Source organism: Cryptomeria japonica, chromosome 9, assembly GCF_030272615.1.
Source record: "Cryptomeria japonica chromosome 9, Sugi_1.0, whole genome shotgun sequence".
Taxonomy (NCBI): Eukaryota; Viridiplantae; Streptophyta; class Pinopsida; order Cupressales; family Cupressaceae; genus Cryptomeria; species Cryptomeria japonica.
Window position 1 is genome coordinate 591,521,099 of NC_081413.1, and position 288,358 is coordinate 591,809,456.

The 288,358-nt window shown below is 36.8% G+C and overlaps 2 protein-coding genes across 4 annotated transcripts; both read left to right on the forward strand.

The window, feature by feature from the left end:
* Window positions 1-60,449: 60,449 nt before the first annotated feature.
* Window positions 60,450-207,282, forward strand: LOC131071843 (alpha-L-fucosidase 2). 2 transcript variants are annotated; one of them, XM_058007803.2, is made up of 10 exons: window positions 60,455-60,975; window positions 71,208-71,353; window positions 118,372-119,288; window positions 121,678-121,810; window positions 136,315-136,473; window positions 170,751-170,975; window positions 171,098-171,199; window positions 173,106-173,241; window positions 173,783-174,005; window positions 174,211-174,859. In XM_058007803.2, exons 1-10 carry the CDS (start codon window positions 60,723-60,725, stop codon window positions 174,554-174,556), a joined length of 2,640 nt encoding a protein of 879 aa, XP_057863786.2. In that variant the 5' UTR covers window positions 60,455-60,722; the 3' UTR covers window positions 174,557-174,859. The 2 variants fall into 2 exon arrangements, with proteins under 2 accessions (XP_057863787.2, XP_057863786.2); XM_058007804.2 differs by lacking the exons at window positions 173,783-174,005; window positions 174,211-174,859 and adding an exon at window positions 207,045-207,282 and having other exon boundaries at window positions 60,450-60,975.
* Window positions 207,283-242,479: 35,197 nt separating this feature from the next.
* Window positions 242,480-284,911, forward strand: LOC131071842 (alpha-L-fucosidase 2). Of its 2 annotated transcripts, XM_058007801.2 has the most exons (11): window positions 242,480-243,102; window positions 249,721-249,866; window positions 251,108-252,024; window positions 268,636-268,768; window positions 269,735-269,785; window positions 270,221-270,379; window positions 275,848-276,072; window positions 276,283-276,384; window positions 281,686-281,821; window positions 283,767-283,962; window positions 284,171-284,911. In XM_058007801.2, exons 1-11 carry the CDS (start codon window positions 242,850-242,852, stop codon window positions 284,514-284,516), a joined length of 2,664 nt encoding a protein of 887 aa, XP_057863784.2. In that variant the 5' UTR covers window positions 242,480-242,849; the 3' UTR covers window positions 284,517-284,911. The 2 variants fall into 2 exon arrangements, with proteins under 2 accessions (XP_057863784.2, XP_057863785.2); XM_058007802.2 differs by lacking the exon at window positions 269,735-269,785 and having other exon boundaries at window positions 242,489-243,102.
* Window positions 284,912-288,358: the final 3,447 nt, after the last annotated feature.

Here is a 288,358-nt window from a genome sequence, read left to right on the forward strand (position 1 = left end):
AAGAGAGAACCCGTCATAGCATAATGAAGATCTCACCAAACAACTTACCAAAGCTAATGGGAAACTGGAAAAGTCCAACAAGAGTTCTACCTTGCTTGAAGAACAAATTCAATCACAAAGAAGGAAAGGTGATACCTCTGGACTTGGTTTTCATACAACTGAAAAAGGTGAATCCTCCGGTACTAAGAGCAACACTCTCAAGAACAAATTCTGCTCCTAAAATAAAAAAGCCTATCGGTGAGAAGGTCTTTAAACTTGTTTGTTTTATTTGCCATAAACCTGGTCACACTCCAAATGTTTGTAAAGACAAACCTGACACAAATACATGCTACAATACTAATTCTAGGTATGTGTCCAAGAAATTTGAAGGTCATTGCTTCACATGTAGAATGTATGGACATAGATCTGTTGAGTGTAGATATGGAGCAAACAATCTTGTACCACATATGCATCCAAGACCAAATGCAACTGGATGAGGAATTTTGACAACTGGGTCAACCTGAATTGGCAAAGACCCTATGGCAACTGGTTTATTCCATTTGAGATGGAAAAGGTAACAAATGTCATTTGCACCATCTATAATAACTTTGGTCATGTGGCTATGAACTACAGAAGAAGAACTGGGAGAGGAAATGCAGGACCTTGGAAATCATTTGGTATGGCTTGCTATCACTACAACAAATCGGGGCACTTAACAAAATTATGTAGATCCAGAAATAGCAAACCAGTCAATTCTTCTAAGGATCAGAAAGGAAAGCAGAAGGTTAATGTTGAAGAAACCAGAGAGGAAATGAATCAGATTTGGAAGAAGAAAATTGATGGCTCACTTGAAGAAGAAATTGTTCCTTCACCCAGTGAAGAGAATACTACATCGGTGAATTAAGCCTTTTAAATATGGTTAAGGGGAGCGTAACAATAAATCCACCTTTGAACCTCTTCAGATGAATGAGCGGCAAGAGAATTTTGAAGCATGAAATTTTGATAACTTTTTGTCAATATGTTATCAACCGATTTCTCCTCGAGCAGTGAAATTAGGGTTTGTAACCCTAACAAGTGAGAATTTAATGCAATAGGTAAAAAAGGATAAAAGCGAGTTTTTACTTTTTCATTTTTACCCTAACGAATTCGAGAAAGAAATTTGGAGCGCTTGCTGAGCTAAAAGATTTTGTTGGTTGATAATTGTTGAAGTTGCATTGTGTTCAAGCTGATTTGAAGGTTGCAAAAGATCGAATTGGTGTGCACTTGGGCATTCAACTGGTAAACGAGGCAGCGTGTGCGAAATAAGGTATTTCTTTGAGAATCCTGTTTCAAATCTTGTTCATCTGCAATGGCATCATCTTCAAAGACTGTAGAAAGGTTAATGATTACATCTGAGCCAATGGAAGTTGTAGAGGCAGAACAAATTGTGTCATATAATGTATTATCACAAGTTCCGAGTGGAGTTTTAGTAAAAGTAGATTTGTCAAGTTATATTGATTGTAAGATAGAGGATCTAGGATCACTATACATTTACACTCAACTAAAATCCCTCTGTGATGAGAATGGAAAGATTAAAACACAGTATGCTAGGGTTTTCGAGAAAGGTTTTTACAACGCCGCTTATTTTCTAGAAGATTTTGAGGAAGAGCATATCATAATTATTTTGAGTCGGGTTCATAGTGAGAACATGTACTTAGAGAGAACTCACAAAATTACCAAGGAAGCCATTCAGACTGTAACTAGTTATTTATCAACCAGTGAAGTACCTGAGCTGAGACGAATTTCTAAAGAAACGATATTCTCACTAACAGGTTCAACATCTGATAAGCGTGCTTTTTCTGTTAACGATATCAAAGACCCAATGGTAAAATTGGTAGCAATGGTGATAGGCTACCAGGTATTTTACTCCAGTAGACTAAATAGTGTTCCATCTACAATAATTCACACAGCTTATAAGATGATAGTTGAAAATGCAGATTATGATCTCTGTGAGGCAATTAGGAGACAATTGTTTCTAAATTTGCAATCTATCAAGAAGGACATCAATCTAAAGTTCAAGTATGGACAACTATTGGTTGGGTTATTCTTTTATTTTCAAAATTTGCTACCAAGAATAGGAGATATTGAATGGTCAAAGGACCTACCAGTATCTGCACAAATCAAGAACAACATCAAGGCTGTAAAGAATACTTTTCTTGCTGCTATGAATAAGTATTTCAATGAGTTTCAGAAGAAGATGAGCATGAGAATGAGATTGCCTGAAGATGTGGTAAGTCATTTTACAAAAGACATTATTTTTACTGTTACCACTTATTTTTGTTTGATGCAAGCAATTGAGTCGAGAGAAGAAGAAATGGAAAATATGAGTTATGAGGTGAACCATGACTTATTGGTTGGTTATGCTAATACCCTATTAGCATCTCCTAAAGATAAAAAGAAGGCAAAACTGGATATTGTGGTATTCCAGGATGCACAAGCCAAAACCAGTATTGCTTCTGCCACAAGTGGGAAAGGAAAGAAAAAGAAAATTTATGAAGCACCTTCGGCGATAAAGAATACAAGGGTGACTCAGAGCATCCAAACCAAAAAGGAACTGACACCTAAATTCTATACAAAGAAGGAGAATGCACCAAAGAAGAGAAATCAGAAACTTATTCTCCAAGTAGAATTTGAGGGTATTGATGCTGAAGAAGAACCTAAGAAGATGAAAGCTACCGGTAGAGTAGCAAAGACAATAAAGGAAGTGTCAAAGGCAACTATGCCTATTGATATAGCATCTTTCAAGCCTGATACCCATTTCGAAAGGACAATGAAGACATTAGGGAGGAACATCTTTGACAATGTCAGAGAACATTTTGATTTCTTCATTGAAGATGAGAAGAAGCAAGTCATTGAACAGGTAATCACTCATTTGTGTCATTACAGTAGACATCCACAGGATCTAGAAAAGGATATCTCAAATTATTTGTACACTATTTTGTTAGATAAATGGGAGGAAGCTATACAATAGGAAAAAGAAATCATTGATGAAGTATTTGTCCAATATTTTCTTGAAATTTCTAAAGATGAAATTTGTGCTTTAGTTGATCAGTGCAAAATTCAATTTAATTTCAAAGCAAGGAGATTGAAACTACTCATTGGAAAGAGGGCAATTATTGAAACTGAGACCCATCGAATAGCCTATGAAATCAAACGAATGGAAGAACTCATCCATTCCTCTAAGAATGAGGAAGATGTTGTTAATCGATTGAAAATGGATGAAGAAGAGATTGTTCAAGTTGATGAGGTCTATCCTATCAAGAAGAAGGATGACACCATTATTCATGTTGATGATGATGTTTAGGACACAGTTGATCTATCTGGAGACAATATTGCACCCGATATGGAACCCCCTGAAATCACCGATACACAAATTACTTTAGTTGAGCAACTGACAACTCAACCGAAAGTGGACAATCCACCGGCAATAGAACAACTGAAAAAACCCCAATCCCCACCGATCTTACAAGAAATTCAGAAAGAGTCTATGGAAAATGTTGCTGCACAATGGAAAAAGTTGTTGCATAGACTTCTGAATAGGAAGCAGAGAAAAATCTAGAGAAAGCAATCATTAAGGTTACATCCTCTGAATCGACAAAGCCATTAGTCACTCCGAAGACTAATGAGGATGATGATGATATATTAGGCATTTTGGGGCCTATCATTGTTAATAACATGAGTGCATCTGAAATGATGAAGATTGCAAGTGTTATGCAATATAGGGCGCATAAGAAGAGACTTAAAGAGCAAAGGGTTGAAGCTGAAACTATTCAGAATGCAGTAGATATTCTATCCAGTCTACTACCAAAAACTTCTACAGCAAACCTGACATCCCCTATTAGAAAAATTGGTTAGTTGGTCACTAGCGCATCTGATCAAATCAAGTCACTTGAAGAAGCAACACTAACCTATGCTGAGAAAAGTCACAAGAAGAAGTATGGAGAGAAACTTGCAATAGACATTGATACTGGCAAAAAGGCTCTGTCACATAATAAAGATTTGTTGAGCAAAGCTATTGAAATAGGAGGAAAGTATCTTGCTTCTACCTCTAATGTTTCATTTTGTTATTATGATGTCACCAAAAGAAATAGAAATAGAGCCAGAGCTAGAAAGGATATACAATGCATATATCCCACTTCAGGACTCTATATTTGCTTTTAGCAAATCTGTAGATAATTTGCACAACAAGTTGGAGACTTATGATCATGAGAAGGCAAAGATACTCCAGTCTCTCAAGGAACTCAAGGGTCTACTCACATCACAAGTGGACATACTACAGAGAGCCTACTCAAATGCAGAAGCTATCTTAGCAACTCCAGGAACCTGTACACTGGATTCGATGGAAGAATTCTATTCACAACTTATGTCTACAAAAGAGTACACTAAGAATGTGCTAGCGAAATGGACAAATGCCATATCACAGTTGAAGCGTATCTTTCATGATATTTTTATGAGACTAGCTAATGCATGAATTTTCTTTTTAAGTTGTTATTGTATATGCTGAACACTTTGATACAAATTCTCTCTCTCTCTCTCTCTCTCTCTCTCTCTCTCTCTCTCTCTCTCTCTCTCTCTCTCTCTCTCTCTCTCTCTCTCTATATATATATATATATATATATATATATATATTGCTTTTTCAATTTGGCATTGTTGTGAAAGGGGGAGTAGAAATATGCATGTGTGTTTTTGAAAATTTTGTTTAATGTATGCATTAAGGGGGAGCATGTGTATATGTGTAAATTTTGTTTTGCATGCACACTTAGCTGTATTACAGTAAAATTTTCTAAGTGTTGCCATCAATGTCAAAGGGGGAGATTGTTGGCTTGATGATGATTGTAATATATTCATCATGTGTTGTCATTGATGAAACACACACACACACACACACATATGTTTATATTGTCTACTGGTATAACTTCAAGTTGTTTATACTACAACCGGTATGCTAGAGGTTATACTAAGAGGTTTATCTCTAACTGGTACTTTGTGACAACCGATATATGCATAGAAGACAACCAGTGGATACACATTAGTCAGCATCAATATTGAAGATCAAGCGGAGATTATATCACAAGATTCAAGGATAACGGTTCATATATTTAATTCCAACTGATATTTATTAATTTTGCGATGAGTTACCACAAATCATGATGAGTTATCCCATAGACAAATTTTGGCGGTATTTTTATGATGAGTTATGATCACTTGACCAGATACACTGCACCTAGGAAATTGTGTTATGATTTCTTTGGGCCGACATGAAATCTTAATGTCTATACATTGTCATTACAATGAATTATTTCATATGAGTGAAAGTGATATGTTGTGTGCGAAAGGCAAAATAGATAAGTTGCAGAGTATGCAAAAGAGCAGTGTTGAATATGTTTAGAAGGATCTGATCAAGCAAGTATTGTGCTACTTAGACAGATTAAACCAATCCTATTATTTTAAACCAATCGCAGCAAAATTCAAATCCCCTAACCAAGTAAGCTCTAACAAGCTTCTTTGTACAAATTCTCTAACAGGGTGATCCATTAGTTTGGGTTCAGAAATCCTCCACTGAGGTTACTCTTAACAGGGTACTACCTTTAATAGGGTACAAGCTTTTAATCAAGCTTTGGGATCTCTAACAAGATTCACTCCAAGTAGAACACTTTGTAGACCCTAACCGGTCAGTTATCTATTACTGCAGATAGTTAACTTGTGAGTTCCATCTCATCGTGGTTTTTACCTATTTGGGTTTTCCACGTACAAACACTTGTGTTATGGTGGATGTTTTTATATCATTTTGGATTACATGCATTGTGTTTAAAAGCTTTGTTAAGTTCATCTACCGGTTAGTGTTTGAAGTAGTTTTATTTTTGGTGTCACTGATTCACCCCCCGCCCCTCTCAGTTCTTTTCAAGTCCATCAGTGAAGCCTTAATTTTGAACACTTTACAATCATGCATAAATATATTTCAGACTCAAGGATCTCAACACATAGATGAAATTTGTAGAAATGGGAAGATGCGCACATCTCAAATATTTTTAGGATTTATTATGTTCAAGAGATGTAATATAAAAACTGCAACTTATGATACCTACTAACAATGCTCTATGCGGTGATGGAAAACTTGATGATGTTGTTTATCTCTTACATGAAATTGTAAAGAAAGGTGGAGCACTTTCTTTGAGGTGGTATGATACCTTGGTCAAAAGGTGTAGCCTCAGAGAAATAAAAGCAATGACAATCTTCCAACAGTAAGCAACAACAAAGTAGAAGCAGGTTCAAGGTGCAAAAGGGATAGAGATGACAATAAGAGAGACATAATGAAAACATTAGGGACAATGGATAGTCATTGTAGAGAGATATAGTTCATATGAGACAGTGGTGATATTAAGGGTCACAAAGTTGATATGAAGCAACATGACAATATACCATCCATAAAGAAAAAATAGTGACCAAACCATGTGTGACAATTTTAATGACAATGTTTACAAGGATAAGCAAATTTTGAAGACAATTGTGACAACTGAATGTCTATCCTAAGTTGTCTGTGGTGGTCATCAATAAGTCTCCCAGTCACATAGATAAGTGATAGATGATAAAAGAGAGCATGATGATCTGACAAAATTTAATCTGATATATGATTTGTGAGGTCTATATACAATTGATAGTCTATGTAGGGGAAGTGTATCTACTATCTTTAGCAAGAATTTTAATACTTCAAACTATTAGAAAGGTAACAAAATTGGATAGGTCTTTCATGATGGACTCTTTCAAGATGAGGGCAAAATTACATGAAGAAAGAATGACAAGTTAGTGCACGTTGTGGCAATAAGAGGACTATTATGACAGAGACTTGAAAAGCACAATAGCAGTCCTACAAAGAATAATGATAAGAGAAATCCTTCTATGACAAACATGAATGCATATGGTAGTTATTTAAAGGTGTGATAGTGACAATTTAATCTTTTTGTATGCTCATTATCAAATTAAGACAAAGGTTGGAAATAGTGAACAACAAATTGTCAGAAGTTATGATTTTAGTCATGAGACTTTGAAAAGTAAAGTCACCATGCTAACACGCAAACAAACAAACATAGAGATGACATTTTATGGCTAGATACATGGTTATAATATAAATTTAGTGGCTTTAAAGAAGGTGCAATATTTTGTTACTAGGCAATAAGTATGATGCAAGGGGTGAAGTTGAACAATAAAAAGTGTCATGAAAAGAGGAAAATGCTACATGAAGGAGAGCTAAAGATCTTCGTTTCAGTCTAAGTAAAAGGAGTTCATGGCTCTAAAATGGTCCTTTTTATATCTAAAAAGATTTCGCATTGGTATGAAGTCATTCAAAAGGTGGTTTCAATGATATTTTAAGAAGTTTTGAAGTAGTTTTGAAGGCCTTAAAATGGCCTAATAACTATGTATCCAACCCAAGGAGTTTTTCAACCTTCAAAGCCTTTAAATCACATGCCCTATAAGCATGGGAGGAGGTGGACAATAGTTTGAATGAGTTCAAGGTAGTAGTGCAACATGAGGAGAGAATCTAGGGGCAATTTTTGACTTGGCCAGCTGATGAGGAAATGTAGGGAACAATTTTGACTCAGTTATAGCTAGTTGAGAGTGTTAAGGAGCCAAATTAAGGAGCCTCAACAATGAAGCAATTAAGGAAGGGAATTTTTATGCATCTTTTCACCTTTTTGGAGCACTTCTAGGTCCTCTAAAATAGGGCCAAATTAGTTGGACGCCCAAGAGGTTTGACCAAGCAAAATTCAGGTAGCGCATCTCTTATGTTGTTTTTATTTCTTCAGTACATGTTCCTAAATTATAGTAGCTTGTTGTACATTACAAAAATTAGTCATAGTATTCATTTGCAATTTACTTCTCATTGTTGAAAACCAATATTGTAATCTAAAACTATTTCTTTCTAGTATTGTCATGGCAAAAGATACTCATTTTCAAATATGTACAGTTGTTTCAAGCACCTTTTGATTAACAAAAAAAGTATTTGTATTCTATAATCTATTTCTTTGTGTGAAACAATGAATGGTTGATGTATTTCTTGTGATTTCATCCAAATCCTTTACGTATGTTTCTCAATTTTTTTCAACCCCTTATGCAAAGATAAACATATGCTATATAGGTTGTAGGGTTATGTAGTTGGTTTGAACAACTTTCTAGTTGTGAGAAATTTGATTTTACCTTCTAGGATTGAAAAACTTTAACTTTCCTTCTTGTGTGGATTTGGAAGGGCGAGTTTTATCAGCTTTTAGAGCAAAATGGGCGTCAATTTTTGTGGAAAGTTTCTATTCTTAGAAGGTTTCTATTTGTGGAAAGTTTATATTTTCAAAAACTTTCTATTTTTGAAAACATTCTATTCTTGAATTTTTTTAATTTTTGAAAACTTTCTATTTTCAAATACTTTCTATTTTTGGAAACCCTTTCAAGCCTCCAATCCCATTTTTGACATGCAGTTGTTTCTTTTACCACAACTTGCTCATATGATGTTTGTTTTTTGACTTCCACATATCATTGTAAAGCTAGTTCAGAGGACTATTCAAATCTATAGGTGGTTTCATTCGATTTTGCTCTTGGTGACTGCAATAGGCTATTGAAGTTAGCTCTCTTTTTTGCACTTTTGAGGCCATAACTTGGGAAAATGTGTTGGTGTAATTTATGTCTCATATAATTACACCGTACTTAAGTTGACTTAAGATAATGTATTTCATAGTAACACTTAAGGAATTGCATATCTAGGTATATGGTTCTAGGAGAAATTTCACCTTTGGTGGGTGATCCACCTTTAGTGGAATTATCTATTGTTTCTCTGACCTACCCCTACCTACCCTTGCACTTTATTGGGCCACATGTCATAATTTTGCTCTCATTTCCCTATAGCTTTCTCTTTATAAACAGGCTCACACATATTGTATCATTAGTCTAGTTGGACATTTTACATCTTGATGAGAATACCGTGTATTCTTGTCTATTTTTTTCTCACTTTCTTTTGTTCTATTCACTGGCCTCTAGATCTTGGGTTGCTATAGGCAAATTATTACATGATATAAGAGCCAGTAGAGTGCCATTGGTTTGCCATTTGAGAGAAATCTGATGAAATTTAGGGTTTTATATTTTGGAGCTTTCTATTGCATGTCAATATTGGAGCTTGTTGGGTCAAATCTGAGGTTACCATTAGATTGAGAAAGTTCAAGAAAGTCATAATCACCTTTTGTTTCATCTAAATCTGACATAGTACGCCAAATCTAGAGCCATTTGAAGGTGGAGGGTGGTTACTTGTCCTAGGAGCAATATGTAATTTTGGAGCACTTTGGGCCAAATCCGACATCGACATTGTGCTCAGAAGGCTTGAAAACCCCAAGATCATCTTTTCATTCATCAAAATCCGAGCAGTTGGTCCGAAGCTGAAAAAAATTTCACCTCCCCCCCTTGTTGGTCAACGGTGCAAATGTTTGCATTAGCAGTTACAGTCGTCAAATTTTTTTGGGGTGCATTTTAATTTATTTATTTATTTTAATTAAATAATTTTTTTTTTTTAAAAATCACATTATTTATTTTTAGGGGGGCAGGGATTTTTTTTTCTTTTTTAAATAATTGTTTTAAAGCCTAGGGGTTACTACAGTACTGTGTATCATAGCAGGGCACCTGCCTTCATAGGGCCCTGTCGAGTCCTACTGCGATACACAGGCTGTAGGGTGTACCTGCATCCTGCCACAATCTTTGACCATGATAGGGGCAAGGCCCCTGTCAGCCCTCTTGTTTTTAATTTTTTTAAAATTATTTTTAATAAAAAATTTAATATTTGTTTTTTTAAAAAGTTTTTTAATAAAACTTTAAAATATGAAATTTTAGTGATCTTTGTTTTTAATTAAATTTAATTAAAACAATTTTTAAATATTTTTTTTTTAAATGCTAAAAATAAAAAAAATAAAAAATTTCTTTATTATTTAATAGTTTTTTTTAATGGTAAAAAAAAAGGTTTTTCCTTTATTTTTTAAATAGATTTTTCATTAATTTCAAAATAAAATAAAAAACATGGTGTTTTTTCTTTATTACTATTAATAAAGTTTTTTTCATGCTTTTAAATAAATGTTTTTAATAAGTTTTTTCAAAGTCTTTTAAAAACATTTTTTTTATAAATAAGTAAAATTGGGAACACATTTTTTCCTTGTCCACCTACATATCACATATCTATCTTGCAACGTTTTCCAACTGGCACCCATGGGGGAAGTTGCTCCTACATTTTTCTTGGCAACATACCAATTGGAGGCATCTTCATCTGCAGTCTTCTATAGGGCATCTTTTTGGTGGCATCATCTTCATGTTTCTAGATTTGCACTGTCATGTTGTATTCTCTTACATGAGCTATATCGTACACGCACTAATATAAAATATCATTATTCTTTGTGCCTTATCATTTATTACATATTGGATGTAATCTTCCTGTACTTAGTAGATTAGGAAATATCTTGTGAGACTTGGTGCATGGCTCCAATTGAGACTTAGATTGTACAAATTTGTGTATGGCTCCAATCGAGACTTAGATTGTACAAATTTGTGCATGGCTCCAACGAGGCTTAGATTGTACCAATCTACCATTGACGAGCATCCAATTAATAGTCAAGTAGGTGTCTCTATGCCTGGTCCTCATCATATTACGGTGAGAGATTCATCATCGATTCTTCATTTTCAACGGTACCTGATTTTGTCACACTTTGATATTATTGGTGCAACATTGATGTTTTTATTACAATGAATTTATTGCTTCAGATGAAACTAGACGTTCCATAAACAACTCTATGCATCATCCAACTGGAGCGATCATAAGAGTGACCGAGCATTCCAAGTTGCTAGACAACAAGTTTATAACTCCACGTCTTGAAATAAATTTCAAACACATCTGGAAACATATCCAGGAAAGATAGAGCAAGATATAATGGCAAAAATCCTGAATATCAACTATTTTTCATTGATTAGTTACAAAAGTAATACATTTAGCACAAAATACTATTTCTAATATATATTCTCTAATTAGCAAAGTATAAAAGCAAAAGAAGTAAACATGCATGCATGCATATAGTCTGTCACCATGCACATTAATTAACAAAAGACATAGAGTTTTTAAGCATAAATTATGATTAAAAATGTCATTTTTAAGTGCTCATCACTAGGAATATATGACTCAATATGATCCTTGGCTATAGGTTCTGATTTAATGGTTACCTTGGTGCCATACCTAGTCCTAAATAACATATATGAGACCAATCAGAGGATAAATAGCCACCTATCTTTGTAGTAAAGTCTTTAGATAAGCATAAGATAAAATATGGAGGAAGGTCTATGATGAATATATACTGTTGAATGGAAAAGTTGGGGTAGGCATGGAGAGTCAAACTCAATCCTTTGATGAATTGTATCATGTTTATGGTTGTCTTATCAAGATGTAATACACCTTTTGTTTGAGGTTCATAGGTAAGATCAAGCTTATCTACTATCTCTTTGGGCATTATAGAGCTACCTGCTCTTGAATCAATCATACATTTACGAACAAACTATTGTCCAATAATCAAAGATACATAAAATGAAGGTTGTTTTACATTATTCTCTTGTTGTCTACTAAGGTGTTAAGTGGTGTTGGTAAGCACAAACTTAGAGGGGTCTTTGGTAGGCTCATTAGGCAAGGTAAGATTACACAAAGCTATTTGTAGCAACTATTTTTGGCCTAAATAGACATTGAATGCCACATAGACATACTCACATGTACTTTTTTCATATGCTCCAAAACACTAAAAGGAAAAGTAATCACAGAACAACAGTATCCCCTTGAGTTTTCAATGGTTGAGATTGTTCTCTAGGTTGTTTCTTTCTTGCAATGGTCTAATTTTTTTAGAAAAATACAAATATTTTACCCATTAGATGGACCAACAACATTAGGCACTTGATGAGGTTGAAAAGTGTTATTATCAACTTGTTGTCCACTATCAACAACCCTCTTCTTGAACCTTGTATTATTTCTAACATAATTAGATTATATGATTGATTTTGTGTTTGTGAATGATTCACCCCCCAAAACTCTTCCCCCTACCAATTCATTAGGGTTACATCACATGCGACATCTCCTTATAAAGTACCTTATTGTTCATGTATTTTATTGATTGGGTTTTGTGGGACAACATATGTATTTGGAACCATCAAGGCTTGATTTATGATTCCATTAGTGCATGTAGCTTGATTATGGGGTTGGTTACAAGGAAAACACCATCTGTGCTCTTGAGCCAAGTTGTTTTAAATTGGAACTAGCTCGCTAGAGGTGTTGAAAACATTTGAATTATAAGGTTGGTATGGTCTAACATTCAAAGTTTGCCTTTGACCTTGTAGATTTGCTTGGAACTAAGCCTATTTAGTTGATTCGCTTGGGAAGGGGGCTGATAAGGCCCATAGTTTTGATTTTCCTTCCTTTTAATGCCTACCAATTCACTGCCAAGGTTTTGGAAAAGCCATTTTAACTCCTAACTTAACTCTTGAAACTCAAAGGATGATGTTGAAGCAACCTTTTTTTGGCTTGGTGTTTGATAATTTAATGCGGGGACAACATGTGTAACAATTATTGGAGGTATTTACAAAGGTATAGGAGGTTACACTTCAGGAAAAAGAGGCATTGGTGGTATTGGTACAATCTTCCTAGCTTGGATTAGGGTATTTTCTACTCTTAACGACTATGTCAAAAGTGTCAAGAAGAGTTCTACCACCCATAGATTTCAACATAACTGAGATATCACTATTAAGAGCTCTAAGATAGTAAAGAAAAGCATGCTAAGGTGATGATCTTACTATTTGTGGGATTCTATTTCGAGTCCTCTAAAAGTGATTATTGAAGTTCATCATTTTCTCATGAGGATCCCTCTTGATGGTGGTCAGTTGTTAAATTGAGGATAAGTGATTCGATTTATCCTCAAAATGTCTGAAAAGTACATCACTTAGCTGATCCCATGTAGTTACAAAGTTCACTAACAATCCTCTAAACCATTTAGGGCCTTCCCTTTAAATGATGCTCCAAGCAAACTAACCACAACATTCTCTTCGATTAATTTGGTGGACTGCACATAATGTGGCCGCATCTAATATGCTCAATAGATGTTTTTTGGTCTCCACTAGTGAAGAATAAAATCTTTTTCAAAGTACCCATGGGTATTTCATCATATTAGGCTAAATTTAGTGGGCTACCTTAGTTAAATGGGATAAAAGGTTGATTCCTAGGTGCATCCATATGAATCAATGGGGTTTGGTTTCTTGGAACAACAATAGAGAATCTTACAGAAGGAGGGGTAGAATGAATTCTCCTTGAATAAACAATGGTTTTTTGAGTTGTCCTCACTTTTCTCTTAGGTAGAGACAATTACAAATAATCAAAAGGAGTTGAGCTTTATCTTGTCTACACTCTTCTCATATGTTGTTTTCACTGTACATTCTTCACCAAATCCTAAAATCGCCACACATGTGATTTGGTTGCCTCAAATGGTTTAAACTACTATTGTACACACCAAACAATAGTACATAAGATTTGAAATTGAACTAAAAATTGGTTTTGAGTCCCACTATGTGTGCCAAAAAACTATTATCACTTAGATATGCACCATTTCCATATGCTTCACTTAGCTTTGCATTGATACATGAAAACAATCCCGGGCTTGTAGGTTGCTCGAAGGTTGGAGTGAATTTATAGAGTAGTTTGTTTCCTATTCGGAGCTATCATCTAAACTAAACTAGCTATTGATGCTTGTAAGGAAAAGACTAGGAAAATGAGATAAAAATGAAAACTACAACTATTGGGGTGATGCACCAACATGAAATTTGAACCTATAATGTTGCTATTTTATGCACACAAAGTATCATTTTTTATTCAACTGTGTTTACACAACTTTTCTTCTAACATTCTTATGTATGAATGTTTCATGGAGAGGTTTACTTTTGACAATCTTAGAAGGAAGAGATAAAGTGTGTTCTTCCCAAACAAACACTATTTTTAATACCCAAACACACCATAACCTACATAAATAAAGTTTTTTCTATCTACAACGTCAATTACCAAGTTTGCACACAATATGACAGACCTTTTGAAGGTAAAATGCTGATTAAAAATAAATAAAATTCATGTTGTACTAGCAATATACATTCTAAAAATAGTTTAAAAATATTTGAAAAGTATCAATACATTGTTTCTTGTCTTGAAAAGACTCCTTTGTTGAGTTACAATTGTAGACACCTAAAAATGCCTCATTAATTCTATACTAATTATTCATCTATTTAATTAAGTAATTCTTTAATTATTTGATTAAATTAAATATTTCTTCAAATCATCACATTCTACATTTCTAATTATCGAATTTCTATTATTTCATCATTTAATCAGTTAACCCTATCCCAATTATTAATTAAGTATATATTATTTAATTAATTGCGATATTTTCCTTAGTTAAATAATCTTTATTATTTAATTAATTCATTTTCCTATGATTACATAATTTCATTTAAATTAATTAATTAATTAATTTAATTCTTCCAATCCTCAAATTATAATTCCAAATAATTCCATTTAATTTCATTTCATTTTCCCCAAATTTGAATTTTACTTCATTTCAATTAATTTCATTTCTTCCAAATTCATATTTCATCAAATCCGAATTTCAGTTAATTTCATGTGCATTTCAGCATTCGAAAGTCCAAATTCAAATCCAAATTGAAAATTAAAATCAAATTCAATTTCAAAATCCTACAACACATGCTAAAATCAAAACTGATTGATCAAATCAGTTATCTAATTAGTTAACTTAGTTAACTCATCAATCACTCTTTTTAACTCTCAATCACCCATTCTAACTAATCAATTAATCCACTTATCTCTCCAATCAATTTTGTCATCTGATTCATCAATTTAGTCAACTAACTAGTCTATTTAGTTCACTAGCCAATCTATTGAGTTCACTCTCCAATCAATTCAGTTGAGTCCTCAATCTAATGAGTTCACTGATCAATCAATTTTAGCTGACTATCAATCAACACTTGAGTTCAAATTCTCACCTCTTTTGTGTTGAAAATCTATAAATTCAACCTTATTTTCTCATTTCAAGCTAGAGAATCATAGCCTTCAAAGTTATTGTCAATCTTATGCAGGAAATCAGTGCGATACCTGAGAGCCACCTACACCAACAATAATGGAGAAGAATAATGGAAGCACAAGTGGAGAATATGGAGTTTTAATTTAGTTTAATCTTTCTATTTCTATCATTTATTTTATTGTATTGTGTTTAAAATCAGCTTAATTAGTTAAGGATTTTGTAATTCGCCCCTTTCAGTCTAATTAGCTTGGATTTGATGATTTCAAACATGAATACAACAATATTGGCTTTTTTCTCCCTTTTAGCAGAAAAACAAGAAAGAAATAACCCTAAAATTTTCCCAAGGCATCCTATATATCATGCCAAACATAGGAGAGCATATAGGAACTATTTTCGAACAAAAATGAAAGCTCTAAAGTTGTTCAACCTACTTTGCACACCCAAGAAGTCCTAGCTTGAGTTTCCTTCTTCAAAGCGAGTTGGTTGACTCCTTTAAGCACCTAAAAAAATGTTCCAACTGGTCCATAAACTCCTAGATCCCTCGAAGGAGTTGAGATTGTTGCTACATGCCTAGAAAATACTAAAAATCCTTCAATCACCCCTAATTGATCAAAATTGCCTCATAACATTCCCTATGTTTGCTCCACTTGCCCCTATATGCTTGTATGATGTCTACATGCTACTCGACTTGCCCAACTGCCTCTCCAATTTTATAGGCCATGTGTTATTTGTGATATTGAAGTTAAAAAACCATCAGGGTTGGATAGAAATGATATAGGTCATTTAACACTAGTACATTCGAAGCTAATTTTCGATGACCGATTGTCGAAATTGCGAAATTTTTTTGTCGGAGTGCCAACAAAAGTAGCCGTCGAAAACTCATCGTTGGATTTGTCGATGATGCCCCTGACCGTTGGAAATACGACAATCCCATGGACTCTGCCGACGATGGGCATGATCGCTCTTCCGGTCAAAAAAGTCATCAAACATGCAGCATCCCCGTCAGATTCTTCAGTAGATTTCATCGCAAAGTCGGCGACAATTTGGAACTTCACACCGACGGTGATGCTGTTTGTCCAATGCTTATCTCATCGGTCCATTCGGAGGCATCGACGACTGTCTAACTACGAAGTGTCGTCGCACATATAGCATCCTCATCGGAAGTGAGACGACTCCAGAACCTTTTCACCGATGAGAATGTTGTATGTTCACCGATTTCAACGTCGGTGGAAAGCTTGGTATTCATCATAATTTCGACGATGATAATATTTTTATCAAAAAAAATTATTATTATCCAGTCATTGACATGTATAGCGAATGATATTCTATCCACCTACCAGTAGGGGGCATAGGTTTGAGGCTACTATGAAGCGCACTGGTTTCAAACTAATATGATCGGGCGCACCATGGTTGAGGTCCAACTCCCTAGTCTCACTCTAGGACTAAGCTCATGCCATATCTAAATGAAAGACATCTCAAATACATCATCGGTGGAAAGCTGTAAAATACCATTTTCATACATAAGCAAGACATACACAATTGTGCACAATCACCAAGAGAACGGTAAAAAGTGTGTTTGAGATCATTGTCCTAATTGTGGTGTGGTCACCAAGAGATCACCGTAAATTTGTCAACCTTTCCTTCATTTAAACCAAGTAAACCTTTATGTATATGCATATGCATATGGATATGCATACATATATGTATATGTATATGTATATGTATATGTATATGTATATGTATATGTATATGTATATGTATATGTATATGTATATGCATATGTATATAGTTTTGTGTATTCATTAAAGATTTTCATTTAATTTTGAGCATTTTGTGGATGGTATAATCAAGAAACATATCATCACCCTCACCAATTATTCTCAATTGATTTAAGTACAACCATTTGATTGTTAATAATTTTTAAATTAAGGGAGTACTTTTTAAAATACATATCCATATGCATATGCATATACATATGCATAAAGGTTTACTTGGTTTGAATGAAGGAAAGGTTGACAAATTTCTCCATGTAGTTTTACCTGACTCTAGAATTAGTCAGTTGTTTAAAACAACTCATAACCATTGTAACAAAATTCACACTAATAATATATTTCCTAACAATTTTTATCCATGAATGATATTTGGGTTTACAATCTCAAATTTAGTACATGCAATATCATTAGAACTCAGACATCAATAAACTTGTTTCAAATCAGAAACACCGTGATCTGAATTGCAAGCAAACTATTTAATGTAATGCCTGTTGTTTGTATTTTGGAAAAAAGGATTGGTTGCAAAATTTTGTAGAGCATACTATTTGAGTAATTTACATGTCAAGTGTTTGTTATAATGTCTGAAAACTAAATCACGAAAAAGTGAAAAAAAAATTGGTTAGCAAATCAGGGGTGCACTTTACATTCTTATTGTTATCCAATTCTCTTACTTTAGCTCTGTTTCTTTCTTCAGATTTGGGGTCTAGAGCTCCTCCCTAAGCAAAGATTGTTGGTTTTGTCTCCCCTTCTTTGGCTGGAGAGTTTCTTGCTATCTCTGGTAGTTTTCCCTCAGAGTTCAGTTTCTCTATTGGTCAAACTACTATTTTCCCTACCTTCTTCTCCAAGTGCTCCTCCTCTTCTTTCCAAGATTTTTGCTTTGCCTTCTACTCAATGGCCCTTGGTTGTGCCTTCATGCCCTCTTAATGTCTTCACTGGGTTCTTGTTTCCTTCAAATGATGGCTTCTCTATGTTATGCATTATCCATCTTGGATCTTGCAACATCAAATTCTGGCATGGTTGATGTTGATGCGAGTGATTGGACAATTATTTTTTATCACATTTTTTCTTTGAGTAAGAAGATCCTTCTCAAGCAGCTTGGTGTTGTCAAAAGATAAATAAGTTGTCAAGAAAGGTGAGGGATAAAAAGAATCTTTAGATTAATGTTTCTGACTGTGTTGGTTATTGTTGATGTGGTTTTTCATTGATTTTCTTCAGTTATTCTTCACCAATAGCCTATTTATAACAACTTTATCTCTTTAGAAGTGGGTCCTCTCTAGAACCTACAACCAATCTATCGAAAGAAAATACATATTGGAACATGCCATCACAAAAATATGTCATTTTTATATGTAAAACTAGAATGTTCAGGTTTTCTTGAAAACAATCAAATTGAAATTCTCATCTTGGTCTTACAAGTATTAGGGTTCTTACCTAGCAGGATGCTCCTCACAAGGACGATTGTATGTTGTCTAGACTGGCTTGCCCTAGAAAAGCCTCAAGATCTGTGATAAAAGTCAAAGAAACAATAATAATATCCTCTAGTTCATTTAAGAAATGATTTATAGTGAGTGCCCTTGAGATAAAAAAGCATTTACATTAATGTAGTTGTTTGTGTCGAGGGTAAATCGATGATAGATTCCTCCTAGGAGGATAATCATATCCCCCTTCTTAACCCATATTCGTATCCATCGATCCTCTTTATCCCTTACATCAAAGGAGCCTATAACAAAAGAAACATAAAACTCAAGCGTTAGTATATGTCATTGACAACTCCTGTTTTATGAATTATTTCAAATTTGTCGTCACTAGAGTCAGCTTGCTAATAGGCTATTGCTATATACTAAGAATTAAATTGATGAAATTCCATGACTTTCGACCATAAAGACACATAGACTGGGTTCAAGTAATGTATACGAGAATTAAAGGACAATGGAAACTTTTCTATTGTCTGTAATAGATAGCAAGAAGGAAAGACTGTTATCAATGTAACATCTATTTGACAATTTTGGATTCATAACTTTACATATAAACATATACAACCATGGTCTATTGCAAAATGACATAAAAAATCCATTTCATGTAATCAATAATTTTGTACAAAGGGGAGGATGCTAATCATGTCACCCTAAATATTCACAAACAGGTATTGAAGGAATGCTGACAATAAATATGATAAAATAATGCTTGGTTTAGAGGATATAGCTAATTCACCCCTCAATTTAAAAGAAATATCAGGTAAAATTTAGTACTTCTTTTAAGTTGATCACATTATGATGTAGCACATTAATCAACACTACAACACTGCCATTGGAAAAAGGTAACAATCTGTCAAAAAGAAATAGTGATAAATGATAGGGATATAAACTGTGTTGAAATGGTTTTGTAATATTTAGCTCTTTTAATATAAATCCAACTTTTATTTAGCAAATAAATATATTGATGAGTAAAATGGTTAAAAAAATAGTTTTTTCTGTATATTGAACATGGAAGTTTCAATGATGGTGTTTTGAGACGGATAATTGGAATCCCGCTATTTTCCCTAGATTGTTTTAACCAAAATTTTGGACATGATTCCATTTAGTTTGCACTCCATGGTTCACAGGTTATTAGGATTAATGGTTATGTTTCCATGGTGTTTGGATCCAAGCAAAATAAGTTCAATGAATCAATAAATGTAGTTTACTCGATACAAAATGTTTGTATATAGATATGGTATACGACATACATGGTGCATGACAGATCACAAGTTCTTTGATGATTGATTGACAAGAAATGACAGATCTACTAACAAGTTTCTTCTTATTCTTAATGGTCCACAAGTTTACTGTTTGCAGATTATGTTTCATAGTCACAGGTTGATGGATCACATAGATCATTAATTATAGATTATTTCAAGTTGTTCATGGTTTATTGTCACCTAGTTTCTTACCTAATTTTGCATTGTTTTCTACTTTATTTCCTAGCATTCATCTGCACTTGAGTCATTCCTGTGTTGCTTCAGATATGTTGTTCATGATTTATCCTCAGCTTCCATGGTTAGTACCGATTTTGCATTTGACTCAACATAATTCCTAGTTGTGTATTGTACTTCACACATCACACAAAAAGGGTTATTTTAGGAATTAGGATACGATATAGTATTTTATAGTCCTAATAGCTAGGTCATTAAACTTTCACATATTGATGTATCACAGTTAGTTATTTTATAATTTGATGTGTGTTTAATGTACCTAGTCTATGGAGTGATTACATGTTTGTTTGATTGGAGAAAATTAACCAGTCCAATTTGTAGTCTAGGGCTGTTATATTGTTGGTAATAGGGTTTGGTACATACATTGAATTAGAAACATCTTTTATTGATTAATATAGATTCTAAAGATATTCTTTTATGAATTTTGTTGTCTTATTTAAAAAATCATACCAAGATGTATGTACTGGAACCAGTGTTCCATAAGGACATTTCCTCCCCCAAAACGGTTTGTTTTTGAAATGGGGACACCTTCGGAATACAAGGACTTGGATGGGACGTCCACCTACCGCCCCAGTGCAATCCAATGCCATCATCTTTGAGACATCTCTAGGACATCCTTGAGACATTTGAGGGACTCCCAAGAGCCTCCTGGCCATCTCAGGGACATCCAAGCATCTCCCATGGCCAAACAACCCATAAGTGATTTAAAAAAAATCAGAACTTTTTTTCAAACTCCATGCCCAAGGTCAAACCCTCACAACCTATGGGCCCCACTCAAATCCCACCAACTTTATAAAACTGCCTCCTATTTTTGTTTCAACTCACAAAAACAAAGAGCAAGAAGTTGACAACTGTGAATGTGAGAGTGAGAGTTGCAAGTGCCAGGTGAAAAAGTGAGAGTGCAGAGAAAGAGGGTTGAGGAGAAGTAAGAAGAGAAGTGATGCCAATTTGCCAATTTGTAATGGTCTACCCATGTTTTGAAACCAATTTCTTTTGCACCTTTTCAACTATGCTTCTTGACAAATAGTTTACTTGAATGCTCTACTGCTAATTTTCAGTTTGTCTTTCTTGATTTTGTGAATGCCAATGTTTGTTTGCTGATACTTTTGAGATGGCATTTTGGCAAACAACATGCATGCACTGAAAGGGTTTCAATTTGGAATTGATATTGATAGTGCAGATATCACTTTATAATAATCAAGATTTGCTTCACTAAAATGATTTTAATCAACTAAAGAGCAATATTCATGACTTACAAGTAATAAAAAAACTTACAAGGATGAGGCATATTCATGACTTACAAGTAATAAAAAAACTTACAAGGATGAGGCATATTCATAAATTTTGCAGTCCCGCCTTGGATATCAACACTAGTAGCAACTCATATTGTTCATGTACATATAAGATAATATGGGAGTTCATTATACCCAACAACTTGTAGTGTTGTTGTTCGTGTTGGCTCTATTGGACCTTGCAATTAAGATTCAATATACATTATTCAATAAGATTAACTGTGCAACATAATGAAATATTGAAAAGTGTGTTATCTTGTTGAGCTTCGCTTGGTTTCGAGAATAGTTTAATATTCTCTACTTAACAGGGCCAACCACGTGAAGGTGGAAGCTCATTTGGCCCCTCCCCCCCCTAACATCACTCTAAATTCTTCGTTAACATCTTATAACATTCATTCATTCATTATTTCTACCATTAATAAAATATAGCATTCATTCATTAATATCACATAACGTTCATTAACACATAACATCGATTAACATTAATTAACACGCAACATTCATCAATATTAATTAACACATATCATTAATTAGTACATAATTACATTCACTAACACATAAAAATTAGTCATTATCAAATAAGTTAGATTACAATCATTTTTTATTTTTTTTCTTTGAAGCTATGAAAAGACTAAGTGGAACATCGGTTTCTTCATCATTTCCCCCCTTTGCAGATGTTCTGCCCACTGCTCGTGATCTCGATGTATGCCTAGTCCTATACTGAGGACGAGGACACTGAAGCGAAGGGGGGTCCTCTGCAATAACAAAGAAATGGGTTAAATTAAAAAAAAAAAAATTATTATTGTTACAAGTAGTTCATTAATTTAGAGAACATAACTGTTGTGCTCTTTACCTGATGGGGCCACATCATTTTGTGTAGCCTCAACCTCAACATGTTGAACACCCTCTAGATCATCTGGAGTTGAAATAATAAAGGTTACATTAATGTTGAACACCAATTGCAATTATATTTGTTTAAAGGAATAACAGTGGTCCTCTTTACCTGAGTGGGGAACATCATGTTCCTGATGTTGTGTACCCAGATCATGCTCCACTAGGTCACCACCGACTACATGCTCTAAAATATCAACAAAAAAGGTTACATTCATTACTACTCTAATTACAAATTAAGATGTTTAATTGTATTAATAGCTAAATAAATAAATTTGAATAGCAAATGAATACCTCCACTACTGGGATGCACATCCAAAGCTTCATGTGCAGGTGGTGTTTCAGATTAGCAGGCTACATTCCAATGTCATGCACATTGTTATCATTGCTTGCTTATTTAAAACAAACATAGTCACTTTATGTTGGAACTCAACATCAATTAGATTATTGGTAAAGTATTCAATTTGAAGCAATTTCCATTTAGCATATTTACCTGTGTGACGGATGCACTCGAATGTTGTGTATGCCAACTCAATTCTCGTAGCCAATTAGCGATGACTGAATAGCCTTGCTGATAGGCAATTCTCTTGTCATCTTCTATGGGCGCTCTATTGAATTCAGAGCCCTGCATTTTTGCTTGGTACTATGAATTTTGCTTGCATTGTTTGATAAAAAAAAACGTTTGCAATTTATTAATATTTTGATGCAATATTTTGTTTACATGAGATACTTACAATTCGTGCAAAAAGTTTCATGTAACCACCAGAGCCGAGTTTGTGTTGCTCGTGCTTTTCTTGTCTTGCCTTGGTTGCCTTTGACGTGTCACTCAGTCTATAAAAAGTTTGAAATATGTTAGATTATATAAATATAAAGAGTAATTAATTAGTACATAATTACATTCTTAATAGTATCATGTACCTTCTTCTGGCATCTGGTGGTGTATTTCCTTTTTTTCTTTCAATTCTCTCCTTGGCATCCAAAATCAGGTCCTTCCACTCCCTCTCTAGAATCATGGGGGGACGCTCGTACTTTAGGTTCCTCTCTTAAATGGGTCATGTATTGGTCCCTCACATACTTTAGATATGTGCCAGCTTTTTCAAGGAGCTTGGTTTTATCAAAGGTGTCATTTCCAAACCACTCAACCATTTGGTTTGTCAATTCATCTTTTAACCTTTTTCTTGGTCATTCCACCTTTTAAAGCAAAAACAAACCTGTTAGATTCAGAAATGAACTGAAACTACATTTATTACACTTCAAGAAATGGATAAAAGGAAAACTATTCTAGCAATGATATCAAATCAAAATAGTGGATTAGGGTTAGTTCACATATGATGTACCACCTTTTACGTATGGTGGGCCCAAATATCTGCAATGCAATGTCACTAAGATGTTTATAGAAAATATCATTGCCTGCAAAAAATTCATGGGATCATTAGTCCAAAATGGGTGATCATAAAGTAAATTACAATTCGAGTATATATAACAATAATTTTAAAGTACCTGGAACCTTTTGTATCTTTAAGGGAATCATTTCTTCGTCGCTCACCACCAATGTGGTCTGCAACGTTCCCGTACTAGCAATACAAGAAGATCTAGGAAATGATGGTATGTTATCAGTAGTAGTCGCCTCTGGCACATCCTCATGTGCATCTCCTCCTGCAAAAAATGAATCCATTATGAAATGGCATTAGAATTCAAGAAAGAATGCTTGAAGGGAAATAAACACATGACAAAAGATAGAGAAAAAGAGGGATCTACCAACAGTGGGTGGGCCAATATGACGTGCAGTAGAGGATGTCTCCATGCTACGTGTTTTCGACATTGCAGTCGGCAATATAGGTGAGGGTAACCTCTGATGAGTCGACGACAACATTTGCACAGGAACATTGACAACATCTAAAGAATAATATATTAAATATATCAAACATTAAATATATGAAAAGTGCAAGAATTGTAAACAAGGATGAACCTTTAATTTTAAAATTGATAGTATCAAGTATGATGTGTTTTGGGTACTTCGAGTGATAAGCCAAGAAAGCGATAATACAAGAAAATAGTCATCACCTGAAGATCCTGCAACACCCTGGTCATGGCAACGACTTTCATGAGGGCGGATAAATTGCTGTAAAAACAATATGTACATATTTTAATTAATGACATAAAAGAGAATAAAATATAAACCATTATTGAACTTTTGTTATAATTAAAGCTTTCATTACTGCTTACTTGCAAGTTTTTTGTTGTCCGAATCAATAATTCCACCCTCTCTTGTATCTCATCAGTAATAGGATGCACGACTGCCAAAGCAACAATCTCTTTTCTAATTTTTCTAAGAGGCTTTTTTAAGAATTCCATAGGGTGTGTGGATTCAGGGTCATCATCGCTTAACCCTAATGATTCCACATCCCTAGAGAGGTGCTCAGGTACTGCAACTCCCTTTCCCTTTCCCCGAACATCCATTTGTGTCAAGAATATCATTAACGATTACAAAATTAGTATAAATCACTAAAAAAAGAACATAATAATGTAATAGTTTGCTTCTATCTAATTTGTACAATTACAATGAGGTTTACCTGCTCGGTAGAAGTGTCACAACCTACATCCCTGTCTGCGATATGTGATGGATCCATGTCGCCCTGTGACAAAGAAAAAATATAAAAAATGTTAGCGAAATTAAACCAATAGACTTAGCAAAAAAACTTCATAATAAAATGGTATATTGGATTCATTAATTGGAGGTTGGTTAATTTAAATGGTATATAGTACGTACCACCCCCATGATATTAACTTTGTTTGTATCTATATGATTCAAACCATAATCGATTAGAAGCTCTTTGCCTGCACTTATTGATTTTATCGCACATACAAATACACGATTTCCCTCATGCGCCTCAAATACACAATTGGGTTGTTTATTAGTTGACCCAAGTCACGTACTATTTATAAAACTTGCAATATTCCCTGTTGCTTTTGGCTGACCATCAATATATACAGCCACTCGTTTACTTTGATCATTATCTTTTTGTTGTATATAATTTGCTGACAGTGCATACCTATGCATAATTTTTTTATATTTAACAATCTGCATCCAATTATTGTAATTGTAACAAGGTCCAACAAACTCCATCAATTCAACAACTCTATTGTAACAGACCTTTATTCCGTCCATGGAAAATAAGCCTAAACCATGTAACGACGAAGGTGCTATGCGATATATCCTATCGTTAACACAAAAATCAGTGTTTATTGGAGGAAGTTCCTTGGGCACCCATTGTTTCTGTAGATGTTTGTACCTCAATGGCACCTCAATGTCGCCTTTAGTCTCATCATCATAAGAACATGACCCCCCTTGAGCAAGGAAAAATTTCATGCGTTTATTGAATTTTCTTCTAGTCTTTTGACCTCTTGTTGATCTCCCTATTGTAGACCTACTACACCTGTCACTTTCATTTTCTATTCCTGCATTTTCCTCACTCGATGAAGACAAATCTGACAAATACCTGTTTGGGGGTACCTTTACTCCATGAAATGAGAGAGTTAATTGGTAATGAGAGAGAAATTTTGCAAATGAGGGTAATGTTGATGAAGAAGTCAACCCTAAAGTTGATTTTGGGATTAAAATTGGAATAAGTCCAACTGGGGCCTCAAGTGTTGATAACTGTATTAGATTTGCTACTAATGTCAAGGTTTGAAAAATTGAGGAAGTTTGTTTTCCAAGTAATTTAAAAAAATAATCTATTTCTATAGGGTGTATTGACTAGTTATACCTGTCCATCCATGAGACTGTGCAGGATCCTCGTCAAAGGGGTTTAGGGTCCTGTACAATGTAATTCAATTATCTTATGTTAGCTAAAAATTACATAGTACACAACATGAACTTTGTAGACAAAAAGAGTATTAAATAATAAAAAGATGTTGTCATCAAAATCATTGTAAATTTTTTAATTCCTTACCTTTACTTTATGTAGACTATGTAGGATCCTCAACTAAATGGTTGACGATGTCTGTAGTCAACAACCTATTCCCACCAAGGGTGACAACATCACATAGGGACTATACCTAAAATCAACACCATCAATTGAGCATCATAAGCATTACTACATTTGTAAGTTGATAAACGATAAATACATACATATCATAAGCATCATAAGCATCACATGATTTGTCATCATATATGTAATTGAGCATCACAATTAGCATCATATACGTGTCATCATAAACATGTAATCCATCACATAGGTAATAAACAATCCACATTCTATAAATAAACACAAAGTTCAAAAAATGTCACATGCATCATCATAAACATGTGATCCATCACATATGTATTTTAAATCAACATCAATCACATAACTAATAAACAATCCAATTTCCATAAATAAACACAGTTTAAAAAAGGTCACATAAATAGTCACTCTCCCTATCTCCATCTCCATATTAAAAGGTGCATCATGAATTAATTATGTAATGACATTAGAATTCAAAACATAATGAATTAATTATGTAAAAAAATTCTATCAAGAAATCAATATTCAATAGATAATATACTAATCACATACCTCATACATTTAATTTATTTTGAAGATGAAGAATTAATTAACTACAATAACATCTGATGCTCTGCAAAAAGGATTAGAAAACCTGTTTGATGGAAACACACACAAGAGCACAAGAAACAAACGTTAGTGTTAGCAACAAAAGATTATCCTAAACAGGCATATCAAGAGAGATATTAAGCATGAAATAGAAAGCATATAAACATAGAATGAAATAGCTAATCAAGATGCTCATAGTTGCTCCTCCCTTGTTCCTCTCCTCTCCAAGTCCCAAATGAGTGTAGCTCTCAGCTTTTAGCACTAGCCATGGATGCCATATGGAGATTCAAGATGGTTGAATATGATAAGCAAATACTATGCAAGAGTAGATAGTGATGCTATGAAAAAGCTCTATGCTAATGCCAGTATAACAACAATACTCTAAAATGCTTCCCCTTTGCTTGAGGAGAAGGGTTCTATTTATAGAAGAAATAGGGAAATGAAGGGTTAAGATTGAGCAATCTTAACAAGGGTTAGGATTGAAAGTTGGGGATCCATGTGCACAATTGGCACCAATAAAATGGTGACAAGTGTCAACATAGGATTGGGTTGAGAGAAGAGGTTGGAGGCATTAAAGGCCTGAGAAGACCTCATGGTCAAGTCTAAATTAAGATTACCCATTGGATTAAGAGTTAATCCAAGGATAAACCTTTGTGCAAATGTTTAAGAGATAATCATGGTCAAAGCATTAATGGCCTGATGAGACCTTTGGGTTGGGTAGAGGTTGAGTCAAAACAAATGTTTTAACCATGTGGGAGGGTTTGAGGTAACCATTAATGGTTATTGGAGACTTTGGGGATTAAGTGGTTGAAGGTTGAAAGTCTTCAATGGTTATCAAAGACTTTGAGGGTTAATTTGTTGAACACACAAAGCATTAATTGCTTTTCAAAGACTTTGGAGTCTTTGAGAAGTGACTCCAATTTGCTTAGGAATGTGACAATATTTAGGGGATGGATTAGGCTAATTAGGAAGGGTTTAGAAGAATCTAGAAGGGGTTTAGGCATACAAGTGGATTTTGTAGGAAAATGCAAGTGGGAGAAATTTTGGTATTTTCAATTAAAATAAAATCATTTATTTCAATTAAATGGTGTAAGTTGAATTTGGATAAATATTTAAATAAATATTAATTTATTTAAATGAGAAAAAGAAGATAAAGCATTTAAAATGCTTGAAGACTTTGAGGGAAACCATTAAAGGCTTGAAGACTTTAAGGAAAACCATTAAAGTCTTTAAGAAGACTATAGAAGGAAGCCATCAAGTTTGAAGACTTTAAAGCCATCAAGTTTGAATACTTTAAGGGAAACCATTAAAGGTTTCAAGTGGGTGAGGATAAATAGGATTTTAAATAAATAATTTATTTAAAATAGTTGTGCAACTTGCTTTTGTAGGAAAATACAAGTGGGTGGAGGATAAAGGTGATTTAAATAAATTATTTATTTAAAATAATTGTGCAACTTGCTTTTGTAGGAAAATACAAGTGGGTGGAGGATAAAGGTGATTTAAATAAATGATTTATTTATTTAAATGTGAGAGGTGGGATTTTGGGGGATTTAAATAAATATTAATTTATTTAAATGTGAGAGAAGATTTAATTAAACAAATATGATTTATTTATTTAATTAATGGTCTGAATTTGGTTAAGTGAATTAAATCAAATAAATTGAATAATTTATTTAATTAATAGGAGAAGAGGGTTAAGATGAATTAATTAAATATTAATTTAATTAATTATTAATTTAATTAATTATTAATTGATGGTTAAATAATCAAATAAATACTAAGTATTTATTTAATTAAGTGGACAGATTTATGTGACTACATTTGCCCCTCTTTGAGACGGTGCGGTTTATCGCGTCGTTTCAAAGAAAGAAAAATAGGTGTGAAGAAATGCCCCATAAAATGTAAATTTAATGGGTGGTATGCCCCCTCGAGAGATGGGCCGAATTTGTTTTTGAAAAATCGGGCGATCTCTCGAAAAAGAATGAAAAGTGGAGGGGAGGTAGAATAGAAGAAATTAGAACTAATGATGAAAGAATGGGAGAAAATGGAGTGAATATGAAGAAACAACAAGCCAGCGAGTACCCTGAGGTCATGCAAGAGATACATAGCAGATGTAGTGTGGGGTTTTGATTGATGCTATACAATTGATCAAAATTGGTTGGACAATCTGGTGCAATCGGTTTAATTGCCCCGGTCAAGTCAAAGCATGACAGTTGATGTCAGTTGGTCGCTTGGACATGATAAAGTCTGAGTAAGTGAATCAAAGTGACCTGATGGTGACTTAGACAATTGATGTAATTGTCCGATGAAGTCAAGGTATATGAAGCAAAATACTCGTTGAGACGTAGACAATTGATGTAATTGTCCATTGGATTGTGTTTGATTGGTTGATCAATTGATAGTGTGTGCATGTGATGGATGGTTGTGGGGAATCATGGCAGCCCTGTTGAGACTAGGTCATTATGATAAATGCCTGATGTAGTCTAGGATTACCATGATCGATTACCTGTTGAGACCCGAAGATTCTTGATCAGAGTATCTGTTGATAGTCTAGGTGTGTGTGAGTCGAGGTACCTGTGCAGAGAGAGTAACTTGTTTGGCTTATTGGATGACTTAGGATAGGAAACACAATCCCTCCTAGTTAGAGATGGATGGTGATGAACGTGGCTTGATTAGGCTGATTGGGACACGATGTAGGGTATGTGATGCTGATTATTGAGATGGGGAGGGTGGGGGGGGTGCAATGTTAGATAGAAGAAATGGAGGACCTATTACATTCCTATGGAAGAAGAGGAAAATAGAGTATCCATTGTCATTACTATGTATGAATGATATGCAGCTATTTATGAATGTATGGATGGATGGAATGCAACGGAATGCAATATATACAAATGAGATGGAATGATGATCCATGGTGCATTATTTTTCATCATTGAGCTTTAAAATGTTGTAAGAAAATACAAGCAACTTGACATAAAGATTCAAGATGACCAGAGTATTTCTTACATGGATTTTTATATAGCAAGTTAATACAAGCAACTTGATATAATGGATCAAGTTGACCTGAGTATTGCTTGCGGAACAGACAAGGATTATCACCGTTCATGCATGACTTGGATCGTCCTCCTTGATCTTAGGCTGATCATATCCTGAGACAAGTGCATACCGTAATAAGAGATAAAACCTTTATCCAGTTTGGATGAGGTAGGAGGAACCAAAGAAAGAGAATTGTACCTGCAAACAAACAATATATACATAAAGAATAAAGAATATGGATCCTTGGTAATGGTTCATGCTCATATGGTCGAGGTATACGATGTAGTCAGCAAGCCGTAGTGATCTATGACTGCATTTTGCATAAGATCATGTAGCTTGGTGAACTTCCCATGTAGACACCATTAGTACATGCCCCAGAACTTCATCGGAAATAATGCGCAAACGATACAAAACAATGCTGAAAGATCTCGATACAGATAAACAAATGATTGTACTCATGAATCAACCAAGCATTTGATAGCTTAACATAATTTTCTTGTCAAAGAAAACGTCACTTTTGTCTTTGTTTTGGTAAGGAAGGATGCATCCTTGTTTTTAAAGACAGTTTTGGATTGTTGATGTGGATTGTGTGGTTGTTTGGTAAATGGTCATTGTGTGAGTAGTTTGTCGCAATGTTTGTTTTGGTATCTGCATGGATGAGTATGTACAAGGTGTTGTCATTTTTTTTTTGGGTGATTTTCGATGGTTTTTTGATGTTTTTGGATTTTGTGTAATAGTTTTTGAATGTTTGTGGATTTTGTGAGTCATTTTTGAATGTTTTTGTATTTTGCGAGACATTTTTGAATGTTTTTGTATTTTGCGAGACATTTTTGAATGTTTTTGCCAATGAATCACCAGTAATGTAGAATCCACTTCCTTCATCTAGATTGTAAGGGCATTGCCCCCAAGTTGGACATGATTTATGAAAAAGCGGGATGCTAGACGCATGAAGTACTTTCTTGGATTACAGATAAAATAACAAGCCATGGTTAGATGGATGGATGTGTGTATGTATGAATGTGATCGCAATGAGCCTGAAAGATACTGGAGCCATTGCCTTTACGAGTGGTGCCTGTTTGCCAGGTTTTCGCCATCGTACTTACCTAAGGTGCCACTGGAGTGGTTGTTCACCGTTTGGATGCATGATTTTTAGTTACTTTTTTTGAATGTTTTTGTATTTTCTTTAGGACATTTTCTGAATGTTTTTGATATTTTCTGATATGTAGGGGAGCCTGATGCTCTGTATACCTTAGGTATAAAACCGTTTGAGGTGCATGCTATTGATTGGATCTGCGAGCGGTTCTCCGTCTGATGTAGCCAACTGATATGCCCCGGACCCGAATACAGCAGTGACAACATATGGGCCCAACCAGTTTGATTCAAACTTGCCTTGATGTTCTCTGTTTGGTTGATTGCGAGGATTTTCTCGAAGAACAAGATCACCTACCTCAAATGTACGAGATCTAACTCGGTGATTGTAGCTTCTACTCATGCGCTGCTGATAGGCTTTGAGGTGATTGTATGCAGCTTGTCGCTTCTCATCTAGTAACTCTAAGTCCTGAAGACGAGATACTCTGTATGCTTCATCATCGATGAGATTGTGCAATGAAACTCGTAAGGATGGTATCTCGACCTCAATAGGTAAGATAGCTTCAGCACCATAGACCAATGAATAAGGAGTTGCACCTGTAGGGGTCCGAATGCTAGTTCGATATGCCCATAGCGCTGGATTCAATTGAACATGCCAATCACGGCCGGCATCATTGACTGTCTTCTTTAGGATCCTCAATATGTTTTTATTGGATGCTTCGGCCTGACCATTGCCTTGTGGGTAATAGGGAGTGGAAAAGCGGTGTTGGATATGAAATTTCTCACAAAGTTCACGGACATCCTGATTTTTAAAAGGAAGACCGTTATCTGTGACGATGGACATGGGTACACCATACCGGCAGATGATGTAATTGAGGATGAATGAGGCGATCTGCTTGCCGGTGACTTGGGTAAGTGGAACAGCTTCGATCCACTTGGTGAAATATTCGGTGGCGGTAATAATGAATTTATGGCCATTGGATGAAGATGGATGGATTTTACCCACAAGGTCAAGGCCCCATTGACAAAAAGGCCATGGTGTTGTGATTGGTTGCAGTTCTTGTGCTGGTGCATGTATCAGGTCACCATGAACTTGACATTTCTTGCATTTTCTGACAAAGTAGTAGGAATCCTTTTCCATAGATGGCCAATAATATCCAGCTCGCAAGAGTTTCTTGGCTAGTGACGGACCACTTGAGTGAGTCCCGCAAATTCCTTCATGTACCTCTTCCAAAGCCTTTGTTATCTCATCTTGTTCCAGACATCGAAGGAGAGTACCATCAAGACTACGTCGGTATAGGGTTTCAGCAATAATGGTATATCGAGTAGTTTGGCGAATGAAGGTTTTACGTTGATTATTTGATTGGTTGGGAGGAAGGGTGTGATCACGGAGATAAGTGTAGAACTCACCATACCATGGGGATTCAGAACCGACAAGGCGACATATCATTTCGGATTCGGGGATATCATAAGCGGGAATCCAAAGCTGTTCTACCAAGAACTCGTAGCGTGTTGAATTCTGTGGAAGATCTAGGAGAGATGCGATAGTAGCCATAGCGTCAGCAGCTCGATTCTGATCTCTTGGTATCTGCTCAAAAGTGATAGTAGTAAATGATGTCTTTAGAGTGTCCATCATTTGCTTGTATGGCATGAGTTTATCATCTTTGGTCTGATATTCATCAGTTGCTTGTCGAATGACCAGTTGTGAATCGCCATATACTTGAAGTTCTTTTAATTTCCATTGTATGGCTAATCTGAGTCCCGTGATCAAGGCCTCATACTCTGCTATGTTGTTTGTGCATGGAAATGTGAGCCTGTAAGACTTCGGGATGCTATCACCTTGAGGTGTGATAAACAGAATGCCTGCCCCCGAGCCGTGCCTAGTGTATGAACCATCAAAATATAGCTTCCATGGTTGTACTTCTGTGAGCATGAATATCTCTTCATCTGGAAAATTGGAAATGAGGGGATGATCGCCTATGAGTGGTGCATCGGCCAACTGATCTGCAATAACTTGACCTTTGATAGCTTTACGGTCCACATACTCAATGTCAAATTCACTTAGAATCATCACCCATTTGGCCAAGCGGCCTGTCAATGCTGCTTTGCTGAGTAAATACTTGAGTGGATCAATCTTTGCAATGAGTTGCACCTTGTGTGTTAACAGATAGTGCCGCAATTTAGTGGCTGCCAGGATTACTGCTAGGCAAGCTCGCTCAATAGGTGTGTAATTGAGTTCATAGCCAACCAGTGTGCGAGAGATGTAGTATATAGCACATTCTTTGCCTTCTGCATTATGTTGTGCCAGTAATACACCTAATGCTGTACTTGTCGCTGAGATATAAAGTAACAACGGTCTACTTGGATCTGGTGGCATCAACAATGGTGGATTCATGAGATAGTTTTTAAGTGCCTGAAATGCTTGTTGGCATCGGGCATCCCACTGAAAGCGGATGTTCTTGTGTAGCAGGTGTGTGAATGGGTGACACTTATCAACCAATTGTGCAATGAATCTGCGGATGGATTCAAGCTGTCCTTGTAGTGTCCTTAGCTGACTGATATTCTTTGGAGGTGGCATGTCCATGATTGCTTTAACCTTTGCTGGATCGACCTCAATGCCTTTGCTTGAGACAATGTATCCTAGAAGCTTCCCGGAGGTCACTCCGAAGACACATTTCTTTGGGTTGAGTCGAACATGGTATTGTTCCAGTCTATCAAAGATTTTATCTAAGATGTGAAGATGTCCTTCTCTAGTAAGTGATTTTGCTAGTAAATCATCCACATAATCTTCCATTATAGTATGCATCATGTCATGGAAGATGGTGGTCATTGCTCTTTGATAGGTCGCTCCTGCATTCTTTAGACCAAAAGGCATTACATTCCAGCAGTATGTGCCCCATGGACATGTGAAGGCTGTCTTATGTTGGTCCTCTGGTGCGATCTTTATTTGATTGTATCCCGAAAACCCATCCATGAGTGAAAGCATGGCATGTCCTGCTGTCAAATCTACTATGATGTCGATATTTGGTAGAGGGAAGTCATCCTTAGGACATGCCTTATTTAGATCTCTGAAGTCTGTACAAATGCGGATGCCCCCTTTTGGTTTGCCAACTGGCACAATATTGGAGATCCATTCTGCATAATCAATTGGTCTAATGAAACCAACATCCAGGAGTTTCTTGAGTTCTGTTTTGACTAGCACGGCAATCTGAGGATGCATCTTATGAAGCTTCTGCTTGACCGGTTTGGCTCCTTCTGCTACGGTGAGGTGATGCATGACTAAATCAGGATCAAGCCCAGGCATGTCTGCATATGACCATGCAAAGTTGATCTGACGCTGCTGGAAGAACTCTATAAATGTAGGTTGTTCCTCTGGAGTGAGAAGAGATGCCAGATGTATGATATGAGGGTTTTCAGGAGTCCCCACATTGTATTCTTTAGTCTCCTCAATGAGAATCGTCGATCGTTCCTGTTGTGTACTAGCAGGGAGAATGTCAAACCCTTCATCCTCAAGTGCCTCAGAGAGGTTTTCACCGTTGGATACGCTCTTTCTTTTTACTTTTGTTGGATCAAACAGTGCCACAGTGTGGTTTTCACTGGAAGATCCATGTTTTAATGTTATATTTTTGCAGCTGAAGGGTTTGGCATCCGCCCCGAAGTATGCTGCGCTATTAAGTTCAATGGCAAATCCAGCTTTGTGATCCCCGCTTGGTAGGTTATCCCTTAATTCCAAAAAGTCAATGATGGCCTCATCGTTTTGGAAGAGGTCAAGACATGGGGGATTTGGTTGGTTCAATTCGATGAGTTCAGGGTGGATAATGGGCATTACTTCATCGATTAGGTTAAGTGCGTTAGATGTATCAGTGAGGGTTAAGACGTTATGATGAAGGTCGTTGATGGTACTCTCCTTGTCAGAATCAGGCGTAGGATGAGACGTAGGGTCTGTGGAAGATGTTTCCAGCTCAGGTACCCAAGTGGTCTTTATCTGTGCTTCTCCGTAAACAGGGATGTCTTTGCGGGGTGGAGGTGCTGATGTGTCTTCCTCATCTGAAGTGTTAAGTTGCACTGAATCGAATTCCCACTCATGTGAGTCGGTCTCTGAATCACTTTCCAGCATCCGATTGCTATACCATACTGGGATGTCTTTGGAGTTAAATACTGCAGGCGTGATTGGTTTATGTACTTTTGTGGTGATCAATGCTGCAGGAACCGTGATGGGGTTTAAAGGATTTGTTACTGGAAGTATTGGTAATGGTGACTCAGTGGCTTCTGCTAGAACTACTGGCGCCATAGATGTTGCTGCGGGTTCTGATACAGTTGCTGCTGCTATTGGTGTTATTGACGGGATTACTGGTTCGATTGGTGGTATGTTTGGCACTGGTGATGGTTGCGGTGGGGTTGTGAGCCTCGATGGGGCAATGGCAATATTGCTTGATGGTGCTTTGATTATGAAAGGTGTCCTCTTTACAGTAGGTGGGCAAAATGGTTTGCTAGGTTTTCCTTTAAATCTGAGTTTAGGAAGGATCTCTTTTTCAAAGCCTAGGCCTGTATTACCTTTGGGCTTGAACTCTGGCAGCAGTGGTTCATGTCGTCCTTGTTTGCAGTATCCCAAAGCACTCTGACCATCATACCCCATTCTTTGCATAATGAGGAGGCCTTTACCATACTGTTCCGTAGGAAGTGTAACTTGCGGTTTATCAGTGGTGATGGGATCCTTATAGATCCAGTCCGCTAGGTCCTCATCTTGTGTTTCTTCCTCTTGACTCTTTCCAAGGATGAAAGGCGTTAAGGCACATGCTGGCGTGATTAGTGGTTGCTGGAGCAACTGCTGTGGTTTACCATGTGTTCTAGGAGAAGTGGGCATTTGTCCCACACAAAAGAGCTGACTCAAGTTGTATTCTCCAGGACCTTCCTCTGCGACTTTCATTTTAAGCTTTTCTTGCTTGGGCATAGGGGTGTTTGAACTAGCAAGAGAGGCGGGATTTACATATGATGTGGAAGAAATGGCTTCCCTATTATTAGGAACAGTAATTTCTGGTTGATGGCTGATATTATGGCAAAATGCAAAGGGATTTGCATCGCCCAGGATTGTGATCTCTGCACCATTATGTGGGAACTTGATACATTGATGGTAGGTAGATGGAACAGCTTGCATGGCATGTATCCAAGGTCTCCCTAATAATAGATTATATGGCAAAGGAAGGTCCAGAACCTGACAAATGATGTGCTTTACCACAGGGCCTACTCGGATTGGTAGTACCACAGCTCCTTTGGATGAACGCTCTGCATCATCATAGGCCTTGATGGTGATCTTCTTGCGAGGATCCACTGATTCTATTGCATATCCCAATGTTGTGACCAACTGTAGTGTACAAATGTTTAGGCCTGCTCCATTATCAATCAAGACTCGCTTGATCCTGTGTTGGTTGACAAAGCCTTCAATGTGTAGCGAAGCATTATGAGGTTGTTGGAAAGAAGAGTTGTCACTTTCAGAAAAAGTGAGACAAGGTGATGACTTTAGATTTCCAACCATGGCTTGAAATTGGTCCGTGTTCAGGTTTGCAGGGACTGACGCTTCTTGGAGTGCTTGATCCAAGATTGTTTTATGAGATGGCGATAGGCGCAATAGTTCTAAAATGGATATGAGCGCAGGCGTTTTATCTAATTGTTCCACAAGATTATATTGCTTTGGGACGGAGGTGGTGCCCTGTGGAGCTGCCTTGATGGTGACCTTGCCACGACGTGTAACAACATTGCAATTTGAGGTGGGATTTTTGAAGGTTATAGTTGCAATTTGTTCACTGGCATCATACAGGTGATTGATAGTGTAATTATACGCAGCTTGCGTATAATCAGTGGTATCAGTGCCTCGCTGGGAAGTGGAAGGACCCCTTTGATCTTGTGATGGAAGTGGATTCTTGAACATCTGATGATCATTATTTGTCATTTTTGGATCATGTCCTTCAATCTCAATTTCTCCTCGATCAATAAGATCTTGAATGAGATCTTTCAATCGGTGACAATTACTTGTCTTGTGTCCTCTTCCTTGATGGAACTCACAGTGCTCAGTATCTTTCCACCATGCTGGTTTGACTTGAGGCTCATAGTTTGATAGCTTAGGTAGAGTGACCAAATTTTGAGAGAGGAGTTGTCGCAACACTGTTTCAATGGGTTCCCCTAAGGGAGTGTATGTTCGTTTTTGTTTTTGCTGACGAGGTCTTGGTTCATCATGAGATGTGATGCGACCTTGATTGGAAGGAACATTTGTGTTATTCCGAGGTGGAGGATTTTGTCCTGCAAACCGAACCACAGGTTGTGCATTTTGGATAGTTCGAGCATCCACAACCCCATCGTTGACGATGTTCTTATTCTTGTTCCAGAAGTTCGGTTTATCGCTATTGAAGCGCGGGCGAGGAGCATCTTTTGGTTCATTAAAGATTTTGATGAGTCCTTTTTTGATGAGTGCCCTTTCACATTTTATACCCTTGGTGATCATATCGTTAAAAGAGTCTGTGTCTTTGACATCCAGGTGAAATTCCATTTCTTCGTTTAAGTTGGAAATGAAAATTTCCACTAGTTCTCGTTCAGGTAACTGAAGAGAACGTCTGCTAGACATTTGGCGCCATCGTTGCAGGAATACTGCGAATAATTCACCTGGTTTTTGTTTGGTGTTGCATAGATCAGCCATGTTGATGTCGCGTTCAATATTATAAGAGTAATGAGATAGGAACTTCTGGATGAGTTCCTCAAATGTTCTAATGCCACCTGGAAGTCGGGAAAACCATGATGTGGTTGTTCCTCCCAAGCTTTGGGGAAAAAGGCGCATTAGGTATGTGTCCTCATAAGCCACTTCAAGACAAGCGGAATGAAATTCTCGGACATGATCGCGGGGATCTCCCTTTCCTCTATATTTTTCGAATTTTGGTGTTTCGAACCCGCGTGGAAAGGGTGGCATATAAAGATTCCTATCAAACGGATAGGGACAGATGTCGTTAAGTGAGAATTGATTGGTCTTAACACCACTATGAAGTTGTTGGGCGAGATTCTCGACTTGTTGCCGCAACATCTCCATTTCATTTGGAGGAGGAGGTGGTGGGTTACCTCGAGGGATGTTATATCTGATGGGATCTCTACGCCTTTCCTCCTCATGGCGACTTTGTCTTTCTGATGCTTGTCTTAATTGGGCAAGATCAAAGTCAGAGGGGAGTTTGGCTCCTTCTTGAGCAAGTCTTAAGAAGTGAGCATCCGCATTGCTCCTGAGAATTTCATCAAATAATCTGTTAAAATGAGGGTTATGCTGAACCCTTTCGATTGTTGAAGGAGTGGGACTACTTGGGTTTTCATCATTTACATTTCCTCCAAGTGCTTCTTGAAATTCATTGAGGTTGTCCTCTTCTTCCTCAATTTCTATTTCTCGTTGCCTTGATCGCGATCGGGTTTGAGCCATTTTGTTTGCAAGTTTGTGTTGAAGTTGATTGAAGATTATGATGAGTTGTTCAATGAAAGATGGATGATTAGTGGATTGTAGATCTCTAGCACTCTAAAGGTAAATGTAACCAGAATTCTTTCTTTGAATTGCTTGTTTGTTTTGATGAGTTTGGATGTGATAAGGTGTAGAGAAATCTGAGATGTGTTACAGATTTTGACTACCTAGTAATGAGAGGATTCACTCATGAACTAGTTTTAACCTGCGTAGATGTGTCTCTTAGGATGAGCTTATCCTAGATGTAGAAACAATCTAAAAGTGATGTGATGTGTTTGATTTCAAGCAATATCTAAAAAGGAATCGTGGGACAAGAACCTCTTAATGTTTTGAGAGTTGGGACGGATTGATGATGAAGTGATGATGTATGAGTGGTGATGAAATGAAAGATTGATGGTTGGTGGATTAGAAAACCTGTTTGATGGAAACACACACAAGAGCACAAGAAACAAACGTTAGTGTTAGCAACAAAAGATTATCCTAAACAGGCATATCAAGAGAGATATTAAGCATGAAATAGAAAGCATATAAACATAGAATGAAATAGCTAATCAAGATGCTCATAGTTGCTCCTCCCTTGTTCCTCTCCTCTCCAAGTCCCAAATGAGTGTAGCTCTCAGCTTTTAGCACTAGCCATGGATGCCATATGGAGATTCAAGATGGTTGAATATGATAAGCAAATACTATGCAAGAGTAGATAGTGATGCTATGAAAAAGCTCTATGCTAATGCCAGTATAACAACAATACTCTAAAATGCTTCCCCTTTGCTTGAGGAGAAGGGTTCTATTTATAGAAGAAATAGGGAAATGAAGGGTTAAGATTGAGCAATCTTAACAAGGGTTAGGATTGAAAGTTGGGGATCCATGTGCACAATTGGCACCAATAAAATGGTGACAAGTGTCAACATAGGATTGGGTTGAGAGAAGAGGTTGGAGGCATTAAAGGCCCGAGAAGACCTCATGGTCAAGTCTAAATTAAGATTACCCATTGGATTAAGAGTTAATCCAAGGATAAACCTTTGTGCAAATGTTTAAGAGATAATCATGGTCAAAGCATTAATGGCCTGATGAGACCTTTGGGTTGGGTAGAGGTTGAGTCAAAACAAATGTTTTAACCATGTGGGAGGGTTTGAGGTAACCATTAATGGTTATTGGAGACTTTGGGGATTAAGTGGTTGAAGGTTGAAAGTCTTCAATGGTTATCAAAGACTTTGAGGGTTAATTTGTTGAACACACAAAGCATTAATTGCTTTTCAAAGACTTTGGAGTCTTTGAGAAGTGACTCCAATTTGCTTAGGAATGTGACAATATTTAGGGGATGGATTAGGCTAATTAGGAAGGGTTTAGAAGAATCTAGAAGGGGTTTAGGCATACAAGTGGATTTTGTAGGAAAATGCAAGTGGGAGAAATTTTGGTATTTTCAATTAAAATAAAATCATTTATTTCAATTAAATGGTGTAAGTTGAATTTGGATAAATATTTAAATAAATATTAATTTATTTAAATGAGAAAAAGAAGATAAAGCATTTAAAATGCTTGAAGACTTTGAGGGAAACCATTAAAGGCTTGAAGACTTTAAGGAAAACCATTAAAGTCTTTAAGAAGACTATAGAAGGAAGCCATCAAGTTTGAAGACTTTAAAGCCATCAAGTTTGAATACTTTAAGGGAAACCATTAAAGGTTTCAAGTGGGTGAGGATAAATAGGATTTTAAATAAATAATTTATTTAAAATAGTTGTGCAACTTGCTTTTGTAGGAAAATACAAGTGGGTGGAGGATAAAGGTGATTTAAATAAATTATTTATTTAAAATAATTGTGCAACTTGCTTTTGTAGGAAAATACAAGTGGGTGGAGGATAAAGGTGATTTAAATAAATGATTTATTTATTTAAATGTGAGAGGTGGGATTTTGGGGGATTTAAATAAATATTAATTTATTTAAATGTGAGAGAAGATTTAATTAAACAAATATGATTTATTTATTTAATTAATGGTCTGAATTTGGTTAAGTGAATTAAATCAAATAAATTGAATAATTTATTTAATTAATAGGAGAAGAGGGTTAAGATGAATTAATTAAATATTAATTTAATTAATTATTAATTTAATTAATTATTAATTGATGGTTAAATAATCAAATAAATACTAAGTATTTATTTAATTAAGTGGACAGATTTATGTGACTACAACATCTTATAATTACCTCTCACTTTCCTCAATCTACCTTTCCCTGTCAAGTACTCCCCTTTGAATTTGTTAATGGGGTTGGGATCCCAAATGCGATCCACATGGATCTTTGCTGCAAACTTAGGAAGATATTCTGAAATGTACACCATAGTCTGGTATACCATATATCCCTCCACCATAGAACCCTGAGGATGTGCTCTTTGTCAAACCAAAGCCTTCAAAAATTTAAAGTGCCTCTCAACAATCCACATTGACCTAGTGTGTACAGGTCCACACAATTCAATCTCCTCAACTTGGTGTATGAGGTAGTGTTCTTGTGCGTTGAAAAAAGTTGGAGGTAGACACTTTTGCATTTCACACATTAAATGAGGAATTTTTCTCTTCCAATATTTTATATCATCTTTATGGATTTCTTTACATGACAACCACCTACAAGATATTCAAGACGCAAAAAAATATATTACATAACAAGTAAAACACATAGAAAATATAATATCTATACAACGAACTTAACAAATATCACTACTTACCTCATGTATTTTCCAAGATCATATATGACTTGCTTGACATTATTGTCGAAGTCGTCTGGGAGAGATAGAGGTAGAATGTACTGCAACAATTATAAAATTATCTTTTCATTTTTTTGTAACATAATACAATGAAAAGTACACGTACGCGCATTACTTAAATACATACTAAAAACACAAGAACATGAATTACCTTAATGAAGGTATGTCAATCATGCATTTTCATCCTTGAGCCAAATTCACTTTTCTTTGATATGAGATTGTTTATGTTCGCAGCAAATCCTGTGGGAAATCAAATTTTTCGTATGGCTTCTTTTATAGCATTGCTTTGCTGGTCTGTTAATAACCAAGGAAGCTCACTTATATTAATCTGGTCTCCATGGCTATTTGATTGAATGACATTTATCATTGCATGATTGGAATCCTGAATGTCACTACATATTTTGACAAATTTTTCTTTGTCACGCCTTCCATCCAATATTTTCCATACTGTCTCTGTTATATTCTTTCCAATATGCATGTACTATCAAACAAATGAACAATTTATAAATGCTCATAGTAATGCAACCTACTAAATTGTCGGGGATAACTTTTTAGTCCCTTAGGAAGGTGGTCATTTATGCCTTCATGACCTTCATGATCATCAATCACATCATCAGTAAACAAAACAAAATAGAAAAGATGTTTTATGACAAACCAATAGATGGAATGGCATTACCTTGACGATTGATTCTATTATATTCCAACTTCCACAGGTGAGGTGTCATTCTTCATGGCTTTGATGTATTCTCTTCTTTCCCATTGAAAATATGTTTTTTAGTATTTCGATACTTATGATTTTTGTGGAGAAAGTGCCTATACTCATCAAACACCCGCTTTCCTAAACTTTTTGAACGACGAGATTTCATCTTTGGACCACAAATAGGACATGCAAATTTTCCCTTTGTTTGAAGACCTACAAGATAATGTATAATTGGATTAAATATGATAATTTTTTTAATTATAATGTTCATGCACAACTTAAACACTATAACATACCACAAAAATGTGTTAGCCCTGGGGCATCGTGTATTGTCCATAGAAGCATCACATGGAATTGAAATTGTCTTTGTTAGCCCTGGGGCATCGTGTATTGTCCATAGAAGCATCACATGGAATTGAAATTGTCTTTGTCTTATTGGTCTAGAGACGTCATACATAGTGACACCATTCCATAACTCTAGCAACTCTTCAATAAGAGGCTCGATATATACATTCATATCTTTAACTTGGTACTTACCTAATCGAATGAACAAAAACATTACATAATTATTATGACCATTTTACTGCAATATTTATAATTAAATTTAGACGACTATATTTAAATGATAAAATACCTGGAACAATCATTGCCAACATTATGTGCTCCCTCTTTATTGACATCCATGGAGGAATGTTATTGTTGATAACAAAAACATGCCACACTGAGTAAACAGATCTCATCTCTCCAAATGGATTGACATCGTCCGCTACCAATGAAAGCCTGAGATTACGAGGTTCTTCTTTAAAGTGTGGCCACTTTTCCTCTATGTCCATAAATGTTGAACCATCCACAGGCATTTGAATAATGTCATCTCGACTTCTATTGTGTGCATGGTAATCCATAAATTGTGCCAAGCTAGTGCACTTGAATAATCGTTGCATACGTGGAATAATGGGAATATAATGAAGAACCTTGAGAGGAACCCTTTTTGTTATTCGATCTATTCGATATCAACCGATATGACATTCAGGGCATTCAGTTCAAAATTCATGTTGTTTGTGATATATAATATGATCATTAGGACAAGCATCTATTGCTTGATACTCCATTCCAGTATCTTTCATAATGACAGATAATTCTCGGTATGAGCGAGGTAGAATATTTGATGGTGGTAACAAAAAATCACCTATCAATCTACAACAAAAAAATATAATTTGTTAATATAAAGAATATTAATGGTACAACATGATTCACAGTTTATTATGACATATATGGCATACCTTAGCATATGTGATATTGTTATGTTGGATAAACCATTCATAACCTTGAAGCTCACCAACAACAATACATCAGAGAGAAGAGTTGTCTGCGAGCCTTCATAAAGGGCCTTAGATGCCTTATCAAGTAGAGGGACATCATGAACAACATCAAGGTCATCTTCATCATCATGATCAGCTGCACGAGTACTAAACGTGTCATGGATCAATGTATTTGTACCATCATCTTCAATTGTGTTTTCTAGCTCATGATTGTCATCTTTCATGGGATCATTATCTTCAGCTTCGATATTCACACCTCCATGTTCGTCCACTTCGAAAACCATATTCTCCAGGTTGTGTTGATCCATACCATGTGCTCCGAGGTGCTCGACCTATATAAAATTGATAAACATAAATAAACCATGATCATGATCTCATCATCACATGATTTATTATGTATATAAATTGTTAAAACGATATAATGAAAAACTTACCAATGGATGATAATCATGTCCACCTTCAATGTGACCATGCAACCTACAATGTTTCTTCGTTGTTTTGATTAGAAGTCTTCTAGTCTTTAACCCCTTACAGATTTTGCACGGACAATAACATTTTCCATCACCTTTTATTTTCAAGTTAGACCACAATCTAGCAATTGTCTCCTTATTTTGTTGTTCATTGATATTGTCTGACGTGGTCTTTCTTCACAGGCAGGAAAATTGGGCTATAGAACTAGTTATATAGAATTTGAAATGTTAGTTATGAAATCACGTTTCAATATAATATACCAAATTAAATTACTTGAAAATAGAAATTATCATCTTTGAACCAAAACCATTTAACTCTTCTTTTTCATCTCAAAACATATCTAATGGCTTTGTGGTATGCAATCCTTGTATACTATATTAAGTTGACTAATGTCTAATTGGGGTAATCCATGAGTGTCTAATGTGAATTCTGTATCCTAAACATTGGAGAGACCTTATCTGACTTGCCTAATCAATGTGGTTGTTGTCCTAATATGAAATGCTAAGTTCTACCCTTGCCTCTACATCAAACTTCTCACATCATGTTTCTTCAACAAAACACACTAATATGAATTGAGCCAACACCATGAGGATAGGGTCAAGTATCATGGCAACTAATCATAATACGTGAAGACGGGGTTCACACATAAGTGTTGGCTCGCAACAATGCCACACTTCCAAAATTGTCAGTCTCAAGACTTGTCCTATTGGGTGAGCACTCATTGATGGCCACAAGGCCAAATCAATGTATGTAGGCTTTGAACTCCTAACTCTAGGCTAGGAGGACCCTACAAAAGGTCTATGAACACTCACTTGGTATTACAATAGAAAGAGCCTTCCTCTAGAACTTTGTTTGCAACACACACATCAATATTGGTAATAATTGTTATGATGGACGGTCTATTAGGACGGTAAATAAAATGCTTATTCTTTTTCCACCCTTTGAAACTACAACAAGGTATTTGACTTGGCAGGGTCCCCACACATCACTTCAACAACAAACATTAGGCAATTCAACCTTTTGCCTTCTCAATGCATTTTTTTTTTGTCTTTCACTAGTTTTCTCAGTCCAATACATAGGGATATCAGATCTTTCATGGCATCATCACACGCGCCTTCCAATATGTAGTCCTTTGATATTTTAGGTGCCTACACACTATGTTGTTTTTAAGTATTGATGTAATCTTAAGACATCTCATGACTCCATTACATGTCCACACTTGGGTTTACAAACACAACTCTGTCAAAACAAAAACAATATCAATACTAAAACTATGACTGTGACAATCAATACCCTTAGGACAGTCATAGAAATTTAATCTATTTCATTTGGTTTTGATTGACAAACCATTCTAAAGGTTGCATAGGGTCCCCTCACCTCTCTCTCTATCATCAACCACTTCAAAATACCAATCGCTTGGTCTTCCCACCAAATTTTTCCCTGATATGATACATAGCATGAAAAAAGGTCTATCATCAAGCATGATATGATACATAGCATGAAAAAATGTACATAAAACCCCAATTTCATTAAGAAAAACTCTTGGATGGCATGCCAAAGGCCTATTTATTCCCATCCAAGTATGTTACAACCTCAAACCACCATAAAATAAGTTTCCAACCATATTTTTAAGAAGTTTCTACAAGAAATGCAAAAGTTGTCATGGCAATATGACAAATTTTTTCCCAATGGACCTCAAACTTTCACAATTAGGTCTCTATTTGTTGTTAGAATGTGATCTATGACTAAGTATTAGTGTTGGCATATGTGCAGAATATGTTGACATGATGATATTGTGTTGTCATTGATGTCAATATGCTAAAAGAGAACCAGTAATATGATGAAGAGTGAACCGGTAACATGATGAAGAGTGAACCGACATATGTGAAAAAAGGTGAAGCAATATGCTTGTCCAAGTGAATCGGTATGATGTTGTGAACCGGAACCAGTATGTCAGAATGAGAACCGGTATAAGGAATGTTTTGTATCTAGGGTTCATATGGCATGACTACCGGTTGGTAGTCTCAGCTTCAGGGTTTCTGGTTGAAGTGTTTCGAGCTTGTGTGATGAGTTAGCATTGTAATGGAGATTAGATAGTGTTGCCACATCAGCCTCATGCACGTGAAGGATCTTGCATGAAGGAGATTGATCCTATCTACCTCGGGAATGTGCGAAGTCTCTGCAAACGGTAGAGAATGCGTGATGGGTTATCACCTCCAAGAAGTGGTGAAGAACGAACGATGGAGAATGTCTTGAGATTTGTTCAAGACCATTGTATTCAAATGCAAAGTGTTCAATGGTCAGGATTGAACTGACTAAATTTCTCAACCTAAGTGTTTAGGGTTTAGGGTTTATGCTACTGACCTATCTGTTTCCTATAAGGTCGATATGGTGTCTCATGCTGAGGTTGTTGGTAAATGTTGTGTGTGTATCTATGTGTAAAGATACGTGATTTTTGCTAGACCAGTTGAGAGGATTGATACCTGCATAGTGTGTGTGCAGAAGGAAGGAACTAAAGCGGGTCTACACTGGCATTGAGTGCTATTACCAGATCATTGTAATACCTGTTGATCTTTAACTACTTTAATAGTTGGAAAATCCCTTAACTGGGTAGCTTTAGTCAACTTGTTGTAAATCCTTTAACAGAGTGACTCAAAGCCATTGAGTTCATAAGATCCTCTAACAAGGTAACCTCTAACAGGGTTTAACCCTTAACTGGGTATTCTAGTCATCCCTTAACTGGGTGATCCCTAACAGGATCGGTTCCTAACAGAACCTGTTGTAACAATCTTTAACCGGACTAGGCTTCTAACAGAGCAAACTTCTAAAGAGTTCAAAATAGCTTGTGGGTATTCATCCCCACCGTGGTTTTTTCCCAGTTGGGTTTCCACATGAAAAATATGTGTCATATGTGATGTCTTTTTCATGTGATGCTTTGTTGTTTTCTGTCAAGCGGTGAATCATGTTGATCTAGCTAGTTATTGTATCTTTGATGATAGATTATCTATTTATAAATAAGGACAAAGTGGAAATGAGGGAGTAGGTTGTATGAAAAGTTAAGAAGATTGACCGGTTCATGTCTTTCACAGTTGCGTTGTGTTTAACCGGTAGTAATCTGATTTAGACCGGTGTTAAGGATTGCCAGTAGTTTTTAGTCTGCAATCAAACCGGTAAAGGAAAAGTCTTTTTGCCTGTACTGATTCACCCCCCCCCCTTCTCAGTACCGGTTTGGTACTCACTTTTCATCACTGAGTGATCAATTAGAGGATCTTACTAACTTGGGTATCATGCTTTTATGTGTCTCTGACATGACTCTTAGTAACTATATAAGGGTCTTACTAGTCCTAGATCTATGCCTTGTCTTTTTGATATGGTTCCTAGTGAGAATATATGAATCTTACTAGTTCTAAATGTCATAACTTGTATTTTGCATGCTCCACGTGTGTTACCAATGTTACTCATATTACTCACTTTGTACTTCCCTTTTATCTCAATATTGTAGATTAACAATATCATAAGTCTTGGGAGCTACCACCTTTCCAAACTTGTAGTCATCTTGACTCTTCAATATCTTGGTGAAAGAATATTTGGTTTCTCCATATTTTCCAAAGAGTAAATGAGCATAATTTCATACTCTTTCTAAGAGGGGGCTAAATATTGCATCATAAGTTGTATCTCTTTAAAAATATACACTAAGTTTGGACTCAATTTAAGTGGTTGTGCCTTATTTATGCCTAATTGTACTTAGGTTTGACAATGTTTCCATAAATTTGGTTCATTCCCTTATTCACGATGTTCCTCATGGATCATTTTTATAGGACTAGGGTCTTGGGAACCCTTATTCATGGAAATTGGACCTAAAATTTGAAAGATGAATGTTGGATTCGCAAATAGTAGGAATTTCCTCTCCAAATTTGGACTTTTGGAAAAGTTCAATTTGAAAAGGTGCAAGGACCATCCATATAAGGTCCATCTTGAAAATTAAATGATAATACCATCCATGCATATTAAAAGATATAGTCAAGTAATAAAGAAGGAAAACCATTTCTTGAAGTTGTCAAATGATTTTAAAGATGCACAACAATCCACTAAATGCAATTCAGTAAAAAAGAAAACAAAGTATGCTACAAGATAGTGGGTAAGATGCAAGGAATGAAGTTAAATAGACAAAGAAAAACCATGAATATTACCAAGTCAAAAGGAGTAGCTATGACCACTTCGGTGTTTTTTCACTTGCATAAATTAGACTTCTTAAGGATAGAAACACATGTAGATAGTAGTATGAAGTCTTTTTGATGATTTTTGAATTAGTTGAAGGAATGGCTTATTTTAGTTATATCTAACCCAAGACAATTTCAACTCAAAGTAAGGAATAAAACCATATGTCCTATAAGTTTGGGAAGCTAATTGAGTAGCTGGATAAGGTAGAGAATGACTATAGGGTAGTCTTGAGACTCTTTTAACTCGATTAGAACATGTACCAAGTATCTAGGAGCTTACAAAGCCAATTCAACCATATTTCAAGTGAAAATGCAACAAAAGGAGTAAAAGCTTTGAATACACCTCAAAAACCACTCCGGTGGCCAAGTAGGTGGAAATAGTCTTTTCCAACATTTTTTTTTCTTCATAGATGCAACCCTATATTCTCTTTATTATTTGAGATGAAAAATACATTGTTGGCAGTTCCGTTATTACCCAGTCCAGTATCGATCTGATCTTGATACTGTCATAAAAGGAGTGACTATCCTAAGTGCTTGATACTGTCACAAAAACTGAGTGTTGCATCAGTGAATCTTCCTTTGACCTTTGGGTGGTTGGGAGGATAAAGACCCATGGTGGTATATGTTGAGTGGCTCTTGTAAGAGTATCCGAAAGTACATTGGTTTTTGGATATCTAGTACATTTTGTGAATTGAGTACTAGGGGGGATTAGAAGACCCAGTTGAAGGAGGATTTGTGTGAATAAGGGTTGAGGGTGTTGGTGGTGATTGAATGTTGGAGAGTTGGATTGTGACTTAGACATGTTTATTTGTCCTATTTGAGTGTGATTCAATGGTTGGGTGAGGGTTGGTGAGTATGGGTGTGTTTTGGGGTACTGAATCCTTTTGAGTAACTTGTGGCCTTGTGAGGGGTCTTGTGAGAAAGTGAAGGGTTGAAACCTAATTGAATAGGTGAGTTGGGAGAAATATCTCCCTTGTTGGTTGAGTTTATTGGATTCTCTACATCAACATGCCTTTTCACTATCAATCCATTCAAACTTCCACCCAAAGATTCAATCTTGTCAAAGTTCAAAATAAATTTCCTTGTTGTCCTTACTATCTTGCATCAACTTTCATATCACTAGGTAGTCTTTTGCTTAGAACTATCATCTTTCATGGTAGGATACCATCTCAGTCCCTTGAGTTAAGTTAGCTTACCTTTATAATTTATCATTTCCTAATCAAGTTGTTCAAGGGGAAAATGTCACTAATCAAGTTGAAATGTCGATTTCTCAATCTGCCTAAGCTAAAAGGTTAAAATAAATTGCAAAAGATGGAACAAGGCTATGAGAAAAGGAATCATCAGTATTACCTATATCCACATTATCAACAAAATATAGAAATAACTTTGTACTTTGTATGTAAATAATTTATCATGCCAAAATTGCGAATTCTAACATGAAAATGAGACCAAGGAAATCTCTAGAACAACTACTACTATTCATTCACATGTTCCTTATTAACCTCAATCACCACGAAAGATGCACAAATTGATTATAACAAAATTGATTATAACAAAGAAGATGTTTCATAAATGTAAATATTAATTTAGGACTAAGAAAAAATGAAAGAAATAAAAGAATACCAAGCAATCAAAAAAGAATACCAATACCGTTGGAAACTATGAACTTCATTTCCATTATTCTTCAAAATATACTAGCAAAGCACAAGTATTCAATCTATAGCCTATTACTAAATGTCCTTTGAAAGAAAACACACTAATGAGTGTTACTAAACTTGGACCTTAAATAATCAATTATTAGACCCTCAAAATGAATTTTGAAATTACATTTATAGGGAAAATTTTTCCTCAAAATTAGAGATTAAATTCCACCCAAAACCTTATCAAACTAAGAGGTACAATCAACACACAAGATACTAGCCTATAACTGAATTAAGAACTACAAGTTGACTCATGAAAATGAAATATAAGTCAGAAGAAACTTAGAATATGGAGTCAAAGAAGCATGGAGAACAAGAAAAAGAGGACCTATCTAGGCCCCACCCCCAAGATGAATCCTCCAAAATTTTAAACTTAGGTGCACAAGCAACAAGATGAAGAACAAAGGCCAAAGTAGGTTGTAACTACCATGAACCAGTCCATCCAAAGTGATGAGAATCTAGATGTTCCTAAGTGGCTACAATTCAACTTTGAAAGGATAAAGAAGAGAGTATTGAAGAAAGTAAGTTTGCAAAAGATGATCGTTGAGGTTGAGGCTGCAAGGAAGCCAAAGAAGGCAATGAATTTGTATGCCACCTAAAACTATGCAAAAGGAGAGATAGTTGCCAATACCCTAAAATAGAGAAGATTTAGTAAAAACTACCAATACCCTAAACTAGGGTAACCCGAGACAGTAAGAAAATGGTTTGGGGGTCATATAGACTAGCTTTATACTGTATGTTAATTACAAAGTGATAAGTTGTGTGGTTGGAGATTTTCAGTCCACCCCTTCTAGGTTAGGATTGTGCTGAACCGAACACAATTGTATCTCCCTAGGGCTTCCGGGTCAGGTGTGATAGGCTGGCTGGCAAGAGAAAGAAAGGCTTTCTTGATCAACACTAAATGAAGGTTGCAAATCACTTGAATAATATTCATTCCCATTATTTTTTTGTGCGTTGGTTTGATCTCCATCGATTTAGCAGCTAGAGGCAGACATCGCCCTATATATTAGCTCGTACAATAATGATCAATCAACACGTATACGAGAGGAAGGGATTGCTCTAACAAAATTGAATGCTCACTCCTCAATCACAGTTCTATGGTTTTACGAGGAGTTGATTCGTATAGGGATTACACATTCAGGGAACCACACCTTTGACTAGGAGCCATCCGGCCTGAGATTGGATAATCAATATGAATACGAGATTGACCAATTTGCATTGAAAACTTGGGCAATTAACCATCACATGTCTCATTTCCTAATGTCTTTTGTATAAAAAAGGAATCTCTCATACTCCAAGAGTTGCTTCCACAATTGGTCAATATCCCACAAGAATGCAGGCATAGCTAGCATGTATAAAAGCAAAAGTTGTATAATCTCTTGAATGGTGTAATTTTTTGCAACATGAAATTAAGGTGAAGAATCTACCTCCTACGCAGGATTGCAAGCAATGCACAAATGCCTTCAACGCGGGTTTGATCTTGTTGGGGGTTGAAGTCGCCATAGACGCCTATGGGGATTGCAATGCACAAATGACTTGCCCTCTTATTCTTTTTTTAAGTAATGGCCGTTGTCGTTGGAATTACGATGAACTTGGGTACTTTTTTGAAAAAAAAAACAATTTTCATTACTAATACCTTCTTCATGGAAACCAAATGGCAAATTGCCATTGAAATTTCGACGAATTCGGGCATTTTTTCAAAAAAAAAATCAAATTTGGTCACAATATACCTTCTCCGTCGGAAATCTAGTCCAAATGTATTAGTGTAAGACCCCATAAGCAACTCCAAAATGTGTCACAATAGCTTCATATTGCTTTCCATATGCATACATATCCATAAAGTACCTTCACACATGTTAAAATGACTTCCAAAGAGTCATAAATTTTCTCACTAATGTAACTTATGCCTTTATTAGTTGTTACCATATATTGCAACTTGAAAGTTTGTTGTTTATTGTCATAGTCTCTTTATGGTCTTTAGTAAGCTGCCATCTATTGTTGATATTGTCTTTTGTCCTTATAAGTAACTATCGTGCAATCTTGTAATGGAATATCTTATTTCTGCTTCCCTTATCAATATCATCTCCTTTCAATTTTCTTTATATTGTCCATGGGTTCCATGTCTTTCTTGCTCAAAATATCTCACAAAGCTTGAACATGCCTTCATCTTCTTTTACCAACTATCTATTGCTAACTTGTACACATGCTTTCATGTTCCATGGATTGTATAAAGACATGGGATTATCTCGTTCCTTCAAAATGTCATCCCTATCTTGTCAATTGTGGCTTCTTATCATTATATTAGACACATGCTTGACTAAGCATGTCTATATTTTCTTTTTGCGTGATGATTGTTATTTTTTTGGGGTAGATTTTCAATCACATCCTACAACCTTTTAATGTTGATACTGTTCCCTATATCGTCCTCTTTTAAATTTTTTACAACTTCTCTTCATTGCTCCATAAGACTGTTCATTGCATTTTGAGTATGAACCACTGCCATGCATCTTCCCCTTTTGTTGCACTCGAATTGTCTCCAAATTGTTATGTATTCAATCACTATGCTCTTTTATTAGTTGAATGTGTTTTACAACCTTGGGTCTATCATATTTCAAATGATCTAGCACTATGGTGACTATCTTCTTTACTATTATTGTCTTTTGGTTCACTCGAAATACCACTAACCATGCTCAATCTTCACTTTACTTATACCTTTGTAAAGAGACATTGTCTTGTTTTTACGATTGTCACCTTCTCAATAGTCATACAACTCTGTAAGATTGTCAAGTTCCATTGGAATAACAGACTATCTTCTAGGACTATATATGGAACTTTCATACCTTTTCCATATCTGCTTATTTCTTAGTCTTCATCTCCACTAAAAGCAATGTCTTCTACTATCACAGGTGTTGATTACTACTATAGGACTATTATTTAATCACCTTTGTCTATAAATCTCCATGATTGGTAGATGATTATCCTTAAGGTATGTCTTCATTCTTACTTTTTTCTTGAATTAGAAATTATCAATACATCTCTTTTATAGTGTGAGATATCTCACTTTTCCTATCACTACATTCAACATTTGCAAATTTATATCATGCCTACATCCCTCTTTTCCAATTGTGTTTTATCTGATTTGCACTCTTGACTAAAACTCTTTCAATTTCTCTTTTGTTATGATCTTAAGATGTACTATTATTTCATGAACACTATCCTCTCTTTTATTACTTAAATGACATCCTTTCTTCATTGCTTGTTTAAGGTCATTGTGCAGGTCCAATGTGTTTAACACAGTATGAATGCCCTTGCATGTCATATTCATGATCTTTTCTCAATGTTGTCCTTGTACTGCTCATGCTCTTCTATCCTATCCTTTGACTTCCTCTCTCATCACTCTGTGAAAACTCACTTTCACATCACTACATTCTTCTTGATAGGATTGTTCTTTCATTCCTTTATTGTCACCTTATTCTCCTTTCACTTGGCATTCAAGCTACTGTCTATTATCTTGATCATTGTTTGTGGGAACTTTTCAATCATAGGTTTAAGGCACTTTATAGACTATATTTCTCATAATTTTCTTGATTTCTCTTTGATATGTTGTATAGGTTTGTTAATGGCTATTCTTCTCATATATCTTTGCATTGTGGTCACCGTTCTTTATGTCGGTATGATTGTCATTATGCACCGATTCTCATGTTTTTCATGATTATGACTCATGTTTTCCTTCAAGTCACATTGTGTATTATGTTTTGTTACTTTCATATTATTCACTTGAGTGACATTGTGATCCTTCCTACTGTATGAAACCTTTATCTACTTGTCTCTTTTTATCATGTAAATTCTTGAAAACATTGTTATCTTAGAAATATTTCCCTTGGAACTGATATCTCTACCTGTTTTGTTGGTATCCCACTACTATCACAACAAGCCTATGATAGCATTGTATAATAATAGTTTAGTGCTATCTATAAATGACATGCCACTATTATATGCCTTTTCCATAGGCTTTCTCATGCACATTGTCCATGATCTTTTCACTATTCATTCTCTTTAAGTTTTGAAGGATATTATCCACTTGATGTTACAAATTTACTTGCTATCATACCACTGTGTTCTCATGTATGTATCATACTCTTTAATTGTATGACATTGACATGCCCCACGTTGAAACTCTTCATTTCCCTTATGAAGGCATTCATCCTCTGATTATGAAGATATATCTCGACTCTTGTATCTTTATCTTACCATAGCATGACGCCACAAAATCTTCCCTCTAATCAAGGTTATCCTTCAAGCCATGAAAAATATTGTAGCATGTTTCTTTCTCCTTGTGCAAGAAACAACAATAAATTATGTGCAAAAGAAAGGACTATCAAGAAAAAATGGAGATACAAAACATAATTTGTATACATGATTAATCAGTGAAAGGATGAACATACTTTTGGTGTTGATACAATCTTTCACACATGATATCTAATAATATTGATTGTATCATACAAAGAACCATGACATCATATAAAACCAAATAAGTAGAACACGATTTATTCTTCATTAAACCATTTCCACATGATGCATGCAAATTCAACACAAAAAAATGCACATAGATTTAAAAGCTACGAGCATCTCCTTGAAAGTTCATGTAGTTTTAAAGAACAAATAGACCTGACACATTTGTATTGTTGTGTATACTTCCTTATAAGAAAGGAACAAGGACCCCTAAAAATATTTATGCATATTCAACTGCTTCATCAATACCTCCATTAAACCCTAGGTGCCATTGAAGGTCCACGTTGGGGCTTGTAACTACTTGAAATAAAAAAAATGCGTAAACCCTACCCTTACAACTAGTGCTTGCACAAAATCCATTTGAAAAGTGGGCAATCAATTTCATTGGCCCTATTAACCCCCTGACTAAATTATCAAAAGCAATATTCATCATTACCAAAGTTGATTTCTTCACACAATGGGCGAAAGCAGGGCCAATCAAAGATTGCATTATACATATAACCACCAAATTCCTCCACAATAACATAATTAATCAGTTGGGGTGCCCTTTAAGCATTAGAAGTGATGAAGGAAATCATTTTTGTTGACAAAACTATCAAGGAGTTACTCAAAAAATTTATGATCACACACAACTAGAGAACATGAGTGAGTGGTACATTAATATACCAACAATACTTTGGTCCTACCAAACCAAATATAAAAGGGCTACCTCACACACACCCTTTGAACTAGTATACAAACTAGAAGCCACCCTACCCATCAATTTCATTCTTAACAACCTTCAAATAACACTCACATTCTGGCTTACCAAAGATGAATTTGTAAAGGACAATGAAAAAATTAGATGAATTAGATGAGGATAATCAACTCACATAATATCAACTATTGACATAACGTAGAAGGCAAAAATCCTGGCATGACCACAACTTGAGAACCAAACAATTCAATCTTGGGTAGACAACACTCTTATATGATAACAAAGTCAAAAACCAATGCAAACTTAAAGTTTAGTGGCTTGGTTCCTACAAGATCAATAACATTTTGGAATTTGGAGCAATTCGGTTGGAGACCTTGGATGATATGATTCTATAGTGCTATGTAAATGGAGCAAGACAAAAACATTTTCATAATGATACTAGTCAAATTTGACTTTATAACAAGTCAAGGTTTTACCAAGGGGATGACGTTGATTGAAAAATAATATACAAACATCGATCTAGAGAGATATAAGATTGTAATTGAGAAATATAATTCAAAAATTTATATCTTAGAAGATAGGAAGGTCTTTAGGGTTAATATCTAAGAATGCATCACCTTTAGAAGGTATATGTATAAGAGATAAATCTATTCACCATAATAAATAATAGAGATAGATAACATATAGATATAAGAGATAAGGATAGATAAGAGGTATAAGATAGAATTGAGTTGTAAATAATGCACTCGATATATGTTCATATATGAATATAAATACATTTGACTTTGGTTCTAATCTATGTACAATGATGTTTCTTTCTGATTAATAACTTAAGTTAAGTAGGATCCAAAATACTCTATTTGCTGCCCAAATAGGACTGAGTTTGGGGCATTAAGACTACAACTGCAAAAGTCCTTTGGGAATATAACTCCAATATGTCTCAGGTTCATATATCTTGCTAACAACATCGCTTGACTCAATATCACATTTCTAAGCATGAGGTTGTGTTTATGGATCCTAGCTACACACTAGGTATGATTTTTCACAATGGATTCACTTTTCTTGCTACTTGAAGATTATCACATTGAAGAAGCATATGGTATGTAAAGGTTTTTCCAACGTGGATATAACAAGAAGTTTTCAAATGAGCTGGAAAGTTATGGTATTGAAGAGTTGATTATGAAAACTAAGAGATTACCTACAAGTAAGATAATGTAATTTAATAATGTGTGGTTTGTCAAAGGCAACACTCTTTGTAGTTGTTATGTGTAGCAAATTGGGAGAGAGAGGTAGGTAGATCCTCAACCTTCCATCATGAACTATAAACCCTAAAGTCTAAAAGCTATAGTAAAAAAATTAAAACCCGACATTAAAAATTTAACACTAAAACCTAAAAAATTAAATTTAATCTCTAAACCCTCAATGCTTGGCCCCAATCATAAATTCTAAACCCTAAACCATGAAAAAATTAGATAAGAGAGGTGAGATAGAGAGTAAATAGAGAAAGAGAGAGGTGGAGGGAGAGAGGTGAAATAAAGAGTACATAGAGAAAGATAGAGGGGGAGTGAGGGAGAGGTAGTTAGAGAGATGAAAAGAAGGAGAGAGAAGGAGAGAGGAAGGGGAGAGTTTTTATTTGTGATGATGCAGGAGCATTATTATGTGCTCACACTTCTATGAAGTGAAAGAGATGGATTACATGGAGAGGAATTTTTTACATAGGAACATGAACACACTATAATATGCCCATGTTAATTCTTGCATTGGAATAAATTCTAACACTTAGAGTTGGATTTTCCTTGGGCATCGAACCCAAAGGGTTGGCTTGACATGTAAACATCTTGAGATGTGTTTTTAACAAATTAAAAAAAAAACAAGTGCCGCGTAGTGGCCAATACTTGCCAATTTAATGTTGTAATAGAATTAATAAATATTAGACTATATTATTATATTGTTATTTATTTATTTATTATTATAAATATTTTTTTGATCGGTAACAGGTTTTAGATTTATATTGCTTGAAAGGAAAAATACATGCCATCGGCTGCTTTGCAGCGTTCCACTATCAAAAGACTGTGGGGTCTCGCCCCTACAAAATAAACATGAAACCCTAGATAGGAATCACTCCAACTATGCCTACCACTACAGATACATTCCAATCAACAGGAAAAAACCACCCAAAAAAACTGACAACCAACTCAAAAAACCAACCTACCGGAACCAGCCAAGGGCCTCCTTCCTGTAGAAGTTGGGGATGGCTTGACTGGTTCCTGCATTGGGCAGTGTTATCCCAACACTTATCAAGGTTCCCAACCATCCTCCTCACAACTCATTGCATTCCACACTCTTTGCGCTCTTCCGCGGGATTTGGTGACGCACCAACGACCACCCATCTTCACTAATCGGAGCCTGCGACTTCACCGGGGTATGCTTGCCACACAGTTTTGCTCGCTCCGTCGGTCCCATCTTCCACACAAAGTCCAACAGTTCCCGCCATACTTTCCTTGCATCTTCCAACTGGGTTTCAACCAGGCGAGAGGCTGACCACACCACCAAAGATTGCATTGCATCATTCCGCCCGCCTAAGCGCCTCCACGACCCTTGCACCATTCTCAAACCCACTCCAATCTCCGCACGCTCCACCACCTTCGTCAGGCCACCCGACCATTTTGATCTTAGCACTAGAGATGCCACCTACAACACCTCCTCCCTTGAACTTCCCACCATCAACGCCAGAGCCACAAACAGGGATGATACGTCCAAGTTCGTTCACGGGCGACAGTTAGTGTCCAGAAATTCGTCCCGAAGCATCAAGCGAACAACCCTCCAAAATTCTTCCTCATCCACCCTAAAAACATTCTTCAATCGGTGGCTTGCAATTGTGCCTCGAAAAGCAAGCATTTGGCCTGGTGTGAGTAGCGAAAAATTTGCTTCCATTGTTCCCTTGTCACACAGCCAAAACACAACGCTCGCAAGAGAAAATGCAGTCCTCTGCACAGTGCCAAAAAGAGAATGAGGACCATAATGACACAACCCGCTGCCACCCCATCCATTAATTTTATCGCAACTCCACATCACACCACACATCGCCAACAATCCAAAATTCCATACACTATCATCATTGCACCTACGCCGCCATTTCACAACTTGCTGTGATTACGGTGAACACAAACCACGTGAGCCATCCCCACCCCTTAACATGCATATCTAAAATGGTTCCCGCATAGCTCATACAACTTCTCGGGTTCCCCTTTCATACTCAAAGCTCCTTCATACAAATTCTAAGGGATCCAAATCCCTTAAGTCTTCAAATAAATTAAAATGTTCTGCTAAGGAACCATTTGCACCTACGTTCGAGAGCACATCAGCTTCAGCATTCACTTCCCTTAAAACATGCGATACTTTAAAATCCTCAAACCCATTCAAAAGGTTATTTATTCTTCTGATATGTTTATCTAGGTGCCAGGCCTCCATCCTACCCCTAGCGATGCCATTTACCACTAGCTGGGAGTCCCCTTCAAGGTGTAGTTTTTTCACCTCCAGTTTTTTTGCCATAAGAATTGCTTCAATTGTTGCCTGACACTCAGCTTCATTGTTAGTGCCATCCACCAATCTTTTTGCTCCAAGTGCTAAAATACTACCTTTCTCATCTCGAGCTATGACCCCTGCACCGAAAATTTTGATATTCCCCCTGGATGCCCTGTCAAATTTGATCTTGATCCATCCCCTATCTAGCGGCATCCACCCATGACTTTTAACACCAACCCTAGGAGGATAAGCCCTCAAAGGCCCATTAGCAGGAATATTAGAATTATATTATTAATAACATTATTTTATTATTAAACTTTTATATATTATTAAATTGTATTAGAATAACTAAAATAATACTGTTAATTTATATTTTTTATGTTACATATATGTTTATTTATTTAAATAATATTAAACTTTTATAAATGTAGATATAGATTCTAAATAATCTGTTAAATATTTGTTTATTGAATATGTAAAATAAATTTGAAAAGATAACAATAAATTTAATATTATTGACTTGGGTAAATAATATAAGTCATGTTATATTAGGGTTAGATAAATTAATAATGTACTAATATTCATACTATGGTAGAATGGTAATCTTGCTAGAATAGATTTAATATTAGATTTTGTTTTTTGAATATCGTGAATTGATGTAGTCATATAAAAGAAAAAAAATAAAAATATAATTGTATCCAATAATAATTTTAATACTCTTAAATAACATTCACGCTATTAACCTTAAGGTGATTAAATTGTTTAGTATCATTTTATTTGAAATATTTTTATTTGTAACTTAAGGGGACAAATGATTTTGCACATGAATAAATATAAGATTTAAGATAGTAATGATAATTAATATAGTGTGACTAAGGGAAAAAAAATTGTACTATTAGAATGAAAATATAGAAAGTATATATATTCATGTGTTGGTTGTGATATTTTTTTAAACACTACAAACTATATTTTATTAAAATAACTATTATTAATTATATTGAAGAAAGAAGAGGTTTTGTCTCTTTGGTGCAAACTGTACATAATTTATTCTTCTCAAACATAAAAACTTAACGTACGTTGGTATCTTTAAGGTATTTAGGGTTAAAGAGAGGATATATTTTATTTTTTGAATACGGTGAATTGATGTAGTCATAAAAAACATTAACCCTATTAACCTTGGATTGCAATAGTACTATCCTAACGACAAGTACTAATAACACAATGTCAATCATACTATATATCAAGTTTGCACATTTTATGTCAAGTTAGAATATACCATAATAACGTTAAGCTCTCTCTTAGCTTTCTAACTATATGTTTGATCTCTAGTTTATTTTGCTAGTTTATCTATTTTATATAAAAATTTATATAATATTTTTTTTTGTTTTTGAAATGAATTATATCTTTAGAAACTAGACTCCATTATATACATAATAATTTTTTTTTTTTAATTAATTGAAAAAAAAACATAAGAACTTTGTGTCCAACTATTTAAACCCTTTAATATTTACCATTTAAAAAAAAAAACCATAACTTTAAAAATAGACTCAAAGCACTAAGATTCTTCTCATTCAAGATGGGTCTTTTTTCATTAAAAAAGGGCCACTTAGGACCCTTTTGATCCCCCACTCCTAAATTATAGATTCGAACATATCGGATTTAGTAGAATTGGACACTCTAGATAAGGTTGTTAGAAGATATATATATATATATATAAAATGATTTAAAATTGATAAATATGAAAAATAGTGAGAGAATCAACATTTAAGAAAAGTTCCATCAATATAAGAATGAATAACATTAAAATAATAAAGTGAATGGATAAGAAATATTGTTTTTTTTTTTTTTTAATTTATGGGTTTTAATAATAACTAAATGATACAGAAATATTCTTGTATATTAAACTTTGTCAATAATTAGTTTTTGAAAAATTATAAAGATAAAAAAATATTATAAAAATATTTTAATTTTATTATTATTGAAAATATAAATATAAATATAATAAAAATAAATAAAAAATAAATCTGTTCATTTACTTATAAATATAATAAACAATACAAAATAAATAAATAAAATTTAAAAGATTTTGAAAACATTATTTATATAATTTAAAACATTACCCATATAACAAAAACCATTTCAAATCATCTAATTAATCAGATGAAAAAATATTTAAAAAAATTTCAAATAGCTGATTAATCAGGTGAAAAGATACTTAAATTGAACGATTACCTGTCAGCCGGCGGGAATTAAAAATCTACATGTCTGCCATGAAGAAAAAAACATGAATCAGGCAAATAAATTCCTACGGCTAGACCAACCCCATATTATGACAAACTTAACAGCATCTGCCATCTTTTTTAAAAAATACTTCTGATATTTTAAGTATGTTTCAAAACGTTCCATTCCCATAAAAGATGATGATTCTGACATTTGAACAAAAACACGCAATGATAATAAGAACAACATTCCTTACTGGATTAAGATTTCCCACAGGCAAAACATAATGAGAAAAACACTCTGAGATCCAAGCCAATAATTATTTGGGCAATGTCGAAACAGTACAGGAAAGAGGTGGGATTCGAAACCGGGAGCTGTGAGGAAGATTGGGTGGTGGTTCCTCGCAATGAAAGAAGCATTATGTTTTCTTCATCTGTAATGGAGGAGGAGGTGGCTGGGGAGGATCTGAAAGTGGAGTTTTTCAGACCTGCAGAGTACTGGACAGATGCATTGCCTGTGGGGAATGGGAGGCTGGGTGCCATGGTGTGGGGAGGAGTACAGCAAGAGTTGTTGCAGCTTAATGGTATGTGCTGGATATATGTTTTTACCTTTTTGGTGGTTGTGACATTTTTTTCCTATCCATGCAATTATCGACATTGTTTTTCTATTTATAGCTGTGTAATGGTTGATTTCGCTAGTTTCAATCAGAGTTCTTCTCTGTTATTGGTTATTGTGAATTCTAAGATCACAGAAAATGAGTTATTAGGAATGAATATTTACGAGAGATCTGTTATTGCTATTATTGCCTTTAAGAGATGGGTTATCATAAATAGCTCGATAGTTGAGAGATGTGTGACTGCCAATAGCCTTTCATGAGATATGGGTTGCCTTTAATAGCTATAATTGAGAGATGGACCGTATGAACTGAAGGAATGAGTTATATACTCAGATGGGTTGTTGAAGAAATGGGTAACTATCAGGGCTAAGTTATCCAGAGTAGTTAATAGTGAAGGTATCATTATCTATTAATGAGAATTGAGTTATTGCCTATGGCCATTTGAATTATAATATACTCATGTGGGTCATTTGATGGAATAACTTTTTCTGGGATGGCACATTGAAGGAATAACTCATATGCTCAAATGGGTCATTGGAGTTTTGACTAAATTATTGAAGGATTGACTCAATATTTGAATAGTCTTTGAAAGAATGAATTGCTATTCGAATGGTTGTTGAAGGAATGACTCGAGACTCATGGGTAATTGGAGGAATGATTGAAATTCAGATGTGCCGTTGAAGAAGAAAGAAGGAAAGAAATAAATTACATTAATCTCTATGGATGAGCAAAAGTAGGTCAATGGGACTCAAGTGTACATCAATTTACAATAGAAATATATGGGCAATTGAAGGTGTGATTCAGTGTCCAGGTGGGTTATTGAATGAGTCGTACTCAGGTTAACTGTTGAAGAATAACTTAAAGTGTTGAAAGTATGTCTCAATGCTCAAACAGGTCATTGAAGGAGCGAGTTGATGCTCAGATACATGATTGAAAGAATGACACATAGGGTTGTTGAAGAAATGACTTGATAAAAAATGGGGTACTAAAACATTCAATCGTACTCAATTGGGTCCTTTAAAGAATTTCCGAAATACTTGTTCTCAATTGGATCCTTTAAGAAATTACTAGAGTTTTAAACTCTGCGAACCATCTTAAAAAATAATATCTTATATTAGTATTTGAACTGCTAAAACACATATGGATACATTATTATTCATCGGCCTTTCTTAAAAGAAGACATTGAAAGAAGGTAAGGAGACATAGGTATAACTGTTTTGATTTTTTTTGGATGCTCTATACAGATGCTTTGACACTCATCCACTAATTATATTGTTATGGTATGGTAGAGTTGTGGGCAAGGTTATTGAGACTATATACTTAGATTGGATGGAAATATTATGCTGCTCTCATGAGATCAACTATAAAATTGCTGTAAAATATTAAACTTTAACTGATGTAAAATCTGAGTTCGAACGGAATTAAACTTAAACTGATGTAAAATCTGACCATCCATTAGATTATTAGAATTATGTCCCATACAGATAGAAAAATAATAATAATGTAACCAACATTATCCCATCATATATCCCCAATCCCAACAGTCCCCTGGGTTACCATGAGAGGAACGATCTGTATTAATTTAAAGAAAACCATTAATAGGAGGAGACCATCTGCTATTTCTCTTCACCTTTGTTGAGACTTGGGCATAAGAACTTGACTTGGTAATCAAGGAAGAAGACGTAGAAAGCTCTGGAAGCTTAACAATGCGAGCAATAGAAACGTGAGAGGTTCAATTATACTGAATTTAGCTTCAATTATCTCCTTAAGCTTGCATTTAACCTTGTGCACAACTTGCAATTTTCTGTGTTGACAATCCTAGAATATTTGACAATTTCGCTCCAGCTAGAGTTGCTAGAGAATAAAAGAAGGGCAAATTTGCCATGTAGTCAATAGAAAGGAAGCTGAAGCAGGAGGACGACCCATACTCTCCTAGAATTCAAAAAGGGTAGTGGCATAGACCATAGGTCTAATCCAAATCATCCACTAAAGCTTCCAGATTTCCATTGAAAGGGGCATTGGAAGAAAAGGTGATTGGAGCATAAAGGAAACCATTAATAGGAGGAGACCACCTGCTATTTCTCTTCACCTTTGTTGAGACTTGGGTATAAGAACTTGAAATGGTAATCAAGGAAGAAGACGTAGAAAGCTCTAGAAGCTTAACAATGCGAGCAATAGAAACGTGAGAGGTTCAATTATACTGAATTTAGCTTCAATTATCTCCTTAAGCTTGCATTTAACCTTGTGCATAACTTGCAATTTTCTGTGTTCACAATCCTAGAATATTCGACAATTTCGCTCCAGCTAGAGTTGCTAGAGAATAAAAGAAGGGCCAATTTCTCATGTAGCCAATAGAATGGAAGCTGAAGCAGGAGGGTGACCCATACTCTCCTAGAATCCAAAAAGGGAAGTGGCATAGACCATAGGTCTAATCCAAAACATCCACTAAAGCTTCCAGATTTCCATTGAAAGGGGCATTGGAAGAAAAGGTGATTGGAGCATTCTTCATTAGCACCATAGAGCACACAAATAGAGGGCCACTGAAAGCCTCTTTTCCTAATATTGTCCCAGGTGCATCTGTTATGATTGAGAAGCCACAAGAAAAAATTATATTTAGGCCACCCAACTTTAATTTCAAAATCTTTTCCACTATGGTTACTGAACATAATTCCATTTTTGTTGTTCAAGGAGTTGATACCCAAGAGTAACCGAATAGCTGCCTTTCAAATTATGATCCCATGCAAGGACATTAGAGTCCACCAAAGAGCTACAAGGTCTATCTTCTAAAAATGAAAGCCAAAATATTGTGATCCTTTCTGGAACCCCCACTTGGCTAGCTACAAGATACCTTCCATCTTCTGATTATAGATCTCCCTAAAGAAGAGGATCATTTAAAATTGGATACCCTTTACCAACTAACCTCTTGAAACACATCACAAAGAGCCATCAATCAAGGAACAAATAAAAGAATTGGGGGATAAATGTCCCAAGAATCTTTCCAAAATAATGCCTTATTTCCCTTGTTGACTATTTGAAAAATCCCTTCTTGTATAAGAAAAGCCCCTCTTTTTAGAGTATTCCAAATCATAGATCCCCCCAGTGATCTCCATTCCAGGAATATCATCACTATCCACCCCTCCTAAATATTTGAAGTTGAGAATCCTTGCCCATGGATGGTTTGGATTTTTTCACCATCTCCAATTAATTTTGGTTGCTAAGGCTTTGCCATTCATCTTTGATTGTTGAAGGCCAAGACCTCCCGCCTCTTTAGGTCTATATGACAAATCCTAACTTGCAAGGCTCCACTTTTGGTTATCTAGGTTTCCATCCTGCAAGAATTTTCTTGAGAGAGCATCAAATTCCTTAAGAAGACTTTTGGGGGATGCTAAAAGAAGGAATCTGTGGATTCGGAGCACCTGCAAGATAGGCTTTAAAAGTGTCAATTAACTTGCAAAAGAGATCCATTGAAAAGTCCAACGCTAACCTATTGGAAATGTTGTCATTGATGTCAAAGAGTGTTGATGCATTGGTATGTTGATGTTAAAGGTTGTTTTTCTTAAGCAAGAATGAGATTGTAGAAATTATGGTCATAGATGTTAAATTGAGAGAGTGAATTGGGCTTTGGTCCTTAGGGGTTCAGTGTTTAGTGTTTTGTTAGCAGATGGTAAGAGGTAGGATCGACCCTCGACCCTCAAAATGGCATTGCTCTCTTAGTCATTTGGACTTGGTGTTTAAACCTTGCAAATTTCATTGTAGGTATGTGGTATGGTGAATGTTCGAAGCTCAACCACCCATTTGATCTTCGACCATTGATGTTTGGACTCCTTGGTTGATGTCTATTTAATTCATTTTTTGGCTTGAGGTATGTAGAAGGTCTGAACACCTACCCCTAAAATGCACTAATCTTGATCGATGTTTGGTGTGATTAGTTTACATTTGTGAGTTTCACTTTCGGGTAAGTGGTAGGGAGTATCCATGACCCTCAACCACCATATCGAGTCTCACTAGATTAATTGGGTATTGGTTTTGGGTTTCGTTGATTGGTCCTACAAACTAGTGTGTTTTGATTTGTAATTTATGAGTGAATAAGGAGAGCCGACCCCTAATCCTCAATGTAGTTCATTCACTTTGCAAGATTTCTCTTAGGAAATTAGGCCGAGGCATTTGGACTTGTTGCTTAGCATGTTTAAGTCATTTTGGGACGAGGTATGGATGAATTCGACCCTTGATGAGCTAACTTGGCATTGTGAAGTTAAAAACTTTCTTTTCTAAGGTGAAATTTGAATAACGTGTTTTGGCTAAACTAATAACGGTCATATTTTTGAAAAGGGTGGCCAACCTATGGGACTATTGCAATATTTTTGGGTACCCAAAATGGGTATATAAAGGAGAAGTATTTTTGCAAGTTATGTATGAGTAAGTGTATGTGTGCAAGTGTAATGCTTTATCATTCAAACATAGAATAGAGTAGATGTATTTTAGAGCAGATCTTGAGATGTGGTGAAGTGCAAAAATGTTCCATCTTTTGAGAGTAGAGGAAAAATAATGCAAATCAAAGTAGAGTAGATTTATTTCTGAAGCAAGTAAATGTTTGTGAAGAAAATTGAAGTAAAAGTTGATATAATTCCAATGAGCAAATTGTTGGAGAAAAGCTAACTGTTCATCATCCATTGAAGAAGTGATTTACAAAAAATAGAAGAGATTGGTACCTCTTGAATGAAGAGATTGGTGTCACTTGCTGAGTTGGTGCTGACTTGTGGGGATTTGTGTCTCCAGTAGGTTGGTGCTCGCAAAATTTGTAAGTGGGGATTGGTGTCTCTAGTGGATTGGTTCCTGCAAATGTTGTAAGATCTTTATCATTTTGTGAGGTTTTATCTGGATAATGTTGTGTTGCACACACATGCCCCATATCCGACAGGGACCCCCCCCTTTGTCTTTGCTTTCTTTGTTGGTATTTTTCCACAACTTTGTCTTATAGGGCTTGCTCGAGTGAGAGAGAGGTTAGATCAAAATGCATCATGCAATCACAAGAGTATGATAGGGATCATAAGTGGCTTGTAGTGTTGTGATAAGAGAGTATGAGAGTCAAGGTGAATGCTTTCATTGCATCTAGAATTTAAAGGCATTTGTTGTAGGAGTGTCTATATTGAACAAATTTGATCTGAAGTCTCCTAGGAACAAGAACATTCAAATGGAGAACCATGGTGATGATGATGTGCATGAAAGAGGAGTTTTCGAGTACAACTTGATAAGCTTGAATCTATAATTTATTTAAACTTGGACTTGGAATCCTCCTTAACCCTTTAAAATCCAACTAAAGCACACTTCGCTCCCAAACTCGAACTTTGCATAACAAGTGAGAATAAGCCTTATTCCCAAAAACTTTCCTACCTCTGAGTTGCAAGACATGTGTCATAGCTGGTTCAAACTCAGACTTTGCACAACATTTTGAAATAAGGTCTTAATCCTAAAATTGTTCCTACCTTTAGGTTTTGGTTTGAGAGGGGTTGTCTTGATTGCATTCCAATATCTAAGTTTATGAGAAATGTTTTTGATAAGTGCCAACATTGCAGGCTCCTAAATTGCTTCCTAGCTCTGAACTTGTAATAATTCCCAAAAGGTGTTCCCAACTCTGAGTTTCCCAAAAGTTCTCCTACCTTCGAGCTTTACCCTGAGAGAGACTTTATTTCACAAACTTGGACTTTGCATCAAACTTAGGATTAGCCTTATTTCCAAAATGTTTCCTAGGCTTGAGTTTGCCACCTTAATCCAAAATTTCTTCTTAGGACCAAGTTTGGGTGTCTTTGCCTTAATCCTACTCTGCTTCCTAACCTCAAGTTTGGCACCATTAGGTTGTATTTATCTTGGAAAGTTTTATATTTGTCGATTGGAGGCCTAAATTAGTTTTCAAATGCCAAGTGTCCAAAGCTTTCCAAAGTCAAAAGTTTCCTTAGAGTCTTTATAATGAGACCAAGGTTCTTGAAAGGGGCATATCCACCAAATTCCAATAAAGAGAGATAGTGGTTTGAGAAGTTGAATCCTTTAATGAGTAAGAAGACCAATTGAAAAATATGTGAGGAGGTGGATATGTGTGTGTGGGAGCAATTTTGAATATCACAAGACTTACATAAATGAGAAAGATGTTTGAATTATTAGAAATCCTTAAAGTACTTAATGAGCTATTTGTCCTTGCAAATTAAAAGGAGCCAAAAGATGGAGGATCTAGCACACAGATTGAAGATATGATTCTAGTAAAGAGTAGTTTCTAAAAAAGAGCCAAAGGAGAAGAATCATCTAGAGGGGCTAGCGATTTGAGGACTTTCAAATATTATTTCCAGGTGTCACATGATGTCTAAGACGAAAAGAGGAAACAAAAGATCAAAAATTTCAAGATGATATCTTATTGAAGAAGATTGAGAGTATTTGCTAATGAAGAACGTGTGACCGAGTTGGAGAAGTATTGAGGATCACTATCACAGTCCAGAGGCTGTTATTTCCAGAAATTTTGGAAAATGGTGTCTGATTCCAGAGAAATTCTATAGGAAATATACAAAAATAGAGAGATAATAGCTGAATATGAGATGAAGTATGATTTATTGTAAAAAAAGAATCAAGTTATTGTAAAAATAACAACTTTTTGTCTAAATTTAATGTAATACAATAAAAGCCAAAAGTAAGTTATTTATCTAGTTGTCAATTTTGTGCTTTTGTGACAAAAAGTTGTTATTTCGTCTTGGGAAACGTTTAAATTTTATCCTATAGTGGAAATAGTTGGAAACAATTAGGAATTGGTTAGAAAGTTGTTGGGATCATTAAATAAAAATTGTTAGGGTTTCTAGAAGGCAGATCTGGACCATTTATAGGATTTAATCCTAGCCATTGATGTAAAATGTAATATCTATAAAAGGCCAGTGCCTCTCTCATTGTTATTATTGGAAGTAGTTCGTGGTAGAGTAGGAGTTGCTGAACAAGAATTGTTGTACTAGTAGTTGAAGCAAATGAATAAAGCATTGAAGTATGGTGTTTTCCTAGCTGCCTTCTTCTATTTGCATGGTTTCTTTCATCAAATTAGTTAAAGTTTAGTGATTTTAATGGTGAAGTGTGAGGATATTTGATGGATTTTTGGTTCATACCATAAGGGATTTGCTCATTGTAATTTTTTGTGTATGGTTAGTTTGAGCTTATTATTGCTGTTAGTTCGATTGTGGCTGTTTATTTAAGTTACACCAGAATTGGGTACTTAGATGTATTTTCATGATCTGAAAATATTTCATTTTCCTTTGGAGATTGCACCATTCTTGTAGCGTTGTGAGTTTATCTTCGATTAAACAGGAATCAGTTTGTGAGGAATTTGTCTATTTGCAGCATTAGCCATTATTGTCATTGTCCATAGATTTAGGTTAGATTCTTTGAACCCTATCCTTTTTCTCTTTATTTTAATTAGATTGAGAAGTGAAGCATCAATCAGATTGCCATATCAGATGCAAACTAGCTTGTCAGATGTGTAAATTCCTTTGTGATTACCAACAAATCACATTATTATTGAGTTTATCCAAGTGTTGTCAAGACTTGACATGGGAAACCTTGGGGTCATCTTGTTTGGACAATTCAAGAGCATACAAGATCACCTTATTCTAGAGAGGATAGGATATACTTTGTGTATTTTATTTTGTGTTGACAGAAGTGCAAACTTCCTCATCAACAAATAGTAGATAGAAATGGTCCTTCTTTGTTGTTTTTCCTCAAAAGGGTTTCCATGTAAATTTGGTGTTCTCAATCGTGTGAATCTTGTGTGTTTGTTGTTATTGTTGTCAAGTTTGATAAAGTGGAAATATTGCTTTATTCTTATTCACCCCTCCCTCTTAGTATAAGTGTGTGCTTATCAATTGGTATTAGAACACGTTTATAGTTGGGAGGTAGATCTCAGGAACACATAAGGCATGCCAAGAAGGATTCTCCTCAAATAGAGCTCCATTGTTTGATGGATCAAATTATGCTTTTTGGAGCGTAAGGATGCAAACTTACTTGATGGCTTTATCGTTTGATATTTGGCAATTTGTTGTGATTGGTTATCAAGCTCCCACAACCCTACTAATAGATCTGGCTAGAAAGAAGGCTAGTGAAAACAACGCAAAATTGATGAATGCTATCTTGTGTGGGTTGGCTGAATTTGAGTTTGTTGAGGTGATGCATGTAACCTTGCAAAAGAGATCTAGGACAAAATTCAGAGTATCTATGAAGGTGATGACAAGGTTAAGAATGATAAGCTCCAGGCTCATAGAAGATAGTTTGAAAGATTGAAGATGAAAGAGAAAGAAGATGTTGCGAGCTACTTCCTGCAAGTACAAATGCAAGTTACTTTTAGATGCTTTAATTGTGGTAAGATAGGGCATTTTGTTGCTAAGCTTGTTGGTTGAAAATTTTGTTCATCTAGGAGGATGTGCAAAATTGTGGTTTAAACCATAGCATGTGAGTATAAAACTCTCCTTATTTAGGGAAGGCTCTCCCTTTTCTACTAATACTAACTAAATCTAATTTGGGTGGGACAACAACCTTTTCTCTTTTTTCAGAAAAGATTATATTCTTTTCTCTTCCTAGAAAAGAAACAACAACTTTCAAAAGATAATTACAACAGCTTAAAGCAAGACAAGAGAGGGAATGAAGTTTCCTGAAAGCACAAAGACTTCTGTCACCTCCTCCGGGACGGGAAAACAACAACTAAGCTCAAAGTCTTGAGTTCCCACAATCCTATCTACCTTTTTCAGAATGAAAAATGAGAACAATATACATCATATGGCAGCGCAAAGTCTCCAAGTATGATGCACCTTCAAATCACTTAAAATGGGAACAACCACAAGCATAAAGTCTTGCAACTCTTCTTAGCTTTTAACACTTAACTACACTACGTCAACCCTCAATATTTGCAGCACAAAGTCTGCAAAAAATCAGATTGAAGCTCTTCTCAACAACTTTCTACTGTTTCAAGCAAATACAAAGATTTCATAAATGCTTCCCTTGCACTAGAAGAATAGACCAACCATGCCAAATAAAGAGGAAAACTCAAATGCCTAACATTGGGGATGGCTGGTGCTTAGCAAGGATGAATTAAATCGCCCAAATCCTCTCATGAATATTCCATCATTCCTAGCAAATACTTTGACAATTTCTCTTGCCTACAAGACTTCACAAATTTTTTAATTGCCTTCCGATTATGGTCCTGCATTAAACCTGTATGAGTTCACCTGCAAATCTTTTCCATGCAAATTGAAACCTTGAATGGATTCCACGGTATTGGCTAGGGAGGATCTTTCATCATCTAACCCGATCTTCATTGTAGGGTATTCATCCTAGGTTTTGCTTGAACAAAAATTTTCAATCTCCACAACTATGGTTTTCAAAAAATATCAAATAACTAGAATGCCTAAATGACTCCTTTCATTGTCCTTTTATAGCCTGAGGAGAACTTTCCAAAATAATATATTTTAAATTCACCTTTTAATGATTAAAGCTTCCGGAATTTAAATATAAAATCACTTTTTTAAATATTAACTACTTTTTCCTCATAATGTGACTTTATAATTTTATTTTATTTTACTTTCACACTAAGCAATTAAAATAAAATATTCAAATTATAAATATAATTAATTAAATACAAGTTGCTTGAAAACATTAATTTAGACAACTTAATTTAACTAAGTGAATTATTTTCTCTTGAATGCCTTGGCCAAAATGGGGACATTGCAATGTGTGATTAAGCAATGCCTATTTTACTCTTTGCATAGCTCCAGCAAGAATGCAGATTTCTGCGACTCAAAACATTTTTAAATTTCACTACAATAGAACTTACATTGAGCCAACATTCTGACTAAAGACATTCTAATCAGAAAGAGAATATCTTTATGCGACAAATATTGTTTAAGCAACACTGTTGACCCTTTGTAAGGGAAAATTTGTTACTACTATCTTGAATTCTTTGTGGAGTCATGGACTTTGTTTATATTTTAGAGTGTCTAAGTTTGCTGTTTATGGAATGTATCTTTCCTATAATATTATAGCTTGTAAGCAGCATTTTTATTCTTATAAAGTGAGAAGGTCCCATTGACAGATTTTCAATTTATTATCTATTAAGTGTGAAGATAGAAGCTGCATTTTCACGATATTCAACTTTCACCTTATTTCTTACTGGTAGAATTCTGCAGAGGATACTCTTTGGACTGGAGAGCCAAGTGACTACACAGATCCAAGGGTTGCAACTATTCTCCCTCAGGTTAGGAAGCTTGTGACAGATGGCAAATTTGCTGAAGCTTCAATTGCAGCAGAAGCTATGATTAGTCAACCCACTGAGGTAGATATGAGGCTTTCTGTTTGCTTGGTTTTTTATTTTTAATTATTTTTCCATATCTTACGGTGCAAACCATATGGAACTATATGCACTAAATGCATGCCAGATTTTCAGTGGTTCTTTTTGAACCTTCCACCTGAAATAAGTTCTCTTTGAAGATCACTTTCTTTTAATACTCTATACTCCATGAAAGCTGACAATATTCATTATTGCAAAGTGCAAAATACACATGGAAGATGATGTCTGGCTTAAAAATAGGAAGGAACTGACATTTGATCAGCTTATGATAGTTTTTAACTGTATACAGGCTTCTCGTATTTGATACATGACAAATTGATGCAAGTGATTGATCAAAACTTAGATCATGTAATTCATTGTATACCACTAGTATACCTATATTTAAAAAATATATGTAAAATATGCCGAGAGATATCTTATAATAGAAGAGAATCATCTGTAAAATAAATGTTCTTCTAAAATACTAAACACCAAGAATACAAATCCATTAAAGTCCTGCATGCAAAAAACAGTGAATCTAGCTGGAGACAAGTGGCGAGGGTTCTATTTTATTTGGAGTAATAAAATAACACCTCCACAAAAGCTGAAACATGGCATATTTCATGCATTTACCTGTCATTTGCCTGTCAAATTGTTTCAAAAATGGATTTTTGTTTACGGACACTTTGATGTCATTGTAGATGCTTCTCGGCATACTAACCTTCATTTTTTTAACCATGGATTAATATAAGCAAACAAACATGTGTTTTTTCCATTAAATTTTTAAATCTTCTTCTTCTATTTAAGTTTGGTCATAAAAATTCTCTAGGCTGGTTAAAATTGTACGTTTTATTACCAACTCCATTACAAGTATACTTTATAGTCTTCTTGAGATGTGCAGACAATATGAACTTGTTCTCGACTGAAAATATTAGGACATTTTGTTAAAATCAATTTGAGAAGACAGTTTCAATTTCAAATAACAAATTTTATGAACTCCAAAGAACTGGAAAAATTCCACAGGTATCTGCGGCAGTAGATAGTATTTGAATTGCTACATATGGTATCAAGACGTGTTAATTGAATCCAGATACAAACTCTATTATATTTAAAACATTGTAGGCCATCTGATTCTGATGAGTCCCAAACAATGATACACCACCTTTTGGTTGATATGCTAAGGTTCTCAGATTAAGTTCTTAGGCCTATTTATTCTTGTTAGGAATGACAATAACATATTGTCAATAGGATATCAATTTAGCTCGATAAATCTAAAGCTATGTTGCTGGTTCTGGTTTTGATCTTAGTTCGAGTACATTTATATGTATATGTATACATACATGTATATATACATATGTATATATATATATATATATATATATATATATATATATACATATCTATATATATATATATATCATAGTTACGAGACTCAGTTTCGCCTTTAACTCGGCAAGCATGTTTTGGGCTCGGACTCGCACTCTGCAAAAAAAATTGGCAAAAATTTGGAAAAGTGAAAAACCCAAGAAATTCAGAGATTTTTAAGGATTTAAAACTTGTTTCATGCACCCTTTATTAAATGGACCTTAAAGACACAATAACATCATAAAAAAGAAACTAATTTGATCACATACACAACTATACATCGATCACATAAGTATAAACGCAAATTGGAGCTGAAGGAAATAACACACTTAGATATATAAATATTGTCAGATGTATACAAAACTCATGGAATATGAAGTTCCTAGCATCAAAACTGAAATTATAATACTATGGCTCAAAGGAGGTTGCATTACTCATCCCAATATCACGACAAGTCATGCACTGGCATCTAAGAAAGGTCCTTGATGATCATGTTGTTAGTGTTTTATAGCTTCAGGAGCTATTTTCCCCTTGTTTAAGGCAGGTCGGCCTTCTTGTAAACAATAATATTTTATATCTTTTATTCTCTAAGGGGTGTCGACCTAGTGAAGAGGTCGCCTATCTTTGTATATATGAGAGGTGATTTCATCTCATTTGATAATGAATTCAATCACTTCATTCTTACCTCTAGCAGAAGTTTGCCATTCCATTTGCAGCAGATCAGACTTCAAGGGGAAGCTTATTTATTTGTACTTAGCATCAAGGAGTGATGCTATTATTCATTGTATTAATTCAGCCTTGAGTAAGGCCAGAGTTGTAAGCAGATTTCTGCTCTTATTCATTCAATATATGGAGATATACTTTCCTGGGTTTTTCTCCCTCGAGTAGGAAGGTTTTCCCAGGGTATCTGCTGTGTTCATTGCTCTATGTGTTGTTGTATTTCTGCTTATTTCATTTTTTATCCTAAAACTAACACGTGTAGCCATTATATTTGTTTGTCTCAATGATTGGTGTGTATATTCAACTAAGGAATTTATTAGTAATTTGTTTTTGAAGCCTTCAATACTGCATGTATCGTTGACAAGCTCATTAACAAAGAGGAGTGGTTAAGTAAAAAGATAAATGGTTATGCTCTATTTTGACTTTAGCAAGGATACTAGTAGATGAGTGTAATGTCCCCTAATTAGTTACGCTTTAATTTAACCCAAATTTGGCAAAATCTATAAATAAGTAATTGGATTTTATAGGTGTACCTTTGTATATTGTTTTCTTGCAACAAAATTAGAGAACATATATGAAATAATACTTAAACTGAAATATGAATTATATTAAATGATATCAAATTTGTTATATTAATGATTGTCAGAATTATATTTGTTGAATATGATAAGATTATTATATTTCCTAGATGATATCAGATTATTATATAAAGTCAACTACTAATCAATTCCTTTAGTCCATTAGTTGGATAGGGTGTCCAAGAAACCATCCCTCCTAGGCCCAACGTTAGAATACCATATCCCCCTTGGTTCCATATGGCAAGTGTTAGGTATCCATCATGGAGTGGCGTACCCAGCGAGGTGTTCTATCGACATTCCCCCTCATCACAACCACCTTCTCTCTTAAGCCCAAGACAAGATGCTTCACCCCTCTTGGCTCCATGTGGCAGGTGTTAGGCATCCACTATGGAGTGGCGTACTTAAGAGTCCCTCATTTACAACGAATCATTTATTATATTTATTCAATTTGTCACATTATAATAATCCATTATATCTGATATAATTGTCACATTCCATCATGTTACATTAGTGCCTTGTATTGTGTTATCATCAATATTTTCTGTTAGTATCTTTGTATCAGTATTAACCATTTATTGCTATTATTCCATTATACTGAATTTATTAGTCCTTATATTATTCGCATCATATGGATTTATAGCATTAAAATATTTTGTGCAGCCTGAATTTAATTGTATTATGTATTCCAGAATTAATGTGCAGATATATATATTTATACGTCCAGTCTGACACTATTATCATTTTAATATTATTTATCTAATTTGTCTCTCAAATCAATATTATATTAATGCCCTCTATTTGATTAACACTATACACAACAATTACCTTTAATGATATATCAATAAGATTTAATATAATTACAATTTGTTCACTGCTATACTTTAATATTCTAAAAAAATTGGTCTTCTACATACCTTTTGTTGCCTGCTCCTATTTTCCTATTCTGGCAGACCTGAAGATTCTTCCCGTGCTCCTTTCTTACCTTACTGGCAGACTCAGATCAATAGTCCGTGTTTATTCCCTCTTCTCTTTTCCTTCCTGGCAGTTTCTATCTATATTCCTTGCTGGCAGACTTTATAATTTCCTATATGTATTATGAATATATGAAATTAAGTATGACACCAAGAACCAAGATGCTACTGCCTGTAACTTAGTAACAGTTCTGACCTGACCCAATCCGTGGTGATGTTATGCTTTGATTCCTTTCTTTTATATCTCTCAATGTGAGGGAGAGGTCACACCTCTTCTTCATGCATGCCCTTTGGCAAGGGACACACCCTTTCACCATTAGCATCTTTTTGAAAGAATGCAACTCTTCATTATTTCTGCCCTTTGAAAGGGACATAACCTTTCATAATCAGGTCTGCACTTCTTATTTAAATCAGACATACACTTCTCATTTTCCAATTATCCCCCTCTCAAATGAGGTTCTCTTCTCCCTTTTATATCTCATTGTTGAGGGAGTCGCAACCTTTCCTTCCATGTCTTTTGACCATTCATTAACTTAATTAAATTTTAATTAATTATATTTAATTATATTCTTTAATATTTTAATTTAATCTCTAATATTTAAATTTTATTATTATTATTTATTATTATTAAATTCTATTTCAAAGTGGGGACATTACAATGAGATTCTTCTATCAGTTGTCTATGCAAGGCATGATTGATACATTTTGCATTATGAAATGGCATTTCTTGCCAAATATGACTTAACATGTATTCAGTAGTACAAGGACTGTAGCACGCCAACTTTGCCTATGGTGATCCTTGTATACTAAACAAGGTGTCTAATATATGAAATAAAATATCCTTGATTGTGGCTTTGACTATGAATATGCAAAGATTTGCAACAAGGGGTATTTGTTATGTAGATTTTTATGAGCAAGATTCATCATTGGCCTATTACTTGCTTAGACTTATAGTTTGATAGGGGTTTTGGGGAAACACCAAAGCGAGGTTGGGGTAGTACCCCTCGCAAGGGTTTGGGGGCGAGACATAGATGTAGAGAGATAGGTCTAGATCTTGGGGGAGAGAGAAGAGAGTGAGAGAGAGAGGTAGAGAGAGGGGATAGAGGAAGAATGATAAGGAGAGAGATAGGTCTAGAGTTTGGGGGAGATAAAGAGAGCGAGAGAATGTTGATAGGACCTTGTTGATTACTGAAATTTGACTGAGTTTGCTAATTTATAAGATCTTCTAAAACCTAGAATCTGCATTATAACTCCTAGAGATCTGAAAATACTCTTTAAACATCTTGCCAATATATACATGAAATATAACTTAAAGTATAAGAAACTTGTTACTCTGATATATATATATATATGTATATATATAATGTATGTATGTATATGTATATGCATATGTATATGTAAGTATGTATGTATATGTGTTGATGGTTTTTTTGTGCACTATGCAACATAGAATAAAATACTAAAGTATTCTATCCTCTCTTGAACAAAGACTCCCCAAATGCTAAGCTGCGTGATCAATGGGATGACTCCAAGGTTCTCGAATGTCAGGTCTTGACATGCTCTTGGATAGACTCAGTTGTATATGATGTGATATTGTTGGAATCACAAGGTGGACTTATGTTGAATGCTCAAATGCTTTGAATGTCGTTGGAACGTTGGATTTAATTTGATTTCAAAAAAAAAAAGGAAAAAAGGATAGGGTTGAGGAAGCTAATCTAAACCACTAGGAATGTAAGAGCAATGGACAATCTTTGGTTTAACTCAACTAAACTTTGCTTTGACATGTAGCGAACATCTCCACAAGGCTAGTGCGATCTTCTAGGGATAACTTGATGATTTTCAAATCACCACTACAAGTATAGATACCCTCAAGGTGAATCATATCAATGAAGGATCGATAATTGAAGTTAATCTTGGCTAAGATGAATCCATTTGACTATGCAAGACACATTACCATCAGCAAGGTGTTAGTAGTATGAATGTGCGAATTTTACCATTGATCATACACAAATTTCTTCCATTCATCTAAACAACATGAAAATTAAACGAGAAGTAGAGACCATGCAAATTGCTGAATCAACATATGAATTTCAGCATATCTTCAATGAAGTTTACTTGCTTCTTACAAAAATATCTTGGCAACAAACTTTGCCTTCTCTTCCTACTCTACTCTAACTATTTGCTTGCTATCTAACTTCTATCAATTATTGACTACTCACTATTAACTATCAACCTTTACAAATGAAGAGGTAGAGTCTTATATTGTGCTCTAATTACAATTGAGTGGATCAGACTGATTCACAATCAATGGCCAAGATTGAAAGTTAGAAACCCTCATTAGGGTTTGTTACACCCATTACAAAGCATGTAATACTTGACCAATGATAAATTTACATTCGATGGGACACATGTCCTTCCTTGAATATTTGGCCAATAGATGATGATGGTAGGTGCATCGGACTTTGTGCCCACATGTGGTAGTTATTTCCTTGATGTATGAGTTAGATACATTGAATCTGGATGTGTAACTCATCATAGGTTGTAGATGAATGAGGCATATCTCTTGATACTCAAAATTTCCAAGCTCAATCAATGAATGAGACAATGGTAGGAGGCATTCCCAAATTGCATTATCTTCTAACTTTGATTAACTCTTCTAAAACTATCTCTTGTCTTGATCATCTCTACCTTAGAGCTTTAATTTGGCTATACTGGCAATGATTCTTGGATTTCCTTGAGGAAATTCAAGATTGTAAACATTTCTTCCATGAGTGCTTGCTCTTGTGCATCTTGTGCTTCATTGATCTCAGAACACTTCCTTGCTATCGTGATTTGATCTTTCTTGTTATGATGCTTGAGTCCTTGTTGATTTTTCTTGCATCCCTTGGTGCTGATGTCTTTGACATTGATCCTCAAACTCGTGGAACTAGGTGAAATGAAGTGCATCACCTTATTGAACCTCTCCTCTCCATGTAGTGGGATCCTTGATCTCATCATCCTTTGTATGAGTGCTGCCTTTCTCTTGTATCGAACCTTGCTTTGAGTCTTCTCTCATCTGCAAAACAAACAAAACAGTATTAAACCATGAAAATGAATGAAAATCCCATCCATCCCCCTTCACAACTCCCACCACTCAAAGCCTTGTTATCTAAAATGAAAGCTCATGCTTGGAAACTTGATGCGAAAGAAGTTTTATGAGTTAAGATCCCCAAAACTTTAATCTGTGGCCGTATTAGGACCAAATTTAGGTCTGATCCTTAATAAAATGACCATAATAACTTAGTCCAGATCTGTAAATGGACTTCCAACTGACTGGTTATCCCAGAATTGTCCTCAATTTGGCAAAATAATCCTTAATTTTCTTCGAGTTGGTAAAGGCTTATTAGTTGAATGACAAAATTCACTGATTTTTCACTTGCACTTGCTTGATCAAGTCGCCGAGATTCTGGTGTTGAAGATTAATGATTGTTTGATAATGGAAATTTTGATGTCCTTGATGCTGATGGAAATCACTGTAACTTGCTGGTAAATTAGCTTCCCATTGAGGACAAATTTGCTTTGATTAGATGAAGATTGCTGCCCGATGATGATCGAGTTCACTGTTTTTTATAACATATTCGCTGATTGCTGAGTGAGAATCACTATTGTTACTGGTAAATGATGGTTGATTAAACACAATGATCAACCCATCATTTATATCTGTTTGCAAGGATATGTATTTTGACAAACAAGGCTGACTTGTGCCCTTCATTAAATGATTTACCATTCTTTTGCTTTTCAATACATAGGCCGACTTTGTTTTTTTCTTTAAACTTGACACGAAACATGTCTTCTTGCTACGTACGCCCCCTTTCTCACAAGTTGGTGCTGATGTTTAAATGTCTCTCTTCCTTGCCTTAGATGTAAATCGCACTTCCTCAAGTCGCACCTTGTCATTACTTAGGAAGTTCTAAATTCTTTAATTGCTGATTGCCATTGCCTAAGGACAGATGAATTCCTTATGTTTCTCTTTGTCATTGCCCAAGGACAGATGTGTTTCTTAAGTCACTCATGTCCTATTCCTAAGGACGGGTTGATATCCTTATGTCGCTCTTTGACATTGCCTAGGGACACCTTCATTGTAGTATCCCCGATAATTTTTTTTTTTTTAGCAATAAGAATTACAAAGCAAACACCATAACCCGTTAAGGTTAGAGAAATAATCCAAACAATTGAAAGGAAACCCTTCCCCCTTTTGTTCACCGAGAGCCCAATCTGGGAGGGTGAGAGCATACAGTGTTTCGGGGATCGTTAGCACCATAAACCAAACTGAAATTACAATGCATGGGCAGCAAGCCAGCCTCTTCTACTTATCCAGCAGGATATAAACTAAACTTCTTGGCGGTAAACCAGCCAAGGGAAACAACAAGAAACTAAAACTCAATCACTCTACCGCGTATTTCAGCGGAAGGACATTACATAAAGCTATCACTCTACCGCATATTTCAGCGGGAGGACAATACATAAAACTTATCACTCGACCACTTATTCAGTGGGAGGATTGAGCAACAAATATCAAATTCTAGGCGGCAAGCCAGGCTCTTCCACTTTTTAGTGGGAATGCTTACAATCCAGAAATGGTTAGTAGTACTATTACTTAACCTTACAATATAAAATAGAGAGATAGAATAGAGAAGTAATGCTGTCCAATGCTGATAAATATCTTCAAACAGTTACTAACTCCCAAAATATCCTTCAACATGAAATTATGAAATCCTAGGATCAATAACATGCAGACCAGCAACTTCAAGAAACTATGAAATGCTCATTTCTCTCTCCAAACTCACCCAAATCACCCCAAATCACACCCAAATCAACTAATCTACTCACACTACGAAGGGCACACCCAAACACCAACTTCTGGAAATCTGTAATTTTATGACAGCAAGCTGAAATGCACAACCAACAACACCAAGACACACTAAAATGCATAAAACTCACTCACTACTCACACCTAACATCCCCAAAGACTCCCAAATTGCTAATATATCGAAAATGACCAATACAATCAGAAAAGTGACCTCCATATACCCCATTTACCACATCTTGGTTCCAAAATGCCCACACAAGAATGACGCGTAGGCTGGGAAGTACGATTTGCAAAATAAAATTGATTACTCAAAGATTAGTGCTGAAAACTTACAAATGCCATCGCCTAGGACATAGAAATCCACAGAGCAAATACCCAGAATGATAGAATCACCTGGCCAAGAGGTACGAGCAAAATATGGTTTCAGCAACTCCGCGACTAGCAACAAGAAAACACTCCAATCCCACACAAAACAATCCACAATCTACAAAACACTCACTGACAACAATTGAATTACAAGAACACAGCTAGGTACTATCTTCCAAGTATGAAACTGAGACTTAGCTAGGAAGCCACACTCCAAAGCTTGGATTTCAATTGCCAAACCGACAACATAACGATGCAATTTCATAAGATGCCGAAAGAGAGGCCAAGCACTTGTATTTATAGATTTTCCCTCTGAAATTCAAATGCAAATGGCGCCCAAAACAATTTAAATTCAATTTCATTTCATGTCATAGCCTCCCCTAGACATGGCGTTGATTTTCCCAAACTCCCTAGGCAAAGTTCGAACTTTTTCCTAGGTGACAACTTTGCAATATAAAAATAAAATAAACATGAAATATTTCATCTTTCTCAACGCCACCTTTTTAATGCCACTAACTTAGGAAAATAACAATATTGCTGGTAGATAGATATTTTTCCTAAGTCGCCCACAACACAATTAATCAGTAATAAAAATAATTAAATATTAAACCTTAGGATAAGGAATTAATATTTAATTAAATAACTTATAACTCCAATACTGATTAATACCAAAATCAAGGATGAAGCTGTGTGATGAAGACCACTGAATTGTGCTGAGTCAGGACTCTGTCCGAGACTGCTAAAAATAGAAATGCTCAACACAACCACTTACTAAAAATAGTAAGTCAAGAAATACTGCTCCGAAAAACATAATCTTTGCACCCAAAGAAAGAGCTTGGAAAGCTCAGTAGCACTGCATCATCCATACAGCCAAACCCTAACTTACTAAAAAAAGTAAGTTTTGACTTCACCAAAGAATCAAATGCATGTTATGCCACCCTGGAGTTTATGGAAAACCCAGAAGGAAACCATAAGCAGAACTGAAGAATTCCCTCTCGTCAAACCCTAAAAAGCTCGTGCAAAACTCCACAAAAGTTGGAAACCCTAATTCTCCTTTCCAAATAGCCTACGGGTCTTCGGAATAGGCCAATGGACCACTGAATGCACATCACTAAGATGGGGACATTACAGTCCACCCTCCCCAAAATTTCTTGTCCTCAAGCAATCGCAAACCGGGGTGCTGTAATTTCTCCTCGTTCTCCCACGTAGCATCCTCCACCAGTGTTGGCGGCAATATTGTACCCGGAAATAAAACTAGTTAATTAAGTTGTAATTATGTTGGTTAGTTGGCAACTGAGGGGTGGCAGTTGCGGTGCGACGGTTGGCGCTCGCACCCCCTTGGTATCTTTATATACTTCAGAATGTAACTTGTAAAGGGAACAACGATTATGAATAGAATAAAATCTCTTATATTGCATCTGATATCTATGGCATTATTATTCTGCATTACATGCTTTATCTGTGTACTTTGAGTTGTTTACCCGAGAGGGCAAACATTTGGCGCCGTTGCCTAGACGTACTCGGGAATAGAAAACGCGGATGGCGCACGGACACGATGGGCCTACCCGTCTGTGAGATTAAACCAGAGGCCGACGACGCGCAAACGGAACAATCATCGTGGGACGCAGAGCATGATGGCAATCGGCAAAGGGGAAATTGAACCCTGTAATAATCCCGGCACAATGTTGAGATAAATTGTGGCCGAAAGGAAAAATAATAAAAGTTTTTTTTTTGTGTACATGGTGTGTGCTTGCTATGTACGGAAGTGATTTATGTCCAATGTATTAAATAAAGATAGAAAAAAAAAAAAAAGCAAAAACGGACGAGTGGAAGCCACACAAAGGGCCTTGATTCTGGAGCAGCAAGTAGAACGTAGACAGAGGCTAAGGCAACTTGTCGAAGGACGACTTGCCGAGGGGAACCAAGGAGGTGTCACGGAGGGTGCAGAAGCCGACAAAAATTTCTACGCGTCGCCAGAACATCGTAGGGTGCGGAGCCACGAAGAGTTTCTGGAGGAAACAAGGTTACGGAGAGATCTAGTCGAAGAGACCCGGGATCGGTTCAGAAACTTATCCCTTACACCACAAAGTGAAGATCACCAACGGGAACCAGGAGTGGGCGTGGGTGAGAGCGAAGGGGAGGGCAACTGTACGGATGTAGATGCCACACACGACAGGCAAAACACCGTACCTCCAGTCGCCCACGCAGGACACACCACTGGCGCCGCCGGAGGAAGCAACACAGGGCCACAGACATAGGCACAGCCACCCCCAGGAAGATGATCCGGGATGGCGAGTAAACAAAAATTGCCAAAGTTCACAAGGGATGGCAAGGAAGACCCCTTACGGCACTATCGTACATGTGAAACCATTTGGTCCGCCAATGGAGTGATAGACCAGGATGACTGGGTACAGCAGTTCCCAGCCATGTTACGTGGAGTCGCCATAGATTGGTACTCCAATGTGGACAAGCAAAAAGTTGCCACGTGGGCCAATCTACAGAAGGAATTCATGGAGGAGTTTCGGTTGCTCCGTGATGACAATGAAATTGTAACGGAGATATATAGTACCAAACAAGGTACCAAGGAGATAGTATGGGCATACAGCAGGAGGCTGAAGGAATTGCTGGGTAAAATGGAAAGACAACCAGCAGAGGGATTGAAGAAACGATGGTTCGTTGAAGGATTGAAATCCTCCCTACGAAAAAAGATGAAAATTGTACCCCGGACGTCATATGAGGATGCCTATCATAGGGCGATGGACCTAGAGAGCGAATACAAAACATCAAAAAAGAAGAAAAATAATAAATACTCATTTGACGACGATGAAGACTCTGATGGGGAAAGCAGCAGCGGTGGCGAATCGAGTAAAAAGGTGCATGCTCTCCAAAAGGACATGGAACGAATGCTGAAAGAATTCAAAGCCATGAAGGGGAGTACAAGTAAGACTAAAGAAAACGACGTGTGGTGTATCGATTGTAGGAGTGACGGACACACCAAGGGGTCCTGCCCCAAGAAGGCTTTCTGCAACATTTGGCAGATTGCGGGACATTTGACAAAGGAATGTCCCTACAATATGAAAACCAGGAGCCAACAAGTTCTCTTCACGCAAGAGCAGCCGACCGTCGGAACTTCACAAACCGCCAACAATAGTGCATCATCTGGCGGATACCGAAACAACAATAACAACAATAACAACACAAGGAGTCGGATTCAATATGACTCCAAAGGTCGACCAATGGTACAATGCAGAGCGTGCAGCCAGTGGGGGCACTTCACCCGAGACTGCCCGAAGGGAGAGGCCACACAATATTTGTGCAAATGGTGCGGACCGAGAGACCACGAAGACGCCACCTGCCCGAAGTCCGGCGTCAACTTGCTCAATGTCGAGTAAACCAAAGAAGAGGAAGTGTTGGCCGTAACTCGCGCTCAAGCTAGACACGCAATGTGCCTAGACTCGGAGATGGAGAAGCGAAGGGCACGGGAAGCACAGGAAGAAATTGAGAAAGAGATACGAGAAAGGGCGAAGGCGAAGGGTACGACGAGTACTTCCAACCGACCGGAGGTGGAGGATGCTAAACTAAATCAAATTTTAAAATTAAAACTGGAGGTGCCTGTGAAGGTACATGACCTCCTCCAAACGATGCCTCAATTACGAACGACATTGCTAAATAATCTCCCCCAACCACGCACCAATACCAACCACCGCACAAATGTTCCTGGGGGGTCTGCAATAGACCCCATGCTGCTGGCAGTTAACACTAGAAGGAACCCGACCATTGTGGAGATGGGTATCCTTGGCACCATTCTAACCGATACCATCGTCGATGGTGGATCAGGAGTGAATGTTCTTCCAGAAGAAACCTGGAGGAAGCTAGGGAAGCCGATGCTGTGGCCATCTACATTCAATCTGCTCAGAGCAGATCAACATGGAATCAAACCCATCGGGACATTGATGGGCCAACAAGTTACCATCAGGACGCAACCCTTCATACTGGACTTCGTGGTAATCCCACTAAAGAAAAAAGGGTATGATGCGATCTTAGGGAGAGGGTGGCTGGTGGCAGCCAAGGCCACCCAGAACTGGAAGAAGAACACTCTGTCTACAGAGAATGGAGGAAGGAAGTTTATCATAGACCTCGGGACACAGTTAGTTAGTGAGGAACTGGCATCATCTTCGAAATCAGAGGGTGAAGGAGAAGGCAACCTGAGGAACGAAGGACGAGGCTGCAGGGAGCCCAATGACGAAGGGATTCTCAAACTAGGAGAGTGCTCTGAGGATGAGACGGGGTCATTGAACGGGCTCTTCCACTAGCAGATGGAGGATTACAAAATGTTCCAAAGCTACAGGCTTGAAGTAGAGGAACCAGCGCAAGTAACAGAGGAGGTGTGCCTGCAAGAATACATAGAATATTGGAAGGGAGACGCCCCAAACCTCGGTGACGTAGATAATCCGAAGATCAATTGTGTCGGCAATGATTGGAACCCTGTGTGGAAGGCCGCAGCTATCAAAATCTTTATTATTCTTCTTCTTCTTATGTACGGGAAGGAGACCGTGGTCCCTGTGGTTTCAGGTCTTCGGATGGCCATTGAAAATAGACTTGCCACCAACGGATCCAAATTGAAACCCTACTACGTGAAGCACGCAGGGGACCCGAGAGGCCGGAAGGACACTCGAGAGGCAGGAGGGGGACCCGAGAGGATGGAAGGGGACTCGAGAGGTTGGGCAGGCGACTTGAGAGGCACGGGACCAATGCGGGAGACTCTTGGGCAAGGAAAACCTTCATCCCAGAGATAGGGGACCCGAGCCGACGACTCTCTAGACAACTAAATTGGGAAATTGAATGGAAAAAAAAAAAAACGTATGGCCGTACAGCAGTTGACCGTACGGCTAGGAAAAAAATTAAAAATAATAAATTAAAAAAGCGTACGGTCGTACGGGTCGATACGACAGTGACCGTACGGTCGAAAGAAGAAAAAAAAAGAAAAGAAAAAAAAGGAAGCCACCGTGCGGTGGCAACACTGACGGTGGACACCACCATGCGGTGGACATCACCGCCACCAGAGACATAAACGCAGCACCGCACAAACAAACACAGACACAGTCGTACAGTGGAGGGGTGTTGACCGCACGGGAAGGTGGCCGTACGATTGGAGGTGTCAGTGCTGTTGTTGACCATACGAGGAGTTTGTATGACCGGGGTGCCATCGGGGACATTACAAAGGAAACTTTAAAAAAAAACAAAAAACAAAAACAAAATGATGACGACCAGATTGAAAAATCATTGAGCCAAGACGCTGAAAATATTAGAGTGGAGAAGAAGGGTTTTGACATTGTAAATTGGTCTTGGCGGCGGGGGTGCTGCCCCTCGACCCTGCCCTGTACTGCGACAGGGAGCGCACCTGGGGCGCTGCCCCCAGACCCCGTGAGGGGCGCTGCCCCTCAACCTTGCTGGGGCGCTGCCCCAGACCCCTAGTTTATTTTTGAGCTACAATACACTTTTTGAGTCTGGCGAAGGGCATCAGAGAAGGCACGGTAAGTGTTGGGTTGTTCCGTACTATGAGAAAGAAGCCTGCAGCTAAGCATTGGCGTGGAAGCCATAAGCTGTAGAGGGAGACAAATTTGGAGGTTGGGAACAAATAGAGTTTGAGGGAAGGCATTGCAGGTCCGCGCAATTGTATGACACCAGAGAGTTATTCAGTTCAGCTAGTAGCCTTTGGGGAGTGTGATGGAGGATTTGAGGTGTCCCCTAGCCTTTGTGCCAGCGGGTTGTGGCCACCTCCAGGCAGGAATGGTACGCTTTGAGGAACTTGGAGTATGTCTCGGCTGGACATGAGGTTGCCTTGGTGGATGCAGAGAGGGCTCGGGAGGAGCTGACCACCAGGTTGGAGGTCGTACTAGCATGAGACGTAGCCCAGCGTACCTAGGAGTTGGATGTCGAGAGGGTAGCGCGGGTGGCTATCGAGGACAAATTGGCTAGGGAGACAGTATCATTTGAGTAGCAGTTGGTGGAGGCTGAGACCGAAAAGCATGTTTTGCAGACAAGTTTGCTTTAGGCACAGGAGGACTGTGATGTCAAAGGAAGCAATAAGGGTGAAATTCGCACTTGAGCATTAGATGGTAGCAGAAAAGGGTTTTTAGGCAAGGACACAGCAGGTGTATAAGTTCCGGGCTTGACTGGCGTCAGCAGTTCTGTTTAATGTCATCTCTATTTTGTATTAAGTCGTCTGGAGACAACTTCTTTTCTTTTGGGGGGGATGATGTTGGCGGCAATATTGTACACGGAAATAAAACTAGTTAATTAAGTTGTAATTGTGTTGGTTTGTTGGCAACCGAGGGGTGGCAGTTGCGGTGCAACGGTTGGCGCTCGCACCCCCTCGGTATCTTTATATACTTCGGAATGTAACTTGTAAAGGGAACAACGATTATGAATAGAATAACATCTCTTATATTGCATCTGATATCTATGGCATTATTATTCTGCATTACGTGCTTTATCTGTGTACTTTGAGTTATTTACTCGAGAGGGCAAACAACCGGTAAGTCTTTCCACTTAACCTAATATTGTTTGATGGTCCTCCTCAAAAATCGTTCCTTGACATCAAGGATTGCTTCAGGAACTAGCACCAACTCTCTCTCTTCATCCAAAGGAGGCAGATCAGAAGAAACTATCACATTGTGCCCAAGCGCCTTTTTGAGGCGTGACAGATGGAAGACATTATGTACTCGGCTACTCGCTGGTAGCTCCAACTCATAAGCCACAACTCCCACTCGCCTGATGACCCTGAATGGTCCATAAAACCGTGGCTTAAGCTTTTTTGCTTCACTCTTCTTAAGAGTAGACTGTTTGAAGGGATGGAGTCTCAAGTAGACCATATCACCAACCTCAAATGAACGCTCAACTTGCTGCTGATCAGGGTACATCTTCTGCTGATTTTGTGCAATCTGGAGGTTGTCCTTCAATGCCTTTAGAATATCCTGACACTGTTGAACCATATCCCTAGATTGAGGTGCTCTGCTAACTCTAAACACCAAATCAACAAAGCTAGGGGCCTTGTATCAGTAGAGTGCCATGAAAGGAGACATCCAGATGGACATGTGATAAGTGGAATTATAGCAGTACTCAGCAAGGTGTAGACATCTTACCCACACCTTCTGTTGTTCTCAAACAAAATTTCTCAAATAAATTTCCAACCGCTTATTAACTATCTCAGTTTGTCCATCTGTTTGAGGATGTTAATTTGTGCTTGGGGTGAGCACAGTACCACACAATCTGAAAATCTCCTGCCAGAAAGAGCTTAGGAACTTGCTGTCCCTATCACTCACAATGTTTTTAGGCAGCCCATGTAGCCAGACACCTCACGGAAGAACAAATCAGCAACCTGAGCTGTTGTAAATGAGCTGGTGATAGCGAAAAAATGAGCAAGTTTTGTTAATCTATCTACCACCACATAGATACAATCCTTCCCACTAGCTCTCGACAACCTAGTGATGAAATCCATATAGATACTTTCCCATTTTTGATTGGGAATCGACAGTGGTTGCAACAATCCAGCGGGTGCAATGTGCTCATCCTTGTTCCTCTAACAAACATGGCATTCCCTGATATACTTCAGAACATCTTTTTTCAACCCTTTCCAAGAGAATCTCTCTCGGATTTGCCTATAAGTTTTGAGAAAACCTTGATGGCCAACAAGAGGAATGTCATGAAAGGTCTGTAATACCTTCTCCTTCAACTTAGATTCAGGTAGAAGAAGGATCCTACCCTTGTACATAATCAGTCCATCAACCAATTTGTACTTTTTATCATGAAAAGTGCCCTCAATGATGCTGGTTGCAAACTGATTTTTGGCATAATCAGCAAGCAACAAGTCCCTCCAATCAGCTGTAAGCTCACTCATAGAGCTCAAATGGGGTCTCCAGGAAAGAGCATCTGCCACTATGTTGTTCTTCCCTTTGACATACTCAATGTCAAAGTCATAAGCCTAAAGCTTACTAACCCACTTCTGCTGCCTTTTGTTCAAGTCTTTCTAGTGCATGAAGTGCTTAAGACTGTTATGATCAGTCTTAACAACGAACTTACTTCCCACAAGATATTGCCTGAACTTCGCAAGGGCATGCATTATGGCAAGTATCTCCTTGTCATATATTGAATATAGCCTTTCAGGTCCTCTCAACTTCCTACTTTCAAAGACAATAGGATGCTTGTCTTGCATAAGAACTGCACCAACACCTTCTCCTGATGCATCACACTGCAGTTCTAAAGGCTTGGTGAAATCTGGTAAGGCCAAAACAGGGCATGAGCTCATGATCTCCATAAACTGATCGAACACCGTTTGTGCCTTTTCTGACCATTCAAAAGCTCCTTTCCTTGTAAGATCTGTGAGGGGTGCAGCCAATTGAGAGTATCCCTTCACAAACCTACAGTAAAAACCACAAAGACCCAAGAATCCCTTGAAGTGTGTTATGTTCTCGGGAGGAGGCCAATCAATGATAGCTTTAATATTTTGAGGTCTACCTTCACACCTCCTGCACTGATAATGTGACCAAGGTAGAGCAATTCTTTCATTCCAAATTCACATTTGGACTCCTTTGCAAACATGGATTTGGATTCTAGTATGCTCAACACTTCATCCAAATGCTGTAAGTGCTCCTTCCAAGACTTGTTGAATATGAGTATGCCATCAAAGAATATGAGCACAAACTTCCTCAACTGTTTCTGGAATATTTTGTTCATGCATGACTGGAATGTGGTAGGGGCGTTAGTCAAGCCAAAGGGTATGACTAGGAACTCAAAATGCCCAAAGTGGCATCTAAAAGAAGTCTTCTCTACATCTGATGCTCTCATCCTAATCTGATGATACCCCGATCTGAGATCGATCTTTGAGAAGAACACTGCACCATGTAGCTCATCAATTCTCGAGATAGGATACCGATTCTTAATAGTTTTATGATTCAAGGCCTGATAGTCCATGCACATGCGCATGGTCCCATCCTTCTTTTTCACCAAGACCACAGCCAAAGCAAATGGGCTCTTGCTTGGCCGTATGTAACCCATATCAAGCAGCTCCTAGATTGCTTTCTCGATCTCATCCTTTTGCTTCTTGGGGTAGCGGTAAGGAGTAGTCATTACCGGTTTTGCTTCTTCTTCCAACTCAATGATATGCTCAATCCCTCTTTCAGGAGGAGGATTTTCAAACACCTTACTCCTCTTGGTAATCAAAACTTGAATGTCTTCGGGATAGCTCCGTTTCTCTTCTGGTGATTTGGGAGGCATGACCTTGATCTCAGGATGTCTATCAAGTGGTGGTTTCCCAAAGACCTTACTTTTTTCTGTAATCAATGCTTGAATGTCTGCAGAATAGCTACCCTTGTCTTCCAATGGATTTGATGGCATTATCAAACACTCTGCTGCCCACTCCACTTGGTCATGGCAGATCAGCCTCTCCATCCTTTTCAATGAAACAACTCTAAGTCCTCCATTGGACATTCCTCTCAGGACTACCTTCTTCCCATCTACCATAAATTTGAGCTCCATGGTTTGCAGATTTAGAGTAATCTCTCCAAGAGATCTCAGCCATTGAATTCCAAGGACTGCATCATCAGTCCCTCCAATGCTAACCATAAAGAAATCATCTCGAATCTCATGGTTTCCCAACTTCAGAGACATGTTGGAAATCATTCGGTTGTAATATATAGTGGAGCCATCAACTACCATGACTTTGAAGCCTTCTACTTCCTCTGACACTAGCCCCCTCTTTGCAACAATTCTCTCATCAATGAAATTATGAGTCGCTCCTGTGTCAATGAGAGCAATGACACGATGTTCTCCTATCACACCCTGAACTCTAAAGGACTCATTCTTCTGAATGCTCGAGAGTTGAGCAACCACTCCTCTGTCTTCTGACTCAGTTTCAGGCCCTTCAGGAGCCTCTTCATACTCGCTGTCCTCAATTTCAATCTGCTATTCTAAAATTTCAGAATCTGATCCATTAGCAGAATAGCACTCCATTTGATGTAAATTGCCCTTCCCACGACACTTATGTCTTGGGGCCCAAGGTTCTCTGCAAGAGTAGCAAAGATTCTTCCTCCAGAGCTCTTGACGGAGCTCATCATCCATTCACGAAGGAAACTTCTTGGTTTGATTTGTAAACTTCTTCTCATCCTTCCGGAAAGGGAAAGGATTGGACTGAAATTTGTTCTTTGGGGCAGCCAACTCCATGCTTCTAGCCTTCTTGATTGCATCAACCAAGGTGGGTGGGTCAAAGGCTTTTACCCAACCTTTCAACGGTTCTTGAAGTCCCTCTTAAATAGGACCACTAACCTCTTCTCTGAGATACTACTAACCATAACTGAAAGGCTTTGAAACTCAGTTATGAAAGTGTCCAAAGAACCCTGCTGCTTGAGTTGTGCAAGCTCTCTAAACTTCACCTCCGGATCCTTGGTATCAAATCTTTCTATCAATTTGTTGGTGAATTCAGCATAGGTATGGATCAAGTTATGACCAAGGGTGACTAACCCATGGTACCGTCATTCATGAGCAACTCCATCTAGGTACAAGGTAGCGAACTTGATGGCCTCTTCTTCGGGCATAGGTCTCAAGGACAAGTAATTGTCCAACTTCTGCACCCAATCTCTAGCCATGCTCTTACTGCTTCCATCGAAGTGTGCTAGAGGAACCTTCCCAAGAGCTTGATGGTAATCTCTTTGAGTGGAATACTGATTGTCATTCCTTCTTCCTCTCTTCATTTTCTGATTCATGTACTGATCTAAGGTGAGGATATCTCGGATCTCTGCAGGGAGAGAAGCATACTCCATATAGTTGCTCCTTATCTCATCAGTTGTAGGTATCTCAACTTCGTTGTTACTCCCGTTTCCATTTCCTTCAGGATTATTAGAAGTACTAGCTTTCGGGCCATTGTTGGGTTGATTAGGGGTCCCAACAACATTTTGGTTAAGTTTGGCGAGCAACTGAGACATCATATCCATCATGGCATTGAACTGCCTCTCAACCTTTTTGTCAGGTGCCTCATTCTGTTCTGCAGCCTTCTCTGCCATTGAATCTACTGAATCTACAAAATCCACTTCCTTCCCTCTGTTTCTCAATACCTCTGAAAAGATATCTTCTTCCGACACTAAAGGAAACTGAAACTACTGTCTCCTCTGTACTATGTTGTAGTAACGGACGTCTCTGTCCCTCATGGAGAACTCTGACCACACTGAATTTCATAGGCTGGTAGGAAAACCAGCTCTGATACCACTGTAGTATCCCCGATAATTTTTTTTTTGTTTTTAGCAACAAGAATTACAAAGAAAACACCATAACCCGTTAAGGTTAGAGAAATAATCCAAACAATTGAAAGGGAACCCTTCCACCTTTTGTTCACCGAGATCCCAATCTGGGAGGGTGAGAGCATACAGTGTTTCGGGGATCGTTAGCACCATAAACCAAACTGAAATTACAATGCATGGGCAGCAAGCCAGCCTCTTCTACTTATCCAGCAGGATATAAACTAAACTTCTTGGCGGTAAACCAGCCAAGGGAAACAACAAGAAACTAAAACTCAATCACTCTACCGCGTATTTCAGCGGAAGGACATTACATAAAGCTATCACTCTACCGCATATTTCAGCGGGAGGACAATACATAAAACTTATCACTCGACCACTTATTCAGTGGGAGGATTGAGCAACAAATATCAAATTCTAGGCGGCAAGCCAGGCTCTTCCACTTTTTAGTGGGAATGCTTACAATCCAGAAATGGTTAGTAGTACTATTACTTAACCTTACAATATAAAATAGAGAGATAGAATAGAGAAGTAATGCTGTCCAATGCTGATAAATATCTTCAAACAGTTACTAACTCCCAAAATATCCTTCAACATGAAATTATGAAATCCTAGGATCAATAACACGCAGACCAGCAACTTCAAGAAACTATGAAATGCTCATTTCTCTCTCCAAACTCACCCAAATCACCCCAAATCACACCCAAATCAACTAATCTACTCACACTACGAAGGGCACACCCAAACACCAACTTCTGGAAATCTGTAATTTTATGACAGCAAGCTGAAATGCACAACCAACAGCACCAAGACACACTAAAATGCATAAAACTCACTCACTACTCACACCTAACATCCCCAAAGACTCTCAAACTGCTAATATTTCGAAAATGACCAATTACAATCAGAAAAGTGACCTCCATATAACCCATTTACCACATCTTGGTTCCAAAATGCCCACACAAGAATGACGCGTAGGCCGGGAAGTACGATTTGCAAAATAAAATTGATTACTCAAAGATTAGTGCTGAAAACTTACAAATGCCATCGCCTAGGACATAGAAATCCATAGAGAAAACACCTAGAATGATAGAATCGCCTGGCCAAAAGGTACGAGCAAAATATGGTTTCAGCAACTCCACGACCAGCAACAAGAAAACACTCCAATCCCACACAAAACAACCCACAATCTGCAAAACACTCACTGGCAGCACTGGAATTACAAGAACACAGCTAGGTACTATCTTCCAAGTACGAAATTGAGACTTAGCTAGGAAGCCACACTTCGAAGCTCACATTTCAATTTCCAAACCGACAACATAACGATGCAATTTCATAAGATGCCAAAAGAGAGGCCAAGCATCTGTATTTATAGATTTTCCCTTTGAAATTCAAATGCAAGTGGCGCCCAAAACAATTGAAATTCAATTTCATTTCATGTCATAGCCTCCCCTAGACATGGCGTTAATTTTCCCAAACTCCCTAGGCAAAGTTCAAACTTTTGTCCAAGGGGTTGAGCTTAGTTGGTTAAAGCATTGAGTTCTCAATGTGGAGACCCAAGTTCAACTCCCATGAGGGACACCTTTGTGTAGAATTCTAAGTTGTGACTCTTGGTCTTCCATTGGTTGTATTTGTCTCATTGTTTAAAGTGGATTTCTTAGTTGTGACCCTTGGTCTTCCAATTGTTGTTTCTAGTTTGGTGCTTGAAAGGAGCTAGTATTTGTAATAAGTTTGCTCGAAAGGAGCTGGTATTTGTAATAAGTTTGTAACATGGATGCTCGAATGAGCAAAAAATTGAGCTTTGTGATTCTATGATACTTAATCAGAGAAACGAGACTCGCCCGAAATCGCCCAAACTCGGCGAGTTCGAGTCCGAGTCAGGCCAAACGAGTCCCAAGGGCTCGGACTCGGACTCGGCCGAGTCTGGAGAGTAAACTCGCCAAACTCGCCGAGTTGGCGATTTTGGCTCAAAATCGCCAAACTCGGCGAGTCCTGAGCCCCAGACTCGGCTACTGGCTGGGTTAATAAAATGACCAAAAAAAAAACATTTTAAAAAGTTTTTTTGGAAGGGCGAAATTTGACATTTTGGTCTCTCTGTCAGGATTATTTTATGGAATATAACATTTAAGTATAAGTGACATTTCCTTATATCTTTCTTCTTTCTTATACTTTAAGTTATATTCCATATATACTGTCAGGATGTTTGAGAGTGGTTTCGGGCCTCCAGTTATATTGCAAAATCTAGTTTTTGGAGGATTCTTCAGTTTTCTAGACTTAGTCAAATTTCAGGATCAGGACATTCCAGACTTAGCCAAATTTCAGGGCATTTGAAGATCAGGATGACATTCCAGACTTTATCACTCACCAACTTGACCTAGCTTGGCCCTTCAAGAATGATACTCACTCACCAAGCAAGACCCAATTAGCAACAAGAGCAAAACCAGGCCCTAAGGAAGACTCTCAAAGAAACCCTAATTCAGACTTGTAATAAGTTTTTTTGGCCTCGCGGGGCGCTGCCCCTCGACCTCGCCCTGTATCGCGACAGGGAGTGCGCACCCACCTTGGGGGCGCTGCCCCCAAACCCCCGTCGAAAAATATGGGGGAAACTGCGTCGATAGAAGTAGAGAAAATTTAACCTCCGAGTCTGACATTGATTGGATCGACCAGGTAGATATAGAGGTTGAGACTGTAGCCATGGCAGAGGAGGAGCGGAGAGCACGAGCACAGACAGGAGATTCAGAGGCAGATAGTGACACGGATGTTCCTGATGTTGGTGAGCATGGCATGGTATCACGGGGAGCGGCTATGGCAGTCGAATCATCCAGGACCTACCTTAGACGCCTTCGCAGGGGGTTGGGGCCGGAGAGTGCAGGCTCCTCTGAGCCATAGACTTGTAGTTGTATTTACCTTTGGTATTTGTATGAAACATTTGATGATGATCATATGATGACATGGATTTTTTATTCCATGAGTTTTGTAATATTGTACACGTTTGACAATATTTATATATCTATGTTTGTTATTTTCTTCAGCTACAATTTGCGTTTATGCTTATGTGATTGATGTATACTTGTGTATGTAATCAAATGAGCCGAGTTTGATGATGTTATTGTGTCTTTAAGGTGTATTCAATAAAGGGTGTCTGAAACAAGTTTTAAATATTTAAAAATCTCTAAATTTCTTGAGTTTTTCACTATCCCGAGTCCAGCCGAGTCTGGAGCCGAGTCTGACGCCGTGTCCCGAGTCCGAGTCCGAGTTGGCCTTGCTGAGTCCGAGCCGAGTCCGAGTCCCGTTTCTTTGTACTTAATACAAAAAAGTTCGAACTTTTTCCTAGGTGACAACTTTGCAATATAAAAATAATATAAACATGAAATATTTCATCTTTCTCAACGCCACTTTTTTAATGCCACTGACTTAGGAAAATAACAATATTGCTGGCAGATAGATATTTTTCCTAAGTCACCCACAACACAATTAATCAGTAATAAAAATAATTAAATATTAAACCTTAGGATAAGGAATTAATATTTAATTAAATAACTTATAACTCCAATACTGATTAATACCAAAATCAAGGATGAAGCTGTGCAATGAAGACCACTGAACTGTGCTGAGTCAGGACCCTGTCCGAGACTGCTAAAAATAGAAATGCTCAACATAACCACTTAATAAAAATAGTAAGTCAAGAAATACTGCTTCGAAAAACATAATCTTCGCACCCAGAGAAAGGGCTTGGAAAGCTCAATAGAACTGCATCATCCAAACAGCCAAACCCTAACTAAAAATAGTAAGTTCTGACTTCACCAAAGATTCAAATGCATGTTATGCTACCCTGGAGTTTATGGAAAACCCAGAAGGAAACCATAAGCAAAACTGAAGAATTCCCTCCCGACAAACCCTAAAATGCTCGTGCAGAACTCCACAAAAGTTGGAAACCCTAATTCTCCTTTCCAAATAGCCTACGGGTCTCCGAAATAGGGCAATGGACCACTGGATGCACATCATTGAGAAGGGGACATTACATTCATCTCTTAAGTCGCACTTGTCCTTTGCTTAAGGATGGATTTCGGTCAAGGCTAAAGTCGCTAATTTGGCTAGGCAAAGGAAATGACACAAGGCATAGTCGATGCTTTTGAACAGTCAAAGAAATCGCAAGACATAATTTGTTCCTTTGGTGACCAAAGGAAGTGTTGATCTGGTCGGTGAAGTGGCATTATCAATGCCTTCGAAACATTTTTGCTCTCCATTGAAAATTTGGTGGGGCCCAAGCAAAGGCATGATAGTAAAGGGGAGTCAAAGGAAATGAGGTGGAAGGGTGCCACAAGAAGAAGGGAGTGGTAAAGAGAAGTTGCGGGGGTAGGTTCGAAGGGATGTGAGGGTAGGATAATTGCTGCGAGGATAGGCTAGAAGGGATGCAAGGGTAGGATAAGATCTGTGGGGGTAGGCTAAGTGTTGTAGTGGGGTAGGAGTTAGGAAAAGGAAGTTTGGGGGGGAAGTGATGAAGAAGGTGTTGGGAAATAGGGAGGCATAGGGGATAAAGGGAGGCTGTGGCAAGGAGGGGTACAAGGGGTGTAGAAGAGGATAGGATTGGGGTAGGAGGTAGTAAAGGAGTTGAAAGTGGGTAGTGGAAGGGTAGGCAAAGGGAAGTAAATAGGGGGAAAGGGTATGAGATGTGTGTTAGAGGTTGTAGGAAATGGTAGTTAGGAGGTATAATGGATGGAAGAAAGGTAGGAAGTGGGGGTGATGGAAGGATGGGTAGGAAGGAAAGATGGAAGGGCTGAATGGAGTGATTGAGCTTGAGAAGCAATGTTGGGAGAAGCGAAAGTGAAAAAGGAAATGGAAGGAAAGATTGTGCTCTTGCTTTGGTATTGGAGGTCACACATTGGAGCGGTCAATGGAAGTGATGTCAATGCCTTGGCTGGGAAAAGGAAGCGCTGTCAATGCCTAAATCGCTGATCTAGGCAATCAAAGGAAATTTCCATGCCTTAGTCAAATTTAGCATTTCATTTCATTAAAGCAAGCAAAAGATGTAAATCATTCATTTCGTAAGCCTTGAAAACCGATTGACCTCACTTAGTCTAGAGAGAGAGACTTGACTTGATTAGCTCTTGACCAACTACACCTCTTACGAATGAAAGGCTGATAGCTAAAGACTACAACTATCTTAGAAAATGAAAAAAGTGGGGGTCCCCATTTGCAATGGGGCGATGTGTGAAAACGTTACAACAATATGTATGTATGTCTATGTATGTATATATGTATTTATATATGTATATATGTGTGTGTGTGTATATTTACATATATATGTATATATCTACATACACACACACACACACGCACACGCACACACACACACATATGTAGCCTAAAAAAATAGGAATTAAGTTTAGAATACAGAAAATTATCATATGATATTTAATAAATGAAACTACCATAAACTTGAATTTAATGATAACTATAATTTGCAGCCTAAAAGCAAGAATTAAGTCTACAGTACCACATAGGATCATATAGTATTTCTTATTTAATAAACAAAACCACCATAAGCTTGAATATCATGATAAGTATGAATATTATTAAATATTCATTCTTCAAACTTGAATACTAAAATAATAAAGTCAAGTTCAACAATCAAGTTTCAAATGTTGTATGGGTCATAAAAAAAAAATCATCATTGACATTAGATGAAGTAGGAAGATTTGAAGAACCTCTATTAGTGCCATTAGTACTTGCATCAAAAGTGTGCTCTCTATCTAGCTTGAATGCAGCATGTTGGGAATTGGAAGCATCCAAATCATTATGTTTAGGCACTATGTTCCACAACTTCGTATCCCCTTCCTCGTACCAATATTTGTGTGAAAGGAAGCACAAGTTGGAAAGTATATTCACTAAGTTCTCTGCCTTTGCCAAGTGCAATTGGTTTTGCTTTACTGAGTGGATGAAGGATCATATGCTCCATTTCCACTCAGATTTAGACAAACAAGCAACCTATTCAATATTGAGACAATGCTAGAGAGTTAGCAAAGTTAAAAGAGAAAATGAGGTTTCAAACTTGAAAATGTTTGTCTTCTTAAAATTTTATTTTAGAATCTAGATAAGAATTCACAAAATTTACTTGCAATAAAAAATTGATCGCAAAAGATTGTAGGTGATGGAATTATTGGCCATAGATGTACCATTAACCATGAGCATCCTTCTTGAACTTGTCTCAAAGAACTCCAGCAATATGAACATTGGAGAGTACAAAATCAATGAACTGAATCGTGTCTATATCTTGCAAATTAGGATTAGGAGAGAGTCTACTAAATTCTGCCTTGTACCTTTGGTGTAAAATCCCTTTGATTATTTTGTAATTTTTTGCAATATTGGAAAAACTACATGTTGTGACCTTTTTCACACATTGCCCCATTGCAAATGGGGACCCTCTGATTTTTTTCCTGCTTTCTAGGGTTTTGTTAGTGTCTTGTGACCTTTTGCTGCAATTTCACCAAGCCTTGTCCAGTTCAGAGCATTTCAGGCCCTGACAATTGAAAGTTAGTTTTTGCAAGTGATGTGATTCCGAAATGTGAACACCACTAGAATGCTTAGGGAGGCCAAAGGATGAAGATCGCAATTGATTTGGACGAATTTGGACAACTTTATATTTTTAGAAAGTTTGCTTTTTTGCTTTTTCCTATTTTTTAGGAAGTTTCGTTTTGGCGTTTTTAGCCCAATCCCCGGTATGGCTATTCTTAGAAAGTTTTCCCTATTTTTTAGGGATGTCTGCTTTTTGCTTTTTCGGGATGCAAACCTAGGGTTTACACTTGCACCACTGACCAGCTTCGACCGGAACTCGAAAATTCCAAGTTTTGACCTAAAAAAGCTAAATCCCTAGATTTTAGGCTTTTTGCTTTTTCGGGATGCAAACCTAGGGTTTACACTTGCACCACTGACCAGCTTTGACTAGAACTCGAAAATTCCAAGTTTTGACCTAAAAAAGCTAAATCCCTAGATTTTAGGCTTTTTGCTTTTTCGGGATGCAAACCTAGGGTTTACACTTGCACCACTGACCAGCTTCGACTAGAACTCGAAAATTCAAAGTTTTGACCTAAAAAAGCTAAATCCCTAGATTTTAGGCTTTTTGCTGCTTCAGATGATCCACCTAAGCATGGATTTCAAATTTCAAGTTAATCTAGTTAAATTTGATTAAGCTGTGAAATTTTGAAATTTTTTTAAAAATCTTATAAGTCTGGCTAACGAAGGGTTTTTGCAGGTACAAATGAGGCTATCCAAAAGTCCGCCATGTGTTGAAGAGGCCATGATGGCCAACACTCTAAAGTCCACCCATGAGGGGATGTGTTGAAGACCGCCTTGCATGGAGCAACCATCAAAGTCCGCCATGTATGCATTGGAGGTCAAGTAGGAGGCACCACCAAAGTCCGCCCAAGGTAAGAGAGCTATGTGGGAGCACTCTCCAAAGTCTGCCAAGGTTGGGAGGCCATGAAGACCAACACTCTAAAGTCCGCCCAAGCATGCCAAGTGATGGAGAAGCCAAGTCTAAAGTCCGCCAAGGATTAGAGAGCCATGAGGAGAGGTGCTTGAAGTCCGCCCAAGGTCTTAAGTGTTGGGAGCAACCTTCAAAGTCTGCCTAGGCCATGAGGGGAGGTGTTTGAAGTCCGCCATAAGTTGGAGAAGCCATCAAAGTCCGCCCAAGGTGGGAGCCTTGCCTAAAGTCCGCCCTAGGAAGTGTCTCCAAAGTCCGCCCAAGGTAGAAAGCCCTCCAAAGTCCGCCAAGGTAGAAAGCCCTCCAAAGTCCGCCAAGGTTGGGAGGCTAAGGAGGAGGAGTGATAGAAGTCCGCCCAAGTTGGGGACACCTCCAAAGTCTGCCCAAGGTGGGAGCCGCCACCAAAGTCCGCCCAAGATGGAGGTCATGTAGGAACCCTCTCCCAAGTCTGCCATATGCCTAAGCCATGAATAGACACCACCAAAGTCCGCCAAGCTTGGGAGGCCATGAAGACAAACACACCAAAGTCTGCCAAAGGTTATGAGGCCATGAAGGAGCAAAGGCTAAAGTCCGCCATGCCTTAGCCAAAATTTCGCCTTGAAGAGAGCCATGAGGAGAGGTCTCCAAAGTCCGCCATACCTTGGAAAGTCAAACAAAATCAACAAGATGCCAGTGATGTCACAAAATCCCCTGGGATTTCAAAATTAAATCCAAAATGAAGAAAATATCTAAAAATCCTCAAAATAAATCCAAAATAGAAAGTTTTTTTTTGGAAAAAGAGAATATTGAAAGAATATTGGAAAATTATTGAGATATTAATTCAAAATGGAAAGTTTTTTTTGAAAGGGAATATTGGAGAATTGATGAATATCTTCAAACTTAAATCAAAATGGAAAGTTTTTTTTAAAATTAGAAGTATACTCGAAGATTTAACCTTGTCTACAAATACTTCATTATCAACTTCATTATTACACCAAGAAGTTCAAAGTTACTAAGGAGAGCTTAGTAAAGTATGTCAGTTTGAAGATCATCTGGAGAAAATTCTAGATATTGCTGGAAGTTGGATAATATTTTTGGGGCAAAAGTTTTACAGATTTCTGGAGAAAGGCAACTAGTACGAGGAAGAATCATCCAAACTTTTCTAAATTTTCTGAACATTTCGGAGAAAATTCTAGCCTTACTTCTATCCAAGTTAGAGGTGAAATTAAAATTGTGAATTTTCTGAATATTTTCCAGAATTTAATAAATGATTTTTTCGAAAATTTTGGAGGAAGAAAATCATTTTTTTGGCTAAGTATGAAATTTTTTTGAAAGTTTTGACACTTGGTGGTAACCACAACTAGCCTTAAGACTGAGGGTTTTAAGGTGAAAATTCGATTTTTATGGCTAAGTATGAGAATAAAAAAATGGAAAATTTTCCAACACTTAGCCATTTCGCAGCCCCATTATTTTCAAAACTTTGCAAATCATTTTCTAACTTTAAAATTTCCATTGTTTGCCTACAGGCCCTAGACATTATGAAATTCCAGGTAGACAAAGATGCTCCTCTAGAGTCGAGAATGAATTCAAAGTGGAAGAACGTCAGCGACACCAACCTCAGACACATCAACCTGAGGGAATTTAAGAAGAGAATGTTTGGTCTGGACAACCTTGTGCCTACCACCATTGTGTGAAAGATGATGAAGAGTGGTATCATGCATGTTGCTGGCTTCCTCCCTACCATGCAGTGCAACGAACTAGTAGTTGAATGTGCCAAACACTACAACCCCATCAGTAAGGACATTGTTGCACCTGATGGAAGAGTGTTGGCAAACGTCAGCGATGAGGCCATCAAAGAGGCCTTCAGGATCCCCGAGTACCACAACGCAGTATATATGACAAAGGACGAAGCTAACAGTCTATACCACGACCACCTAGAGGAATATGATGCCATAGTTAAGCATTCCTGGCTAGACAAGCTGAGGAAGGGCGCCTCCAAACTCCTGAGAAAGAGCCTAGTGCGAGCATACTTCAAGGAGGACATTGGGGACATGATTGTCTTGCTCAATAGAATAATAGGAAATCCTCAGGGAGCTCCATTCGAACCCTGGATGTATTATTTCATTAATGAAATAATCAATGGAGTAAAAATGATAGACTGGGCCCGGATGATCAACGACAACCTAGATAGCCAGCTAAGGAACCTGGAGACGAATAGGACTTTCTTCATGAGTTCTTACTTGTTTTATTCTTTGGCCAGGACCTACAGGTACAGAGGTCTCACTTGTAGAGGAGAAGTTGGGAACAAGGAGAACCAATTTCCAATATATGATTTCTATCCCCAGCTCCACATGGAGGAGAAGTTCCATTTCAAAAGGGTGAATGATACCTTCCTGATGCACATTACCCGGACACTTCAAGGTGGCCTGCACCAGAGGCTCTCTCAAGAGTCTATGGACTTCATCGGTCGGTTCGGGTGTTGGTACATCCAATATCCAAAGTTCACTTACCTCCGAATTCAGGGATTCTCCGGGCCTCCATACAAGCTTCCAGCTTACCCTACCAATTGAGTGGTGTTGCTCGAGGTTGTGAGACAATTGGAGGAGTATATAGTGATTCAAAGGGATAAGCAGAAGAAGGCAGGGACGTCCTCACTTACAATTGGTAATGGGCTGGAAACATGTCCATCATTAGAGGTTGCAGCCACCGTTGAGAAGGAGCTGGCCTGGTATCCCTTCTATCAATACAAGGCAAGAAAAAATTTTGATCCATTCCATAGGATAAAGAAGATCGAAGGAACAACGTTTGAGCACAAACTGTATCTAGAAGACTACTGGGCTAATGCAGCTGATAGCTTTGAGTTCAGGAAGAGATTCTGGTCAAGAATCCCATTGGGTATGGTGAGAGCGACAAAAGTATTCAGAGTTGCCGATCAAGTAGAAGAAAGCCTAGAACTTCAGCAGCCGGGCTTTGAGAAGATGAAGAATGACCCCCTAGTCCTAATAGATTGGACAGAGGGAGAGAAATCAGATCTAGCGGACCTCATGAGGTCGGTGGTTGAGTATTCAAGGTGGTGGATGTTTGAAAAGACAAAACAGTTGAAGGCCAAAGGTGTGACCTTGACTTATGAATTAATGGGAGTAGATGATACTATGTCAGTCAATCCTTGTACCTCCGCCGGTGATGCTCAAAATCCAGAAAGTGTTCGGTCTCGAAAGAGGAAGGAGTTGGGTGGAAGCTTGTTGTGACCATTTCACACATCGCCCCATTCCAAATGGGTACCCCTACTTTTTTGCTTTTTAGGGTTTGTTTTCTAGGTCTTTTAGGGTTTTGTCCATTAGCCCTTGCATTTTGAGTGTCGCCAAGGGGATCACCTGGATAGCAGGTCCTGCTGGAGTAAAGTCCTGATCCTGAAATTTGACTAAGTCTGGAAAACTGAAAAACCTCAAAAAACTAGATTTTGCAATATAACTCCTGGAGGTCTAAAACCACTCTCAAACATCCTGAAAGTATATATGGAATATAACTTAAAGTATAAGCTTATACTTAAATGTTATATTCCATAAAAATTATCCTGATAGAGAGTTCAAAAAGTCAAATTTCGCTCCTGACCCTTCCTGAAGGTCCAAAGCGGATTTTGCTCTTGACCCTCTCAGGAGGTCCAAAGCGAATTTCGCCCCTGACCCTTCCAAAGGGTCCAAGGCGAAAATCAACCTAGGACTCATTCCTGGCCTTATTCGACCAAATTTTGATTTGCAAAGCATTTTGTTTGGACTTTGGAATTGATTGAACACCTTGAAGAAAATGATGAATTTTAGCCAAGATTAGAAATTTCGCTCCTGACCCTTGCTGAGGGTCTAGAGCAAAATTCATTGTAGACATCATATGCCAACACGCTTGAATTTGAAACCTTGTTCCTGGCCTTGAAAATGATCTTACCTTGCCCCGTGAAGTGGTCTGAAACTAAAAGATTGAGCAATTTAGCCTAGATTGTAAAAATCGCTCCTGACCCTTGCTGAGGGTCCAGGGCGAAAATGTTGTTCAAGTTTATTTTTCGCTAATTTTGGCTAACTCGTTTTGTGCAGGGTTTTCGGAGAGAAGATTGGACGTTACTGGATGCATTTGAAAGTTTGAAAGTTTGAAAAATGGTGAATTTTGGGCAACAAAGACAAAAATCGCTCCTGGCCTTCACTGAAGGCCCAGAGCGAAAATTTCAAAGGCACAATTTTCTTGCAAGGACAAAGCGATTTTATGATTGAAATGAATGAAGGAAGGTGTGTTTTGCCCGTTGAAGATAATTTGGAGGGCTAACAAAAGATGGATAAGCTTGAATTTGCAAAATTGCTCCTGACCCTCACTGAGGGCCCAGGGCGAAAAACCTAATATCCAACCTTTTTCTCCAAAATTGAGCAAAGCTAAGCCTAGGCACAAGTTAGAAACGGTGTTTGAAATGCCTTGAAGTGGAATTGAGATGCTGGGAGTGCAAATTTTGATGACAATAGGGAAAATCACTCCTGATCCTCTCCAAGGGTCCAGGGCGAAATTTCCAAGAGTTCTCACTTCCCTTGTATTTCAAGATGGTATTTTGTTTCCAAGACTCAAAAGGGAGTGAAGAATGATATTCTATGCCTTGAGGGTAATTTGAAGTTGAAGTGATCAAGAATTTGTGCAAAAGACTCGAAATCGCTCCTGACCCTCACTAAAGGCCCAGGGCGAAATTTGCAAAACCAACAACTTCCCTTCAAGATTGCGCTAAGGAAAAGTTGTGCTAAGGTGGAGGGGTCCTCCAAAATGTGATGAACAAGGATTTACCTCCAAAACTTGATGATCTTAGCCTAATTTGCAAAAGTCGCTCCTGACCCTCACTGGAGGCCCAAAGCGAAAATCTTTGAAGCCCCTATTTTGCATTGCAAAAGCAAATCAAGCATGCATGGAACGAGTAAAGGAGATCATTGCTTACCCCACAAGGAGAATTAACAATTAAAAGATGAAGGATTAAGAGCAAAATTGAAAAATCACTCCTGACCCTCTCTGAGGGTCCAGGGTGAAAAAAAAACCTAAATACACTTTCCTCCTAGAGATCAAATGAAATCAAATTCAAAACTTCAATTAAAAATGCCATTTAAATGTCTAGATGAAGTTTTGGGCGAAAAAAGGGAGGTATGCAAGGTCTAGACTGAAAAATCGCTCTTGATCCTTGCCAAGGGTCCAGGGCGAGATTAGTGATATCCTTCGTTTTTACATTATTTGAGTGTGATATTCTTAAAAAATTCACCAAATTTACTCACTTCGAAGCCTTTGGAAGATTAAATCAAATTCACATTAAATTAAAGGCATTTCAATTTAATAAATTAATTTTGTACCTTGAAATAATCAAAATAAACATCTTAGAGGTATTAAAATTAATTTAAATAATTAAAAAATTAAAGGTTGAGAGCACAAGGCATTATTTTGTCTTTATTTATCAAGTCGGCCTTCTTCTTGATGGTTTTTTTAATTTTATTTTAAGGCTTAATTGCTAGGTCGGCCTCAACAAGAATCAAGGTAAGCGCTCTATATAATGGGAGAGGTTCTTTAGCAAATTCAAATCATTCTTGCATTATCTCTCATGCGAACTTAAAGAGCATATTTTGAGGAGCGAAATCCAGAAGATTGAAGGTGAAATTAAGCAAGTTTGAAGGTGAATTTCCAGATTTTGGAGAAGCTAGTGGAAGGTGAAGCTCTTTTGAAAGCTAAAGGAGGCATACTTCAAGGGATGGCTATAAATCTTGCCCAACAAAATCCGGTCTTCTTCCTTCATTTTTCAAGGTTTTGTAGTTAAGTACTCAAGGGAAGGTATGAAGAATTACTTTTTTGAAGATCTCATTCAAGACTTATTGTGATCCCATTGCAATTTTGTAAAATCTAAGTCTTGAAAATCCAATTTCGATTTATGATTAATTTGAAAATGTATAGTTCTTGATTTATCATGACTTTTTTCAAATTAATATCTTAAGTTTTACCTTTGAAAGGTCTTAAATTTCATGCTTTTGTAAGAACCCAACTTGGCTCTCCTCTGCTGACTGTTTCTTTTGAATGCAGTAGATTTGAATTTGTTTTGGTTTTTGAATGTTCATGGATTTTTTTGTTTTTTTTTCGGTAATAATGAGCAATGATACAATATTGAAATAAACTCCTATGCTTAAAATAATACTGAAACAATAATATTACTGCTGGAATTAATTTACGAGACTATCAAGGGAATGTTGTTATGTTTTATGGCCAATATGCCTGGAAAACAAATTCATTACAATGTAAGATAAAAAACCTGATTTTTGCTGTCCCAGTAGTTGAAAAAAATCTGCAAACTGCAAATTTTAATTTTTTTGAAAAAATTACTGTTCACGCGGTACTGTAGCAGTCCGTACGGCGGCACTGTAGCAATCCGTACAGTACTTGTTAATCACCAAAATTTCTTCAATAAATCTGCAATAATTTCTCGTGAATTTATTCTTCAATTCTGCGCAATTAGATGCAAATAAGACCTCTGAATGAAGTCTTCCTGAAACCAAATATCACTGAATATTTCATCAGCTCAGATGGTGAACATTGAAGCAACTACATCCTCCAATGGTGGCTGAAAACCCTAGTCTCCAGAGCAAACCCTTTCAATTTCACAATGTCAAAATAAATTAGCCATCCTCTTCTTTCCAAACTCAACGCTATATATCCTTTTTTGCAAGTCGTACCCTAATCCTCTTAATTACAATTTTGCCTGTAATTTCATTTAATTTCACTTTGGGTGTCAAAACGATTTTAATCATTAAATGGGCATTTAATTTTAATATTTCAATAGTCTGGCTCTGATAATTTAATTAAAAACATGGCCCCGTCTAATGATGAGTTGACCCTCAAGTTAAGTGATTATAATATAAAGTCACTTTATAACTTTATTATTAAATCACTTAATAATAAATGCTAAGTCATTCAAACTTGTCTAACTCCACAAATATTTTGAATTTAGCTATGCCGTCTGAAACTGGAGCTCACTAGTTGACCACCCATATGACCGTGATGTCTGCTAAAAATAGTAGGGGTCCATCTCCAACTGCTAAAAATAGCCTGGCCAAGCCAAACTCAAAGCAAAACTCATCATAAACAAACTCTGGCAACCCAGAAGTGTACTCTGCTCTGTCCCCGGAAGATCTCCACGCCAAGGTGACCCTCTATCCAATCCTACTAGCCTACGAGGATCTTTGATAGGCTAATCACAAGCTAGAGTGATGTCTCTAGCTAGAAGGGGACATCACAGCTTTGAGGTTTAATGCTCAAAAGACTAACTTTAATATTTTGTGTAGGCATCAAATGGAGATCCCGGAGTTGGAAAATCAAGCCAGATCAAAGACGATCTCCTCCAAGAAGATCAAGCAAGGATAAGGGCAACCTCCTCCAGTCAAGCATCGACAAGGACGGCCTTCTTCGATCTGGCATCATCAGGAATAACTTCTTCCAATCCAGCATTCCAAGGCAAGATACATCACCATCCTGCAAATCAAAGACAAAAGAAGTCAGAGCAAAGGGTTCGTTGAAGAAGCAGATAGTTCCAGAAGAGTTAATTAAAGCTAATTTCTCAACATTACCAAATTGGCATCAACCGAGTGTCAGACGAGGTGGCATCCCAGTCATCACTTCTCCAATTGGATTGGTCCACCTCAGCATGTCCAGATTCAATGTACCTAACTCATGGGAGGTGGCACAAACTTCGATGTACCTACCCCAGCTATCTATTGGTTGAATTTTCCAAAGAAGACATGTGTCCTAAAGATATAATTTTATCATTGGTCAAGCATTAAATGTTATGTAATGGTTGTAACAAACCCTAATTAGGGTTTTCATTATTGAATCTTGGCCATTGATCTCAAATGGATCTGAGCCATCGAATTGTATTATGGACACTATATAAGTCCCAGCTCTTCATTTGTAAAGGATAATAGAAAGAGTTAGAAAGAAGTTAGTGAATAGAGAGTAGTTAGAAGGTGATTAGCTAGTTGATAGAATAGCAATTAGAGTAGAGTAGAGAGAGAAGGCAAAGATTGTTGCCAATATGTTGTTGTAAAAGACTTGTAACTTCATTGAAGAAATGGTGAAATTTATGGGTCGATTCGACAATTTGCATGGTCTCTATACTTCTCATATTTGATTTCATGTTATTAGATGAGCGGAAGAAATGTGCTTGATTGATGGTGAAATTCGTATATCCATACTACTAGCAGTTTGTTGATTGCAGACTTGCCTTGTGTAGTCAATTGGAATCATTCAGCCTAAGCTTAACTTCAATTGTCGTTTCTTCATTGATATGCATCAGCCTGATGGTGTCTATGCCTGCAGTGATGATTTGAATATCATAAAGCTTTCCTTCGAAGATCGCACTAACCTTGTGGAGATGATCCTAGGATGTCAAAACAAGACTTAGTTAGAATTTCATCAAAGATCATTCATTGCTCCTACATTCTTAGTGTTAGGATTAGATCCTTTCCTCGCCCTCGTCTTTTTTCCTTTTTTTTCAAGTCTAAGCTAGTAAAATCCTGTGATTCCAGCAAATCAGACATTCAGGTCATCAAGTGTAAGTCCCCTTGTGATTCCAGCAAAATCACATCATACCACAGAGAGCTTATCCACACGTAGAGATCCTACAACGAAGAACCTTGAAGTCACCCTGATTGATCCTTTTCGCGATATCTTCAGCATTCAGAGGCTTTACTCAAGAGAGGATAAGGTACCCTTGGGTATTTTATTCTGTGTTTGATAGTGTACAAAAAACACGTCAACAAAGCTCCACAAAGGTCACAGGGAAAAGGGCTGTAGGTGAGAGAAGAGAATCCAGCGAAAGTCACTCCATCCTAAGTGTTGCTTCCATTGCGCCTGATCAGAGTGCAACTGGGGAGCAAGAGATGAACATATGTGTGATTGATGATGAAGTAAGAGTGCTTTCCCAGCCAGTTGAGGAAGTAGTGGAAAATGTCTTCCGAAGTCCAGACAGGGAGCAAATTGAAGCACCTACAATCTTCTTGGATGGCATACCAGCGAACCCAGGAGAGGCAGATGATGAGTTTGATCGGAACACTGTAGAACAATCAACCATTCCAGATTGGCTGAGAGCAAGGATAAAGGCCAAGGTTCCTAAGGAGGCCCACTCAATCGAGGAGGTCACTGCAGCATTCCTAGAGAAGGTGAATGAACCCGCTATAGCTAAACCACCCAAACCTGCCACAAATTTTTCCCTGATTTAGAGAGAGTGCTGGATTCAGGACAGTCCAGATAGCGGTGCCCAAAGAAGGGAAGACTAGGGACAATGTCACCACAGATGATTACAAGGTTACCACCATAGAGATGGGTAAGCCTACCCAGGACCAAGAGATCCAATATTTTGATGACTCCTACAACGTTCTAAAGACGAGGCTGGCTCATGAAAAGGAAAAGAGGAAGAAAGTTGAAGAAGAGAACCAACAATGGAAGAAGTATGTTCTCCATCTTACCAGCCCTCTCAACCATGAAGTCCTGGCTACTCCACCACAGCCTCTTCAGCAAGGATCAATGAAGGACTATGATGATATGAAGGGCTCGTACACTCAAGAAAAGGAATGGATTTTAGATGCTTCGGTGCGGGCTGACGCACTGGTAGAAAACTTAGTATTGGCACACGAGGCAACTTCTTTGTTGATTGATCGTATCCAGGATCTAGCCTCCAATTGGGAAGAGGTGGATGAAATTTAGAATGAAATACTCCCTCATCTGAAGGTTATCCGAGGCATGTCAAAGAGGAGCTTAGTGGATGCAAGCATCATACAGACAGGAGACCGGTACGACTTCGGCACATGGTACTATACTCTGGTCACTTGGATTGAGGTTCTGAAGAAATCCAAGACCAAGTGCTTTGAGACAGAGGCAAGTGTTAGAGAGATCCTGGGCAAGGTATTCCGTGTGGCGTCAGAGATCTGGAAGAAGGAAAGCCTAAGGGAGAAGCATTTACAAGTAGAGAACTTGAGAGCCAGGATTCAGGCAAGCTTCTTCCGGGATTCAGGGATGATTGACAAAGGCAATCTTTCAAAGATTGCAAACTTCCTCTCCATCGATGAGGCCTTCCTCACCCAAGCAGTTGAGTGGGAAGGCATCCTTACCGCATGTACTGATGATGTGGACCTCATCGACTTCTAGATTGGCGGCTTGCCAAGTGTCACCATGGAGGAGGTCAAGCTCATTGTGTCCAGATACATTGAATCTCTGAAAGAAGAAAGTGGCCACTCACCCCAGTGAAATTAGCAGCTGCGCCACGTGTCACTCTTCCATTTGTTTGAACTAATGATATTTCGGGAAACCCTAATTAGGGTTTGTAGCTTTCAATCTTGGCCCTTGATCATTGTTCGATCTCAGCCATTCATTGATTTTCGAAAAACTATATAAGGCTACCTCCTCTCATTTGGAGAGGGTGAGGTTTTTGATGTATTGTTGCTTAAGGTCATTTCCAGATAATATATTGCATGTGCGCTGCTATGTAATCTCTATTATTTGAATGATTTGCATGGTTTCAATTGCCTCAACACTTAGTTAGAATTAATCTAGATTTGCTTTCATTGTTGTTAATTTGAATGAAGGATTTGATGTGTCAATTGATGGTGTATCTCCGCTCATACTTTTGGTAAATGGATGATTTCTATTCTACCGTGTAAAGTTAGTCTGACCCCATCCCCTGTGCATCCCAATATCTCGATCATAAGCACAACCCATTGAAGATTGCACCGGCCTTGTGTAGTTGTCCCTAGTGTGGCGAAGCGAGGTTTGGTTTCTCGAGATCACCCAGTTGATACTGTCTCCAGAATTCGTTGGATTAGATTAGCCTTCGTAAACCCTATCTCTTTTCCCCTTTCTTTCGAAAGTCTAAATCCCAAAAAATCCCAAAAAAAGAAGAAGAGCCTAAAATTGCTAAATCCATCTAAGTCCAGCAGTTCAAGATACTTGTCAAATGTAAGTCCCCCTTGAAATTTCAGCATACACTACCCAAGAAGCTATTCCACTAAAGTCGCTTGTTCGCACATATAGACCTTGGAATCAGTAGTGATTTTTCAGGAGAGGATAGAATGCCTTCGGGCATCCTATTCTAATGTTTGGTAGATGATAAAACAAACACCAACACTACATAACACCAAAAAATAGTATACAAATATGACAACCAACTGAAATAGAGATTTAAACCCATAAAGATTGATAACGAAATTAAGGATTGAAGTAGTTACAACTCCTCTAAACTTGATATGATGACTAGAAAACAACTCAAAATTATGGCTAGCAAAAGGAGTATGGCAGCCGCTATATGATCACCTTTTAATAGTATAAATTCCTCCTTGCTTTATTCGTACAATGCCTACACTCAAATCAGAATATAAATAATGTACAATATATATGGTGGCTCCTCTTTTATCAATATGATCAGCTGAAAATGATCATATTATCGCTTCCAACAAAGGGATGACTAGTATAAAATATGATATGGCCAACCAAAGAACGACTTATGACTGCATATAAATTTACCATAAAATAACATAGAAAATATAATATTCTAAGATCCCTCTGAACTAATATAAATATATTAAAACAAAACCTTCAAGTCATTGGAAATCCCATTTACAATTGAAATTGGAATACTAAAACCTTTCCTTTCAAATTTGACTACTGAATGAAACCACTCAATTGGAAACCAAAAGGGTTTTCACACATCGGCCCATACAAATGGGGACATTTAGCTTAGGTGTTTTAATTAGGTTGTCTTCAAGCTTGGCGATGGTCATAATTGTTAGCTTTTTCTACTGAGAGAAGGTATGTTTTGTGAGGGTCTAGATTGAGGGATGTTGCTAAGTTGTTGATGTTGTCATATTGCAAAATTTGTCAAGTTGGAAAAATCTTGTCAGAGCATTAGGTGTTGTGAGGTATTAATGATAGGGAAAGGAGTGGTAAGTTAATGCCTAAGGTTATGGATTTCAAGGATGAATTTGTGTAGGACCTAGGGGAGAAAATAGGTGTGAAAATTTGGCTAAGTCTGGAGTCAACCCCCTCTTGGCATGTGCAAATTTGTACAAGGTTAAGGGGGGAAATTGTGCACTAGTGTTAAGCCCAACCTCATGATCAAGAAATTTAATGTGTTGAACCAAGAGGGCAAATCTATGTACAACTTTGTGCAATGGACCCCCTCAAAGCCGCCCTCATTGTGCTTGATATCAGTTGAAAATGGTCTAAGTGTTGGTTCAAGAGGGGCTTCAACATGTATATTTTGTACAAATCAACCTAGGAATCCCAACCTATCTTATGTTGTGCAAAGGAAGGCACAAAACCACCAATAATGCATTACACTTAAAAGTTTGTTTAAAATTGTTAAATTTTGATCAGTTTTAGCAAGCAGGTAATTTTCAATTTTTATGAGTACTTAGATCACAATCTGATATCAGTGGATACTATGTGAATATATGAAATCCGAAGCATAAGGAGCAGATGCAAATTCGATCTGTTGAGTGTATATTCGAATTTGCTGAGTGACTATATAGGTTCGTATTGCTGTGTATATACCGATCTGCTATGTGTTCTTCAATATGTCAAGTTTATGTGTCTATGAATTCTCTGAATAATATGATCTGCCTGCTGTATATTATTCACGTCCTTTTTCTATTCCTATATGCCCTTTCTAAGGAAGACGCATATACTTATATACACACCCGATGGCTTTCTTCAGAAAGTCGTGACTCTAGACTAAACCCAATGGCTATCACTAACCTTAATTCATAAACACAATTGGAATCATACACAAACCGATAACAAATACAATCGATCATGTAATATAATTATAATAGCAAACCGGTAAGTATGGATTCAATCATAGTTGATTGGATAATTAATCTGCAAATACAAGAATAAAAAGCATCAAATGAATTGAATACACAAATGTCTAAGGCCGATAGGCCAATTAGACATTTGGGTTAGCTAGGTTGGTCATAGGAATCCGACCGTAGCTATAATATCATCAACACTCCCTCTTAGCTAGGGAGGAATCCTTCTTAACCTCTATAAGTCAGATCACCTCATCGTGATGACTAACACAATGATCACACTCATGTGTATGAAAGAAGCTTATCACCTCATCGTGATATTAACCATCATGGCTGCACCCATGGATGGTGTAAGAATAGATATCACCTCATCGTGATATCAACCATCATGACTCATCCATAGATATCACCTCACGTGATATCAACCATTATGGCATATCCATAGATATCACCTCACGTGATATCCACTATTATGGCTTATCCATAGATATCACCTCATGTGATATCAACCATTATGGCATATCCATAGATATCACCTCACTTGATATCCACCATTATGGTTTATCCATAGATATCACCTCACGTGATATCAACCATTATTATGAGATCGTCACCTTACAATAATGGTGAGATGTACAAGTGTTCATCATTGTGAAATTGTCACCTCAAAATGATATTCACCATGGCTCATCCAGAGGGTAAACACACAAGTACTAGAAAATCATTACGGACTCTCTCACGTGATGTTGTCATGGTGTCACACACATGACATCCACCATGAACCATATTAGAGGGTGTAGATAAGGGCTTTCACCTTAAGTCTCTCTCAAAGAGAAATGCATTAACAAGAGTTTACACTTTAAACATCTTTATAAAGAGAAGAATACATTAGTATAAAAATATAAACGAATCAATGATGCTAAGACTCAATCTTAGCTAGGGCTTAATTCTCCACCATACCAAGCTTACCTCGAAAGTACTCAACTTTATTTTGGAGAGAGGTTTGGTGAGAGTGTCTGTCGTCTGCTCATCAATACTAATGTATCTTAACTAAATAGCATTCCTTTCCATCATGTCTCTAACATAGTGATACTTGATCTCCACATGCTTTGACCTATCATGAAATACAAGGTTGGAGTTTGCATAACTTTGGGTGTATTCCAAGCTCACCAAGTATCCATCTATCCAGGAATATCATGACCTAGGAGTTAGCATAAAGGCCTTCCAACCTACATACATGGGACTCCATCTCATGAATCATAGTCCTCTGATTGATCACTAGAGATACCATCCCGACATGGTCCACTCCCTCTGAACCAATATGACCAAGATCCTCAGATATCAACCGAAGGACATCTTCTTAGCTGCTCCCTCTGTCATGGAAGCATACCCTGCTCACATGGTCCCAATCATGGAAGATATCTTGCTCCAAAAGACTCTCATCATCTGGTATGATCTACATACGGCTGAAAATGCTAGATCCAAGACCACCTTGGACCTACTGTCATAAGATCGAGCCCTAGACCATCATGAGATTTAGAACAAAATCCCCTTGCAGTACGCTCCCTCTCATTGGGAGAGACTTCTTGTCTCAACTTTGCTTTGTAACCCTAGATGCTATCATCACCTGCACAAATGCCTTGATAGTTTTCCTAAGTGGACTATTGCACTTTTGCAGGTAAATATTTGTTTTATAAAAATGGAAATTCAAAATCTCAGAATCTTCACTAAAGTCCCTTGCATATTCCTCCTGAATTTCAATCTCTTCATCACAAATAGAACTCCAACCCTCTATAGCCTAAAGAGCAACAGGCTGTGATTCTAAAGATGTCCTCTTTCAAATCCGAATCTCTTCAAGTGCTTTGATGAGTCATGTAGTAAGGTTTGAGGAGGAAGAGTGCAAAGTCTATAAAGACATTCATGACGAACTCCAATGACTTGAGCTGTCTTGATGTTTGATTCCTTGGGCAATGCAAGGACTTTGCCATCTATGAATGCAATTCAATGTCCTTTGTCTTCCAAGGCTGATATGGAGACAACATTTCGCTTAATTCCTGGAACGAATAGTACATCATTGATTTCAAGGAAATGCCTGATTTTAGGTGAAGAGAGGAGGTCCCAACTCCTTTTACGGAGTAACTAGTGTCATCTCCAATGATCACTTCTTCATTTGAATTTCTCTCCACCAAATCATTTAGGTGTCCTCTAAATCCGGTAATATGGCGAGATGCACCACTATCAATTATCCAAGTATTGTGGTTGGTAGGCACATTGTTTGAAAGGGCTGAATAGAATATGAATCCATCTGAATCCTTTTGTGGAAGAGTCTCACCAACATCCGCAATGGAAGCTTGAGGCATAGTCCTGGTTGGACATTTCATTGCATAGTGACCATATTTGTCACATCTAAAGCATTGGATTTCTGAAATATCCTTCCTTATTTTGAATGTAGGAGCACCATTGGATTCCTTATCTTTCTTCCTTTTGAAATGTCCTTTCTTACCTTTCTTCTTTGAGGAGTGTGAGGCAAGAACATGAATATCTTCATTTGTGGAGCTTTGGCCAATGCCTCTTGTAACCAATCTTGACTCTTCTTGAATGCAGTTTGTCTTCAATTGATCAAACTTAGGGAGTTTTGATCTTGCGCTTTCTTCTTGAATAAATGACTCCCATGATGAAGGGAGACCATTAAGAGCCAACATGGTTAATTCTTTGTTATCGATAGTGTGTCCAATGGTAGAGAGTTGATCTCTCAATTCAGTAATCCTCATGAAGTAAGACATGATGGATTCTCCTTTTGTCATCTTGATGTGGTTTAGTTGTTGTTTCAGTGTGAGAGCTCGACCCATGTTGTTGATCTCATACATCTCTTCTAATGTCTTGAACATGTCACATGCCTTCGTCAACTTGGAGATAATTGGCACAATGTGATCTTTCACAGAATCAACCAACATTTTCATTGCTTTGTTGTTCTTTCTCTTCCATTGAAGCTTCTCATCCTCTTCTTTTGGTTCCGGTATCGGTTCCTTCACAAATTCGTCTAATTCATTTTCCCCCAAGGCAAGCATAACTCTAAACTTCCAAGAGACGAAGTTTGATGCACCATCAAGTCTGTCTTCAACTCTAAGTCCGTTCACCATCTTGACATTGATAGATGTAATCAAACTTGAAGGCAATAATGGAGGATAACCCTGCTTCTATGAATCTGATCTGATCTTTCCTTAACCCTGCTTTGATACCATGTTAAATTTTGATCAGTTTTAGCAAGCAGGTGATTTTCAATTTTTATTAGTACTTAGATCACAATCTGATATCAGTGGATACTATGTGAATATATGAAATCTGAACCATAAGGAGCAGATGTAAATTCGATCTGTTGAATGTATATTCGAATTTGCTGAGTGACTATATAGGTTTGTATTGCTGTGTATATACCGTTCTGCTATGTGTTCTTCAATATGCCAAGTGTATGTGTCTACGAATTCTCGGAATAATATGATCTGCCTGCTGTATATTATTCACATCCTTTTTCTATTCCTATATGCCCTTTCTAAGGAAGACGCATAATACTTATATACACACCCGATGGCTTTCTTCAAAAAGTCGTGACTCTAGACTAAACCCAATGGCTATCACTAACCTTAATCGGTTGCAAACCGATTCATAAACACAATTGGAATCATACACAAACTGATAACAAATACAATCGGTCATGTAATATAATTATAATAGCAAATTGGTAAGTACGGATTCAATCATAGTTGATTGGATAATTAATCTGTAAATTAAATACAAGAATAAAAAGCATCAAATGAATTGAGTACACAAATTTCTAAGGCCGATAGACCAATTAGACATTTGGGTTAGCTAGGTTGGTTAGAGGAATCCGACCGTAGCTATAATATCATCAACAAAAAATTTCTTCCCCTATGCCTTTATGCAAGCTAGGTATCCAAACCCGCTTAGGCATATAACTTGTGCAAGGCAACTTATAAATCCTGCCTTGTATACTTGTTTGTGGATATAGGTACCTTAAACCCGCCCACTAGCTTGTGCATACAAATACCTATCATGGACTCAATAATAAATTTATGCATCTAACATTGTCAAATGTGCCCCATGTTCATTGTGTGCACGCACTTGTCCCAAATGCATTCAAGGAGGGAGGGTTTTGTGTGAGTAAAGGTCTCAACTCCGACCTCATGATGCAAATTTTTTCCAAAATTGTCTAAGGGGAGATCTTTCACCATGTTTGTGCAAGGGCACACTTGAAATCCGCCCTAGCAATTGTGTACACACTTGCCTCATTTACGCCTTGCAGTAAATTGTGCAAATCCTACCTTCATATGCGCCCATGGGTGTCTTGTGCATTTCACCTTCCCATATACACTCCCTTCCAAAGAGTTTACCTCTCCAATTGTGACAAAAGTTTGCAACCTTGCTGAGCTATCAACTCAGCAACCTTGTGAAACATTGAAACAACCCCAAAGTGCGGGACCTTGTGCAAAGGGGTTGAATCTCCGGAGAAGGCCAGCTTCCTTCTCAATCCAAGTGCAGGTGTTGAACCAACTCAACACTCCAAATTCTACTTCTAAACCTATCCTAACAACTTGTAGAGGAAAAGGGAAGAAAGAAATGCTAAAATGAAAGGAGGTGATGCACCAAGATAAGAGATGTTTCTCTCCCCACCCAGAAACGACACAAAGAATCAATCGAAATACCCAAGAGATGCACAAAGTAGGATGAAGATAAACATGGCATTGTATTGCAATATCCTTTAGATTTTGTAAATTGCACATTTAGTCAAATAGCTAAGGCTTAGCCTATTGGAAGTCCATTGAGGTAGATTGTAATAAAAAAAAAGATTCATTTCTGATTGTTTCATAGAGTTGTGAGTTTGTTTATTTGGATGCATAGTTAGATAATCCTTCATTGAACGGTTTGGCCATGACTACATTAGCTCTTGTACCCTTTTTGAGCCTCACTAATTTTTCTCACCATTTCTTGCCAATATGGTGAGTGAACAACAATAAAGCCATTCCATATGCATAAATGTATCTTTCTTTGAGTTGATTAGGAACCTCTCAAGAATCATTTTGAAATGCCATTTCCAGTAGTCCATTGAGTCTTGTATTTGTGCTGAAACTTTCTTGAGTTGTGGTAAAAAAAAGGTTTGTCCTCTACCTCAGCTTCAAATTATATAGGGGCAAAGGGGGATTTATTCCTTAATGTCCATTCTTTGGCAACAACAGATGGTTTACACTGCAATTTGTATTTCATCTATTTTCTCATAATCTTGAATATATTTTATCAACTGTTCTGATGGCATGAGTACACTATTCTCTCCAAGAAAATCTTTGACACCTTGTCTAGGGATGCCACACAAATGGAATTACACCCAATTGTATAAGCTTGAATTCTTCACACCACATCCATTGCAAATTCAAATATGCATTCCACATTCGGGTCCATTTTGAAGTAGGGTTGGGCCATGAGCTTGAACTAGCTGCTATTGTGATCCTTATGACAATTACTTTAATAAACAACACACAACACATTTGAAACAAATGAAAACTAAATATATATATATATATATATATATACAACTTCTCATTTAGTATTTTAAGAAAATTGATATATTCATATAAGAAAGTAAACAAAACAAGTTAGTTGAAAACAAAAATAAAAAGAATAATCAATAATCTTACCTCCGTTACAAAAATATTATTTTACAACATCTTTGGCAAAGAATGGATTGTTGCACATGTGTAGAAATAGCAACACAACTGCTTTGGAACCTTCACCGATCAATCTTCAACTCTATTTGAATAATGAAGTTCAGCAACAAGGAACAGTGTTTGTCTTCATTGATCAAAATGAGGTAAAATAAGTTTGTTTTAGTGTTTGAAGTGGTTTTTAGAGTATTTCAAGTGTTAGGGATTCATTTTACTATGATTTAGTCGAAGTAAAATGCTGAAAATGTTTTTTAAAATCCCCAAAAAATCAAATTTCCATTAAAAAACATGTGGGATGCATGTTGGTGCCTCTGGATCTGTGCCACTGGATGTGGGATGAATCCATTGTCAAATTTCGGCAAACTCAGAAACCGAACCAAATCGGAACCCCCACCCAAATCTAGAGTCAAAATATGCAGAATTGGTAACTTAGATCTAAAATATTGACTAGAATCAAATTGTAATTTATTCCATTCTTTGGTTGAGTATCAAAAATATTGTCGTTATCCCTTTGGTTGCTGAGCTCTATGGAATCTCTAGAATGCTTCTCATTGGGTGACCAATGATAATTGCTGCAAGCATTTTCTGCTCAATATATGTGTTTAAACTCATCAATTTCAGAAGTTGCCAGAATAAAATTAATTGAAACATACACTACTTATCTGTGTTAAGATACATTCGGTATATAAATGTGCAAAGGAGAAATTAAAAAGTTGATCACTTTCATGGGTTTTCGAAAAATATTTCTAATGTCAGAAGCAGGATACTTAAGAGTAAAATTTTTAGTAAATCATGCCTAATAGCTTTCTGAAGTTTATACTTATTTGTTTGTGATGAAGGTTTATCAGCAACTGGGTGATATCAAGATTGATTTTAGTGCTTCTCATAAAGGTTTTGATGCTAATAGTTATAAAAGAGAGCTGGATTTAGACACAGCAACAGTTACAGTGAAGTATGTTGCCGAGGGCATAGAGTTTACAAGGGAAGTTTTTTCATCCCATCCATATCAAATAATAGCTACAAAGATATCTGCAAACAAACCAGGTGCTGTTTCCTTTACAATGGCTCTTGATAGTCTCTTGCAATATGAATCGCATATAAATGGTAAAAATCAAATTATCATGCAGGGTGAATGCCCTGGGAAGAGAGTTCCCCCTAAAAAAAAATTAAATGCAGACATACAGGGAATCAAATTTTGTGCAATTCTTGAATTACACATTAGCAACGATGCAGGTGTGATATCTAGCATTGATGACAAGCAACTGAGAGTTGAAGGTTCAAATTGGGCTGTTTTTTTTTTAGCAGCTTCATCTTCGTATGATGGCCCTTTCACCAATCCTGCAGAATCTAAGAAGGATCCATTGTCTGTATCATCAGCTACCCTATATTCCATAAAGGATGTTTCATTTTCTGAACTTTATGCATCTCATTTGGCAGACTATCAGCAGCTTTTCCATCGGGTTTCTCTTCAGCTCTCTAACAGTGCAAAAAGTAGTTCTCAGAATAGTGGAAATTTGCCTTCAACAGTAAGAAATATGTTTCAAGTTATGCCTTGTGCAGACAAGCAACAAAAATTATTTGCGGAGAAGATATCAACAGCTGACAGAATAAACAATTTCACGAGGGATGAGGACCCAAGTTTACTGACACTCCTTTTCCAGTATGGGCGATATTTGATGATTTCATCATCTCGACCTGGAACATTGGTCTCAAATTTGCAGGGAATATGGAGCCAAGATCTTGCACCACGCTGGGAGTATTTTATCTCTCTTTTGTTTCTTCCTAGAATTCTTCACTACAGCTTTATTTTTTGTTCATGGATTTAATGTTATGCAAAGCAGGTTGTTGATCATAGTATTATGTTTCTCTTGTGGAGAATGTACCTAAACAGAATTTCTTCTACGATGGTACATACAGTTCAAATGTTTTAAGTAGTCTTTGCTTTCTGGTATTCATTGCGGTTTTGAGGTTTCTTTCTCTTGAGGAAAGCCTGAATTGATTTTTTTTTTAATTAATTAAATATAAGATGATGAGGAATTGCATTTTTGTTTTTTAAATTAAATTCTTTTTCTTAATTGTCATCTCTTGAGGAAAGCCTGAAATATGGTGATGGTTGTGAAAAGGCAAGCTTACAAACCTTCCTTTCATTAAAGGCCCCAAAGGGAAATTTATTGGGAATTTCACAGGCAAAGTTCATTATAGTAGTTCTGTTTTGAGTCTCACTCAATTGCCAGGTAAGAAAGAAATAGGTAATACTAACATTTGAAAATAAACAAACGGTCAATGTGAGCACTGAGTTTGTTCTCATGACTGACAGCAGCAAAACATGATGTATGGCGCAGTTTCATTGTGTCTTAATAATGGGAAGACGAGTCCAAGGGGTTAATATCAAGTGGGTAAAGCATTGGGTTCTCACTATGGAGACCCAAGTTCAAATCTCCAAAGTAACATCTAAGGTTGAATTCTAAGTGGTGATTCTTGGTCTTGCACTGTTTGGCTTATCATACTAATTTGTAAGTTATTGCTCTTAAGAAGCTAAGTATTGTATTGCGTGTAAAGAGCTAAATATTTGTACAGTTGGCTTGAAGCTTATTTGAGCTATGTTTGTAAACGATCAGAAAATATTAATCATGGCAAGATTGGAAGAGAATGTGCTCCATGTATAGTGTAAAAAAGTACAAGCTGATTATGCAAAGGAAAGCATTTTGGCTGCAACACTATAGGCTGTAAGGAGCAGATGAAATGCTGTGCAATTAATGTGGTCAGTGAGCTGTAGTTTCCTAGATTCATAATTTGGGATTGTGTTAAGCAACAGATTTGTTTGCCAATTTGGTGTCTGAATTGGATATAAGTTTGCAGTTTGTCACAACCCAGTCTTTTATTACGTGCATGACAACCACCTTTAGTTACATGGCAGGTTGTGATAATCTGCATTTCATGAGAAATTTGTACATAAGAAAGTACCATATGGTCATCATAACTACCAGACATGCAAGTACACAAACTGTAACTTCTAAACCAACACTTATGAAAATTCAAGCTAGTCCTTATTTGAAAATTCTTAACTTTTATCTTCTAGTAAACACAATCTCAATTTAACATGTTGGCTACCAATCAAGCCATACTACGTACAGGATACTAGAGATCCTACATTGATCAAGTTTCACAAATATCGTACTATGAACTCCTTCTGGTTTATGATGTCAAATTGGTTTTGTAATAATTTGTAATCACAAACTCAAAAGCCAAAGAATTGTATTAAAATCACACACATTTTATTGTAATGAAACAAAATTTTTGAGAGATATCTCTTAGAGATTTATAATGAAATGAATGCACAAGGTTAGATGGACTGAATTTAGTTGCTTATTCCGAAAGAGGGATCTTTCACAAGGATAGATTTCTTTGTTGGCCAAAAGAACACCAAGGGGTCATCAGTGGCCAATTAATTCCAACCATCTATAAGGAAAATATCAGCGTCAACATAAATAAAATCAGGTAATTTTTTGTCTGACCTTGATGGGATTGCATGTGAAGCATTTATGAAATCATGCATGTATGGTGATATATAGGTATATAATGCATAGAATCTAGCCTTCATGTGAAGCCTAAATGATAGCTGTTAATAATTCTAAAATAAGTAATAATTAGACTAGTAGCTATTATTGTAATAATAATAACAATATGAATAATGATGATTGTATTATAGAGGCTTAAACATCAATTAATTGATAGATTTTTTTACAACCTTAAAATTTCATGCATTGTGACTATTTATTACTGAAGAGGGATTAGGTTATAATATAAGAACCACATGTTACTGAGCCACAATTTTATAATTTGAATTAAAGTTTAGGAAATTTTGCATCAGTTCTATGTGTCCTATTCCATATTTAATTTTAAACCTTTGCTAAAAATGGAAATTCTTTCACAGTATCGACCATCTTATTTGCACACTTGTGCTTCATTTATATGTGTCGTCTAGTTATGGTTGTCTCTATTGATGGCAGTATCTTAAATAATAAATCCAAATAATGGTTTGCTGTCTTGCATATGTTAGGCGAACTTGTCTTCTTTATAACTCTTTTGCACTGTGGTCTTACTTTTCTTTATAGATACTGATTATAATGCTTTAAATTATGCAGTGCTTCCCCACACCTTAATATCAACTTGCAAATGAATTATTGGCCAGCGATCAGCTGCAATCTTGCTGAATGTCAGGAACCACTTTTTGACTTAATTTCCAACCTTTCTATCAATGGTTGCAAGACATCGCAAGTGAGTCCCATTTCAGCATTAACTTTGCAACCATTTTGAATGTCTCAGGTTGAGTTTTGTAACAATTGTTGTTCACACTTGTTGAAGTGAAATTATAATACATATTATTCCCTTTCTGTTAAGACTGTATTTTGGGTTATCACTTATCAATGAGCATTAGGTGAAAGTTTGGTCTAATACATAGTTGCAGATTTGGACTCAAAGTACTTGACAAAACTCGATAACTTTAAAATGTACTTTAGATTTCTTTAAAAACACATTTTTTTTCAAAACAGTTACACTGTATCAAATGAGTTTAAAAAACCATTGAGAAGTGATTTCTATTAGATTTGATTCTTGAATACAAATGTAGTACAAAATTGCATCATCATGTAGAGTTGGATACAATAGTTAACTGATAACTATTATGAATTTATGATGATTGTCTTTGAAAATCATCATGATGTGGAACTGGATGCAATAGCTAACTGATAATTATTATGAATTTATGATGATTGTCTTTGAAAATCATCATCAAAATTGCATATCTAGGCAAGTAAAAAATTACAATTTTTTACAATTTTCTCTTCCTTGTTCTAGTGTAAAATTGGGCAGTAGAAGATCTGATCCTTGCACTCAATTGTGTCTCTTTGCTTGGCCTAGAAGATTATGCCAGTGGTTCCACCCTACTATTAGATGGCAATGATTAATTTGAAGAGCACTTAGTTATACTGAGAAGGGGTGGGGGGATGAATCAGTATAACAACAAACTTCTACTTGTCTTCTCATTAATTTATCTGCAGGTCTTGAATTATCTTGGATGTCTTGCTAGAGGATGCTAGAGGAGTATCATGAATGGATTTGAGAATATTCTCATTCAATCTTGATTCTAGCACCAATTAAATCTCATCCTTATAGTAAATAATATCATCAATGACCTTGTATCAATCCTCCTATACCTTCCCATCCATGATCTCACAAGCCAATGTGTTCTTGGAGTATTCAACAAGAATATGGGATTTCCAATCCGCAGAAATCTCACACATGGCACATAAAGTGGGCCTCTTGGACAAGGCATCTACTACTACATTTTTCTTACCTTTAACATACCCTATATCAAAATTATACACTTGTAATTTTCTGACCCACTTCTACTGTCTTTCATTGAGCTCCTTCTCTCTAGGAAATACTTTAGATTGTTGTGATCCATCCTCCACAAATTTTCCTCCCACAAGATATTGTCTGAATTTGGCTAGGGCGTGCATTATGGCAAGCATCTCTTTGTCATAAGTGGAATAGTTTCTCTCAACTTCCCTAAGTTTTATACTCTCATAAGCTATGGGACGCTTATTCTAGATAAGAAGTACTTTGATTCCCTCTCTCAAGGCATCAAATTCAAGCACGAAAGGTTGGTTGAAATTTGGAAGTGCTAAGATTGGACTAGTACTCATTACCTCATTGAGGTGATCAAACACCCGCTGAGCTGATTTTGACCACGTAAAAGCCCCCTTTGCTGTAAGTTGTGAGAATCCCTTTACAAATCTTATGTAGTAATTTCATAACCTAACGAATCCCCTCAAATGCATTGTAGTCTTTGGTGGAGGCCAATTAATGATAGCCTAGATCTTTCCTTGCTCCACCTTAACCCCACCAACTCCAATCCAATGTCCCAAATACAACACTTTTGACATTCCAGACTCACATTTGGACAACTTGGGAATCAAGGACTATGCCTCCATGATACCCAAAACCTCAATAAAAGTGCTAAAGGTGGTCCTCCAATGTTTTACTATAAATCAAAATATCATTGAAGAATACCAATACGAAATTTTGCAATAACCTATTGAATATATGATTCATGCATGATTGGAAAGTGGCAGGAGTGTTGGTCAACCCAAAAGGCATGATCAGAAACTCATAGTGTTCGTAATTACACTGAAAAGTTGTCTTGTGTATGTCTTCTTCCCTCACTCTAATCCAGTGGTATTGTTGATGTGTTTTTTAGGACACCTCGAACATAGAATAAAATACCAAGTATTCTATCCTCTCTCGATCAAAGAAACCTCATATGCTAAACAATGTGATCAATAAAGGTAACTCCAAGGTTTCAATGTGAACGATTGACTTTAAAAATGGATAGAATCAGTAATTTGATGCAATATGCTGGTAACACAAAGGGACTTATGTTTTGTTGGAATGTGGAACACTCAACTTACTTGGAAAATAAAAGACAAAAGATGAAAGGGTTGGGAAATCTAAACTAAAACAAGGATAGTAATGATAATAAATGATGTTGAGATAGACAAATCCTTAAATCAATCTTTGCTTCGTCATGATAACGACAACCACACAAAACTGATGCGATCTCCAAAGGAAACAAAGTATTTTCAAATTGTAAATATCCATTCAAATACCCAATGCTGGCATAATCCAAATGAACATCCATAATTGAAATATTACTCAATGAGGTTCAGACTAACCATGCATTGCAATTTGCAATCAACAAATTACAAATGGTATGAACACTAAGGAATTCATCACATATCATCACATTTCTCCATCAAAATCAATGAACTTTGTCTAAAACTTGAATTGAAACTTAAGAAGTAGAAACCATGCAACATGTTGAAATAATGCACAAAATCCACCATATCTTCAATGAAAATAATATGTTTATTCCATCAAGTCTTGGCAACAATTCCTTCTCCTCCTACTCTACTCTACTTGCTAGCTCTATTCTTTGACTCTTAACTATTAACCTTTACAAATGAAAAGGAAATGCCTTATATAGACATCCCAATTACAATTCAAGAAATCAATGGCTGAGATAATTCCATATAAACCCTCATTGGGGTTAGTTACAACTAACTCCTCTTCGACCAATGAGATTATTACAATATTTGGACACATGTCCATCCTTGAAGGTAGACCAATGAAAAATAAAGGTGAGATATATGGAACTTAGTGCCTTCCACATGTGTAATTGTTGATAAGTCAGGTACATTGAACTTAGACATGTTGAAGTGGCATCTCCTGATTAGTTGATGATGAATAGGTGCCACATCAGCATGCTTATCTTGTAGATCATCACAAAGCAGCCTTTTCTTTTGGGCAATATCTCTTGGTACTCAACATTATCCAATCCTTTGACAAATGTGATGGATCATATTCCCAAATTGCTTTAGCTTTGGTGATCAAGTTTCCAACTTTGCTTAACTCTTTTGAAACTATCGCAATGTCCTTGATCACTCTTGCAATGCACTTTCATGTTTTGGAATTTTCCTTCTTTGTAATGTATTCCCATTCTCAATTTTCCTTGATGCTCTTTGATCTTGAAATTCCTTGGCTTGGACTTGGATTCCTTGAAATGTTTTCTTCTTTCCTTCATTTGCTTGGCATCATTGTGAAGTCTCCTTTATCATCATTTTTAATCCCTTGTTGTATGGTGAATGTCGTCCTTATCTTCACATTGTTGTCCCTGTGGAATCTTCATCCTTAGAATCATGAAATTTCTCCTCACATTCAGTCTCTTGTTGTTGTAATGTATCCCATATGGTAGAGTCCTCATGTCAATCTTGGATTTCCAAGGGAAATCTAAGGTCAATGTAATCTTTCCTTGTAGAGCAATATTATCTTGATCCCCTTCTAACGTTCTTGATGACATCCATTCCTTTGATCACCCTCTTCTTGAATGTCTTGAACGTGGATTCCTTGGTGTCCTTAACCTTGATCTAGCATTGATCTTGGACATATTGACTCCTTCCTCTTGACAGTCTTTTGATCTTGAAATGTGGAACATGTCTTTTCCTTGGAATGAAGACCTAAACTTCAATGTGTTGACCTTGGATTCGCATTGGTGGGTCCTTTCATCCATTGAGCCGTAATTTTAGATCCTCCATCAGGTTGTAGGGTCATCCTTTTCCTCGAGCATTCTTCTTGTTGAGGTTGTAATGCTGGAGCTGTGAAGCTCTTTATCTTCACGTGGTGGAGATATCCTTCTTGTCTTGAAGGCCTTTGTATCTCTTGTTCTTTACGGGATTGATCTCTTTTGTTCAAATGGAAAATAAGACTAACACTTAACAAATCAGGCCCCTAAAACCCCTTTCAATCTGGAAATAAAGAAATGTAAATCTGGAAATGCATTTTGCTATGCTTGCTTAGGTCTGGTCTTGCAAGATAACATTAGGTGTGCACAAATTTGTGCTAGGGCTTGGATGATGTCGCACCAAATCAGGGCTAAGAATGGGTGGAAATAACTCCAAAATTCACTCCAATTCAGCCTTCGACAGATTCGTTCTTAAATCTGATCTGCAAGTTTGCCTTATTGTGGAAAGGATTTGCCCCAAAGTCTGATGGAATTCATCTGCTGATGTCTGCTCCTGATTTGCCTAACTCTGCTGGTTACAACTTGCTTTGAATTGGAGTAAATTGATGTGTGAATGAGGAATTTGATCTTTATTTTATAGGGTCCTTATTTTGAATTCACATCCATCCTTGACCTAACCGACTTAGGGCTTATTAATTGTAGTTGACATAAAATGCCTATCATTATATTTGATAATATTTGTTATCTACCAATGTATTAATTGTTGTATAAGTGGGTTGTCACTCTCGGGTAGTTAATGTGTCGGTTGGTTGACGGTTGTGTTCCTCTCGGCAACCATCCGGTCCTTTAAATTATGTTGTGTACCACTAAGGAAGCTAGTATGATATAGTCAGATCTATTGTAATCCTTGGCCGACCATCTTTGCTCTTCTTCTCTATAATAATTGCATGTGCGAATAAAGATATATTTTACTGTTGTGTCTGGTATGCATTGTCATGTACATTATAATTTTTTTTATTTAATTTATCAGTTCTCTTGGTAAACATTTTGGTGCTATTGCCTTAAAAGAAATCGGGTCAGCCTTGAGTGATTCATGTCCGTAGACCCCAATAAAGGTGAGAAGAGGCCACAAGATTGTCAAGACCAAGCGATTAGGTGATTTGTCGACCCTCGGCTGGAGGGAGCACAGGGACGAGTCAGAGCCTAGAAGTACCCAAAGTGTTGGGACGTTGGAGGTGGACGTATACAGGATGCGGGTGTGGTTGATAGTTGTTGACGTGTATTTTATACACAATCATACACAGAATAAAATACCAATAGGCATCTTATCCTCTCTTGAGAAAATAGTCTCTAACTGCTGAAGATTCGCGTAAAGGATCAGTTAGGTAGACTCCAAGGTTCTTTGATGTAGGGTCTCTACGTGTAGACAAGCTCCAGTGGTATGATGTGATTTGCTGGGATCACAAGGGGACTTACATGTGATGATTGAACTTCCGATCTGCTTTGCTGGACACCAGCTCTTACTAACTTAGACTTGGAAAAAATGGAAAAAGGATAAGGGCGAAGAGAAGATCTAATCCTAATACTAAGAATGTAGGAGCAATGATTGATCTTTGACAAAACTCTAACTAGATCTTGTTTTGACATCAATGGAACATCTACACAAGACTAGTGCGATCTTCTAAGGGAGCTTTATGATGTTCAAATCATCACCGCAGGCATAGATACCATCCAAGTTGATGCATATCAATGAAGAGGCAACAAATTGAAATTGAGCTTAAGTTGAACTATTCCAGTTGACTACACAAGGCAAGTCTGCAATCAACAAATTGCTAGTAGTATGGATATACGAATTCCACCATCAATCAATCACATTTCCTTCATTCATCTAATCATCTACCATCTAAGATTGAAGACTCAACAAGAAACCATGCAAATTGCAAGAAAACGACATATTTCACCATTACTTCAATGAAAATGGAGTTTGTTTACAATCAATGGCAACAATTTCTTGCCTTGTCCTCCTATTCTACTCTAATTGCTATTCTATTTCTATCTTCTAACTATTCCAACTATCTTCTAACTCTCTAGCTATTGCTAATTAGCCTTTACAAATGAAATGCTTGGGCTTATATAGTGCCCACAATACAATTTGATGGCTTAGATCAATTCAAGATCAATGGCCAAGATTCAACAATGAAAACCCTAATTAGGGTTTGTTACAACCATTACATAACATTTAATGCTTGACCAATGAAATAATTGTATTGCTTGGACACATGTCCCTTCTAGAAAAATCGACCAATGGATAGCCGGGGTAGGTACATCGGAGTTTGTGCCACCTTCCATGAGTTAAGTACATTGAATCTGGACATGCTGAGATGGACCTCACTGATTGGAGACGTGATGACTAGGATGCAACCTCATCTGACACTTGTAACTTTGGTAAATATTCAACTTGTTGTTGAGAAGCTTGCTTTAATTAATTCATCTGGAGTTATTTGCTTCTTCAACGAGCCCTTGTTCTAACTCCTTGTGTCCTTGATGTGCAGGATGATGATGTACCTCGCCTTGGAACGTTGGATTGAAAGAGGTTGCCCATGTCCTTACTTGATCGTCCTGGCGAAGAGATCTCCATTTGATGCCTACACAACATTTCAGAATTAGTACCATGATTTTGCAATACATAACATAAATTAGAGAGCAAATTTTAGGAAACTTAATGATAAGTCCTTTATTAATCATTTCCTAAAAAAGACTTGGGCTAATACAATTCAAAATTCAAAATTCAAGCTTAAGGCAATGACGATCAAAATTCGAAATTAAAACAAGAGATCTTGCCATACCTCACTTAAGAGCTTAACTCTAAAATGCAAAATGAGGAAAATCGCCTAGGCAAAATTTGAAATTAGATGACTTTGACGTGATCTTCAATGTCCTTGGCAAGTTTGCCTAACTTGAAACTCGAACTCTTTTGATAATGCTTGCACCTTCCCTTTGAAATTCGCTCCTCCTCTTGAATGATACTTTCGCACTTCCTTTGTATACTCCAAATCGCATTTCCCCTTTGTCTTCCTCAAATCGCATGTAAGAGATGAAAATGATGATGTGAAAATGAAGATTTTCACCCTCCCTTTATAGCACTCATACCTCTTACCACCATATAGGCCGACTTGTGTAAAAATAACACAATTTAAATGATTTTTAAAACAAATAACAAAGGCCGACCTCTAAAATACCAAGCGCTCCCTTTTGATTTTTATTAAATTAATAATTAATTATTAAATGCCTTTATTTTTAATTAATAAATTTCGATTTTTTACAAAGGCAAAAATAATTAATAAATACATACCATGCGCTATTTAAATGCTTTTAATTAAATATCGATTTTTTCTAGCATTTAAATAAATTCAAAAAATGTGTTTGAGCGCCAAATTTTGAAGATGAAGGATACGTACCTCATCGCCCTGGTCCCTGACTGAGGGACAGGAGCGATCCATTACCTTGGTCATGATCCTTGCATATTTTACGTCCAAGGTCTTCATTTCTACGTTGAATTTGCCATTTTCCTTGGGATCTTCGAACTTGATTGACTTATCCTTGCGATTGAATGTCCTTTTGTGGTGATATCGCCCTGGTCCCTTGAAGAGGGACAGGAGCGATCCATGTGTTCTAGCTAGAATCTGCCATCTTTCAACCTTTGTTCCTCGTTCATTATCTTTCAAATGGCGTCCTCGATCTTGCCCACCCTTGCATTGTCTTGATTTTGAAGGAGCATAAGTGTTTTAATAGAAATCGCTTTGGTCCTTGTCCAAAGGACAGGAGCGATATGAGCTTCTTAGCATGTTTGACAATGTTTGGACGTTCGAAACTTTGGCATGTGATCTTCAAAAAACGCCTTGGACCTTGTATAACCTTTTGAAGTCTTGACTTGGTATGAACTTGAAGCAAAACGAAGAGTCCAAAGCAAATCGCCCTGGTCCCTTGGAGAGGGACAGGAGCGATATGGTCTCCATGTTCAATTTGATGATCATTTTACGTTCAAAATCTTTGTGTATCGTCTTCAAAAGACACCATAGACCCTCTAAGACCTTGCAAAACTTTGACCTTACGTAAACCTTGCATGAGTTGGCCAATATATCTAATATCGCTCTGGTTCCTTCCTGAGGGACAGGAGCGAACTTCATGATTTTGAGCTTGTCATTGCCTCGTTCAACTTGTCATCGCTATCATTGTGCAAAATAAAGTTCCTTGATCCTTCGTGATCACTTGATGCTTTGATAAACTTTCAAATTTTATGCCTTTATGCAAATTTCGCTCTGGTCCCTTCCTGAGGGACAGGAGCGAATTAGGATATTTGGTGCAAATCCTTCATCTTTGGCAATTTTGGATGCTTTGTGCTTGATTAGGACGCCTTAAAATGTCTTTGCCACCTCGTTCTTCACCTTGGAGTGTCTTAAATTTGGAGGAACGGCAATATAATCATCATATCGCTCTGGTCCCTTGGAGAGGGACAGGAGCGATCTTGGTCCTGTAGGCTTCATCTTGCTTTGGTAACTTCAAAAATTGTTTTCAACGGCTTCATTATACCTCCTTTCACTCATCTTTGGCTTGGAAATCTTTGTAACTTGGCAAGAAATTTGTCTAAAGTAAAAATCGCTCTGGTCCCTGCCTGAGGGATAGGAGCGAACTTGGGCATTTGAGTCCTTTGTTGATGTTTTATAATCTTCAATTCGTCTTCAACGGGTTCAATTGACCTCTTTCCTTGCCTTCAAACATAAAACTCGCTTGATCTTTGCCTAGTACATGCCCTATGAAGGATTTCGCTCTGGTCCCTTGGTGAGGGACAGGAGCGAATTTGACCCTCTAGGCAAAAACTTCATCATTTCATTGTTTTTGATCAAGTCTGGATGCTCTATCATGCTCATTTCGTCCTTCACCATGCCTTTGATGTCTCGATTCGTCCAAACAAGGTCAGGAATGGCTCAACTAAGCATTTTCGCTCTGGTCCCTTGGTGAGGGACACGAGCGATTCGCCTTGGTCCCTTGGAGAGGGACAGGAGCGCTTTTCGCTCTGGACCCTTGGAGAAGGACACGAGCGAAATTTGACTTTTCGCACTCTCAATCAGGACAATTTTAATGGAATATAACATTTAAGTATAAGTGACATTTCCTTCTTATACTTTAAGTTATATTCCATATATACTTTCAGGATGTTTGAGAGTGGTTTCAGACCTCCAGGAGTTATATTGCAAAATCTAGTTTTTGGAGGTTTTTTCAGTTTCCAGACTTAGTCAAATTTCAGGATCAGGACATTCCAGACTTAGCCAAATTTCAGGATCAGGACTTCACTCAAGCCGGACTTGCTACCCTATTGATCTCCTCGACAGCGCTTCAAGTTATATTCATTTGATAAAATGCACCTCTTTGGACCTTTTCACATTGTCAAGACGTTAAAATCCTGCAAGGACAAAGCAAAATCTGATTTGTAGCTCCGGTCCTTCACTGAGGGACAGGAGCGATTTTTCTCCTGGAGGCATTTCTGTGCTCATGAAAATCTTCAATTTATATTCAATGGAAAGATCTCGCCTTTCTCCATCACTTCCAACTCGAAATTCATCTTAACTCTGCAGGAATAGTAAGATATTTGAAAACGAGCTCCCGTCCTTCACTGAGGGACAGGAGCGATTTTGCTCATACAGGCCAAAATATCATGATTTTACACATTTTATCACTTCACAAGGCAAAAACAAATCATTTCCAATGCCCAGGATCAAATATCAAAAAAGTCAAAATTTGGTCAAAATTACTCAATTGGACAAAATTCATGTTTCATCATCAACACTTAGACAAATCTAGACTCTGCGTTCAAAATTCCAATTGAAAATAGACCATTCTGGCGAATTCATTTCATTCAAAATTACATCCTACAAAAGGTAATTCAAAAAAGCTCCCAAAACCGACTGGATTCAAACCAAAACCCTAAAAAGCAAAGCGAAAACGAGCAAAAAACATGGGTCCCCATTTGCAATGGGGCGATGTGTGAAAACGTCACAACAATAGTGTAAGGAAAGCACCAGAACATGGTGGTCGGAATAGTCCACCTAGGTCTGACACACTTGGAAGTACTCAGAGTGTTGGGGACACTAGAGGTCGATGTGTAGAGGATGCATGCGAGGCCGAGAGTGCAGGGAAAGCACTAGAATGTAGCTATCGGAACAGTTCCCCAGGTCCGACACATAAGGGAGTAGGCAAGCAAGAAACCAATTTGCGAGAACTTGTTCCTCGCCGAGGAACCAAGAATTAGAGGGCCTGAGCTGAAGACTCCTTCGGTACCTTTCAAGTGAAACAATGATGAACACCCAAGAGAAGCAGAAACTCCCTAAATTTGCAAGGGATGGATCGGAGGATCCCATATGACATTGTAAGACATGCATAACGATATGGGAGGCGAGTGGCCAAGATGACCACAATTACTAGTTGAAGGCATTTCCTGCCACCCTTCGGGGAATTGCTATTGACTGGTACACAAACCTAGATGCTAAGGACAAGGCCGGGTGGAGTGAACTGAAGAAGGCATTTGAAGAGGAGTTCAAACTCCCGAGGGATGACAATGAGGTCATGGCTGAAATCTATAATACCAAGCAAGGTAAAAATGAGAGTGTACGCACTTGCAACCGTAGGCTCAAAGCATTGTTGAACAAGATGGAGAACTAGCCAGCCGACGGGTTGAAGAAGAGGTGGTTCACTGAGGAATTGATACCCTCGTTGCACAAGAGGATGAAAGTAGTGCTTCTGTCCTCGTATATTGATGCTTACAATCAGATGATGGACATCGAGAGTGAAAAAAAACCTCCTGAGGGAAGAGGAAGACCGATGATGACTAGAGCACCGAAGGTAGCAGTGACAAAGAATCCAAAACCGTACGATCCCTTCAACGAGATATGTTGAGAATGATGAAAGAATTGAAAGCTGAGAAAGGAACCAATAAAGAAAGTAATGAACTATGGTGTACTGAATACAAAAGCGAGGGGCACACAAAAGGTGATTGTCCTAGAAATATGTTTTGTGAGATTTGCCGAGTGTTGGGGCATTCAATCAAGGAGTGCCCATACAATTTGAAGACGATAAGTACACAAGTACTCTTCACATAGGGAGAGTCCACTCCATCGGAACCACATAATGCATCGCCAGGTAGTTATCGAGGGCGAAATCAAATACGATATGACTCCAAAGGATGTCCTATCATATAGTGCAGACAGTGTAGTGAATGGGGACATTTTGCGAGAGACTGCCTGAATAAGAAAGACAACATACAACTATTGTGCAAATGGTGTGGACTCAGGAATCATGAAGACATCAACTGCTCGAAGCAAAAGGGTATTAATTAATTAATATGCTAGATGTAGAGGAACAAGAGGAGGCAGTTTTGGCAATCACGAGAGCACAGAGGAGGAAGGCGATGTACCTAGACGCTTGTATGGAGAAGGAACAACTCCGAGAAGCTAGAGCTGAAGTAGAAAAAGTGCTGGCGAAGGAACGAGTAACCTCCAATGGAACTGTAGGTACGTCATTTTAGGAGTCAGAGAAGAACAGAGTTCAGCAGGTGCTACAAACAACCATACCCATCAAGGTGGCAGACCTTCTTCAAACTATGCCGCATCTGAGAATGGTGATTACCAACACAGTCAGTGACGACATAGTCATCCAGAAGCAATGTAAGCCACAAGAGGAGGAACCGATGGGAAAACCACCACCCAAAGGGAATGAGGCTAGCGATCCAATGTTGCTGATGATGAGCATCGAGTGGAAGTCGGCTATTGTCGAGATGGAAATAATGGGCCAAAAGTTGGCAAACACCATCGTCGACGAGGGCTCTGGAGTTAATGTGTTGTCAGAGGACACTTGGAAATGTCTGGGGAAGCTGACACTCTGGCTGTTGACCTTCCACTCTGGCTGAGTCCGAGATTTCCAACTATGACCCTAAGTACCTTGGAAACATGGCATAATAGGTATAAAGCCAAGAATGGTAATATGCAACTATTGTGGGCAGCTATATATGTTCTATTGGGTTAGAGGGAGATTTAGGGGGTTTTCCATCTTCCATTGAGCCATTCATATGGGAATTTCAAACTCTAGACAACTATAGTTCAAGGTTTTTGTTCCTCATAAAACTCTTGGTGCAAAAACTTTGTTGGAAAGTACTATGTTCAATCAACACATGCATCACGAGGCCAAGTGGGTATGTGCCAATTTTTGGGACTACAACATACCATTTAGTGTTTTTAGGAGCTCTTACTAGGTGTAATTGATCCTTGTATTGAACACTGTAGGTAAAGGGTCCAAGAAACCATGGGATCATGAGTTGAGTGGGCCATTATTGAAGGATGCAGTAACAAACACAAATCTTCTAGTATATAAAAAAAGAAATTTACTGAAGGAAAGGTTGCAACATTTTATCTAATAGGTGGATGGATGCCATGAACCATACCTTAACCAAGATCCTCATGGTTTTAGGACCATTGATTGTTTCTAGGGTGGAGACATAGGTAGGAGTAGAGAATGTTGCCCATGTAGTGATGGACGATGTAGTTGCATATGTGGTAGTTGATAGATTTCTAGAGGTTAGGCACCCTTTATTATTTTGAAGCCTTTGTGTCACTATTGCATTAACCTTCTCCTTGAGGATATAGGGAAATTCAAACAAGTGAAGAATGTGGTAGAAGATGCAAGGAATGTGACCAAATATATCTATGACGACACATGATTTTAAATCTCATGAGAGAGCACATAGATGGAAAGGATCTTAGGGACTTGAGTAGTGATAACTTTTTTTCTGTAATATTGAAGTTTAATGAGTAGATACATCTTGGATATGGCCAACAGGTGATTGAGATAAAGTCCACATACAATACTGCTGTGCACAGTTATGAAATGAATATTTTTGGTGTATGGGATACATGTCCATAAAGCATGTATTGGATTTAGATACATGATACAAGTAGCACAGGGGCCACCTTGGCATATTTGGTAACATGGGTTGTAATGTCCCGTTTTAGGAACAATGTAATATAACCACAAAATGTAATGTCCTGATACCATTTGTAATGTCCCTTATTGAACAATATATGAATTATATGACAATTAATGGCTGATTCTTACAATAAACTTATGTATTTGGAAATAAGAATGCAATTTTATAATATATGATAATGATCAAGCCGCTGGCTGTCTCTGATTTATACAATTAAGATTATGCTTAAGTGAATTGATATCAATTTGCACTAAGTGCACAATTACTTGCTGTTTCAAATAAGACAATATAAATATGCAATGGACTAGAAGTCGAATTTCCAATGGCAATATGAATGGCTGTATCTGATTTGGAATATATAGTATGCACAATGGGTTACTGCTATTTCAGATCTGGAAATGATATTATGCAAGGTATATAGTGCTGTGTCTGATGTGAATAATTATTGGCTTCATGCACACGATATTGGGCCTTCGGCCTGCTCACTTTGAGCTCTTCCAAACTGGAATAAGAAATAATATAAAACACAATCGATTATTGAATGTAGTGGAAATGGTTGCGTTCTTATACTTTGTGTTTGGAGCGATAAGACATGCCTCATGCACCTTCACACTTGTTACCTTTCATAACTATTTCTAAACGCACCTTTCCATGATTAAATCATGATTGCTGTTCTTCTTTTATATTCCTTCTTTATATCACCTTATGCACCCATCATTTGATAATCTATGACTGAGTATTAAATCTTCCCATGGCATTATAGGCTGAATGTTGTACTTGCTACCAATAGATTCTTGTCGTTTCACTGTTTGTTATCAGTCCTCATATCTAATCACCCTCGTTCCTCTTCCTTCATACTAATCGCTTTATTACACAACAATTGGTAAATATATATTAATCACTAACTTCTGTTAATACTAATCGATATCAATTAATATCGTATTATTGGCTCCAAGACATAAACCTTTATTGCTGAAATCTCCGTTCTTATACATCTCTTTAATATCATTGCTGATTTGTTCTGAATAAGATACCGCTGGAGTATAGTTGCTATTATGACTAATATCGATATATACTTAATCGATGTCTGTCCAACTTTGCCATGATGCTTATAATCTCAATCAATTCCATTACTCTTTCATAGCTGAATCGTTTACTAATCACTCATTCTGCTTATTTCCAGAAATGACCTTTCGATACACTTCTGCAATTTTGTCTCTTTTAGAGATTTCACAAAATTGAAGAATCATGTGAAATATTAGTGGTGTGATGTCAAGGATGGGGACATCACATGGGTCTCTTTCTCTAACTAGTATGCAATGCAAAGGCTTGCTCATTTTGTTTGTCCATCACAGTTTGCTGATATATATACCTTTTCTCTCCAGCTGCATGCATTCAAATATCTACATCTCTTATGCAATCCCTTCTAAAGATAAATATATGTGGTCTCTTTTAGTAATCTTTCCATGCAAGAAAGGCACGCCCTATAATAAGAAATTGGAACCAGTCACCACAGAGGGAAACTGGAGAGAACGACACTTACTTTTAATTGAGAAAAATCATAAACAATATGTTTATAAAACTAGTAAAATGCAAGTTTCTTTGTGAGTCACTTCTTTTTAAATTGTTGGTCACTAATATAATGGAGTAATTGTGCCACTACAGGTGAACTATAAAACAGGTGGATGGGTCACTCATCATGTTACAGATATTTGGGCAAAAACTTCTGCTAGTGAAGGTAATCCAAAGCATGCAGTATGGCCTATGGGTGGAGCATGGCTGTGCACACATCTTTGGGAGCATTATTCATATACTCTTGACAAGGTAATATCTTGAAATTTTTTGTGTGTATTATCTTCTTAAATCTTTGGTTATTTGTTTGAAGTTGAACTGTTTTATGGTATGTGGGATATTGTGATGATTGATTTCTAGGAATTTCCACGAGTTTGTGGCCCTACATTTTCGAAACAAAAGAAAACATGAATTTTGAAAAGGCATTCTAGAATACAATTTTTTTATTTGTCTACCTTATACAGAAAGGTATTCTAGAATATGATTCTCAGTATCTCTGCAAGTTAGTTTTTTGTGTGTTTGAACTAATGAAATAATGAATATATATTGCCAAGCTTACAATATATCAAAATAAGGATTAGAAGAATTATGTAGCTCAACCATTGACAAGTTGTGAATTCTATAAACACTATGAGTAAAGGTAATTATAGGTGGTCATCAAAATTGGTGTTGTGAAAATTAGCCTCTTGGAGGGAATTTTGTTTAGGACTAGGTTCAAAGTAATTAGATAACCTTGTGAGGACTGTGCATCTTTTACATGGCTGGGTGCATGTCCTATAAGTTTTTGGTATGTGACAATAAATTCCTTACTGGACTTGTAGTTTTTCAAAACCCTCCTGATTAAGGTTTGTGCCAGGTCATCGGCTAGTGCAATCAATGTTGAGCTTGAAGTACTGATATGGCACGGAAGTAACATTTCTGTTGTTTTTTTGAGAAATAGAAGTTGTAGGTGTTCTTTAATGGGACAAGAGTTTCTATACATGGCATCGACTTCGTAAAAGATGTGAAAACATGATAGATTCCAATCTGCACTGCAATTTTTCAACTGTACATATTCTAATTTTCTGATTTTGTATCTGCCTTTTTTCTAGGGCACAACTTTGAGTCTAAGTAGAGATGCTAGCATGAATATGATCATTCATGACACATGCAACACTTGACAATAGAACATCAAAGCTGTGACAAAGTGATAGTTGGCAACTGCTATACCATGTTGTTAAATGCTACAGCTGAAATTTTGTATTTTCAAAGGATCCCGAAGATATATCTTCACTAAAACATTAAGGGTAGTGATCAATTACACTCATATTTCTATTGAGTCAAAAATTATTCAAATTACTAGTCAAAATCCTTGTTAAAACATCATATTGACTTGATGGTTGCTGATAATCAGGCACTCGCTTTTGACTGAGATAAGATTAATGGCTCAATTTGTGGTTATAGGTGTGTTTAATCTGTGAAAACCTAGCCATGAGAGCAAATTTTTTTTTTGTGCACATAAAATAAGATTGTATAAGAGTACCAAACCAATTACTAACAGGTGCTGAAGATTAAATTTATACTATCATATAACCTTGAAAAGAAATAATAAAATGCAAGATCATTATATTCAGAATCTCAGATACTTGGCCAAGAAGATAAACTAGAAAGGGTCCTGCTAATCATCCTGATTGTCTGGGTTCCCCTTTTTTGTCTTCATGAGGTGCATCAATCCCAACCATGTGAACCATTGCCCTGTCCAACCCATCCAACTGGAGCCAACAAACTATCTTGGGAACAACTTGTACAGGGCGTTCGATATAGGCTTGAAAGTGACTGGATTGATCAAAGCTCAACTGCAAAGAGGCTTCGGTGCATCCCATACAACACCGTTGGTCTATTATCATCACATCAGGGATCAGGAACATGATAAATGCATGATATGTATGTAGGGAGAGGATGGCTCACTCCCATCCTATCCTAGTGCATCCTAATAGAAAAGGAATGTCGGTGTGTTGTGCACTACACCGTGGGTCTTGTTGATTTGTTTTTTATGCACTTAGAACACAGAATAAATTACTGAGTATTCTATCCTCTCTTGAACAAAGAAACCTCATATGCTAAAGAATATGATCAAATGAGACAACTCCAAGTTCTACAATGAAAACAATTGACTTTAAGTTTTGGATAGATTCAATGTTTATGATGTGATAACGCTGGTAATCGCAAAGGGACTTACGTTTTGCTGGAACGTGGAACACTTAACTTGCTTGGAAAATAAAAGACAAAAGGATGAAGGATCGAGGAATCTAATCTAATCTTAAGGACAATGATGATAGATGGATTCCATAATCGAGCCTTGCTTCGCCATGAGAAAACAACTACACAAAACTGATGCAATCTCTAAAGGATAACGAAGGATTTTCATATTGTCAACATTCATTCAAATAACCAATATTGGCGCAATTCAAGTGAACATTCACAATCGAACTTGTGCTAAATCAGGTTCAGACTAACCATACATTGCAATTTGCAATCAACAAATTCCAAATGGAATGAACCGTAATTCCATCAAAATATCATCACATTTCTCCATTATAATCAATGAACGTTATCTAAATTTGAGAAGTAACAAGAAACCATGCAAATTGTAGAAATAACACATAAAGATCCACCATGCTTCAATGAAATGTATTAATTTCAACAAGTCTTGGCGACAACTTCGAGTTTCCTCCTCCTACTCTACTACTAATTGCTATCTAACAACTATTAACCTTTACAAATGAGAGGACTGAGCCTTATATAGAGGCCTCAATTACAATTCAGTGGCTTAGATTGATTCAAGATCAATGGTCGAGATTACACGATGAAACCCTAATTAGGGTTAGTTATAACTGACTCCTTGGCCAATGAGAAAATTACAATGCTTAGGACACATGTCCTTTTAATGTGAACCAATGAGAAAATAGGTTAGGTACATAGAACAATATTTGATGTAGTGCCACATGTCACTTGCTCCTACACTAGATGAGTCAAGTTCAATGTACTTGGACATTTTGACATGGGGTAACTTGTTTGGATGATGAAGGTGAGTTGGTCCTTACACGCCTTGTAGATTTTATACCTCATCACAAGCAATATCTCTTGATACTCAACATTTCTAAGCCTTTGTGTGATTGATCATTTTCCTAGATTGCATCATCTTTGTGATCAAGCTTTTAACTTTGATTAACTCTTGTGAAACTATCTAACTTGATCATAATTGCATTTCATTTTCTTGCTTGAGAAATTCGTCTTTGTGTTGCATTCCACCCTAATCCTTACATCGATGGTATCTCCATGTTGTGTTGGCTATGAATCTTGGATTTTTTAAGGAAATTTAAGATGCTTGCAACATCCTCTCATCTTCATTATGATGCGTTGAATATGTAGACATTGTAGGGAAACCTCCTATGTTGTGATTGTATCTTTGAAGTTCTAATGTTTGAGTCCTTGTCTTGATGTTGATTCTTTGATGTTGCACCCTTTGCAAGCCTCCTTGAACGTTGATCTTAAACAAATATCCTTGATTGGGGTGGATTTTCAAAATACTTGTTCAATTGCCCCCTTCTTTGTCATCATAGTGAAATCCTTTCATGAATGTGATTTGCATGCTAGGGCAGGATTTCATGATTCTCATGCAATAGCGCCATGTTTGAGTGCAATTTCATTGGTCAGGTTTGCACGATAGTCTTGCAATTGCGCTCATGACTTGTTATGATTGCCTTGGAATGTAGACCTTGTTGAATACTTGATCTTCATCGTTCCATTGTGATTGAACCTTGAGGTTGTTGATTCACCTCCTTGTATTCTTGGTGAAGTCTTCTCTTTTATGTTGATCTTTTCATGAAGTGAAGAAATCCTTCATGCCTTGAAAGCTTGATGTTCATCCTAAAATGCATCGAGATTTCATCATCCTCAGGTTGCAATGCAAACATTTGATGCATTTAGCCTCTTGAACTTTTGAACCTTGATGTCGCAATAGCATTGCTTGAATTCCTGCATGTGGCAAAGTCCTTCACTCCGTAAATATCTCCTTCCATCAGACCTGAAAAGGAAACATTTTGAATTAAAGAGGATGTGATAATAAAACAAAACTTAATCCTCCACACTCATAATTCATGAATGAAATAACACTAGCACTTCACCAATCATGTTTCCTAAAAACCCTCCCTAATCTGAAAATGGTACTCTTAACCTTGAATTTGAAGTTCTCAGGTCTGAACTAAATTCGCTTCAAGTTTGTGCTTTAGGTCTGCTTGAATTAGGATAATTAATGTTCAAATAAGCTAGCTTTATAGGATTCATCTCAATTTCGAATTAACAACCCTCATTAGGCCAACCTAGGAACATTGATTTTGCCCCCTCAAATGCTTGAACTTCCTTCCTAAAATGGGCTAACTTGGATCCTTTGTTGGCTGAGCGGATTTGAGGATCATACATGCACTACTTTGTAGAGAGGGTTTGAGGATCATACATGCATTGCTTTGTAGAGCAGGTTTTAGATGTATGGTTGCACATGTGTTAAATCGCATATGGAGGGTAAGCTTGCACAACTTAGTGCAAGAGCACAATTGGGAGATATGATTACATAATCTTTTATCTTGGTTAGATTTTGATATGATGCTTGTACAAAGAGGCGAGCGCATTTTAGATGCCCACTTGCACAAAACTATTGAACGGGTATGCAATAGACATGCACAATTGAGGGTGTGTTGTGATGTACTCACACATCGCTCCATTGCAAATGGGAACCCCCACTTTTTTCTCCCTTCTAGGATAGTAGTTAAAGTCTTTCGCTATTAACCTTTGCATTAGAGAGGTATAGTTGGTTAAGAGGCCAGGAGTCAAGAGGATAGCCCTTGTTGTGAGGGGTGAAATGAAGTGGTGAATGAATGGAGGAGCCCTTTATATCAAGCCTAGTCAACATTGCAGTTTTCCTTCATCTTCTAGATGATTTGAGCATACTTCAATGAGAGGTGAGATCCGGGAGTAAAATTTGACTAAGTATGCTAAAATTTGCTCCAGTCTAGGAGCGAATTTTGCTTCCATTACTCCCCTTTAGGAGCGAAAGCCCTCTCCAACCCTTCCAAATCGCCTAAAGTTGCCTCTAATCATCATGTGACACCTTAGTTTGAGCGAAGGATTCAATCCTTGATCAGGAACCTTGAATGAGGTTAAGTGTGGAGGTCATTTCCATTGCTGCTCATTAAGAGCGAAAACCACTTCCTTTGCCCTCATCTTGAAGCGAAATTGCTTTCCTGAGCACATTTGAGGAAAATGAGTGAGTTTTAATGCCTTTGACACCATTTTGATCATAGAAGAAGCAAGGTTCATCACGATTTTGGCTAGGGAATGGAAGGAAGAAGGCAAATTAGATTTCTTCCTTTGCTCAACTCTCTAGGAGCGAAAAGCACTTCCTTTGCTCTCCTTTGAGAGAGAATTTCCCATCCATTGCCTTGGGGTGAGAGCGATGTCCTATCCAAAGCAAGCATTGAGGTCTTTTGATGAATGAAAGATAAACTCAAGGCATGATGTGATAAGACCAAGCTAGAGGATGAATTTGAAGATCATTTCGTTTGCTCCGAAATTGGAGCGAAATCCTCTTCCTTTGCCCTAAGTTGAGACCAAAATCCCTCCTAAGACCTCACATTGAGCATGGTTTGATGCATTTGAGTTGAGAAAGTGAATGTAAGTGAGCGAAAGAGAGTTGAGTGTCAACTTGGAGATGACTTCCTTTGCTCCTTGTTTGGAACGAAATTCACTTCCATTGCTCCTTAGTGGGAGGGAATTTCACTTTCTTTGCCCTTAGATAGGAGCAAAATTCTCTCTAGAGCTTTCCTTAAGGCTAATTTGACTCATCTACACACTAGGAAGGAAAAATCACAAGGTCTAAGTTAATGCAAAGGCAAGGAATCGATGGAACCTAACAAGAAGTGAGTTTGAAGCCTATTTCCTTTGTTCTCTAACAAGAGCGAAATTTACTTCCATTGCTCCTTGTTGAGAGTGAAATTTGCTTCCTTTACCTGAGTTTGAGAGCGAAATCGATTCTAGAGCCTCCTTTGGGGTCAATTTGACATTTTTTCATGTATGGATGGCTAAAAGACTAGAGGTTTGAGTCAGGGAAATGAAGGTAAGTGAATGATATTGAGCTAAGTATCCAAGTTGTAATGACTTCCTTTGCTCCTTGATTGGAGAGAAATATCCTTCCATTGCTCCTCATTGGGAGCGAAATTCACTTCTATCGCTCCAATCTCAAAGCGAAATCATCTTCAAGCCATTGGTGAAAGAAATTTGACAAAGCTTGCATATGAAAGGATAAATTGATGAAGGGAGAGCAAGAATTTGGTTAAGTGTCACAAAATTTCCTTTGCTTCTCTCTAGGAGCGAATTCTTGTTCCATTGCCTCCCTTTGAGAGCGAAAAGCTCTTCCTTTGCCCTTAGATAGGAGCGAAGTTGATTCCAAGGCTCTTCTTAAAGTTATTTTGACCTACTTTCACCCATGGACGATTGGAACCTAGAATTTGAGTTGATGGAATGAAGAGAGAGGTTGAAATTTTGGCTAAATACCTAAAAATTTCCATTGCTCCTTGTTAGGAGCAAATTCTACTTCCATTGCCCTTCTTTAGACAAATATTCTATAGATGACATGTGTCAAAGCATTGTAATTATTTTGTTGGACAAAATGGAGTTTGTTGTAACTGTAGTGTTGTAAATTGTACACCCCTTGCTAGGGTGGTACAATTCTACGTTTAGTTTAGCACCCGCCTTAGTGTGTTTGCATCTTGCATTGTAATTTCCCTTTAAGCATTTAATCAATTAATTCAATATAATCTAAAGTCATATTTCATCACTCCCCACATCATAAAATTGGGCCCTTTACCCTAAGTGTGCCCCTTTTTTATTCTATTCCTCCAATAAATCATTAAATCATAAACCCTAATTATGTCCTATTTCGACCTTTAAGGCCCGATTTTGCATATCAAAACATCTCAAAATCAGCTGTAACTTTGGGATTCACTCTAATATCATCATATCTAACGGCCCTGCAGATTTGGTGAAAAGTTGGTCTGACTAGGTGCAAAGTGCACCTGGTCCTTGACATTTTTTCCGAAATTTCGGGAGCATAATTTTATGATATTATAATGCTTAACCCCAAAAGATTGGCGGGAAATTCAATTCCTAGGTCGGCCTAAAGACGAAATTAAGATCTAGGGTTTCATACATAAGAGCTCTCTTTCTTCATTTGAAGGGATCTAATCGAATCTAAGAACTAAGATCTAAGAAAAAAGGTTGTTGGAGTGAGCACAAGGAGCCTTCTATGTAGTGAAAGAGAAGCCTATGTGGAGTCTTCAACAACATTCAACAACATTCATCAAGCATTCATCAAGTATTTGTCAATCATTCATCATCAATTAAGAGCCTTGAAGACATTGAAGAATAATAGGAGATCACCGACTGACGATTGGCTTGCACCCCTCCCTTAGGGGTTAGGTATGATTTCATGTTGTTTTCATGTCTTTGCATGAGCTTCATTGCATCAATTTGCATACTTACATTCATGCTTTAGATCACTTTGCATCACTGATTTAGAGCATTTACTTTGTAAATTACAAGCATTTAGGGTTTACTCTTTAGGGTTGCTCTAGATTGTTTGCATTCATCCTAGGGTCTTGCACACACACAAGATTCCTACACACACTATTTTACTATACAAATTGGCTATTTGTTGAGGTGGAAATCACCGAAATAGGGTTTTGATCGAGGCAAAACCCTACATAGCCACCCAAACCCTCTCTTTTCAGTTTCAAGTGCAGGTACAGGTACCCGGAAGGCTTCCTAGAACAACAAAAGACACAAGGACAGTCCTAAAGCCTCAGACTGCCCCAAATCCATTAGGGACAGGGGCGTGGTGCCCTGGTCCTGCCCAGGACGGGTTTGGCGCCCTGGTCCCCTCAATTTCAGTGATTTTTAACAAGGTGAAGGCTCAGGATCTCAGGTTTGCAGCCTTTCAGTTGCAGCTCTTTATCAAATCATTAGGGACAGGGGTGTGGCACCTTGGTCCTGGTCATTTTGGTTCAATTTTTAGCATTAGGTACACATCCAAATTCCTCCCCCCTTCTCTACTTTCAATATCTCAGTTTCAGATCTGCAAGTTTCTGCAATTTCAGTTCATATATGCTTCATTGTTTATCTCCTAGTCTAGTTGATCAATCTTTCACATCTTATCTTCATATACAACAAGAGGAATAGAAACCCTAAGAGATAATCCTTGGCTCTCTCTTTCTCGCAAGAAGTAGCCAAAGTGAGCTATCTCCCTAGGCTCTTTCGTATTCCCAATGTGTTGGCAAAAGTGGGAATAGGTCCTAGTCACCCGGTCTCGCTTTTTCCCCTCCACAGTAACAAAACAAACCCTAATTAGGGTTTTCATTGTAAAATCTTGGCCATTGATCTCAAATCAATCCTGGCCATTCATTGTAAAATGAGCTCTCTATATAAAGCTCAAGCTCTTCATTTGTAAAGGTTAATAGAATAGTAATAGAAGAGAATAATAGAATAGTGTGTATTCCAAGGATAGATAGATTAGAAGATAGAATAGAATAGATTAGGAGAGGAAGAAATTGTTGTTAAGACTTGTAAATGGAAAAACCCTTTTCATTGAAGTTATGGCGAAATGTGTTATTTCAACAAGTCCCATGGTTTCTACTTCTCATTTGCTTTCATGTTGATTAGATTGAATGGAAGAATTTGTTGAATGCATTTGTGTGGAATCCATTTAGTCCATACCACTAGCCTCTTGTTGATTGTAAGTGTGCCTTGCATGGTCAATTGGAATGATATGAGCTTGACTTCAAATTGTCATATATCCATTGTTTATGCATTAACTTGAATGGTAATCAATGTTTGATGATAATAATGGTTTGAACCAAAGATGAAAAAATCTTAATTGGCAATAAATCTTTTGGCCAAAATTTTTAAAAAAATCGGGAATTGGCAAAAAATCAAGAAAAAATCAGCAATAAATTGGCAAAATTATCGAACTTTTGAAAATATATAATTTCTTAAAATATTCTAAAAAACAACAGATATACACTAAATTTATAGAACACTATAACATATTACTGAACCTCCTCCTCCATCCTGGCTAAGAACTGCACCATGGCAGTAGGTATCCCCTCTCCAATCCATCCAACCTAATGCTGCTGCTGTGGTGATACCGCCCCCTCCTCCACCAGCGGTGTCTTTCTATCGCCCTGCTTTCTAGTGCCACTGTCCAAGTCGATAACCCCTGGAGGTGAAGGAATACAAGGGTAGGAAGGTGTGGGTGGTGCCTGTCTGCGTGGGGATGAAGGTAGAGCCACATATCTGTCTAGCCATGAGTCGACATCGTCCCCCGCCAACCCCTCCTCGACCGTCCTTTGGGCCTCCTCTATCCTAGGTTCCGTCAGGATGACGGGCATGTGTACTGGTGCACTCGCTGGTGTCGTCATCTTGGCTGTGACTGGCGATGGCTGGACTGGTGGAGGCCAACGATGCATTTGACCAAACCCAGGTATGGGGATGGTAGAGATGGTACCCACTGTGACTCCAGATGATGCCAATGGTCCTCCCTCTCCTCCAACGGTCAGGAATGCTGGAGTAAATACCACTTGGCCAGTCTTGCCAGCTCCCCCTCCAGGCATTCCACGATGCCCCCTCGGTACACTCGCCAACGATACTGTCTGAGTGGTGGGGGTCTCCTGTGGTGGTACTGGCTGCTCGGTCTGTGAAAGCCTAAAGGTGCTATCTTCCTCTGAATCATCTGACCCCTCACTTTCCTCCTCACTAGTGCTATGTCATCCTGAATCTGTGTCACTGGCCGACACCACTACGTGGACCGGTCTCCTCCTCTTCCTGCTAGTCTGTCCCTCGGCGGTAGTCAAAATATCCAGCTTTGACCACAAAAATATAGCTGGCTTAAGGGAGTCGATGCTATCCCGTGGCTACCATCCTCTACGGTGTGGTGGCACCTGTACCCGCACAGAATCTAAAAATAATCCGATAGCGTGATGTGACATATAAAATACTTTATGTTTCAGCATCATACAGTCGTGGGCTCTGTCTGACAATAGACTGGCCCAATCATACACTGTGCCCTTTCTGAGTCCTGCCATTAATGCGATCATAGGTACTGCCGCGTCCGACGCTCTGCTGGCGCCAGTCAGCCTGCTCTGTATTATGTCAAGTAAGCATTGCCAGATGCCAGATTTTAAAAATGTCTTCTTCAGACCTCTTCCCTTCGGATCCAGGATGCGACTCCATTCTTCTGTAGTCAAGTTGTCCCTACACATTTCTTTTAATAGTTGGGTTCTTCTTTCCTCAGACAACTTTGTCACCTTTTGTCAATCTTTTCACCCTTGTCAGGAATGCCAAATACCCTCTCAAAATCATCAGAGTTAAATGAAACAATGATGTCAGTGTGCTAGAATTTGAATGACAATGTGCGAAGTTCAGGATCATATGTTTTAATCATTTGTCGTAGGCAGGGTTCGAATTCCTTAATATTAAAAATGGGCATTTGAATAGCATCATGGACCCTACCTTTTGCTAATTCAATTTTTACCTCAATATCTGACGGGCTCGTGGCATTTTTCCACCATTGCCTGCACACTGTTCCAGCCAAACCCTCGAATAGAATTGTATTTGCGGTGACCTGCGTAACTCTTCCCTTTCCTGCATCCTGTGCAATTGCTTTGCCCTTGTCTTGGTCGCCCATTGCTACAGCAGGTTTCTTTTTGGCTTCCTTCTTGGTTTGCTCTTCTCTTTCTTACAATTTCTTCCTCCAGTCTAGCTTTTTCAATCCCCTAGGTTCAGTCGCCATTAATCAAAATAAAATAAAAATTCCTTGTCTGGGGTTCGATTTGTAACTATTTCGAGCCTTAACTGTCTTTCATTTTGTACAGATTTGCCTTGCTAATGTGGTACGACTGATTTGATTGTACGGCTATCACCCGACAATTTTCTAACTGGCAAGTAGCTGATTTGTCCGTATGGACGTCTTTATAACCCGACAATTTTCTAACTTGGCAATTTCCTGAGTATTCATGCCATATAAAACACTTAATGACAAAAAAAATAACTTTAACTTTTTTCTGTACATCCCTTTTTTCTTTTTTTCTTACTCAATTCCGTACGTCCATACGGCCTTTTTCATACGACCGTACGGTTTTTTAATTTTTTAAAACTCAATCCTGTAATGTCCGTACCGCCTTTTATGTACTTTAAAAAAACTCAATCAAGTACGTTCGTACGACCTTTTCTGTACGACCGTACAGATTTTTTTAATTTTTAATTTTTTAAAAATTTAAATGTTTTTTTTTAAAAAAAAATATTAAAAAATTAAAAAAAATTCGTACCGTACAGCCGTACGAACCTACTGTACTGTTATTTCCGTACGACAACATTTTTTTATTTTTTTATTTTCCATTTTTTTTCCCTACGACACCGTATAGGGTCGTACGGACCTACCGTACGGTCATTTCCATACGACTGCACTTACCTGTCCGCCTGGGCGGACCTCGTCTCTTGCCTCCGTTGGTGATAGATTTTCAACTTGGAGCCATTTACAGCATTAGGCACCTCCATCCCGTCCATCGTCCACAGCTTGATGGCTCCATTCGTGCCAACTTCGCTAATCTTAAAGGGACCTAGCCATTTTACCCTGAACTTGCCTGGCTTAATTTCATTTCGACCATTAAACTTCAATACCAATTGCCCTGGGGTGAACTGCATCCTTCTTAAATGTTTGTTGTGCCAGGCTTTCTGTCGTTGCTGAGCTGTCTCCGTCGCCCACTGTGCCATCGTCCATCTTTCATCCAACTTATTCAGGGCGTATAGCCTCTCTCGGAGGCTTTCCATGTCGCCTAACCTGTTGTCAATGGCAATTCTAAGACTTGGCACCATGAATTCCATTGGCACCACAACCTCTTGGTCGTACATTAATTGGAATGGTGTCTGCCCAGTGGTTACCTTGTAAGTTGTTCGGTACGCCCAAAGTACCGACGGTAGACGCTCCTCCCAGTCTTCCTTCTCAACCCCGCAGGACTTATAAATTACTAACACCATGATTTTGTTGGTCGCCTCAGCCTGGCCGTTTGCCCGAGGATAGTACAGACTTGATAGAGAATGGAAAATTTTGAATTCAGTTGTCAACAGCCGAATAATGTGGTTTACGAAGTGCCCTCCTCTATCACTTGTCAACTGTATAGGTATTTCGTACCAGGTGATAATCTATTCATAAATGAATCTCGTCGTACTAACGGCGGAGTTGTCTGCCAAGGCCCTCGCTTTGACCCATTTGGTCAAGTATTCGATCGCCACGACAATGTATCTACATCGTCGGGCCCGACTTGGTTTCAACGGACCAATGAAGTCTAACCCCCAGCTTTCGAACAACTCTTGAGCATTCGACGGGTTGAGTGGCATAAAATCCCTCTTTAACGGTCATCCAGCACGTTGACATGTATCACAACTTGTCACCCATTCTCTGGCATCATTATGCACTGTCGACCACCATAAGCCTGCTAGTAAGACTTTCCTTGCCGTCGTGTCCGGTCCCATGTGTCCTCCTGCGACCCCTTCATGTGCTTCTCTCAGGACTCCTAGGATTTCCTCTTCCAAGATGCATCGTCGTAGGATCTGGTCAGGTCCCATCTTGTAGAGAAGGCCATTTATAAGTTGGAACGTTCTGCTTCTTAGTACAAGTTTTTGTCTTTCGCTTGACGACATTTCCTTAGGAAATTTTGAAGTTGATAGGTATTCGCCCACACTCGTGTACCAGGCAAGAAGGACGGCAATGCGGAAGAGATGGGCGTCCGGAAAATCCTCGTTTACACCTTCGACCGGCTCTCCAAACTTGATCCGTGATAGCTGGTCGGCGATGACATGGCTCTTGCCAGGTCTGACAATGATGTTGAATGTAAATTCTTGTAACAGCAATAGCCATCGGCTAATCCGCCCCTGGATGATTGGCTTGTTCACCAGGTACATCAACGCCTGGTGATCCACATAAAATGTGAATGGTGTCGCCAATAGGTAATGTCGGAATTTCTGGACGGAGTATACCATCCCGAGGGCTTCTCTCTCCGTCGTGCTGTAATTCTTCTCTGCTTTTGACAAGAGTCGGCTTGCAAAATACACTGGGTGGTCCAGCTCGTGGCTGCCAACTTGCGCCAGTGTGGCCCCTATGGCAAAGTTGGATGCGTCGACATGTACATTGAACTCTTTGTCCCAATCTGGATATGTCAGGATTGGCGCACCTACCAACCGTGACTTTAACTCCTAGAAAGCCTCTTCTTGGGCCGTCCCCCAGATGTACGGCTCCCCCCTTCGTGTCAGCATATCAAGTGGGTATGATACTTGGGCAAAGTTCTTAATAAACTGCCTATAATACCCAATGTGTTCAAGAAATGACTTGATGCCAGTGACATCGTCGGGCGCCTCCATCTCCACAATGACCCGTACCTTGTCAGGGTTAGTCTTCAATCCGGCCTTGCAGACGATGTGCCCTAGTAACTTGCCTTGAGGCACCATAAATCTGCATTTCTTGGGATTTAGGGCGAGGCGGGCTCGTCGGCATCTTTCCATGCATTCACCAAGTGCGGCGAGATGTGCCTCTTCCGTGATGTAAATGGACCAGTCGTCCAAGAATGCTTTGAAGTTTCCTACGGACATTTTGTCGAAAATATGGAGGATTATCCGTTGGAAGGTAGCTGGTCCGTTGCACAACTCGAATGGCATCCGGTTGTATGCATAGACGCCATCTTCTACGACAAAGGTGGTCTTCAATTTGTCCTCCTCTACAATGGAAATTTGATTACATCCGGAGAATCCATCCATAAATGAATAAATTTCATGGCCCGCTACTTCCTCGAGGATGGTGTCTGTGAATGGTATGAGAAATGGATCTTTAATTGTGACAGCATTCAAACACCTAAAGTCTACACAGATTCTTATCTGATCGGCCTCCTTTTTCAAGGATATCACAATGGGTGATACCCATTCGCTGGTCTGGACCTTGAAGATGATTCATGCTTCGAGCATGCGGTCAATTTCGTCATTTACCCTAGCAGCATAATTTTTGTTCATCCTGTATGGTCGCTTCCGTACAGGCATGGCTCCGGGAACCAGAGGGATCCGGTGTACACAAAGTTCTTGTGGTACCCCTTTGAGGTCTTTATATGTCCAGGCAAACACATCCTTGTACTCTGTGAAAATTTTGAACGTCGTCGTCTTCAAGACCGGATTCCAGTCGTCGCCGACTAGAATATTTTTCTGTTCTGAAGTTTCTCCAAGATTTGTAATTTTAAGTGCGGATTCCTCGTACCTTATGGGCTTACTCTTGTCGAACTGGTGCACTGGTGCGCTAGTGCGTCATCCACAGGGGCATCCCCTTCCTTGTATTGTCCGTACTCTAGCGGGAACTCATTCTCGTCAAGTTCTTCTTCGATCTCCAACATATTGCACCCGTACAATAATTCATAGTCTTCCATTTGCCAATGGAAGAGCCCTCTCAAAGAATCCGTCTCGTCCTCAGAACAGGCTTGAATTCCTAAGATGCCTTCGTCATCTGGTTCCCTGCCATCCTTCCCTTCGTCCGTACCGTCGTCTTCGTCGGACTCTGACTCTGATGCCAACTCTTCACTGACCAGTTGGGTTTTGAGGTCAATGATATATCTTTTGCTGGCCTTTTTCATGGACAAGGTGTTCTTTTTCCAATTGTGGTTTGCTTTTGCCGCCACCAGCCAGCCTCTGCCAAGGATGGCATCATATCCCTTCTTCTTCAATGGGATGACCACAAAGTTCAAGACGAACGCCTGTGTTCTGATCGTCACTGGCTGCGCTATGAGTGTGCCAAGCGGCTTGATGTCGTGTTGGTCTGCTCCCAATAAATTAAAGGTGGACGGCCAGAGAGTAGGTTTGCCCAATTTTTTCCATGTTTCCTTTGGCAAGACATTTACTCCCGACTTGCCGTCGACAATGGTGTCGGTCAAGATGGTGCCCAGTATACCCATTTCCACCACTGCTGGGTGTCTACCATTGTTGATCGTCAGGGCTAATGGGTTTGCTGCCGTCTCGCCAAGGTTGTCCCTTCCATGTGTTGGTCGGCCGACTGGGGTTATCAGTACGGATTGCAGAAGTGCCGTCCGCAAGTGTGGCATACTTTCCAGGAGATCCTTCATTTTGACGGGTATCTCGACCTGTAGCAGGTGGTTTATAATGTTTGTTTCTGCTTCAGAGCGAGAAGTACCTGCAAGCCCGTGTGCGTCCTTGTTCATCGACATCTCCTTCTCCAGTTTCGCTCGTGCCTCCAGTGCCTTTCGTTTTTCCGTATGAGGATCTGGGTAAGTGGCCGCTTTCGTCTTGGATCTTGTTATGGCGAGCACATCCTCCATTTCTACATTCAACAAATTCATTCCAGATTTCGGATAGTTGCCATCGTCATGGTCCCCCAGACCGCACCACTTGCAAAGTTTTTGTGGCACTTCCTCCGCCGTACAGTCCCTGGCAAAATGCCCCCATTGGTTGCAACCCCGACATTGTATCATCGGCCGCCCTTTAGCGTCGTATTGGATTCGGCTTCTATTATTAGTATTATTATTATTGCCTCTTCCTCCTTGCCTATTGTTCCAATAGCCGCTAGATGACGCATTGTTGATTGTAGGCTAGGACGTGCCGGCTGGCGCAGACGGTTCCGTAAAGAGAACCTGTTGGTTATGGGTCCTCATATTGTATGGACACTCCTTGGTAAGGTGTCCGGCAATCTGACAAATATCACAAAATGTTTTCTTCGGACAAGACCCCTTGGTGTGGCCGTCGCTGCGGCAGTCCGTGCACCATAAATCCCCTTCATCAGCTCTGCTTGTGCTTCCTTTGGTCGCCTTCATCTCTCTCATCATTCGCTCCATATCTTTCTGGAGAGCCCGTACCTTGCGATTCGACTCATCATCACTGCTATTGCTTTTGTCAGAAGAGGAATCGTTGTCTGACGAGGATTTCTTTTTCTTTTTCTTGGACGTCTTCTGCTCGCTTTCTAAATCCATTGCCCTATTATAGGCGTTGATATATGAAGAGGGAGGTACGATCTTTATTTTCCGTCTAAGAGACATCTTTAGACCTTCCACGAACCACCGTTTTTTCAGTCCGTCTGCAGGTTGGTTCTCCATTTTTCCTAGCAGCTCTTTGAGCCGCCGGCTGTAGGTTCGAACCATCTCGTTCTTCCTCTGTTTCGTGCCATAAATTTCGGCTACGATCTCATTATCGTCTCTTAAGAGACGAAACTCCGCTTGAAATTCCTTCTTCAAGTCAAGCCATGTGCTAATTTTAGCCTTCTCCATATCGGAGAACCAGTCGATGGCCACGCCCCTTAGGGTTGCGGGAAACTGTGTTACCCACTCGTTCAGATCGGTAACACCATTCGCTCCCCAAATTGTTTCACAAGTGCGACAGTGGCGGACAGGGTCTTCTTTCCCGTCCCCATGGAACTTTGGAAGTTTTTGTTTTTGCGCCATGCCTTATCTTTTTACTACTGGTGGCTGTTGTCCTACTCCGGATGGGTTAGATCTTGTAAGAGGTGTTTGACCGCCGTGCCCCGGTGTCCCTCCGACACTCCTGGCAGCCCCGGTGTCTTCTCCCTCCCTTGCCTCCTCCCCACTCCGTGGAGTTTTCCTAGCCTCCGGTGTCCATGACAAGTCCCTCAAGTCCCTCAACTGAGTTTTAGTACACTCTAAACACTTTTATTCATTCATCCTGTGGGATACAAGTCTATGTCAACAATATGACATAATTATTACAATGAGTGTTCTTTATTCCGCCCCGTACGGCTCAAGGTTCAAGTGTCCCGTCGCATGCCATCTTGTTGCGCTTCCCAACGATAGTTGTTTTCTTCATACTGTAGGAGGATCTGTTGGCATCATTCTTCGCAAGCAATTTCCTCCAGGCGAGCCCGCTGTGCGAGTGAAGCCTGTGCTAGCAATCGGGGGAGGTGGTTCATCAACTGATTCACCGCAGGGCTAACTTCCAGTGCGGTCCACACGGCACTTGTTGGAACTTCCGCTTCCGTGGCCTCTCTTCGGATGTAGGTTTCGATGGCCACCTGAAGCAGGATTGAAAATTCCCTTGTTGTAGTATCTTCTCCATAATAGAGCTCTGTTCATGCGTCGTCCGCCTCAGGGTTAATCTCGCTCGCGGGTAGGCCCATCACGTCCGTACGCCATCCGCTCCTTTTCCCGAGTCTGTCTAGGCAACGGCGCCAAATGTTTTGCCAATAAAGTGTAATTCAATGCATTGCAGAAATGATAGACATGATAGAATACATCATGACAGAATATAGTGCATAGAGATAACCTATTGTTTGAGAGTCTAGTCCATGCCCCGGATATTCACAACATCTTGATTCCTATAATCAGCAGTGTAGATAATTTGTGGCAATATCAAAACAATGACAATGACTATACTTCATTGACTATACTAACTCTGTCCCCATGACCAAGGACTCGCTAATATATAAAGGTGACCGGTGAATTACCCGGTGTCAACTGTCGACAACCGATGGGTTAACTGCCGTCATTAACTCTAATTACATTAAATGTCTTATTGCTTAATTACCCGACAACAGCAAAATTATCGAACTTTTGAAAATATATAATTTCTTAAAATATTCTAAAAAAACACAGATATACACTAAATTTATAGAACACTATAACATATTACTGGTTTCCATCATATATAAATCATAATTTGAGTCAAATACATATTGTTGATGTTTTTTTTATATACATGCGAACGCAGAATAAAATACCCAAAAGTATCTTAACCTCTCTTGAACAAAGTTACTCAAATGTTGAAGATTAGCTTAAGGATCACTTGAGAGTCTGAGACAACTCCAAGGTTCTTGTTTGTCGGGTCATGACGTGCAGATAAGCTCAATGGTTTGATGTGATTATGCTGGAATCACGAGGGGACTTACGTTGACTTGTCGAATGCTTTAATCATTGGAACTTGATCATCTGATGTTGCAATCTTGTGATGCTTTTTGTCGTAAACTAGCTTGAGTTGAAAAAAGGGCAAAAGATGAAGGGTTGAGGAACTCTATCTTAAAGCCTAGAATGCAAGAAGATAGGTGAATGATTCAATGGAATCCTACTGAGCGAGGTCTCACCATCAAACTGAACAATTTGACACAAGTTCAGTGCAATCTTCTAAGGACGTTTCAAAGATGTTCAAATCATTACCATCAAACGTTGATCACCACTCAAGTTAGTGCATAAACAATGGACGTATAATGGTTTGAAGTTAAGCTCATATGATTCTAGTTGACCACACAAGGCACACTTACAATCAGCAAGAGGCTAGTGGTATGGACTAAATGGATTCCACATAAATGCATTCAACAATTTCCTCCATTCAAACTAATCAATGTGAAAGCAAATAAATTGAGAAGTAGAGACCATGCAACTTGTTGAAATGACACATTGATTCACCATATCTTCAAGGAAATCATATGTTCTTTACAACAAGGTTTGACAATAATCTTTGCCTTCTCCTAATCTAACTCCCATTCTAATTGCTATCTGCTATTCTTCTCCTACTACTATTTTTCTTCTAAAACTATCTATTCTTCTATTAACCTTTACAAATGAAGAGCTTGAGCCTTTTATAATGCTCTCAATACAATTCAATGGCTCAGATCAATTTGAGATCAATGGCCGAGATTTTACAATGAAAACCCGTGGCCAATGAAATAATTACAACACTTTGACACATGTCACCTCTGAAATATTCGACCAATAGATAATAGGGGTAGGTACCTTGAAGTTTGTTCCTTCACGGACGAGTCCGGTACATTGCATCTAGACGTGCTGAGGTGGAACTTCTTTGGTTTGTGGAGGTAGTGACTGGGATGATGACTAGGAAGTCACTTCGACTTACTTGTAAACTTGGTTCATCACCATGAAGGGATGTCGAGAAATATCCTTTGATATTCAGCCTTTCAAGCTCGCTCAAAGTATTGGTGATGGGAAACATCGAGGTAGTTGAGTCCTTCATTCATCCTCGCTCGCTTGCCTTGGGGTGATTGTATAACTTCTCCATCGCGCTCCTTTGATCTCTTCATGTCTCCATAGTGTGGTGAGAGTTGAGATTCTTCCTTCCTTGATACCCTTGTGCTTGCTGATGAAGTTTTCTTCTTGAACTTGCATGATGGTGTAGATCTTGCAATCTCCTTTCTCCTATTCCTTCAAGGTGTGGCTTTGCAATTTGCATCATCTTCCTTTCATATCTGCAATACAAAACGAGTATAGCATCAAACATTTATGACATATAGGCTTTACACACCTTAATACAATTTCTGAATTTTTATGTGTTGCGGGTCCGATAGGCGTTTCTAGGGAAAATTCGCTCAATATGCTTCCTTGCTGAATTAATTCGCCTTCTTCTTGATGAACTTTGTTGCCAAAGTAGACTGAAATCGTTGCCTTGCTTGTGAAATTCGCTGTCTGCTGATCAGATTTGCTGTAGGAGAGAAATATTTTGAATTGGTGACTGAATGAATGATCTTGATCTTCTTCTTATAGGCGCTTAAAGGAAAGGTTGTGTCTCTCCCTATGTAGGCCGACGTGGCTTAACAAAAATAAAATTAATTTTGTTTTCCCTTGCTGGCTGACTTGACACAAATTAAAGAAATTTATATTTTATTTTGGCACCAAATTCATGTTTGATTAGTCTTTGAAGTGCATTCAAACATAATTCATCTTATGAAAGGCATTTCGCTCTCAACAAGGAGCACATGAAGTTCGCTCCTCTACCTCACTTCATGAAGTTCGCTCTCATAGGCTTGAAGATGAAGTTCGCTCTCATAGGCCCGAACATGAAGTTCGCTCTCCCAGGTCAGCATATGAAGTTGATTTCAAATTGACACTTAACACTTCCTTGTTCACTCTTTTTCATTCCATCCATTCAAGTGCTTCAAATTATACTCAAGTTGCAGTCTGGGAATAAATTCGCTCTCCTTGGTTTGGGCATGAAATTCGCTCCCCTTGGCCGGCACATGAAGTTCCTTTCAACTCAAAATCATTCTTTCTAAAGATCAAACCAGCTCAAGGTAATGCTCTTATAAACAATATTGCAAAATCGCTCTTGATCTCATGCACATGAAATTTGCTCTTGGAGGCCATCACATGAAGTTCTCTCTCATAGGCCTGAAGATGAAGTTCGCTCTCATAGGCTCGAAGATGGAGTTCGCTCTCACATGAAGTGAATTTCTCATGAAGATTGCTCAAATTCAGAGGTAAAGGAAATGCTTTTCAAGAGGAGATCGCTCAAATTTACCATCTCCAGCAGCCTTTAATCAAAATCTCCATTAATTCGATCCCCTTAAATGGCTATCTCCAGCCTGCTCTCACCAACACCTTCCTTGATTCAATCTTCAGTCTAGCCCTTATGCCAATTGTTCATGTCTATGAGCAAAGGAAAGGTCGTATTTGCATCAAGGCAAAGAAACCTTTCAAGTGTCTTAATCGGCATTGACACCTTCAATTGCCTTCATCAAACAGATCAGGTTATTGACTTTTGTTTGCACAAGACAAAAAGTGTCGAACATATCACCTATATCCTCTAGCATTAATTCTCTGATTGAGAATCGATGATTTTCTCTTCATTTGTATTCTTTACCAAGACTGATCGGTATTTTGTGTTGATTTGTACAAATTCAAAGCATTCTTATCCTTACATAAACAAAATCTTCACTCCCAGATAGGTGATCAGAGCTTCATTTGTATTTGAGGATTTGATCAATCAAATTTTGCTTGCTTTCACCTTTCGAATCCTCCTTGATTTGGTGTTGCTTCCTTCTTTCTCCTGCAATTTCAACACCTTAAGTTACATTATCAACATTGAAAGCAAAAATGAAGGGTAATTAGATTCTGGAAATCAGAGAATTAATATAAAATCTGATAACTATTCTTATTTCCAGCCTTGACTCATACCATAGCCCTTTATTAAACTCAGATTTTACTTGATAGTGCCCATGTTAGCACAATTTCATCAACAACAGAAACAGAATTTGATAATTAAAAGCCCAGAAACGAATCATCCTAAGGCCATTATAATGTTCAAGACTCAACATATGTCTGATCCCAAACCTGCATTAAAGAGGTTAACTTAAATCAAGCTGAGGTTTGATGAAAATATCTTAGAAATCACAGCAAATGATGCTTCCAGGTCTGAGATTGCTCAGAAATTCATTTAAATTCGCCTTAATGCTTGATTAAATCTTTCTCTGCTTTCTGTTTTCTCTTCTTATGATCTGATAGGCAGATATTTGTCCTTGCTTACGCCTGCAATACTGGCTTCAATGCTTGGCAAGACCCCTTTTTATGTCTGATTTTGCCTTAATGTGGAATTAAATATCCAGTGTTTTATTTATGTGACACATCTTTGCTCAAAGGTCAGCTCCCTATCTTTTTAGAGCTACACCTTGCCTTATTGTTCAACGTGGACTAAAGGGGCTTAGGCATGTGATGAGGATGGTGAGGTGGATGCTCTCCCTTTAAAAATAAAATAAAAATGTCTTAAAAACTTTTTCCTTCATCTTAGAGTTTGGTGGGGCCCAATCAATGCTACGGTAGTAAAGGAAGTCAGAGGAAATAATATGCCTTAAAACAAGCTTTTAAAATCTCCATTTCAGATTTTGTGGGGTCCAGCATGTGTGAGAGGAATGTGAGGGAAGTGGTAAGGGAAGCTACTACGTGGGGAAAGAAGAGGAATGGTATGTTGGGGAAAGGGAGACATAAGGGTGTGGATGATGTAGGAGATACGTGGGGTAAGGAGGTTTAGGGAGGTAAAAGGGATTGGTGAAATGAGTTAGGATATATGGGGGAGTAAAATGGAACGGGAGGTATAAAGGGGTAATAAAAGGGTAAGGGGGTAGGGTGGTAGTTAAGGGAAAGGGTAGGCAAAGGGAAGTAGAAGGGTAAGGGGTGTGAGATGGAGGGTAGAGGATGTAGGTGTGAGTGTAGGTGAAGGGTAGTGGATGAGCATACTAAGATGGGAAGAGGATTAGGTAGGTGAAGGTAGGGAGGTGAATGAGATGGAAGGGGTAGTGGAGGTAAAGGTAAAGGTAGTGGTAGGTGTAAGTTAAGGATGTGGGATGGAAATTAGGAAATATAAGGCAGGTTATGTGGGTGAAGTGGGTTAGGATATGGGGATGGATGGAAGGGAGGGTAGATGGAGTATAGAAAGTTTGGTAGGTAGAGGATATTGAGTGAAATGGAAGGCAGCGACGAGAAGTGAAAATGGTGGTGGCAATGGTGAGGAATGGAAATGGGAGTGATCGGGTTTGGGCAGCCACTGACAAGACTGGGAGAAGTGGAAGGGATTATGCCTTGGCTAGGCAAAGGGAGTGTTGAACCTCACTTCATCTCAAAGAGAGAGACTTGGCCATCTTTTGAGCAGCTACAAACAAAAGGTTAATAGCAAAGACTCAACAACAACTAACAAAAAAAGCTAAGACGACTAACCTAGAAAGAGAAAAAGTGGGAGTCCCCATTTGCAATGGGGCGATGTGTGAATACCTCACAACACATACCATATAGTAATATACCAAAAACAAGTTCAAGTTCTAAATATGTTTGAGTCAAATACATATCGTAGAGTCTAGACCACAAAACAAATACAATCTCTGAAGTTTGAATACATATTAAGTTCAAGCTTTCATATCAACGAAAACTAGGAATGATAGATTGCGTCTATGACTAAAGCTTAAAAAACTCTGTTGCCGCTGAGTGGTTGCTGAAGTAGATGGTGTTGCAGCAGCTGCTGCTACTGCAATATCCTCAACAGGTGAGGAATCTGCCTCGTTTGGATCAGCAAACTCATCTCTTGCCTCCTCACGTCCTGCCACTTATGTCGCCCACTCAGCTGCCTCCCTCTCCATCTCAGCTAAGTGATTGTCGGTGAAAAATGGATCCACATCAACATCACCAGTAGCACCATCAGGTTCAGCAATCCAATCCGATGTAAATGGATCAATCTCATCTATGTCAAGTGCATCATATGAATTGTTACCTTGTACCCTCTTTTCATGCAATCGAAGGTTGTACCACACATATACAAGGTCATTCAAGCGCTTTTGAGTCAACCTATTGCGCTTTTTTGTGTGAATGGCCTCAAAGACACTCCAATCGCGCTCACAACCAGAAGCACTACAAGGTTGAGATAATATGCGGATTGCAAGCCTTTGAAGATTAGGCATTGTGGCACCATAATCTTCCCACTACAGATCTGTAAGGATAAAAATTGGCATTTATAACTTGGTAAAGATTTTTTATAAACTTTAAGATTGAAATAAATGGTAAAATAAATTTAAGAGCACATTTTTTTTTACCTGGCAGCGGGGTGTCTCTCTTACGAATACAAATAGGTGAAGAAAACAATGGCCCATCTTCCTTCTTGTATCTCTGCAACTCATCAGCAATGAGGTCTTGAATATTTTCATCAGCAACCAACCTCTCAATACATGTGTCGAGGCCAATTTGAACCTCTGCATCTATTTTGAAAGTATGGGAGAAAAAGAATTTGGGGTTCAAATAGTAGGTAGCAGCATGGATATGTTGGTGGAGTTGTCGGTTCCACCTTCGATCAATTATGCGCCATATGGGTTCATATTTGGTCCTGTCTAACCCATACAAGTGTTGAGTTGCCTCTTTGGCCTTATCCATGGCTTCATATAGATACCCTATGGGGTTTTTATCCCCATCCACCATCTGTAGAACCCTCACCAACGGTTCTGACAACTAGACATAACAAATTTGACAAAAATCAGCAAAGTGTAATATTAGAAAATTAAAAAATAAATCATCAATTGAAGTTTGAAGTTTGAACACTTACATTGATGATCTCCTCCATGAGTTTGGCAAATCTTTCTTAAAAAATGGCCTTCACGACCTTCTTTGCTTCAGGTTTCCTACAATAAGGGCTCTCCAACCATCTTTCACTCACAAACATCCTCTTCAGGTTGGGCAATGCATGTAATATGCTTTGTAAGTTGAGGAAATTAGTGGCAAAATGTGTGACTCTTGAACGCACAAGATCCTTACCATCAGTGTGTTGTCTCATAAGCTCCAAGACCCATGTGTGGTTATAGATGTACTTTGTGATTTCCCTTCCATCTTCAACCACATTCTTCACCCAACTAATTTTCCCTATGTCCTCAAGGAGCAAATCAAGGCAATGAGCAACACAAGGGCTCCAAAATAATGTCGGATGCCTAGCCTGTAGAAGTTTACTGGCTGCCACATATGCAGCTGCATTATCGGTCACAACCTGAACAACATATTGCACTCCTACTTCGGTCACCACCTCATCCAACATGTTGCACAAGGTTTCTGCATTCTTCATTTCATTTGAGGCATCAATTGATTTTAAAAATACCACCTATCCCCCTGAAGCACTAGAAAGTTGACGAGTGTCCTATTCCTACTATCTGCCCACCCATCAGATAAAATGGTGCAGCCATTCCTTTCCCAAATCCTCCTTTGTTGTTCAACTAGCTGATGTGTGCTTTGGACCTCATTCTACAATAATGGCCCACTCAACTCATAACGACTTGGGGACTTGAACCCCTTACTTGACATGGTCAATCCACTGACCAATTGTTCCCAATATGGACTATCAACAATACTAAATGGAATATTGTTGTAATACCAAAATCTAGCCAATACCACCTTTGTCTGCTGATGCACTTCCTTATTCCATGAAGTACCTAACAATCCAGGTTAAGCACCGGGAGTGGTACGAGGAATGAAAAAACTAGATGTATTGCTGCCCACCCCAATATGTTCTGACCCTGTAGAACTGATATCTCTCATTGGGGCTGCCATTGCCTCTGCTGTCCTCCTTTTTCTGCCTTCTTTTGCTCAAATTCTGAAAGCTTTGCTTTTGCCTCCCTTTGAACTTCTTAAGGACAATTGTCACATATCGTAATATTTTGTCCAGTGATCTGTGCAAGGTGATATTTGAGTTGGTGTATGCCACCGGTCATAGTTTTTGGTGCAATGGTTACAAATAACCTCTCCTGCCACTGCACCTGGTGTGCCATGTTTCCACAAAGGATCCCTCTTTCTACCACCACCTCTACTTGTACCACCTCTAGTTGCAAAAGCCATTGTCTTTTATAAAAATTCGAAAGAAACCTAGCAAAGCTGCAAAAGAGACCAAACATGGATCAATATAAAATTATAAATAAATTTATGTATTTTTAGTCTACAATCAAAAATATAAATTATTAAATAGTAATACTGTCACAAATGTGCAATCAGAATATTATTGCAAATTTGTGACAATATTATCATTAATAAAAAATATAGCAAAAACTATCACAAAAATTATTTCTATAATTAATCTTATAGAAAATAATAAATACTGTCCCAGACAATATAAATACTGTCACAGAAAATATAAAATTTATATTTTCTGTGACAGTATTTATATTGTCTGGGACAGTATTTTGAAATTTTCTATAAGATTAATTTAGAATTTTAGTCTATACTATATTATTTAGAATCAAAATATTAGAATTAATTAATATGCAAATAGTTATACTGGTATCAGAAGATTAATTAATTTTAGACCAAACTGGTATCATTAATCTGAAATGCAAATAGTTATACTATAACTATATATCAAAGTTCCCAGACTCGGACTCGGCAAGGCCGACTCGACTTGTGACTCGGCGAAATAAAAAAAACCCTTGAAATTTAGAGATTTTTAACGATTTAAAACTTGTTTCATGCACCCATTATTGAATAAAGCTTAAAGACACTATAACATCATCAAATAGAAGCTAATTTGATCACATACATAAACATACATCCATCACATGCGTAGAAATGTAATTGTAGTTGAAGGAAAATAAAAACATTCAAGATTTGGAAAGTTAACTGTTAAACTAAAAAAATTTAACAAACAGTTAACTTTCCAAATTTAACTGTTGAAAAGAGCTTGTGTTTGTTGTTTGTAATTAGGGCTGGCGGATTCCAATTGCCTTGGGCAACATTGGAATCCGCCTAAGGGGGCCAGCCCCTTCTCCAACATATAGGGCCAAGCCCCATACCTCTCGGCTCCACCTAAAAGGTCCCCACGCTACACCCAAACCCAACACGCCACCATGATAGGGCCGACCCTACCCATTTCGCTTAAAAGGAATTAAATAAATTAATATGTTTAAATTGCAAAGAAGGCCGACATGATTAGAAGTATTGCTACTCCTATAAATAAAGCATATACTTCACATAACATTCATCCATTCAGTTTTGCAAGAAGATGTGAAATATATTCTAAGGAAGCGAAATATATATTCAAGGCAGTTGATAACTGCGAACTACATTAAAGGGCAGCAGATCATTAATAGGAGACAACGAACTTCATCAAAGACAGCAGATCACCACCAAGAGATAGAGAACTCCATTGAAGACTCAAACAAACCCTATAGAAGGACTGCGAACTAGTTGAAAGGTGCAGCTACCCTTGTTACACACAGCAAGTCAGATTAGAAGGACTGCAAATCATGATCTCCATCAGCAAACTAATTGTGTAGACTTCTATGTCATCCTCCTTGTGACTACAACATCTATACTCCAGATAAGTGTGTAATTATCAGTTGAATTCAAAACCATAATCAGATCTGAGGATCTTTTTTGGCTGGGATTTTCCTCCTACGAGGTTTTCCCCGGGTAACTATGCTTTGTCTTTATGCATTCATTTCCTTTACTATGCTTAAATCTAGAAAACAATAAATCTAATTAACCTAGTTAGAAACTAATTCTGATTTTCTGAGTTTTATCCAATCTGAAAGTACTAAAATTAACAGTGTTCTTGTGTCATAGTGGCATAGTGCTTTATATTTGCTTGAGATCATTGTAGTAAGGTTGTTGAAAAGAGCTTCAATCTAATTTCTTGCAAACTTTGTGCTGGAAATATTGAAGATTGAATTAATATAGTTTAGTGTTAAGAGTTGAGAAGAGTTGCAAGATTGCGTGCTTGTGGTTGTTCCCATTTGAATTGGTTCGAAGGTACATCATACTTGCAGACTTTGTGTTGCCATATGTTGTGTAGTGTTCTCGTTTTATTATTATGAAAAAGGTAGATAGGATAGTGGGATCTTAAGACTTTGTGCTTTGTTTCTATTTTCCTGCCCTGGGGGAAGTGACCGAAGACTTTGAGCTTTCATGGAAACTTCACTTCCTTTTTGTTTAAGCATTCTTGTTGTGTCTTTAAGTTGTTGTATTTGTTATTAAAACTATTGTTTCTTTCCTAGGAAGAGGAAAGACTATCGTCTTTTCTGAAAAAAGAGAAAAGGACGTTGTTTCACCCAATTTAGATTAGTGTTTAGGTAGTAATAGTAGAAAAGGGGGAACCTTCCCTTAAATTAGGAGAGTTTTATACTCACGCGCTATGGTTGAAACCACAATTTTGCACATCTTCCCAGGTGTACAAAATTTTCAACCAACACTCTTGAGTTTCTCCCATGTTAAATCTTTTAGATCATATCATTTATGTCCAAGTGATGGTCCTACCATAGGGAAGCCTCCCCTTCTAGTTGATATATTGTTTTTTTTTTATCGGTGCTAGTTGATATATTGTTAATCAAACCTTAGTGTTGCTATTTATATCAATCAGCCCAAAATACTTGTTCATACCAATCAACCAGGTTTCTGTTGCATCTCCTCCACTTGTCCCATCATATTTTGGTTTTGCATTTTCTTCAATTCTTGAATTAAGGGATCCTTCCTCTCATTTCCACGTTGTTCCATAGCTTATGGATTGAGAATGGGTGTTTGGGAGTTATCTCCATGATTAGAATCTGAGGGTTCTTGTTCATTTTTCAATGCCCAAACCATGTTATGGTTTGTTCCCTGTTCTCTTTGCTTTGAAAATCCCTCTATCTAGCGCTCTGTTGATGGGTGTTTAATGACCACACCAACACATAATAAAAATGCCAAAGACAGTGTTAGAATTATCATGTATTAGCTAATAATTCTTTATTTAATTATTAGTCTATTATCCTCTACACTTAAGCTAAACTTAGGCATTTAATAATATTGTAGGTATTTAATAATTATTCTAATTATTAAATACACATTATCCCTTTAGGGTTTCTTTAGGGTTGCACAACTTTAGCGTCGCATAATCTCTTTTTATAAGGATTGTATTGTATTTCTTTTTTCATTCCCTCTCTGAATGATAATCTTTTTCTTCAGAGCCTTTTTTTTTTTGGCCTCCATTCTTCTCTTATGACAGGTATTTTTCTTGCAGGTGTTCTTGGGATCTCTGAAGTTGTATTTCTCAACTTCTTCATGGTATCAGAGCCTTCATCTGCTGCTACTTGTTCTTGATTTTTCAGAAGAATTTTTGGAGGCTAGGGTTTCAGATTTTTATTTTATTTTTTTTAATCTGGGGTGCTTCTTTGTTTCTGGGCATTTTGAGCTCAAATGGACCTCACCGTTGAGCTCAGAACACCTAAAAACCCCCATTTTCATATAGAATTTGTCCAATTTGGACAATTTTGGCTCTGGAATTTTTTTGGGTTTCTTTTGCCCTTTTTTGGGCTCGCATTTCGAGAAAAATCCAAATTAAAAAAAAAAAATTTGGGCAGTTTAACGACATGCCCAAACCGTTGTCTCCAAAATGGCTTGCTGTCGACGATGGTTTACTAACCATCACGGCCAGCCTTCGACGGTCTACTCCCCGCTACCGGCAGCGGCAACCGCCATTGCCGCAACAGTAACTATCAGCGGTTTGTTCACCGCCACCGCCGCCGACCGACCCACCACCACCGCCCAGCCAACACCGTCGCTCGGCCAACATTGCCGCTCGACCACCACCGCTGCCTAGCCCACCTGCCACCTCCGCCTAGTCACCACTCCTGGCTCCTCTTGAAAGCCTTTTTTGATAGGGGGGTCGTTTTTTTGCCATAACTTGGGCAAACGAAGTCGGATTTTGGCAAACAAATAGGCGTCAGAAATCTCTTTCCGATCTCTCTTCAGATCTAGAGGTTTGATCTTTTGTTTTTGTTCTTTTGATGTCTTTTTTTGACGTCAAAGCCAGAAGTTATTTTTTGCACTCCAGGAGACATATCTTGAGCATCCAGACTCCTTTTTTGGCACACGAGGTATCGTTGGAAAGCTGGTTCTGTGCACTTTCCAGTGGTATGGGTCTTGTTTCCAGATTTTGCTCCAGGTACATTTTATTCAGTGTTTTTGCATTTATGCACTCTGGTAAATATCTTGGATGTTTTAGCTCCTGGGATCCTTTTCTTTGTGTGGGATGACTCTTCTTTGGCTATTATTTCTGTATTTCCAGCCTTTTGTCTTCTTTGAGCAATGTATACATCATTTTGTAAGCATTTTCCTTTTTGCAAATGCACTGAGATAAAGTGCCACTATGCTTTGCATGTATTATGGGATCTTGCACATCTTGTGCCTTATTGTACTCGCACTTCATTATAAAGTGCCATGGGGGGGTTTGATGTTTGCCTTTGTTTACCATCTACCTTTGTCAAGTGAGTGTTCCTTCCACGACATTAGCCTCATGATGTGTGTCAAGTGAGTGTTCCTTCCACGACACTAGCCTTTATATGTGTTTTTACTTTCTACTGCACTCTCGATGTTCCTGGTTCTTCGTCATGTAGTTTTTCAGTTTTAGTGTACCTATCACCTCTCCCTTGTCAGCATTATGGGGGGTTTCTCTTGTTGGTTGTTGGTTCTAATGCTTCCTTGGTTCGTTGGAGTGAGCTATGTATTAAGTATTTGTTCCTATGTATGAGGCAGATGTAGTGGCTGGTTACCTATGCATTTCGGTGAGATGGATCATTTACCATATGGACACTCTTTCATTCCTATTTTTGGAGGCAACCTTCCATCTTCGATTGATCAACTCTTCAAACTTTGGTGCTTTTTCCATCTGTATCTTCGAGTTCAGTTGTTTGCCTTTGTTTGCCATCTGATTCAAGTAGTGTTATTTGAGGGCACTCGTGCAGATTACCGTCTTCTCTACCTGATCATCTTCTATTTCAATGGAGGTTCTTCAGGTCGACAATTATTCTTCAACAGTGTTTGCAGCTTCATGCTTCAGTGGTGTTCTTCATGTTCATCCTTTGTTCCTTTTTTCTGGGACATTCTCTTGTTTGGAGGCTTCTTCAGTCCTTCACTTGTATTTCTCTCTTTAGGAGAGGAGTTTTTCCCATGAGGTTTTCTCCTTTTCTCTAGTTGTGAGAGATTGTTTGTACTTGGGTACCTCATCATGCCTAGTTGCCAGGACCCATTGTTACTTTCATGCATTTTGTTTACATGCATTTTTTAATCCTTAGTTGTTTTTAGCTACTCCCTAAGTTCATCTTAAGGGGGGGTGTTAGAGTTAACATGTATTAGCTAATAATTATTTATTTAATTCTATTATCCTCTACACTTAAGCTAAATTTAGGCATTTAATAATATTGTAGGTATTTAATAATTATTAAATACATATTATCCCTTTAGGGTTTCTTTAGGTTTGCACAACTTTAGGGTTGCATAGTCTCCTTTTATAAGGATTTTATTGTATTTCTTTTTTCATTCCCTCTCTGAATGAAAATCTTTTTCTTCAGAGCCATTATTGTTTTTTTGCCTCTATTCTTCTCTTGTGACAGGTATTTTGCTTGCAAGTGTTCTTGGGATCTCTGAAGTTGTATTTCTCAACTTCTTCACACACTATATCCTCTCTTGAGCAAAATCGCCTTCTATGCTAAGATTGCAAAAGTTCATAAAAGTGATTCCAAGGTTCCTACACGAACTTGTGACTTTATGACGGATATATCTCGTTTGGTATGATGTGTGATGTTAATCCAAGGGGGACTTATGCTTTTGTTGTTCGTCATTTCTCTTGATTCTATGGCTGGAACTTCATCATCGGATATTGCAAGATTGTGATGCTTTTTCCTTAAACGGACTTAACTGGAATTGAAAAAAAGGATAAAAGGGAAAAGGTTAAGAAGTTCTAATCTACTCCTAGGGACAATGAGGGTAATGGATCATACTCTAATGGAAAAATTCCCAGTAACCAGGTCCTTCTTTGCCATGGTCAACAACAACTGCATGGCAACTGGTGCAATGTTCCAAGGATTATGCAAAGAGTTTGCATATCACAATGAACACTGTAGATGTATAAAAATGACCATATTCCTAAATGAATATTTTATGTTCATTTCTCTATTTAATTAAATTACCCGTATTCCTCTATTTAATTAAGTAAATTACTCAATTAAATTCACTATACCCATTTAATGAATAAATCATTTTATTCAATTAAATCCCTTCTATCCACTTTTAATTAAATTCAAATTTAATTAAATAGTTGTCCTAAATTGAATAAATCTAATTTATTTAATTTCCCCAAATTACAACCAAATTGAATTAAATTAACTTTATTTCAATTAAATCCTATTATCCCTCCATCCACTTGCATTTTCCTACATCTCCCACTTGCTTCCTAAACCCCTTCCTAATTTCTTCTAGACCCTTCTAATCACTTCTAAATTAACCTAACCCATCTTCTAAACTTTGTCACATCCCTAAACAAAGGGAAGTCACTTCTCAAACCCTTAAAGTCTTTGATAACCATTAAAGGCTTCAAGTCTTCAACCACTTAATTTTCCAAAGTCTCCCAAACCATTAATGGTTAACTCAACCCTCTAGCATGATTAGAGACTTTCTCTAAACTCAACCTCCATGTAACCCAAGGGTCTCATCAAGCATTCATTGCTTTGACCATGGTTATCCCTTAATCATTTGCACAAGAGTTTATCCTTGGATTAAAACTTAATCCAATGGGTAATCTTAGCTTAAGCTTGACCCTTACCCTCTAGATAACCATAAGGTCTTCTCAAGCATTTAATGCCTCCAACCCCTTCTCTCAACCCAACCCTATGTTGACATTTGTCACCATTTCATTGGTGCAAATTGCAAACATGGATTCCCAACTTTCAAACTCAACCCTTGATCAACCCTTTCAATCCTGACCATCCATTGCCCTATTTTTGCTATAAATAGAGCTCTCATCCCTCCATTTTGATGATCCAAGTTTGTAGTATCATACTTATGCTCAAATACATTCAAGCTTTCATTTCATATATGCTCATCATTTTAGCCTCTCTTTTAACTAGGAATTAGTCTAAATATGCATGTTTAGAATTAATTCTATTATCATTAGCTTAAATCATTAACTAATATAGTATGCTAGGATAGTATTTGTTTACTAATCTTGTCATCTTATAGCTAGTTTATTGCATTTCTAGAATCATGCATAGCTTAGGATGCATCTCATATTAAATCAACAAAAAGCATCCCTCGTTCTTGCATTTGCCATCCCTAAACCATTTTGCTCAGTGATCTGAGAGCAAAAATGTTGGTTTGAGGGACCATGTAAGATAGAGAACCATGGGACCCACCTTGGGAAGCTGAGTGATACTTCATTACTCTATAGCTTGCACCAAGAAGTCCTGTGGGTGTGTGAGCAAGGCTCCATAGAACTCGGTTTTTCACATTTTGAGTTCTATCGACCCGCTTTTCCCGCATACAAACACCATCATAACGAACAATGTACATTCCATGATAGAAGTTGAGCATCCATATAAAAAAGGTTTAGGCTAACTTTACACTACAAGTAGAAATCATCTAAGTGCAAAAATTATGAACCATTGAAATTCATCAAACATTGTTACATTCTCCATTAACATCAATGCACTTCTAACAATTTGAGAAATTGGAAGAACATCATGCAACAAATTGAAATAAACATGAATCCACCATATCTTCAATGAAATCAAATTTTATTTCTCCAAGTCTTATAACAATGTCTTCTCCTTCTCCTACTCTACTTCTATTCTAATTAGCAAGAGCTCTCTATTTCTAATGAACGGTCTAATGATTTACAAATGAGAAGGCATGGGCCTTTTATAGAGATCCTTCCACAAATGAACAACCAAGATTGATTTGCAATCAAGGGCCGATATTACAAGATGGAACCCTAATTAGGGTTTACTAACAATAGCTTATGTGGCACAAAAAAGTGGGGCAAGTCGACCAATGAGAAAATTACATTTGGGGAAACTTGTCCTTCTTTCGAATATAAACCAATAATAAAATATTATCAGCACCTTCTAGAAGCTCTCTTGGATAAGTCGGGTTCATTGAATCTGGTCACGTCGACTTGGAGACATTTAATTGGTTGGAGAAGTTGAGGGCTGCGGCTAAACTGGCTCCAAAACCGCATTTCAATAACATGAAATTTTTCAAAAATTACAGATCATTGATTGTGATCAGCAGCTTTGATTTTAAGAATTTTTTTGGAAAAGTCAATAACACGAGTTTTATAACCCCTTTTGGAGCTAGTTTAGCCTCGTCTGAAGGTGAGTAGGTGCCATGTCAGCATGTTGGGTGCTATGTAGACTCGGTAACTTGTCTTGAAGGATGAATCAAACGAGTTCTTGTATCTCCTTTTGCTAGGGTACATTTCAAATTCTATAAAATGAGAAGCAAAAAAATTAATAGCAAAAAATTATACATAAGAATTAGGGCACAAGTTCTAGAGAGGGAAGCGACATTGATTGTAGTAAAAAGCAAAAGCACTCCTGTTAAGGTATTTTTAGTTTTCAGTCAGTCATTATGAGGGGTGCCACAAGTCATTAAATAGTCTCAAACTAGTTTTAATTTTCTGATCATCCTTTTTCCTTTCCTCGTTTCAAGTTGCCCTACAAGCCTAGTTAATGGATTGCTTCACTACATATAATTGTCAGGAAATTCAAATCATGTTTCATAACCATGTATGAGGAGTAAAATCATAGAACTGATCTGAAGTCTCTAGTATCAGAGCACAGTTTATCAAAGAATGAATGGAATTGCTTTGTGGAGGTTATAGAAGGTTCCAAGTGGTGGAAAGATTAACAAAGGAGTGGAGCATCTACATTTTTGGATCTGATTTTAGTGTTTAGATTATTTAAACAGCACCTCACAAAGAAAGGAATTGTCCTGAAATTGGATTTCCATTTAGATAAGAGTGAGATACAGGTTCTGTTTATTTTATTTAGGCTTATTAATTTCACAAACAATGTGTATCCAGTGCTTAATATATGTGCATAATCACCACTTGCCCACAAATATGCTTATACCAATTTCGAGGCCTCTCAAGAAAGCATATCTTTTGATAGTGAATACAAATGTTCATAGCATATCCAAGCAAAGTGCATCTGTTACACAAAACAAAAGTTCTATTGTAGAGATTTATTTTACTTCTATAATGGGAGTATTTGCTTCCATTTTAATGATGACCATAGTCTTCCTTTCTCGATAATTTTGTGTAATTTTATTTCATAGATTGGTTAACGTAAGCGATTTTCAATAGTCACAATAATTTGATTTCTCATATTTTTCCTTGGATAGCAGAACTTTTTGGAGCAAAAGGCATACCCATTGCTGAAGGGCTGTGGTGAATTTTTGTTGGACTGGTTAGTGGAGTATCCCAAAGGTGTCCTTGTGACCAATCCATCAACTTCTCCAGAACACCTGTTCATTGCTCCAGATGGTCAACAGGCTAGTGTAAGCTATGCAACTGCAATGGACATGGCTATCATAAAAGAAATATTTATAGCCACAATATCTGCGGCTGAGGTATTTTTGTGCTATTGGGTGATCTGTGTTTTAATTTTTGCATATATTCTGCATTAGTAGAATGTCCAAAGTGTTGATGGGACTGTTTTTGAGCACTGATAATGATTTATTTGTTTCCGCAGGTTTTAGGAAACACAAGTGATGATTTAATTCAAAAAATGAAGGTTGCACTACCAAATCTTTTTCCGCCGAAGGTTTCCCAAGATGGTTCTTTAATGGAATGGGTAAGACAATTAACGTTAAGTTACTGAATAGAAATATATGCATTTGAATATACTTTTGCAAAATGTGAAATGTGTTAGATTTGAATGTTATTTTCTTTATTCATTAGATGCTTGATAGGAGTGTGACTATTGATGTGCAGTTCTTCGGAAACATGTCCCTTCATTCTCGTAGAACGAAATGCGGCTGTAGATTATTGTACAATTTATTGTCATTCTCTATAATACTATATATCTATCGTAAGCATTTTCAAAGCTATGGTTGCAAACCAATCACTGATCTATAATATTCTATGTTTTAGTGATCATAAACATTGCCAGACTATAGGAGCAAGTATTTTTTATGGTTCTGTTAGCTTAGGAATTTTTGCACTCCAGCTCCATATTGATCAGAGGTCAAGAATGAAATGGGCTAGCCCTAAATGAAAAATGACGATGTCTGGAGAAATTGAAAAGCTTGTTTGTTGCAAAGTTACTTTTCATCACAAAGTTTCTAATTAAAGATGACACACGATGTATGAAAATAGTTATTGGTGGCAAGAATGCAACAAATTGTATGATCAGACAAATCCTATGTGATTGACTGTCCAAAATATAATTTCAACTCATGAAACACTTAACAAATGTAATAAACGTATCCATCATTATGATACTTGTGTGCCAATTACTTGCCAAAATACATCCACTTATTTTCACAATACTGATTTATACAACAAATATGAAAGATACCACTATTGAATGGATGCATTTACAACTTATATTTTTATTTATAGGTATTAGGAAGGAATAGGTGTTCACAGAAAATTATATATCAAACCAAAGAGTCTTCTGGAAACAGTGATAATTGACTGGTTTTAACAGAACATCATAAATGAAATCAATGAATCTTCTGGTTCCAATCTATTCGTTGTTTTTAGTTTATAGTTGTCTTGGGGAGTTTGTCCTCAAATGGTCAGCTAATACCCATATCAGAAGCGAACTTTTAAACAGTTTATTTTTCACACACTGCTTACAAAAGCTTATTTTGTTATAGTTTTTAGTTTTCTTGGGGATCTAATCCTTGAATCAGCAGCTAAGATACACCCATATCATAAGCTAATTTCATATGGAACATGAAATCCTTGCTTCTTTTCTGGTAGGTATGGTCACAAGAAAATTGTTTGATCTTTTGTCCATCAAAATAAACTGTCAAAGAAGTGGCAAAGTAGCTATTGCAACCGAAATGGGCATTCATGACCATCACTTTGTTAAACATGTATCCTATCACACAAAGAAGTGGCAAAGTAGCTATGGCAACCGAAATGGGCATTCATGACCATCACTTCGTTAAACATGTATCCTATCACACATAGTATTGTAATTTTGGAAACTCAAATATAGCTAACAAACACTATTGCTTGTAACCTTATCTCCTTATTAGCTTGCTTGTCTGGTGGAAAATATCTTAATGTATGTTGTGCATTTTATACCGTGGCAAATAGGTAGTTGTGTGATATACATAGTTCTACAAGTATGTTTATAATTTAGACTAGCAATCTTTGTCAAAAGTTCATGGAAAGGATTTACGTTTTGGTGAATTCATTCAGCAACTCTATTTATGCACCTACTTATTTTCTGAGGAGAAGCCTTGATTAAGATGCTTATTGTCAACAATAATCTGTTTAGGAGGTTGCACATGCTTCTAGTTATTCTACAACTTTTTTTAAAGAATTCAAGCAAGTAAAAAAAACACACACCAGATAATGAAATTGTTTGTTCCTATCATTCCTTTTCCTTGGTTTCTAGCATCTATCTTCTATAATGAATGTTTAATAGAATTTAAATGTGAGAAATTGCTTAATACATGTTTCAAATACTCTATATATCAATTCAGTGTTTTACCAGATGTATATTGTAATGAATTTGTCAGGCACAAGATTTTCAGGATCCAGAAGTGCAGCATCGACATATGTCACATCTGTTTGGGCTCTATCCAGGTCACACAATAACAATGGAGTCCACCCCAGAATTGTGCAAAGCTGCTATTCGTAGCTTGTTTAAAAGAGGTCTGAAATCAAAACTTGTTTGTGTAAATTGCTTTTTTTTCAATTTAACTTAAAGTTTGACTTTGTATCATAGTATCTCTGGATAAGTAAAATAGGATTTCATTTGTTTCCTGAATGGTATTTAGCTATTACAACAAGTGAATATTTTACAACAGGAATAGTAATGAAAATTACAAGCCTCGTCCATGTCTTAACTTTTAAGTATAGACTGTGAAGTCTATTTTATCCATTTTTGGTGGAAGTTTTGAGGATATCTTCTGAAATTGGCCGTAAGTTACATGGCTACAAGTCTAGAGTTAAGACCATTCTTCTCCTTCCACATTTTATTAATAATTACTGTTTGCACTAGTCCCAGAAATTACTGCGCTTCCTTCATCTTAGTTTTGTTAGGTTCTAGCTGTGTCAAAAAGGAATGACAAGCTTTTTGCACTCTTGTTATTTTTCACTATTCATTATAACCTCTGGTGGCTATTAGTATATTATCATATCAAATCCTGGTTAGCGGCTCTTGATCTCTCTGACTACAATGCTGTATGATCAGGAGAGGATGGACCAGGATGGTCAACAGTATGGAAGATTGCACTTTGGGCACGTCTTCTTGACAGTGACCATGCATATCGAATGGTCAAGAAACTCATTACTTTGGTGGATCCTAGTAATGAAGAAAGGTTTGAAGGTGCGCCTTATGCAAACTTATTTGAAGGTGGGCTTTATGCAAACTTATTTACGGCACACCCACCTTTTCAAATTGATGCAAATTTTGGGTAACAAACTTAACCCATTCATTGCTATCCCTTTTTCAAATGAAGTTGACAAAGTAGAATGGAAGATAACTTTTCCTAACTTGTCATTAGCATTAAAGCAGTAGATGAAACTTATTGGAATTTATAAGATTTTCTATTCTTTATAACATAGGCTGCTAGTACACAGATCTGAATGCATGTCTATCGATTACATATCTTCTGCCAGGTTCGCATCTGCCATTGCAGAAATACTAATTCAAAGCGATGAAAGAAACCTTTTCTTGCTACCTGCATTACCCAGAGATAAGTGGCCTAGTGGGTGTGTAAGCGGGTTGAAGGCTAGAGGCCATACAAATGTTGCAATCTGCTGGAGAGAAGGGGAATTGCATGAAGTTGGTCTAGTTGTGCATAATCATAGTTCACCCAAAAATTTGCATTACAATGGGATGAGTGTGACAGTTGAATTGTCTGTGGGCTATGTCCACACATTTAATCGAGATCTCAAGATGGTTAGATCACTCTCACTATTAGGCACAAAGAAAATATCACAATCTTCATGTTCCATCAGCTGAGTGTAAATTTGTATGATTTTAAACTTTTAAATTTTTAGGATGACTGTAATATCATGCATTTGACTTTTTCCTCTTCTATTTTTGGGTGGTCCATAGTTTGGCCAATTCCCTCTACCAACCTATGGGATCACCAAGCTCCAACACTCTACCCACTGTTGGCACCATCATCAACTTCAACTATATGCGTGGAGGCAAAGATAGGTTTCTGATGTGTAATTGTTAAAGAATTGTGTTCACTTTGAGTATCTTTTGAAGCATAATGTTTTAGCAATATATATGAGAGTTTTTATTTATTTTTTAAAATTTATGCATTAATTTGTTGGGGGGTCTATTGGGGACTCCACCCTTGAGAGATAAACAGATACATAAAGAGCATAACAATAATTCAATTTAACATATGTACAACATGCACAACAGAAACATAAAAAATGTAGGAATGTATGACTACCTAACAGCAACATTGATGACCTGACTTCCATCAAATCCTTCACAAGCAAAAAATATCTCACTTGCTATAGACAGAGAGCAATCCCTTAACAAAAACCAATCCTCCATCAAAAACATCCATGGAAATCCTACAGATGACAACAAAAAAATGTAATTGCAGCCACTGAATCAGTAGACTTCCCATTGCTCCTTGCCTACATTACCATCAACTTCCTAGTTCACCACCTCTTCAACCCAAACAACATTCCATGGGTCACCACCTGATTCTTGGTATTCTTGATAAGCCCCAACCAAGGAAGGGAAGCATACTTCTATGCTCACTTTCCATCTATGCCACTCTTGGTGAATAGAGCCGCCACAAAAACTAGGAATTGTGTAGTCACTGCGTACTTCCAGTTGCTCCTGATTGTGTGTCATTCTAGCCAAAACCTTACCTAAATCATTGCAATAGAACTTAAGCAATCATAACTCACACCACACTTCATCTAGCACCACATTCTCTATGCCCTTGGTAATAGGAGAATTCACACTCAACCCTTTCCATCTTTTCAATATCTTTAGGCTCCATAAAATTGACACCTTCCACATCATTTGCCAACTCCATGTCTTCAAATTGGTTTAGAAGAAAGATTCAAAGCAACTAGAGCTACATGTTTGCATTCAAGTACCACTATAGCCATTTTTTTTTGATAAAATCACCTCTTATGAAATCCTTCTAGTTAGGTTCTCATGTTAATCCCAAATCCATCTCGCTTAATACTCTTTTGAGAAACCTTAGTACAACAATATTATCACAAGCAAAAATTAACTTCAGACATTGGTCTACCATTTTCCTTTATGCTTGGGTCCTTGAGCTCTTTGGACATGCCCAGTGTATGATGAGAGTTTTAATCAAAATAAAGTTGACTTATTTTTCTAAGGTCAACTATGTATAATTTATTATAGAATAAGATAATGGAATAGATGTCTTGTCTCTATTGAAATTACTTAAATATTTGCTATTCCTTGTTCCATGATTTTGACCTTTGGTGTGGGTGATGATAATTCTAGCTTTTGTTGCTAGACACCCTTTGGGGAAATGCATTGGCAATTTGAAACCAATGCACAAAACTAAATTGCTATAATTTAGATTGCAAGTCAATTGAATTGTTATATGAGATTTTATGGAAACGGCTTATCCTTGTAGCCAACGTAAATGATGCATGATTTCTCTTCGTAGTGCTTGTGTTATCACATGATTGTAAGGTCTTGCATGTATGTTCAAAATCTTTAATAACAAATTACTTGACAAAGCAATAGATAAATGCAAGGAATTAGTAGATGGCACAAGATTTTAGTTTAAATAAAGGTCGAAAGATGCCTTATATATTATAAGGCATGGTTTGTACATAAACAACCATATCAATAGAAATCAACATAATTTATTGCACAAAAGAACCTTAAAGCTTGAATTTTGCCAAAGTTTGCTCCTATTAATGGATATGCATTTTTGTTTGTTTCTTTATTTTATTCTTTTAGATTGCAGGAATCAACTAGACCCCCTTTAAACATGGTAATTCTTTTTCACATGATCGGTGACGTTGGCATGACATTGTTACGAGAGGCTTTGATTGTCCAACCTATTTCCCTTAGTTTCAAACATTCCCCCATTAGCATTCTTGGATATTGTTTGGGTTTGTGTAATGACAAAGAATAATATTGTTAGTTCTTCTAGTCTCATTGTTACCCCTCACATGTGATAGCCCTACTCGATCTTCATAAAGGAATCTTTCTCTCGATCTTATTTATATTTTTGTTGTCTAATTGTTTGAGGTTTAATCATCTTAAGTATATCACTTCTAGCTTTGTTAACCTTTCTTTTGTACATTGAATATAATTATTTTTAATAAGCTAGGGTCTTTTAACCCTAGCATTCTTTTCTAATTGACTATAATTTTAGAGTCCCCTTAGCCAATAATAGTTATTTATGAACATTATTATTATTGTTATCACTCAGATTGCACCTTGGCTAAATGCTCCATTTTGCCATCTAATGAAACATGGAATCAATTTCGGAGATATGGGTTGCCTACAAGTTAGAGTGAATCTCTTGAGCGGGTTGGTTCTGTAAGACCAAGAAGTAAACTAGTGTGATTCAATAGTAGGCCAACTACAAACACCTAAGAAACACACTAAATCAAAATCTCAACAATTAGACTATGTATGCAATGCAAGAAATCAAATGAAAACAAGCAATTATACCTTCATTGTTTACCTCTATTGTTCTTCTTCACTTTTGAGTATTGGTAGTATGCTACTCTCAAAATTATACTGTAGCACTATTTCAGCAACGTGATTGCAGAAAGCTCAAAGACAAGGGTTGCTCATGATTGATGATGAAGGTTGCTTGTATAGATTTTTATATCAATCAATGGTGGTGATCTAATGAGATTGATTAAAGATAAATGGATGAGGTTCAATGAGGAGACTTGATTAGGAGATAATTGATTCCATGATTGAAAAAGCTAAATTAATTAATGAGTTGAATTCAAAGTGAGTGTTAGTTGAGAGGTGGATGTGAAGGGATAATTAGCATGAAATAATTTAAATTATTTAATTGTGTGCAAGAGAAGAATAAATAAATAAAATAATTATTTTATTTTTTTGGAAGAGATATGTTTGGAAAAGTGAATAATTAAATAGATTAAAAAAATTATTTAATTATAGAACTTATTTAGCTAATTAAACAAATCAATTTAATTATGAGAAAGTGGAAGAATAGAATTAATTAAATAATTAATATGCACTAGATAAAGTGATTAAAACAATTAAATAATGAAGATTATTTAAAATACTTTTTCAAGAAAGAATTAATTTTGTAATAAAAGATTTAATTAATATTGGAAGAAAATTAAAATAATTAAATATTTAAAAATTATTTTAATTAGAAAAAAAAAGGAAAATTGATATTTGAATTTCATTTAGAAAAATAAAGTTAGTTTAATTAAATAATTAAAATCAATTAATTAATGAATTAAGAAGGAAAATTAATAATAATGTTGTTTGCAAGTTGTGGACATTTTTAGTGTCTAAAGTTTGCCCCTCTTTGATACAATGTGCCTTTAGCATTGTTTCAAAGAAAAATTTTAAAAATGTGAAGTCATTCTTACCCCCATTGTGCCCTGATGGAATGTAGGATGGAGGTAGGATGCCCCCTCAAGAGATTGCTTGTGCATTAAAGACATGAATGATCTCTCAAAAGAAGATTTATGTTAGATGAAAGATGAAAGATGATGAAAAAATTGTTAGTAAGAAGTGGATAATTTTAGTTCATGGTAGACAAAGGTTGATTGATATTAGATACAAATATGCTCAATGGATTAGATATAATAGATAGCATGAGATTGATTTGCAAACTGATTGATTGATTGGTTGATTGATTCGATATTGATTGATTGAGTATTGATTGATAGGATGTCAATACAACTTTTATTGTACTTTCACTAGTGCACAGATATCATTACAAAGCATTTTTATTTTGCAAATGGATATATTTTCACCAAGGTATAGAAAGAACAAGGTGATGATACTATCCCTTTGCATAGACAAACATGTTGTAGACAAGGAGAGTCCTGACTCATAGTAGTGATGATAGAATCTTGTCAGTATATGTGAGGAAGTAACCACATAGCAAGATAGTCTCGATGCAAGAAAACATTCACTAATACATTTGGCCTAAAATTCCGATGGAGAAGGTATATTGTGACCAAATTTGAATTTTTTTTGAAAAATTCCCCGCATTCGTCAGAATTCCAACGATAATTCAACATTTGGTTTCGACAGAGAAGGAATTGGCAATGAAATTTGTGTTTTTTTAGAAAAAGTGCCCACGTTCGTTGAAATTCCGATGACTACAGGCATTACTTTAAAAAAAAAAGACCAAGACATTTGATAAACATTATTCCCACCTCTTCGTCCCGTCGACCTCTGCGATCACAAAAAAATTGGGGCAAATTGACAGAAAATAGAACTTAGTCATTCTCACGTTGTCGTCCCCAACAATGTAATAATGGGCGGGTTTGGCTTAAACATACATTCCCGTCCGTTCCATTCAAATGAACAATCGTTAACATTCGAATTCGAATTATTCCTGCCCATAAGTCTTATCATATGGAACAAATAGGTTTCCATCCATATCAATGTTTATTTCCACCGCACTCCCTGCTTGTGCCAATATGGGAGCTTTTGGACAGGTAGACATCTATCAAACCATAACATAAGGGCTTTTACTGTCAAACATGCTCTGGGAAATTTTATTATAGTCGGAAATGCTCTGACAAACATTTATGCGCAAAATGTGGAACCATCAATGAGGCACGTGAACCGTTTGACAGAATGCCTCCAAGCAATGTCGGCTCATGGAATGCTATGATTGCAGGATATGCACAGGATGAGTTTACTGAAAAGTGTCCAGATGCTTTCAACCAAATGCAAGTAGCAAGTGTAAAGCTCTGTCAACATCCCCCAGCCTATGCGAAAATAGGAGCTTTGGAATAGGGTGTGGACGTCCATCACAAGATAAACAATACATGAATTTTATTAGTTGGTGTAGCTGCAATTGCCCTGGCAGTCATGTATGCAAAATGTGTGAGATGAGATAAGACACGCCGACTGTTTGACAAAATGCCTCAGAGAAATTGCTCCCATAAAACACCTGATTATAGGATATGAACATAATGGGTTTGTGGGAAAGGCTTTAGAGACTTTCAATTAAATGTGATTGTCAGGTATAAAGCTTTGCTAGTATCCTCCCAGCCTGTGCTAAATTGGAAGTTTTGGAACAAGGTATGAACATCTATCATAGGATAAATAATAGAGGAATTTTGTCACATGTTGTAGCTACAATTGCCAGGGTACATATTTTAAAGATGTTTTATATCATAGATAATTGTAGTTAAAATTCACTGTGCCAACTATTGAAGAATATTTGAGATTAAGAAGGTTTATCATAAATGATGAAATGCTTAGGTTGAAATTGATGAAATTTTTATTTTGTCAATGTTTATTATGTGTGAGATTTGTCATGTCATTAAATTGTAATCATCTATGTTCAAGCTAAAGTTATCATTCTAAAGTTAGATAATAATTATTCATTTAATTATGTTTATAATGATTTCTTATATCATTTCTCTTGTCATCATATGACAACTCTTCATTTTTAGTGTGATTTTTCCTTCCACTACCATTCCATTCTATTCCCTCTTACTTCTCACCCTCTTTAGACATCCTCTATTCTTCCCATGTTTCTCATACCACATCCAAACCTTCAATACACTAATGAAGTAGTTTGATCAACTTAAGAAAAGAATGGATACTATGCTTGTAGCTCTAATTCTATTATATTAAATATGTGTTTCTTATGGACATAGAGATTGAATTTAATAATTAAATCAAAATAGTATATGGCAAAGAACCAATAAAAAATTAATAAACAAATAAAATAAGGAGCAAATGAAACCCTCTTCATTGTCTCTTGATGCTCTTAAGCACAAAAATCCAACTTCGAACTCTTGTTATCTACCAATAATGTAAGAGAAATAGGATTTTCCCTCCATATTTATGAAATCAAGGAAGCTTTCATCTTTATGCTCCAAAAATGAATAAGAGAGCAACTTTCAAGAATCCTAATGCCATCGTATTTGAAGACAGTACTATCACATGGGTTGCAAAGAAAACTCAAAATATTTTTTAGTTGAGGTATTAGAAATAGCTGATTAACCTTGGTCTAGTAAAATATTATTGTAATAATCTATTACATATTAAAGCATCTTTCTACATTTATGTAGTATGCATGGAACATTGTTGAATTCACATAATGTGGTGGTTTTTAACTATTCTATCTTATTATTGGTAATAATCAGTGATGTGGTATTTTGGTGCAATTTATATTTTCATTCTTTGGGTGGTATATAGTGTAATAATCACCATGAAAATCAAGCATCATTATTAGAAGGGATCTCTTAAGAACAAATCAACTCACGGATACAAGATTGATTTAAACCTTCACTTCTAATGAAATAGTTGCCTCAAGGTTCCTTAAGTTAGTTTTGGGTAATAGTAATTTTGTTAATCATGTCCCCTACATTAGAAGGCTTGCATATGGGAGGCTTCCATATTGATTGGCAGTATTTATCCCCAGTGTAGCTTAGAGTGTAGAGATTATATGTTTTCTATATCCTACACATTTAAAGATATGAATATATTGAACTTTAAGGAAGAAGTGACAAATATGGAAGAAAATTATTAGTGACATCTGATGTTAAGAGCCATTCAAATCCTTTATGATTTTTAACTATAAACAATGAATAATTGAAACTAGTGCATTGTAAGTTGCTATTTCTTCATAATTTTTATGTAATTGTATGGTAGGTGTTGACTTTTTTCATGGTGATTCATAATAAGTGGTAAGTAGATGTCTCTAGCATCTCCACAATTCTATTACTTTTTAGATATAAGATCCATAGAGCTTGGCATAGGAAGGATTTATTTCATGAAATAGGTTCCATTACTTGATCCCATAGTTGTTAGTGTCTTGACAAATGTAATGCAGAACCCTAATGCAATAGAGGCTGAATACCTAGTGGATTGTAATGTGGTATAGTGAATTCAAGATTTTGGAATTATTGAGTTTTTATTCATCCCTTGCTATTTATGATTTTTTTGGTTATGGTTGTGGTGTTTGTAGGGAGACATTTATAAATTTATATCCATTTTCACTATTTTATTGTTTATGGGTTTGTAATGTTAATTTAATGTTCTTTCATAGTTTTGTATAGGTACTTTATAATAGCCTATTATGGTGATTTGTTCTATTATGGATGTAATCTTTATATTATATTCATTTCATGGGAAATGTTCCTAATAGAATCCCTAATTAATTAATCTAGAGAAAGATAACACTAAAGAAAGAAATCTAATCACCGCCTTTATTTTTAATTAAAAAAAATTGAGATAAAAGACCAATTAGGGAGAATTAAGACATAATATTCTATCATGCAATGTAGGATACATTAATGATAGCAATAACAACTAAATTAGTTAGAGATCTTGAATAAACATTATAATTAGAAGGCCCTTATCTTCAAACTCATCACTATATGAAGAAACTAATAAAGGATTTATGATCAAGTAAAATTCTATTTTCTATCATACTTTATGATAGGTTTAAAAAATATATATAAAATAATTCATCATTGTAACATATCGATTATGTGACTTAACTAGTTCTAATTCAAAAAGGTCACACTAGAATGTTTTGAATTAGTCTAAAGACTAGGTAATTGGGAGAGGGTCCAAACCCTTATATAACAACCAACTAAGCAAAAAGAGGATCTCACAAGTAGTGAGAAAACCAAAACTGAAAAAGAGAAAACCCTTTTTTGAAAGAGATGCTTTTGATTGGAGCATCGAACTGGCAGGAAAAAGGGTCCTAACCCTACATTAGATTAAAAAATTTCAGATCAAAGGGGTTTAGGTAACAACCCCAAACCAGATTCAAAAAAAAGAAACTTAAGCCAAGACAAAAGTAGCTAAGGGAATTGACAACAAGCAATGGGTTTTGAAAGGCTCTCTAAAACCTTTTCCTTATAAGAATACCTTGAACAAAGAATATCTCATATAAGGAGAGGGATCAACAAGATTTAAAAATAAACTAGGTTTAGCAGGCACCTAGAATCCATGAAACAATACAATCACCTAGCCATTCCCAAAAAACATTAAGCACAATGGAAAGTATAGTCAAGGAATGAACTAGAACATGAATTACCAATGGATTTTGAAAGGCACCCCTAAACCTACTAGTAGCATAAAGCCCTACAAACACAACAATTGGGTACATAGGAGCAAGGCAAACCCCACAACCCACCTCAATAGGATCAAGATCACCATATTTGGCACATGCCACCATAATAGTATCTGCAAAACTAGCCTCTAACAGGATAATTGTAGCTACACCAATTGAAAAAATTCCTCTACTATTTATCTTGTGATGGACGTCCACAACCTATTGCAAAGCTCCCAATTTCACACAGGCTGGAGGAGCATTTAGTTGAAAGCATCTGAACCTTTCCATTAAAATTTTTTTGTGCATACCCTGCAATCATACCATTCCATAAACCGACATTTCTTGGAGGCATTCAGTCAAACAATTCGCGTACCTCATTGATGCTTCTTCCACATTTTGCATAAATGTCTATCAGAGCATTTTCGACTGATAAAAACTCCCAGAGCACTTGTGATTCTAATATTATACTCAATAAGAACCCTCCCTTTACCTTGGAACACATTCTCATTCCTTCTCTTCCAAAGAAACCAAAGAATTTCAATAGACAATAAAATCAAAAAATAGTTAAGACTTTTTACTCAGATTGCAGACATACCTGACAATAATTTCAAACCATGAGAAATTATCAACAATATTCCCACTTAAAATGTTATAACAATTGACAATCATGAATTTTCTCTTGATTAATATCTTCCATGGTTCATTCCCTTCTAAAGCCTTGACAATCCATTTGATTTCTAAGGCAATACCTTGTTGCCTAAGGTCTTTGATCCCCAATCCACCTAAGTCCTTACTCAAGCATCACCATTTCCATTTAACAACATGCATCCTTTTCTTACCTCTTCCATCTAACCACAAAATTGCACCGACGATAATGTTGTGGGCCCGACGGTTTGGTTGTCGGTGCATGAAAGCATTGCATGAGTTCTACTTTTAAAAATTACATAAAACATTTTTTAATTTATTTGATTGAGTCTTATTTGAAAAAAAAAAATTCAATGATGTTTCCTTTCTCCAAGAATTGGATCTAGGATCTTTCCGTCAGATAATATGTAACATCCAATGACTAAATCTTTTCTTTACAGATGCTTATTTTATTTAATCATTTGAGCCTGAATTATAATTTGTATCTGTGCAGAAGCAGAAGATACAAGTTGAAGAGTCGTGTGCAAGTAAATTTCATAAAAGAAAGCAAGCAGGCATTATCTTGAATGACATGGAAACAAGCTCATCAGTTGCCCAAAAGAGAGCAATTGGAGAAAAGCAGAGGAAAGTGTTAAATGGTGATAAATACATAGAGAGTGTGCAATACAAACAAACAATGTCTGGAGTGTGTGATGTGACATCTCTAATTTATGTCCGGAGGGACTAACTGGTTTTGGAGTTGTTGGGAAACCTATTGGGCCACGCTTGGAGAAAATAAATGTGTTCATGCAAGGGCCACCTTTTTTCTATTATGAGAATGATGCTTTTGCAACGAAGGATATTTGGAAGACAATATCCGAAAATTGCTATAGTGCATGGAACCAGAGTTGGTGGACTCGAAGTACTTTTCAGCTTCCAAAAGACCAAGAGGTTATGTACACAATCTCCCAATAGAAGGGCGATTTCAAGCATTACCTCTCCCCCCATGACTATTCAAGAAGCACTTCCTCAGACAAAGGACTATTGGCCTCCATGGGATCAAAGAAAAAAATTGAATTGCATAGACTCTAGAAGATGTGGTAGTGTCCTTCATGAAGAACTTTGTATTATAATTGAAAATTCACGAGGGAAACTGCAAGATAGTGAACAAAAATACGTTCTTGAAAAGTGCGAAGAATGGAACTTGGTTTGGGTGGGGCCAAATCAAGTGGCTCCTCTAGAGGTTGACGAGATATAAATTATATTAGGATTTGAAAAAGATCACACTCGTGGAACTTCTTGTGTGACTGATTGATTGCACTGTTTGGGTAATGCATTCCAAATAGATACAGTTGCATACCATTTATCTGTCTTAAAATCATTTTATCCCAATGGCATTAAAGTTGTTTCTCTATTTTCTAGTATTGGTGGAGCAGAGGTTGCTTTGCATCGACTTGGGATACATTTAAGTTGTGTTGTATCTGCAAAAATATGTGAAAAGAATAGGCTTGTCCATAATAGTTGGTGGACAAAAACCCAACAGACAGGTAGGTTGATTCAGAGGGAAGATGTCCAAGATTTGAATATAGAAGTACTAGAGTTTTTTATTAGAGTTTTTGAAGTAATCTTGAACTAGAGTTGCCATTGCCGCATTTGAACTCTTTAACACTTCAAACTTTGCCTTACGTGATTTACCTGCTTTCTCTGTTTTATAGGATTTCAATCTCAATCCCTTAATGCCATTATCTGCTCTTCAGTGTTGCTGACTGGAAGACTGCACAGACTGAATGAGAGAAGGAGAACATTTTTTCTTTACTAGATTTTTAATGCATGTCAAATTCCTTCCTATTAGGAGATTGTATTGATAATATTTTTTTCAAATAAGACTCAATCAAATAAATTAAAAATGTTTTATATAATTTTTAAAAGTAGAACTCATGCAATGCTTTCATGCACCGATGGCCAAACCGTCGGACCCACAACATCTGATCCTGTCGGAATTCTGACGACAACTAAAGAAACATCCAAAAAGGATGTTGTATGTCTGATGTCACTTCCTTGTCGGACGGTCGTCAATGCATGGTAGTGGGGGAGCATCGGAATTCCGATTGTAATCTGACGACATTTTTGGCTGGAGGAGCAAACATAGCAGCCGTCGGGAGAGTTCATGGTGTCGTTGGAATTCCGACGCTCAATGGCATTGTCGAGACGCCCGACGACGATTTTTTGATGGCTACATTTGTCGGCAATCCGACGTGTTGTAGTCGGACTTCCGACGATGGGCCATTGGAAATTACCCCCTAATGTACTAGTGATTAGATAACCTTTGACTTCAATCCGATGTTTTGATTATGCTAAATAGAACCCCAATCACACATAGGGAACTTAGTTGCACCAATAATATTATCAAGACAACCCACAAACATAAATCAAAGATAAAAATCTTGATCCATCCTCGCTCCTCTAATCACTTGTGTATATCCTCAAGTAGCATAGAAACATGATATTAGATGAATCAAATGAAAGATAAGACTCGTTGGACCAAACAATTCAACAACCATTTAGATCTCCTTGCCAAAGATGAGAGTTTATTGATAGGATGATAAGGATCATGTTTGGTTTTAGGAATGAGGCATGTCGTATAAGAGGTCTAGTCTGGTTTCAACGATGCAAAAACCTGTATAAGACAAATGATAGATGATCAAGATATATGATGTTGATTAATCAATTGATCGATTTGATTGTAGGCTAGCTATGTGGTTTATTTGTTGATTCCTGATTTGTTAAGCTTAGTGTTTTGCATGATATGTAAACCATGTTTTCTCAGAGTGTTTGTGTCTTCACAAGAGAGTTTATTATGGATGATGTATGTGATGGGTGGAAATTTTTATTATGAATTGTTAAAAATTTATTATGGAGTGTTAAGTGAAAGTGGTCATGGAATTGTCAAATGTGGTGTATCGTTTGAAGTGATGTCAAAGATCATATTTGAAAACCTAGGTTGAGGATTGCCCCCAGTTAGGCATAACACCATTTATTGTGGAAATATTTAGGTGGTCTAACTTTATTATGGATTGGTGAAATGGAAGGTGATGCTAAACATCAACAATTTGTAGGCCATGAGAGGTATGCTGGTAAGTTTTTATTATGGATGGATGAATACAAAATGGGGTTTTACTATGGAAAGATGTATGCTCAATTTGTTATAGATAGGGTGGAAAAACAGATAGAATAATGATATATGAAAGAGTGATGATTGATTGCAAATGGCACCTCTAAGATGTTTTGACAATGGTACTTGCTCAAGGCACCATTGAAGTAGTTCTCACCATAGGAAAAATTATTTCCCTTAGTTTCTTTTTTTTTGGTTTCACAAGATGCCTATTTGCCAATTTTTCATCAAGGTGATTTTTATTTTTATTTTTTAAAAGGGATTCCCTAAGGGTCATGTGTTACTTTCAAAGGTGCATGCTACTGTTAGGCTCAGGAAGTGGTTCACCTTCGAGAGTAGCTAGCTCATATGCTTTAGAATTATATGCTACTGTGATGATGTAAGGACCCAACCAATTAGGCTTCAATTGCCTAACTTTTCTCTGTCTAAGACAGTCCTTTTATTCTCTTTTAAGACCAAATCACTTATCTCAAAGTGTCAAATTCTGACTCTTTTGTTATAATTGTGATAGAGATGGTTTTGATAAGCTTGTAACTGGTTTAGTGTAGTCTGATGTCTCTCATCTAGTAACTCTAGCTCATGTAATCTAAAAATTTGATATTCTCTATCATCAATGAAGCACTACATAGATATTCTCAAGGATGGTAACTCAAACTCAACAGAAAGGATGGCTTCCAATCCAAAAATGAGGGAAAATGGAGTGGCTCGTTTAGGAATGTAGATACTAGTTTAGTAAGCCTAATTTGGATGTGATAGTCATGTCTAGTGTCATTGACAGTCTTCTTAAGGATTTTTAGTATAGTTTGTTGGATGACTCAGCTTGAACATTATTGTAGGGATAATATGGAGTGTTGAAACAATGTTGGATATGAAACTTGTGATACAAAGCGCACCTACATTTTGATTTTTGAAAGGACGATCATTGTATGTGATAATGGAAAGGGGAACACCATACTGACATATAATGTAGTTAAGGATGAAGCTCCTATGCTAGTGCATGAATGAGATCTCCATGAATTTGACATTGGTGATATTTTTTGACAAATCTATAGGCCTCTCACTCCATAGTGAGCTAGTAATATCTAGTTCCCATGAGCTTTTTTGCTAAGGTTGGACCATTGGAATGGGCTCCACATATACTGTCATGTACTTTCCATAAAGTCATTTGAGCTTCTTCCACATTGAGACATCTTGGAAGAGTACTATCCAAACTCCATCAACATAGGGTGTCATCGATGATAATGTATCAAGAAGCTTGGCATATGAAGGTTTTGTGTTGGTTGTTCAACAAGCTAGGGAGAAGGATCTCGTTATGATGATAAGCATATATTTCTTTGTACCATAAGGAATCAAGACCAACAATTTCACACATGAGCTTGGACTCAAGGATGTTGAAAGTAGGCATCAATAGTTGTTCTACTAAGAACTCACACTGCGACACATAGCAAGGCATGTCAAGTAAAGATGCAATTATTTCCGTGTCTTCAGCTACTTTATTTTTCACTCTTGGGATCTACTTAAAGATAATGTCATCAAAATACTTTTTTAAATCCTTAGCCATCCTCTTGTAAGTCATCATTAACTTGTTAGACAATCAACTGAGAATCATCATAGACATGCAGGTTTTATCTTCCATTTAATGGTTGTTTTAAGACTTATGATAAGAGCCTCATACTTTGCATGGGGGAAATACAATCTGTAAGACTTAGGGATCGCAACCCCTTGAGGTGTGATAAAAAGGCCTACAGCTCCTAAACCATGTTGTGTATACAATCCATCAAAGTAAAATTTTCATTTTGTAGATGTTGTCATTGTGAATACTATTTCATGTAACAAATTAGATACGAGAGGATGATTTGCTATTGTGAGAGCATTTGCTAGTTGATCAACTATTACTTGTGCTTTTATTATTTTCTAATCAATGCACTCAATATGAAATTCACTTTGAATTATTACCCACTTTGTCAATCTACCCATAAGAGTCTCTTTGTTGAGCAAGTATTTGAGGGGATATATCTTCTCTAAGAGCTTGGTCTAGTGATTTAGAATATAGTTTTGTAGCTTTTGGGTAGTAAAGTCAACATTGGTACCGTTGATGTGTTTTTTATGCACATGCGAACACAGAATAAAATACCTAAAAGTATCTTATCCTCTCTTGAACAAAGTTACCCAAATACTGAAGATTCGCTTAAGGATCACTTGAGACAACTCTAAGGTTCTTGTATGTCAGGTCATGATGTGTGGATAAGCGCAGATGATTGATGCGATTATGCTGGAATCACAAGGGGACCTATGTTTGAATGCCTGAATGCTTGATTTGTTGGAACTTAGGTCCTATCTACTCAGTTGGAAGATAAAAAATAGCAAAAGAGATGGGGTTTGAGAAGTCTACACTACTCCTAAAGCCTAGAATGTAAGAAGATGAGTGAATGACTAGATGGAATCCTACTAGGCAAGGTCTCACCATCAACCTAAACAATTTGACACAAGCTCGATGCAATCTTCTAAGGATAATTCGAAGATATTCAAATTATTACCATCAAACAATGATTATCATCCAATTTGATGCATAGACAATGGAAGCATAACAATTTGAAGTTAACTCATATCATTCCAGTTGACCACGCAAGGCACACTTACAATTAGCAAGAGGCTAGTAGTATGGACTAAATGGATTCCACACAAATGCATTCAACAAATTCTTCCATTCAATCTAATCAACATGAAAATAAATAAGAAGTAGAAACCATGCGACTTGTTGAAGTAACACATCTCACCATAACTTCAATGAAAAGAGTATCTCATTTACAAGTTTTGACAACAATTCCTCCTTCTTCTATTCCAATCTAACTTCTAATTTTTAATCTATATATTCTTCTATTCACTTCCTATTGTCTATCCTCTTCCATTTTTTCTTTACAAATGAATATTATGAGCTTTATATAGAGAGCTCATTTAAAATGAATGGCTAGGATTGGATTTCTATCAATGGCCAAGATTTTATAATGAAACCCTAATTAGGGTTTGTTACACCAAACTCTCCTTAGCCAATGAGAAAATTACTTTCAGTTAATGCAGACCAAAAAAATATTGAGGATAGGTACATCGAAGTTTGTGCATCCATGGGTGAGCTTGGTTCATTGAATCAAGACACTCTGATGTGGACCTCTCTGATTGGTGGAGTAGCGACTAGAATGCCACCTCAATCCTACACTTGTAAACTTGATCAAATTCTTCATCTTGAAAGAGTGTTGAGCAATATCTCTTGATAGTCAACATTATCCGGTTTGCGCAGTGTAATGATGACGAGAAGCAGACTTTGATTAACTCTTATGAAACTATCTTCTCCCTTGATCATGTTTGATGCAGGCCTTGTGATGACTTTGATTGATTCTTCCTTGTTCTGGATATACTTGATGAAGGATGCACTTGGTTGAATGTAGCTCTTCAATATTATGACTTTGATTCTTGGATTCTCGAAGGGAATTCAAGATTGTCAAACATTCTTCCATCATGTGGGTTATCTTTCTTTATGTACCATGACCTTGAGGTAGTTGAATGCTGTTTCTTTACAGTTTGTGATATCCTTATGCTACCATGATGTGGTGAGAGACTTCGAACACCTTGAGATCTTTTCTTCTTTGATTTTTGTTGATGAAGTTCTTTGAAGGTATTTTTCTTGTATCTTGACCTTGATGTTGAAATTCTCTCCTTGAGATACTTGCTCCGATCCTCCTCCAACTTGGTCTCTCTGATTTCTTTCCTTTCCTATTGCAAAACAAACAAATGAGCATCAAACACATATGATATACATCTTATACAATCTCTTAATTTGACCTAATCTTTGATTTTATGTGATTTGCATATTTGATAGGTGCAGGTTTAGGAGAGGTCGATCCTTTGCTTGGGAAAATTTGTTGTCCTTTTGATGAATTCACTCCTTCCTTTTTGAATTTGTTGTTATTCTGATAGAATTTTCCCTTCTTGATTATTGGATCTGATTCTTTAGTGGCTAAACTCACCCTTGTACTGATTGAATTCACTTTTGGAAGAAAATGTTTTGAAGTGATGTCCAAATGATTGTTTTAATATCTAAGTTGTCCTTAATAGTGGAATTCGCTCCAAATGGGGGGCAAAGGACATACCTTAGCTGAAATTCGCTCTGATGTAGGTGCAAGGTACATTCATGAGCAAAATTCACTCCAAACATGGAGCAAGGGATAGGTTTGGTGGAAAATTCACCCCAATGCGACGTAAGGTACATGACCCTAGATAAGATTCTCTCCAAATATGATGCAAGGGACGGATCCAAGACAAATTTGCTCCAGTCCCAAAGCAAGGTACATGATTTTAACAAATTTCCCTCTCAACTTTGGACAAGGTACACGATTTTGACAAAACTCGCTCCAAATATGATGCAAGGTATATGGCTTTAAGGAGAAGTTCTCTCTAATTTGTGAGTGAGGTACATGTCCTTTGATGAAAATTCGCTCTAGTTAATGAGTAAGGTACATGTCCTTAGCAAGGCACGGGGGTACATGTCCTTAGCAAGGTACGGGGTTTCATAGAAAATTTGCTCTAATTAAGGAGTAAGGTACATGTCCTTAGCAAGGTACGTGGGTATATGTCCTTAGCAAGGTATGGGGTTTCATCTCCTTAGCAAGGTACATGGTTTCATAGAAAATTCGCTCAAATTAATGAGTAAGGTACATGTCCTTAGCAAGGTACGGGGTTTCATAGCAAATTCGCTCAAATTAATTAGATACATGTCCTTAGCAAGGTACGAGGTTTCATAGAAAATTCACTCAAATTAATGAGTAAGGTATATGTCCTTGTTAAAAAAATCGCTCTAATTTGTGAGAAAGGTACATGACCTTAGGGATGACTCTTCGTTCAATCCTTTCACCTAACTTTGCTTTACTAATTCAAACCTCATTATTTTGCCTTCCTAGTGTGTGTATATGTCAAATTAGCCATAGGAAAGGCCTTAGAGAGAGAATATTTCTCCAATGGATGGGCAAAGGAAGACATTCTCGCTCCTAGAAGGGAGAAAAGGACAACGTGTGAATTCCTATAAATGAGCAAAGGAAAAATTCATGTACTTAGTCAAATTTTGCCTTTTCAACCTGCAACTGACCTTCCTTACCTACTACGCTCAAATTGACATCACTCGACCTCTTTCCAATTTAAGGAGGGAGAAATGAGTCTATCATTGCCTAGCCACTTGAGAAAGTGCACCTCTTCAAATGAAAGGCTAATAGCAAAAGGCCCTGCAACTACTAACAACTAAGCTAAGACAACTAATCCTAGAAAGAAAAAAGTGGGGGTCCCCGTTTGCAATGGGGCTGTAATGTCATAAATTGTACGCACTTGCTAAAGCAGTACAATTTAACACCTAGTTTAGCACCCGCCTTGGCGCAGTTGCATTTTGCATTACATTTCCCCTTTAGCACTTAATTAATCAAATTAATTAGGTCTAAGGTCCTATTTCATCATCCTTCACATCATAAAGTCGGGCCCTTTCATTAAAGTGTGCCCCTTTTCATGTGATTCCTCCAATGCATCATCTAATCGAAAACCCTAATTAAGTCCTATTTTGAACTTGGGGGCTTGATTTCGGGGGTCAAAACATCTCGAAATCACCTGTAACTTCGGGATTCTCTCTAAAATCATCATATCTGACGGCCCTGAAAATTTGGTGAAAAGTTGTCGGGACCATGGCGCCCGGAGTGCACACGGTCCCGGACATTTTTCCTGAGATTTTAGGAGCACGATCCAATCATAAAATAAAGCTTAACCCCGAGAAATTGGCGGGATATTCAATCTCTAGGTCCGCCAAAAGACGAAATTGCGACCTAGGGTTTCATACATAAGAGCTCTCTTTCTTCATTTGAAGGGATCGGAATTTTGTTTTCAGGAACCTCATATGCAGCGAAAGAGCAGATCTTTGAAGACTTCAACAACTTTCAACATCCCTCTATCAAGCATTTATCAATTCCATTCATCCATTTAGGGCTTGGAAGACATTGAAGAACAATAGGAGATTACCGACTGAAGATTGGCTTGTACCCCTCCCTTGAGGGTTGGGTATGATTTCATGTTGTTTTCATGTCTTTACATAAGCTTCAATATCTCATTTATTCATGCTTTAGATCACTTTGCATCTTGATTTAGAGCACTTACATTATCATTGACAAGCAATTAGGGTTTACTTTCTAGGTTGCTCTAGCTTGCTTACTTGCATTTTAGATCTTGCACACACACAAGGTCTGCACACACATTACTTTTACAATACAACTTAGCTATTCGTGGAGGTGGAAATCACCGAAGCGGGGGTTTGACTAAGGCAAAACCCTATATAGCCGCCCAAACACCTTTTTCAGATATAAGTGCAGGTTTCGAGACTCGGACGACGCCGCAGGTTGCAGATCTGGGAAAAGCAGGTCGAGACAGCACTCCACACCAAATTGCAGAGCAGAATACCAGGACAGGGGCGTGGGGCGCCCTGGTCCTGTCAGGACAGGGGCATTGGGCGCCCTGGTCCCTGGGACAGAGGCGCTGGGCGCCCTAGTCCTCCTGACAGATAGCATTTCAGACAGTTTTCCAGAGTGCAAAACAGTAGTTTCAGGTGCAGTTTCAGGTGCGGAATCAGGACAGTGGCGCCCGCGCCCCCGTCCCGAACATTTCCACTCAGATTTTGACTCCGGGTACGCATTTGCATTCTTGTTTTATCCTTGTGTTTACAGCTTTCCATTGTTTAAGTTCAATTCTGCAATCTTGTTGTTAGCTCATACTTGCATTTTAGGGTTAGGAATTGAACTTGCATAATCTTACCTTTCAAATACAACGAAGGAATAGAAATCCTAATAGGTAGCCCGTGGCTCTCTCTTTCACAAAAAGAAGTAGCCAATTGTGTGATACCTCTAGGCTCTTTCGTATTCCATAATGTGTGACAAGAGGTAGGATTAGGGCATGTTAACCTAGTCTCGCTTTTTCTCCCACACAGGGGCAATGTGTGAGAACGTCACAACATGTAGATGCATGCTCAATAGGTTTATAGTTGAGCTCATACCCCACTAGTGTGCAACTGATATAGTATATATCTATCTCTTTCTCTTTTTTGTTATGTTGTGCAAGGAGAGCCCCTAATTCCAAGGTTGTAGTTGATATATAAAGAATCAATGGTTTTCCTTGTATGGGTTGCATTAGCACTGGTGTTGACAACAAATAATCTTTAAGTTGTTGGAAGGCCCGTTAACACTGCTCAATCCATCTTGGTACACCCATATGGAGAAAATGTTGCAAAGGGTGACATTTGTTTTCCAATTGCATGATGAATCTATGAATGGATTGTACCTTATCCCGAAGACTACGAAGCTAAGTTTGATTCTATGGTGGTGGCATATCAATGATTGCTTTCACTTTTGCAAGACTCACCTCAATTCCTCTACGAGAGACGATGAATCCAAGGAATTGTCTAGAGGTAACCCCAAAGACACCTTTCTTATGATTGAATCTAACTTTATAGTGCTCTAGATTGTTAAAGATTAATGCTATAATGTCCATATTATTGTCTCATGAGATTTGTTATGCAAGGAGATCATCTACATAATCTTTCATCAAGGTGTGCATCATATCTTGAAAAAAAGTAGTCATTGCTCTATGATAGGTCGCCCCAACATTGTTGAGATTGAAAGGCATAACATTCTAATAGTACATACCCCAAGGACATCTAAAAGTTATCTTATGTTGTCCTCAAGAGCAATTATTCTTTGATTGGAGCCAAAAAATCCATCCATTAGTCATGTCTCATATCCAATTGTTGGATCAACAATCATGTCTATGTTTGACAAAGGGAAATCATCTTTCAGACATACTTTGTTTAAGTCTATGAAATTTGTATAGATGCAAATGCCCCCACTTGGTTTGGTGACTAGTATAAGATTGTATATCCACTCAACATAATCTATATGTTAGTTGAAATTGGCACTTAACAACTTCTTTAGTTCAACTTTTACCAATAGAGCAATCTGTGGATGCATTTTTCTCATTTTTTTCTTAACAAGTTTTGCACTCAAATAGAGAGGTACCTAACGAGGGACTAGTTCAAGGTCTAGTCATAGCATGTCAGCATAAGACCAAGAGAACTTGATCTATCTCACTACGAAGAATTTGGTGAAGTTTGTTCTCTCTATTTTTGTTAAGGAAGTAGCAAAGTGAATGATCTTCATATTTTCCTCTATAACAAGGTTAATTTCCTTTGATTTTTATGCTAGAAGTGGGGATCTTTCTTGATTTGTGGGGAGAGTATCCAACCTTCCATCCTTGGGCACCTCGGAAATGTTTTAACCCTTAGATCATATGTCTTTTATATTTTATTTTTCATGGTCAGAAGGTGCCTTTCAATTTCACATAAAGACCTATTTTGTTCAATTTTGATTTTCACTTTTGTGACTAGAAGGAGTAGACTCTCCAAAGTAAGCAGTAGTGTTGATATCTATGGCAAGTCCAGCTTTGTGATCGCCCAGGGATACGCCCTCTCAAATTTTCACGAACTCAACAATAGCTTCATCATTTTTGAAAATATCTAAGCTCAATGATCCTTGTTGATCGCAATCAATGAATTGTGCATAGACTAGGGGTAAGCTATCATTGTTATTTGTAAAAGCCATAGATAAGGTAGTTATGGTAAACACTAAGGTGTCACCAGGATCCAAAAAGGTTTCAATCCAAGCATATTTATCATTATAGGAGTCAATAGCATTAACATCTTAATTTGAAAGCAACGTAGTATAGGAGCACCTAATCTTAATGGTTGACACTCAAGCTCTTTATTTTTTGGCAAGCATTTGGGTTGAGTATGCTCCTTAATTCCTTGTTTCTATAATCCTAGGCCATTGTGGCTATCATTGCGTTTTTTCCCATGATAGTGAAGCCTTTACCATATTGCTCCATGGGTAGCTTAACATGTTCTCTATCTTATTTGTCCTTATAAAGCCAAGTAGAATGTCCTCCTCTATGGATTCATTGTTGAGATTACCCCACTTACTGAAGGTAGTAGGAGCTTGATATTATCTAATGACTTTAGGATATTTTTTGATTGGAAGTGGTTTACCATAGTGTTGGCACCTTCAATTTGCAATAGTGTTTCAGAAATACCTCTGTCAAAGCTTCGTAAATGGCCTACTTTGAAGTTTGATATTTTGCACATGGTTGATTGTCATGTCAAATGGATCGGTAAGAATAATCACATGTCATAAGTAAATGCATTTTCCAAGTTACAGCTTCCTAACATCAGTTTTGGTGTGTTTTGATGCCCTTAGTTTGTGGGTCCAGAGAAGGCTTGTTGTTTACACATTGTCGAGTTTACCTAAATGACTCACTTTGTATATAAATATCTCAAATTTAGTTCTAGTCTTCAAGTGAAATGGATTGGTATTTGTATTTTCCCTTATATTAATGTGCACCCTTCATTTTCAAAACATCAAGAGTTGATTTGATACTTTCCCCATGCCCAAAGCAATCAAGTTTTGAACAGGTTTGGTACTTGCATTTGGTCAAATCAATTCAGGAGCTCACCTTTGATCTTCAATATTTGCACCCTAGGAGTTGATGAGTTGATACATTAGCATATTTTTATCCTCATAACTCTTAAGTTTTTTTCATATTTTGATTTACATAGTAGTAATGAGGTATCAGAAGTTTACTATATGTATTTCAGATGTTAGCCTGAACCTATTAAAACATGTTTTGTCTTTGCCAGTTTATTCCTGCAGCCATGTTATTCATTCATGTTGCCATGTGGATTGTTCAGGCAATATCATGTGTGAAATTAATAGATGTTTTGATTAATTAAAATAGATGTGTATGTTCTTTATTTTTGAGATTGCAGGAATAAATTGATGTTGTTGGGAAAGATCTCCTGTTGCACCAGTTGCTATAGGAGATATTCAAGGAGACTGAAAGATCGAATCAGCAGAAATGTTGAAGAGCGTAAGGAATAGCAGAGGAAAAGTAATTGTGCAATGTTTACTGATGTCTTACTCAAGTAGACATTAGTGTTGAAAATACCGCCACGATGTGTTATGACTATGGTTCGGTTTAGATCCACATTATTGGTGACTTAACTCCGACTGTTTCCTTTCTTGATTAGTTATCTGCCTCTTCTTATCAGCGTGATATGTGTAATAGGAAGTAACTATTTTCTTTTAAATAAAGGTCTTTATCTCTTTTCGTAGATTAGATAGAAAAGAGAGAAAAGAGAGCATATGATTTTAGAAATAAAGTTACAAGTGTTTTGTTTTTTCTTTTGATGTTGAATCATGTAATGACTTTCGAAGAACAATGAATAAAGATATGTTATTCTGAGCACTTAGAGTTGTTTTTGGGAAGCCTGTAATCACTCATCCAAGGGGGCCCACTTGGTGAGTGTTCTTGTGCCTTTGTTAAGATTAGTTTTCTTCTTTAGCTGCAGTAGACATTCTTGCATTGACTATTCCTGTAGCCATTGGAAACAGATCCATTGACTGTTCTTGCAGCCAAACCAAAACAGAGTAATTTCTGTTTAGCAGCATTGAACTTAGTCAGTATTACTTGAATGAATTTATGTTAATGTAGAAGTTTTCCTGTAGCCTTTCAATAGTTTCAACTCTTGCTTATCTTTTCCGCATAGATGTTAGTTGCTGCAGTAATGCAGCGTAGCTATTGCAGGAACTTAGTGCATATATAGTGCAGACCCATTTCAAGTATTATGTCCCTGGGTTGACATTTAAATGAACGCTAGCTATGGAAATAGTGACTTTACCAAGTGAATGTTCAAACTTCGGGTTGAGACTTCAACTAGAGTTATTATTCTTATTGTTGGGTTGAACAGGAGTCACAATGAACTAGTTGGTGATACAATTCTCATATAAAAAGTTAACGTGTTTGTCCAGTCATGTGGCCTCATGAGCAAGATTGATGAGTTTTTAAGGGTGATCTAGATGCAATTCAGTCACTTGGAGTCTAGAAAAAGTGTCCAAAATCATATTTATAAGAGTAATTCACTTTGTCATTTGGCTTCAAATGCAAGTAGCTTCCGTTGTAGGATGGTTCCAAGGTCTAGTTGTTTAAGAACATTTTTTTTTAAGATGGGCCCACAAGGGGACCCAACATGCACTGTGGTATTTAAAGGTCATTGTAAAGTTGGTTTTAAAATTCTATTATTTAAATCAAATTAAGATTTAAATAATGATATGCAATATTCTGTAAGGGCAAGGTTGGTTGTGAAGATTGAAAGAAAAAATAAACTATTTAAATCATTTTTAATGTTTTAAGTATATATATGCAATGGTTATTAAAAAGGAGGAAAATGAGAATTGTATATGGTGAAAATGGAGAGTGAGAAACAACAATATTGAAAGACTAACAAAGATCCGACCACAAAACCCTAGTGTAACAATGAAAGCAATCCACCATACACAAATGAAGATACCTAAGACCATGCAAATAAAAAAAATAAACTAAATATATCATTCACATGTCAAGTAGGGTTTCAATCTCCATTTCTTCCTATCTCCATTGATCGTGTTTGATATATTTTCTCTCAGATTTTATGTGTGCACAAGAGCTCAACAAAGAACGAAAATGTGGTTGATAGCTTGATCGCAAGAAGGCTTGATTGCATAAGATTGATTTGGTAATTAGACGATTAGGGTTGATAATAAAGGAGAGTATCTTCTATATTATAAGATACTTTAGGAAATAAAGGGATAAGATTAAAAGGTGAAGAAGATAAATGGTCGGCTAGGATTAAAGGGTAGGTAGAGGAAATAATTAAATGATAAAGGGGGTAGGTAAGAGAAGAATTAAAAGATAAGTGACATGTGTCATGGGTAGAAAAGGCCAATGAATTAATTAAATAAATAAATATTTATTTAATTAATAGAAGAAGTGGGATCAATTAAATAAAATATATATTTATTTAATTTAGGAAAGGATAATTTAAATAAATAAAAGTATTTATTTAAATGAGGAAAGACTTAGAAAAAGATAAATAGAATTTATTTAATTAATAGAAGACTTAGGATAAAATAATTAAATAAATAAATAAAAATATTTATTTAATTAGACAGGACAATTTTAGGTGTCTACAAGAATTATTTAAATCATTTCAATATGATTTAAATATTATTATAATGTTTTGTGGAAAAATCTTCAAAACGTGTTTGAGGTCCCATCTTCCCCAACTCCTGTTGTCCCGCGAAATGAGAATGGTCAAAGAAAAATTCATGCGGGATTTCAGGTTAGAAAGATAATACCAGGGGAGAGGACCCAGTAGTTAAATGTTTTCCAATTTTTGTGATAGAAGTTGTTGATTTAATACCCATACTTGTTGATTTGATATCCATACTTGTTGATTTAATGTCCAATTTTTTTTCCAACATTGCACAAATAGTTGTGACTTTAAAGTTGTTATTGTTGATGATGACTACCAATAATTGAATGAAATGTATCATTAGTTGTAAAAAGCAACCTATCGTGTGATGCCACATCAACTGCACAAGTAATGGGTCCCCTTTTGCATGACTATTGGTCTCACCATTTTTTGCATTGTTTTGGACACCTTGGCAAAAAGCATGTTGATGTGGCATCATATTTAAAATGATGTGCCCTTGAAACCTTAGTTATAAAGAAGGGACTTGCCAAATAAGTTGTTGCAAAAAATTGAGAGAGTGATTTGAAATTTTCACTGTAAGAAAATCTACTTTGTGCAGTTGAAGGTGAAATAATCAAAAATCATTTTAAAAATGACTTCTTGTAATGGTTTAAATATTATTTAAAGAGGCTTTTAAGAACATGTGGGGGGCCCTTTCTCCTGGTGTCCCCGTTGGTTGTAGAGAGGAAGCCAAAGGTTTGTGTGGGCCTGCGGGGTATCCCCTCTACCCTACAAGGGAATTAGGGTAAGCTGGAGAAAAGTTGTGGGACAAGGAAAACTTGTTCTAGGGTTTGTGTGTTCACAGAGGCATAGTTCTCTCGTTGTTTTGCATATTCCAGCAATGTTTGATCACGAGTAAAGGCAATAATAGAATTTGTCCTCTATTTGTCTCGAAGGCGACAATGTGGAAAATCATACGAGCTTAGAGCTCAGCTTACAGAGTTTTTCAAAATGAAAGAGCGACATCCATTTTTTTCTAAGCATTCCAATCAAAATGTGCCCAAATATTTTCGGTTTCATGGATGTGATTAGTCGATTAATATGTGAAGAGGGCAGACATTATATCTATCAAAACTTTGTGGAAGAAAAGAAGGCGATCAATCCATGGCGTATAAAGTGTTAGAAATTGCAATTCTCTGGGTGTTGTGAATCAATGGAAGTGCGTGAGAATCTTTGAGAGGTAATGGCGTAGAATTTGTTGCATTTGCAAGAAGACAACTTTATGAATTAGACCGAGCGGTATGCTAGGTTGCAAACCATGAAAACATTGATGAGTTGCGTAGCTGCTGTTTCGAATTTTTGGAAATAACAATAGTTTCCACTCATTGTGAGTAGATACTGCTTCAGAGCTCAGTCTAGTTTCAAAAATGCCTTCGTGTGGGAATGAGCTTTATGGGTTTGTCATGGTTTTTAGCATGATTCATATTATCATGTGTTTCCATTTGTTTTTCAAAGGCCATTTTGCAGGAATAAAGTGATAGGTGCGCTAAATAATGAAAAATCACAAACGTATTGTGACATATTGAGATAATGATGCAGCTTGAAGGAGTTCAACAAAGAATATTGCAAGCATAATGATCCAAGTCGATGGTCAATGGAAGGAGTTCTGTGAATTTTGATATGAGGAAAGGAAAAGAAAGGGAAAGGGGCTTTTATAGTTCATGATGTCAGCCATAGTATGGGTATATAGATGGGTTAGAGCAGTATGGGACTACAAAAGAGACGGACATACCTCACCCCTTGTGGAATTTGAACTTGTGACCTCTTTCAAGAGCACAAATTCTCTACCACTAAACCAACTCAGACTGTACTACAATAAAGAAGTAGTACAAATAAATCAAGCAAACCGTGTGTTGTTTTGTACCCCTTTGTTTTACAGCTGGGAGACGCCCGAATTAATTTGAGGTTGCAATACATTCTCCCAGTGTGTCTTTTAATGGCGCTAGGATGACCAGGAAAAGCTTATGTCTTTCTCCATTTTACCCACATACCGGGAGAAGCAAATCATTCAATGAGCCACTGTATGTGTTGATTCTATCACTGGCATTGAGCTATTTTAGATGGAGAAAAGAAGCAAAAGTGCTTGCAAGTTAAATTACATATAGATGTAAGTTTCAGCGTAGCCTACCTCAAGTCAAGGAATCGAGTGGGCAAATAAAGAGGATAGAGGCCTGTGGGCCATTGAAAGTTGAAACCCATTAATAGTACAGTGAAAACGGGGCAGCAAGTTTATGTACACAGAAAATCTGATTGTGGGCGGTCTAAAATATTACTCTTGTAGAAGCATTTAGAAAGAGAGTTGACAATTTTACTTAGCAGAATGGGACAATGTAGAGTCTCACAATTTCGTGAGATTAAAGTGTAGATTTTAAACAAATATGGGCAACATGCATTAGATAATGCTGAACAAATGAAAGAAACTCCTATAGATCCTTGGAAGAGAATGTGTGATACAATTAACTCAGGATACCATAAGACTCTGCAAATAGAAAAACAAAGTAGTAGGGCAATTGCATTTTTGAGTCCTGAAGGAAACTTGCTATATCATTGGTAGACATTGTAGTTAGTATCAGAGGAGCTGACGGTATGAGGGCTGATTTAGGAGCGTGTAATGCAAATATGATTGCAAAGAAATTGTAAGATCATGTTGGTGGTAGAATAATAAAGTTGGATGGCACGAAGAGATCTTAAATTTCACCAGAGGCGAAGAGGTTTCACACGAAAATTAAAAAGTTGGATGAAGTGCAGCTTAGTAAATATTTTCATCAAGGGGAAAAATATTTTACATGTGAAAGATAAATGAGGTAATATTTTAACAGAGGTGAAATGTTGTTACACGGTATATTTTAATCGAATGTGAAATATTATTCACAGGTGTGCAAATAAAGACTCTTTTTATCAAAGGGTTAAAATATGTTGTTGGTTTTCAAGCAATGTGTAAGTGGAAAATATTTCACGGGAGGATAAGTGTGTGTGGATGTGATTATTTTTCACCCAAAGTAAGAGGGAAATATGTTGCACTATCAATTCACCAACATGGTTTGAAGTGTCTCAGTTCATAGTGTTTTACTTTTGGAAGTGTGATAAAGTTGGATTGGACGAGCTTCTACAAAGTTGATTCAATAGGTTTCCCTAATAGTGTGTATTTCCATTTCAGGATATTGTTGTTTTGAGTCACATTTGTTGAGTGATTGTTATTATTCAATTAATTATTTGTCATTGGCATGTCTGAAATTGAAGGTCCTTAGAAGACCAACGATATGTAGAGCCTTGTTAACCACTTTAGCATGTACAAAACCATCATTTGTTACATTTTTATTTCCTGACAAGAATTTTAGTTTATCGTTTGATGTGCTAGGGTTACTATTGTTGATCTCTTTGAAAATCTTTATAAGTCCTTTCGCAGTTAGGGCCTTCTCAATGGAGATACCCTTCTCAATGACCTCATCGAATGTGTTGGAACTCTGGACTTGGAGATGAAACATCATCTCTTGGTTTAGGATTTGTATGAAAATTTCAACCAATTGTTTCTCTAATATGTGTCATGGATATTCACTGGCGCGGTTCCTCCATCTCTATTAGAATGAAGCAAAAGATTTTCCATTTTTCTATTTAGAATTCAGAGCTCAATCATTGTTACTTTGTATTCAATATTGTAGGAGAAATGTCCAATGAATTTTTCTACTAGTTCATTCCAAGTGCATATGTTGTGAGTAGGTGAGAAGACCATTTCATAGCTTGTCCACCAAAAATGCTTGTGAAGAGGTGCATGAGGTATGAGTCGTTATATGCAACCTCGAGACAAGAAATGTAAAATTCTTTGATATGATTCCTAGGATCTCCCTTTCCCTTGTATTTTTTGAATTTAGGGATTTCAAAATTGTGTGGGAAAGGTGGCATGTGTAATGCTCTATCAAATGAATAAGGACATATGTCCTCCATTGTGTATGTGTTTTTGGGTCTGCTAACCTGCATATCAAGAGTTGTATGGTACTAATTAAGCCTCTAAAATTGCAAGATTGTTTCATGTTGTTCAAACTCACCAAGAGAGGTGACTTCTGTTGGGAAAATAGGTGTTGTACACCTTGCATAATAATGTTTGTAATTGTAATATGTATTTATTATGTGAGTTTCTCATGGATGTGTAATGTAATATTTAATTAATTGATGTTGCACATGGACATGCAACATGTAGAGATTCTTTTGGGATATTCTCAAGACCACTTTATGAGTTGTATTGTAACATTGGGATATTATATTGTATTTATTTAATATTGGGGAAATTAATTTAATAAAGTACCCAATATTAGATGTGGGGTCAAGGGGGTAGGTAGCCCACGGTATTTGCACATGGTTTTGATGCAATACCACTTGGTGGTTTTGTGGGAGCTTGTGTTTATAAAAGCAACCACAAGGGTAGTTGTTTGAGTTGATCGGTTAGTCAGGTTAGCATTTGTGGAGGTTGGAAGCATGGCATGGGATGTGTGGTTACATGCTTGTTCACATGGAGTGTTTGTTGATGGCTTGTTGATGGTTGGTTTTCGAAGGCTTTCATAGCTATATTATAATGTTGCATTGTTAAATAATACATGGTGATGGATGCTTTTGGAGGCTGGTTTTTTCCCTCATGACCCTCATGAGGGTTTTCCCAAGGTATATCTTGTGTCATCTTTGATGGGTATGTTGTCTATTCTTTGCATGTGGATTCTATGTCCATATTTTGTTGAAATCTAAATTAGGTTATGTGGAAATTGTCATAAAGTTGACAGCAAGTTTCCTTTCAAGTGGTATCAGAGCTATGGTTTTATGGTGTTATAACCCTAGGTTGAATCCATGGATGCATGTAAGAATGAAAGACTGCAAGATATGAGGGTTTGTTGTAGGTTGTGGGTTGCAGATTTGTGAGCATTTGTTGCAGATATGGTTTTATAGAAACTTGTCTCAAATTGGGTTTTCTATGGATTTGCATTTTGGGGGTTTTGGGGGTGAAGTTTTAGATTTGGCTTCGTGGGACAAAACATACCCCATGGTTGTGATCAGGGAGGTCGGGAGACGATTTTTGGTATACAACTTACCCCCTGAGTTTGAAAAAAAATTAGATGGTACGGTCATACCGCCTACATAGTGGTCATCAGAAAAAATAAATAAAAATAAAAATCATTTCCTGCGAAGAAAATCCAAAAAGGCCTTTTTGAAATTATTATTGAAAAAATTAAAAATTGTTTTTATGGCATATTGGCGAATTTATTGGAGTCCATTATTTGCAAATGTAGCCTAATTGGTCATTTTTATTTGATGGAGCATAACTCGAACATATGGTGTCAGATTTTTGACTTTTTATCTAGTCGTTGGAAAGGTGGTTCAGCGTACTTCATGATTATATGATTAGTTTTTCCAGATTTTGTTGTTTGGTTAGTGAAATGTCAGCTGGAAGTGGCAGTTACCTTTATGACTTTGAGAGGTCATAATTTGAGCATACGAAGTCAGATTTTGGACTTCGAATTCAACAAAAAGTTCTTGAAGAACACTATGCTTTGGTTCACATTTGGAGCAGGTTTGAGATGATTTGTTTGTTGATATATTGATCTAAGTTGTTTATGGGTTCTTTTGACTATGGTGGCATTATGAGCTTATGACATTTTACATATTGGACGTTTGGATTTGATGTCATTGTGCACTCAGTGTTGTATTTTGATTGCTCTCATGTTGACATGGTTATCAGTTTTGGTTTGAGTATGTATGTTGCATTGTTGGGTCTACAAGTTGTGCAGTGTTGTAGGCAATCTATACTTACAAGATTGCATTTATGACTTTGATATGGGTTGTCTATGCCCATAGACCTTTCATTATTGATACATTTTTAGATTTGTGGCTTGGTTTGGTCACATGGTTTGTTGATTCTATTGTCATGTTGAGAAGGAGAGATGTTATTACCAAGTACAATCATGGTGGAGGACCTATGGTGTTGACTATGTGATGTTGGCAGGTTGGACACATTGGGAGTTAGATGCTTGTTCTATAGAGGTGATCATGGTGTCATAGATGTTCCTTGTGTTTAGGGACTTTGGCATGACATGATTGGTTTTGCAACTGCTTTCATCGATGACGATTTGATTTGCATTCTTGATTGGTTATGGTGGTGTATCTTCTTGTTTGAGTATCATGATTACTTAGACTTTTGGGAGCTCATGATGTGTGCTTTGAGTTCTTTGATTATTAGATGGTTTTGGTTGATTCTCATGTAAAGGATGGTTTTATCATGATGTCATGGATAGCTTGGTTACACTTTCAAGTGGGAGCTTTTGACAGTGATGATGTGTCGGTGTAGGATTGGTTCCTGATTGTTTGTTGGTGGTTTTGTATCTTCTTGGTTTGGAGTTCATGGTTTACTTGATGTTATTGATATTTCAATTGTATGTGTGTAGACCTGGATGATCTTCATTTAGTAGATGGTTATCGCGATGCTATGGAGAGCTCGGTATCATGGTTCAATATGAGCTTGTAGTAGTGATGTGTATTCACCATTGGATGGTGGATGATCTTCTTAGTGTGTAGATGTTTGGAGGATTCCTTAGATCTTGTTGTTGCAAAAGGGTCTTTCACATTTGTAGGTACACTTGTAGAAGATGGTGGTCTTCATGATATTTGAGGATGTGGACATCTTGGAGGACTCAAGGAGTCCTTGGTTGAGGTGTGATTTATGCTTGCATTTGATATGTTATCCTTGCTTGATAGGATGGTTGATATTATGTCATGGTATACTCTTGATTGCATGCTTAGAGTTTTGGCATGATATGGTTATTTGATATGTTCATATGGAGCATGTTATCTCCTTGGAGGGGATGGTTAGATCATGTTGTCATGGTTATGTTCTTGATTTTGTGGTTGGAGCTTTGACATTGATCTTGGTAGTTCTCTTTGTATTAGGTACATGATCATTTGTCTGATTACTTCATGGTGGTGCTATGTTGCATTTGGATTTTGGCATGGATTGATTGGTTACAGGTACTCATAGATACATGGAGACATAGGTGATGCTGGTATTCTCTTGTGATTAGAGACATTTGTTGAGATGGTTGGTGGTTTCAACAGGAAGACCGATGAGTATTCACCTGGTATAGACTTGAGAGTAGATTGTTCTTAGATGAGTCGTGATAACTTGGATGTCTTGGAGGAGCATTCTCATTCCCCACTCTTGGTCTTCTTGGCAATTTACTACTTGAGAGGTATTGCCCATTGTTCCTTTTAGGTGCATTATGTTATGTTTATCTTTCATATATATGGATCTTGAGCTATGAATAGATGGTTAGTTTTGGAGGATTCAGTTTGAGAGATGTATGGCATTGGTTATCTCCTTGTGCATTTGAGTTATTATTATGATGGGATTCATTGATTATTGAGTTTGGGAGATGGTTTATTGGGCATATTCCCTTGGGATTGGGAATGGCATTAGTTTGATATTCTTGGTTACGAGAGTCTTACATCCATGTTGTTTACATGATATATATGTTTGTTTAGTCCAAGGGATTGAATGGGTTTGTATGTTTTTATGGCTTTTCATTTGGATTTTTATGGAGGAAATCATACTTGACACAGTTGGCATTTAGAGGTGCATATAGAAGGACATGCTACAGGTTTTGATTTGTAGTGTTTCTCTTTTTGGTCTTGGTTATCTTCCTAGATGTTTGGTTTCACATTACATTGGATTTGAGGTTGTTTGGAGCTATGTGTTCATGTGTTTTCATGTGGGAGATGGCATGGAGGTTCCTTTATCTCTTTCTTTTGTTGGTTGTGGAGAACATGGGAGAGTTATGGAAACTTGTGGTGAGAGTTGTACTTGCAAGTTATTGGTATACATATTATTCATATCGATGTGGACGTTCCTTGATACTGCATGGTTATGGTTACACTTTTTATGAGATGCTATTAGTGGATTCATTTCGAATTTGACATTACCTATGCAGTGGGAGTTTTGAGGTGTGTATGTGATAGGTATTGCACTTGGAGTTATGGTTGCATTTTACAGGTTGTATGTGTTGATGATATGAGATTCGCTTGATATGTATACCTTGGAAGTATGGATAGTTGGATGTGTTAGCACTAGTCGTGGGTGTCATTTCAGCTATGGTTATTGGTTCTTGACAGCTACTGATGCATTGGGTACCTTTGGATTGAGTATTTGTGTTTGGATATCCATTGAGACATGACCTATATTTTGTTGTGACAGGTTGTGTGGCTTTCTCTTTGGATGGCCTTTTCATGTCCAGTGGCAGTGGCATGGTGAAGGGTGGGAACATTCATGTATGAGATGGTGGTCATTTTGTTTCTTGTTGTAGGTATCTTGATGGAGCACATGGAGCACTTTGATTCTATGATGGTATATGTGTTAGAGGGATTGTTCCCTTGTTCATGTTGTGGTTACTTATTGCCCCTTATGCAGTGTATACAACAAGTGGGAGAATGTTGGGAAAATAAGTGTTGTACACCTTGCATAATAATGTTTGTAATTGTTTAATATTATTTATTATGTGAGTTTCCCATGGATGTGTAATGTAATATTTAATTATTTGATGTTGCACATGGATGTGTAACATGTAGAGATTCCGTTGGAATATTCTCGAGACCACTTTATGAGTTGTATTGTAACATTGGGATATTATATTGTATTTATTTAATATTGGAGAAATTAATTTAATAGAGCACCAAACATTAGATGTGGGGTCAAGGGGGTAGGTAGCTCATGGTATTTGCACATCGTTTTGTAGTGCATACCATTTGGTGGTTTTGTGGGAGCTTGTGTTTATAAAAGCAACCACAAGGGTAGTTGTTTGAGTTGGTTAGTTAGCTAGGTTAGCATTTGTGGGGGTTGGAAGCATGACATGGGATGTGTGGTTACATGCTTGTTCACATGAAGTGCTTGTTGATGGCTTGTTCATGGCTAGGTTTCAAAGACTTTGACAGTTGTATTGTAATGTTGCACTGCTGAATAAAACATGGTGATGGATGCTTTTGGAGGATGATTTTTTCCCTCATGACCCTCATGAGGGTTTTCCCAAGGTATATCTTGTGTCATCTTTGAAGGGTATGTTATCTATTCTTTGCATGTGGATTCTATGTTCATATTTTGTTGAAATCTAAATTGAGTTATGTGGGAATTGTCATAAAGTGGACTGCAAGTTTCCGTTCAACTTCAAAGACTTTCACATATTTTATCACCATTTTTCAAGACATGAACATCTAAACCATCATCTCCATTTCAAAATCCCCCTTCAACCTCCCACTTATCCATCTTGAACTCATAGATTGGGACTAATAAATATTTTCCTGTGTCCCTCGACACATTTCAAAATGATGAAACTCTCACTAAACTCTTAGGACTATGATAAAATCCACATTTATTATAAAGAAAAATATTTTGACATTGAACTCAATCTAATGGCCTAATTTGGGCATAATCTAAGTTCCTTAGTCCTAAAAATTCAACAAAAATAAAAGAGAGAAAAAATTCCAAGTCCCTTAGTGAAAACCTCTCTAAAGAAATATTAGATACAAAAGAAACAAAAATAAAAAATAGTGTATCTATTGATGATATCCTCCCCAAGGTGTCAATAACAAGGAACTGGCCTTCCCTTAGTAGAACCAATGGAAATAAATTATTGTTGTTTGAAGAAGAAATTGAAGTAAATCTTGATATTGATTCTAACCCTAAATAAACATACACAACAACAAGCCTATAAGAGGCAAAGTAGGAAATCATTTTTAGCATCCTCAAGATGTCATCCAACATGTTTTCTTGTTTGAATATTGAAATGCTAGGCCTAGGTCCCTCCCTACTTGTACAACATCTTTGTGTTACATCTTAATGCCAAGCTAGTCAAATAAAAGATCTAAGGATGAACCTATGAATACTGTTATTGGTCAAACGAGAGCTACTAAAGTTATTAGAGGTAAAATTTATATGCCCCCTTGACTATCTTGTATGGGTATCCAATATTTTCATTACTAAGAAATCATTAGGAATTCAAATTTTCATAAACTTCAAAGACCTCAACCTAGCATGTCCTAAAGGTATTTTTTCATTGCCAATTATAGACATTACCATTAATCCCATATAAGGTCATGAAATTTTATTTCTAATGAAAAAATTCTCTAGATGTAATCAAATTTAGATGTCCCCCAAAGGTTAGGATAAAAAATAATTTACTTTATCTTAGGGCATATTTTTATATCAGGTCATGCCATTTGAGATTTAAAACTTAAAGCCCATATTAGAGAGGCACGATAATTATCTTTGATGACATGCTACATGACATAATGGAAGATTATTTAGATGATCTATTCTCTACATCCAAAATGAGGGAGGGCCACCCAAATGTCCCTGAGTAGGTATGTGAACATTTGAGAGTATAAGGTCTAGCTTAATTCAAAAAAATGTGTCTTTAGCATAATAATAGTCAAGTTCTTAGAATATATTGTCTCCAAGCAAGAAATTGAAGTCAATCCCACAAAGGTCACTACTATCATTATCATTCCACTACCTAAGAATCTCAAACTACGTATTCTCTAGGGAAATATTCAAGATATCAAAAATTCTATTGCACAACTACCTAACAAATTCCAACCATTGCCCATATTCTCTAGAGAAAAATTCATTCAATTGGGATGAATTATGTTAGTAGGAATTTGACAAAATCAAAGAATATCTAGCCTCACCTCTGGTCGTCATGGTATCTATCTTGAGTAAGCCAGTATTAATTTATATTGTAGTTACATCAATTTCACTAGAGGAAATACTCAAAAAACATGATTTAGAATGTTGTGAATGAGCCATTTACTACATCAAGTAAACCTTAGTGAGTTATGATCTCAATTACACTTGTATGGAACATTCCTATCTAGTTAATGTATTGAACTCCCAAACTCTATGGCACTACATTTTAAGCCGCAAGATAATGCTCATATCCAAAATTGACCCACTTAAGTATCTTCTTTTTAGGACTTCACTTATAGGTTGCATGACCAAATGGATCATGTTATATAGTAAGTTCGACAAAGTATGTGGCTAGAAAAATTATTAAAATAAAAATCATAGAAAGTCAATGTATAGAAGCACCAATTATAGATCATCACCCATTGGTTGTGTGATTTATAGATGAGTCTATCTTTAAATTAGATGAGGAAACACCTTAGAAATGATATTTTGATGGTTCATATACACAAAGGATTAGGGTCTAAAATATTATTTATCACTTCATATGGAGATCCCATTCCCAAATATTTCAAACTAGGTTTTCCATATACTAATAATATAGAAAAATATTATGATACTTTTATCAAGGGTCTCAAAATAGCCATTCAATATTATATCAAACATCTCTTAGTTTATAGATATTCATATCTTATTCCAAATAGGTCAATAATGAATGTCGAACCAAGGATAATAAATTAGTTCCCTATAAAAAAATGGTCAAAATATTTAAAGATTAATTCACTATTATTTATTTTGTGCTATAAAAAATGGTGTCTTAACCTTGCAATTAGAATAATATATTGAGCACAAGGAGGAGTGTAGGTGGGTGACCCCCTGCAAGGTCTAGGGGCCATGTGCCCTAATGAGGGTTTGGACGTAATGTGTGTGTGTGTGTGTGTGTGTGTGGATTGTAAATATGGATCGTTCATCATTATGTCTCAAATTTGATGGTAGAGATTATGTTGGATTTGCTTGCTTACCCGATTTTTTTGAGGGAATTTTATTATAGCTATGAATTGTTGTATTGTGTGATTTTGATAGCTATTGAGTTGACTTCAGATATCGAGTTGGTGATACTCCTCTAAAATATTTCTCTTCAAGTATATTGTAATCTTGTTGATGGGGTTTTTTCTTTGAAAGAGTTTTCCCCACATAAATCATCATGTTGTGGTATGAATGGTATTAATATTTCTTTATGTTTAGTTTCTATGACTATTATAAATATCTAAAATATTTTTGCATAACCTTCCTCTCAAGATTATTGTAGGAATTTCTTTTGCTACCTTATCTTCCTTACAATTTGAACAAGTACCTTAAGTGGACAATATATTAGTAGATGTCATGAATACTCTTGGGTTTCTCCTATACATGTTACAAGACGGTAAATAGTGTAAGTTATTCTTTGAAAATGTTTTCTCCCCATGTATTATGTCCTCTAATCTAAGCTTGTATGTGAAACTATTGGTCCCAATCTATGATGGTATCATGACATCTACACATATCTTCATGATCAAACATTTCCACTTAACTTATCCTAAAACCAATACAAAACCTTTATCTATCATTCATCTTGTTTCATTATCCTCAATGACACATTGTATTGAAGGCCCTTTGATGGTATCCTCTTACATTTTCTTAACATAAAAGAGTCTTTTATGTTATTTTTTGCTATCTAACTATTTCTTCATCTTGATGATGGATCATGTAGTATGATTTGAAACATAGATGGTGAAAAATATCACATAGTGAAAACAATAATTGAAAAATACATAAAAGAGCCTTTTATTGCATTATAAGACATGCATGATAGTACATGCGGTACACACACCAGTGACATGGTCCTCACCAAAAAAATATTGAGAATGGGTTACTATTGATCAACAATGGAATAAAATGTGTGCCAATATGTGAAAAATATTTAGTATGTTAGCAACGTGGAAATCTCATTCACATACTATCATGGTAATTACAACCTATTACTACTCCTTGGCCCTTTTCACAATGGGGAATCAAACTCATTAGCAAGATCCACCCATCCTCTTCCAACAATAATCTATAAATTCATTATCACCACTAAGTATTTTATAAGGTGGTTCAAAGCTATACCCTTCACATACAATATTAGAAGGAAATTATCCAATATCTTCATTCACTACATCATTTATCATTATGACATCCCCTCTTCCATTGTCTTTGATAATATTAAGTATTTCAAAAACCAACACATCCACATGTTTTACCAATGTTTCCATATCAAACATCGCTACACTCTATACTATCCATAATGTAATAGCTAAGTAGAGGTGTTTAGAAAAACCTTGCTAAAAAACATCAAGAAAATAGTCAATAATATTGACCTTGATTGAAATCTCCAAATCAACCCCACCCTATGGGCACATCACACTTGTATCTGCACATCCATTGGTGTAACTCAATGCTCACTACGCTTTGGATTTGGTGTCATCTTGCCACTAGAGGTTAAACTCTCATCATTATGCACATTATTATGTAGCTTCATTGATGATGAGGATATTTTATCACGTTTCACACCTGCATGAGCTAGAGCTTCTAGATGAATGATGCATTAATTCCCTTTATCATTTTAGTCATTTAATAAAAAAATAATTTATCACAACTACAAAAATCCAAGCCCATGAATTTAAAATTGGCGATCTTTTACTTAAGTAAAATATGAAGATAATCTACAAGATCATGATAAGAAGGGTAAGTTTGAGCCTAATTAGATAGTGATTTATGTCACAATAGCCAAATATGATCGGGTACTTATTAGTTTTGTATTCCTAAGGAACAACTACTAAATGAGTTGAAACTTGTGCATCTTAACCAATTTTATGTATAGCTCAATGACTATACCAATTTTGAAAAAATATAAAAAACATGAAAAAACAAAAAAAGTAAACAAAGTGTCTTAATGAGAAAACTAAATCTTGTGGCACCTTGGACAAGTATCATGGTGAAAATCTACTTATACGTGTCATGTGTAATAAATTGTACTCCACAATCTTTTAATTTTCTCCACCATACCATCTCATTCTTTGTTTACCCTAGAGAAGTGAGTACATCTTGCTTTCGAAAAAAAATTATACAATCATAGTGACTCATTTCATAATCAAGTCACCCTTCATTATATTGGGTTTCCTGCATTTTGCACTATCCTTATAACTCAAGCTTGGTGTAGACGCCTGAAATTAAATATTAATATTTAATTAATTTAGTCTTTATGCATAATTAATTAAATCAATTATGTTAGTGTTATCACTAAGGTTTGTGCCCTAGCTAAGCCTATACTTACCTAACCTATGACACATGGGACTACTTTCAGGTTGTGGGTACCCTGTGATGAAAGTAGACATCCAGATGAAGGGTTGGTTCCCTTTGAAATTTTCTAGAAAACTATTGACTTTGATAGCGAAAAGAGAAGAAAAGTTGTTTTGAAATCATAAACCTACTACTAATTTGAGGTGATGCACCAATATTTGTTTTTCTGGTTTAAAAAGACTGATTACAACTATATCAACTAAGAAAAACAACCTTTGTTCACAATTGATTCATGCCTAAGTTGACCATAAACATTTCATATGAAGGTTAGTTATTTCAATTTGCATAGAGACAAAATGCTTCATACAATATTGATGACTGAAATAAAGATTTAACACATCATACAACCTGATCAAAACTTAAGTCTACTTGACAATAAACATTGCATAGCTGAGATGAAATCAAACGACTAAAATAATCATAGTATACCTCATAAAAATCATACAACCACAATGAATTTGACAAGAGAATAGGCAAGAACAACAACTTTCTTATTGATTTTGAAGAATCTAATTGCAATACATGAAGATATCTAATAAGACTCAAAATATTTGAGCTACAAGTCTTTCTGTTGTACATTTCAAGGAAGGGATGAAGTTGCCTTTATTGGAAAAGAAGCTTTTGAATTTTGAATTTGAACTTTTTGGTTCCTTTGAATCCATGCTCCAACTGTTTGACTTTACTAAAGTCGAATACTTGAGTGAATTGAAAACAAGGGTGTGCTAGCTGCAAATTCCCCACCAAATCAGGTACCAACTTATTTTGAATTTGAAATCAAAGTTTGGATGGATGAACAGAATTGAAAATCCCACAAAAAATGGGTTTGAACTGGAGAGATCATGTTGATTTATGCCCGAGAATCCTCTTTGACTGTTAACTAGTCCATGTGGACCTTAGACTAATGGTTGAACTACTGAATAAGCTCTAGAACCCCATTTTTTAGGTCTCCAACTAAAGATATTTCAAATTTTGAAATTCAAAAGCCTCTCTTCCTTAGTTCGAAGAAGTCCTCCTAGCCACTGCCTCTAAGGATGCTTTATCTCTTTTCAATATAGTTGTGGCTCATTAAAACCCTTCATGACTGAGATCTCTTTCTTAATTTGCAGGATGAATGTATCAAGGATGTTATTCATTGTTAACACATATCTTATTGTATAAGACTCTCATGAAGTGTATTTTCCCTAGTCCCTTTAGCATCATGGAATTCTCTCTTGAAGCTTTCCCTTCACACGTGATTGTCCTTTAGTCTATGCTAGAAATGCTTTGAGTCTCATATCTTGATGTTCTTCAAACTTTTCTTTTGATGATCCATGAGAAACATTGTCATGATTTGCTTTATATTGCTTAACCTTTTCACCAACAATAGATTAGCCCTCTAATATGATCCTAAAACAAATCTCCATGAAAACATAGACACAATCTTTCTAGGTTCTCAAAAGTAATCATATTTCAAAACAATGCCATCTACGCACATCAAACTACCTCCCTTAACAGGGTCAAAATTAAGCAATAGGTTGTGATCCATGCAAAATAGAGCATCCAAGAAAAGATGAAATCACACATGGCTCATGTAATCTTTATCAACATGCACATTAATCCAAAGCTCACACAAAAATAACTCCTTTTGGAATCTTAAATAGTAAGAAAACCTTAGAAACCAAACAAGCTTGACCTCTTTACTTTCCACATGCCTTATGTACAAATGCCTAGAAGACATTCTTGAATGATACCTTCATTTTTCCCACGGATCTCAAACTCTTCTACCAGTTCCTCTTGTTGTTTGGCTACCATCATCGCCTTGATTTGAGACTTGCAAAACAAAGCGAGAGAAACTAGGTCTTATTTTTGCGTGGAGATCAATCCAACGGTGGTTTTTAGCTCATACCAAGGAGAAAACTCAATACCAATTGTAGTTAGCATGAGTTTACTTTTTGATAACAACTTTCCCTCTCTTTTACTAAGTGCGATCTTGAAAAAAAAAAACCTTTTATAATTCCAACTCAAGACAAAAACACATTTTGACTTATTTTTTGTTTTGAGAGCTCTTCTTATTTAACTTTGGCAAAATAAAATGAGACATTATCAACCTTTTTATAACTTTAGCAATATATACTTGGACAATTTGAAATAACTTTTGTCCCCGCCTCACCCCATTTAGAACATCCTAAAAACTTTTTATCAACTTAGGACCTTATTCAGCTATTTGACTTGAAGCGAAAAAATTGCCTACAGTTAGTCCTCTTCTTCTTAAAATTATATAATTTAATTACTATCGCCCTTATAATTGAAGGAACACAAATAGACCACTGAGAGAGGGGGGTGAATTAGTGGATATTAAAACCAGATTATCAAACAATAAAAACTTTAAACCAGAGAGCAAGGATGTCAATGAATGAAATGCTACACACACACACACATCAAAATAATATGCATAACATGACATGTACAAGGAAAACCCATGATGGGGGAAAACCTCAGTGAGAAAAGATGCTAGAGTCTATTGCTCTAATCCAACCTCATAGTAAAAATATTTGATTACAATTTTATGGGCACCAACCCCTGATCTTTATGGGCACCAACCCAAAGGAGCACCAACCCCTAATCTGAGCACCAACTTAGAGGATTTACAATAAAGATAAATTTTAGTTACATTTGAAGTACCTTGTTACAAATGATGTTTTGTAACCTTTGAATAGCTCTGCACTTGATCTCTGCCTCTGCTACTTACAATAAACTCCATGTCTTGCCTTTAGATATGCTCTTTGTCTACAACTCTTTCATCTTTGCCTTCAATAGGAATGTTTCTTTGATATTCCTATTTTCTCTTTGTTCTTATTCTTTCTGTTTAGGCGCTCGGTTATCTCTTTTATGCACCCTCTCTCTCTACACTTGATCTCTCTTTGTGCAATCACTTTTTCTGTTGCTCTCTCTATATTATGCACACACTCACTCATTGCGTTATGCACATGCACACAGTCTCGCTCTTCTGCACCTTCTCTTAGATACACTTCCAATACTTTGTAGAGTACCACCTCAACTTTGTACCCTCAATCAATCTATATGAATGATTATCTTCTTCCTCAAGCAATCTCTTGTCGTCCATTTGAGATCACTCTTCTCTAGATGTAAACAAATTTGATCTTTCACCTACCTTGCAGACTATTTGCCACTAGCATTAAATGCACCTTCTCCATCTTCTAGTTCAAATTTTTGCATTCATATGACTATTTTTAGTAACCTCACCTGCTCTTGTGAGGATTTTTCACCGACTAAAGATTTCAAATCTTGTCGAGCCACTAACTCATTTGATCTTGTATTTGTTCAGTCTAGAAGTCGTCGACATTAAATACATCCTTCTTTCATTAGTTTTCAACCTCTGCGATCAGATTTGATCGAGTATCCAACTACCATTTTTTGTATTCTCATACAATGGCTCTCTGGTCGACATTAATTCTTTCTTCATTAGTTGGTCAAATAGGCAAAAAGAAACTCTCTTTGACAAGTAGCATTTATATCGTGCTCGACACATCCGTAGGTCAACAATGTCAACAAGGTCAACAATTCTATCAAACTATCATGTAGACTTCGAATGCATCTCCCTGGATCTATGGCGTTGGGTCGCAACATCGCAACTTGACATGGTCTTGCATCATCAAACCTCGCGAAGTTGCACTTTATTCTATCCTTCTAGCTTCGTGGGCCCCAACACAACACATGGCAGCTTCTCGCTATTTCGCAAGCAAACCATCCACTATCAAACCAAGTGGGAAGGTTGCGGCGTAGCAACTCCTATGATTGTTCATGGTTAGATCGCATTATCAGAGGTCACAGTAACGATAATCTTTGACTGCTTTGATCGTGCGCCTGACATCTTTTGTAATGGTTCATGGTTTCATCACAATATCGCAGCCTTCCTTGACCAAAACCTTGACTGCTGCGATCATGTGCCTGACATCTTTAGTGACCACTACGCCCACTCCAAGTTGGGTGGAAAAAACATGTGAGCCATTGCTCACTTGACCTACACTCACCTATCTATATAAAAACTCGATACATCCACTATATTGCCAATGTGTGATGAATGGTCAAAACCATTACACACATAGGTGTTTCCATTTAAGCACTTAATCTGTCTTTTCTATTAGCCTGAATGCCTTCATTATCTTTGTTCTCTATTTGACTCTCTTCCTTGCATCGTTTCTGTCAATGTATGCTCCCAATACATATTCATAGGTATATGTATATACATATGTGCATATATATATATAAAAGGTTTGAATGTTTCTTGTAATCTGTAACTATAATGTTCTTTAATTTTGTGGGTGCTTGTTCAAATAAGTATATGTATGTTTGCATGTATACATTGGCCCTACAATAGTATACATATGGGTGTGTGCCAAATTGGAAAATTATTGTTGACACCTTGACTAAATCATCATATTACAACTGACAAATGGCATTGTAAAGAAGACTCTTCGAAGATATTGTATTGCAAACATTTGAAGATAGGGTGTGGACATATAGGCTGTCAACTGCTACAAACTTACATAACTATTATAGTAAGTTATTTTTTATATGTTCACAAATCTAAATACTAAACACACACACACACACACACACACACACACACACACGCGCGCGCGCGCGCACACACACACACACACATGCACACACACACACACGCGTGCGCGCGTATCTATGTATGCATACACATACACATATATAGATACATGTGTGTGTGTGTGTGTGTGTGTGTGTGTGTGTGTGTGTGTGTGTGTGTGTGTGTGTGTGTGTGTGTGTGTGTGTGTGTGTGTGTGTGTGTGTGTGTGTGTGTGTGTGTGTGTGTGTGTGTGTGTGTGTGTGTGTGTGAAATAGTAAGGCAATGGGGGTTCTACAAACTAAGATCGTAAAGCAATAAGGATGTAGAATAGTAAGGAAGGGTTTAAGAAAGTATTTAATAAAGCATGAAGATGTAAAACAAGGGCTTAAAAATCCAAGCAAATACATATACATATACATATGTATGTATGTACACACACACACACATATATGTATGTGTGTGTGTGTGTATGTACACACACACACACATATATGTATGTGTGTGTGTATGTATATGTATATGTATATGTATATGTATATGTATATGTATGTATGTATGTACGGCAAGGAGTCGAGAGCATTGAATGTTTTTTTGCGACTGCAAAGAAGAGTGTAGGGTGACGACAGTTAGTAAATGTGAACAAGTGGGATATGAGGGTGGCCATGTGATGGAATGTCACGTGGCCACGATGTCCATTTTGAGGGGAAAATCACACACATTGACAGGTTGGGACATGGCAGGTTTTGGTTGCCGCACCAAAATGGAAAAAGTTTGGCACCTTGGACAAATCATCATTAAATACAAGGCAAACATGCCAAAAAATTTAAAATATTATGTGTTATGTTAGCCCACTTGGCAATCTACGTGGACGGCAAAAAAAAATTGGGTTGGAGGTTCATGTGGCACTCCATGTGGACCCTCGAAGTTAGGGTGTGCATGTATTGGCTCCCCTCTCCTATTAGATTGGTATATGTTTAATAATGTTAGAACTCCTACTCGAGTAAAGAGAAATAACATGTTTTTAGTGATATATCTTAAAACAGTGTTATATTACATTTCTTTTCTTTTGCATGTGACACATCCCAATCTTTAAATTGAATTTCTGAACTAACATGATTTTGTCTTCTTTTCTTGTAAAATTATTATGGTTTCTTGAGTACTATTAACTCAAGGAAAATAAATAGAGCCCTATCTTCCATATTATGTAAGACTGTTTTATGTTTAAAATTGGGTTCTGCATTAGCTACCCATAGACATCTCTTTCTTATATTATTCTTATCAAGTTGATAAGGTTCTCTATGAGCTTTATTGTTTGATAAGAGATAATTGTCCATTAAGATTCATTTGCAATCATTGTTATCTAGACAAGGAGTAGGCTCATAAAAGTCTTTTAAATATTAATTATGGGAAACACTTGGAGGAAGAAAGACATGGTTTCCAAACATATGGAAAAAGAATATAGTCTGGCTCAAATCAACTCGGCTTTATGCATGTTGTCATTTATTTATAATGCAGAACGTATATAAATAAATAACTAGCACTTGTGCCAAAACAAGGTGCGAGGGTTATGCCAATAGTAAAATATGCTTTAAATAATATTTTGGAGAGTAAAAAATCATAATAAAATTATAATTACTTCTTTAACCAAAGTACATACAATAACTTAGTAGAGTGTCACAATATAAAAATCAAATAAAATAGCCAACCAACAAATACTCAATGACTAGATTTATGGGAAAACTACTGCTAACATAAGGTACAACTTTACACTCAGTAGAATAAAAAATGATTCATTAAAATTTCTAAAAGAATTGATAGTCTGAAAAAAACCATTATTATTGAGGTGATGGATCTAGACCTACTTCCATTTGTAGGCAAGAATACTCGTAGAATTAATCAAATATTATATCTATTTTGGCACACAATATATATTAAGCAAAAATACTAGTTGAATCTTAGAATTTTGGTACAAGTAGGAGGATGCTTGTAAAGGTTGTACAATTCAAGTTCACACCTACCAATTGCATTTGCTTGAAAGTTTTTAAAGCCTTCTCATTGAACCAAGACTCTAACTTTAAATAAATTCTAACTGTAATTGCATCCTAACCCTTATCTTATTTGAAAGACAAACCTAATCATAACTCTTCCCCTACTAAGTTGATTAGCTCTGGCATTCACTTATTACTACAACATCAATCACATGATACTATTTAGTGTTACTCAAATTATTAGTGAAAAAATAACAACATTCATTTTGAACTAAAAAATTGCTTGGTACTATTGATTATCAAATAAATCCCTTTTATGAAAGTTTAATTTAGATTTTGAATGCTTTCTTTAAAAAAGAAGAGATGGACCTATTCAACTACTACTCATTGGTTTGAAGTAAACCCATCAATTCATCCATTATCATTTGTGAAAAATCTATAACCTTCTCTACTACAATTACTATGGGGTCAACTCTTATGAGCAAATTGATGATAATTTTTTCAACACTGTTTTGATCTTTAATAATTTTATCATTAATTTTCAATTGATTTGTTAAAATACTAGCTCATGTATGAAATGTTGAAATGGACTCAACATCTTTCATTTGCTAAGAAATTATAATTTGACTAACTCTACCTTGCCAATCCTTCTATAAGAGTTTTGAACAATTTTCAATGCCCTTTTAAATAATTGGTTGATGATATTCTAGAAAGAATGACCTCTACCAAAATGACCTTCTTAAACAAATATTTGTAAAAACATGTTTTTATATTGAAATTAAATGTGCAAAAATAATTTTATTTATTAATTGTGTACATCTTTATATTTTTGGCATGGCCATTGTCCTAATCGCGGTCTTTAAGCTCCAAAATTTACATCTGCAAGAATGATTTGAACACCATATAAGAGATGCAGTGAGTTTCAAATATGTTTTAGATTTCACAACATGAAACTTGTAGAAATAGAATCAAAATTTTCGACATGGACTATAACTATACCATAACCTTACGACTTGTCCTTTTGATGCTAAACACTAAATTCATCAAGCCTCTAAATGGAAAGAGGGTAGATGTCGCCACAAAACATAAACATAAAACCATTTAGAAATATCATTATACCCAAAATTGACAATGGATTTTTTTCCTTTGTATATAAAAAAACTTAGTACTTCCTTACGTAAGCTTTGCCTCATAACAGGTCAAAATTTTAAGAGATATAATAAGGCAAATTTGGATTCTATTTCAGTCTAGTCAAGTCTATCTCTGTGTCCAGTTAGACCTAGAATTAATGTGCCTTAAAGTCTTTAACCCATCATTATTTAGTTGATTCGAAATCAATAAAAGGTTCCAGCACCAAAGCATCCGGATGTCTGCATTGAATGCTCTTCTTTATTCTCATTCTGAGCTAAAAATGTGGGATGAAACTTTAAAAACAACTCCTCAATTTTATATGCTATTCTTTATACTCGTTGTAGGGTAAAGATGAAGGAATCCATCTATTTCAACTAAAGATAAGCCCAAAGATTACAAACAAAATATTTCCGAGTTTTCTGATTGATAAATTTGGGTACAAATTAACACCTTTCAAACTTGCAAAGACAGGATCATCTATGTGATTTATATTATGAAATCCTTTGTCCTTGTGGTCTTGGTATTCAGCGTTAGAGGGGTAAACGCATGGTGGGAGTAGTGGTATGTGTGACATGGGATGTATGGAAGGTCACACTGAGAAAAACTTTTCTCACTTTCGAGCAATACTATGGATGACTGTCTTTTCTAGAATAAGTTGTTTTGGAAGTTCAGATGTGTTGGGATTAAGGTGTCTCAATCTTAAAATTCTAACATATCAAATTAATTAATTGTTGTCTAATTGATTTATTCTAATATATAAACTTCCTAAGTTGTCATTCACTTTGTGGGAACTCTTGGTGAGGTGCCATCCTTCATCGGAAGTGATAAAATAGAATATTCTTTATTTTCTAAGAAGTTGGTACCCACTTGGAAGATGCTATGTTGGAGTGAAAATTGATTTGGTATTTTCCTGTGTTGACTAAAGGTCTTCATTTTCAGCTTCTATTATGTATTGGAGTTGTATTTTAGCTACTGACATTTATGGTGGAGTTCACTTGTACAAGTGGTGTGAGGTAAGGAAGGTTCCTATTCTTGGTCATAGTAAATTCTATGTTGTCTTTACATTGTATTTGGCAAGATGACCGTTATGGATGAGATAAGTGTTGTTGCCTTGGAAGTTGCTATAAGCAACGTATCATGGGATTAGCAAGATATTGTTTATGACACAACTTTCTTCTTAAGTGTTGAAGATGGTTTTCGAAACCATTGACACCTAACTCTTTGTAATGAGCTCTATTTATATGTTGATGCCTTAGCTGATTTAAGAGAGGAGAGGAGTTCATTATTAGAGGATTATGCTGTCAGATTTTATCTAGGATGGAACAAGATGTAAATCTCCATGTAAAGGCTTAGAGAATGTAAATATATTGTAACTTACAGTTGTAACTTATTGCTCAATAATACATTGGTTCGATGTTTTGGAGAGGGGGGTTTTTTACTTGAAAGGGTTTTCCCCACATATATTTGTGTTCTCTCTTCTATCTCATTCTTCTTGTTTCATGATTCTAAAGTATTAAATCTGTATGTCATAATGCTGCTGAAATTTTTTTAGATCTGTAAATTGCAATCACTTTCTTCTAAAGTTTTAATCGTAGAAAATCAACTATGTTTGTTTCTGCTTTTATGACATAATAGTATGTATTTGTATCAACGTGTTGTAATTTTTATTGAAGAAAATACATAATACTGGAAGTCCATACTGATCTCAGATGGCTTTCTGGAATGCCCTATTTCCCTTCAAGATGCTCTGAGTGTGAGCATATGAGGCAGACACAAAAACGAGGAATTGAAGTAATTCATTGGCAAAATCGATTCTTCCAATTTGTGTTTGTGTGATATTTTCTCCTTACAGAGAGCTTTGAAACGCCAGGGCTACCCATATTGTTAGCCAGAAATGGTGGGGCAGTAATGAAGCATAGTGGGCATGCTCTGTTACTCAATTATGGTCTGTCTTCTCCTTCGTTGGGTACTTTTATACTAAAAACAAGACACTTGGTTTTGTAGCAGACAACAGAATTTTTAATGGCACTGATTTTTCTAACCAAATTCTGATAACGCCAACGTAAGACATGAGGAGAAACTCGTGAGTATCCCCAAGACATGAGGAGAAACTCGTGAGAAACTCGTGAGTATCCCCACCAAGTAAAACATATCGGCTAAATATCGCTATTCTTTGTTATCTTTATTTTCCACTGACTTATTGCCTCATTTAAGTCTTACTTGCTACGACATTATTTAAGAAGTCATTCAGAAAAGTAAACCATTCCTAGAAAGTTGACAGTTTTCTTTTGAACTAAGACTCAGAATATATATATATATATATATATATATATATATATTCTGAGTCTTAGTTCAAAAGAAAACTGTCAACTTTCTAGGAATGGTTTACTTTTCTGAATGACTTCTTAAATAATGTTATATGCTTAAACATGTGAGTAAATGTATACACACAATACATAATTATATATCTATTTACATTCATAGTGATGAAGTAATATGATCAATTACATTATATGTCAATCTAAGTTTAAATAATAAAGGTTGTAGAGCAATGTAGTTTCTGTCGAATGTTGGAAGAGCAATGTTGCATTTTTACGTTTTCTTTGTATATAATATTAAATACAAATAGTTTAATTGTGAATATTTTATTGTTTTTCAGTGTTGTGTGAATTGTGTAATGGATATATGTATTTCTTGGTTTGAACAATAGTAGTAGCAATTGATTAGTTTGAACCTCAGTATTGGCAGCAGTTTAGAGTGATAGTGACAAAAGACTTGGGCAAGTGTGACAATTGTGAAAAGTTTGTTTGGAATCCATAATTATTTTAAGGACATTTTCTTTCAAAACATACAAAGGATGCAAATTATAGACCCTATTTGCTAATGCAATATGAACTCAACCAAATAATAGTGATATGGTGACCATGTGAACGAATCAAATGTATGATGAAATAGCTAAACAATGGTGTCTATGTGTATTTGAACCATAAAAATCAAGAACTTGTCTCTATACTAGTCTAAAAATAATTAAAATTGATATCCATCTCAATATAGTTAAACAAAGGCAATGACAAATAAGGAACCCATATAAGATGATAATATGGTTTAAACAAAAGTATGTCATAGAGGGTGATGACCTAGTCAATAGATAGAGCGACCAACGCTAGGTATAGGTCTATATATCAGGGCAATGTAGACATTGACACTTACCTGACATGGCAATTGGTAACCAACCAAGGGTTCAACAAGGACAACTCATCTCAACATGAGTATGTGATGGCTCAAATTACAACCTTGCATGTTCTCGTGTTTGCAACCCTCTCTTTAGTGGTGCTCTTCATCTCCTCTCGGAGGGCGGTAATGTACCCTGTATCCAACTTGGATTCACAATTGTAGTTAGACCATTCATATAACCATCTCTATTGTAATAAACATCAAAACATTAATAACATTTATTGTTCATAAGAATTAAACATTCTCTTCATGAAAACTTTAATGAAAACATCTATCTCATGCAATTCCACATCCAATCACATATCCACCACAAGATTACTAAGCAAGTATGAAAACATTCTCAGTATCACAAGGGGGTTGTAACATTTCCTTTGAGGTTTTAAGAAAAATATAAATTGTCAAAAAAGATTCAATTTCTGAAGAATTTAAATAAAATTTATATTTAAATATTTTTTGATTTTATCAATCATACATATTAAATACAAAAAATATAAATTTCTATTTTAATAAAGCTATGTAAATAGTTTATTTATTATTTTAAAATATATTATTATATCAAATTTAAATTAACTTTGAATATGAATCATAATTCTTTAAAATGTCAATAAACAATAAAAAATATAATAATCTAACATAAACTTCTATATAATTTTACCTTTAAAACAAGTTTCTAAATTCAAATTAGAAATTATCCTAAAAATCCATATTAAAAATATTCTAAAAAATTATAAACAATTTTATATATATATATATATATATATATATATAATTTTTATGAATAATTAATTATTATGCATTACAATGGGAGCATGGGAACATTGGGATTGAAAGTATTCGTAAATAAAATCTACTTATTTCTCAAGGATAAGGATAAGAATAAATATTAAATAAAAAATATAATGATATGATAATATTATAATAATAAATTAGTCTATAATTAGCTTTTGCAATGGTGTGCTTTGCCTCTACCCTACGCTTCTCCCCAACTTGTTATTTTCGTACTACAAGCAAAGATGCCTAGTGATATGGAACACGGTCGCTCAAGGTTCAACTTGGGACACATATGCGTGTTGCATACTCTAGGATGGGTGAAACCAAGTCTGCCCACAAATATTTTTGACACCCAAATCCTTTGACTTTGCCAAACCCTAGCTAGTGCCCAATAAAGAAATTCAAAGAGGCTCTGAGGACTAGGATAAATCCGTCGAATGTGGGTTTTGGGGGCTCTTCAAATGCAAACCCTAAATCTAGTGTCGCCTTTAAGTAGAGCTCACATCTCCCTGTACATCATTCTTCAACTACTCTTGAAGTTTGCTTCGATGGTTTGGTCATGGATTGGGAAGAAATTCTAAAGGATCATGCCTTGATTTGTCAATTCACCAAGATGTGGTTAAAGTTATGCAATCTATATGCATGGGTCACAAAGAAATGGAAAGAATATATGGAAGGGGAGATCAATATTTACCCCTGTGCCAAAGGGTTCTTCATCCTAGAGTTTGATTCTCAGAAAGATAAGGAGTTGGTGATGGAATTGTTACCTAATTTTGCTTTCAACTCAATCAGGTAGAGTTGGAAAGGAATACAACTAAAAATGAAAGGTACATATCTAATCATGCTAAGTGTTCATACAAGATATGTAATCAAATGCATCTCAGATTCAGTGCAAATGTTGTCATAGTAAAAGAAGATTACACAACTTTGCATAAAATGTTTTCTTTATTCATAAATGTCAAATGTATAGTGTCCCACACAAGCCGTGGGAGTAATTGAGTCAATGTATTATAAAAGAAAACTATACATCTACAATAGAAAGCATATAAAAGGAGTAGGGATTTGTCATTGCCTGAATGACAAATCCCTAAGGCTGAATTGTTGCATATCTCCATGCTCCTTCTGCTTTGCTACCCAGATGTATCTGTAAGTGATGAAAGAAATAAGTGTTAGATCTTGAGATGCCTAATCATTTTATATGTAATATCAACAAATGCATAATTGCTTTCATAAGGCATCAAATCAATTATAGAATCATCACATGTATCAGAGAGAAAAGTAGAGAAATCATCATCAATATCCATTAAAATCTAAACTTCATTATTTTATCTAACATGTTTGTTCATTGTGCAAGTACAAGTATGATATTCCTTATTGGAATAGTTTACAGTTTACACTGATATGTCAAATATCACAACATGTGGAGTAAAATGAGGCTCCCACAAGGGTTGGCCCATCATGTTGCCATCTTGTGTTTTTAACAGAGCTAAGGGTCTCTCTTGTGCCATGGTAGCTCAATCAAGAGGAAACTCATTTTTCATAATAGTGAGCTAATGAGACCATTGTTATAAATAACAAGCTTCTGTTCAATGGAACCACACTGACATATGAAAGACCAAACAATGATACTCACAAATGATAATGATATAGACAATGATAAACTATGAACACATATTGATTTTTTTTTTAAAGACATTAAGATAGCAAAGAAGCAATCACATACAATACCAGGTGTGATCACTTAAGGCACATATTGAGCTTTCCCAGTTATAGAACCTTATGAGCAAGATATGAAATCACAAGAGATGTCATGTACACAACTATGAAAGGAGAACAATCCAAGAAAAGTTTCATGAGAGCAATCATTGCAATCTTTGATTGACTGTCAAAGTATTTGAGAATCTCAAGAATAGTTTAGAACAGATAACACTGTCAATGATCCTGTGACATAATAACATGTTGGTACCGATTGAAACAATGATCAAACAATCTATAATTTTATGTGAAGCATGAGGGAAATAATCTATAATCATCAAAACTTCATTAAAAATGCTTGTTACATGAGTTTTGATTGAGAAACAACATATTGAAATGAAAATATGTAATTGATACATAACATTCTTGCAATCACAAAGAGTCATGAAGCCTCAGAATAATAAGGAAAGTAAAGTTGTTGCAACCTTTATAAGGTGTCAAGCTTAAACAATCTCATAAACATTCATGAGGTTCATAAAAAAGAGACATTTATTGTTTTGATAGTGAATGCAATGTAAATATGATAAGTAGTGAGCAAAAATCGGTCTAAATCCAAGCCCTTATCATTGTCAAAGCCCCTAGATGTGATAAATTGTGACAAGAATAGAGTTCAAAGATTGAACATCTAAGGCGCAGTATACTATGAAACAAAAATACATAGGGAAGTATTCATATCATTGTTGTTTCAAGCTCAAAATGGAGCTTGAGTTGAGCAAGAAACATACAGACTATAATGATTATGTGACTGATATTTGTCACCATGATGGAGTTCAAGAAAGCTTTGTTTTTCTCAGACATAAAACTTACCATTGGCGGCTTGAATGTTGCATTCAACCCCCCTTCAAACTCCAAAGAAACCCTGCAAATATCCAAGAGTGGCAACACCAAGGAACAACAACAAAGTAGAATGAAAAAGCATTGAATACAAATGTGTGGCCTTGTTTGATTTAGGGTTTTTATTTACCCTAAGTGTTCAAGCAACTTAGGCATTTTCACCTCTTTTATTATTAATTCATCTTCTTTAACTAATGCCCCATGAAAATTTTATTTGCACAAGTTGCAAAATACTTGCAAAAAAATAATTTGAGTCACTTTACTTAAGTGAAGAGACGTGGTGTAAAATTATGGTATTTGCCTTTACTTTTACTTTTGGGTCAAGGGATGGAGTTGAACAATTTATGAGAAATGGGCAAGTATATAGGGAGGTTGAAATAGTTGGCAAACATGTGGAGGGTATATAGGGGTTGTCTTGGAGTTAGTTTGGGGATATTAATGCATTTTTGAAAGCCTTTATGGTGGAAGTGGTCAAGGTTGACCTTTTCTTCATTTTGGAGGCTTAAAAATAGGGTTTTTAGTTGCATTCAACCAAAAAGGAGGTTGGATTCCTACTTTCATGCAACTGTTGGGATTAAGCTTAAATATGTTCAAACTTCACTTTTGAAGTTAGTTCTTGCTAGTCATTTCTTGCTACTTGTAATTTTTTAGAGTTCTTTTGCAGAAGTGATAAGTTTGTAACTCAGTTTGAGAGATTTATACTACATTGTAACACCTTTTGACAGTGATAGAGCAGTTTTGACCATCTCATATTTCCGATATTGTGTGCTTGGTGACTGATGCAATTTCATGTGAAGTATCTCATCCTTGTAATTGTGTCTCATATCAGCACCTTTATGCACAAATACATACATAGTTGCATGTTATAAGTTGTGCTAGTGATATAACCAGTTTCAAATTATGAGAAAGAATCTTTCTGGTACTAGGATTGTGAATATTATAGCCTTATAAATTGTTGATGCAAAGATTATGAATCCCTGAGTTGTGCAGGAAAAGCCTTTTGTTACTAGTTTTATTGTGTGTTAGTTAGTTGTGTAAGTTTCAAATCATCATTTTGGTGCATCACCTTAGGAAGTAGGTCTTCATTTTATGTTTCTTCCTTACCCTTTCCTCTACAAAAGTTAGTTTAGGTGAAGTATCCATAAGAACCAGCTTGCTCTGGAGGTTGATTCTCATTGCAGGTTACCCACAACCTGATAATGTTCCCACGTATCACAAGGTTGCTAAGTTGATAGCTTAGCAAAGGGTGCAAACTTTAGTGATAACAGGAATGTGGCCCTTGGAACTTCCAAGGAGGAGATTTCGTGTGTATGAAACCCTAGTTCCCTAATTTTGACCCATGCATAATTTTTTTCACCATTGCCTTTTTGTGGGTGAGCCTGTTGTATCTTCCCATAAGGTTTTGGGAACTTGATTATTTGAGGGCAATTGGGAATGGCCTAGGAAGGTATCATTGTCTTTCCAAAGAGACAATCAACTACCAAAATTCAACATATGCTCAAATTTGTGTTGAAATGGATATTGCCAAAGGCCTTACCGCCGAAATATCACTTAAGGTGAGAAATAACTGTTGGAAGCAACTTGTTGATTATGATATGATAGCTTTTAGATGCAAGAAATTCTTTTTGACACAATACTCTTCTTCCCAATGTTAGAAGCAACAAGATTTGGGGTCTTAGGCTACTGGCAAACCAGCATGGCGGATTGGAGTTGAAGATCAACACTATGTTATTCATCCCAATACCCTTAAGGATTCTGATCACTCTCAAGCCTCTCCAAAAGACAATATGGAATCCTCTCCTTCTTGTGCTCATCCTTCACCTTTGCTAGACATTCTTTTAGGCCAACCCACTATGCGGGATTGCCCAATTGAGCAAGGGGCTCTTTTTGTGAAGAGCTCAGTGCGAGAAGGCTCTCTTGTGCAAGAGAATTTTGAGGTATTGGGGGAAGTGGTAAATGATGTAGGTGAGTGTGGCAATAATGCAGATGGTCAAGGGTGGACAAAAGGGAAAAGTAGGAAACACAACATACAACATCGAATGACTTTGAGATCCTCCAAGGGGAATAATTTGTCAACAACACAACCAATTGGGTTGGCTTGAAGATTAAGGTCTTTATTATTGCAACATTTTTTGTACTTCATTTTGTGGGGCGAGTTGTCTGTTATCTTCAAATAGTAAAGTAGATTGTGTTTTTGGTAGTGGCGTCAGAAACTAGTAAGTTGTAGTTTGACATTTGAATTGTAGGCAAATGCAATATAAAATAATTTAGTCTATACTTTTTTTCTTTTGTAAAGAGTTTAATAAAAATATAAAATATAATAATAATAATTTAGTTTTTTTTTTTGAAAATAAATATAATTTTTCATGTGATTCAACATTGTCCCAATCATATGGTAATTTAAAAAATGGTGAGTGGAGGTGATGCAGACCGAAGAAAAGCAAGCAATTTGGAATGGGCATACGTCGAAGATGGTGAACACCCTAGGGAGGAAGCTATTCTAGGATGGAGACCAAAGGAGCATGGACATATTGCATAGTAGGTTTTCGAAGGTGGTCAATGTGTGGGTATATGCTTATCGAAACAAGGTTTTGTTGATCCATGACGAGGAGGGAACCAAAGGCATTAACATAATCAAAATCAAGGCAATATAGATCGACTAAAAAAGACAGCCATAACAACAAATGTTTGGGTGGAAACCTCAGAGGAGAGAACAAAGAAGGAATAACCAAATTGTGAGCATATTAAATAGGAGTGGACTTAGGAAAGGTCAGTATAGGCAGTTTTGGCATAAAAATATTCCAAGGACAAACACTTCCAACAATTGGCAGAATAAGATACACACTAATAGGAATCACACAAGTAAACCTTGGAAAGGAGCAGGAAAATTGGACAGTGGGAAATCTCGCAGCAATACAAAAGACTTGCAATCCAAATAGGCCTCTAGGGTGGGGGAGAAGCATCTAAATATAGACAAATGGGGTATTCCTCCTCCGAAAATCCTTGCTTTTGATGCGCTCACTCTAAATGTGAGTAGAATAATGAACAAATTGAGAAGAAATGAGAAATCTACAAGACCGAATATATGGCGACCATCCCAGTTTCAAAAGAAAAATTGGAGAGGATAGTCTAGGTATAAGAATTATCTTGCACAAGAATCAGGGAAAGAACTCAAGCTGAAGAGGGATCGTGATAATGACATTTAGAAAGACAAACTTAAGTGTGATCATGGAAAGATACAAGGAAAGAGGCTTTATTAAAAAAATGGAGTGGGGGACTAGATTTATTGGAGGATATTATCCATTGGTGGTTAAATTATTTTGAAAATCGAGTGAGTATTCTGCCCCTATCCAATGATTTCTTCTTTGTAGAATGCAAAGATAAGGATTTAAAAAAAGAAATCATGGAAAGAGATCCTCTCTTTTTCGAAAACCATGAACTCCTTAAAACAAATTGGATCCCTAACTTTAATCCGTGAGAATGCAAATTCAAAACAAAACTAGTTTGGATTTTACTAGATAGTTTACTTGTTGAATATTGGTCTATAGAGGCCTTAATTGAAATAGGGGATATCCTAGGCAATTTTTTGGGTGTGGAGGATTTCTTTTTTAAATGATAAAGGGCATTTAAAACCTCGCATACCCGTGGAATTCTCATACAACGGAGGAACACTAGATGACTTGAAAATATTTACAACAGATAGGAAATGGGTTCAAAGGGTAGATTTGGATAAGCAACAATGTCGGGGTAGATGTGTATTACACAAACATTTGGTTTCAAGCAATTCGAAGAGTCATGCGGTGGAAAAAAATGCCCGATCAAATGAAGGATCTGCATGAGGATTCAAGGGATAACAAGAGCCCACAACTAAATAGTCATTAATTTTTTTTGGATGAAGTGGTTGAAACCTTAGAGGAAGGTGAAATCATGATAGATACCAATAAGGTTCATGAAGCGTCACTTAATTTGATTAAGAAGGAAGAAAATCATCAAGACTCACCATTGCCCTAGTAAGTCCCAATTGAAGGAGGTTTTGGTAGCCAGCCAAGAAGACTTAACACAATTGCTTGAAGATACTGAGGCGAAATCACAATTAGTAGTGATTGACCCTTCAATGGTAGTAGATAAGAGCATTAACCAAACTATGAGACCTCCAGAAATAGCTAATCCAGTGCACCCCGAGGAGGATATTTTGGAGGTTAATCATTTGGGATCCCTTAGCCCTTATCAAATTAAAAATAAATAAAAATTAAAAAAGGACTAGAATTCGACCTAACAAATGCCTCCAAGGCAGTCCCCAGTCCTAAATAGAGAGGGTAGACTCAAACTAAGGTGGTGGGAAAGAATACAAGGGAAGAAATCCCAATCCCTATGGAACTAGAAGTAGTGTGTGACTTCCTCAATTTGTCTCAACCACGAGATAAGAAGGATGAGGAAACACAGAGAGAAAAATAGGGGCTGATTCAAAAGATACTGAAATTAGAAGAAGCAGAAGAAGTAGAGCAAGTGTTGCTATTTAGAGAATAAACTGACAAGGAGATAGAGGAAGGGTATAAAGGAAATTTGAGTAACTTGGTATATGTCAAAATTGTCCAAATAGAGACAAACCAAATTGTGGAGAATCTTCTAGGAAAATGAGAGGAAGAAAACCTCTCATAGCACTCAAAGCTTTGGATGTAGCAACAACAAATCAAGCTAAGATTACCACCTTATTGAATGTAGGGAAGGGGAAGATCCTTCCCTAGGAACCACGATTCTCCTAACATGGAATGTTAGGGGCCTAAAAGTCCCTAACAAATAATGCTTGGTCAAGCATGGAATCTCTCTAGAAAAACTAGATATAATATTACTACAAGAGACTAAAATGACCAAAGAAGAAATGACAACTTTCTAAAAAAGGTTAGGAATTTGAGAAGTTGAAGTGGTTTGAGAAGATGGTGCCTCTAGGGGTTTGGTCATCCTCTGGAATCTGGGAAGAGTATCCTTCAAAATTCTTGTTGCAGGGCATCATTGGATGGGAGGTGTGATTGAGAGTGTTAGCAATAATATGATCTTTGTGGTGATCAATGCCTATGAACCCGTAGCCAACAAAAAGAAACATGAGTCGTGTGGAGAGTTAGTCAATTTCATGCTCCACTCCCCATTTTCACATACAATCTTTGGTGGAGATTTAAATGCCATCCTACACCTATTAGAGAAAAGAGGTGGGATTCAAAGGGAGTCACAGGCCTAGATTAATTTTAGACATTGGCTTAATAGGAATAATCTACTAGAATTGCAACAAGGAATGGTTTATATACTCGGAACAATAGAAGAATGGGGTTTAGTCACATTACTGAGAAATTGGACAGGTTTCTCTTCAAGGGGGGCCTAACTACCTTCCCCTTTGTGTTCAAATCTTCCATTCCGACTACCCTTGGGTTAGATCATTTCACCATTCAATTGCTTATAATTGGGGATAAGAAACCATAAAATAGTCCCTTCAAGTTTGAAAAAATGTGGATGAAGGACATAAAATTCTTCAAATTGATTGAAATTTGGTGGAAGGGGGATCACTTTGAAGGCTCTAGGCTATTCTACTTTGTATCCAAGATGAAATCGATCAAGCAAAAACTTTTGAAATGGAATTGAGAGCACTTCAAAAACATATTTTCAATAAAAAACAATATAGAAGAAGCTATGGAGAAGCTAAACGAGGAGTTTATTCAATCCTGTAAGGACTAGGACAAATTCGTAAAGGAAAAAGAACTTCTAAATGAGTATGAAGGAGTGTTGGGTAAGGAGGAAATCTTCTAGAGACAAAAATCCAAAGAAATGTGGTTGGCCAAAGGTGATAAGAACTCAAAATTATTACACAATAGTAGAAAGAAGAGAAGAAATATTAATAGAATCATTTAGCTAAGGCTTGGAGATGGGAGCTTCATTGAAGGATCAAGTGATATTGCTAGGGAATTAGTTGCTTACTTCAACAATATCTTAAATAATTGGGAAGGGTCAAACATCATTGCTCAATCATCTATGTTGAACATCCTTCCTAGATTGGTCTCAGAGGATCAAAATAATATGTTAACAAAAAAATTATTGCTGGAGGAGATTAAATTGGCCCTTAAGCAGTTGCACCATAACAGGGCCCCTAGCCTAGATGGGTTCTCAACTTGTTTTTTTCAAAAGTGCTAGCACATTTTAGGGAATGATCTGGTGGAGGCTTTGGAAGCTGCAAGAAATTCAGGAAGATTCTCGAGAGAGATCAATAATATCTTCATCACACTAATACCAAAACAAGAGAAGGCTATAAGTTTGGATGAATTCAAACCTATTTTCCTATGCAATACCATATACAAAATTATAGCAAAAACCCTGAGCAATAGACTGAAAAAGATTCTACCTTCAATCATCTTAGAAGAGAAAATGGGTTATGTGTTAGGTAGGTCTATTCTTGATGGAGTAATTATAGCTCAAGAGGCTATTCACTATATACAAAATAATAAACAAGCTAGTATGCTGATTAAACTTGATATTAAGAAAGCTTATGACAAAGTTGATTGGAGGTTTCTTTGCAAATGTTTGGAAGCATTTGGTTTTTGCGGACAATTGATCAACTTGATTTTTTGTTGCATCTCTAGTCCAAGATTCTCAGTTCTTGTAAATGGTTGTCCTGAAGCTTTCTTTGAGTCCTCCAAAGGACCGAGACAAAGGGATCCAATATCTCCCTTTCTCTTTATCATAATGGCAAAGGCTATGGGAAGAGCTATTAAGTAGGCACAAGAAATAAAATAGATTAGAGACATTAAACTCACTAATTTTGTTCTGCCCATATCTCATCAACAGTTTGCTAATGATACTATGCTCTTTGGGGTAGGGGATAAACAAGAATATGTGTAGAACTTTTAAGAATATCCTTAAGCAATAATTGAAGGATTCAGACAATTGATCAACTTGGAGAAATTATAGATCTTCTTTTATATCAAACCAAGGGTAGAGAGAGACAACTTAAATACATTGGGCTTCAGAGAAGGCAAGCCACCCTGCACTTACTTGGGACTCCCATTGGATAAAGGGATCATATCCATTAAGATTTGGGATCCTATTAGAGAAAAGATGGACAAGAGAATGGAATCATGGAAAATAAAATGGATATCAAGTGTTGGTAGAGTAACTATGCTTAAGGTTGTCATGTTTTCTCTATCCATTTATTTGATGTCATGCCTCTCCCTTTCAGCTGGGGCTAATTCAAAACTAGTGCAAAAAAAAAGAACATTTTACTAGAAAAGATTGGTAGAAAAGAAAAAAATGGCATTGATAGGATGGGATAAAATATGCAAACCCAAGTAAGCAGGAGGTGTGGGGCTGAGAAATCAACTATGGCAGAACAAGGCCTTAGGATCCAAACTAGTTTGGAAGATGTATAAAGAACCTCATTTAGATTCTACAAAGTAAGTATTTAGAGGATATGAGTCCCAATGACATCTTTAGATCCTCAATTCCACCAAAAGGATGTAGAGTCTAGAACTTCATGATGAAATGTAGAGACATCATCTTTAAGTAGATTTCTTGGAATATAGTGGATGGTCGCAATGACTTATTTTGGAAGGATTCTTGTGGAGGTTATTCGATGGTAGATAAAATCATGAACACTAATAGAATTAGAGACTTCTTTGAGCATGAATGGGGTCCATATGTTAGAAATTATGCGGATTTTGCTAATGATGACCTATCTATTGGTTGGATGTGGAAACCTTGTGATGATATGTCATTTCACGGGGAGGATTTTGTTAGGGTTTCAAGCAGATCCGAAGCAAATATGAACTAACAATTATATGCAGATTTAAATACAAAAGATAAAGAAATAAAACAGGACATAGATAACATAGAGATTTAACGTGGTTCACCCAGAATGGGTTACGTCCACCATACACAGTCGTCCAATCTTTCTTATTATCTAGCAAAAACAGTACATCAACCTTACAATGCCTTAAGCATCCCAGCCACTTATAACATGCGTTTTTAGGGCAAAAACAAAGTCGGCCTTTTTAGAGTTTTATTACAATGTCAGTTTTCATCAAAAAAATACCCAAATTTTTTTTTCTCAGGGGCTCCCGCCCCCGAACCCCTGCCCGGCCTCGAACCCCGGCAAGGATACGTGTTGAGTGTACAGTACTTTTCTGATCAGTCGCCACATTTCAACAGATTTAACCCAATTGAAGGATATTCTCTGTAATAGATCTCTTGCATTTCAAAATGGGAAAGCTAAATTAGTTTGGGTAGGAGCAAAATCGGGCAATTATAACTCTAAGGATGGATATGATGCTATCATCAAGAAGCAACATTTTCAAAATAGAGATATACCAATTCAACTTTGCTAGAGTAAAATGTGTTTCCCCAAAGCTGGGATCTTCACATGGGAAGCTCTCCAAGGTCAAATCCTTACTACAAAATAGTTTTGAAAAATTGGGTTTGAAGGTCCTTCTAGGTGTGTTATTTGTGAAGGTGGTGAGGAAATAGTAAACAACATCTTTTTAAGCTACCCATTCTCTCAAAGATGCTGGAAGTGGTTGTGTGCCAAGTTAGGCTGGATCACAACACTCCCCAATGATGTAATGAGTTTGTTTAAGTGTTGGCCTAGGTTGAATAAGACCAACCTATTTGGTGGTCTTTGGATTGCATGCCCCACTCTACTATTATGGGAAATATGGATGGAGAGAAACCATAGAATCTTTCAAGGGAAGTTGATGGTGTGGGAGGCATTTATCAATGAAAGTGAAGCAACTATAGTGGAAGTAATTAACAACAAAATAGAGTCTCACGCCCCAAAAGATGTCCAGTGCACCAATTGGGATGGAAAAATCATAGGGAAATGACACGTTTTGAAAATCCCACCCTTCTTTGGTATTGGTGGACCAGAAAGCATTCAAGGAAGAGATCCATGTGTGTGGACTCCACCTAAACCTGGTTGGTTTAAGCTCAACTTTGATGGTGCTTCTTGAGGCAACCACAGGGCTTTAGGGGTAGGATTCATTATTCATTTATGGGATGAGTTTGTGGTTGCTAAAATGGCAAAACCACTAGAGAAGGATACACACAATATTACCAAATTCAAGGTGCTTACATAAGAAAGTTTCTCTTATGCAAAGATCTAGAGATTGTAACAAAGATTGAAATAGAAGGGGATTCTACAATTGTGATAAAAGCTATAGGGTTTGGAAAACCCCAAACTGGAGACTCAATGCAATGCTAGGCAAAGCATTAGAAAATTCTCAGATTCTTCAATGCCTACACAATTAATCATATATATCGAGAGGCTAACAAAGTCATTGAGCAAATGGCCAATCTAGGAGTAGATGGGATCAAAGTCAGGAAAAATTGGCTCTGATGAATAAGATTCAATGGAGTTTTTAGTTTCATCCATGGTTTGGATGACTTAGAAGGCATATTTTAGATGACTTGTGGGTTGGTGGTGGCTGAGGTGGTTAGGTGTTTGCCAACTAAGCATCTATGCTACATGTTAGTGTCATGACAAAACAGTTGGGTGGTCGACATCATACACTTATGAAAAGACCACATCATATTTTTGGCAATTGGGAGTAATTAAAGAAAAGTATATCCATCGAACTAATATTTAAGAGATGACATCATTTAACATCTCTTCGGCAATGGCTCATCATTTGACAACCTGTATTTCATTATTATAGGACAGATGGGGTGTAAGCTCACATGGTGATATCATTACAAAAGCTTTTTCTACTTAGCGTAAGGATGACATGAATGACATTCTTGAATTGCCGTATTAGTTTCTTTTCGATCTCTTATCCCAATAAACTTGGTATGAATGGTGAACTTTTTGTTTACTTTACTCAAGATATAGCAATAACTCACACAACTTAAGCCATATTCCCCCCTACATTCTTGCCCTAGGCTTTGAGAGCTTGGTCTCGTGAATTTCCCTATCAGGCTTGTTGTTGACAAAAGACAAATGTCATTTCTAGGACCCACATCCAGAAATGACTTAAGGAAGTGGTGAAACATTTTGATAATCTGGTTCTCCATGCACTCAAGAGGATTCTTCGGCCCAAAATTTTGTTTGCCAACCATCGATACAGAGTCAACATCGATACCACAACGGGTTTTCTGGCTACCATTTTGATGGTTGGAGTTTCAAAAGTGGGTGTGAAAGACTTATGCAAAGAGCTATTTTATAGCTCTTTTCTGGGAGAACTTGACTTAGTAATGCATAATGTTGACATAAACCTCATGGTCTCGTATCCCTTTCACTACTTTGTAGTCAAGCACGTTGGGAAAGAGGTCCCCAAAATGCCAATTTTGACTGTGTGGGATGGGGATACTTTCAATATTAGAAAGCCAATGATTAAAAGAAGTGTGGATTTCTTGTAGAAAAAGCTTGGCTTGGTTCCAATCGAAGATGGTGATGATGATTGGCTTCATGCGTACAAGAGGGAGGAGGGTCTGGATGGCTTGGGGAGCGAAGATTCTAGTGAGGAAATGCTAGAAGTTGATGTGGACTCAACATATGCTACATTTGCAGAACAACATGGTTTGAGCCATGGATGCATGGGAACACAACCCACTCTGCCTCCTGTGCATAAAGGGAAGGCCCCAACATGTCTCTAAAGTTTTATTAGTTTGATGTTTATACTATTAAAGTTTGTCAATAGTATATTCTAGATTTGCTATGTATAGATGATATCAGGCGAGTGGGGGCAGTATGTGTCTAGTTTGGGCCCTCATTGTTTGGAGAATTTTGTCAAAAGAATTTTGTTAAATTTTGAATAGATTTTGGTTCAATGTTGGAATCTTGGAGCCATGCTCGAGTCTCCAACCCTGCTGATGTAACTCTTTTTTTGATATAAAAATTTAGTAAAGAGTTTAAAAGAAATATAAAAAATATAATAATATAATCATATAAAATGATAATTTAATATTAATTACAATTTCATAATATAATGATTTAATATTAATTACAATATAATAATTTTGTAAATAAAATAATGACAAAATATAATATATCCACATCTTTTATATAAATATTTCAAAATATAAGTATGTCATTTTAAAATATGTATATACAATTTTATAAAAATATAACATATGAATATCTTAAAAAATTCAAGATAGTAAAATACAATCTAAAATGAAAAACGGTCATATATTAGAGACGTTTAGATTAAATAAAATATTGGCATTCAATTATTTCCATGACATAAGACAAATATTCATGCCATATTTTTGACTTGTGGAGTCCATTTGAAAATATAGGTTAATTAAAAGTATAGGCTTAGTGGTAGAGACAAAATTGGACTGATTATTAAAACATTTGGTTGGTGGTTTCAAGAGTAGTCTAGGGGAAAGGACCCAGTAGTTGTGCACCCTAACTTTGCGCTTCTCAAAATCCTACGTGGAAATTTCAAATCACTCCGATTTTTTTACAGCAACTTACTTGGCAAGTCCCCTGCTTATAACTAAGGTTTTAGGGCCACATCATCAAATATGATGCCACATCAGCATGGTTTTTGCCAAGGTGTTCAAAACAACCAAAAAACAAAGTGAGACCAATAGGTGTGCAAAAGGGCCCCAATACTTGTGCAGTTGATGTGGCATCACATGATTGGTTACTTCTCACAACAAATGGTATATTTCATACAACTATTGGTGCAATGTTATACAAAGGTTGGACATTAAATCAACAAGTATTGGGGTATTAAATCAACTTCTTCTATCACAAGAATTGGAACGCGCTCAACTATTGGGTCCTTTCCCCTAAATATACTTATAAAGAAATGGGATTCTATGCTAAATTTGTGAGCCGTTGTAGATTGGGGTCTTAATAAAATATACACCTAATAAAGAGATATTCAAGTTTTAGATAGATTTATCTTAGGATTGGGATTAGGAATTAGGGAGTTCATAATAAAACAAAAAAAATATTTGATGTAGATGATTGATGTTAAGATATGGGTTTTTTCTTCAAGATATTGTTGTTAAGAAAAATATGATAAAATTTGTCTTCAACATAGATTGAACAATGTTAAAGTAATATCAATGAAACAAAAATCATATTTTATTTAGATCAATGCACATTTGTATTATATATTTAGAATTTACATTGTAGAATAATGTGCATTTATAATATAAATTTAAGGTAAATGTGTTTTTTAATCATCTATCAAATGTAGGGAAAATGACAAATAAAATAAAACTTGGACAAAATAAATGATTTCCTGTAATGGTGGATAGTTGAGAGAGGGGTTCAATGTGTATGATGGTGCATGAAAGCTTTTGCAATAAGAAGAAAATATAATAGTGATACTGAAAAAATTCCAAAATTTCAAGTCAAGAAAATATAGACTAATAAATTTAAAATCTAAACCATTCTCTGTTTTCATACAAGAAATAATATCCTACAAAATTATCTCATATAATTTCGACAATTCTATATAAATTCAAATTTTTAAAAAATTCCTAAACATTAAACATAAATACTCACACAAAAAATATATCCACTACTAACAATATATTTAAAAAATAAATCATAATATGATATGTATATTAGGATTCAATTGCACAGTTTTGAGTCAAACTCATTGATTCATAGTTCATGAGTAGTGGTTCACACAAGCTTATTTCTCATGAGAATGAATGGTTCATTTAGTGCTTATTGCATCTTGGTGATGCTCACAAAGATGAAGCATTGAGACTTCCGAGAAGGTCACCCATCCTAAATCAAATTCATTGACCCATATTTCATGGATTGTGGGTCGCACAAGCCCATCTCTCGTGCAAATGAATGGTCCATTTAGCATTCACTACATCTAGGTGATGCTCATAGAGATAAAACATTGAGACTTCTAGTAGATCACCTCTCCCAATAGTACTTTAACTCTAGTACACTTAACCAAATGTGCTTGATCTTGAGGGAAAACTCCATGGTTTAGTGCACTTAAGTCAAAATAATATTTGAATGGATGACCTCTTGAAAAATTCCAATATTTCACTCCTTTGAACATCACTTAATTGTAGTGAGTGCTAAGTGAGCCATTCTTTTCTTATGAAATATGGTTTTGTATGAATCGCAACTCATTAAATATAAGACATAAATTTGATAAAAAATTATGTAATTAAATCTTAAAACAAATGTCATAATTTAGTACACTAAGAAAAATATCCCTTTCTTATTAAATCATAATATAATATGAACAATTCAAGCATCAAGATCATTGAATCTTGCTACCCATCATTGTATTCAAGAAGACTTCAAATGTGATGGATTGGAAACCAATTTGGAGCAATGATGTTTTGGTCGTTTTGATGGACTATCACAAACATGAAATTTACAAACAACATTTATTAGTCATAAGAGTCTGTCATCAATATAGTTCAAAGTTGTCATGATAATGTAGGCATGCATTTCAATAAAAAAATTAGAATAACATAATTTTTTTAGTAGTTTTTCAAATTGAAGTAAAAAATGATATTTCATTCAAAGTTGTGATAATATACACATGCATATCAATAAGAAAATCATGATAAAAGAAGAATATTTTCAGTTTTTCAAATTGAAATTAAAAATGACAAAGGTAGACATATTGAATGAGCTTTTTGAAGAGGCAAGACTTCACAAAACAAGAATTTGTTACTTAAGATTCATATACATTTACTTAAACATAGCCTCAAGATTAAATCTACGGTTCCATATGAGATTGTCCTAGCGGAGGTCGGGGCTTTCCCTGTTGAAGTGTCAACTATGTTCTGACTGTTAAGCTATCTAAGAAGATTAGATAACATGAAGAACCATCGCTGGCCAAAAATGGCAGCTAGTGAAAAAATAGATAGAAGAAAGAGCACGTGGATGAAACAAAATGTTAAATGGATGAGCAAGTGGGGTATTAGCATAAGTGAATATCCAAATAACAACGGGGAAATAAAAAAGTGTGCAAGGAAAGTTCAAAGAAATCATGTGGAAAGGGCCACTTGGGAGGAAAAAAGAATACTATGGAAAAAAGAATACTATGTCAAACATTTTAACTCTACATATGACCACACACAAAAGACCTACATAGGAATGAAAATAAAATGGAAAGAAAAAATGCTAATCGCTCAGATAAGAACAAGTTCGCACCAACTTAGATGTGAGACCGGAAGATGGATGATACCTAAAGAGGAGTGGGCAGATAGAAGGTGTAGATATTGCACTTAAGAAGCGAATGAGACAGAATGACATTACACCATGGAATGTTCAACTTACAAGGACATCTTGATCAATTATATTGAGAAATTAAAAGGGAACAACCTGGGTCACTTGTTCGAAGAAAAGAAGATAATAAGGGTTGCAGATTTTTTGGCCACGTTACACAATAGAAGATCCAAGATGCAGAAAGAAAAGGAAATATAGGTGTTGGGTTTTGGATATACAAGTTTCATCGTTGGCTATCTATGGGTCCCATAGGCTGCTTGGCCTCGTGGACGTGTTTAAAAACATTCATTCAATGATTTTGTGTTCTTGAAAAAAAGACACAAATTCAAATCTCATAAGAAATAAACTATGTAGGGGAAAGGACCCAGTAGTTGAATATGTACCAATTGTTGTGAGGGTTGTTGATACCTTTTGTTCCAAAAATTGAACAAATAAAACCTATTGTTTGAAACAAAAAATATCAATTTTTGTTAGGAAATGTACCAAAAGTTGTTAGGAAATGTACCAATAGTTGTTAAGAAATGTACTAATACTGTAAAAAGTAACCAATCAGGTGATGCCATGTTAGCTGCACAACTATTGGGGTCTCTTTTGCATGCCTATTGGTCTCACTTTTTTTTGGGGCTGTTTTGGACACCTTGGCAAAAAGCATGCTGATGTGGCATCATATTTGATGATGTGGCCCTGAAACCTTAGTTATAAGTAGGGGACTTGCCAAGTAAGCTGCTGTAAAAAAATCAAAGTGATTTGAAATTTCCAAGTAGGATTTTGAGAAGCGTGAAGTTAGGGTGCACAACTACTGGATCCTTTCCCCTTTGTCTCTATGTAACACTCAGAGAGCTACCCTGTAAATCAACATGGATGGGAGGGAACAAAATATATCCCTTATTAAATCATAATATAAAATAAATAAACAATTAAAATTTCAAAATTACTTAATCGTTTACTTCTGCAATAATTCCCCATATCTGCCAACACGAGAAAACATGAATGATGATAATAACTTCCCTATCTACAGCTGGATCAACCGGAAACCAGGATAAAATTTCACGCATTATTATCTTGAATCCCGTGTCTTCATTCTATTTCCGCCGACATACAACACGTGATTTGTTTTCTCTTTTATTGACCAGTTGTTCAGGATAAAAAACTAAGAAATCAAGGGGTGCACATCATAAGCTACCTAGAGATCCCGCGACATAAGCCGAAACAATCTCCAAACATGATCGAATTTTAAATACTTTTCAAAACGGTGCGCATTCCAACGCAAATGTGATGATTCTGACATTTCTACATAATCGTTACATCTTAACAAAATCACTCAATGTTTAAAAAACACATCAGTCCTTACTGGATTAAGATTGCTCACAGGCAAGGACCTTTAAGAAAAAATTCCGAGATTCAAGCCAATACATATTTGGGCAATGATGAAACAGTGCAGGAAAGAGGTGGGATTCGAAACCGGGAGCTGTGAAGAAGATTGGGTGGTGGTTCCTCGCGATGAGAGAAGCATTATGTTTTCTTCCTCTGCAATGGAGGAGGTGGGTGCTGGGGAGGATTTGAAAGTGGATTTTTTTAGGCCTGCTGAGTACTGGACAGATGCATTGCCCGTGGGAAATGGGAGGTTGGGTGCTATGGTGTGGGGAGGAGTACAGCAAGAGTTGTTGCAACTTAATGGTATGCGTTGGATATATGCTTTAGTCTTTTTTAGTGGTTGTTACATTAATTCCCTATCCATGTAGTTACCCACATTGTTATTCTATTTACACCTGTACCCAATTTATGGAATGGTTCATTTTGCTAGTTTCAATGTGGGTTCTTCTCTACTTCACGGTGGAGTGAATCGTTCAAGGGCACAAGATCCTGGTTATTGTGAATTCTTTTACATAAGAAAAGTTATTAGGAATGACTATTTATGAGAGATGGGTTATTGTCGTTACCGCCTTTAAGAGATGGGTTATCATGAATAGCTTGATAATTGAGAGAGTTGTTACTTCGAATGACTATTTATGAGATAGGGGTCGCCAGCAATAGCTATACTTGTGAGATGGACCATCTAAGTATAAACTGAAGGAATGTGTAATATACTCGGATTAGTTTTTGAAGAAATGGATAATTGTCAGGGCTAAGTTTATCCAGAATAGTTAGTAGTGAGGGTATCATCATTTATAGCTGAGAATTGGGTTAAATGACCATTGGAAGTATTAAATATTTAGGCTGCTTATTCGATGGAATAAGTCGTTATCAGATGAGTCATTGAATAGATGATTCATATGCTCTGATGGTTCATTGGAGGAATGCCTCAATACACTTGTTTTGATTGAAGGATTGGCACAATATTTGAATAGCCTTTGAGAGAATGACTTAATAGTCAAATGTTTTATTACAAAAAAAACTTCTGGATTAGATTGCGTAGAATTTGTTTTTACATCAACGTTTTGGATCACACTTCGTGATCCATCATCAGGATGATATAGAGAGCTGAAGGAGAAAAAATGATAGATGCAGACCAAGGAACAACCTAAAAAGAGAGAGAAGGGAGGAAAGCAGGGGGGAGTTACACGAAAAACAAGGCAACCAAAAGAAATCAAGGAGAAGGAATGGCTCAAGACTCAGATGGGTTGGAGGAATCATATTCATATTCAGATGGGCTGTTGAAGGGATGAGCCATTTTCATAGGAGCAATTGGAAGTATGATTCAATTTCCAGGTCGGTTACTGAAGGATTCGTAATCAGAAATGATGTTGAAGAATGACTCGTAATCAGATAGAGTGTTGACCTCAGGCTAGGATTGGAAAACAGAACAAAATTGTTGATTTATTGTTTTTTCAAATAAAGATTTACACATTTATTTGACTTGCTGTGGAAAATATCTCCTATTTATCAATTGATGAGTTAAAGGGGCTCTATAATGAATGATTCATAAGGCACAACACTTATTGAAGGTTTTGCAAATGGGTAGCAAGATAAGTCGGCTTAACCTTGGGGGAAACTCCATGGTTAAGCGCATTTGAGTTGGAGTAGTATTGGGATGGGTGACCTCCCGGGAAGGCCCAATGTTTCACCTCTATGAGCATCACCTAGATGCAATGAGTGCTAGGTGTACCATTCATTCTCATGAGAGATGGGTTCTTGTGAACCACTACTCATAAAACATGGGTCAATGAGTTTGAAACTACACAGCTGAATCTTGATAGCAATATCATTATTTGACTTGTTGTGGAAAATATCTCCTACTTATCAATTGATGAGCTAAAGGGGCTCTATAACGAATGGTTCATAAGATACAACACTTGCTGAAGGATTTGCAAATGAGGTAGCAAGCTAAGTGGATTTAAACTTGGGGGAAACTCCATGGTTAAGCTCATTTGAGTTGGAGTAAAACTGGGATGGGTGGCCTTCCAGGAAGGCCTAATGCTTCACCTTTGTGAGCATCATCTAGATGCAGTAAGTGCTAAGTGTACCATTCATTCTCATGAGAGATGGGTTTTTGTGAATCACTACTCATGAAACATGGGTCAATAAGTTTGACTCAAAAACTACACAATTGAATCTTGATAGCAATATCATAATTTGACTTGCTATGGAGAATATCTCCTATTTATCAAAGCCAAAGCTGTTATTGGTCTTGCCCTCTTCGATCTAAAGTTACATCATGTAAATTTGGCTAATTCATCTAGGAAATTTGGGAGAATCTGAATACACTATAAGGAGCAGTAGTAGTTGATGCAAAATTCTCTTTAAAGCTTCAACTATTCAAGTTCAAGATGGCTGATAGAATCACGATGTCATTTCACGTGAAGAATTTGAGGTCTCTTCTTCGACAACTAGTAGAAGTCAATGCTGTAGTGGATGATGGAGATGCTAAAGCTATTTTACTAAATAGTTTGCCTTCAAAATTCAGCAATGTAATCTTTACCCTGAGTTAACTTCCAAAAACGATGATGTGCCTAAAAAGGCCGGGGGTGCGTCGCTAGGTTTCCTTGCTCATAAATAAGTGCTAAGAGCACATTATTAGGGGGGAAATGATCACTTTAGGAGAGGAGAAAGAGAGAGCTTTGCTTATATTGTAGATCAATGCTTTTTGAATTAGATTGTGCGCAATTTTTTGAATCAACATTTTGGATCACACACCATGATCCAATATCAGATAATAATCAGCTATAAAGGAGTCATAAAAATAATTAGTTACAGATCAAGAAAGCACACAATTTCATCTAGAAAGCATTGATCTGCAGTATGGATTGTGGAAACTTTATATTGTCAATATGCTGCTGAATTTTACGTCAAGTTAGAAATCTGTGTCGTAATTGTTCAAGATGAAAGCAAATTTGTTTACTGTTTTGGATGTAAGAGTAGATTAAATTGGGGAGCTTCCCTTGCAAATTTGAAGAGAGGTTATCCTCATTTGTTATTCTATTTTGTGTTGTTATAGAAGTGAAAAAAGAAAATGCCAACGAAACCATTCTCCCCATAGCATTATTTGGGCACTTAATCCACCATTATATCATCTATATATGAATCCAATATATGGCACAAACTGGCTTGATTCTACTATATTGGATAGCTTAACATTTAATCCATTATTTTGAATGCTTGAACTGACTTGAAGCAGATTGGACACATAAACCTACTGTAGTATATGCTACCCCAAATTGCAACCCAATTTTTTGCGCTTAATTTACCCACTCAGTTATATTGGTATTTTGTCAAACAGTCGTCATGCATTCACCGTGAAGACAAAAACTCAGTTTGCTGATGGTTTGGTTGTTTGTTTCAGATTGCAATAGTTTTCAGATTTTGTTTGCAAGTGTAGTTTTGCCAAGTCTCATAGAACATTTACATATATGCATTCAGTTAGAAAGAAATGGCAAACTGATCTGAAACTAACTTCTGATACAACGATTTCAGAACATGGCTTGCTTGCACTATTAAAAATCAGAAAGACATGGAATAATCATCTTCTTTCTAACCTCAGATCTGATTAGAAATATTCTGCCCAGCGAACTACTCACAGTCATTGCCGAAAAGATTGTAGCAGATGTATTTCCAGGTTTCTATGTACTGGCTGTAATCTGAAGGTTGCCTCTTAAGGTACCCACGTCAAACAGTTGATTGCTCTGCTTAGAAAAAATGTAATCAATGAGCTCCTCATGAGTGGTAGACTCAGTGAATGAGTCACTCCCTAACTCACTAGTACAAGAATCATTCCTCTCCATAGGCTCATTATGGACATCCATCTTGTAACCATCTAGACTAACATCACTAGAAATATCTGAACTCAAACCCAAGGCTGCTTTTTTGTCACTTTCATTGCACACATCCTCATCGTTAGTAGCTGCATGAATAATCAAAGAATCATCTTGAAGCTCCATATCATATTCCTCATGCTTCAAAGCTATCTCTCCATCAATTTTTGGTGCATTAGTCTCCTCCATATCCAAGAAAGGTTTCAGCTTTCCCTCACTTTGTTTGGACACTTTGTTGATCAACTCATGAGCAGATTTAGGAAAATCTTGTTCTTGCCTCAAAATAGCTAACAACATAGGCATAAGGGATTGGGAAACAATATCACTCTCATTAATGGACAAGACCATAATAGTCTTCATGGCTACAATAACATCATCATTGTGTTCTTTCTTGATTGTGAGCAAGAAATGGTGAAACATGCTATGTATTAAATCATGGCCCAAGTCTAGCATAAGATTACTCAATCTGATTCTTGCAAATGTTTTTCATTTGGCAGCCCTTCTAGAAAAGTGATGACTTCTGACATCCCCAAGATCTTGGAAACTATCAACAATTAGTTCAAGTACCTCCTTCATTGTGTTATCTTCATAAGGTCTTTGAGGTGCTAAAATTCTTGTGATCTCCAACAAACAAGCAGTAACCAACACCCTTATCTCACCATCTAAATGTCTCAACCACCTGTGTTGATTTAAAGCAGTCACTGTAGGAACAAGAGCTGTCTGCAACAAATGAGAAGGTGACTGCTCAACAATGGTCAAACATCCTTCTAATTGGATAAAAATATTGATAATTGAGATTCTAAACTGAGCTTGCTACCTGTCTCATGAAGTTTTGAGCCAACCACAATCTATCATTTGATGCCATGTCTTGAATGTGCCCAACATGCTGGCAGGAAATTTTGTGCTTTAATACCACTAATGCCCGACCACTACACCAAAAGACTAGCCTGGTGGTCAGGGTGACACTCACAGGTGTTACGGGTGGTCTCGCAGGCATTTCACTCGACCATTTGAGGATTTACAATGACCCCATACAGACACGTGGCTGCTGGGGTATATCTCCCACACGTAGGGACATCAAAGGCACACCATGCTCTGCGTGTCTCGACCTCGAGACCTCAACTTTGGTACCACTAAGGCCCAACCACTACACCAAAAGACTGGCCTGGTGGTGATGGCGGCACCCATAGGTGTTAGGTGGCCCTGCAAGCATTTCACCCGAGCACCTGAGGATTTATGATGACCCCATATAGACATGTGGCCGTTGAAGCATATTTCCTACACACAGGGACATCACACTTTCCATATGTGAACCCATCATATAACTTATCTACTTACTAATGCATCATATCCTAATGCTCATGTGGTTCAATTATATAAGATTGTAATATATTTTTTGTGGTCAGATAGAAAGGGTGCAAGAGGAAGGCACGTTGTTAGGTGTTACATCTGTACTACAAGCAACATCTTGGAGGGTATTGTATTCAAGGATCTATGGTGTCAAGGCATTACTCTTACAGTAAAATGGATGATTAGAGTTGGATTTGGTGTTTGAAGTGAAGTACCTTGTTTATTTGCCACTGTTTTCTCAGATGAGTGAAATATGTCAAATTTTCAGATCCCTATGGTGGAATTTACTTTGCTAGAACAAATATTTGCCTTGTATTACTTTGCTAGAACAAATATTTGCCTTGTATTACTTTGCTAGAACAAATCTGCTTCAAGTCAGTTCAAGCATTCAAAATAATGGATTTAATGCTAAGCTATCCAATATATCAGAATTACTTTGAATTTTCTCTTTATGTTCAGGTGTGGAAGGACCATATTCTAACACAACGGCATTATATATTTGTTATATGCACTGTAATAGAGCAGGGTTGGGGATGTTTTCTCACATTTGGAAGTGCTTCCTTTGGTCAGGCTCAAGATGGTGGCATCCTCAATAGGATTGTTAATATCTCATTTAATATTATTAGTTATTAGGCTAGTGTCATTGTTTCTTAGTTTTCCTTAATGTTCTGCTGCAATATTCTACCTTCCACTCACACTCTTGATAGCCTCATTCTTGGAAATGTCTGACATAACACTAATAACGTTATCAACATATATTTTCCAAGATACTCAAAATCCAGGCTGACTTATTATCTTTAGTATTTTGATTAACATACAGCATGGCAACAGTGACATGTATTCTGTATTTACAATTTGAATTCCTTCTAGCTTTATTATATAGCTTAGTAATAGAGAATTGTGTAGGATTAAGTGTATTTACAGCAATCATAGCTAATTCAGGATAGCTACGATGTTTATCTTAATGAAGTTGAACTGCCTGAATTTTTGTTGGACAAACAGCAGCCTGTTTGGAAGTCTGATGTTTGGGTTAGTACATTTTGGCTCATTTGTTATTGGCAATTCGTCTTTGCTGGTCTTGTAGAATACATCATGCTACTATTCCTACTAATATACAATTCAGTTTTCATTTCTCATTTGAGATTATGGTAAAGTTCTTGATTTCATTAGAGCAATACACATTTTTCTTTTGTATCTGAACATTGTCTCTGTATAAGCCTTACCATTTTTATATACACAGAGACACAATCACTTTGCTACTTATCCTTTTTTTGTGCGGCATAGCTTTGATACCAATGTCGATTTCTGCAACTCAAAACAGTTCTAAATTTCGCTACAATAGAATTTACATCGAGCAGGCATTCTGACAAAGGATATTCTAATCAGAAAGAAAGTATCTTTAAGTTCCAAATATTGTTTCAGCAACTCTATTGATCCTTTATAAGGGAAAATTTGATACAACTATATTGTATCCTCTGTATGGACTTATATTATTTTTTAGAGCGTCTTGGTAAGCTGTTTAAGAAATACAAATTTCCTATAATATTATGGTTTTTTAACAATGATTTCATTCTTATATCGTGAGAAGGTCCCATAAACAACTTCTCATTTTGTTATCTGTTAAAGTGTGAAGATAGAAGCTGCTTTTTCATGATTTTCAACTTTCATCTTACTGCTTACTGCTAGAATTCTGCAGAGGATACTCTATGGACTGGAGAGCCAAGTGATTTCACGGATCCAAGGGTTGCAACTGTTCTCCCTCAGGTTAGGAAGCTTGTGACAGATGGTAAATTTGCAGAAGCTTCAACTGCAGCAAAATCTATGGCTGGTCAACCCACTGAGGTAGAAATGATTCTTTCTGCTGGCATATGGTTTTATTTATTCTTCTAATTTATTTTTCCTAATCTTAGAATGCAAATATATTGAACTGTATACACTTTATGCATCCCAAATTTCCAGTGGTGTTCTTTGTGAACTCACACGTGAAAATAAATTCTCTCTGAAGATCACTTTTATTTTGATAGTTTATTTTCATGCAATCTGGCAATATTCATTAATGCAAAGTGCAATTACACACATGAAATATGGAGCCTGGGTTAAAGAAGGAAGGAACAGACCCTTAACCAATTTATGACAAATTTAAACTGTTTAGAGGTTTCTTGCACTTGATATATTACAAATTGAGATGAGTGATTGATCAAAAGTTAGATCGTGTAATTCACTGTATACCATACTCATCTTTTTTGAAGCATGGATTAATAGAAGCAAATAAACTTATGTTGTTTAAATTAAAGTTTTAAACCTCTCTCTTCTGTTTAACTTTGGTCATAGATATTCTCTAGGCTGGTTAAAATGATATCTTTTATCACCAACTCCACTACAAGTATATTGTTTGTCTTCTTGAGATGTGCAGACAATATGAACTTGTTCTTGACTCAAAATATTAGGACGATTTCTTCAAACCTGATTGAGAAGGCAGTTTCAATGCCAAATACAAAACTCTATCCTATTTGAAGCATTCTATGCCATATGATTTTGATAGTCTCAGAGAATTACTTTCCACCAATTGGTTGATATGCTAAGTTTCTCAGATTAATTGCTCGGGCCTGTATACTCTTGTCAGGGATGGCAATAACACATTGTCAATAGGATATCAATGTAATTGGATAAATCTAAAGTACTGACTAAAATCAAATTGTAAGTTGTTCCATTTCTTGGATGAGTGTAAACCGTTTATCCTTAGCCCTTTGGTTGCTGAGTTTTATGGAATCTTTAGAATGCTCCTCATTGGGTAACCAACAATATTTGCTGCAAGCATTTTCTGCTTGATCTATATGTTTGAACTTGTCAGTTTCAGAAGTTGCCAGTATAAAACTAGTTGAAGCATACACTGCTTATCTCTGTTAAGATATATTTAGTATATGAATGTGAAATGGAGAAATTTAAAAAATTAATGGAGATTACTTTCAAAGGTTTTTTGAAAAATACTTCTAGTGTCAGGAGCAGGATACTTCAGAGAAAATATTTGAGAAAACTGTGCTGAATAGCTTGTTGAAATTTATACTTATTTGTTTGTGATGAAGGTTTATCAGCCACTGGGTGATATCAAGATTGATTTTGGTGCATCTCATAAAGTTTTTGATGCTGATAGTTATAAAAGAGAGCTGGATTTAGACACAGCAACAGTTAAAGTGAATTATGCTGCTGAGGGCATAGAGTTTACCAGGGAAGTTTTTTCATCCTATCCACATCAAATAATAGCTACAAAGATATCTGCAAACAAATCAGGTGCTGTTTCTTTCACGGTGGCTCTTGATAGTCTATTGCAACATGAATCACATATAAATGGTAAAAATCAAATTATTATGCAGGGTGAATGCCCTGGGAAGAGACCTCCTCCCCAAAAAAATTTACATGCAAACAAGCCAGGAATCAAATTTTGTGCAATACTTGAATTACACATTAGCAGTGAAGCAGGCGTAGTATCCAGCATTGAAGACAAGCAACTGAAAGTTGAAGGTTCAAATTGGGCTGTTCTTCTTTTAGCAGCTTCATCTTCATATGATGGCCCTTTCACCAATCCCGCCGAATCTAAGAAAGATCCAGTGTCTGCATCATCAGGCACCCTAAATTCAATAACGGATGTTTCATTTTCTGAACTTTATGCATCTCATTTGGCAGACTATCAGAAGCTTTTCCATCGGGTTTCCCTTCAGCTTTCTGACAGCAGAAAAAGTAGTTCTCAGAACGATAGAAATTTGCCTTCAACAGTTAAAAACATGTGTCAAGATATGCCTTGTGCAGACAAGCAACAGAAATTACTTGCAGGGAAGATATCAACAGCTGATAGAATAAACAATTTCACGAAGGATGAGGACCCAAGTTTAGTGACACTGCTCTTCCAGTATGGCCGATATTTGCTGATATCATCATCTCGACCTGGAACATTGGTCTCAAATTTGCAAGGAATATGGAGCCAAAAAGTTGCACCAGCCTGGGAGTACTAGATCTCTTTCTTTTGTTCCTTGTTGAAATTCTTATCTACATGTTTATTTTTGTTCATCGATTTATTGTTAAGTAAAGCATATTCTTGATTGTAGTACTATGTTTTTCTGTTTGGAGAATGTACTTAAACAGGTCCCTACAACAATGGTACATATAGGTAGAATATTTTAAGTACTTTTTGTATTTTGGTATATCTTGTGGAGAATGTATTTGTATAAGGGGGATCGACAAGGTTCCTACAAATAATTCTAAAAATATCAAATATGTGAATCTGAGTATGAAATCTGATAGAAACAAACTCATACACCACTCTTCAAATCATGCAATGACATATCATTAAGTTCTGTATTCATCATTCCTATGTTACTGGTTCGCTGGCAGAAGAGATCCGGTTCCCTATGGGTTTGGGAAGGGTCCCGCCCACAGCTAATGGGTCTGACTTAGATGAACCCAGGCAGAGTTTTAGGCGTTTTCATGTGAAATTGATGAATTTCCTCATTTTCTTTTTTTTTAAACTTTTTTTTTTTTGACTTTTTTTGACTTCAAAAAGTGCAATTCATCCCCAAAACCCTAAATGTGACATACAAAACACCCAAAGGGTAAAAGCAAACTCATTCTTCATTTTGTGAATGAAAAACAAAAATATTTTCCTCCATTGCTGAACTTATTTTCTTTCTTACCATTGAACGAATGCAGTTGAAGATTGATTGTTGAATGCTCCAAGTTGGTTGTTGCGCTATTCCTACACATTTGCAAGTGTTTGTTGTCAAGGAGATCACAGAGGAGGATTTCTTTAAAAGAGGCAGATTTTTCGAAGTTGGTTTTTTTTTCCTACATTTTTTTTTTTTACAAATGACTCTTGTTTTGTTTTGAATTTTTTGGTTTATTTTCATTCTTCTAGGTGACTATAACACATGCTTAACTTTTTAAAATGAATTTAACTATTAAGTTGTGTTTATATGTTTTTGTTTTCAAAATTTGTTTCAATTCCTCAAATGTGTCGTTTATTGAAATTTTTGTCTTAGGTATTACAATATATAACATTTCTAGCTCCGTAAGCCAACCCTGCTTCAAAAATGACCCAAATTCTCCCCTTTGGAAATATGTTAAAATGGTACAAGCAACTTCTAGGTAGTGGAGGTTACGTCTGGATTTGTGATCATTGTACAGTTAAATATTTGAGCTCATACAATTGAGTGAAAAACCATTTTTGCAAGATCCCTCAACAAGGCATGAAATTTTGTCTGGTCACAGATGGTAATGGCGTTCTTGAAGCACAAGTCTTGGCATATATTGAAGATCAAGAAAAAGGAGACCTAGTAGAAGGCTATAAATCAAATCATCCTTTGTTAAAGAAAGGATCTCTAGGGATGAAGCCCCCTCCACCACCTTCTCATTTTCAACCTACAGAAAACCATCCATTTTTGTCAATACCTAAAGAACTACTTTTGGCCTATACACATAAAAGATCAAAGGGACCACTGGAAATTGAATTTCAAAATGAGTCTAGAGAGATTGCTGGTCAAGACATGGCGAGATGTGTTTATGTGAATGGTTGACATTCAGTGTTGCTTGCTCACCATATTGGCCAAAAATGGTGAAATCAATTAATGAGGCTCCAAAAGGGCACTGTTGTGTTGTAAACACTGTAATGTCCCTTTTCATAAAACGCCCTGGTTTACCCTAGATTACAATTCTTAGATATTAAGGGTGGGTTAGAGAGGGAATACCTTTATCTCTTTAATAGAAAAACCCTGCAAACAAGTCAGGAAATTAACCTACAAATTATATAATACTTACAAACAACTAGCTATGATGATACATAAAATAAAGAATGACTGATCATGATCCATAAAGTAAAGAAAGACTAGCAATGATTTATAAAGTAAAGTAAAGAAGGACCAATTATTGATGAAATTTAAAGCAATTTGCAATTACAAACAACTGTAAATGTAGAGATCAGAATCATAGATCATAACTAAAAGAATCCCAATCATAGCAAGCTAGGATGGGTAACTTGATAGGGTGTCTTAACAACCGTTCTCCCTCGATCAAGCCACACCTGATAGGGTGTCTTAACAACCGTTCTCCCTCGATCAAGCCACACTTAATAGGGTGTCTTACGAACCGTTCTCCCTTTTGCAATTATCCATAACCATGGCTGATTACAATAATCAGACATAATACGTATATATATTTATATAAAACATCGCATTACATCATATTAACCATAATAAATCAGCAGATTGGAGATATCATGCAGTATACTATATTAAATAATCATAACAGTAATCTGTTATTACTAGTAGTATGCAGGAAAAATTATCAGAAATATGCACAGAAACCTCATACCAGAATATGGCCTTATCTTAATAATAGTTGCAGTTTTGATCTCTTCTTTATGCTCTCATCTTCTAGGATTATTCGATTCCTATTAATGCAATGATGGAAACTTCTTACAGTTTGCTTGCCCTTTTATGGCCTTATCTTGATAATAGTTGAAGATCATGGACACTTCACTCAAGGAAAAAAATTCCATTAGAAAATTTCTCTCCAGTTTAATTTGTAATGCTCCTTCTTGATGTTTCCTTAAATCTTGCCCTTACTATTATCAAGTCTGCTGGCTTCATCTCTTTATTATTCTGAAATCAGCTATGAAGTTCGATTCTTCCTTGAATGGATCAATTGATCTTCTTTTTGGTGCTCTCCTTCAAATGATGTCTCCTTCACTTTATACTCTTCATGGAGAAAAAGGGTCACATCCTTTGGTTATGAAAAGATACATCTATTTGGCAACAAATGCTGCCCTTTCACTTCTTATTTAATCTTCACCTATCTCTTCTCAAATCTGTCTTTACTGCTTTTCAAATCTGCATATATCCCATTTAAGATCTGCATATTTTCTTCTTCCCCTCTCAAATCTTATTTCAGATCCCTCTATATACTTATGGTTTGGATCTGCTCTAGATCTCTTCTAATTCCACTTTATTCCCCTCCATTCCATTTGATCCTTCTTCCCCTTTATATCTTCCAATGTGAGGGAGAGGTCACACCTCTTCATCATATCTGCCTTTTGGCAAGAGTCACAACCTTTCACAATTAGCCCCCTTTGAAAGAGTACCATCCTTAATAATTTCTACCCTTTTGAAAGAGTCACTTCCCCATTCACTTCCCATTCCTTTCGTCTTCCATTAATCCTTCCTTGATTCACATGCTCCATTCTTTCTTGCCTTTTCCATCTCTTTCCCTTCAAATGAAGTTCTCTTCTCCCTTTTATATCTCATGTTTGAGGGAGTCACAACTTTTCATTTCATGCCTTTTGACCATTCATTAAACTTAACTAAATTTTAATTATTTTAATTTTTTATATATTTTTATTCTGTTACATTTTAATTTTATTATTAGCATTTATTATTAAATCCTATTTCAAAATGGGGACATTACATGATTCATCTAATTATCAAGTGGAGGATATACAATGATCAAGAATGACTAGGTTGGAATCCCAACAATCACATATTAGACCTCTCCCCGGCCAGCATGTTCAACTTGTGCAAAAGCGACTAGGTTGGAATCCCAAGAATGACTAGGTTGGAATCCCAACAATCACATGTGGGTCTTGAGTTGGTTTTCGATATGTATGCCAGAAATGTTGTCTTCCACCTGCCAGAGGGAAAACACTTCAAACACACCAATGAAGCATTGCATTAGATGTTAAAAATCAAAACACACGAATAGATTAAAAACTCTAAAATCGCTTCATTGTCCTCTATCAATAAAGATCTCTAAGATTCAAGGTGGCCCTCACTTGGAAGAGCACTTGATCCTCTAGATGACAACCTAGAGAACGAGTTATATGAAAAATGCTACTAGAATCAAAATGGATGCAACTAGGATTCTAGTGAGTGCTAAGAGATGAAGATGAAGATGAAGGATGCAAGCTAGGTGATTAGGAGGCAAAGTATATTCCAAATTGAAAGCTAAGTATGCTATGTGAGTTAATTAAACTAAGATGAGAATGCAAAACTTATAAAAGAAGTGAAATTAAGCTAGGATGGAAGATTAAAATACAACTAAATGAAGCTAAACTATGTGCTATGGATGCTTGAGGATGATGTTGATGCTTGGTGATGACAAAGAGAGCTCCTTAACTTGCAATGTGACTATAATTTTGATGCACAAAAGACTTTATCAATTGAAGAAGGAATGGGCTCTATTTATAGGGAAAATAGAGAAATGTATGGTTGAGATTGAGTAATCTCAACAAGGGCTAGGATTGAAAGTTATCAATCCATGGGATAGATTCAATCCAATTCCAAGTTGACAAATGTTAGCTTGAGAGGTGTTTAGAGGATGCTAAACAAGCATTAGATGCTAAGCAAGCAAGTAGGGATAACCTCAAGGAGTGACATCATTGGATAATGTCATTAACAAAGGAGGCATGCTATTACCCAAGAGGTAAACTCTTGTGCAACATGGGTAAATGGTAAAGGGACAACCATCATGGCTAAGGGGTGTGGGCTTGTAAGAGGCATTAAATGCCTTTTGAAGACTTTGGAGGCTAACTTGCTCAAAGAAGAAAACCATTAGTGGTTTATGTTAGAGCCTTACATGTTTGGAAGACTTATATGCATTTGGAAGACTTTCTTCCAAATTTGGAGAAGTGACTCCCCCAAGTTTAGGTAAAGGACATGATTAGGAGATTAGACATGATTAGGATGGGATTAGAAGGCTTCTAGAAGAATGATTAGGGGAATGTAGGAGAATGCAAGTGGGTTAGGAAAATAGGTATTTTTAGTTAAATTAAAATGATTTAATTTAGCCAAAAGGGATGCAACTTGCATTTGTAGGATTTTGCAAGTGGGGGGACTATTCACATTATTTATTTATTTGCAAAGGGGATTTTCAATTAAATGTGAATTTAATCAAAAGGGGGAAAAGGGATTTTAATCAAATAAAATAAGATTTATTTAATCAAATGGCTAAGGATACTTAATCAAACCTTAGTTTAATTAATAGGTTAGGCTAGAAGAAAGAGATTTAATCAAATCTTTAATTTGATTAAAAGGTCAATTAGAAGAATAGGGATATTAATTAAATCTTAATTTAATTAATTGGAAGAATTAGGGATAATTAAATGAATAAGATTCACTTAATTCATTGTGCAACTTTTAGGTGTCTACAATTATTAAATCCTATTTCAAAATGGGGACATTACATGATTCATCTAATTATCAAGTGGAGGATATACAATGATCAAGAATGACTAGGTTGGAATTCCAACAATCACATATTAGACCTTTGTACAATACCACATTCTCAATTCTTTAAATTCAGATCAATGCTTGGCTTGAGGAGTTGCCATTTTAGGGGAGTGTGCATGCCAATGACACCTATTAGTCGATAAAATTTGGGTGTAAGGCCTAATAAGAAGAACATAAGACCTGTAGGCATAATATATTTAAGTCCTTTGGGCATATTGTAAATTCTTTAAATTGTAAATCTTCCATTTATGAAAAAATTGTATTATATAAGACCTATGAGCACTATGTAATGAACATGGGGGAGGTCAGTTTGAGGAGTCTTGTGCTGCAATAAAAACTTTATAAGATCTCTTGCAAAGCATATTTTTAAATACATTGGGATTATAAATTACGACAAGATGATTTTGGTGTAGTTTAGAATACATGATATTGATTTTGTTATATATTTGTGTCCCTATTTATCATTGTTAAAAAAGAATTATGTTACTAGGGTCATTCATTTTTTTTATAGAAGTCGACAGGTTATGCCCCCTATTAAGATTAAGGGGAGCGTTAGAACATAATGTTGCTAGGGGTCATATTTTTATAACATTTATATATTGTTCTAATGTAAGGTTATAAAACAGTGTGCGTATTATATGCTTTTGCTTTATAAAGCATATACCATTTAAATAATTAGTAATATAAGAAACTATTAGTGTATTAATTCTTTATAATGGTAGTTTTGAGTAGGTGTGACTAAATACCTCTATATGTGTTTTGCCACCCCTTCTCCTATATTTAAGGAGCTTCCCTCTCATTGAGAAGTATGAGATTTGGAGACTAATATTGAATTCTATCACTATGCACAATAGGTATTATTGGCCATTTGGAAGTTAGGAGAAGTGTTTCCCTAGGTTCTATCTATGTTTTAATAGACCATGTCACCATTCTATAAGTGTTTATAATAAAATGGTGCTATATGGGGTTTTTTTTATCCAAAATTGTTTTCCCCATGTATATATTATATAATGTGTTTAATTTGTGTCTCTTTTAATTCTCATTTAATTTATTTGTAACAATTGATAATCTAAAATACAAATTTCTAACAATTGGTGTATCCTTTAGCCTAAAGAAAAAAGAGATAGGCTAGAGGTCTTCTTCATGGATCTAGTTTTGAAAATGGGACATGACATCAAATCTTAGAAGTGACCTATAAGGTGGAATTCTAAGTGGTGACTCTTGGTCTTTTACCATTTGGCTTCTAGTGGTAATCCTAAGCTGTTGCTATTAAGGAGCTAGGTATTTGATTGTATAAAAAGCTAATTAATTGTATCAGTTGGCTCAGAAGCTTGTTGAGCTATTTTTGTAGACAATCAGAAAATATTAATTCTGGCAGGATTGAAAGAGAATGTGCTATATGAATAGTGTAAAAAAGGATGAGCTGATAGTGTAGAGAGTATAATGTATTGCAAAGCATCCTGGGTGCAATACCATACGTCCTAAAGGAGCTGATAAAATGTTGTGCAATTAATGTGGCCCATTAGTGGTGGTTTCCTATTAGTGGTGGTTTCCTAGATTTGTGACTTTGAGGAGTTCTAAATGACAAATTTATCTGCCAATTAGTGTCTGAATCGGACATGGGTTTGCAGTTTGCAACAACCCAGTCATTTATACATTAATGACAACCACCTTCAGCTATGAAACATTTTGATAATCTGCATTTCATGAGAGATTGTAGACATGAGAAGTACCATATGTTCATCTATAGAAACCATTTGATCATCTTAACTTCTTGACATGCAGGTACACAAACTGTAACTTCTAAACCAACGTTTACAAGAATTGAAGCTAATATTATTAGAGTTTTTTTAATTTTCATCTTCTAGGAACACACTCTCAATTTAACATCTTGGCTACCTATTAAGCCATAGCATGTACAGTGTACTGGAGATTCCTCCTTTAATCAAGTTTCACAAATGCACAAGCATGAACTCCTTTGGGTTCAAAATGTCAATTTTGTTTTGGTGATAGTTTCTAATGACATAATCAACGAGTCAACAGTGAAAAATATTGTACTAAAATCATAAACACCTGTTCTTATGTAATATATTCCCCTTAATTTTTTTTTTCAATTATTTTCAGATTGCAAACAATACAAACACCCGTTAGGGTTAGAAATAAAATCTCAAATCTTGCGGAAAGTAACCCTAACACCTTTTGATCACCAAGAGCCCAATCTGGGAGGGTGAGAGCATACAATGCATAGGGGATCGTTAGATGCAAACTGAAAATTGCTTACAACATCTGGGCGGCAAGCCAGCCCCTTCCACTTTCCAATGGGATATGGAGAATATTGAAGATCACTTGGTGGTAAACCAGCCAAGGAAAACACAAGTAACTGAAGAACAATCACTCTACTACTTATGTAACCGGAGGACTAGAAATGAAATTTACTATCAACTCCACCGCTTATTCAGTGGGAGGAAAACATTACAATCAACTCAACCGCTTATGCGCGGGAGGACAATATTACAATATTCAAAATAAGCGGCTAAGCCAGCCTCTTCCACTTATGTAGTGGGACTACAAGCAATAATCCAAAAGATAGCTGTTAGTACTGCTAACTAGCTTCACAATGCACATTATGAATTATCAATTCATGAAATATCACTATCCCAAAGATAGGCGACATAGCCAGCCTCTTCCACTTATGTAGTGTGACTAAGAAATAACAAAACTTTGTTGTTAGTACTACTAACCAACATTACAAATCATATAGAATGAAGAATCAAGTGCTGATAACGAGTCCAACAGTTGCAACAATAATAAACATTCGCTCCCCAACCAACTTAGACTACTCACACCAAAAAGCTCTTCTAACACACAACCATGAAATTCTGAAAATCAATAACACGCACAGAAAACACACAGATCAGCAAGCTACGGACACCCCAAAATACTCATAACTTCTCCAAATCAACTCCGAATCGCACAAAAAAAGAAGCAAATGAGAGATATAGCATTGACAACACAAATAGAACCTCAAACCTGCATTGCGAACATCACAAACAAACTGCACACAATCCGAGGCAGCCAAGGAAAGGGGACGACCCTATTGGGAAGTTCGACTTGCTACATAAAATCTAAATCAACTTTTCAAGATCCGCAAAATGGTAAACTTTATCGCCCAAGGTATAGGAAGAGATGGAGCCGATACCCAAAACCATACGTCAAGCACACAGGGAGCCACGAGCAAAAAACACCTTCAGCACACACGAACCAGCAACAAAGAAAACACTGAACACATTGAAAACTGAAAACACATTCTCAAAACTTCTCCAACAAACACACTAATCAGTTAGGTACTGTATTTCAAGTACGAAGCTGTGCAAGCGAGGAAGCCACAACTCCGAAGCTCAAACTCAATCACCATTCCGGCAGCATAACATTATAATTTCTCCAAGATAACCAAAATGAGACGCCCAACCTTGTATTTATAGATTTTTGAATCTCAAATTCAAATGTAAATGGCACCAAATTCCCCTTAATCTCATTTGCATTTCATTCTAAGCGGCCCCCATGCTTGGCGTCCACTCTTAGGCATAAATTGTACCACATTGTTCTAAGTCCACATTTGCATCAAAAAATATTATATCTTTATTGAATTTTGCACTTTTTGGCATCCAATATGGAGTCAAAATAACTCGCCTTCCTGACTTAGGAAAATATCGATAATATGCACTCTTTTCCAAATTTGATTAGTAAAATAATTAAATATCAAACTTAAGGATAAAGTAATAATATTTAATTAATCAATTATAAATCAACTGCTGATCACTGCCAAATCAAACTGCGAACTGAAGTGCAGGAAATCACTAATCTGAACTGGATTGGAGCTCTACCCAAGACTGCCAAAAATAGTATTGTTTGAATTGACACTTACTAAAAATAGCAAGTCACGAAAACAACTCCGAGAAACATGCTCGTCACACCCTGTGAATGAGCTCGGAAAACCCAAAAGAACCTCAAAATCCAGTCAACTGCCACCAACTTACTAAAAGTAGTAAGTTCATAAATCACTTCAGAACAAGATGCATGTTAGACTACTGTGAAGCCCTCAAAAAACCCAGAAGGAATCCACAATCGGAATCGAAGAATCCCTACCAGACAAGCATCAATTGGATCACGTAGTATTCCACAAAAATAGGAAACCCTAATTCTTGATTCCAGTCAGCCTATGGGTCTCCGGAATAGGCTAATAGACCACTGGTTTCTCCTTATTGAGAAGGGGACATTACAGTCTGCCCTTCCCAAGATTGTTTGTCCCCAAGCAATCGCAAGGCTGAATGCTGTAGAATTTCTTCATTTTCCCAAGTAGCATCCTCAACAGGTAAGTTCTTCCACTTCACCAAGTATTCTCTGATAATCCTCCTCCTTAGAAAAAGTTCTCTGAAATCAAGAATTTCCTCTGGAATAAGCACCAACTCTCCTTCTTCATCCAAAGGAGGTAAATCAGAGGAGACCACAACATTGTGTCCAAGCGCCTTTTTGAGGCATGACACATGGAAGACATTATGCACTTTGCTACTCGCTGGTAGCTCCAACTCATAAGCCACTGCTTCAACTTTCCTGATGACCTTGAATGGACCATAGAAATGTGGCTTGAGTTTCTCTGCTCCACTCTTCTTAAGAGTAGATTGTCTGAAAGGCTGAAGCCTAAGGTAGACCATGTCCCCAACCTCGAATGAGCACTCTACACGCTGCTGGTCAGCGTACAACTTCTGCTGGTTTTTCGCAATTTGGAGATTGTTCTTCAATGCTTTCAGAATATCTTGACACTGCTCAATCATGTCTTAGCCTGGGGGGCTCTGCTATCACCAAATACCAAGTCAGCAAAGCTGGGAGACTCGTAACCATGTAGTGCCATGAAAGGGGACATCTCGATGGACATGTGATAAGTGTATTTGTAACAATATTCTCCCAAATGTAGGCATCTCACCCATGCTTTCTGCTGCCCCGAAACATAGTTTCTGAGATAACCTTCCAACTACTTGTTCACTATCTTTGTCTGCCCATCCGTTTTTGGATGATAACTCGTGCTCGGAGTAAGCACGATGCCACACAATCTGAAGAGTTCCTGCCAAAAAGTGCTTAGGAACTTGTTGTCCCTATCACTTACAATATTTTTAGGTAGCCCATGCAATCTAAACACCTTGTGAAAGAACACATCTGCAACCTAAGCTGCTGTGAATGAATTGGTAATGGCATAGAAATGAGAAAACTTTGTTAATCTGTCCACCACCACATAGATACAGTCCTTGCCATTCACTCTAGGCAACCCGGTGATGAAGTCCATAGAGATACTTTCCCACTTCTGATTGGGAATAAGGAGTAGTTACAACAATCCAGTCAGTGCAGTATGTTCATCCTTGTTTATCTGACAAGTATGACACTCCTTGATGTATCTCAAAACATCATTTTTCAACCCTTTTCAAGAGAATCTCTCTCGGATCTGCCTATAGGTCTTGAAGAAACCTTGATGACCAGTAAGGGGAATGACATGAAAGTTTTGCAAGACCTTCTCCTTCAACTTGGATTCGGGCAAAAGAAGGATTCTACCCTTATACATAATCAACCCGTCCACCAAATTGTACTTTTCATAATGAAAAGTACCCTCAATAATGCTGGTTGCAAATTGATTTTTGGCATAATCAGCAAGCAACAAGTCCTTCCAGTCTACAGTAAGCTTGCACAATGAGCTCAAATGGGGTCTTCGTGAAAGAGCATCTGCCACAACATTGTTCTTGCCTTTGACATACTCAATGTCAAAGTCGTAAGCTTGTAGCTTACTCACCCATTTTTGTTGCCTCTCATTCAGGTCCTTCTGATGCATGAAATGCTTGAGGTTGTTGTGGTCTGTCTTCTCAACATCTGATGCTCTCATTTTGATTTGATGATAGCCCGATCTGAGGTCAATTTTTGAAAAGAACACGACACCACGTAACTCATCAATGAGCTCATCAATCCTTGGGAAAGGGTATTGGTTTTTGATGGTCTTTTGATTGAGTGCCCAGTAATCCATGCACATGCGCATGGTCCCATCCTTCTTCTTTACCAACACTACAACCGAAGCAAAAGGGCTCTTGCTTGGCCTAATGTATCCCATGTCAAGAAGCTCCTTAATGGCTTTCTCCATCTCATCATTTTGCTTCTTTGGGTACTGATAAGGAGTAGTCATGACAGGCTTAGCTCCCTCTTCCAACTCAATGATAAGCTCAGTCCCTCTTTCAGGAGGTCTTCCAGAAGGTGGATTCTCAAAGACCTTACTCCTTTTGGTGATCAAAGCTTGAATGTCATCAGGATAACTTCTTCTTTCTTCAAGTGGACTTGATGGCATTATCATACACTCCGCTGCCCACTCCACTTGGTCATGGCGGATCAGCCGCTCCATCCTTTTCAGTGATACAATTCTAGGACCACCATTGGACATTCCTCGCAACACCACTTTTTTCCCTTGTGACATGAACTTTGGCTCCATGGTTTGCAGATTTAAAGTGATCTCACCAAGGGATCTCAGCCACTGAATGCCAAGGACTGGATCTTCAGTCCCTCCAATGCTTACCACAAAGAAATCATCCTGAACTTGATAGTTTCCCAACTTCAAAGACATGTTGGAAATCATTTGGTTGCAAGATATTGTAGAACCATCAGCTACCATGACTTTGAATCCTTCAACTTCTTTAGTTACTAGCCCTCTCTTTGCAACAACTCTTTCATCAATGAAGTTATGAGTTGCTCCTGTTTCAATAAGAGCTATGACACGGTGCTCTCCCAGCACTCCCCGAACTCTAAAAGACTCATTCTTGTGAAGGCTCGAGAGTTGAGCAACCACACCTCTATCATCTTGTTCACTTTCAGGCCCTTCAAGAGCCTCTTCATACTTTCTGTCCTTTGGCTGAATAGGACTCCATTTGGTGTAAATTACCTTTCCCATGACACTTATGTCCTGGGGCCCAAGGTTCTCTGCAAGAATAGCACAAATTCTTCCTCCGAAGCTCTTGGCGGAGCTCGTCATCCATCCGAGGAGGAAACTTCTTGGTCTAATTTGAAAACTTCTTTTTGTCCTTTCGGAAAGGGAAAGGCTTGGACTGAAATTTAGTTTTAGGAGCAGCCAACTCCATACTCCTAGACTTCTTTATTGCTTCAGCTAAGGTGGGCGGATCAAAAAATTTAACCCAACCTTTCAAGGGCTCTTCAAGTCCTTCAGTGAATAAGACCACTAGCCTCTTCTCAGAAATACTACTGACCATAATTGAAAGATTTTGGAATTCAGTTATGTAGTTGTCCAAGGAGCCTTGCTGTTTGAGTTGTGCAAGCTCTCTGAATTTAACCTCTGGGTCCTTTGAATCAAACCTTTCAATCAACTTGTTTGTGAACTTAGCATATGTAGTTATCAAGTTATGACCAAGGGTGACCAACCCATGGTACCACCATTCGTGAGCAACACCATCCAAGTGCAAGGTAGCAAACTTGATGGTGTCTTCTTCGGGCATTGGCCTTAAGGACAAATAATTGTCCAACTTCTGAACCCAAGCTCTAGCTGTGCACTTATTGCTCCCATCAAAATGTACTAGAGTGACCTTCCCAAGAGCTTGTTGATTGTCTCTTGGAGCGGAGTATCGGCTATCAAACCTCCCTTCCTTTTTCTTCTTCTGATTCATGAATTGATCAAGAGACAAAATATTTTGGATCTCCGTGGGAAGTGATGCATACTCCATGTAACATGTCCGTATCTCATCAGCTACTGGGACTTCTACTACAGGTGGCGGTGATTCCTTAGGAAGGAATACAGGTTGCAAGGGTCTTGACACCGAACCAATTGGTACTCCACCTTTGTTACTACTATGGTTGCTGCCTTTCCCATTACCTCCTGAATTGTTAGAGGTGCTGGCATTGTGTCCATTGGTATTTTGATTTTGACTTCGATCCCCACCAACATTCTGATTCAATGTGGCCAACAACTGGGACATCATGTCTATCATAGTATCGAACTTTTTCTCAACTCTCTCCGCAACCCTATTGGCATCATTTTGATCTGATGTTCTCTCTGCCATTGAATCCATTGAATCGGCTGAATCAATCTCTTTCTCTTTGTTTCTCAAGACCTCTAAAAAGGTCTCTTCCACTAGCACTGACGGTATCTGAAACTACAACCTTCTTTGTTCTCTGTTGTAGTATCGGATATCTCTATCACTCATGGAGAACCCTTAACACACAGGCTGGCAGGAATAGTGGCTCCGATACCCTTAACTTTTGTTTTCAATTATTTTTAGATTGCGAACAATACAAACACTCGTTAGGGTTAGAAATAAAATCTCAAATCTTGCGGAAAGTAACCCTAACACCTTTTGATCACTGAGAGCCCAATCTGGGAGGGTGAGAGCATACAGTGCATAGGGGATCGTTAGACGCAAATTGAAAACTGCTTACAATATCTGGGCGGCAAGCCAACCCCTTCCACTTTCCAGTAGGATATGGAGAATATTGAAGATCACTTGGCAGTAAACCAGCCAAGGAAAATACAAGAAACTAAAGAACAATCACTCTACTGCTTATGCAGCGGGAGGACTAGAAATGAAATTTACTATCAACTCTACCGCTTATTCAGCGGGAGGACAACATTACAATCAACTCAACCGCTTATGCGCGGGAGGACAGTATCACAATATTCAAAATAAGCGGCTAAGCTAGCCTCTTCCACTTATGCAGTGGGACTACAAGCAATAATCCAAAAGATAGCTGCTAGTACTACTAACTAGCTTTACAATGCACATTATGGATTATCAATTCATGAATTATCACTATCCCAAAGATAGGCAACATAGCCAACCTCTTCCACTTATGCAGTGGGACTAAGAAATAACAAAACTTTGCTGTTAGTACTACTAACCAGCATTACAAATCATATAGAATGAAGAATCAAGTGCTGATAACGAGTTCAACAGCTGCAACAATAATAAGCACTCGCTTCCCAACCAATTTAGACTACTCACACCAAAAAGCTCTTCTAAAACACAACTATGAAATTCTGAAAATCAATAAAACTCACAGAAAACATATAGACCAGCAAGCTACGAACACCCCAAAATACTCATAACTTCTCCAAATCAACTTCGAATCGCAAAAAAAGAAGCAAATGAGAGATATAGAATTGACAACACAAATAGAACGTCAAACCTGCACTGCGAACACCACAAACAAAACGCACGCAACCCGAGGTAACCAAGGAAAGGGGACGACCCTGCTGGGAAGTTCGACTTGCTAAATAAAATCCAAATCAGCTTTTCAAGATCCGCAAAATGGTAAACTTTATCGCCCAAGGTATAGGAAGAGATGGAGCCGATACCCAAAACCACACGTCAAGCACACAAGGAGCCACGAGCAAAAAACACCTTCAGCACACACGAACCAGCAACAAAAAAAGCATTGAACACACTGAAAACTGAAAACACACTCTCGAAACTTCTCTAACAAACACACTGATCAGCTAGGTATTGTATTTCAAGTACGAAACTGTGCAAGCTAGGAAGCCACAACTCCGAAGCTCAAACTCAATCACCATTCCGGTAATATAACGTTATAATTTCTCCAAGATAACCAAAATGAGACTCCCAACCCTGTATTTATAGATTTTTGAATCTCAAATTCAAATGTAAATGGCGCCAAATTCCCCTTAATCTCATTTGCATTTCATTCTAAGTGGTCCCCATGCTTGGCATCCACTCTTAGGCATAAATCGTACCACATTGTCTTAAGTCCACATTTGCATCAAAAAATATTATAACTTTATTGAATTTTGCACTTTTTGGCGTCCAATATGGAGTCAAAATAACTTGCCTTCCTGACTTAGGAAAATATCGATAATATGCGCTCTTTTCCAAAATTGATCAGTAAAATAATTAAATATCAAACTTAAGGTTAAAGTAATAATATTTAATTAATCAATTATAAATCAACTACTGATCATTGCCAAATCAAACTGCAAATTGAAGTGCAGGAAATCACTAATCTGAATTGGATTGGAGCTCTACCCAAGACTGCCAAAAGTAGTATTGCGTGAATTGACACTTACTAAAAATAGAAAGTCATGAAAACGACTCCGAGAAACATGCTCGTCGCACCCCGTGAATGAGCTCGGAGAACCCAGAAAAACCTCAAAATCCAGTTTGCTGCCACCAACTTACTAAAGATAGTAAGTTCAGAAATCACTTCAGAACAAGATGCATGTTATACCATTGCGAAGCTCTCAAAAAACCCAGAAGGAATCCACAATCAGAATTGAAGAATCCCTACAAGACAAGCATCAATTGGCCCACACAATATTCCACAAAAATAGGAAACCCTAATTCTTGATTCCAATCAGCCTACGGGTCTCCGGAATAGGCTAATGGACCACTGGTTTCTCCTTACTGAGAAGGGGACATTACATTTTAATAAAATGAATTATTTAAGATATACCTTTTAGATATTTAGAATGAAATGAATGCACAAGGCGAGGTAGACCTAGTTTAGTTGTTTTTTCTGAAGAAGGATATTTCACAAAGATTATTGCCATTGTTGGCCAAAAGAACACCAAGGGTCCTCCATGATGAATTAACTCCAACAATGTATAAAGAAAATGGCAGCGTCACTGTAAATAGGATCAGGTAAATTTCTGTCTGACATTGATGGGATTGCAGATGAAGCATTTATAAAATTGTACACGGCGATAGATAGGTATAAAATGCCTACGTTCTAGCAATCATCTGAAGCCAAAAAAGTAAAAACTAATAGTTAATAATTCTAAAAGTAGCAATCTTTAGTCTAATAGTAATTATTGTAATTTGTGACAATGATAAGAATGTGAAAGGCGATGATTGTATTAAAGAGACTTAAACATCAATTAGTTGATTAAATTTTTTTTGGCAACCTTATAATTTTAAATATTGTGACTATTTAATAATTTCACTGAATAGGGATCTAGAGAGTAGAATTGAGATTTGTACTTTTACTATTTAGTAAGGTGGATTGAACACAGCAATGCTCAGGTATATGTTTTGAAAATGAATATGTGTGGAAATAATCGAAAATTTTTAGTAATATTAGGTTACTGTATAAGAACCAGATATTGCTGAGTCACAATTTTACATTTTGAATTAATACTTCGGAAATATTGCATCAGTTTTATATGTTTATCTTAAATCCAAATAGTGGTTTTCTGTCTTGTGTATGTCCGGTGAAATTTTCTTCTTTATAACTGTATTGCATTTAGGTCTTACTTTCCTTTATATTTACTGATAACAATGCTTTAAAATATGCAGTGCTGCCCCACACCTTAATATCAACTTGCAAATGAATTATTGGCCAGCTCTCAGCTGCAATCTTGCTGAATGTCAGGAGCCACTTTTTGATTTAATTTCCAATCTTTCTATCAATGGTCGCAAGACATCACAAGTGAGTTTCATTTCAGCAATAAGTCTTAAGCCATTTTGAATGTCTCAAGTTGGGTGTTTGTAACAATTATTGTTCTTATTGTGCTGAGATGAAATTATAATACATACAATTTCCTTTCTAGTAAGACTGTATTTTGGGTTATCAATGAGTATTCAGTGAAAGTTTTGTCTAATTTGCTATTAATTTAACCCTTTTGACATTGTATAGTGCTGAAGGCTGCTAGATTCACATTACTTTGATTTTGGTGAAGAAATTATGTCAACTGTTTCAATATCAGCAATCTCAGCACAGTACATTCCATGTAAAAAACAGAAACCTTGAGAACAACTTGAAAATCTTTGCATACTTAAGACATGGGAAATAATGGAAAACCCATTAGATCTTGAATGGATATCGAATGCAATAGAAGTGAAATCAATGATGACTGTATTGCTGACCTTATGATAATGGCTCCTATTTATTGTAGACTTCTAGAAGTATTGCTGATTATGATTACAGCTAATAAATAAGGTGTGCAACTTAATTCGTTAGCATGCATTATCTGACACAACTTATTAGGAAACTTAAGTCTAGCAATAACATCAATATCTTCAAAATAGTGAATTTTTTAAAGGTGAACTGACATTGTAGCTTCATGTTTTAACTCTCTGAGCTATTTAGAGATGTGATTACAGATGATTTTTATGAGGAAAGGATGTTATGAATAAACTTCCACTGGGTTAGACCTTTTGTGCATAGAACTTTAATAATGTTGGAAATGGAAATTTTTATGAGGAAAGGATGTCTTTCCCAAAACCAAAAATTAGCCTTTTTTTCACTGAGTTAATATGATAACCATTTCTTCTGTAAAATTGAAGATTACTGAATAGATACATCCTGGATATGGCCTGGAGATGACCTAGGTACGGTCCATATACAAGACTTCTGTACATGGTTGTGACATGAATTTTTTGGTGTATGGGATAGGTCCATAAAACATCAATCCAATCATGTATCAGATTTGGATACATGATGGAGGTAAGACAGTGCCACCTGGAGTATTGAGCAACATGGTTCCCTTGATCTGACTAGTATGCAATGCAAATACTTTTCATTTTGTTTATTCAGCCCATTTTGCTGATTTTGTGATATGTATACTTTTTCAATTTTCTCTTCAGCAAACTTAATATCTACATTTCTTATGCAAACTTTTCTAAATATCTACATCCCTTATGCAAACTTTTCTAAATCTAAAATTTAAATACATTAGGTCTATGTAGTCCTCTGTCCATGCTGAGATGGCTTGGCTTATAATAAGAAATCGGGACAGGTAACCAATGAGGAAAGCCAGAAAGAACACTTATTTTTGACATATAAAACTAGAAAAATGCAAGTTTCTTTATGAGAATAAACATATGGCTTGCTTCTTTTTAAATTATTGGTCACTAACATCAGAGAATAATTGTGCTACAGGTGAACTATAAAACAGGTGGCTGGGTCACCCATCATGTTACAGATATTTGGGCAAAAACCTCTCCTAGTGACGGTGATCCAAAATGGGCATTATGGCCTATGGGTGGAGCGTGGCTGTGCACACATCTTTGGGAGCATTATTCATATACTCGTGACAAGGTAATGTCTTGAATATTAGGAATCTCTACTAGTTCATGGCCCCACTTTTTTTAAATTAAAGAAATGTGAATTTAGAAGAGGGATTATACACTTTTTTTTTTCTCTTATTTATTTTTAATTATTTTTATTTGTCTACCTTATAGATAAACATTAAATGCCATTCTTAGTATCTCTGGATGTTAGTTTTTGTTTGCTTAAACTAATGAAATAGTTTAATAAATTCTAAACTTACAGCATATCAAAATAGGGATTGAAAGAAGTGTGTAGCTCAAGCATTGATAAGGAATGAATCCTTTGAAGACAAAATGGATAAGGGTCAACACTAGGTTTTCATCAAAGTTGTTCATGGTGTAAAATGTTAAAATTAACCTCTTAGAGGAGGTTTTGTTTTGGATACTTAGGTCCCTCACGATTAGATAACTTTGCAAGGACAATGTATCTTTTATGTGGTTGGATGCATGTCCTATATGTTTTTGGTATGTAATAGTAAAGTTTCCTTAGTGGATTTGTAGGAGTTCATCAATATCCTCAGGATTTGGGTTGTGCTGGCTTGTGCAATTAAAGTTGAGCTTGTAGTATTGCTATGGTGGGGAAAGGTTGTGGCGTTGGATTTTTGGAGTGGAGGAGGTTGTAGGTGTTATGTAATGGGAAAAGGGTTGTATACGCAGTATGGACTTTGTAAAAGACACGAAAGCATGATGTATTCCAGTCTGCATTGCAATTTTTCAAATGTATGTATTTCAGTTGTCTGATTTTGTATCTGCCTTTTCGAGCACACAGTGACCTTTGAGTACAAGGAGAGATGTCGGTATGAGTTTGATTATCCATGAGATATGCAACATTTGACAATACAACATTGAAACTGTGACAAATTGTTTCCATGACATTTGTGATTTTTGGCAACCACTACACCATGTTGTTATTGGATTTTTGTATTTTGAAATGATCTAGAAGACATATCTTTGCTAGTAGATCAAGGGTAGGGTTCTGTTTGATTTATATGTTTATATAGATCCAAAATATCCAATTTTTTTGTCAAGAACATTACGTTAAAACGTCATATTGAGTTGATGGCTGCTGATGATCAGCTAGTCACCTATGACTGAGAACATTAATGGCTTCAGTTTGTGTTTATATTTGTTTAATATCATAAACCATCTCTTTGATGTACATGTTTGATATAGGGAGAATGCTTAGGGTTTGGAACAGTTCTTTCTATGACAGATCAACCACATATTGACATCTGGTTAATGTATGATTATATCGTCATAGAAGTGCCAATCTTAGTGCATCTTTCTGGGGTTTTGTCTCTAGTTAGAATCATAAACGGGTCAAGTGCGGCTAAAAAACTACCTATTCTTAATCCCCATTATAAAAGAAGCCTTAGGAGGAAAGCCACATGAAACTTTGCAATCAGGTAAATGTATGAAACATATTATTTTGAAGCCAACTTGACTGACTAGAGCTTTCATTAACAATGTTAAGGTTAAATAACTTGTCATTACATCATCGATTTTCATATTTGTGATGTAAAAGGTAGCATATTCAGTTCATTACAGAATTGTCTGTATAAACAAGTATTGGAAGCAGAAATACTTGTGATTAGCAGCCTTTCGCTCTATTACATGCTCACAAAGTTCCATGTCTTGGAAAACTCCTCCTTTTGCTATTCTAAGGCTTTTTGAATACTGAAAATGATAGACAGAATCTTCAGGGTAGAGAAGAAATCAATATATATGACTGAAAAATGATCATCAAAACTCAAAGCAGCAGAAGAATAGGCTTAGATGCAGTAATCTTCATGTATGATTCAGTTGATAATCCTCCGTGCAGCAGCAACTAAACAAAGGTGACCAACACTGCCAGAACTCCAATGGTGACATGCATTAGCACCAAAACCCACATTGAATCCTGAGTTTTAATTTTTCTGTGCTTTATGCTATAAAGAACTCAGAGATGCTAGGGGTGTGAAATCTTTATACAGGCCAACTTGAACTTCCTAGTCACACTTTATCACCTTCCTAAACTGGCAAGACAGCCATTGTTACACAATATGAAGACCTTTACCCGGCTTTGTAAAGCTTTTCACATTATTTAGAAGGATTAGTCATGTTGAATCTGCCTGTTACAATATTTATAGGCCCTTGCCTGGCGAAATTGTTCTGATTGTGTGATTTTGATGGCATTGCTGTTGTAATGTTGTGATTGTTCCACTTATTAGATGGTACTAGTTTTCCATCTTCAATTGCATGATTTACAGGTAAATGCCAGTATTTAATCCTGCAACCTTGTGAACCATGATGATGCACTGCTTAACTTCCTTTTTGTTGTGATTTTCAGTCAATCCTGTCCTTTGCATTCTTTATTGCCACGGTTCTATATGGCAATTGCCACTTAACTTATCCTCCAGTCACACTTTATCAGCACTCTTGCCTGGTTAACAAACCTTGATCATGCAAATTGGGTGGGATTTCCATATGTTTGGTATCAGATCACATCGTTAATGCTCATTGCCTCGTTTCTGCCTGCTTATTGCTTGGAACACCTCATCCAGTTTGTTTTTTAAGGTTCAGACCCTTCTTTGTACTTGATGAATTCCAATGATGGTCTGTGTTGTCTGCTGTAACAGCAGCTCTGCTACTCCATTGTTCTGCCATTTGGAAATTAGATTCTGCTGTTCTGTTCTTGTATGCTGTTCTTAACTGCTGCAGATGCCTCTTTATTCATGGGGAAATCTGAAACAAAAGCCTATATTCTGCTGTGCTGCTGCGAATGAATGAGGGAAATAATGACAAGGTTTAATCATTTAATGATATAAATACATGGCAGTGTCTGTTATAAAGACAAATAGATTGGTCAAGATTTAGGGCAACAATCAGGTTGCCCCTACTTGAAGAAAACCTGTTTTTCCTTTGAAATATATGCAGGGGTGTAACACTCGAAGAGCAATTATATTTGCCTTAGGACACTTGTGACAATATGATGTCTTGAATCCAATTGGGTGCTCAATCTCTGTCATGTCCCCTCCCTGATCATCATATATACATAACACTTATTATTATAATAATTAATAACAAATGATTATTTGAAATTTATTTATTTATTAAATATTATTATTTAATTAATATTTATTACTAATAATATTCTTGGAATATTCAAATAAAATTAATATTATATTATTATAAACACAATTTATATGTTATAAATAATAAACATAATTTAAATATAATACCTTACACATATACGTTGGCGATTGAAATCAAGTGATTGTCAAACAAAAGACATGCTAACAACAGCAAATGGTGCGATGCTACTTGGACCCGATGATTTGCATTCATTGCCAAGGAGGAACGATGATTTGCATTAGCTTAACTAATTAATTATTTAGAAGCAAAGGAACTATATCAAACAATGGGTGCAAGAGTTGTGAGGAGACACGACTCTCCCACCAAATCTCTTTGCCGGATATTTAAGGGAATAGGTCGACTCAAGACAGGGGGCTACATATCACGCCGTCTTAATTTGGAAGAGGCCAAAAACATTTAGAGACTTGTGATCGGGTGATAAGACACCATGTGGGCCAATAGAAACCACCGATCAGAACAGAACAGAAATGTTATTAAGTTACGGGCAGTTTCGTCCTTGTTCTGGGTGGCATGCACGATGATGTGCTCGGTATGACTGCTTACTATATGAAGCCCGACAATGTTCTTATGCATAATTTGATAGTGATATAAATATAGTTAATAATAATAATATATTAGCATATAACAAATAATATATATATATAATAATCTGAGAATATATATATATATATGAGAATAAGTATCTGAGAATAATAATCTGTGAATAAATATTTGAGAATAAGTTATTCTGAGAATCTGCAGTAATATAACATCTGAGAATAAATAACGTATAAAATATATATAAAGATATAATTATGTATATTAATAATAAATATTAGAATATAAATCAGATAGAATCCTTAAGTTAATATCAGAAAGAAGCTTATGTTTCTCTGTTATCCTTGTCTGGATTCATGTTAAGATAGTTTGGACTCTTAATCAAGTTAGTTTAAGCCATAAGTAATTGGAAATAGATTAATTATGGTTGGAATAGACCAAATCCTAGTAAGGGACATTACAATCTCCTTTCCCTAAAGCATACATTTAAAGTCTCTGTAAAATGAGAATTTGAAGTCTCCTTTCCCTAAAGCATTACAATCTGCAGTAATATAACATCTGAGAATAAATAACGTATAAAATATATATAAAGATATAATTATGTATATTAATAATAAATATTAGAATATAAATCAGATAGAATCCTTAAGTTAATATCAGAAAGAAGCTTATGTTTCTCTGTTATCCTTGTCTGGATTCATGTTAAGATAGTTTGGACTCTTAATCAAGTTAGTTTAAGCCATAAGTAATTGGAAATAGATTAATTATGGTTGGAATAGACCAAATCCTAGTAAGGGACATTACAATCTCCTTTCCCTAAAGCATACATTTAAAGTCTCTGTAAAATGAGAATTTGAAGTGAAGAAAATTTGATAGGAGAGAATTAAACATAAGAATGTGGAAACAACAAGTTTTAGAGAGAGAGAAGGCAACGATTGTTGTTTTCAAAAGCACTCGTTGTTAAGGTTTTCTCACTTTTACGTTTCAGACGGTCATCATGATGGGTACCACAAGTCAGTTTAAATACTCTCAAACTAGTTTTTGATATCATCTAATCATCCTTCCTCATTCATTGGTTTATTTTCTTGGCTTCAAGTTGGTCTACAAATCTAATCAATGGATTGCTTCACCACAAATCTTTGTCAGGAAAATGGGATCATGTTTCATGCCGATGTATGAGGAGCAAAATTACCAATTAAAGAACTGATCTGAAGTCTCTAGTATCAGACACGGGTTATCAAAGAATGGACAGAAGTGTTTTGTGGAGGTTATATAAGGTTCTGAGCACTGGGAAGATTAACAAAGAGAAGAGCATCAACACTTGTGGATCAGATTTTAGATTATTTAAACAGCATCTCAACAAGAAGGGAATCGTCTTGAAAATGGATTTGTATCTAAATGAGGGTGAGATGCAGTTTCTCTTTAGTTTATATAGGCATGTTGAATTCACAAAGAATGCTTGTCCAGTGCTTAATATAAGTGCCACTCTTTCTCAACAAAAATATACCGATGCCAAATTGTATACCTCTCATGATAGTGTATCTCTTGACTGCAAATACAAATGTTCATGGCATATCCAAGCAAAGTGTATCTATTATGCAACCCAAAGGTTCTATTGTAGAGATTTTATGTAACTTCTCTAATGGGAGAACTTCCATTTTAATGATCACATTGTTGTTTATGAGTGTGGCATTTCCTTTTCCATAAGTTTCATAGTTGGGTTAAGGCATGTGATTTTCAATAGTCACAATAATTTGATTTCTAATATTTTTCCTTGGATAGCAGAATTTTTTGGAGCAAAAGGCATACCCATTGCTTAAGGGCTGTGGTGAATATTTGCTCGACTGGTTAGTTGAGTATCCCAAAAGTGTCCTTGTGACCAATCCTGCAACATCTCCAGAACATGAGTTCATTGCTCCAGATGGTCAAAAGGCTTCTGTAAGCTATGCAACTGCAATGGACATGGCTATTATCAGAGAAATATTTAATGTCACGATATCTGCAGCTAAGGTATATTTGTGCTATTGGGTGATCTGTGATTTAATTTTTGCATGCATTCTGCATTAGTAGCATGTGCAAAGCACTGATGGGAGATTCTTTTTTCTATATTATCAATAAAATTAACATATGAGCTCTATTAAGGGAATTCAAGGTTGTGTATTTTTTTACTTTAGTGATGGAAAGAGTTAGTGATGATTTATTTGTTTTAACTTTTTGCAGGTGTTGGGAAGCACAAATGATGATTTAATTCAAAAAATGAAGGCTGCACTACCCAATCTCTTTCCACCAAAAGTTGCAAGAGATGGTTCTTTAATGGAATGGGTAAGACGATTAATATTAAGTTGTTGAAGGGAAATATATGTATTTGAGTACCCTTTTGCAAAATCTGAAGTGTGTTAGATTGAAATGTTATTTTATTTAATCATGGGATATTTGTTTAGAGTGTGATTGTTGATGTGCATTTCTTTGGAATCATGTCCCTTTATTCTCCTAGAAAGAAGTGCAGCTGGAGATTGTTGTATAAGGTATTTTTATTCTCTATAATACTATACATCTAGCATGAAAAGGATCCCAAAACATGGTTGCAACCATAGTTGAAAAACTTGGACTCCGCAAAAATTTGGCAAGGCTCGAAAATGCGACTCGGCAAAAATTTGGCAAAAAGTCAGCAAGAAACTCGGCAACTTAAAAAATTGCTTAAATTTCATTAGAAATGCTGTTTTTTTTTGCAAAATTTAATGAGGAAATGCATCCAATGAGTCGATAAATGAGTACATTAAAGAAACAAGCTGAGTCTAGTTATTTTTGATTGATTAAAATGAAAATTGGGTAGAAAATGGCATCCTCATGTGGAATTTTGATAGCTCATAGTCTGAAACAAAATGAAAATCGAAAATTGTTTTTGTAAAACTAAAAGTAAACACTACATCAAAATATCTTACATCTTCCTCTTTCCAGCTCTAGTGAAAACTAGGGGAGAGGAAGAACTAGAGGGTGTAGTCCTAGGAGTCCGCTATGGCTCCTCTACCTCGCCAAAATGAGTTTGAGGGTAACATCCCTCGTGGGGGTCTGAGGGTGTGAGAGTGAGAGAGGTAGAGAGATAGGTATAGCTCTTGTGGGACATAGGAGATAGTGAGATAGAGAGTGGTAGAGAGAGGAGATAGAGGAAGAGTGATAGGGAGAGAGATAGGTTTAGAATTTAGGGCAGATAAAGTGAGTGAGATAGAGAGAGCGAAAGAATGGTGATAGGAGCTTGTTGATTACTAAAATTTGACAAATTGATTACTAAAGTTTGACAAAGTCTGAAAATTTATAATATCTTCTAAAACATAGAATTCACATTATAACTCGTAGAGATTTGAAACCACTCTTGAAAGATCCCTGCTTATAACTCTGATCCAAACTACTGAATGTTTGGAATTTTGGTACTTTGACCAGCGAATGTGTTTGCTAATTTTTGTAAGTTCTTTTCCAGTTTTTGGTTGTTTTTGGATTTTTGACAATGCATAAAGGAAATAACAATGCGATACAAGAAACAACTGACTGAAATCAATTTTCAGATTTCTGATTTTTTTAACAGCAAATGCTAAATGCAAGAGATTATTGGATTTCAATACATTAATGTCAAATATGGCCTACCAAAGGTCCCACGCCCTGCCTGGAGGCTGTGTTATTGACTACAACTGCTGCTACAAGAGTCTCCAACGCTCATCAACAGCTTTATTAAGCTTTATTCATCATTCTAATAAATAACAAAAACAATTAAGGAAGTGGAATACAGAGATGAAGCTTTTCCCAAATTCTTGCCAGGAGAACCACTAGGATTTGGCACCAAATTCCCAATGAATTGCTGATAGCTCCCAAATAAGCTGAGATATGATCAATCTGATCAACCAACTGATTCCCCTATAGCCTGACAATGATTTTGCACACAAACCCTGCCTCCAAAACCTTCTAAATTATTTTATTGCAAACCCCAGGCTGCTGAAATGGTACGGCCAGCATGGGAGAATGGTACGGATAGCATAGATATCAATTATGGACTGAAAATTTCCAAATATCTGCGCAGATCTGATCGAATTCTTCAAGTAATTGCAGATTCCAAAGTTTGCTTACAAAATGGGCCCTTCCATGGCTTGAAACAAGCTTCTGATGTGTCCCATGTGGTGCCTGTAGAAGGGATTTCGTCCTTCTGAAGTCAAATTTGAGGGTATCGTCCCAAACTTGATGCTCTCAGGAAAGTTGCAGACCTGCAAATTACCAATGCTGAAATAATAACCAATGCATAATGCCTTCCAAAATCCTTTACCATCTCTTTTAATCCTCTTGCCCTAATACAAACCCCATAAAAGCATCTTTTAAGATTCCAAATGAAATCTTAATCTTCCAAACTTGTACCCCCAACTTGAGGGGTTATTTGTCATTAAAGAGGGGCCAATGAAATATTATAAAACAACCTAGGTAAATGTGCCAAGGTAGTTTCATAAAGTCGTTCTATAATAACTTGCAACTTAACCTTTTCTATTTTTAGAAAAAGTGCTTTTATAACTTTAATTTATAAAGTTACTTTATTAACTTACCAAAGTCATAAAAATGACTAAGTATAAGATTCCCTTTGGCAAGTAGACCATCCCCAAACACTAGAATTCACCTGTGGAGATGAGTGTCAGGTGAATTTCCTTTAGGACATTACAACTCTCAAATATCCTACCAACATATACATGAAGTACTTAAATGTTATATTTCATGTGTATATTTTGATGAAGAGAATGGGACTGACTTGAAGAAAAAAAATTAGATAATTTTTTTATGGTCTGGGCCTCTTTTTATTAATGCAGCTGAGTTTTTGCTAGACTTGCAAAGTTTTTGGAAAAAAACTCAGTGAGTTTGCGAGTTTTTGGGGTAATTACTCGTTGAGCAAAAAAACTCATGAGTTTTTCAAGATTTGGCGAGTATTTCATCAATGGTTGCAGTCCTATCATTGATTTAGAACCATTCTAATTTTTTTTGTGCTGGACACACCACAGGACCGAGAAGAGGGGGCGGGGGGGTGAATCAGTCCGGACCTCAAAATAGTCTACTTTTGATCTTTTAAACGTCAAACCACAATTAACCTATTACAACAATTATGAAACATGAAAGCACAAAGTGCAATAAACACAGGAACACCAGATTCACGTGGAAAGCCCTAAACACGGAAAAACCATGGCGAGAATCACACTCACAATATGAATAATTGATTATAATGTTTTAGGTTCAAGGCCAAGGAGCTCATTGCAATTGATTGGAATTGCAAGACTAAGATGCAAAACCTTAGGGCAAGATACAAGGGACTACACAAGTTGCCAAAGAAACACATTGTCTTCCATCAGGTATATGGAATAGATGAATTGAAATGAACAAGATTTCTTGATCATGAAATTGTCCTTGAACCATTGTGTCAAGCGACCAATATCAAGGCAAACACATCTGACATCAACCACTGTCTCAAAACACTATCACACTGAATATATCATCATCAAAGCTCTTCATAAATTGACTTTTGCACTTTTGCTATACCAAATCTGCTTGCACATCATTCACATCCACTTCTCATCAATTCACGCACATTCCATACATCAACTCATACAACTACACATCTATATATACAAGACCATTCATTAAAAACCCTCAACTAGGTCGGCCACGGGTAGAATATACAATATTATATAAATTAAGCCGTCTGGACCAATAACACAAAATGTGGTCCACTCCAGGAGATAAAGGGGGCCCGAACACATTACAACAAATCCTTCTAAAATGATTCCAATGAACCACACACACTAACACATCCTCCAAAGTCGACATCAAACAAAACGTGTAGATAAACAATAAAGGACATTAACCAGTTGGCCCAAAAGCATCCTCCAATGTAAAATACACAATGCGGATCTACACATGCCACGGTGAGACCCATATCAACATCCAAACTCAACCACCAATGCACATCCAGACCAAAATAGCATGATCCAAATAAGATAAACCAATTGGGTCGGCCAAAAGACAATACAACTAAGCATGTTGAACACTAAACAACATAACTTCACTTGCCAATCAAATTAGCACTAGAAAATTGAATTGGAGCACTACATGAATCAAATGAACATGTCCTCCAAGGCACAACACTTGAATCCACATATCCTGAGAACCACCAAACATTCTTTGGACCGGTTTTGATAGACAACCTCATTGTTAGAAGCAACAACCAACTCTACCATCTCAGCAGCAAAGGACCTGAAAACCTGATAGTGCAATACACACAGATCATGAACATTATATCCAGAGCTGCAAGCCACAATCTTCACAAACCAAAGGAATGCAAAGCATTTTTCCACTGGGACATTAAATACTCTTTCTTGTATATAAACATTGTTTACTGCACATTGAAACTTCCACTACACCAGCCTTCTAGAAGCCCCTCATACTTACTCAACATCACCACCAGACCACAAAACAGTTGAACATTCAGTTCCGGACCACCTACAACACAGTGACATCAATGACAACACTAGATGGGTTGACATCAATGACAACACAACTCAACATAACTCAACTTTCCAACATTTTGATACCTAAATATTGCCAGACTATATGATCAAGCATTTTTGCTGGTTTTGTGAACTTATAAATTTTTGTACTCTACCTCCAAATCGATCAGATACCATGAATGAGATGGGTCAGTTTCTAAATGAAGAATGATCACGTCTGAAGAAATTGAAAGGTTATTTTTATCACAGAATTTCTAATTAAAGATGATACACAATGTTTGAAAATTTGAAAATAGTTATTTGTGCCAAGAATGCAACAAAATGTATGAAAAGACAAATCCTATGTGATTAGCAGTCCAAAATATAATTTCGACTCATTAAGCACTTGAACAAATGTAAATGGACTGATCTTTCTTTATGATACTTATGTGCCAATCACATGGCAACTGACATGCATTTCATTTTACAATACTGATTTGCAGAACAAGTATGCAAGATACCATTATTGGTTGGCCATTGGATGCATTTACAAGTTATTGGTTTTAGCTAAAGAAAGGAATAGTTTTTCACAGAAAATCATTTATTAAATCAAAGAATCTTCTAGAAACAGTGTGACAGTTAAACTGGTTTTCACAGATCATCGTAAATTAAAACAAAGGCTTTATTTGGTTCCAAGAGATTATTTGTTATAGTTTGTAGTTATCTTGGGGAGCTTATCCTCAGATGGTTAGCTAATAACCATATCACAAGTTAAATTTCAAATACACTGCTATTTGTTATAGTATTTAGTTTATTTGAGGAGCTTACATAATTGGCCAGTTAAGATGCACCCATATAAGTTTGATAAGGAATATAATATCCTTCCTCCTATTTATTTCAAGTTATTCTATGAGCTTTGTTTGAGAATTGAAGTGAGTTGAAACAAAAATTTATTGCTTCTTCCTATTGTTCTAACTTCTTTTTCCTTAATTTCGAGGATCTATATTCCTACAATAGACAATAGAATTTAAATGTAAGAATTGCTTAATACATGTTTTGAAACTTTCATATATTCCTTTATTGTTTCACAAGATGTGTACTCTAATGAATTTGGCAGGCACAAGATTTTCAGGATTCAGAAGTGCAACATCGACATATGTCACATTTGTTTGGGCTCTATCCAGGTCACACAATAACAATGGAAGCCACCCCAGAATTGTCCAAAGCTGCTGTTAATAGCTTGATTAAAAGAGGTCTGAAATCAAAACTTGGTTGTGCAAAATGCTTATTTCCCATTTCTCACTTGAAGTTTGACTTTGTATCCTGTTATCTCTGGATAAATAAAATAGGATTTTATTTGTTTCCTGGATGTGTAATGCCCCCTATTAGGACTTAACCTAATTTTTGCCCTAAATTACCTTTCCATGTAAAGCAATAAGTGGAATAGAATGCATACCTGATTGAGATCCTGCAATAAGTTAGAAAACTGTTGAAATATATATAATTAATCACTTAAATCGTTTAAGAAAGATAATAAGGCATACCTTTTCTATACCTAGGGTTAGGAATCATTCACTTAACCATAGTTATGCCTCATTTTTTTTGGAATTCAACCATAAGGGAGGAGTAAGGAGGAATTATAAGGTGTCCAAGAGACCCTCTACCCTAGGCCCAAGAGAAGAACTTTGGCCCTCTTGGCCTCATGGGACCACCGGTCAACTACCATGAGGTGGCCTACCTAGTGAGGTATCCTATCGCTGTTCTCCTTCATCACTCCCATCCATATCCTTTTCCTTGTGATTGGAATTCTCCTTAATTCAATAATCAACCAAGGATGAGATTGGGAAAGATACAATAGGGTGTCCTGAGCGTCCTTCCCCTCTTAAGTCCAAGAGTAGTGGACTCCGTCTTACACCCTCTTGGCCTCATGGGACCACAGGTTTACTACCATGAGGTATCATACTTAGAGGAGGACCTCTTCACTGTTCTCCCTCCTAGTATTCCCTTATTATTAATCTTGATTGCTGTCAACACACAGAAATCATAAATGCAGTTAAATATAGATTGTCCAATAACAATAGTAAATTCGAGCATTTATATGTTTCATTTAATTATTATTGATTCAATAATCTACATGCTGCAGACCAAAATGATGCAAACAGTGGAAGTAGTTTCTTAGTTATAAACAAGGATATCATTCAAATAGCTACTGTTATAGCAATAAGGAAACAGAGTATATTGGCAATATGATGCATTATGAAACAGAAAGAGAATATGACAGACCTCTCTTCTATGAAGTTACAGGCCGATCGTCCTTTTTGGCAATATATTATTTCGATCCAATAGGAGTCCTTCACAATTTTCTGTTATTGGCTTCAGTGATTGCTTCTCTTCTCCATGGGTGTCTTGCAAGGGAGGGTCCAATCCCTTTTAACCCCACCAAGCAAGACGTCTCTTAATAAGAGACATGTTCATTCTTTTTTAACGCATTCCTTGATTCTTCGATGGTAATACTAGTAACAATTTGTTATGAATCGGGTTATTAAATCTATTTAGGAATTGATGCAGTTTGGTCATACTTAATATTCATTTTGTTAAGCACTTAATATTGTTAAGATATTATGAACTGTTAGTTAATCGAAACCCATGAACTAGATTACTATTTAAGAATCATTGATATTTGAGAGTTTGAGAAAAGAGAAGAAACTGAATGTTTGTAATCTGATTAAGATAATATAAAAATGTTTATAATGGATCAAGGAGGGTTCATGACAGGATGGCATTCACCTATGGTGACAAATAAAAGATTTTACAACGGGAATGGTAATGAATATTAGAAGCCTTATGCTGCCTTAACTTTTAACTGGAAACTTTTAGGATGTCTTTTGAAATTGGTCTCAACTCTAAGTTACATGGCTACAAGTCTAGAGTAAAGACCATTCCTTCCTTCCATATTTTATTAATAATTACTGTATGCACTAGTTTCAGAATTGTTTCACTTCATCTTGGTTTTGTTAGGTTTTAGCTGTGTCAAAAAGAAATGGCAGGCTTTTAACACTCTTGTTTGCACGTGATATTTCACTCTTTGGTATTTATTCTTGACTATTCATTTGAATCTCTGGTGGCTATTAGTATGTTATCATATTAAATCCTACTTAGCAGCTCTTGATCTCTCTGACTAGAATGCTGTATAATCAGGGGAGGATGGACCAGGATGGTCAACTGTATGGAAGATTGCACTCTGGGCACGTCTTCGTGACAGCAACCATGCATATCGAATGGTCAAGAAACTTATTACTCTGGTGGATCCTGCTCATGAAGAAATGTTTGAAGGCGGGCTTTACGCAAACTTATTTACAGCACACCCACCTTTTCAAATTGATGCAAATTTTGGGTAACAAACTTATCTTGTTCATTGCTGTCCCATTTTCAAATGAACTTGACAAATTAGAATGGAATATCTCTTTTCCTAATCGTTCATGAGATAATTTAGTACAGTAGATGAATACTGTCAGAATTTATAAAATTTCTATTCTCTATGATAGGCTTCTAGGACACAGAAGAACTGAATATGCATCTGTTGATTGTAAATCCTCTGCCAGGTTTGCATCTGCCATTGCAGAAATGCTGGTTCAAAGTGATGATAACAACCTGATTTTGCTACCTGCATTACCCAGAGATAAATGGCCTAGTGGATGTGTTAGTGGATTGAAGGCTAGAGGCCATACAAAAGTTGCAATCTGCTGGAAAGAAGGGAAACTGCATGAAGTTGGTTTGATGGTACACAATCACAGTTCACCCAAAAATTTATATTACAATGGGATTAGTGTGACAGTTGAATTATCTGTGGGCTATGTACACACATTCAACAGATATCTCAAGATGGTCAGGTCATTCCCATTATTAGGCATAGAGAAAATGTCACAATCTTCGTGTTGCATTAGCTGATTGTAAATTTGTATCTTTTTAACTTTTTGATTCTGAGAATGACTGTAATATCCCACATTTAAGTTTTTCCTCATCTATTTTTGGGCAGCCTATACTTTGGTTAATTCCCTCTATCCACCTATGGGATCATCAAGCTCCTACGGTCTAACTATTATTGGCCTTTTATTTTGTTTGCTGACATCGTCTCTACTATGATCAGGTACAGGCAAAGATATTGTTGATTATGTGTAATTGTGAAAGAACTGCATTTACTTTGAGGCTCTTCTGAAGCATATTGTTATGCCAATGTGTGATGAGAGTTTTATGCAGAACAAATTTGACCTATTTTTCTAAGGTCAACTATGTATAATTGTATTACAGAATACAATAACGAAATATCCTCTCTGTTGAGATCACTTCAAATCTGATTCCTTGATCCAGGATTTTGATGTTGGGTGTCGGTGGTCATAATGCTTGATTTTGCTTCTAGTCATCTCTTGATGAAATGCATTGGCAATTTGAAAGCAATGCACAGAAATGGATTGCTGTCATATTGCAAGTCAACTGAATTGCCATAAAAGATTTATGCTAAAGGCTTCAGTAGCAACCAGTGAAATAATGCCTAGTTTCTCTTTGTATTGCTTGAGTTGTCATATGACTATATTGTCTAGCATGCTTGTTTAAAACTCATGATGTGTTTTCAGTTGGTTTGGACGGTTTTGGCCTTGGAATCAATTTGTTAATCATTTTGGTCAAATTAGGGTTTCCACATTGCCACATTTTTTAAATCCCAAGCATCAGTTTTGGGTGTAGGCACTTCTCTTTTATCTACTTGGTGACTTGGTATCTCTCATTGTCGGTTGCTTAAGTTGTCACTTGAGCCTTTGTGGTCATGGAATTATCAGCCCCTTTTTCCTAACTATTATTGGCCCAATAGGAAGGACAAAGATCTAATATTTCCTATGTTGGAGCTTAATGGTTTGATTGGACCTGATCAACAATTGAGATTGGATTTGGAAGGTTGAATGGCTTCTGCGTGTTCGCAAGAGTTATGTGGGGCCTTGCACCTCCAGTTGTGAAATTGTGGAATGTCAGCTCTTTGTCAAGGAATCGAATGGTGCTTGCAAGCCCACAAAGCGTTTGTGGGACCCCATCTCTTTGGCACATCATATTGGGAACAAAAGATTGATGACTAGCATATATTTGGAGAAATGTTGTGGGAATTGTGTCTTATCGTTGCGAAACTATGCAATCATGCCATGTGTCTATGGTAGAGGCCCGAATGGAAAGTTTATTTGGCTTATTGAAGATCTCGCATTGTGTGCATTTGTTCTGTTGTGAAAAGGAGAGATCGATGGTTGATGTTCAAACTTGTCCAACGGCTAAGTTCTTAATTTGAATTCAAATTTCTTGGAGCCGATTGTGAAGTGGTTGGTCTAAATTGTCTCAAGTCGACATAGAAAAATGGTTGTGTTGGTTTTAAGGGGATCCAAGCCGACATAAGGATTGTATCAAACTACATACACGCGCGAGCGCACACATACATTTATGAGCATTCCTTTGGTGTGTGGTGAATATGAGTGCGTAACAAAATTCACTAGTTATGGAGTAAGTTGCTCTGTGGTTCAAGTAGCACGGATCATGTTCTATCATTTGATGCAGAGGCGTAGTGTGTAGTGTGTAGTGTAGAATAGTGTGTGGACCAGAGGCTAACTGAATGACAAAGTAGAATTACAAAGGTTGTTTTTGATATCCTTTTCCAATTCTATCTTAGACAGTGGTATGTTTGCTATCTGATTTATTCAGTAATGAGGTTGATGCCTCTTGCTTTTTATGAGGTTGGCACCTCTCTCATATTAAGTTGTTTAGATTGGATATTGTTGTCTTTATTGGGTTGGTGCCCACAAATGATGTATTGTTGAGGGGATTGGAGTCTCTAGAAGGTTGGTGCCTTCATACCTGATAGTAATATTCATATTTATGTTCAAGCAGTTTGCTCACCTTGGTTTTTCCCTTCTAGGGTTTCCACATAAAATTTGATGTTGCCTTGTGTGGTTGTATTCGTGGCTTGCTGAAGCAGTCACCGGTGAGGAGGGACTTCAAGGAGATCAATCCGGACCGGTTAACAAGAGTAAACACAATGGAAACACACAGATATGATGGAGGCAATGTATAATAGATAGTTTTATTGCATGAAAATTGATTACACCCAATCGATAACAATCGGGTTACAACATACCGACACACAAGCCTGGTACAATAGGTCACAACCGAGACCTTGAATCGAAAGATCTATCTTCTAGGCATAGTCTATCTATTTGATACTGTGATTGATTCTAATTGATTTCATTCTAAAGCATGATCACAAATATATATATCGATCCAAAGGATCCAGTCGGCCCAAAAGGGATCAAAACCTGAAGAACAAGACCTAACATGCAAAATGAATAAGGTCGGCCTCCGCCAAGAGATTCCTCTAGAAAATCCAAAGGATGAAATGTAGATCACGGGAAAAGGTCGGCCACATGCCAAGAAACATCGAAATCAACGTTGAAGGCTCCACAAGCTTCGGAATGGGTTCCGGTAGATCACTAGAATAGGTCTTAGGCAACCAGTAACAAAGGAACAACCTGTAACAAGAAATTGTCATGGAAATCGGTAGCGATATCTTGCCGGTAAGTGATCCAAATGAGATGCGGTCTGAAAGAAAGAAAAATGATCAATTCTTCAAGTAGAATCCAACTCCACAGGATCCGGTGAGCCAAAACCGGGACACACAGAAAGGAAAACTAAAACTGCAAACATGAAACAAAACATAAAGAAAAATATTTTTGGTTGATGCAAGATTGCTGCGAACCGGGGATGCTCCTGCATCAAATGTCCGAGGTTAATGAAAAAGTGAGCCTTTCACTTTGCTGGGGCTAGAGGGAAACCAAGGCAGTCTACCTCTGCTTGAGAAATCAAAGATGAATCTTCAACTGGTTTGCTCTTCCACTTCACAAGATATTGTTTGTACTGACTGTTTTGGGTACTACGCCCAATCCTACTGTCCAAAATCTCTTCAATCTGATCCGATTCGTTCCGGGGCAATTGTTTCTCAAGGTCTGCAACACTGTCCTCACTAAATTCTGGTTTAGGGTACTCATGAAGATCTGCAATGTTGAATATAGGTGAAATACTTAGACTATCCGGTAATACTTCATATGCATTTCCAAAACTAAACTTCTTCAAAATCTTACAGGGTCCAAACTTCTTCATCTGCAATTTATTATAAGTTCCAACCGAGAATCTCTCTTTTCTCAAATATACCATCACTTCATCGCCAACTTCAAATTCCTTATGTCTCCTCTTCTCATCTGCCTTCTCCTTATATTTGTTGTTCATGTCTTCCAAATGCTGTTTAATCTGAATATGCCATGCTGCCATGCGATTTGCAAAATCTTCTGCTTCTGAACTCTTCTGGTCTTCATTGCTAATGTCTCTCAATTTTGATATTCCTCTAGGATGCACTCCGGTAACAATCTCAAAAGGTGTTTTTCTAGTATTTCTATTCACTGAATTTTTGTAGGCAAACTCTACTTGTGCAAGGATCAAATCCCAACTTCCGATTTTATCTCCCACTAAACATCTCAACAAGTTTCCCAAACTCCGGTTAACAACTTCTGTTTGTCCATCAGTCTGTGGATGAAAAGTAGAATTGAACTTCAAATCTGTCTTCATCTTCTTCCAAAGTGTTCTAAAAAAATAACCAACAAACTTAGTGTCTCTGTCTGAAACTATGCTCTTAGGTAATCCATACAATCTCACCACTTCCTTGAAAAATAGGTCTGCTACATGTAATGCATTTGATGTCTTCTTACAAG

Excerpts from the sequence above, each read along its gene's own strand:
- LOC131071843 (XM_058007803.2), top strand. The coding sequence starts at position 60,723 with ATGTCGAAACAGTACAGGAAAGAGGTGGGATTCGAAACCGGGAGCTGT. Across the intron at positions 60,976-71,207 it reads AGAGTTGTTGCAGCTTAATG|AGGATACTCTTTGGACTGGA; the intron begins GTATGTGCTGGA and ends AGAATTCTGCAG. Across the intron at positions 170,976-171,097 it reads CCACAATATCTGCGGCTGAG|GTTTTAGGAAACACAAGTGA; the intron begins GTATTTTTGTGC and ends TTGTTTCCGCAG.
- LOC131071842 (XM_058007801.2), top strand. The coding sequence starts at position 242,850 with ATGATGAAACAGTGCAGGAAAGAGGTGGGATTCGAAACCGGGAGCTGT. Across the intron at positions 252,025-268,635 it reads AAAGTTGCACCAGCCTGGGA|TGCTGCCCCACACCTTAATA; the intron begins GTACTAGATCTC and ends TAAAATATGCAG. Across the intron at positions 270,380-275,847 it reads ATTCATATACTCGTGACAAG|AATTTTTTGGAGCAAAAGGC; the intron begins GTAATGTCTTGA and ends CTTGGATAGCAG.